This window comes from Terrapene carolina, unplaced genomic scaffold, assembly GCF_002925995.2.
Source record: "Terrapene carolina triunguis isolate 2854851 unplaced genomic scaffold, T_m_triunguis-2.0 Scaffold111, whole genome shotgun sequence".
NCBI lineage: Eukaryota > Metazoa > Chordata > Testudines > Emydidae > Terrapene > Terrapene triunguis.
In genome coordinates, this window is record NW_020664462.1 from 2,212,338 (window position 1) to 2,418,770 (window position 206,433).

Consider the following 206,433-nt stretch of genomic DNA (forward strand, 5'->3'; position numbering starts at 1 on the left):
AAAAAAAAACAGTGGGTGCTCAGCACCCATCAGCCGCAGCTGTTTGGCAGCTGGGGGAGGCGCTTGGGGGAAGGTGGAGAGCAGCGAGTGGTGGGTGGATAGGGTCTCAGGGGAGGGGTTGGAGCAGGGGCAGGAAGAGGTGGAGCGAGACTGGGGCCTCAGAGGGGAGCAGAGGGGGGGGTGGGGCCTTGGGGCAGACCGGGGCGTGGAGCCCCCCTAGGGGAAAAAAACTCAGCGCCTATGTTCTGCTCAACCCCCAACCGAGTGGTGGGAACAGTGGTTCCTCTTAGCCAGTTTCTCTCCTTCTCCACCCGTCTCTAGTTCCGCTCCTTTCTACCCTGGCGTGTCCCTCTCTCAAAGCAGAAACGCCCACACTCCAAAAGAAGAGCCTCAGAGCATCTCAGCGTCGGAGCCTGAGCTGGATCTTAATGGCAGCTCAGAACAGCGCTCCTAGTCACCGCAAAGGCCTTCCTTAAACCCGGCTCCTTAAAGCGCCACTGGCTAGAACTATTTCCTTCCCTGGGCAGGAGGAGGACATTGAAGAGGCGTGGAAAGCCGGAGACGTGGCGACCATTTTGAACTGGCTTCACAGATTGCAAACCCATCCAAAGTCTACGGGTGGGGGTTGGAGCCTTGATTTTGGTGGGACCGCTCTCTCCTGACACGGCACAAGAGCCAGTGGCTGGAAGTTGAAGTCAGACACATTCCAATTAGAAATTGGGCACCATTTTTTTTTTAAATCAGTGAATGTGATTAAACATTGGAACAAAGTCAACTGGCGGAGCTTCCACCTTGACGTCTTCAAATCTAGACTAGATTCCTTTCTGGAAGATGCTTTAGTCAACCACAAGTTATTGGGCTCAATACAGGATTATGCAGGAGGTCAGACTGCCGAGCCAATGGGCCCTTCTGGCCTTAAACTCTATACATTTATGAAAACTGACAGAACTGCTACCCTGAGTCTGCTGCCCAAATCACCACCAGTCCACGCAGCCCAAGAGACTACGGGCTTGTCTACACTTGCAATGCTACAGCGCTTCAGAGTACACACTCACTACTGGGGTTTCCTGGCCGCATAGTTAATCCGCATCCCCAACAGACAGTAGGTAGTTTGACGGAAGAATTCTCCTGTTCACGTAGTGCTGTCTACACCAGGGGTTAGGTCGACTTAACTACATGGCTCAGGGGTGTAGATTTTTCACACATCTGAGCGAGGTAGCTGGGTCGACTTAACTCTTTAGTGTAGACCTGGCCCAGGGAATATCCCCAGGCAAACACTCAATCCCCAGTGACAAAAAGAAAATGCTGTGTTTGCAGGCCAGGAAATATTTTGTACTCATGGCCCAGGTTTCTGGCCAGTACCAAAGGTTAGTTGTGCAGTCCAAGTAACTCCCCTTTGGCTACGTGCACAGAACGGTCCTGGCTGGGGGAGAGCTCACACGTGTGCCTAGGTGATTGCTTTGAATCCTCTTCCCCACGTGCCGTTCCCCGGCAACTGCGAAGGAATTTCCTCACGCTTTCCCAGGACAGCGTACTTGTGATAACGGCAGCTCTGGCGAGGAAATCCCTGGGAAGGGCCAATGAGCAGTGCTCCACAGGGCTCTGCTGAGACACATGGAGTTCAGATCCTGCCGCACGACCCAGGACTTCCCTGCCCAGGACGGTCCCTAGGCGGCACCTGAAAGGAACTGGGCTGAGCCCTACCAAGCCCCAGCCTGAGTTGAACTCCTTCAGAGGACTTCTCTTTCTAGAGATCCATGTAGGAAACAGGGCCCGCTCTGTATCCACTACCCCATCCCTGTTTGACACCCCGGGCTCTCCCTGTTATCCCAGTATAAGCTCCAAACCCCACTGCCGGCCCCGGAGCCGTCCTGTCGCCACCCATTCGGGTTAGCTGGATATAAACTGGTGGTTGCTCGGACGTGCTGTAGCTGCCTCTCAAGCCTGGTGTCTCAGCTGGGCCAGGCCCGAACAGAGCATGATGCCGTTGTCTGAACGGCGAATCCAGCCTCCCCCTGGATCAGCCGTGATAGCCCCGGAAGGAACGTGGCTGCCGGGAGGGCTCCCGGGCGGGCAGGGGGTCACATGCAGACTAGGCACCCAGGACGGGGCAGGCTAGGCTGTCGGCCCCTGGCAAGGCCCTAAACCGCAGGCCGAAGGAGGCCCAAGATACCATGGAGTGGAGCCGCCAGGGCCCTGTCCCCCCTTTGCCCCTGCTGTCTGTCTCTCTCCCCAGCAGGGGGGGGGGCGGCCGTCCGCGCCCCCTCCCCCTCCCCCAGATCTCTCTCTCTCCCATCATGAGGTTTTCATTCCTCCTCCTGGGTCTTGTGGTCTCCCTGGCGCCTCTCCAGCCCACCCTCCCTTACCCCCCAGGGCTGCGCTGCTGCCTCCTCACAGCCCACGTGTCTTTCATTAGGCCCCTGCCGTAGTGTTGTTTTGCCAGGATGGCTCCGTGCACAGCCAGCCAGACCCTGTGCATCTCCGTCCCCTGCCCCACCCTCCACAGCCCCAGGCGGGCAGTGCGGGTAACCCTAGGACCAGGAAAGGAGAGGGCCCTGCCTGGCATCAGCTCCCTTTGACACCTCCCCCCCCACACAGCCTATTCCTCCTCCTCTTGCACCCTCAGCCTCCCCATCCTCTTTCTTCTCTGCCTTCTTCCCACCTCCCGGTCCCTGTCCCCCTTCCCACAGCCGGCTCGCTGCGCCTCTCACCCCATACCCCACTGTCTCTCTCACATTCATCCCTCCCCCCACACACTAAGGCCTGGTCTACACCTAAAACTTAGGTCGACGTAGCTACATTGCTCGGGGCTGTGAAAAATTCACCCCCTGGAGAAACGTACTTAAGCTGACCCAAGCCCCGGTACCGGCACCGCTAGGCCCAGGGATGAATTCCAGGGTGGATTTATAATGGAAACCCCCCAGCTGTCGCGGTAGCAAGTGTCGGCATGACGGTGCCGCACGCAGCTGGTGGGGGTGTATGGAATTGTCCCGGCTGGCCAGCACCACCGGGCAGAACCAGCTCTGAGCGCCACCCTCGCTAATGCACCATGCTTCAGTGCCCAGGCCTTGGGGACGCTGAACACGAGGGCTTGCAGGGGACGTCAGGGCGGAGGGGACATTCATGAGGGGGCTGCACGCGCTTATCTCAGCGCTAAAGGAAAAACTCATTCCCTAATGGGGCTCGTTACGTTTGAAACCAGTCACTGACTGCTGGGCCACAAGGCACGGGGAGCACAGGTTCCTATAGGCCCCTATAGGTGGAGGGGACTCATACAGCTCCCACGGTACGATTGATAGCCTTTCCCACCCCTCGTGCTGCACGGGACATCAGGGTTTGTGCCTAGGGTCACCCATGCTCCAAGGTTCGCTGCATCTAGCAACCGGGCATCTGGAGAGCTTTGCACGGAGTCAAATCCAGCTCAGCTTGACCATGCCCAGGGGCTGTCTGAGAGCCCGTGGGAAACTGTGATGCAGGGACCAGGGCTTAGCCCAGGGGCGGGCAAACTTTTTGGCCTGAGGGCTGCATCGGGTTTCATAAATTGTATGGAGGGCCGGTTAGGGGAGGGGGTCGAGGGTCAGCCCCCACCTCCTATCTGCTCCTCCCCCAGGACTCCTGCCTCATCCAATCCCCCCTGTTCCCTGACAGCCCCTCTGGGACCCCTGCCCCATCCAACCACCCCTTCTCCCTGTCCCCTGACTGCCCCCTGGTGCCCCATCCAACCCCCCCCTTCCTGACTGCCTCCCCCCAAGACCCCTGCCCCCATTCAACCCCGTTTCCTCCCCGATCACCATCCACACCCCTGCCCCCTGACCACCACCCCGAACTCTCCTGCCCTCTATCCAACCCCCCCTGCTCCCTGCCCCCTTACTGCACTGCCTGGAGCACTGGTGGCTGGCGACGCTACAGCCGTGCCGCCTGGCTGGGCCACATTGCTGCCGCCACCGCGCAGCACAGAAACCGGGTCAGGCCGGGCTCTGCAGCTGCGCTGCCCCAGGAGCTCACAGCCCCACCGCCCAGAGCATTGCGCCTAGGGTGACCAGATGTCCCGATTTTATAGGAGCTTTGTCTTATATAGGCTCCTATTAACCCCCACACCCTGTCCCAATTTTTCATACTTGCTATCTGGTCACCCTAATTGCGCCGATGGCGGAGCGAGCGAGCTGAGGCTACGGGGGAGGAGGACAGCAGGGGAGGGGCTGGGGGCTAGCCAACCGGGCCAGGAGCTCGGGGGCCGGGCAGGACGGTCCCGCGGGCCGGATGTGGCCCGCAGGCCGTAGTTTGCCTACCCCTGGCTTAGCCCCACCAAGTCCAGGACCAAACTTGGCATGAAGTGGAGGGGCCTCAGCAGAGAAAACGGGGATCAAACAGGCCTGGGGATGACGCCGTCCTTGAACTAGCCGAGGCAAGTCCCTGCAGGTCGGGGTGGAATCCCATGTGGCAGTCTGCCCGACTGCAGTCTACCCGCTGCTTTGGGAGGACTTCAGTCCTCCTCCGCCACCACTACAGTCGGTCGGCTCCTCGGGGGGTGGAAATCCCCCAGCGGGGCCGAGCTGCGCCAGGTCACACCAGCCGAGGAGCCGGCTTATGAAACCTTTCTAGACGCTTCACAAACCGCTCCAGTGCCGGCCCAACTCTCTGACCTTGTCTTCTCGGCCACAAATGCAGAGCAACGGGTTTATTTAAAACCCCAAACCCACCACCCTAAAACCCTACCGAAACAAGACACTCCACTGCCCACCGGGGAGCGGCTGAGAGAACACACACGCCTGATGGGGAGTCCCGGTGCTAAATGCACGAGTGGAAGGCGCCCAGATACTACAGTGATGGGCGTGGGATGAGAACCTGCACAGAACAGAATCGAGCGGGCTATTTTCCGCACGGTACTGCCATCCACTAACTTCTTTTCTCGCACTCTGTAATGCTGCCACACTGCACGGACTCTCCCACGGCGGCGGTCTGCTCTGGTTCAACGCAGTTGCAAGCAAGGCCTTCTGGGAACAAACCCTGTCAGTGTTTATACTGCCCATCGCCTTCGGAATTAGTCCCAGCCAGAGCAAGGGGGCGAGGCGTGGCCCGGGGGTGTCTGGGAACCTGGAGAGTCACCCCGATCTGCCTCATCTTCGCAGTCCAGTGAGCAACATTCCAACACAATTTGCTCCTGGATGCAAAACCCACCCTTCACCCCTGGCTTTGTCCAGGGACAAAAGGGCCCGGCTGGGAGCTTTCCAAACGGCAGACGTTTCAAAGGCAGCGGTCCACCTGAAGTGCTGGTCTCTTTTCGAGGGGGGGGGGGGGGGGGGGTTATAAGCTAGCTGCTAGCCCCCCTGGGGAGCAGAGTGGGGGTGGGAGAGGCAGCTCAGGAAATGACCCCACCTCCAGGGAGTTTTATTGCCCCTGCTGCAGGAGAGTGGCATTTACAGCCTGTTAACGGTTGCACTTCAAGGGCATTTTTGGTTTTTATTGGCGTCCACAGGGTGCTGCAGAAGGGGAGGGGAGAGGGGCCGGGGCAGGCCGGGCTTCGGAGAGACACTCATACAGCTTGGGTCCAGTGGCAGGGTGACCCAGGAATGTGGCCAGTAGGAGGGAAACTTGTCCAGAATGGACAGCCCGCAGCAGAAGGCCCTTGGCTGGGGGGAATAGAGGGTGCTGAATGTGCATTAGTTGGAGGAAATAAAGCCGATACCCTGAGCAAAGTCTGGATCCCTTGCTCCGTCCTGGCCTGGGGGACAGGCCAGCAGGTAGAAGGGCAGGGTCTGCCCAGGAGACGTTACGCCTCTGGTGACAATTCCAGTGGAGATAAAGCCACCTTAGTCCTTGCCCACCTGGCTGGGGCCTTTGCCAATCACCTCAGTCTAATGGGTGAGAACAGCTGCCGAAAAACAAGCCCCCAAAGAGCGTCTGGGATTAGAATGGGCTTGACTCAAGGGTCGTCTTCCCCAGCCTTATTTCAATGCAGGGTTCACCAGCCTGGCCTGGAGGGGGTTAACGCGGCGGGGCAGGGGAAGGATGCTCACTGAAGTCAATGGTGTTCCACTAGGCTTGATGCCAGCCCGTCGTGGCTGTGAATGCCCACAGCAGAACAGGGCCTGTGTCTTTGCTAGCCTGGCAGGGCGTGCGCTCCAATTTCACAGCGGTGACTGGAGCAGTGCCGCGGGGGACGTGGTTTACCAGGGAGGGTTATGCTCTGGCAGAGCGTGGGTTTGGCCTTTGATTCAAGCTAAACCCTGCAGGGCGGAGCTGACCTAACGCAACCACCCCCGTGCCCGCTTGTGCGAGAGGAACGGGACGGGCACACACATCCTCTCTCCCGGACGAGGGAGGCTGTGGATTCCCTTGCTGACACCACCCACCGCTGCACATCAGCGGCTCTTTGGCTCTCTTTCTGTGCCCTCTCTGAGCCCGGCATCTACGTTGCCTTGCATCACAGCACTGCTGCCACGCCAAGCAGACCAGGGAAGTACTTGGATGGGAGATCTCTGGGAAGCGGAGTCCTCCTTTGGGTCAGTTCTGAACCATTGACCCTAGGGGGCGCCAGGCTGCTGTTGGCTTTCCACAAAATCAAGTTTGTTATCCCAGGCCATATTTTATAGACGACTGGGGCGTTCCCCACACCACGTCCTGTCCTGACTGCAATTTGGGCTACACCGCTCTGCCTTCCAGTTCCTACCCTCCAGCTGGATTCTTCACTTTGTCCCAAACCGCAATGTCAGCTTGCTGGGCAGTTTCATCCCAGAGGTGGCTGCAGTTCAGCGGCGGGGGACAAGATCCCTGCATCTCCAGTATAATGTCATGGGATTTGGACGCCTTCAGAAATATGGGGCTGTCTGAATTCCAGCCATCAAAACAATCCAACAGCCCGTATGCAAGAGCCCCTAATGCGCTGGTGGGCAGTGACCGTGTCACATACAGACGCACAGTTTGGAGGCTAGAAGCACCTCACCTGCAATACACCCCTGTACCTTGCCCTAGGCTCCTGCTTGTGCATCTCTCCGAAGCCCAGTCCTTATTGCGACCCAAAGGCAAGAGCTTGAAAACCTGTGCAGCACACGGACCCCCAGGGGCAATTTCCTGGTTGCTACTCCTGCCCTAACACGGTCCAGCCACGTGCACCTTGTTGCTCTCTGTATGGGGAACAGATCCAGGAAGCCACAGCAGGACCCAGGGCTGGGTTTGCCTCTGGTCCTGCCCCCTATGCGGCAAAGTGTCTATTCAGACATGGGCAGGGACTCCCTCTGCCTCTTCTGAAAGACAACGGAGACACTCACATCTCGGAGAACCAGCCACAGAGCCATGATTGTAAGGACCACTGTGGTCACCTAGTCCGATCTCGTGTCTAACACGAGCCACGGGACCACCGTGAATTAATTCCTGTTTGAACGAGAGCCGATCTTGTAGAAAAACCTCCAAGCTTGATTTTAAAAATGTCCAGCGATGGAGAATCCCCCAGGACCCTTAGAAAGTTGCCCCAATGGTTAATTCCCCTCACTGTTAAAAAAACCTGCATCTATTTCTAGTTTGAATTTGTCTAGCTTCAATTTCCAGCCACTGCCTAGATTGAAGAGCCTCTTATTACATTTCTGTTCCCCATATGGGGCCTTAGAGACGGTGATCAAGTCACCCCTTCACCTTCTCTTCGTTAAGCTCAATTGATGGAGCTCCTGGAGTCTCCCCCTATAAGGCGGGTTTTCCAGTTCTTTAATCAATCATTCGCTTGGCTCTTCCTTGAACCCCCTTCAATTTATCAACGTCCTCCTTGAACTGTGCACATCAGAGCTGGGCACGCCATTCCAGCCGCGGTCGCACCCGTGCCAAAGACGGAGTAATATAAACAGGGACCCTGCCAACTCCTCCCGCTCGCTAGGCCCCTACCGTCCTACCTCCTGCAGGATTGACCCCCTTGTGGCTGGCTTGGCACAGAGTCCGAGGCCCAAATGGCCATGGACACGGAACTCCCTTCTCACTCCCCTTCCAAGTAGGGCTCAGGCACATCAAGAGGGTGGAGGGGGCTGTTCTGTGGTGAGCAGAGTCCAGGGTCTGGGGTTGTGAGGTCAGCACCAAATTCACGTCCAAGGAACCACAATCCCAACGTGCCAGGGTCAGCGTCACAAGTGAGCGGCGCTAGCGTGCATCCTGCAGAGCGACGGATGTACCCCGGCTTCTTGGAGAGGGACATGACGCAGCCCGGCATAGGCGCCTGCTCACCCTCCTCCGCTCCCCTGAAGAGGGGTCCCACGTCACAGCAGCTGCCTTCCTGCTTCTGCACCAGGGTCCCTGGTGGAATCCCTTGTATTTACAGAAGGGCGAACTACTGTAAATAGAACTTAGTGTTAGACTAAACACAGGCGGGTCGGGGAGGCCGAGTCGTTGTCTTATTGGATGAGGAGCTTGCCAAGCCAAGATTGCAGCAGCTTCATCGGCGAAGCGCAGAGTCATCAGACCACCGGCCAGTCTGGGCAGAGGGCAGTCATCAGGGATGCGTGCTCTGACCACAGCCGCATGTGGGTTTGCCCGGATCTCCTCAAGCATTCTGGTTGTAGTTTCCTCCCGACGGATGTGCGGAGGAGTGAGGTGGCTTAACACGGGGAGCACAGTGCTGGTGTAGGTCGAACCGTCCCAGTAATGAAGTGCCTGGAGTGTAGTTGTGTGTTAACCAACTTGACATGAGACGGATGGAGCCAGACCGGAGCACAGTATTCTGCTGCAGAGTAACAGAGCGCTAGACCGGATGAACGCGGAGTTCGAGTGTTTGCTCCGCATGAAGTCCCGGCCTGTTTGCATAGGAGGTTGTTACGTGTTCTCAGTGTAGCTGCAGTTTTCCTCAGGTGGTTAAGATATGTGAGAGATCTATCCAGGGTTACTCCAGGTAGACTGGGCGCGAGTCATGGTTCAAGCGATGTCCATTGAGAAAGATATTCAGCTCTAGGGATGCTCTGGTGTTGCGAGGATGGGACACACTCAAAACTGTCTTGGTTACACATGGTTGCAAATGCCACTGACTACAGTATTCAGCCATCTTAGTCAAATCAGCATTTCGGGTGCCTTCGAGTTCTGAGAATGACCATGCTTGGACGCCTGAGCAAATGTCGTCTGCCTACGTGAACGTGCGAGCCGGAGGTCATTTGCGCACGGGTTGGAACGCGTCGGTGCCAGCAGAGAGCTTGGGGGTAGACCGTTGGTTTGTCTTCTCCACACATTGACTCCATCTCCCATGTGCACTCGGAAACCTCTGTGGTGGAGAAGGAGGCCAACGATGCTGACTACTCATTCTGGGAGTGCTCTTGACAATTTGACTAAGAGCCCCGTGTGCCAGACCCCGAGGGTCATGCCACTGTCCGGCCCAGAAATAAGGCGAGCGAAAGGGACAAATGACACGGGGTGGGGAAGAGGGGGAGAAATGCTTTCAGGCCAACAGCCTCCCATTGTGATCAGCCTCCATCCATGCCCAAGGGTGGGGAGCTGCCTGGGAGAGCGAAGCATAGAGCATGGCTAGGACGCTTGCCAGACACACACCATGCAGCCAGTTGGCCTCTCCCCGGCAGAGTCAAGCAGGCTGCCCTTCCCACGGCTTTGAGGTCCTTGTGGCCTCTAGACGCATGGGCGGCCAGGCAGCTCTGCACGGTATGTGCCACCTTTGAGCCCGCAGACGTCACCTCCCGCAGCTCCCATTGGTCGTGGTTCCCGGCCAATGGGAGCTGCGGAGCCGTCACCGGGGGCAGCATGCAGAGCCTAGGGGCTGCAGGGACATGCCGGCCGCTTCCGGGAGCCGCGTGGAGCTAGGACCGGCCAAGAGCCTACCTTAGCCCCGGGCCCCCACTGTGCTGCCAACTGGACTTTTAATGGCCTGGTTGGTGGTGTCGACCGGAGGCGCCAGGGTCCCTTTTCGACTAGGCGCTCTGGTCGAAAACCGGACACCTGGCAGCCCTCCGCTCAGCTATTCTGGTGACGGGGGGCCAGCTAAGTACCTAAGCTACATAGCTGGTCTTGGAGCATGACTAAAACCAGCGCGGTGCCATCTCCGCCCTCAGTCCCCAATGCCTGGCACGCGCACCGCAGGGCTCGCAGACCACCAGGCCTTAACGGCCCACTGGGGCCTGAAGGCAGTGGGATCGAGGCTGATTTGCACCCGCTGAGGATCGGGCCCTTCACATTTAATTGGACAAGCCAAGGGGGAGGAGATAAAGTTTAGCAGAGGCAGGGTCCTCATTCTTCCCCCCCCCCAGTTAAACAAGCCAGGCAGTCCCCCGTCCCCCTGGCTGCATGTAGATCTCTCACTACGCCGGCCGAACCCACACGTATGCACCAGAGACGCAGGCTGGAAACCACCTCCGCGGGCTCCCCAGTAGCTCACAACAGCTACGGCTACGTATGCTTTGAAGGCCCTGGGTCTGAGCCCAGGGACGGTGGAGCAGCGCTAGCAGAAGGCCCATCACCAAGCTAGGCGACCGACCAATCCCCCGTGTCCTCAGCCAAGGGCCAGCCTGGGAATTCGCACGTCAGGGCACCAGTTTGCCCAACACCGAGTGGCAGAGCAGAGAGGGGAGGAGATGGGAAAGCCCCAGCAGATCCCGGCTGGTGTATCGATCCCCCAGGTCCCAGCCACGCCAGGGAGGGCAAGAACCCCCATCAGGTGTCAAGGGCACCCGTCCATCCTGCGCCCTCGGGGTTAAATGCCTCCCGCTAGAGGGGGCACCGGACTGCCTCGCTGCAGGAGTTTTAACCCTTCTGCTGTCCCGCTCCTTCCTCCAGCCAGGCCCCCACCCGCTTGGTTTGAGCCCCTCATCCCGTGGGTGCAAAGCTGCCCTTCAGTTGCCCTGCCAATGCAGCAGAAATGCCAGCTCCTACTGGGGCATCTCCAGTGGCACCTTTTCCAAGTCGCCCCTCCTGCCTTTGTGAAGCAGCTGCCCGCCCTGCGTAGTGCCAAAACAAACCGCGGCTGTTCTGAGCAGATCCGCCCGGAGCAAACACCCGTGCGTCCACCACAAACAAACCTCGCGGCCTCTCCGGAGCCGAGTGTGGTTCCCAGGCTGGTAGGGAGAGAGCACAGGGGGAGGGGAGCCTGTGGGCAGCTCCCAGCACTGTGGCTGGATGAAGTTTGCAGCCCTGCTCCGAAAGCCACAGCCACTTCCCACCCACGTGTCAGCCTGGGGTCTGGCGGCCAAGATAAACCTGCCGGACGCCAGAACCTGGCTGGGCATCTCCCATGATCGGTCTCCCCGCGACCACATCACGGCTGCCTCCCCTCAAATGCCGGGGCTTGGCAGCTGCAAACCATGGGCGCAAAGCACTCTGGGAGTCTGGCCAAGGGGCCGTTCCCAGCTCCTGCAGCCAGGCAGGGTGAGCGCACAGGGTCACACCAGGTCAGCCCGTCCCGCGAGCCAGCGAGAGGCAGGACGGTGTTGCAGGGAAGCAACTGGCCAACGCCGTTGGCGGGGAGGGGAAGTGGGAAGCCCTAGGTGCCGCGGCAGGGCCTTGCACGGCCGGAGGCAGCGACTTGGGGCGTCGAGCTGAATCAGCGCCCTCGGCCGCCGCCTGTGAGCTCACGCAGCCCAAGTTCCTGGGACCCTGACATGAACGCGACAGGCTGGCCATGTGATCACAGCACTGGACTGGGACTCAGGAGATCTGCGTTCAAGTCATGGCTCAGATGCAGACTCCCTGTGCACCTCTGAGCAGGTCATTGAATGTGCCTGGGCCTTGGTTCTCCATCTGTACAATGGGGAGAATCAAACCGCCTTTCTTCCAGCCTTTGGCTGTTCTCGCTAGTTAGCCCGTAAGTTCTGCTAAGCAGGGGCTGCCCTTGCCATGTGTACGTGCAGCGCCTAGCACAATGGGCCCCCAATCTGCAGCTTCGAGTCTCAGAGCCCAGGTCAGCTGACTTGGGCTGGTGCTGTGGGGCTAAAAATAGCAACGCAGACATTGGGGCTCCGAGACCCTCCCTCCCACTGGGTTTCAGAGCCCAGGCTCCAGCCCTACAAAAGTGGGGTCACTGTTATCATCCCACGGGGGTGGGGGGAGGAGTAGGAGAGAAGAGGGAAACTGAGGCACAGCTGGGGTTCATTTGAGGCCAGTCAACCAGTGAATCAGTTACAGAGCTGGGACCAGTCCTCAGAGCAGCAAACACCCTCCTGGGGATTTTGGCACTGCTGAATGGGACAGGGAAAGCAAGACTCTCAAACTACACACTGCTCTGCTAGGGCACCCTAACTTGATCTGCAGCACCCTCTGGGCTCCCAATCCTGGACCATCCCCCCCAGCCCCGCAGCCCCCCACTAGTCCAGCTCCGGGACTGCCCCAGCCCTGCCACTGCACCTCGCTCCTGGCCTGCGGCCCCCCACTAGTCCAGCCCCGGGACCCCCCTGGCCCTGCCACTGCACCTGGCTCCTGGCCTGCGGCCCCCCACTAGTCCAGCCCCGGGACCCCCCCAGCCCTGCCGCTGCACCTGGCTCCTGGCCTGGAGAATGCACGCAATGGAGGGAGCTGCATCAGGATCTGAACTTCTCTCTGCAGTGCTCGCCCCTTCCCAGCACTGCTCAGGCCCCCAGCTGAGCTTCTGAGTCAGCCAGGGCTTTACACACTCAGCCAGGTATGTAAACAGGCCCCAGTTCAGAGCAGATTCCTGGCAGGAGATGAGATCATGGAGCTGCTAATCCGGGACAGATGGGCTCAGGGAGTCCTTCCAGGGCACAATCCTCTGGGGAGTCAGTGGGGGTGTGTGTGTGTGCGCGCGCGAGCAATCAGGGCATCTCCCCCAATACCCCTCCCTGGGACTACGCAACTCTCCGGTGCCCAGCAGCGGGCCAAGATCATCCCACAAAGGGCTTGTAGGGGGCGCCCCACGGCCTGGAGCAAGGAAGGGCTTGGAGGACTCATCCAGGCTTCCCACCCTCTCTGGGCACTGCCTGCAGCACCCTAGCCCTCGGGATCTTCGAGAGCCCCTGGGAAAAGGGAGAACGACCCCAGTTCAATGCCCCCTCATTCATCCTATCAGGCAGTCGGTTCCCAAGGGTCCCCACTCATCTGGCACATGAGCTTGAGTTAGGAGACCCCCCCCAACCCCTGACCTTGTATTACCCCAGTGCTGGGCTCCCCGCTTTCCCCTCCCCCTCCAGGGCTGGGCTCCCCCACCCATCCCTCGTGCCCCCCGTTGCTGCAGCGGTCGGGGCAGCTGGCCAGAGCTGGAGCTGCTGGGCGGGTAGGCAGCGCAGAGGAACAGGGAGAGAAGCGTCCGCTGCCCCGTCTGCCTGCGCGGCAGCATGCCGGGCACAAGAGCTGTGGGGGCAGCCCCCTAAAAAGCCCCGGCAGACTGGGAGGGCAGGAGAGAGAAGGGAGATCGCCCCCTGCTGGACCCAAGGCCTCTCTCTCGGCACACAGCGGGCCCAGAACAAGGGAGCAGCAATTCCTCCGGTGAGCCCCTACCTCTGCTGACGGGAAGAGGCAGGGCCGTAATTGAGGAGAGGACCATTTCTATCCTCATGCAGCCAGAGCAGGGGCCATCTACCTCCCGAGCTCGTCTAGGGCTCCCGGCAGCGCAGCATCGAAGCTCGTTAACAGCTGGATGTATTCCCTCCCCCCGTATCATCTCCGCAGTGTACAAGTTGGGAAACCGAGGCAGAGAGCAGCTAAGGGGCATGCCCAAGGTTGCCCAGGGAGAGTGTGGAACCCCAGGGCTCCCAAGGTCCGTGCCGGCGCAGGAACCACAAGGCCCTCCACCAGCCCAGCAGCCGGGGTCGTAGCACGTTACTGAAGAATTCACCTGCCTCGGAAGCAGCCCTGGGAAGCGGCTGATACCAGAGGCTGGTCACCCTGGGATTTGAGGGCCCAAAGACAACGCTGCCGCCTCCTTCCTCCCGCCGGAGCAGCCTTCCCCGCCCAGCCAAACCCTGCAACCGGCGGCTCCCACACCAGCTGTGGCTTGCAGCTATTCTTCCCCCCATTTTCTCTGCCGCCGCCTCCTCTGCTTCACATTTGGGTGATTAAAGGCTGTAAAGGCCTGGAATGTGCTGCCCCCCCCCATGCCACTTCCTGTCTGCAACTAATTTAACATCCTCAGAAACATCTGACAGAAATATTCCCGGCTGAACCGGGCAGGAGCGCTGGGGCGCTGGGCAGCGGCCACGGCGCTCCCCCACCGCCACGGCAGATTGGCTCCTGGGCGCGCCCTAAAGCCCGGAGGAGAGAGTGCGCCAGGGCAAACAGAACGGAAAAGGGACCGTAAAAAAAACCCCGTGAGCTGGTTGACGCGGATCAGCGCAGGGGGAGGGTTGGCAGCACAAGCCCCGGGCCCCCTCAGTGGTAGAGAAACAAATTTCTCCGCTATTACCAACACCTCCGAGGCTGCTGGAGCCCAAGGTCGTGAGGCCTGGGCCCCTCCACTGAGACTGCGCCAGTGCCTGACTGGGGTGCTAACGCCCCTCGAAGGAACAGCCCAGGAGGGGGCACTTGGCAGGGCTAGGGCTTCCCTGCCCCCAGACATCCCCCCCCACCGCTGAGCTGGGGTCTCCCGCACGTCCACCGTTCTCGCACTTCGGGTTCAGTTCCACCAGGTAGGGCTTGCCCCAGGCCACCCGGAAAGCCGGCAGGCGCTCGGCCAGGGCTGGGCACAGCTCCGGCTTGTCCAAGGGCAGCGGGTGATGGCGAAGAGCCGGGCCTTGGCCAGCGTGGCTACCACCATGCCCTGGCGCCTCTGCCCCTGTCATGAGGTCCCCGGCTGGCCTGCAGGGCAAGCACAGAACCAGGAGCCAGAGACCAGGCGAGGAGAGCAGGGCTGGGGGGAAGCAGAGCTGGGGGGCACCCAGAGGCAGGGGGAAGGGAGATCTGAGGGGCACCCAACACCCAGCCCACACACCATCGTGTATGTCTGTCTTCTTCACACAAGGCCTCAGGTGCACGCCCAGCGCCTGGCAGCGCTCCATCAGCTGCCTGGCGTTCCTCCTCACCCCCCTACCTCGCCCACCACCAGCACTGGGCGCGGCCGCTCCTGCAGGTGCCACCCACTCGCCCCTCCGCGACTGGCTGATGAATGCAGGCTTCCTTCAGTGCCCATTGCCCCGGATACACCCCTCTCGCACTGTCTCTAGCCCTGCTGCTGGCTTCCTTTGGGCACTTCAGTTAGGTCCCCGAGTCCCAAACGGACTCTGACCATTTCGGTGCCTCCATTTTGGCTGGCCCCGACTCGAGGCACCAGGAAGGAGCCCAGCCCGCTGAGGCGCTGGGTGCCCGCAGGTCCGATCGCCGTCAGCTGAAGCCGAGGGTGACTTACGTCCCGCAGAGTCAGGCGTCTGAAGCCGGGTACCCATCCCGTAAAGCAACCCAAAGCAGAAGCCGTCTCTGAAACTATGGGGCTTTATAGTCTGTGCCTCAGTTTCCCTATGCACGCTAGGGTAACACTTCCTGTCAAGCTTGATTCTTTGGTGTCTTGAAGTGTTAAAAGCCTTGCAGAGAGGGCATCAGGGATGGAGGAAGGTTGGAAGCTGCAGCTGTCTTTGCTGTTTAACCCTTTCAGTGCAGGCCCTTTACAGTAGCTGCTCCTCATTAAAATCCCGCTGCCAGCCAGGCAGCGGTTGGGTCTAATGGGGGGCACTGAGTGGCACAAGCTCATGGAGGGAACCTACAGCATGCCAGCCAGCAGCGGCGGGGTTAACTCAGAGAGGCACTGCCCCAGGCAAAAAAGCCTCCCGCCGCCCCCCGCCGGGGAGCCCCGCTCTCCCCGGCCGGCCGGAGCACCAGGGGAGGGCGGCCCCACTCTCCCCAGCCGGCCGGAGTGCCTGGGGGAGGGCGGCGAGCCCGGCCGCGGCCCCGCTCTCCCCGACCGGCCAGAGCGCCAGGGGGAGGGCGGCGAGCCCGGCCGCGGCCCCGCTCTCCCCGGCTTGCTAGAGCGCTGCGGGGAGGGCGGCGAGCCCAGCCGCGGCCCCGCTCTCCCCGGCTTGCTAGAGCGCTGGGGGGAGGGCGGCGAGCCCGCTGCGGCCCCGCTCTCCCCGGGTGAGCGCCGCCCCCCTCCAGGTGTCGCCCCAAGCACATGCTTGGTAGGCTGGTGCCTGGAGCCGGCCCTGCTCACAGCAACCTCAACTCGGCCCTGTGGCGCTCCTGGCATTTCTCTTGCGTAGTTCAATACATTTGTAGGGTTTCAGAAATGTTCACAAAGTGCCATCTGTCTGCACACGCAGAAGGCAGGGCCCTAAATGTGTAACACACACACAATATCCAGTGTGTCGATATGGATGAGATGACACTGCTGTGGGAAACTCAAAAAAAAATTATCCATGCAACTTAGTGATGGCCATGAGGAAGAACTGTGCTGGGAACCAGGACACCTGGGTTCGGCGCCCAGCTCCACCACAGACTTGGGGTACAACCTTGGGCAAGTCATCAAAATTCCCAAGACAGAAAGATCCCACATTGCAGATGGGTAAATCGAGTCTTCATTTACAGCTGTCAAGCATTTTGAGATCCCCTTATGAAAGATGCTAAAGAAATGCCAAGTTTTATCACACAGGAAGTGGGTGCAGTGGGGGGAGGGGGAGGGAAGGTCAAGGAATTGAGAATGTGTATTCCTTTATAAAGTTTATTAAAGATCACATCCACCGTACATTGCTAGCAAACCGGACAACCCATCCCCCTACAGAATGAGGCCATGTTCCTCTTCAAGTTTAAGGCATAAATGTTTTTTTTAATCGGATTGTGCTTTATTTTACTTTTGGAAAGAATCTGTAGACAAAGCTACAATAGAAATACATTTTTCCGAGCACCAAACACACCCTTTGTGTGGATTTGTCATTCGCCCTTCTCTTCCCTGCTGGACAGCGGGGACTGGAGTGTGTGAGTGGAAAGACTTGGCCAGTCCATTTCTCCTCACGGCTGGTTCTAAAGGAAAAGCATAGGCAATGGTCCCATAAATAATGCCTGGAGGACCACTTGGTCAGAGACGGGGAGTCTGAATTCCTGGGTTGGCTCTCAGCTATCAACCTGTGCCTGCAAATTCTTTGCCAGTCTCCCCAAGCAAACACTGCTCTACTTCATACAGGAATGAGAACTGCATCCAGGTCTGCATGGGATGCAATCTCACCCAAGGATGGTGGATTTGTTAACACCCCTCCTCCCCAAGATTCAGGATGCTTGGAGATCAGTATGTAGCACAACTGATTGGCACGAAGGCTCCAACACTACATGCGGCAGGCCGGAGAGCTGGGAGTACCAGTGGTGCTACCCTGATCAAACCACTTGCTTGAATTCACTTCCCCACCGTGAGCCATTCATTTCCCAAAAGAGGTAGAGAAGTAGGGGGGCCCCCATGTAACCACCCCACAGTCATACCACTGCACGCAGGGATTAGGCATGGGGGCCAGTTTTTTTTCCAAATTTGGGTGCTTACGTTAGCTTGCCCAAATGACAACTTAAACAACCGGGCCCTGTAACATAGACCCTCAAGATTGAAGACCAGGTTTCACATTGTTATTCCAGGGGTGAGTGGAGCTGGAAGGAATCTTGCAGGTCAGAAGGAAACCATTCCCCTTGAAGGGGAGCATCCCGAGCCTGCCAGATTCTTCCCCACACAGAAGTCTCAGAGCATGGCCCAAGCATTGCTATCTGTGAAGAAGACAGGAGCAGAAAGAGCCCTCAGCAAGTTGCATCCTGACTCCATATAACCAGAGAAGGTACAAGCAAAGTGAAAGGAGGGAAAGAAAAATCTCTTCAAGTAGAAGAACATGGCAGAGGCCAACCAGAGAGCAGGTACCCCTGAAATTCAAGCATCTTCAGAACAGGGCCAGCAACGACCCCTTGAATTTCCACTGGCCTGAGCAATTCTAAGAAGGATGACAGACAAATCCACGGTGAGGCTTGTAGGTCCCTTGGTGCTCTATAAAAGCCAGCGGGATTCTGGGAAGCTCCAAATACTTACCACCCCGTTTTTGGAAAAAAAGTAGTAGAAATCTTTAGATTTACATCATTCAAAAAAGTTACAAAAACTATATATATATATATATATATATTGTATTATATACACACAAACCTCAATACAGCACACGTGCTAAAAAAAGTCTTCTCTGCAAGTTGCAAATATTGCACTGTCGGTGGTTAAACCTTGATCTTCACCTAGGGAATGAAGTTGAGAGCATTGTTTCAGCCTCTTGCCCAGTGTTGGTTCTTCTTGCCTTTTTTTGTTTTTCTTTGTGAAGAGAATTGAGGTGCTGTTCAGCGCACGAGCGTGATCTAACCAGCCACCCATCACAAAGTCACCTCCAGACCAGCAGCAACCTCCGCACGCAATAGGGTCCGGTGGCTAACAAGCAGTGCATTTAGAGAGCCTCTCTCCCCTTCTTAATGGCATTTGCAGTTCAGCATCTGCAGATGATTGTCCCAGGCCTACAGTAGATGTTTCCTCCAGCATGAGCCACAATGGACCCACGTCCTCTCCTCTCAGCCCTGGTTGGAAAGAAGCTACCGAATGACAGTGTCCCAAGGCAGAGACTGTCCCTTTTTTGGTCAGGAGGTGTCATGGCGTGGAAGATCCAAACCATTTGTAACCATTGTCTGTTGTAGTTTGACGGAAAGGGACCCTGGAGGACCAACGGAAGACAGTTGCAAGGATGGAAGGTGCAGCGGCTTTAACGACCCATTGTTATGAACAATAAAAGCAAAGCACATCGCTCAACGGGATAGTGACTAGCAACCCAGGGCACATGGCTTTGAGCCCGTCAAGAATCGAACTCAGATCGTAACGTTCCTTGACCATCTCTTTGCATTTCATACCATCCACCCTGCCTCCCTCCCACAGATCTTCACCAGGACCTGCGACTTCTAGGAGAAATCCCTGGACACGGGGGAGCAGCCTGTCTCCATACTGTGGCGTAACATACCTAGAGTATATGGGGGCAGGGGAGAGATCCATTTCCTAGAGCCAGGGAATGGGTTGGGGAGGAGGGGAAAGGACACACTGCTCTTCAACCCACACCCCACCTCACTGCAACCCCTCCTGACTCTAGGACCGTGAAGTTTCATGGGGTTCTGCAGAGAGATGGGATTGAGCCATGAGCTTTGGATCCAGAACCGAATCTCCCCTCCCCCATCTCTGGGAGGTTTGGATCCAGCCGTTTATGAAGCTCAAGCCAAGACACCAACATCTCCCGAGTTCGAGGGGGGTTGGAGTCAGGTGTGGAATTCCCTACGGCATCAAGCTAGTCACTGCCCTTCCTCTCCAAACCAAAGCCCGGCCCAGTGATGGGCAGTCACTGGCGCCGGGGGCAGGGAGAGCTGACTGGCACCAGCGCGCTTGTTACTGCAAGCATCAACACGATGCAGAAGGGCTGTGGGTTCCACAGCTCTCCGCCCAGATGCATCCAGAGCATGGCTGGAGTAAAGCCCCACCAGTCTCTTCCACCCCTGGCTTACCTGACGGAAGGAGAGTTTTTAAATCAGGGAGAGGAAGTGTGGGGAACAACATGGCAGCTCCCTCCACCTTCCAGCTAAGTGACAGTAACCGTGTCCTGCAAGGATCGATCCATCGCCCCCTTGTTTGGGGGCCATTCGCTCCCAGACGCTCTGGTGATGGGCTCATGCCCTGCATCGTAAACATGGAATGTTCCGTTTTCACGGGGACTGCTGGGCTCCCTGCAGCTGCGAGCTAGTGAGGCACAAACATCACTAGCATCAGACGGCTGCTTCTAGCCTAACGCAACCCCCACTCCCCCGTTCCTCTCTGGATCAACAAGGCCTTGGCCATGCAGAGATCAGAACCTGGGTCCCTCAGAGAAGGTGCCAACGTGGTTTCAAATCTCACCATGACCAGGGATGGAAAGTCTGCAGGACTGGACCACCCCCCAACCCACCCAGTTGGTTAAGAGCAGCGAAGGGTTGGCCGTTGGCTGCCAAAACAAGCCTCTTTCTGGGCCAATTCCTATTTACTGTGTGCCACTTCAGTATCAGAAACAGACAGACGGACGGACGGACAGAAGAACTCTCCTTCCTGCTACAAGCAGGGGTATCCGGTGTGCAGCCAGGCAGGAGTTCTGTTACAGCCGCGGAGCTGCAGGAGGAAGGCAAAGCTAACGAACGGCCGGGTTTTATTGCTGGTGAAGTCATCCAATGAGCCCCGCCGGCTCGTGCTCCATGGAACAGACCAGTCTTGGGAGACAAGAAGATTGTGCACATTTATTTTTGTTTTTTTTAAAAAACGTATAAATCAATAGGAAAGTTAGAAGAGGCCCCACCAGCAAATGACTGGGGCCCTGGGAGGTGCTGGATTTGGGTGCCCCTGTTGGAAGAGGCAGACAAACCATATTCTGAAGAATCCCAATGAAAGCGCAACACCCTTCTTTGCCAGCAGGGGGTCTATACACATCTAGGATTTGGGGATCAGTAGGTATCTTTGTGGGCCCCTGGTATTTGTTGCCCTCCAAAATTCAACCTCTGGGAGGAAAACAGAACAGGCTCTTGCCAGTCTCATCACATTAAAGCTTTTCTGCAGCAGACCGGCCTCCTGCCGAAAGCAGTCCTTGGTTTTGGTACAAGTTCTCTACGTAGTGCAACAGGGTCTGGTTAAGGCCACCCAAGGAGGACTGAGAATGCAGCGATGGTCATCGTCTCGCATCTATTGCGACGTTTCCCTGCTGGGCGGCAGGGGGCACCGGCTGCGGGTTTCCTGGCCTCTCCATCCAGCGAGAAAGTCACAAAGAATAATACAAAAATGTTTTCCACTTCAAGCTCTGCAGGAAACAGGCTGGGCTGGGGGGGACGCCAGATCGTCCCACGTGCATCCTGGCTCGGCAAGCCAGGGTCACCGGTGCAGGCCCCTGGCTCGGAAAGGGATCCTGAGCTCTGCACACTCGGAGAGCGAGTGGTCGAGAGCCCCGGTGCGGCAAGGCTCCCACGGTTCACGGCGATCGCCATGCTCCCTGGGGAAGTGCAGATACCTCCGAGTGGCGAGGCTGGACCGGCCCCCTCCGCCACCCCTCAGAGACCTCCTCTGCCCAGTAATGCTCTGGGGACAGGTCACCTCACATCAAGCCTGTCCCTTGGACTCGGGCGGGTTGTACTCAGTCTCTCCGGAGGAGACCTGGGAGATCCGGCGCGTGGAACGCCACAGCCGTCTGTGGAACTGCCCCGTCCGCACCTGGGGAGAGAGCAGAATGAAGGGGCAGGGCTGAGGAGCGACGTGGAGGTGCTTCGCGGAGAGGGGTGGGGTCGCTCCGTAGTCCGTCTTGGCTACGATACAGACCCGGCTTCTGTAAAGGGGGCTGCCCCGCATCACAGAGCCCCGCCCTCCAGGCCAGGGTCTCATCACACAGCTGGGCTGTGCAGCAGCCTGGCCCCTGGGATGCCCAGCCCCTCGAGGGTTGGAGCCTGCCCTCCGGCACGGACGAGCCGTCTCACCAAAGAGAGTGGGGTGGAGTGGGCAGAACCTTTGGCCTAAGGGTTCGTGCCAAGGCTTGGCTGATCCCACCCATTTCACGCTCCGGAGAGGGGCCGGATTTCGAGCGTTCTGCTGTGGGAAATCCAGCCCTGCCGTCACGCCGCCCACGAGGAGTCAATCCCTCAGTCTGCAGACAGCGGCTCAGACTTCATTCATGGCTATGGGCCAACCTTGGCGCCTACCTGGGCTGGCTGGGAAGGCAGTGCCTTCCCAGTCTCACCCTCCTGCCAGCAAGGTGCACCCCCCGCCTCCGATCATGCAACTACTTCACTGGTGCTTCCAGCTCATACTGCACCCGTTCCCGCCCACCCCCACCGAACCACGGTCTCCATTTACCTCCGAGGGCTGGCCTGCTCCCACCACAATCAGCTTCCCATCCTCCAGCCCCACCAGGATGTGGCTCTTCTCCTTGGTCACGGACACGCTGTGAACCGGGACCTTCATGGGCATTGGCAACACCGCTGCTTGGAGGCTGCAACGGCAAGGAGGGGGGCATTTAAACAGTGGGGAGAGCTGCTGGGGACTCAGCACGGACTGTGGAAAGGGACAGACGGGCAGGGTGCCCTGCCAGAGACCCCCCCAAACCCACCCCCGCTCCCGGATCTTTAAATCGGGGGTCTCTCAAAGCGCCCTGCTCACGCAGCAAACCGGCTCCTGGCTGTGCTCCGAGCCAGATCTGGGGATTTTACTGCATTTCACACCTGTTCACCCAGCCAAGCTGACGCAGCTCCAGGACAGGGAGCTGGGTCCCAGTCTGGCTCCTGCATCAGTCAAATAGTTGGCTAAGTCCCAGTTGCAGGGAGAAATGCCACACCGGGACAACTGGCTTGCGCGGGCATCTGAGGGCAGAGTTTTATTCCACAGACCCTTTGGGACGAGGGCGACGCGTGAAAAGGAGAAAGCCAAGCTTGACTCTCAGATCCCAGGCTGGTGAGTAGGAAAACCAAACCATTTCACTTCGCAAACAAGAGTCAATCTGATCTGGAATTCCTGCCATGCAGAATCCCACAAGGCCAGCAGGGAGAACCACGTTTTCAGGGGTCGATAAATGCAGTTTTAAGTGCCGTTCATAGTGTCCCCAGCAGCCCGGCCCCGCGCAGACAGTTACAATGGGTGATTCTCTTTCACCCGCAAGAGCCGGCAAGACCAGATCAAACTGGACAGGGCCACAGGCAGGTTTGCCCCAACCTGCTGTGGAAGCGGGAAAAAAGCGCAGACATCTTAGTCTTTTAGGAAGAGCAAGAGTCAGGCTAACTCTGACAGCTACTAACGCGAGACTCCCAGGCAGGGCCCGGGCGAGTGGAAAAGAACTGTAAGAGAGGTTGTTTTGACCTGGTGTTAGATAAGAATGGAACGCAGACTATAGCAGAACTGCTGAGGAAAGTAAGATAGCAGGAAGGAATATGTATAAACAAAATGCAGTTGTTGATCATTACTGTATGTCACGAAAGGTATAAATGCTTGCCCTAATCGTTTATCTTTTGGGAGACCTGCCGTTGTGCACAATGCCCCTTGCAACATTGCTTGAGAATAAACTGCCTCCGACATGTTGCAACCAACACAAGCGTGAAGGACTGTGTTATTCTTCCCCACTGTAAACATCAGCTTCCTAATCCCTGTAAGGAGCCCCCAGAAACGGCCCCAACAGACTCCTCATCAGTACGGATTCTATGGGCCAGGGAAACCAGCAGAGGATTTCAATTTAATCCCAAAAGAATAATCTCCACTCCCATTCGTGGACTTTATGGCCAGAAGGGACCATTGTGATCATCTAGTCTGACCACAGGCCAGAGAACACATTCAGCTCACTCCCAGATGGGACATGAACCCACAACCCCGCTTGGGAGCCCCGTGCCTTACCCATTAGTACATTTCACCTCCCGTGCTACTGAGCATAAGGTACCAGCCACGCCCTAACCTCATCCTGAATAAAACGGGACGTTAATGGCTGCATGAGTATATCTCGTCCACGGGGGGAGCTCCTCCAGAAGATGGTAGGCTACCCTGGGGGGAAGAGAGGTGCAGATGCAAGACCCACACGCTATGCTATCGACTCACACGCTGGGTGGTTTTAGAGAGACAGCAACTGAGGAAGAGCGTTCGCCGAATGTGGAGGATCATGGCTGTGACACACTCGGGACCCTTGTCCCCTGCACGGGAGTGACACACGGCGCTGGTAGTGGGCCCAGGAAACCGACGAGGGGACATTTACCTCTGAAGATCCAAGATCTGGAGAGAACACTGCATGGTCCCCAGAACCACGAACTCCTCGGAGACACACAGGGCTGTGACCTGCTCCTCCAGCGGGACGGAGGAGAGATGCTTGCCGTTGACGGAATAAAGGTGCAGGGCAAATTTATCCTTCAACAAGAGAAACGAGAAGGGCGTTGGGGGAGCAACCGACAATGGGTTGAAAACTTTCCAAGGGCGCCTGTATTCTAGGACGCGACTGGGTGAACAGCTTTGGGCGTGGCCGCGGAACCATCTCTCCATGACTCCCCGTTCAAATGGGCCTGGTTCTTACCTTCTCGGGCATCACCAGCCATAAAGGTTCTGCAGGCCGAGCTATACCATCAGCAACGCCTCCCCACTGCCTGCAACAGGCGCGACTGGAAATTACTACCCAATTCCGCTGGTGATGCACACGAAGGAGTAAGAACCAGCTTCCTCCCTCTTAGCAGTGCTGGCTCTGCAGAGTTGGAAGAGTGAAAATCTCCCCAGAGCCTTCAGTAAAACATGCCTCTGGATCCATGCCGGGAGCAGATCCATGAGAGGTGGGGATGCCATTTTTAAGAGGAGAGCAGCACTTTACTATACCAGCCAAATACCTAGCGTGACCAGGAGGACAGAAAAGCGACAGGTCTCACTGCAATACGAGAGCTACGCAATGCATTGAGACACTACGGGAACCAGCACTTTGGATCGACAGATGGAGCCTCAGAGAGGGAGCAACTTTTGAGCTCTCTTCACTGCAATCATGTGGAACGACCTCTTTCGATGAAACCATTGAAACCGGAGCAGCGGCTGTGCTCAGCCTAACCATCGGCAAGAAACCTCCACGCTACACAAGACCCTTCACTCTCATTTTCCCTCTTGGAGATGCACATTTTCCATATCTCTAGATACATTTACACCCCCACACACGCATTGTGGGACCCTCCCGGCATAGGTGTGAAACCAGGAGAAACTCACCAGCTTGGATTAAGTTTCCCTGTGTGCTCTCAGGGTGAGTCTGCACTGCAGTTAAAAACCTGCGGCTGGCCCATGCCGGCTCGCAGGGCCTGTGCTAAGGGGCTGTTTAGTGGGAGTGTAGATGTTCGGGTTTGGGCTGGAGCCTGGGCAGGAAGGTCCCTGAACGTCTACAGCACAATTGACGGGCCGCAGCTGTCTAACTGCAGTGTAGACATACCTGGAGAGTCTCCTCGGGGCATAACAAGTAGTACACCTGGGGGAATTCTGCGCCACTGTGTGCGCACATAATTAATGTGCCGTGCATAATGTTTTTTCCTCCGCAGAAAATAACTTCTGCCAAAAAGTTGCTGCAGTTCTGCCTTTTGCTCACCCGGGGCCGCTGTGGTGCTAATACAGAACAGCCACTCCTGCGTGGGAGCAGCCCCAGCTGCCGATAGGGAAGGGAAGAGGTTGCCTGCCTGCCAGCACCCTGCCAGCGTTGCCAGGTCAGGAGACAGGGAATATGGTGGGGACACACAGCGTGGGGCTGGGGGGTGACAGACTGGGGTTCTTAAAGGCTATTAGGAGAGGATAGACTGGGGTAGTGGCTGAATGGGAATGGAGGCGCTGGGCCACATGGGGCTGGGAGGAGGGGGTGCAGGAACACATGGGGGAAAGGGGTGGCTGAGGGGGCACAGAGACACATGGGGATGGGGGGTGGTGCATGGACACATGGGGACAAGGGCAGATATGCCTGACTGAATGGGAGAGGCCAGGGGTCAGCCAGGGTCTGCATGGGGGAGGCTCCCTAATAATCTCTTGCTGCTCCCCACCCACACCCAACAACCCTCCAGGTTCACTCCCAGGTTCCTTCCCTCTCCCTCAGCTCCTCCGTTACCCCAACTCCCCCAAGCCTTTGCACTGCTTCTGGGGGGGGGGGGCAGGAAATACGGTTCTGTATTGTAATTTAAATGAATTATTACACAGAGTTCTGGATTAATATGCCTAGCAAGGAATCTTTTTTTCAAAAAACATTTCCTTAATCTTTTTCATTGTCTGTATTGTTATCGACATACTTGTTGACAGGTATTTTGAAATAAATTACCCAAATAATTGAAACTGGTGTGATTATTTTGTGTTATTTTGACAAATAAAATATGCAGAATTTTAAAATATGGTGTGCAGAATTTTTAATTTTTTGGTGCAGAATTCCCGCAGGAGTAAAGTGGAAAAGCTGTGTGTGTGTGTGTGCGGGCGGGGGGGACGGGACAGCGCCTCCTGCCGGGTGGTGGATGCGTTGTTCCTAGACAGGGATAAGTCCCCAGCTCTGTTTATTTGGGATCGGAATCTGGCTGCTGCTGATCTGCTCCGAGGCACGGTGCCATCACCACAGCAGGGTGGAGTTACCGTCCCTTCCCTGCTGGGTTTCGGAGCGTGTCCGAGGCGCCCGTCCTTGCCCCCAGCGTCCCATAGGGAAAGGCCATGCTTGCCCCTGCATTGCTACTGGGCCCGCAGGTCCCGGCCCACTCACCTTCAGGGAGGATCTCCCCGCCACGGTGGTCTGGACGATGATCTGACCCTCCAGGCCCACGGCGAGGTTCGAGACAGTGGCGGGCAGCGAGCTCTCACAGGGGGGCTTGATGGACTTCATGAACTGGCCCCGGCGGATGGTGTGGACGATGATGGTGCCGTCCTGCCACAACGAGAAGGCCTTTCGGCTGTCACCAGGGCAACTGGGTTCTTTGCTCCCACTTACCGTCAATGGGCCCTCAGTGTCTAATTCCCATAGGCCTCTGAAAACCCTAGCCTTATTCTCCACCTGCCCTGAGCCTTTCATGAGGACGCCCAAAAGCTAGGCGGGCGACACAGATGAGCCATTGCCCTTTCATCTGGCTAAAGTCTCCACCTCATCTTTGCTGGGCAGGTTTCGTGTTGGTGCATGCTCTCTCTCCGGCCCTCCCACGAAGAGGGGTCCTGAGAACGGGATAGCAAGCCAAACTCCCCCAAAGCTGGACTGCCAGGTGTGGCGAGCTCCAGGACAATGGCGGGGTGCAGCTGGCATGACAGACAGGAAACCACTTCAAGCCCAGCACCCCTAGCACCCCCAGCACCCCTAGCTCCAGCACCTATGGATCCTCTCCCCAGGAAGAGAAGTTAAAATGGCAAAGTGACCATATGCAAATGGAGAGATTTTTGCCTAGGTGCATAAAACCTTCTTCTCCCTCTTGACTTAGCTACAAGCCACTCCAAAGCCAGGATGACACCTGATTTCCTACGCAAAACGATCCACTCACTGTGCAATAGGCCACGAGGTAGGTGGGGAAGCTGGGAGTTAACTGAATGAGAAATAATTTGCTGTGTGAGACTGAAGGTCAAATGGGGTAACAGGCAGTTTGCCCTAAGAAATCAAAGCCACATTTTCACCCCAACTTACCAACTACCCATTTGTTTGCCTTGTAAATCAAATACACTGTGGCTAATCTGTTTTTGCCCCATCAATGAGTCTTTCACTCCAAATTAGAGGCTGCACATTTGCTTGTCTTGTGAGTAAGATCTACAGTGGAACCTCAGCTTTCCGAACTGACCCATCAACCACACCCCTCATTTGGAACCGGAAGTACACAATCAGGCAGCAGCAGAGACTGGGGGAAAAAAGCAATCGAGTACTGTGTTAAACATAAACTACTAAAAAAAATAAAGGGAAAGCAGCATTTTTCTTCTGCATAGTAAAGTTTCAAGGCTGTATTAAGTCAACGTTCAGCTGTAAACTTTTGAAAGAACCGTGTTTGGTTCAGAGTTCTGAACGTTTCAGAGTTACGAACAACTTCCATTCCCGAGGTGTTCGGAACTCTGACGTTCTGCTGTACATCTCTCTGTGTGTGGACAGCGGCTCTTGTTCTGTTGTGTCCCTAGCCTCTGGCTGTCAGAGGGGCGAGATGGATGGCAGGGGAGAGATCACTTGATCATTACCTGTTAGGTTCACTCCCTCTGGGGCACCTGGCATTGGCCACTGTTGGTAAACAGGATACTGGGCTGGATGGACCTTTGGTCTGACCCAGTACAGCCGTTCTTATGTTCTAAACTCTAAATAACATGAAATGCTTATGTACAATCAAAGACCCTATAAAGTACGTCCATCAAATCTGGAAGATTTTTTGGTGTTCATTGTAAATAACCGACACTAGAAAGAGAGAGACCAGGTGGGTGAGAGGATATCTTGTATTGGACCAGCTTCTATTGGTGGGAGGCACAAGGTCTGTGTAGCTCAAAAGCTTGTCCCGCTCACCAACAGAAGTTGGCTCAATAAAAGATATTCCCTCCCACACCACCTCTCTCTAAATTCCTGGGACCCAGATGGGTACCACCACACCGCAGCCTAGAAATAACAGGAATTGTCTGGCACCAAAAGAAGGAATGTTGAAAGATATAAACACAGGAATAAGTTTGAATTAGCCACAGAAATGGCTTAAAAAGGGAGAAATCCCAGTTAATAACGTGGGCTAATATTGAGATGGGATCCTGGATAAGAATCAAACATAAAAAAGCCTCAGATAGGGAAAGGACTGAAGAAATTTGTTATACGCCAGCGCCATCTAATGGATATCGATGGAAGCGTAAGAGAAACAGCTGTCTGTTAGAAATCAGAGGGTGGTCCCCACCAAGGAGCCCTGAAATCAGAGTATATAAAGCTGAGGTCACCACGTGGGACCCCCAGAATTGACTGAACCCATGAGGAAGCTTCCAAATCCCCCGTGCAACGGATGCCAGGACCAGCTGTGGGCAGTCTCCATATTCCAGGGTTAAGAGGATAAGAATTGGGGAGATTTCATTTCAGACTGGATTTCCCCTTCTGCTCTTTAATATAAGTAACTAGGTGCCCATTCTCTAGGGAGACCTCCTGTAACCATAGTTAGGCGTTGAACTCATGCTAGACGAATGCTCTCCTTCGTAATGCAGGCAAACTGGCCCAAGAGAGATCTGAACTGAAACTTAAAGCAATTTTAAACTTGTCCCTTTTGCAACCAATCCATTCAAACAGCAGGGACTCAAAACTGCCTTACAGACAAATGCACCCGACCTCCTTGGAGAAACGCTGGCAGGGTGTTAGGTACTAAGAAATGATGCTCATAAGTAAATGTAATAAATCTTGCTGGTTTAACTGCTGAGCTCAACCCTAGTCTTTGACAATTGCTTGCAAGACTGTGTTGGTGTGTGCGGCTCGTCCCACGAGCATTGGTTGCTCCTACATGTGAGTGGTGAACTGCTGGGTATGTTAATCTGGTTCTGGATCAATTAATACACTGCTGATTGGTAATGTGTCCTGACTTGAGAAATACTGTTCAAGTGAAGAGCGGATCTGAAAAGAGCCCAGCGTTAAATGAGGACGTGAACACTCGCTGGACTCCGATACTGGCTACAGCACTTAGCCAACTGGCAGATCTAGTTGGTTGGAGTTCGGCTTTAAAATCTAACGGGCACCAGCAAACTCTTAACATTGACGCCTTCCGCCCCCCCGCGCACCGTGACGCATCCTCACCTTCGACCCCGACACGGCCATGTCCAGCTCGGTGCTGATGGCGACGCACGTCACCTCGGCGTCGTGACCGTACAGGACTTGGACAGGTTTGGGAGCCAGGCCACTGGAAAACCCACCCTGGAGAGAGAAACCAGGGTCCGTGGGCCAGATCCTGAGCCAGTCTCGGCCCCGCAGTGGAGCGGTCGCCGCTTAGAGCAGCGGAGGATCTGGCCTGGAAAGGCCCAGAGGAAACGGAGCTGAGGGGACACATGCTGGGGATGGGAAGCGTTTGGAATCACCGTGCGAAGCCGCCGATGCTGCTTGCAAAGCCCCAGGGGCTGAGCGAGGCTGGAGAAGTAACCACAGCCACACTCGCCAGGACAGCTCAGGAGAAGCCCCAGCCACGTGGCAGCGAGGCCGACGCGTTAGGGGAGCAGAGCTCAGAGCCCTTCCAGCGGGGCAGGCTGAACCGGGTAAGTTCCTATCCTCGTCTCCAGAAGGCAACCGGCCCCAGCACAGAACTGCCACAGAAGCTAGTATGATGGAGCAATCGCTGCTCGGGACAGGGCTGGACCAGGAGTGCGGGGAACTGGCATTGGGTAGAGCTGGGTGTGGGGGGCCAAAGGCTGGTGCTGTGGGCCAGGAGTGAGGGGCACTGGCAGAGCTGTGTGGGGAGGCCCAGGGTTGGCATGGCAGGAGGTACTGGACCCAGGGCTGGCATGGCAGGGGCTGTAGGCCAGGAGTGAGGGGCACTGGCAGAGCTGGGTGTGGGGGGTGCAGTACCACTCCCACCAGCCAATCAGTATCAACTCAACCAAATGCACACAAAAGCATCCTGAAAACCTTTGAAGAGACATGGGGGTGCCCTGCTGCCAGCGCGTCCTCGGACCTACAGAATGGTGCCTCCTAGCCCAGGAGCGAAACACGCTGAGGATCTGCCCTCTCCCCTACCGAGCCCAAGAGTCACGCGAGTGCCTTGCCAGGAAGTTCCCAACCACCCAGAAGCCTCCTCGGACCCCAGCCCCGAGCTACTGAGTGGAGCACGTCCGGCCGGAGCCGGTCTCCCCCTCACCTGCTGCAGGACCTGCCAGACCATGCAAGTGGTATCCCGGGAGCCCGAAATGAGGTAGATTCCGCACAGATCGAGCGCCAGGCAGGTGACCACATCTGCAAGGAGGGGAAGAGGAGACGTTGCTTCCGAGACGCCGACCCCAGCGCCCCACGATGCCGATCCCCACCCTGTTTCCCTGGGGCTCTGAGTTGGGGCTGGGATCTCATGGGTCCCCTTCGCTGGAGACTCCGCACCCGAGAGAGGGGCTGTGGGGCAGAGCCCACCAGGCACTCCGGAGGGGGTGGAAGTTAGTGACCGCAGGGTGAGCAGCATGGCTCATTTCAACCCCACCTGGTCCTACGGGCAGGTAACTCCTCTCCCCAAAGCACCAGGTCACAGAGATGAGCCACAAAGAGCAAGGGGTGGCTCCGGGGCCCTGGCTGGCCCGAAGCGTCGAGAGTTTGCCAGTGTCTTCCTAGCGCCCCCGTAAGTCATGCCACGGTTGATCAGCTGGGCACGGGGTGGAACAGCTGGGGGGCTGCAGGCCAGGGTGGAGATGCATTGGGGGGATGGGACACAGGACTTTGGCAGGATGGTGCCTAGCCAGCGATGTGAGTCCCTCCGGTCCACGCGCCCCGCATCGGGTTACCTCCCCCCCCCCCCCATGCCAGCCCGTCCGGTCCCCATACCTATGTGCCTGGTGATGTGCCCGATGACCTTCCCTTTGCTCAGCGACGTGACACGCAGGCTGTTATCCCAGTGCCCCCCGCTGAAGAGGAGCTTCCCGTCGGGAGAGACTGTCAGTGTCTTTGAGGACACCTCCACCCCCGGGGCGAAGGGGCCGGAGAGGAAGCGCTGGGCTCTGGCGGAGGAGACAAGAGCATATGGCTACGGTGTGTCGCCCCCGAGAGCCGCCTGCGCTTTGGCTCCCGGGAACTCTCCGCCGCGTGGTGGGGGGTCATGGGGAGGACAGAGGGCCGGGGCCTGCGGGAGAGGGGGCGTGGGAGCCCCGGCCGGCACAGGCAGGGCGGAGGGTACAAGCAGGACCTGGAAGGGGGCAGTGGATTACCTGCAATCCTGTGTCCAAAGAAGGCATTTGGGGCTGCCCCATGTCCCAGAGCAGGGAGGTGACCCACCCAAGGCACTCCACCGGGGTGCCCTACGACCAGAAGACTGCTCCGTTCCCTCCCAATTAGCTAAGAGCAACAGAACTGGCCAAGGGGCTACGAGGACTGGCCCTTGGGAGGCGAATGCCAGGAATGGGCATGCACAGCTTGGCCGGGGGCCAGGGAGCAGGCTGCCGGTCAGGGAGGGTTTGGAGCCAGCTCCTCTAGGGGGCGGCTGGAAGAAGTGGGATAACGCTGTGCAAAGGACGCCGTAGGGTGACAACCGGAGGAGCGTGCCTACTGGCCGGGGGAGGGGTGGAGGCCACCTAAAACCGGACTGGACTCAGCGTCGGGGCCGATTCCCAGGGCACTGAATGGCAGGAGACAGGGAGGGATCCGGTAACGGGGCTCCCCGCCAAGAGGACTCACTTTGCATTGGAGACGGTGGGGTCTTTGGTGAAGCTGAAGTAGTTGGAGATGTTTTTGTCGTAGGGCAGCCAGCCGTGCGTTCCCAGCAGGCCGTTGGCGCTCACCGTGACCTAGGCAAGGAGAGGGAGGCTACCAGGAGAACGCAGAGTGCGCAGCCCCTGGGGTTACAGCCCCGCTCTTGGGGGACGGGAAGGCCGTGGCCCGTCAGGACCTCGGTTTTACGGCTTGTTCGAAAGGTGCCCCCCTCTCCCCCGCAGCATCTATGATGGCAGCGGTATGGCCACCCCTACCACACTGGGTGATTCCGGGGTGTCCGAGCCAAGTACCAACCGGGCCTGGCCCTACCTAGCTACTGCAACCCGAGGCAAATCACCGCACCCGGAGGGATGCGTGCAGGACAGATCCCTTATCTCTCCACGTAATAAGCCAGAGGTTAGCTAGGGCTCTCGGGAACAGCCGGAGCCAACACCTGCTCAGCCCTCGTGCTTCGTCGGCAGCGGCAGGAGGGAGCTTTAGTTTCCCCAGCCAAGTGCTGGAAGTTGGAAGGCCGGGCTTGTGGTGAGGTCCCCGGGCTAGGACCCAGGAAACCTGGTGGCCAGTTCTGCCACTGACCCTCCATGTGGCCTTAGGCAAGTCCCTTCAATGGCTCTGTGCCTCAGCCCTGGCCCTGTGAACTGGCAATCGGCTGCCCTGAGTGCACGGGGGCTGGGAGGATAAAATGAACGGATAGCAGAGGTGCTCCGATAGGTACCGGCGGGGGGTCTACAGACGCACCGAGCTGAGAGCCCCCCGAATTCCCAGCCAACAAGCCATGCCATGCCCCCAAGGACACTCACCAGCACGTCCGGGGAGCCCTGCGTGATGAAGGAATGGGCCTGGTTCTTGGGGACCACAGCCTGCACCAGCGGGACCCCGTCGCTGATCCCCTGCGGGAGAGAACAGAGAGCTCCGGTGCTGCTGCAAGACAGCTCGGGGGCTACGCCCTGCCACGGCCCCGCCAGCACGCGCACGTTGCGTTAGCGCTGGGCATTATCGGGTGTTTGTAGGGCCTCGGCGCCCCAGTCACGGACCGGGACAAGGTCGTGCTAGGCGCTGGACAGACACACCAGAGAGTCCCTGCCCCAAAGAGCTAGGTAACCGCATGATCTCTCTGGAACTCGTGTCCTCCCTCACCCCATACCTCCCCCTCCGGCCATTGCCACCCCATCACTCGCCCCCCTTCCCCCCCTCACGCGCCCCTCCCTCCCTCCCTCCCCAGCACGTGGGAGGATTCCCTCGTAAGCTCTCCCGGGCAGGGTCCGCAGCTCTGGCCAGCCCCGCCCTCGGAGCCCAGCGGCGAGGAGAGCTCTCACCTCGACGAAGAAGGACTTGAGCTGGTCGAGGTTCTCGAAGACGTTGGGGGAGTACGTGTCGAGCCGGGCCAGCCTCCTGGCGGCGTTTTCGGCCGAGAGGCGCACTGGGTGAGGTTCCTGCCGGGGAGGGGGGGAGACACCAGCAAGTCAGGAGGTGCCAGATCCTTGCCCCGAGCGAGATCCCAGAGCCCAGCCTCCCGGGAAGAGAGAGGAAGCAGAGGGCAAAAGGACCCAGGGGTGGGGGGTCGCCGTACATGGACCTAAGCCCTGGCCGAGGGAGTGGAGCTCTGCTCTCAGGGCCTGTTGGGGGATCCCCACCTTCCCCTCCCCGGGGGTTAGCCGGGTGCGCCCTCTCCGGCTCCCGATACCTTGAGCAGCTGGCAGGGGGTCTGCCCGAAGTTGCTGATGATGCCTTCCAAAGCCTTCCTCTGCGTCTCGTCAGCAATGGCGTCCAGGTCCACGGCCCCTGGGTGTATCATAGAATCGTAGAATATCAGGGTTGGAAGGGACCTCAGGAGGTCATCTAGTCCAACCCCCTGCTCAAAGCAGGACCAACACCAACTAAATCATCCCAGCCAGGGCTTTGTCAAGCCGGGCCTTAAAAACCTCTAAAGAAGGAGATTTCACCACCTCCCTAGGAAACCCATTCCAGTGCTGGTAACATGGATTTGGGGACAAAATTGTTTTGTCCTTTATAATAAGGTTACTTGATGAAATTGTTTTAATGTAAGTTTATACATTAATGTTTTATACTAATTTAGTAACATTTGAGATTGCTCTGCTCTGCCTTGACGGAATTGTTTTGTTCTGTGAAAAGTTGGTTTTTGAAATTATTGTCCTGTTCTGTGTGTGAATAAGTATGTGTGAAATGTAAATAAATAAATAAAAAAAACACGCCAGTAAACCACAAAAGGGGGGTGAAGAAACAAGATGCCAGCGTCGTCATCCTGAGACCCTGATGGCTGGATGAGAGTGCAGAGTGACGACCCTAAAGTGCAAGGGCATCCGCCCTAAATTAAGAACAGGATACGAAATAAGGAACTGGAAAATAGCTGTGAAAACCACATGCTAATGATGAAAGAGAAACTGCGAAAACAACTAGTTTGTGATCAATAATTCAAGCATGACACAGCAGGGTTCATAGGCGTACCTGAGGATCTGTTGCTATAAAACATAGGTGAGAGTCGAGGGGCTTTGGGTTCGTCCTGCCAAGGCTTCCCCCGGAGCATCGCGTCGCGACAGACAGAACCCGGCTCCTCCCTACCTTGATCCATCTAGCTGGTCAGTAGATTGATCCGGACCCTGGACTGGTAACTAGAACATCGCCTGGCAGGGCAGTGTGTGTGTTTCTGTGAGCATATGCCTGCTGCTTTCCTATTGTATTCTTAATAAACGCGGCGTATTGCCTTATCCCCTAAAAAAGATCCTGTGTGCCTCTTATAAGCTAACATAGGGAGCAAGAGAGGGGGGGCGCTGTGAGTGACAGGCGCTCACCAGGGAACCGCCCTGCCTGGCCGGTGCCTCTTACCCTCGTACGTGCAGTAATAGAAGACGTTGAGCGCCTCCACGGCGGCCGGGCCCCTCTGCTTGTACCCGAAGATCAGGTCGATCCACTCGTGGAGGTGGGCAGACACGTGCTCCGACTCCTGGTCCAGGGAGAGAACGGGGACGTTCGGCACCACGGGGACACACCAGGCTGGGGACGCCCCAGTCGGTCTGGGCCGCCTCTTAGGGAAACCCCAGGCCCCCGCCCTACAAGCTGGGGGAGCAGTGAGTTTGGCAGGCCAGGTGACGGCTTCGCGGGCCGGGCGGAGCCCCCTGCCCACTTACCAGCGCTTTCCGGTGCTTGTGGACGAAATCCTCCGGGGATCTGGCCCACTTCGGGAGGACGACGTCATTCACCTGGTCGTTCGACATCTGCAGGCAGCCCAGGTCGAACCCTAGGGAAGGCAACACAAGCAGAGTGGCTCACCATCCCTCGGCACGGGGTCCGATCAACGGCCCCCCAGCCCCGGGGCCAACACCGGCTCATGCTGGATGCTATAACCTCGCTGCCCCATGCTATAACCGAGCAGGGCGGGGAATCCGGAGGATCCCAGGAGATCATGCGCCAGCCGTGGCATGTCTGCCAGGCACCAGCTCCATGCAGGGCAAAATTAGCTCCCCCGGAGCTCAGCCTGCGTCCCAGCTCTGTCTAGAGCCCAGTAACCATGCGCACAGAGCCCTGGGGCACCCAACATGCTCCAGCCCCCGCTGGCTTGGGCACTCCACCCTGCATGAGCCAGTGAGCCCGGGCGCCAGCATGCCCAGTGGCTAGAGACAAGGACTGAGAGTCACTGCGACGATTGCGAGAGATCAACTAGAGTCACAGAACGCATCCTGCCCCTTAAATGGAGGCCCCAAGTAGGTACCTCCCCATGCCAACCCCAGCGCGCCTCTCTCCCCCGGCTCTAGACGCAGGGCACTCCGGCCGGCCGTGCCGCGATGCCCCAGGAGCTCCCGTTACCGTTCTGGTTCTCCAGGAAGTCTGTGAAATAGAAGAACTCCGGGATCAGCTCCTTCACGTCCACCGGGTTCTCCATGCGCGCCTGCCAGGCCGCGGGCACCGAGTGAAACTGGCGGTCCGAGCAGTCAAACCTGCCGGCAAGAGGGGTTGGCAAGAGAGTGAGGTCAGCTCCACCACTGACCCTTCGCGTGGCTGTGCCGCAGCTCCCTAGCTCGAAGACGGAAGGAGCCTGACTGTCTCTTGCTAGATACCTGTCCAGCACCAAGCACCACAGACCCCTGATCTCGGTGGGGGTTTCTAGGCTCTAGAGCAATACAATCAATAACGCGTAGATTTTCCTGTCTTCCAGCGAGCTCCCGGGTTTACCGTATGGTCTGAAGAAATCAGCCTCGTCAGTCAAATCACTGTATCCCTAGCCCTCTCGCCTTCTTTGTGCCGGATAACGCTCATGAGTCACCCAGCCACAGTGGGATACAGGGCCGGCCAAACCCTCTTTCTGCTTTATCAACTCAGAGGCCAGGCTCAGAATCGGCTCTACGACACTAATAAAGAATATCTAGCGCTTTCATCAGCAGATCTCTGAGCGCTTCACAGAGGTACCATCCCCATTGTACAGCTGGGGAAACTGAGGCACAGCACCGGGAAGTGACTTGCCCAAGGTCACCAGCAGAGCTAGGAATAAACCCCAGCTCTCCTGAGCCTGGAGATCTATTCACTAGGCCACACTTCCTTGCAGAGACACACAGAAGGTAGGGAAGAGGCTCCTCCCTCACTCGGACGCAAGGAACGTTTAAGAACGAGCCATGGGAAAGGATTCCCCCACCAGCGAGCGCTCAGGCTGCGGATCAGTCTCCCAGGGGACAGTTAGAACGAGCGCGAGGGGAGATGGCGATCCTGCGTTAGCAGGGCCTGGAGAAGCGAGCAGGACCGTCCTGCCACGCCGGTGCTAGCCCAGCCCCGGGACTCACCGGCCGCTCTGCAACTGGATGTGAAGGGTGGTGAAGGGCTCGGTCCGGATCATGTAGTGCATGACGCCCGCCGCGTTGGAGTAGTGTGTGCCGTAGTGAAACTTGTCGATCATGCCCGTGGGGTCCTCAAAACTCTCGTACCTGGGGACAGAGAGGGGAGGGGAATGAACAGAGAGCGCCACCGAGACACAGACGGTGGTGGGGGGAAGGAGGAGGAGGAGGAGGAAGGGAATCCCAGCGGTGAGGCCGGAGTGACTTGCAACGCAGCTCTTGCCTTGGCCGGGCTGGTTTGCCGGCATGTGCTGCAATAGCCGGAGCGATTGCATCAGGAAGAGAAGACTGGCACCTGAGAGGGAACAGCCTTCTTCCCAGCACGCCCCCACCCACCTTGCTGCTCGGCGGCTCAGGGCCTCTCTCCAGCCATGGAGCAGAGTGCAGGGCGAACTCCCCTGCCCACACACCTCTCAGCCTTTTCTAGGCATGAGACGATTGCTCCGCCTCCACAGAGCAAATGGGAACGGGAGGCATCAGTGATCTGCCAGCCACCCCGGACTCTAGGCCTTCGCTACCCCACGTGCTGGGGTCAGACTACTACATCCAGGGCACACCACCGGCTCTCGCCGGCCACCGTGACGCTCCGATGTCAGCCCCCCTTCCCAGCCACCAGTCCCAGAACCCGGGATGTGCACTCACTTCTCCTTCACGTCCTTGGCGTGTCTCTCGTTGGCCACCCCGATGGGTTTGGAGAGATCCCGGAACACGTCCGGGTCGCTCAGGTCCAGCGTCTCGGAGACGTAGTCCTGCAGGATCCAAGGGAACTACGGAGGAGAGAGGCCAGTCAGATGCCTGCCAACTCCTTACCCGGCCCGGCCTGTCGCGGGGCCTTCAAACCCTAGTGCCGCCCACGGCCAGACAGACAACAGGGAAGTGGCAGAATGGGCAGTTTTCCCCAGGAGCACTGGGCTCAGCCGTGCTCCTGGGGCGGGCTGGGTTGGCCCATTGGGCCTTCCAGACTCTTACAGGGGGAGACATTCTCGATCCACTGGGAGAGCTAGGAGGACACTATAAGTAGGAGCATTGCCAGCAGATCGAGGGATGTGATCATTCCCCTCTATTCGGCACTGGTGAGGCCTCATCTGGAGTATTGCGTCCAGTTTTGGGCCCCCCCACACTATAAGAAGGATGTGGAAAAATTGGAAAGAGTCCAGCGGAGGGCAACAAAAATGATTAGGGGGCTGGAGCACATGACTTATGAGGAGAGGCTGAGGGAACTGGGATTGTTTAGTCTGCAGAAGAGAAGAATGAGGGGGGATTTGATAGCTGCTTTCAACTACCTGAAAGGGGGTTCCAAAGAGGATGGATCTAGACTGTTCTCAGTGGTACCAGATGACAAAACAAGGAGTAATGGTCTCAAGTTGCAGTGGAGGAGGTTTAGGTTGGATATTAGGAAAAACTTTTTCACTAGGAGGGTGGTGAAGCACTGGAATGGGTTACCTAGGGAGGTGGTGGAATCTCCTTCCTTAGAGGTTTTTAAGGCCCGGCTTGACAAAGCCCTGGCTGGGATGATTTAGTTGGGGATTGGTCCTGCTTTGAGCAGGGGGTTGGACTAGATGACCTCCTGAGGTCCCTTCCAACCCTGATCTTCTATGATTCTATGGCTGAGCTCTGCATTACGAGGGGGTGAGGCTGGGCAGCTCTAATTTTACTCTCTCCCCCACAGCAGGTAAGGTCCTTGGAGAGGCCTGGTCATATCTATAGGTTCGTACAGCCCCTAGCGCAAAGACGCCCCCACCCGGCTGGCCTGTAGGTGCCACCCCACCGCAGCTGTGATTTAAAGGGTTCTGACAGGATCGATCAATGCAGGTGCAGTACAGGTGGTCAGCAGCATCACCGGGTGCTAGAGACGGCTGGGAGTGACCTAGCACCCGCTGGGCTCTATCGCGCTTCGTTAGCCAATCATTAACGCCTCGACCGATCCCTTCATAACCCTGTGGAAAGCACGCAGGGAGCGTCCCTGCAACGTGAAGGGTGGCTGGCGAATAACCCGTCACCAGGCTAGTGAGAGCCGGACTCGGGTCGAGGACACGCTGCCGGCCCAGGGAGGGAGCGTGGAGACCAGACGACTACCCGGGAAGGAATGTCGCGGGGGCGCTCTGAGCACCCCGTCTCTGTTCGCCCGCCGGCCCCAGGACAGATCGCTGACCGTGGCTCTGGGCGGAGGAAGGTTGAGGGGAAGGGCCCGGCGGGCATGCTCACCACGGGGTACTGCGACAGGTCGTTGTACGTGCGCCCGGCGATCGTGTTCAGCTGCATCAGGTACTCGAAGTTGGAGATCTCCCTGTAGACCCATTTCTGAAACAGACATGGCGGGGCTGAAACAGGCTCTGCGGACGGCAGGGGTAGTGGGGGCGGCCCTGGCTGCGTGAGTGGGAGGGGAGTCGCTGCATGGGGCGGTAGCATAGGGTGACCATATTTTCCAAAAGAGACAACGGGACACCCCATAGGGCCGGCCCAAGGCCCCCTCTCACCCATCCCATGGGTCAGCCCAAGCCCCCTGCCACCCACCCATACAAGGCAAGCCCGGAGCAGACTCTGCAGGGAGGGGGATGGGAGTCACCACGCTGGGGGTGGGGGAGGACCCTCTTGGGGAGCAGCACAGACACAGGTTGCTAGAAAGTCAGGCTTCACAGGGAAACTCACCCAATGGATTCTCCCCACCCCGCCGTCACACCCCAGTGGCCTGCACCTGCGGGAGGCCATGCTAGCAGCAGCCCACACCTGAGCTCCCCCTCGGGCTATTTAACCCCTCAGGTGCCCACTCTGCCCCGGAGCACGATGACCCGCACCGGGAGTGTGACCCCGCAGGGGGCGGCACTCACTTTCCCCCTGCGACACCCTGAGCGACCCAAGCCCAAGTGCTCGATCTCCCAGCGAGCCAGGGCCGGGGCCTCTCCCACTGCAGGGCTGGCCTCACGGCCCGGACCACGCCCTGAATGAAGTGCCAGCCCGGGCGGATCTCAGAACCATGACCCAGCTGGGCACAGCTGACAAGCCCTGCTCCCAGGGGCCCAGGGCTGGGACAGAAGGGTGGGCCCCGGGAGCTCTGGCAGAGCCGGGAGGCTGGGGGGAGTTTGCCCGGCACTCTGCCTGGCTACGAGGCAGCCCCGAGGGACACACTCCTCTCTCGAGGATAGAGAGATGAAGCGGGGAGGAGGTGGCTGGAAGAAGATGCTAACGGCACCTGAGTCAGTCCTGAGGCCTTCAGAAGCTCCTGGGGTGACCGGCTGCCGAAGTAGATCTGGTTGGACGGGCGCAGGCCCAGAATACAGGAATACACCTTATTTCTAACCTGCAGGGACAAAACCAGGTGCATGAAGCATTCAGGGGAGCACACGTACAGCGTCCAGCCTGCCCTTGAACAAGGCTTTGCATTGCTAGAGCACCTCTCCCCCAGGGCCTCAAAGCACTTGCCCCAGGGGGTGGGGGAATCAGGCTCCATCTCCATTTTACAGATGGGGAAACTGAGGCACAGAGGGGCGGTGACTTGCCCCGGTCAGACACTGGAAGCCGACAGAATCCAGCTCTCCCGATGCCCTGCTCTAGCAAAAAGACAACCATGCCTCTCCGTGAGATCTGGCCTGCTCTTCCAGTAGGGGGGCAGTAGGGGCTGGGAGAGCCCTACATGGACAAACCACGTGAAAGAGACAGCCGTCCAAGGGCCAGCCCCCCCCCGGTATAAATCAGCAATGAAATCAAGGGCCCCACGCTGATTTACATCAGCAAAAGGTCCGGTCTAAGGAATTCAATCCTAAATCAAACGCATGTGCAATTCCCTCCTTAACAAGGCTCCGGAACACGCTGGCCGGGCGCGGCTCCCCTGAGTTCTCCATGTGGGGATGGGGGCTGGAAAAGCTGGGGGAGCTGGGAGTGCTACGGGATCACCCCCCCCCCATCCCAGTACCATACCACCCTTCTCCTGGCTGAGCTCCGCCCACTTTAGAAGCTCTGTATGAAGGGCCACTTTGCCCATCACCCTGCGTCAGGCCTCTTGCACCAGCGACGCTCGACTTCCTGTCTTATCCCCCACTCCGATCAAAGCCCCCCCCGTTTGAATTCAGGTCACTGGAGCATGATTCCTCAGATGGCAACGTGCCCCAGGCTCTGACCACATGGGGCCAGGACCTTGCTTTGGGTCTCCAACATAGCCCCATCGGCAGCCCAGCGCCTCCCAGGGGTCTGGGCTGGGCACCAACGCTCCAGGAAGGGTGCGCCACTGGCTTCCCAAGAGAAGCGGGGGCGGCCCCCGGGGCCGGGTAGTGGCCCCTGTCTAGGAGAGCAGAGGGGATCAGGGCGAACCTTCTTCCTGAAGTTGACAAAGTAGTTGGCCTGGTCGATGAAGAAGAACTCCAGCGCCGACCGGCGGAGGTTGTAACGGCGGAGGTGCACTTCCCGGAGCTGAGACAGGGGGCGCTTGAAGTCATAACCGATCCCTGGGGAAAGGGCAGAAGGCAGGCCAGCTGTTACTCCCCATCCTATACCCAGGTACCTCCATAGCTGGACAGCTCCCAGCGCCGCGGGGGCCACCCTGATCCTAGACACTGACCCATCTCAGCCAGCAATTGTCACACCGGGGAGACCCAGCGTAGGCTTCCAGGCTCCGGGTAGTGGCCAGCCCTCACCCGCTCCCCCACGTCACATCTCGGGACTGAGCTCAGCGCTGGGCTAACCTCCAAGCCAAGCTAGCCTCGCGGTTAATGCACTGGACTGGGACTCAGGAGATCTGGGCTCAATTCCCAGCTGCACCACAGACTCCCAGCATGCCCTGGGGCAAGTCACTTAACCCCCGTGTCTCAGTTTCCCATCTTCTGCCTGAGTCCCCTTCGTCCGTGAGGTCTTCAGGGCAGGGACATCCAGCGCCTAGCAGCATGGGCCAATAGGTGCTACTCTCATGCAATGCTAGTAACGAGATTAACGAGTAATCTGACAGCAGCACGGCAGGGAGAGGATGGGGCGGGTAGCCTCCGGTATCAGAGGCTGCGACGCAGGGCAGGAGACGGGCGGGCACGGGCGAGCTCCGGTACCTTCCTCCGTCTCCTCCTTCTCGCTGCTGCAGTCGTAAAAGTAGATGTGCTGCGTGGTGACCTCCAGCCGGCCCTGGATCACAGCCACGATGGTGATGAGCTCGCAGTCCTCGGAGATCACCAGCTTCTCCCTCTGGCTCTGCTCTTTGGGTTCAGCCCTGGAAGAGATCGGGGCGGCAGAGCACTGATGAGTACGGTGTCCCGCCTGCGCGCACCCCTCTTACGGCCCACGGCCTCCATCCCAACACACAGTTGTCCAATACGGAGCGTGGGACTGGCTGGTTAGAGAACAGAGGCCGCCTTTAGCGTCCCATGGTGGCCTGGGCCGTACGCCCCACCGCGTGCTCTGCTCCCAGCAATGGTAGCGGATATCTATACTATAATTTAATTGATGGAGATATCCCACCTCCTAGAACTGGAAGGGACCTTGAAGGGTCATCGAGTCCAGCCCCCTGCCTTCACTAGCAGGACCAAGTAGTGATTTTGCCCTAGATCCCCAAGTGGCCCTCTCAAGGATTGAACTCACAACTCTGGGTTTAGCAGGCCAATGCTCAAACCACTGAGCTATCCCTCCCCCCTAGGCGCCCACTGGCCTTAGCGTGACGCTCTCTGCTGCTCAGCCAATCCTGGGCAGCGTGGCGACTCTCCCTGCACCCTCGCCAGGGAAAAACCTACCATCTTCCAGGAGTACCAGCTTGAGCGGTGTGCAGAGCGCCTCTGGCCACTGCAGTCCCAAGAAGGAACTGGGAGGGGTCTGCACTTGTTAGCTTGGAGAAGGGTGAGATGGGGCCAGGGCCCAGGCAGGCGAAGGGGGATGGATGGCTCGGGGAACATGGAAGAGGATATAGCGCCTCTCACCTCTTCCAACTATATTGTGCTAGTGGCCAGAGGTCCCAGTCAGGATCGGGGCCCTGCTCTATTAGACATGGGGGGATGTGGTCTCTGTCCCACGCTGCTCACAATGTAAAGGCTGCGGGTTCAAATCCCGCCTGTGACAGTCCCGGACCAAGAGCTGTTCCCGGGCGATGGCTGTTTGAAGGCCGTGACTGGCCCCCTGTTGATGATCTCAGCAGAAAAGCCACAGACTATTGGCCAGGAAGTCCGAACTGCCCCCTCCCCGAGAAGGGGACCACGTGGGGTGACTCCGAGACACACGGGCAGACTCAGACGCAAGCCTCCGAGGCAACGTATCCCTCCCGCTGCAGGACACGCTTCGTTCCTGAGCCCAGCAAGGGCCCGAACGGCAACCCAGGGCACGGACCCGCCCGGGAGAGACTCACTGATTGTCCAAGAACTCGAGGTCTTCCTCCGCCAGCTGATCATCCTCCAGCTCGCTCACCTTCGCCTCCTTGGCCACGGCCAGCGGCAGAGGCTCCGCAGGGGTGTGAGAATGATCCGCGCCTGAAACGGACGGAGACTAAACTGGAGACGCCAGGCTGAGCACGGCTCCTGGACAGTCGTCCCGGGGCTCTGCGGCTGAGGGGCCCTGATCTAGGTTTTATTTCCGCAGGCAGAGGTGGGGGTCAGGCCTCACTCCCTCCAAAATGTACATTAAATCCCTCTACGTGAAAATGTAACCCAGGCCTGCTCGGTGTGGCGCTCTGTCCCCCTCTAGTGGCACCTAGCCCAGCTACAGATCCAAGAGCCTGCTACAACCTTGCCAAAGAGGCAGTTGGCTTTTAGCTCATGCAGTAGAGGCTCATACACCAAGCTTCAGAGGTCCCAGGTTCGATCCCGCCCACGGGGTCTGCCGGCGTTACAGCTGTCTGCACATCAGTGAGCTGGCAGAGCCAGGCTCTGACCCACGCGCACGGGCCCCATCCCCACGCCGCGAGCCCCGCTCACCTAGGTTGTCCCGGAGGGCACTAGCCTCCACATGGCGGTCGAAGTGATAGTTGGGGACCAGCTTCAGCCTCATTCGGGAGTAGGTCTCGGCACTCGACAGCTTCCAGCGAATCTCTGGGGGGTTTCTGCGGGGGAGGGGGAGAGAAAAGTGAGCCCCGAGCACCCCAAAGCTGGGAACTGGACAGGGGGCAGCTGGAGTCAGCATGGGGCAATGCCACCTGATCCACAGAACAGCCTGGGCTCACGAGGCGTTGGCTGAGGGAGCCCCCCCTTGCTGCAGGGACTACGAGGACTGTAGACTGAGCAGAGGACCTGCCGGACCAGGGCCCATCCGCCTCAGAGTGGCCACAGGGGAGTTTCTGCCACACCCCATCAGCCTGGGAGCCACGGGGCAGAGAGGAGGAGGCAGTGTGAAACTAGCCCGGCGGAGAGGGGCACAGAAAACGTGGGAGAGCCAGGAACAGCTGTAAGCCACACTGCCTGGTTCCACCCGGGGGAGGCGTGGCTTTGCCACAGTGGGCGGGGCTAACACCTGGGCTCTTTCTTTTCTGTCTGACTTTGGTCAGTCTTCCGGCGGCCGGCCCACAAGCGGGCAGGGCACAGCGGGACATGGCCGCGGCACGCTCCGGGGCTCTGAAATCGCCCCCCGCGAGGGGCAGGAAGCCAGGCTAGGATCACAGCGCGGGATTCCTGGGGGCGGGCGGACAATGATACTCCTAACCCCGGAGGATCCAGCAGCCCCAACCGTGGGCTGCCCCATAAGCGCTGAACTGGAGGGGGCCCTGGGCAGCATCCCCTCCCCCTGCCCAAAGGGAGCGCTATCTCCTGACCGGTCGGCCCAGGCGGAGCGCTGTGAGGTCAGCAGGCGGCGCAGGGCCTTCCACTGCTTCAGGACGCCGCTGTGGTGGTTGTTGATCTGCTTCAGGACGTTCACGTGCCGGATGTGCTCGTACCTGGAGCGCTTCATCACTGGTTCCAGAATCAGGTCCTGGCGGGGGCAGAGAATGAGGCGGGACTGTGGGGCGGGCAGGAAAGGGGGCAACCACCCGGGTCTCCCCCGGGAGGAGACTCCGCAGCAGAGATTAGGGTTTTGCGGAAAGACGCGCCAGGAGGCGACACCCGGCACGGGCCATTTCAGCCCCCGGGGTTTGTGTGTGGCCGAGTGATATCGGCTGTATTTTGTGGAGCCCGAGGCATCGACTGGACAACAGGGGTGTGTGTGTGTGTGTGTGTGTGTGTGTGTGTGTGTGTGTGTGTGTGTGTGTGTGTGTGTGTGTGTGTGTGTGTGTGTGTGTGTGTGTGTGTGTGTGTGTTCGTTCAAACAGCTGAGCGCCCGTACCTGGAACTTCTTCCTGCTCTCCTCTTTCTCCCGCTCCCTGCGCAGGGAGCTGCTCATCAAGGCATCGTAGCAGGAGTTCCAGAAATTGGACATGTGGTCGTGACTCTTGGCGAACGTGTCGATTTCAAACTGCGCCATCATGGGCTGTACCTGCCAAGGGGATGCAGGGGAGAGAGCCCTTGAACGGCGGTGGCCCGGACGGGCGGGCGAGGACGTATTTTCGGGGACGCTGCCTTAGAACAGGACGAGGTCTAGCAGCGAGCGTGCAGGACTGGGAGGCCAGGAACTCCCAGCTGAGGTGTGGATTTCACTGCATGACCCTGGGTAGGTCATATGATCCTTGCCTCAGTTTCCCCATCTGTAATCTACTCTTCAGGTGAATGCATCCCCTCTCCCACTCCCCCCCAAAAAATCACTGCAGTGTCTGAGCACTTTATCCTCAACTCCCTGGCAAGCTACATAAATACTGTCCCCCCCCCGCCATTTACCATACGGGGCGAGTGAGGCAGGTGTAACGGGACTTGGCTCGGGCAGTCTCAGAGCTGGGACAGCTCCTAGCCCTGCTCAGACCCAGCTCAGCCCCGCCCATGCCCACTCTCCCGACAACCCCCTCCCCTTGGTTCAGGGCTTGGCTGTCGGCATCCGTGGCTGAGCGTGTCGACCGAAGCGGCTCCCCACGGACATGCACAGCACCACAGCCAGAGGCAGGGACAGAGCCCACGTCTGACGCAGCCACGTGGCCCAGCGTCCCGCGGGGACACATGGAGACAGGAAATGCGTCTAGGGCCCCGTCTGATGGGTGTTCCCCCCCGCTCTATCCGCTCAGTGCTCCCTCCTCCCGCAATGGTAATCAGCGCCCCCCCCCGGTCTCGGCGGCACCCACGTGCTTCTCGATGAAGGCCCTCCACTCGGGGGTGGTGCAGAAGAGCTGGAAGTCCTCGTAGAAGGTGGGGCTGCCGTTGGTGGGGGGCAGCGAGGGCAGCCAGCGCTGCAGCTGCAGCGTGTCGTAGCACTGGTCCAGCAGCGTGCGGATGATGGGCAGGAGCCAGGAGAAGGCCTCCGACTTGGGGTGCAGCGCGCGGCTCAGGGGGCTCTCCAGCTTGCCCAGCAGGTAGCAGGCCTCCTCCTCCTTGGGGGCCGAGGCCGTCTGGAGCAGGCCGTGGAGCTTGACATAGGCCAGCGAGTGCAGCTGCGGGGCACAGGGGGGGGGGGGGGCATGGGAGAGGCTGTTACACCCCAGGCTCATCCCAGCATATGGGGGCGGGAGAACTACTACGGTTTTGGGGCCCTCAGAGGCCTCTTCCCTGCCCCCCACTCGATCCCCCCACTTCCCTTCAGAGCCCAGCCCCGCCCCCCGGCCAGCTGATACAGCCCCCCTCACTTCCCTTCAGAGCCCAGCCCCTCCCCGCAGAGAGAAGGGGAGCCCTCAGGGTGACCCAAACGAGGACAGTCGGGGTCCCTAGCCTCCTGGGCCTTGGAGGGGCTGCCCCCGGGCCGGCTCACCTGCGCCTCCTCCAGCCCGCTGTACCCGACGAGGACACGCAGGCCGATCTGAGCCATCTCCTTCAGGTCCGAGGTCCCGTTGGCCAAGTGGTACCACACGCCCAGCTTGTCCAGCAGGCTGTTCACCCCCTCGTAGATCTGCAGCCACAGGAAGGGCAGAGTGACCCCTCCCGGCAAGGACAGCGACGGAGCTCCCCCTCCCAGCCCCCGCGCTTTGCTTCCCCGGCCTAAGGGAACAGGCATCGTCCAGGGGGGCTGCGCCTGAAGCCCAGGCTGGGGTATTTAACGGGGGAGCCAGCTGCAAAGCAGTGACCCCGAAAGGAGGGCAGCCAATGAACCGCGGCAGGCGGGAAAGAGAGAGACCCACGGCTCTCCTGCGGCTGTCACGGCAGCACACGCCCAGCAGCCGACGAGCCCCCTGCGCGTCAGCACTCCGCTACCCCAGGGAGCAGAGCGGCAAGACCACCTTCACCCCCCAGGCCCGCCAGGGCACCCGCGCGGACCTTCTCGCTCCACAGTGCCTGGTTGTTATGTCCCTCGGAAAACAAGAAGTCCTGGAGAAGTCTCAGCAACTTGAGCACGTTCTGGGTGAGGCTGGGCAAAGTGGCCGGGGCCGACTCCTTGATGTCCGTGAAGGCCGATTCCAACATCATCTCCAGGAGGCTGCGAGAGAGACAGGGAGTGTGTGTGTGTGTGCGCGCGGGTCAGGCATCCGATGGCACCGCCTGCTCTAGAGAATAACCCACTCATCCTCCCGCGCCGAGCGGGGGACTCCAGGCATCCCCAGACGCTGACCACGCTGCTAGCAGCTGCCGGATATCGTGTTGGTCACGCCTCTCTCTCTTCGGGATCCCCATTCATATAGTCTCTGAGCGCTTCAAAATCCTCCACCCCCTGCCTGGTGTTACAGATGGGGGGCTAAGGGACATGCCCAAGGTCCCACAGGCAGGCGGCGGCAGAGATGGGAACTCAACTCACGTCTCACAAGTCCCAGGCCAGCAAACCAGCCGCGGGAAGCAGGTGCCCAAGACCAAAGTTTCTCTGCCAAGCACCCGTCCCTCCGGGGAGCGTTTCAGGGGCACGCGCTCTGCAGCGCCCCAACCCGGGATTACCCTGGCCTCTGACACTCATGAACCGGCTGGGAAGCTCCTTATTTCAAGGAGACAGAGGGGCATCTGTACAAGGGAAAAGCCACTAACCCAAGTGTAATGCATTTGGGGGGTGGGGAGGGGCCTACTCCTGATGAGTGCGGGGACATCATGAAATGCATGAGATGCCCAAGACTGGATGAGAAAGGACAGGTCAGGAGGGAGGGGGCACTGGCAGAGCTGGAGCGGGCGAGGGCCACAGCTGGGATCGCAGGGGGCTGTGGGTCTGGAGCGAGGGGCCCAGCCCCGGCTGGGCATGGGGACGCAGGGCTGTGACGGCGTGAGCCTGCTGGCTGGGAGCAAAGGACATAGGGGCGCAGGGCTGGACAAGCAGGGGGGTTACTAGCCAGGACAGCTACCTTGGGTAATGAATGCGTCACTTTCACAAGCCCACGCCCTCCAAGGTGAAAATGGGGGAGAGAAATGGGCAGGCGTGGGGGCGGGGCAGGACTCTGGCTGTGTAGGGGTAAAATGAAGCAGCTCCATTGGCCGACATGTGGGCCCAATTCTGATCCTATTTCTCCACCTCCCAAACCCCTCCCCCAAGCTGGCCAGAACCCACCAGGCTGGCCGCTCTGCCAGCACTCACCTGCGCTTGATCTCGTCTGGCGGCCGCACCAGCTCGCAGGCTGTGCCCAGCTTGGTGAGGACGGAGAAGACCTGCCCGCGCTCCTTCCAGGCCGCGTCGTCCCAGCCCTCCACCCCGCGCCAGGTCACCGAGAAGATGATGTTGGTGAGCAGGTTGCACAGCTCCTCCTCCGGTGTTTGCTGAGATGGGGGGAGAGCCGGAAAACACATGCTGATCTGAGCAGCTGGTCCGCTTCCCATGGGCTTCTCCTAAAGGGGATGGCTGACGCAGTGCCCCCTGGTGGAGACAACTCCCCTGCTCAGACATGATGGGGGTGGGATCAGGAGTGGGGCGTCTGGGGACAGAGTGCTGGCGTTAGAGGGCCCTGACTCAAGGATCTCTTGATGCCAACTGGCAGAGGGCACCAGGGGGCACAGGGGTTACAGGGATTCCCTGGGTCCAGTGCGTTCCTATGTAGATAGCGAAGAGCGTCATGTACAGCCTCCGTCACACCGGGCAGCAGAACCTTTAGGAACCGTGGGTGCAGATAACACGCAAGGAGACGTGTGTCTAGACAGGAAAGTTTGTTCTTAAAGACTTGGCGTTAACGGACATGTCTTAAGACAGGTCCCGCTGGAGCGAAGAGACTTCGCTCCCTGCCTTACTGTTGCATCCTGTGCATCTCGGAGTGGGTGGCTGTTTGCACAGAATCAAATGCTGATGAACAGACGGTGGGGACTTGAGGGGAAAAAAATTAACAGGAAGGGGTGAACGGCGGGGAGCGGGGAGAAACTGGTTTACAGGTGAACAACAAAAGGCTGGTCTAGTGCATCTAGGGGTGCAGAGATACCCTGGCCTCCTTCATCTGGAGAGGCCAGCTGCCAACGGGCATGGTCTTGTACGGCGACCGGATGTCCCCATTTTATAGGGACAGTCCCGATATTTGGGGCTTTTTCTTATATAGGTGCCCATTACCCCCCACCCCCGTCCCGATTTTTCACACTTGCTGTCTGGTCACCCTACGGTCTTGTGAAAGGCGGGTGTCGGTAAAAGGTGCTGCAAGGAGGACTGGACGGTGAGCAGAACTTTCTTAGATGGGGGGCATCCGGTTAGTGGAACATGGGCTCCAGCAGGCATGTTTTACGTCTCACCCTGTGTTTCCGCTGTTTCTGGGGGCTACCACCTAAATCCCTGCTCTGGGGTAAATCCGCTCCCGCTTGCGATCTGTTCCTAGAGAAAGCAGCGCTGTGCACGACGCAGAGCTGCGTTCTACGGTGGGACAAATAACCGGGCTGGGCTTTGGGGACAGCAGGGCCAGTAATTCTGAGAGCGTCCAGTGGGCCAGACATCGCAGGGGGACACTCGGGGGTTGGCATGTGCCTATTGCTAGCGGCAAAGGGACGACACCAAGCCTGGGAGAGAAGCAAACCCCTTCTACTACAGACAGCGGCACCATCGCTCATCCACTGCTGCCGGCTCCCCTCTGGGGGGCAGCGGGAGAGCGGCTCCTTTGCCAGCCCTCGGGGGGCAGCACCTTACCTGGGGGTTACTGGTATTGGAGACGTCGTCGCTGGCCAGCGTCTCCTGGTAGCTGCTTTCGTCCAGGACGTTGGAGAGGCTGGAGCTTTTGCGAGCCCGCATGCCCGGGAAAGGTTTGAAGTACTCCAGAGGGGAGGGGGTCCCCGGCAAGCTCCCCGGTGTCTGGTTGCCGCTCTCCACCGTGGCGGTGGAGCAGGTGCTGGCCAGGTCGAGGCCGAGGTCGAAGGGCGACATGCAGAAGGGCGAGAACGGGTGGTAGATGCTGTCGAACTGGAGGCCGTCGGCGGAGGGGGCCTCCCCCTGGCCGGGGATGTCGATGGTGTTGGAGGAGGAGGAGTGGCTGGTGCGGTCCGAGGAGTCGAAGGATTTGAAGTTATAGGAGCGGAAGGGCTTGGAACCGCCGGTTGGGGAGACAGAGTGGTCCGAGAAGCCCTCGGAAAGCTCGTGGTCGGAGGCCTCGAACCCCATCGGCAGGAAGACGTCCAGGTCCTGAAGGTCTGCCAGGGCAGGGCTGGCGCTGTCCAGCCGCTCCTTTCCAGCCTCAGTGCCCGACTCCCTGCCCGCGTGCTCCGAGAGCTTCAGGAAGCCGAGGCAGCCCCCGTTGGCGGAGCCGCTCAGGCTGTGCTGGCGGGATTCGTAGGACTCCTTGACGTAGAGCTTGGTGAGCGTGTCCTGCCAGCCGGCCAGCTTCGCCAGCTGCCTCACCATGTCGTGCTGGGAGTAGATCAGGTGGAAGAGCTGCAGGCGGGGAGAGGACAGAACGGGGCACGTCACGGACCAGCGTGGCCGGGCAGATCTGTTCCCACTCCCTGCGCCCGCCAGAGGGGGAGGAGTTTGGCACTAGCGGCAGGGCACTCAGCTGCACAATCCACTCGCCCGCCTTTACTGCGGCAAACGAGGATTCGCCGAACGTCCACCAGCGAGTAGCCCTCAAGGATCGGGCAAGGCTGGGTTAAAGGGAGCTGGGCCTATCTACTGCTTCCCACATTCCTCAAGACGGCAGCACCGCGGGGTAGGGAAACCCTCCTTAGAGGGCCCGATGTGCGGTCGGGAGAGGGGTCATGCCTGCCTCTCCTCAGCCCAGAAATCAGGGCTCCCACATCTGCAGCCCCCACGCTCTGCACTGGCCTCGCTCCAGCAGCGAGGATGCAATGGCCCGAGCTGCGCCCGCAGTCCTCGAGCAGAGCTCCGTTCACCTCACTAGGTACTTGTACGGCCCCATCAGCGCTGCAACCAAGTACCTGCTCAGACACCCACGGGCCCGCGGGGCCAAATCCCTCCCCAACCCCAGATCTGGCGAGCAGCTGAAACCAAGAGCCACCGTCGGGATGTGTTCAGCCCTTCGGTTCCTCCACCCCTTTGCGGCCGCACGCTGGGGACGGGTCTGAGTTCCGGGACAGTGACGTCAAGGGAGGCTGAAAGCCTTTGATCACGCTGAGCCGGATCTCTGTCAGCTCGGCGGCTCCTTCCCCGGCCAGCCCTTCTCCTGACACCGGCTGGCCGGCTGCCTCGAAGGGTCTCCATGCCAGCCAGCCGCTCGGCTGGCTTCCCGCCCCATGTGGCTCCAAGCTCTTGCTAATCAGCATCTCTCCCCGCCTTCCACTCTTGGGAGAGAAGCGGAGAGATGGGGTTATGCCTGGCTCCGCTGAGCACGGTCACCCAGGACCGCAGCGTGCGAGGGATCTAGGGACACCATCAGCCCGGCTGCAACCAACGGGGGATGGAATAGGGTGTCTGCATTTAGCCCTGGAGACGGACGGCGTCGGTCTGTCTATGGAACAAGGGCAGCTCACGGCCCTGCCAATATGCCCCTGCCCAAGAGGACAAGATGGGAGGTGAGCCTGCAGGTGCGTCTGCTCGGGTCACAGGCTGCACGGCCAATCGGTGTGAGACGGAGCAGTGCCTTAGTGACAGACGCCAGCTCCTGAGGACACCCAGTCGCCTTCGGAGGGCAACAGCTTCCAGGGACATGGGGCCCGGAGGGCATGTCAAGAGACAGAACCAGCTGACTTGGGAGGCTTGGGGGCCTGATGGGTTAATGCACCAGGCCCGAGTTTGAGCCCATCTGGGGCTGTACACGCAGGGAGTGACATGGACTCGTCGCTCTGCAAGAGTGCACGATCAGGGAAACCTGCAGAACTCCCCGCCGGACAGTCCTACCTTCCGGCAGGTATCCAGCCTGACCGCCAGCTCCGCCCGGTGGGACAGGTACACCACGGCCATCAGGTCCTTGTAGCTGGGAGAGTCTGCGGGGATGAGAAGCAAGAATGGGCGTGGGATGCGGCCCTGCAGCGCGCTGACCTTAACGGACCGTTCTCCGGCCACAGCGCAGCCTGCCTTCCGTGGAGACCGGCGGCTGCTCCGAGCCAGCCCGGCCCAGACACTCCCCCACACTTTGCGGGGGGAAGGGGGTTCAGCATGGGATCCCAGGTCCGAAACAGATGGCTGACCCCCAGGTCCATAAATCCCAGGCTCTCTTTAGCAACACGCCCCCTAAGCCACGTGGCTGTAGCACGGCAGGGCCATGGCCTCGAGGCAGGCGCCGTACCTGAGCCAAGAACCTGCTCCAGGAGACACCGGAAGAGCAGCATGGACACCGGGGTGTCATTCAGATACGATATGAGCCCTTGGTAGCCGACGTCCTTCAGTTTCAGGCGGTACTTGCTGCGCTCGTGCGCCTTCTCGTATTTCAGCATCTTGTACAGGATCTGCGGGAGGGAGAGCGCCGGCTTTAGGGACAGGGCTTGGCGAGAGCCACCACGGGCTGGTGCTGGAGGCCAGGGGGATTCGGACAACGCCAGGCTCTAGGACTCGCGTCTCACCTTGAAGACTCTCTCCCGTACGTCGTCGGAGAACTTCCTCTGGACGAGCAGCGAGAACAGGACCTCCACGTTCCCTGACTCAAAGAGGAAGGCGTAGAGCTGGTCCTGGGAGGCCGAGTCTTTCAGCAAGCTTTGGATCACCTCCAGAACCCCACACACCTGAAATGGCCACGGACGCAGTTACACGCCACGGACGCCGATTGGCCATCGCCCCCAGACCACAGCAGCCCCGCCATCCTTCAGCCCGGCCTCGGGATACAGCCACGCCTCCCAGGCTCTCAGACGAGTGACTGGCAGGGATTCGGGGGAGGATATTCATGGTAACGGGGGTTGCTGAAGGTGCGGTTATGGTTGGAAAAACAGCTCCGACAACAGCCCCTGAGGGCTTGTCTACATGGACAGTTAACGCAGGGTAAGGTGGGGTGTAAATCTACATCACGCGCCTTTGCTGCGCGCTACCTGGCCATGGGGACCCTGCTGCCGTGCGCTAGAAGTGCCGTGGTGCAGATCCCAGCGCACGACAGAACCGCTAGCGCACGGCTGCTGGGTCCGCACGGACACTTGGTAGCGGGCTGTACATTCCCGCCCCAGCTGACCGGTTAAACGAGCCCTTAGCCAATCAGCTCCCTGCGTGTCCCCATCTCCTACAGATTATCGCTCGCCACACACGGTTTTACCCAGGGCCGGCCCAGCTGCAGCCGAGCGAGCTGGGTCGGGGATTTTCCTTCGGGACCTCGCTAAGGGCACAGCCCGGCTTCCAGACCCCACGGTGCAGGGCTGGATCTGGGGGCCCCCCCAAGTAAAAATACACAGCGTCCTCCCGAGCATCATGCGGTCCCTGCGCTGACTCAAGCCGCGGTTCCAGCTTGGCCCCGAGCGGTCACTTCTCAAGGCAAGGGCACGGCCGCCGTTCGTCACACCTCCGGGACAACCCAGCCGCTTCTGAGCTCTCTGTTAGGAGGCAGTATTTGTACTGCAGTAGCGCCAACGGGCTCCGGCCAAGAGCAGGGCCCCGCAGCGCTAGGTGCTGCACAAACCCACGGTAAGAGAGTCGCGGCCCAGGAGAGCTTGCAGTCTGAACAGGCAGGACGAAGGAAGGATCGCTCCCCCTTTTAAAGATGGGAAACTGAAGCCCAGACAAATGAAGGGTCACTCAGGGCGGCTGTGGCAATGAACGTAGGACCCCCGAGTTCCAATCCTGCACCTTAACCACAAGACACTGCCCCCTAGTGGTGCCTCTCCCGCCGCACCTGGTGTTCATCGTGCACCGCAGCCAGGTAGTTCAGGGCGCTTTGCATCTCGTCGGCAGAGAAACTCCTGCAGAGGAAGTCCTTCACCAGGCTGAACAGGGACATCTGCACCGTCTTCACGTCGTCCGCGGGAATCGGCTTCTCCTTATGAGCGCTGCGAGAGAGGGGGAAGGGGAGGGACTTTACATTAAGGGCATCGACGACATGGCCCGGATGCGGAAATGGGGGAGAACCGCATTCCTCAGCCTCCCCTGGCTTCGCTTTATAGTGCCACCCCCGACAGGGCTCCAGCCCCCCGCCCCCAACAGAGGCAGGCATGGTTCCCGATCACGGAGCTGCCGAGCGGGGCGTGTGGGACGGGAACTCTCAGGCTGCAGGAATCCAGAGCCATAGGGCAAACCGGGGGAGGGGATGGCGCAAGAATCTCACCGCCGCACGCAGCGCCCAGGGGGGCTCCGAAAGCAGCAGCGGAACGGGCAGGAACGGGGCAAAGCATCTTCACCGGGGAGTCAGTTCTACTCCAGCCTTGAGACGCGCCCACCGAACAGCCTGCCATGGGCAGTGGGTAGCGAAGGCCAGGGGGAGGTTAAGCATCCCCTAAACCCAGATGTGGCCCTGTCCATGCTCCGCCCCGAGGCCCCGCCCATGCTCCGCTCCGTCCTGAGGCCCCGCCCCACCCATGCTCGCTATCTCCCATGAAGCCAGCAGGGGCTGTGCTCTAGTTGGAGGTCAGGGGTGGTAGGGCGGCCGGAGCTCCTCAGGCTGCGGAAGTGGGGGGTGAGGGGGCGGCAGTGGCTCAGGGTTCTGGCGGGTGGGTGGGGGCCTCAGGCGGAAGAGGCGGGGCCACGGGCTAACCTCACCGACTGGGGTGGGGGAAGGTTACCTGCTGCCTGCGTTTCCCCCCCACCGCATGCCTCCGCTGAGGGAAAAGAAACGGATGGGTCCTGGGCAGAGCAGGCTGGAGAGAACATCTTCTCAGACTGCCTGGAGCCAAGGAGCCGGTTCAGCTTTACCCATGTGCTGCCCCAGGACATCCCCTCTTCTCCAGGCACTGAAGGGTTAAAGCGACTCTGCCAGCTCCCCAGGACAAACAAGGGCAAGGTGGAAGCCGCGAGCCAGCCTTTAACAACTCACCCGTAATACGTCCGAATGGAGTCCAGGATGTATTGGACCCCGTATTTCTTGCGGATCCTCTGCTTGTGGTCCTTGATGGTGTTCGATAAATACTGAATGTGACCTGCAGGCGTTGGGGAAGAGAGGGAGAGAGCAGACCCATCCAGAAGATTAAGTAAGTACCCGTATTTGGCAAGCAGAGACAGCCGGGACATGCCGCAAGCTCTCGGCCAAACCACCCTGGCCAGGAGGCAGCTGATCCCCTGACCCACGCAGCGGGAAGCCGTGAGCTGCCAAGGCGCACCCCACCCGGGAAGCAGGCCCCCAGCAGCGCTCGACGCCCCAGGAGGCGCTTACCTAGCCGGACGGCGAAGTCACTCTTGCTCCAGATGCGGAAGTCGAAGAGCAGGTACTGGTACAGGAGGTGCAGCAGGAAGCTGTGGCTCTCGGCAGCCACCTGCTCCATCAGGATCTGCGACGCCATCAGCACGTTCATGTCCATCATGAGGCTGGAGACCTGACGAGCGCAAAGCAACGAGAGCTGGGTGGGTGGCGCCATTTCGATCCCGCAGCCACAGGGCATTCTGGGACTTACGAGTCATGTGACCCACAGAAAATGAACCTGCCTTAGAGCTCTCACAACAAAAGGCGGGCAGATGCTTTCCTAAGCCAGAGGGGGGCTCTAAGGTAGCAGAGAACTTGCCATTTTGGGTGATGAGAGAGAAGGAGAGAATAAACTCTTAACCACGAGGGGTAAAAGGGATAGGTGTTTGGGTGTCCCCATAATATGTATAAAATACTCTATGTCTCCAACACCTCTGAGATCAAGCCATCAGTATGCTCCAGAGTCAACACCCTATTGAAACGACTGGGAGCAGAGGTCACCTATCATCGCTTGTTCCAGTGGGGCTGCAGCCAGCACTGCATGGCATTACGTGAATTCCCGGATTGGCCGTTCCCCTTGCAGGCATACGCAGCGGCCGGCTTTAATGCACCACGTGCCAGGCCCTGGGCTCAGCACCGCCTTGTTTAGCTGCCCTAGGTGACCAACGGCTTGGCCGGCTGGCCCTGGAAGTCTCTTACCTTCTGCAGCAGAGCTCCAATGATCGCCGGCCCGTGGCACTGCACGAGGCTCTCCTGGTTCACGGGGTGATGCCGGATAAAGTTCTTGACCAGCAGCAGAAACGCAGCCACGCCGTTCTTCTCCAGTCTGCCCTCTGCAGGAGGGGACGAGAAGGGTCAGCCAGGGACCAGCTCTTATTGCCAAGGGGGGGAGTGGGGCTGGCTGTCCAAGGGACAGGTAGGTACGTGGCCCAGGAGAATTTCAGGGCTCCAGCAGCACACGGAGGGGCTGGTCTCCCGCTGCCCCCCCTCCCAATAGCCACGCAGAGGCTGCGCTCACCGGAGGACTTGCCCAGGGGGATGAGCATTCCCTGGCGATTCCGCGAGGAGGTCAGTTCTGGCCCAACCAGGTCGTGGGTTTCCTGGCTGTCCTCCGATTCTTTTCTCTCGGCCGCCACTTGGTCCAGCAACGGGAGGAGCACCCCCATCCCGCCAACACAGTTCACCACGTCCTACAGGAGGAGAGAGAGAGAGAGACAGGGCCCTGGCTGATGCACGGAGCTTCCGTCTGTGACGTTATTGATATAATCTGGGACCATATAGATCATTGGTGCAACCAAGGTCCTGTAGTGGCACCCAGATCTTGTATAAAGGGGGTCAAATGGGGTGTCTAAGACAAGGTTATGGTTTATTGGTTATAATTATGCTATCTATATGTGTGTATCAATTTTGTAGTTGAAGTTATGAATATTGGCTCTATGCTGTCTGTATTTCAAACTTATGCTATGCTGCTGGGGGACATCCCAGACAAACTGGTGTTAGCTCTGCCTAGCCTGCTTGATGGCCCATTAAGGACCATCAGCTATACAATGGACCCATTGAGAGAAGGCAGATACGCCTTGTAACTCAGCAAAGTATGCAGGGACTGGCCCATGTGACTCCAGACTCCATGTTGCTGTAATTTTCCACAGTAAGAACAAAGAGGTGTTCTTACACCTGGAAAAGACTATATAAGGCTGATGCCTCATCTCCATCTTGTCTTCAATCCTGCTTCTTACCTCTGGAAGAACTTGGCTACAAGCTGAAGCTTTGAACAAAGGACTGAGGACCCATCCCAGCGGGGGATGTATTCCAGAGACTTGATTTGAACCTGCAGTTTATTCTATCGCTGCTGCAAGCCTGAACCAAGAACTTTGCCATTACTGTATGTAATTGACTCCATTTAACCAATTCTAGCTCTCATCTCTATCTTTTTCCTTTTATGAATAAACCTTTAGATTTTAGATTCTAAAGGATTGGCAACAGCGTGATTTGTGGGTAAGATCTGATTTGTATATTGACCTGGGTCTGGGGCTTGGTCCTTTGGGATCAGGAGAACCTTTTTCTTTTCCTGGGGTCTTGGTTTTCATAACCATTTGTCCCCATAACGAGTGGTACTGGTGGTGGTGCTGGGAAACTGGAGTGTCTGAGGAGATTGCTTGTGAGACTTGCGGTTAGCCAGTGGGGTGAGACCGAAGTCCTCTTAGTCTGGCTGGTTTGGTTTGCCTTAGAGGTGGAAAAGCCCCAGCCTTGGGCTGTAATTGCCCTGTTTGAGCAATTTGTCCTGAGTTGGCACTCTCAGTTGGGTTCCGCCAGAACCGCATTGTCACACCGTCTTTGCCAGCTCACGCCGCGCCCGCGCAGGGCAGTGCTCAGGTAAGTAACCGTGCATGCAAGACTCCAGCGAGGTACCAGCCCGAGAGACCCTACAGAACAAGCCTGCTCGGGCCCAGGGACTGCCCGCCCCAGGAGTCAGCAAGAGAGCCAGCCGCCGCTTCCCAGAGCCAGCCGCAGGCCGTGCAGCCCAACAGCCTGCCAGGGAACAAGGGTTTAGCAGTGCAAAAAACCCATCTGTGTGTGTCTGTCTCAGCAGCTGCGCCTGACTCCTCGTCACCCACACCAGTTTAACCATAGACCTCAGTGGGGCTACTCCTTAGCAGAAGAGAAGCAGGCCCACTGAATCTAAACCGTCTGGAGCACTGAAAGCTTAAGTTAGCACCAGGGTCATAAAAGCAAATAAACCGGGCTCTGCATCCTCTGGGCGACTGGTCTCAAAAGCTGTTGGGCCGATCGTTGCCCTAGAGTAGCGTTCGATTAGCCGCAGTGTTTGCGTCGCGTGTGCATGAGTCGCACAGCGAGACCGTGGACCACACGCCGTGTGCCGTGACGTTATCGGGGGCACTCTTGACAGCACAGGACTGCCAGTGGTTTGCAAACCTGAGCCGGGAGCCTGGGATGCAGGGTTCAAGTGTTCCTCCAGTTTGTCCATATCTTGGGAGTGGGTTTAGAGGAGAGCAAGGAAAACGATCTGGGCGCTGAAGGGGCTATGGGGTCCGAACAACTATTGCTCGGCCACGCTGAGTGTAAGGGGGTAATGGGGCAAGGGGAACCCCACGGGTGGGAGTGTCCGAGAGGAAGTATCTAAGGGGCACACAGGGAGAGAAGCTACGGGTGAATCGGATGGCATTAACAAAAGTAAGATATAGGTTAAATGTCAGGAAAATCCCCATGGCAGTGAAATATTAGACTGGAGAACAGTCTCTTAAGCCTCAGTGCAGGAGATCTTTCGTAGCAGACAGACCCCCCACTCCTACGCGTTCTGTAGCATAGGAGCTGACTTCCTCTGTTCCCGGGGGGGACGTTCGACCCCCACTCTGCCCCAAGCCCCCCCCCCTCCACCCCTTACCCCAAGCCCCCCCACCCGCTCTGCCTCTTCCCGCCCCTGCTCCGCCTCTTCCCATCTCCACTCCTTCCTCTCCTCCCCCAGTGCCTCCTGCACGCCGCCAAACAGCTGATCGCGGCAGGCGCTGAGGGTAGGAGCGGATTGGCAGTGCTGCCAGTGGGTGCTGAGCACGCTCTATTTTTCCCCCCCATGGGTGCTCTGGGGCTGGAGCACCCAGGGAGTCGGCACCTATGTCCTGTAGGGAAGGAGTTGAACTGGGTCATCTAACCCATGCGATTGTCTGACAACATGACGATGCATTGATCCCAATTTAGCGCTGTAGGAAGCACCAGGTCCTGGACTTCTCGGCTACCCGAGACCATGTTTCCCACTGAGTCCCAATCTCGTTGGCCCAGCGCCCACCAACTCCAAGAGCCGGGGGAGACCGAGAGGCAGCACCGTACCTTGATATCCCAGTTCACCACTTTGTGTCCGGTCAGCCTCCCGTCAAAAAAATGGTTTGGAGACAGGTCCAGGCAGATGTTATTTTTACAAGCCTACAACAGTGCAAGCAAACGACACGTCTTTAGCACACACTACGGCCATGCCAACAGGTTCAACACACACATGCTCCCTATCCTGGCATAAGCCATCGCCCGAGACAAGGAGAGAGGAGAAGAGGAAAGGTGGCCTTGCGGTTTGGGCTGGGACTCCAGAGATCCAGCGTTCTCAGCTCTGCCACAAACCTCCTGCGTGACCTTGGGCAAGTCACTTGATCTCTCCAAGCCTGTGTAAAACGGGGATACCGACTTAGTCTGGTCTGTTTAGATTGGAAGCTCTTCAAGGCAGCCCTTGTTACAAACAGCAACCTCAGACAGTCACCGAGTCCCTTGTGCCGAACTCGCAGCCCGGGAAGGCAGGTACTTTGGCGGCCCATGGCATGTGATTTAACCCTACCCTCCACACACACCGGGGGAGGAAGGATCTAGGCCCTGAAGGGCTGCGAGTTTACTACAGGAAACATAAGAACGGCCATACTGGGTCAGACCAAAGGTCCATCTAGCCCAGTGTCCTGTCTTCCGACAGTGGCCAATGCCAGGTGCCCCAGAGGGAATGAACAGAACAGGTAACCATCAAGTGATCCATCCCCTGTCACCCATTCCCAGCTTCTGGCAAACAGAGGCTAGGGACACCCTCCCTGCCCATCCTGGCGAATAGCCATTGATGGACCCATCCTCTAGGAACTTAGCTAGTTCCTTTTTGAACCCTGTTATAGTCTTGGCCTTCACAACATCCTCTGGCAAAGAGTTCCACAGCTTGACTGTGATGTCTCCCCACACCCAGAGGTCCCCCGCATGTGGGGCTCTTCTGAGCTACGGGCCGAGCAGGTGCGTGTGGTGAGGATCCGTTTTGGCTGCTGTGTGTCATTCCTTTTCTGCCACGACTGCAGAGCGGCACCCAGCCAGACTGAAGGATTTACCATCACCTAACGAGGAAGGTCCCAGAGCTGTTTAAAGCAATTGCCACCATGGGCCAGCCCAGCCCAGGAGACTGGTAATTCCATACAGAGCTGGTCACCCCGCTGCACCGCGCCCCTCACCTCTGGAACCCCATTACCCACGTACCTTTCCAGCTCCACCCACAAACTCCCAGTCCCTTTGCAGAGCTGGCCAGCGCTCAATGCAGTGCTCTCTCCAAGCCCAAGGCAGCTCATCCGAGCACGGCCCAGCGAACCCCCAGCAGCACCAGCCGTGCCAATCCCTCGAGATGGTGCCGGCAGGGAGAGAACCGCAGAGAGGTGCCCGGGAAGGTCCCTCTTTACCTGGGGTGTGTAGTAGAGGAGCAGCTTGCTGCTGAGCTCCAGGAAGTCGCCTTCCGGCTTGAGCGGCGACGTAACGTTTGGTCCTGCGGGCGGGAGGGAAGGGCGAGCGGGGTGAGCGAGCGACAAGCACCCTCTTGCCGGGCTGGCCCAGAGAGCCGAGCACGTGTTCCTACCTGGGGCTGACCCTACTGGCCAACGAGTGCAGAGGCCTGCACAGCTATCCCTGGTCTGATCCCCACTGGTCCCGGACCCCGTGCGAGAGCGACCTGCCCCCTTCTCCCTCCCTGCATGGGTCCCTGCCAGGGCGGCCTCCTCCCAAGCCAGGGGGAGCGATGCACTCGGCACCGTGGGGCGTCACACCCTGCTAGCGCACACTCTGGGGATAGGGAGCGTGGCTGGCATGGGGCCCCAGCCAGGCTATGGAAATCTATCCTGCAGCAGGACCCATGTGGTTAAATCCCCTGTTCGGCCCTGAGTCACAGACTGCGTTATCGGCGCTCTGGAATCACCGCGCAGCTTGGACGGTCTGTGCACCACTGGGGTGGGTGCGATCCCCAGCCATGCTGCCGGGGATGGGGCAGGGCACCTCCTACAAATTCCTCAGCACGTTCCGGACCCCGCCGGTACTCAGGGTCGCAACCCGGCCAGCAGCGACTTGTGTCAGACAGCTAGCACTGCTCTGAGCCCTGCGTGGCCGAGGCCTCCAAGAGATTCCTACTGCCCCTCATCCTCCTGCTTCCCCCCTGCACAGAAACCCCCCTGCAGCAGGAGAACAGCCTCCCGGGCCGTCCCCCGAGCTGAATGAGGGATATCACGCCTCAGGCCGGCTCACTGAGCGAGGAGAGGAACCAAAGGGGGAGATTCTCCCTTTGAGATCCAGAACCTACCTGAGGAGAAAAGTGCTTTGACCTGCGTCTGCTGGAGGGCTTCGCAGAAGATGGACACCGACCCCAGGTGTCCTTCGAGGGACGTAGGGGTCCCCCACTCTGTGTCCTGACTCCCTGCCACTGTCGTAGACACCTGGCCTTCTCTGGGGGGCTGAGCGGCCCCGGGAGTCCAGGAGTGCATGGCCAGCGAGGCAGGGAAGGATTGGGAGCGGCTGAGGGAGGGGTGGGAGGGGAAGACCGGCTCCGGCGAGTGGGAAGGCGAGGGGTAGACCGTGGAGGTGGTCGTTGTCCGGTGGCCAGCGGAGCCGATGCAACACGAGGTGAAAGACTGAAAAGACAGAGGGGGGAACAATTGCACGGAGCCCTGGAGAGGAGGGTAACGCGGCTCTTGCAGCGCGCCACCTCCCCAGACCCTTTGACTTGTATTTAGACAAAGCTCGTCAGGGCAGGGACTGTCTCCTATGTGCGTTTGTACAGCGCCTAGCGCACCGGGGCCCTGTCCTTGGTTAGGGTCTCCCGGTGCTGCCGAAACACAAGCAGGAAGCATCATGTTCCCAAAGACAGGACTGGCAGGTGGCTGCCGTCCTCTTTATCGAGCCCTCTTCTTCCACCCAAAGATGCGGGACTAGGACCTGCCCTCCACCACTGGCCCCTGGAACGACCGGATCGGGCAGCGCACGATGGGAAAGGAGACTCCTGTGTCTCCCCTCAGCAACGAGGGGCCGCTGTCGAGCCGGAGCAGCCTCCCAGCACTGAACGGGGATGGGGTCTCTGGGAGCTGGTCTAGGACCGAAAGGCGCCTCCTAACGTTATGGCTCAGATACCTGAATCCGAGGCAGCAGAGATGAACGAGACCTATTACTGTAGGACCCACCCAATCCATCTTCCTAGGGCCAAAGGAGGCGCAGCGGTTGTGTTTTTACCTCTTCTAGTTCTCAGTCACCTAGACGACGAGCCGGGGAGAACCTTGGGCCATGGCAGCATTTCTGCGTTTCACACACTTTGGCTGGGAGATGCCCCTTGTTTTAGACCCCGGCCCTGCCAGCTGCTCCCTGCAGAAGGACCCCTAGGCTCACAGGGAGCCCCACCGTCGTCCACTGACGAGCAGCTACTCATGGGGCAGAGCCTGGCTCAGTACGCTGGCTGCCCAGTGCCTCCCTCATCCTGCTCAGCAGCCTGGCAGCAGGAAGGCCTACTCCAGAACTGCACCGGTGGTTCTTGGCCCAGGAGATCCAGGGACAGTCTGGAGGCTGCTGTCGGAAGGACCCACAGAGTGTAGAGGAAATGACTCCCTGTGCCGACCGGTACGGCCAAGCCTCTCCGCCCATGCCCTGCGCTCCGGGCCCAGCACGGCTATCACGGCACCACTGCTGCATTCGGCACAAGGACGTCTGCCTGGTGAGATTCAACTACAGGCTGCTGCTCAAATCCTCCAGTGATTCACACCGAGGACGCCTGAGGCTCCCCGAAGACCATACACAGCGCTCCCCCGACCAGCCAGGCTCTGAACTGCGCTGGTTACCCAGGAAGGGGTTAAACATGAAGCAGGGAGGAGAGCAGACCAGTGGGAAAAGCCAGCTGCTAGCCGGGTTGAGCCCCTTGGGCTCTCAGGGCCGCCAAAGTGGATCCTTTTGGGCAGGCGGCTTAGGAGACAGCGCGACCGGCCGCTCAGGGCAGATGGGCACAGCTCCTCCGCTTCCCCACCTCTCCCCCAGCTGCGGGAAGAGATGTGAGGGTGCCCAGGAGGGAGCAACCTCCTGCGCAGAGTTGGGATCAGACCCTGAGGGTTTCCTTTATCACAGAGCATCAGAGGGGAGTGTTCTCTTGATGCACATCCTCCTAACACTCCCGGGCCTGGTCGCTCTCCACAGCCTGGCATCACTTCATCCAAGGTGTCCCCCACTGCCCACCTGCAGATTCTTAAGTCAGGCCCTTCAGATCTGACCTTTCTCTGACACGCCTCCCCTAACCACCCCTTGATCTTTCTCTCTCACCCTCCCCCTTCGATCCTGACGGGGATAAAACCGCTCAGCCTGGTCTCAGTACAGCCCAGCGCTTACTCCAAGTTCAGCCCAGGCTTCGGAGCACTGTCCTAAGCAAGGATGCTTTGCTGAATCGGGCTCAAGTAATCTTCCTCAGCCCGGGCACCCTCAAAAGTGTGAGAGCACCGCTCCTCTCCCTCGCGACCTGCACCTTCTTCTCACGCGTCGCTGTACGGGGGAAGGGCCAGAGAAGCAGGGAACTAAAGAAGTCAGCAGTGGAAAGCCGGGGGGCGGCAGGACAGAGCGCCATCTGTCTGGGTCACCTAGGAGGCGAGGGGCCTGGCCCAGGAGACCAGGAAAGTGGAGGGAGGGGAACAAGGCAGCAGCTCCCAGACGGTCCCCCCGCGTTACCTCATTGAGGGAAGGAAAGCGCAGGTGAGCCACCTGCTGCAGCTGCCCGTCTGTGTAGATGTTGACCAGGTTCTGGCCGAAGGGCCGGCGGCCGGTGACGTGGACGATGTCGATGCAGTGCTGGAGGAGAGAGCAGGGCGGGGGGGAGAGTCAGCGCCAGCTTCAACCCTGCCCCTTTACTGACTATACCCAGCATGAGCCCACCGCCCCGGCTACGCTCATCCCCCCTTCCGGACGCCCTCCTCCCAGACTCTCCCCCGGCCAGCTGCCCCCACTCCAAGCCATCTCCTCCTGCAATCGGGGGGCAGCTCAGGACCCCAGACGAGCCCAGCTAACAGCTCAACGGAGGTTTAGCTTCTCAAGGCTGCGGTGGACGTACAGGGGGGACGGCACCAGCTGCGTAAGACAGACAGCAGTGCTGTCCCCAGCACCGCAGGGCAGGGGGTGAACCACACACTGCACCTGCGGCGGAACGGCAGCCAGAACCCGGACCGGTGAGCGCGGTTAAGCCCCTCTGCACTCGGGAAAGTGGACCGTGATGGCTGCTGTCGGTCCAGCAGCATGGTGCCAGCTCTATGCTGGGCCACGGACTCAGTAGCGACTCACGGGGAAGAGCGCCACCTAGCGAATCCCCAACGCATTGCTCAAGCGGCTAGGGGCTCACCAAAGGTCTCCCATGCAAGCGCTGGTCCGGCTCAACCCCGAGCAGCTTGCGGGAGCCTGTCAGAGACACGCTCGCAGCCCAGGTGCACACAGCGGCAGTGGAGCTGCAGAACTGAACAGCCAGCGGCTCGTTCTCCAGGCAGACCTGACACTGCAGCAGTGTTTATTTCAGACAGACGTTTGCTAGTGTAACCCACACACCTCCTGGGTGTGATGTTCTGTCCCATCTAGTGGCACCCAGACCACAGAGAGAGAGATTAATGAGTTTGCTCTTCAGCCTTAGCTAACCGCCAGTTGGCTTTTAGCTCCCGTGGTACAGGCTCATGCACTAAGCTCCAGAGGTCCCAGGTTCGATCCCGCCCGCCGACAACCAGGGTCTGTCGGCGTTACACTAGGATGTGTCTGCAGGTCTCAGAGCTTTCAGTGAAGGCATTGGGAGTCAGATCATAAGAATGGCCATACCAGGCCCAACTAATAGCCCCTCAAGTCCAGTATCCCATCCCAGAGCGTCAGGGGGAGCGTACAGAACAGGGCAATTTTGGAGAGCTCCATCCCTGTCTTCCCCTCCCAGCTTCTGGCAGTCAGAGGTTTAGGGTCACCCCGAGCATGGTTCTGCGTCCCTGACCAGCTTGGCTAATGGTCATTGATGGACCCTCTTCTCCGTGAATTTCTCCAGTTCTTTGGTGAACCCAGTTACGAACCTTCCCCTGTGTGACCTTCAGCAAATTACTTCGCCTCCGAGCCTTATTATCTCCTTGTACAGAGGGGAAACCAAGTCTGATTTACTGCCTTGAGTGAGGCACTGAAGAGACCCTGGACTACTGCTTCATGAATTGCATGTTCCTGGGCTGCGTTCTCTCTCCACCTACAGACACCAGCCTGAGATATGGTCCGGTGGAGGGGGTACAGGCCCCAGAACACCTGGGTTCTATTCCCGGCTCTGCCAATGATCTTCTGAGTGGCCTTGGGCCAGTCACTTGCCCTCTGCTTCCCCTGCCACCCTGTGGCTGTTTGGACTGTAAGCTCTTTGTCTCTCAGTCCATGCATACGCAGAGCTTAGCACAACTGGGCCCTGATCTCCGCTGGGATTGCTAAGCGTGACCCTAGCCATTTGCATCCCGACCATCACGTTGTCTTCATATCAGGTGCCGCACCCACGTTTAAATAGGTTGGCCTCAATCTTTTGGGGGAGGGGAGCGGGATCCCCCCCATGACAAAAGGGCTCAGAGGAAATCCATTGCTGTAACTGCAGGGCAGAGGGTCATTGCGTGACATGAACAGCCTGTAGATTCGGAACGGATTCAAGAAACGCTACGGCACATGGGCAAAGGGCAGAATTCTCTGGCGCCTCTGGTCCAGCCATTGCTGGGGCTAGTTTTAAAGTAGGCCGGACAATCCCAGTCAGATAGACCCAAGTCACATTTCAGGGTGTATGCTGACCCCACCCTGCCCCATGGCCAAGTGAATTCGAGATTGCCACAAGCAGGATGAAGACTTGATGGACTAACCCATCAGGTAAGGCCAATGGAAGGGCATGGGTTGGCTGGAACAGAAGGCACTGGAATGAAAGGGGATGTCCCATCCCAGTGTTAAGGGACCCTACTCACCCATGCAGAATCGTTGAAGGTGAAGTCCGGGAGCGCCACCGTCATATACTCCTTCTTGGTGCACACCGCCACCACCAGCATCCCGTCGGCCGTGAAGAACGCCTCGAAGCCGGTGCCGCTGGCCGTGAAAAAGCTGCAGGGGGGAGTCACAAGGAGGAGGGAGAACGGTGACGGGGGGGTTAGGAGCTGGCCTGAGGCCCTGGAGGCCGGTGGAAGGGACCGGTTGCGGGAGGCGTGTGTAGTAAAAGTCTGGAGAAGGACAGTCAAACCAGCAGAGAGGATGGTTGCAGACAGCTTGGGGTGGGAGGGATGCAGGGGGAGTGACCGAGACCCGCTGGGTGCTTTGCGAAAAGCTGATGAGCACGGGCGGCCCCGCTCTGGGGAGGCTAGCCCCCGGCTCCGCCCCTTCCGCCCACGCCCTGCCTACGGCTGGAGCCCCAAGACCCCCCGCCCCCGCCCCCCCCCCCCCCCCGCGGCCAGAGCCACAAGACCCCTTACCTCCCCCCAGCTGCAGGAGACCCCCCCACACACACCTGGAGGAGCCCCAGGCTGGCTGAAGCTGTCCCATGCCTCCCCTCCCTGGACCCAACCCACCCTGGGGAAAGCGTCTGTTAGAAGATGCTTTTGATATGCCCCATGCAGGTTCCGGGGTGGCTGAGGAGGTGGTATGTGCCTCAGCCGCCCTGGAACCTGCACGGCCATAATAAAGCAAAATCTTTGCCACCAAAACCTGCAACCGGGGGTCCCGTGGCCGAGCCTCCACTGCCTATTATACCTGCCGCCCATGCTGATGAGTACTCAAGGGGAAGTTTCTACGCCCGAGTGGGGTTTTACTTCACCCTGGGCTCTGAGAGTCAAGCTGGGTTCTTCTCATCCCGTGCACCACCCCCAGTAATAAAGGATCAGCACTCCAAGTTAGAGACGCGACCCTGTGGTCTTCAGATTCTGCCCAAAGCTGCACCATGCACCTACTGTCAATGCTTGAGCTGCGTAGGTGTGACAGACCTGAGTTTAGCCTGGCTGGAGCTTAGGTATCAATTCTGCTCTAAGTATTTATCTAGCCTCCATCACACTAGTTTGTGAGCACCTCACAGAACCATATCTATCCTCACAACCACCTGAGAGGCAGGAGAGCTGGGGAACCAAGGCTCAGAGAGGCTAAGTGACATGCTCAAGGTCAGACAGGAAGTCTGTGGCAGAGCAAGGACTCGAACCCAGGTCTCTCAAGTTCCAGACTAGCACCTTAACCACTGTGCCATCCTTCCCCTCATGCAACATTCTGCTAACGTTTATGTCAGGGTAGACTCTAGCTCTTTCTCCCAGAGCTGTGTGGGCACTGCAGGTATTTAATGTCATTGCTAACGTGAGTGACGAATGCACAACAGGTAACAGGAACTCTTACTGCTGTGACAGGTAATCTCCTGAAATACCCTTGAAAAAACTCACAGTATGAAGCATATGTATTACTGTGGGCCGGCACTGGATGCAACTTCTTTATGGGGGGAGGTGGGACAAAGATTGCAACCCGATGAGGTATCTTCAGCATCCATTGTTTTAAACGAATGGTTCTGTTTGATGGTGGTGTTCTACTCTGGGGGGGAGGGCTGCCACAGCTCCTCCAGGCAATGGGCGGGGGGGTAATGAAGGCAAATCAGCCATGTTGTACCCTCCCCCCAATCCCTCCAAAGAAGTACCAACTTCTGGGGAAGCTTGCATATACTGGGTCAAACTAGATTCTCCAGAGACCAGCGGACAAAGGAAGGACTTTTGGATAAATAGCCTGGTAAAGTGACTCTGGGCCGGCTTTCTGATCCAACAAACAGGCAGGACTTTGTCCAAGAGAGGAAGGCGGGGGGGGGGGGACCTTCCTGGGAAGGGTTGGAAGGACCTGAGTGCATAAGGCCCCATGAGGCTGATGGGTGACCTCTAGTAAGCTTAGCTTGTGTGTGTGTGTGGTGGTGGTGGCGGGGGGTTTGATTGTTTTCCTTGTAATGCTTTCACCTCAGGAATACATGTGCTTGCTGGGAACGTATAGCTGCTGGCAACACACTGTTCAGGGAAATCACAGTGTAGGCAGGGAACTGTGCAGCCTGGAAAAACTCTGCTCAGGAGGGAGGAAGACATGGGTCTCTACCAACCGTGGTGATGGCGGAGGAGCCTAGAAAGGGGACTCTTGATAGACCATGAGAGGAAATACAGGTGCAGTTGTCCTGAACTGCTACAGTAGCCGCTTGTCAACACAAATTGCCGTTGCTGAGGCACGATCCTACAGTAAAGGAACCCAGCACTTCCACAAAGCGTAGCATAGTAACGACTCAGTCCCCTAAATAATCTGAGCTAGTCAAATAAAGCTGTGAGGCAACAGCCTTCAGTTCTTAAAACTGTGTTTAGTGGCTGGCTGCCTTCCAAACTCCAGGGATCTACAATGGGTTTCCTGTTCCCACGAAAGGGAAGGAAAGGAGGCAGGTGGACACACCCCACTCCCCTCCACAAGCCCTACCTGTATAGCTGTTTCCGCTTCAGCCTCGTGGGCAGATCCGGCAAGTCTTCGGGCTCCTTGTTCAGACAGACCCAGGCGTGGAAGGCAAAGCCACTCCCAGGCCATTTCTGGATGGCCGGCACCATAATTCCCGCCATACTTGGCGTCAGGTCGAAGTACTGCAGCGCCCTCTCGGACCGGTCCTTACTCGCCATGCCAGAGAGCGCCCGGATGACCAGCGTGGTGTAAGGGTGGGGCCCCTTGCCGGGCTCGGCCCAGAGCAGCCCGATGAGCTGGCGGAGCTCGCCCGGCCGGATGGAAAGGCCGCCCAGCACCTGCAGAAGGTAGATGAGGTTTTCGGAGCACTTCCGGTCCAGCTCCTGCTCAGCGCCCAGGGCGTCCAGGAGGCAGCTGACCATCCCCGCCTTGACGCAGGTCACGCGGCTCGGCAGGGAGGCGTCGCAGACCCTCTTCAGCCAGTCGGAGAGGAACACCTGCAGGTCCCGTGACTTCAGCTCGGGGAGCCACGCGATGAGCATCAGCAGCGGCTGCTCGTTGCGGATGAGTCGGACGGGGAAGGCGCTGTGGTCGCCTTCTACTGCCTGGCGAGACAGAAGCCACAGGGTCACGTCCCTCAGCCCAAGGCCCACCTCCCCGCTGCCCTCCGGCGGGGTCAGCGCTCAGCCCACGGACGGGCCACCGGGGTCAGTGGCACTTGTGCTGCCGCAATGCCTCATGGGGCATTCCAAACCATGGAGAACGCCATCCCACCACGCACGGCAGCGTCCGTAGACGACTAGCGTCTCCGTATACTGGGAGCGCACAAGCTAAAGGGGAGGACACGTGACCGCCCCCCCACGTGTCTCTCCTGCCCAGTGACCCGCCCCCCAGCCCGGGGCCGCAGCGCTCTCCCTGCCCCATGTTATCTGCGGTGGGGGGGCTCTCGGTCCTCCTCTCCCTGCGTCTCCCCCGTGAACGTTCGCGGGATGAAGCTGCTGCTGCCTCCCAGCCAGGCTCCCTCAGGCAGAAGCCGCTCCATTCCACTCCCCACCCAGCTGCCAGGGAGAGAAGGACAGAGTTCCTCTCCCTCCCTGCCCCTGGCATGCCAATCTAGGGGGGCACTTGACCCCCCCCCATACTCCCCCATGCGTCGCCTATGGCAGTGTCTATGCACGACTCCACACAGACTGGCAGGCGCATCGCACCAAGGCTCAGCTGAGAAGCAACTGGGTATGTAGGTCACGTGCAGGCGGGGGGGGGGATGACGGGGGAGGTGAGAGGGGCACCGGGCCAGCAGAGGAGGGGGTGTGAGGCTCCCACCAGCCCTAGCTCATCACGAGCTGTGGAAATGGCACCTTGCAATCCCAGACACCACCAGGGTACGTGAGCTGCTCCACCCACAGGACGCACATGACGTACAGTGAGGTTTGCCCCGTCTGGAGGCTGGGACACCGATAGAGGGTTATGAGCTAGCTACTGCTGCCCTGATCCTGGAAGGTTGGCTCAGGCATTAAAAGGCGCGTGAGTTTAGATCCAGAGGTCCTGGGTTCACCCTGCACCCGAGCCAACCAGGGGCATCACTGTAGAGGGAATTTGATTATGGATGAATTCCCCCTCCCACCCACGGTGTGGAAATATTTTATCAGCCAATTAAGACTTCTGGACAAGGCAGCACCTAGACATGCGAATGCCCCAGAACAGCACCTCTGGAGTCCTTGTGAAGACACAGAAATGGCTTTGCTGTTTGGCAGCTACGTCCATTTCTTTATTAGTCGCATGGCAATAGCACCAGGGCCCCAATCCTGGATCAGGGCCCCCACCCAAACCTCTTCACTGCTATACTCATGGTTTGCAAGTGGAACGCTCTCAACGGCTCCCTGGCTGTCCTTTCCCATCAGACCCAGATCCTTATTAACGTCCCCCTTCATGCTCTATCCCCCAGTGCCACAGGCCCCCGGCGTGCTTTAATTAGTCTGTTCCCAGCGATGTGACGAAGCAGCTGCTTTTGAGGAAGCCAAGCGCTGCGGATGATGGTATCGCTTGAATGGACGTCAGAACTGCGGCCGAGGCCTCCCATAACTTGCAAACGGAGAAATAACCTTTTGTGTTTCTAACATGAGAACTCTGCTGCCTTATCATTGTCAAGGCATCTTCCCCCAGCAAGGCTTTCTTCCTGCCCTTTGTATTGCCAACTGTCTTCAGCTGACAAGACAATTAAGGGAAGTGGCTCATTCTGCGAGCTCCCCCTCCTCTGGGACCTAGAGTAATCGGGTCTCTTCCGTGGAAAGCAGAGAAATCTTGACCCCGATCTCTAGAGGGAAAGCCAAGGGCTATGCCTGACACGCTGCACCAGAGACAAACGAACAGGTGGAACGGATGCCTCATTCGTATTCCTTTGATTGTATTGGGGCCCTTTGCTCATGTCTAGGGCCCTACCAAATTCACAGTCCATTTTTTACGGTCATAGCATTTTAAAAATCAAATTTCTTGATTTCAACTATTTAAATCTGAAATGTCACGGTGTTGTAATTGTAGGGGTCTTGACCCAAAAAGGAGTTGGGGGGGGGGGTTTGCAAGGTTATTGGTGTGTGTGTGTGCGGGAAATCGCGGTACTGCTACCCTTACTTCTGCGCTGCTGCTGGCGGTGGCGCTGCCTTCAGAGCTGGGCAGATGGAGAGCCGCGGCTGCTGGCTGAGTGCCCAGCTCTGAAGGCAGAGCCAACGCCAGCAGCAGTGCAGAAGTAAGAATGGCCTGGTATGGTATTGCCTCCCTTACTTCTGCGCTGCTGCCCGCAGAGCTGGGCCCTCAGTCAGCAGCCGCCACTCTCCAGCCGCTCAACTCTGAGGCAGCAGCGCAGAAGGGTGGCATGATATGGTATTGTCATGCTTGCTTCTGCACTGCTGCTGGCGGGGTGCTGCCTTCAGAGCTGGGTGCCCGGCCAACATCTGCCGCTCTTAGGGTGACCAGATGTCCCGATTTTATAGAGACAGTCCCGATTTTTGGATCTTTTTCTTATATAGACTCTTATTACCCGCTGTCCTGATTTTCACATTTGCTGTCTGGGCACCCTAGCCTCTCTCCAGCCACCCAGCTCTGAAGGAAGCGCAGAAGTAAGGGTGGCAATACCGCCACCCCCTTAAAATAACCTTGCGACTTGCCTGCAACTCCCTTTTCGGGTCAGGACCCCCAATTTGAGAAGCGCTGGACTCCCCCGTGAAATCTGCACAGTATAGGGTAAAAGCACACAAAAGACCGGATTTCACGGTCCGTGACGGGTTTTTCATGGCCGTGAGTTTGGTAGGGCCCGACTCATGCCGCAGGGAGCAGTACCATCTCACGGACATGGCTCGGGGCTAGGAGACAGGAGATGGGCTCTATCCCAGCTCTTACAGACGTGCTGTGCCATCTTGGGGCAGCTCCAGGTCCATTAACGGGTATAACTATTCTTAGCTGCCTTTGACCTCTACTTGTGCGACGCTGGAAGCATGACGGCTCTGCAGCTGGCCGGGTCGTTTCCAGCTCGGGTGGACACACGCACACGTGGCTTTTGTTGAGCTTGCGGGCTAATAACACAAGCGTCGAGGCGGCAGCGTGGGTGGCAGGATACGTCCCTAGAATCCCAGGCGGGAACATGCTAGGGGCAGCTAGCCCATCCCGCCAGGACTACACTTCTGTCTTTAGCGCACTAGCTTGCGGAAAGCTAGCTGGGTACGTCCATCTGAGCTGGAACTCACACCTGCAGCTCAAATGTAGCCATGCCCTCCGGAAGAGCCCATCCCAGGGCACGTAAACCCACTCGGAGAACAGCCCCCAGGCACGCGTTCTGTCCTACGCCGCCTTGGTTCCAGGGCGTGCTGGAAACGAGGGAGCTGCCTGATTCAATGGAACTGGGGGGCAGGGCTCCCTGCACTTGTGGTTTTAAAACCGGGCCCGTGGCGCTCACGGGAAAGAGCTTTTCCTCGCGGCGATGCGGACCGAGGATTCCTGACGCGCTACACAATGGTGTGTGTGTGGTGAGTGTCACTCCCGATCGTGCCCTCGATCTTCAGAGCGAGGACACAGCTGCAGTTACTCACCCGGCTGGGTTAGCGCACAAGGCAGGGACGGAGGGTGGTATTGGCACGGGTACAAAACAAACCACAGGTCAGCAAACATGGCACGGCCAAATGCCCACCTGGCTCCAAGGGGGGGGCTTGCAAAGGACAGACTATAAAAGGTCAGGCCCATGGAATCCCCACCACTGTCCTGGGAGTGAAGAGGGACCAGCAAAGGACCGTGCTCAGTAAGGAAGGAGAACAGCTGCCTTTTATTACTGCACTGGTCTGCCCGTGAGAAAGCAGATGGGCTGCAACCCATGCGTCTCCCCCCATGCCCAGCAGTCCTGCATTAGCAAAAGCCGTGGGTGAGTCACCAGCAACGGGGATTGAACTCAGGACCTCTGGCTCTAAAACAATCAGCCTCTACTGAGACAGTACCAGATTCAAGCCCCTAGCCCTGGCCTGGCCAAACAGCCGTGTTGTAGCATCCCCGGCCCCGCCAATCCCGTTTGGGGAACGGGACACTTGGGGCCGGGCATTGCAAAGCCATGAGCCGCCCCGCAGCAGAGCTCAGCCCTTACCATGTTCAGGAGCTCCTCAAGCAGGCGGGCGGTGGGTTGGCTCTGGCATCTGAGAACTTCGTACAAGTGGGAGTAGCCGATCCTTTCTTTGAACACCTCCTGGAAGCAAGACACGCAGCCACGTTCAGTGCACGCCACGGCCCCATACACCCGAGCACAGGGCAGGGCGTGGAACCGGAACCCATTCGAAACGGGCTTTTTACTTGAACTGGAACCAAACTAAAACCAGAAGTCTGTCCTATCTAGAACCTGAACTGAAGGAAGATTGGGGGGTTATCAGTTAAAATAAAGGGTCTGCATTTTTTACGATCAATATTTAAAAAAACAACAACTGATCTTATTGTCATTATTAAACAACAAAATAACCAGCAGGCCTGGGCTGCCTCCCAGAAAGGCCTTGCCCCCTATAATGAGATGAAAATGAGAGAAGTAGACGACCAGCTCACAAGAGGAGGGAAGGAGAGGAGAAGCTTGGGGAGCTGCCTGCACACGACACGTTGCTACGTAAAAGGCCGCTCTCTGGTCCCAAAAGGTAAAATAACTCCTCACGCCTCCTTCCACCAGCCCCAGCACCTGGGGCAGCTCCTCCCTCCAGTCGCCCCACTTGAGGCAGGGCCCAGGCTCCAAACTCAGATTTATTCCTTCACTGCAGAGGTCCAAGATGAAAGAGCAAATATCGGCGGATGCTGTTTGAGTTTTCCCAAAATAATCCTGTTGATTTGACAATGCAAAAAAACACACCAAGAAAACTCACATAAAGTTAAAAAAATAAATGGTCAAAAAAAAAAAATCTAAAGTTTTTCACTTTTAAGTTTCAACTCGCTTTTTTCAATGTACTTCCACTCGGACTGGAATTTGATTGGAACCCGTTCAAACTGGTCACCGTTATCGTTTTTCGGTGGCACACTGAATACAACCAAACCTGAGCCGAGCCATACCAAACCCAGGTCCAACTCCGTGGTAATGGAACTAGAACGGGAGTTAAAAAACAGCCACCTGGTACAGTTTGTTCAAAACCACTCAGGAAGGGTACGTCTACACGGCACCCTCATGGAGGCATGAAGCATACCTATAGCTGGGTTGGGGAGTGTGCAGCCTAAACAGCATGACTTAGGTGAGTAGGGTACAGACCCACCAGAACTGTAGGGTATGTACCCTACATGGCTCTCGATGCACTCAAACGGTGCCTCCTCCAGCTACACTTCTTTCTTTCTTTCTTTCTTTCTTTCTTAGAGCAATGTAGTGTCCTGCTGCCTACCTGCTGCCGGAGCCTTTTCCCATTGCCTGTCCCCACCAGGGCCTTCACTGCCCCCGTGTAGCTACACACTGCAGCATGCACGCAGCCTGCTTTTCACTGCGGTGTGTAGCTATATTGACCCTACACGCTGCCGCCAGTGTAGACAAGGCCTAGGAGACCACTGAATCGTGTGGTGATTCTTCACCAAGCTCTCAAGTCCAATCCTAGGGCCTCCTCCTACAGACGCTTCTTACCAGGTGCGTGCCGCTGAAGCACCAGTCGGCCCAAACTCCCAGAAACACGGACAGAACTGAGCTCCCAAAGAGCAGACTACAGACACAGAAGCCCGCCAGGAAAATGACTACAGAGCCGAGACAACACGGAATGCTGGAATTATCAAAGGAGGTTTTAAAAGATAACCAGAAATCTACCAACAGCTCAGTTTTATTTAACACAAAAAGCATCTAATGGAGACAACAGTCAAAACAAAAAAACCCTCTGACAAGATCCAGTCAACTGGTGACTAGACAGGACACAGGGCTGGAAGGGACCTCTTCAGGCATCAAGTCCATTCCCCTACATCACAGGCATCCAAAAATTTATCCAGCATCCTCTTCAAACTAGTTTGGTTGTTTGCCCCTACTTCTCCTATTGGGAGGCTGTTCCAGGACCTCCCTACTCTGATGGTTACAAACCATCTTCTCATTCCCAGCCTAAGTTTATTCCTGGCTAGTTTATCCCCATTTGCTCTGTCCTTTAGTTTGTACAGCTCTTCTCCATCCCAGAGTGCTGAGATCACCCACGGCAAGAACCAACGGCAAGGCCGTGAAAGTTCAAGACACCAGCAGACGTTTTCGTTCCCAGACTCAACTTTCAGGGCAGAGTGGTTTGGATGGTTTCAGTGACCCCCTGACCCTTCCACATTTGTCGTGCCAGAAGCTCCCATTTTAGAGATGCCTAGATTGCCCGGATCACCCTCACCGGGAGGAGTATCTGACTTTGCCCGGATTCCCAATAATGGCAAGGTGAATATCCACAGACTAGGACACTGCCCTTCAACCTACACGACATGGACTAGCACGGCCTATCCTACAGCACAAAATGAAACCCAGCCACACCTAGCAGTAGGAGCTCTCTTTTGGACATCATCTCCCCCAGTATACTCCACCTACACGTTTCATCCCTCTCCCCCACCTTTACAACCGAGCAGAACCACCAAGGGGGTCAGCCTCCCGGCTTCTTACCTTGGCCGACGGTGAATTGCTCATGATGGAGGTGAGCACACTGATGGCATGAACCGTGATAGCGTCGGAACTGCTGTCGAACACCTAAAGACAGGGGAGAAAGCGAGTGATGATCATGTGGTGACCCCGGCCTATTAAAATCCGCTGGGCTGGCAGGCCAATCTGCCCGTTTTCACAGCTCCACCGCAACATGAGCCAAGCCCTGAACTACAAGGTCACACTGGGGGCTTGCGAGCAGAGAAGAGCTTCAAGTCGGGTCAGGTCAAGTCGGTAGCCGCAGGGCCGACAAGCACACTCATGCACCGGTGCGAGATCCGAGCTCAGACCCGCTAAGCCGCTGACAGCCTGAGCAGCCGCAGTTCTCGCACGAGCTGTGGCTAGCCGGCCCCTCAGAGAAATCAGACCACGAACCTGTCACTGGCCAACAGGGAGCGGCCAGGATTTTTCTCTCTTTACATCGTGTCAGTGATGGGGAGAAACCACCAGTTCACTCAGGTTCATCCCTGAGCAAACCCGCCTGGCCACAGGCAGTTGGGACAATCCTCGTTCCGCAGGTGCCAAAGCTTTCATCCCTACTTACTCAGAGCCACCAAAGGAGCTAGGGGCTAACGGACGCCTAGGATTAGATAGGAGAGAGATCCATACAGTGCCACAGCTGTACCTGACCTACAGGAAGGAAGGGTCTCATGTCCCCCATCCCTCCCTGAACCCCAGGGACTAGATTCTCTTTGGCAGGCAGGATTTACGGGGAGCACGCTATTTATCTGAGATAACGCCCCCCCGCACACCCAAACTTTGGGAGAATTCAGATTCCCGTCGTCAGGCTCAGATCCACCCGTTTAATATTAAACTCTGCAGGTCACCTCTAGGGACCACACGGCAACGCTCTCACATGCAGACACATGACGGGTACAGGAGATGACCGCAGGGTAGCGGGGTCGTTCCGTGCCCCCTGCCTTCATCTGCTGCTTTACCTTGCAAAGAAATTCAGTCCAACTGGGCCTTGCCCCTCAGGGCAGATCCATTCTCCCTGGGGCTGTTCAAGGCCGATGGAAGACTGTTACCCAGTAGGGGCTGGGAGGGAAGAGGGAATGGAGTGGTTTTTAATCAGGGGGAGGGATAGCTCAGTGGTTTGAGCATTGGCCTGCTAAACCCAGGGTTGTGAGTTCAATCCTTGAGGGGGCCGTTTGGGGCAAAAAAAGAAAGTTGGGGATTGGCCCTGCTTTGAGCAGGGGGTTGGACTAGATGACCTCCTGAGGTCCCTTCCAACCCTGATATTCTATCCAGCCTCTGTTGTGATCCTGTGACCCCTTCGGGGGCTGGGGAGATTCAGGGGGCTATTCCCAGGTTGGGTCCTTTCCCCTACAGGGGCGGCTAGAGAGTGAAGTGCGGTCTGAGAAAGATGCACAGAAGCCCCAAGAGGAAACATCTGGAGGACAGAAGGAGCAGGGCCCTGCCAGACAGAGCGCAGGGCATCCCTGGAGCCAGAGGCGGGACGGCAGGAACAGGGGTAGATGGAGGTACACGCAGCTGCTACCTCCAGGAGCACAGAGGACGAGCCAGAAAGCGGAGATTTCCTGCACCCGCTGCCATTAGCAGGGGGTTGACTTCAGTAGGGGCAGGATGCCAGCTGAGGAAGGGGAGTGGTTCTTTGTGGAAAACACTGCCACCGCTCACAGGTCAGCCCCGGAAGGGAGGTTTGTGCCCCGGGATCCGAGGCCTAGGACTGCTGGAGCCTCCGGGGCGTTTGAGAAGGGAGCTGTCGGAGCAACATGGCTCCGCGAGCGAGCGAGAGGCAAAACGTGCAAGCGCCGCCTCCGCGTCCTGGGCTCGGCTTTCCCTTTTCTCCACGATCCGGGGCACGGCCGCCGTGCCCTGAGACCCCACCCCCGCCCTTCCTGTGGAAAACAGCCAGCCCCCAGTGAACGCTGAGACACGCTCCCCAGCTTTCAGCCTCCTGGCCCAATGCTCCATTGTGTCCCCAGGTTTATCTAGGCTTTAAAACCCCAGCTCAACCTGGGGAGGGGTTGGGGGAAAGGGGAGAGCCTCTATTAATTTTCTCTTCTGGCCAGAAGTGACAGGATATTTCTGGTAAGAAAGAGGGAGACTGGGCCAATTCCAGGAGTCTAATCTTTTGGACTGGCGGCTTTTTCTATCCCTGCAATAGCCAGGACCACTCAAGATGCATCGCCCAGCGACCTGTAAAATAAAGAGGTGCAGCCAAGTAGCAGAGCTTACGTGGAGCGACTACGGCCGTCTCTCATCTCAGAGCTGTAAGGGACCCCCCTCCTCTGAGATGCAATGGAAAGGGGAACCGTCATGCTTTGCATGCAAACCGAGGTTGGGTTGCCAAAGCGTCACTACCAAACAGCGCAGGAAGCGGTACGCCGCGGCCGCTGGAGGCAGCTCGGCTCAAGGGAACGCCGGGCTTGGAGGGAAGGAGCTGGCAGAGGAAAGGTGGCTGGCGATGGGAAGGGTCTGAAGCAAAGGCAAGATCCTACCCAAAACAGGAGACGCTGATCGAGGGAATCAGTGAGGGGTTCCCCCGGCCTGTTCATCCGACCTGGGTCATTCCCCCACAGGCCGCCCCCTTCAGGGTCTCAAACACTTTCACTCAGCTCGGGCCCAAGGAGGGTTCTGCAGACCTCGAGCGGCCCCGAGGACCAGTGGCATAAACAGATCAAGAGGTCACCAGGCCAGTTGGTTAGGGCTTGTTCCCATCCCCTGTCCCTGAAGCATGCGAAGGTGGAGGAGAAAGAGGGTTAGCCTCAGAGAACTCCTTTTCTGGTGAGCTGTACAAGCTCCGCAAGGGTTTCTCTACACCGCCCCCCTCCCCCAGAGCCCTCAGCCCACTCCCCAGGGAAAGCCACAAAACCCCGCTCCCAAGATGCGCATGCATGTTGCAAACCCGGGAGAAGTTTAAAACCAAACGACAAGCTTTCCCACAGCCGGAGCCCGGAGGCAGGGAAGGAGAGGGAACATTTTATGGCTCCCTTGGTTTTCTGTAATTAAATTGTATTGTGAGCCACCGGCTGTTAATACTTCTCAGCTGTTCCATCTGGCCAGGCCTGCCTTCCTCCGTTAGGAGATTATCTTTGCTCCCTTCCTCGGGAGGGACAGGCTAAGTGGCTTCTCCAGGAAGTTGCTGCTCAATGAAGAGCCTGTCTGCCCAGGCACAGCCCCCGGCTTCGGAAAACCTCTCTCGGTTCCCTAGCTACCAAGCTGATAAGGAAGGAGGAAATGGGAACGCAGGCCAGAGCCTCCCAACCAGGGGGGGGGGCTCCATCTACTGAAAAAAAAAAAAAAATCCATTTCAATTCTCGCCAGGCTGGGAATTCAGGAACAAGGTCAGGGAGCGTGTGTGAGGGGGAGACGCCGTTTATAAGCACAGGCTGCAGGAGAATTACTCCAGGCCGTTCATGCAACAGGGCCCTTAGAACTAGGAGGGGACAGAGACCCCCCCCCATCACTCAATAGCCCCACTGGGGGAGCTACCCAAGACCCCTAGGGGCAACTGGCGTTAACTGCCAGCGCGACACTGATTTCAACGGAGCGACGCCTGTTCACACCAGCTGAGGATCTGGCGCGTGCTCCGGATTGTTTCTCCTGAACAGCGGTGCCCCAAGCGTCCGGGGTTCGAGGGGAGGAAGGACGGAGCTCACTACAGGTCTGCCCGGTGTCGCCCAACAACAGGGCATTTTTCAACGCCCAATATTAATGTCGAGCCCTTTCCTCTCTAGCGCATGCCTGATCAGTTGCCCTATCATACTTAAGGGGCTTTTAGGGGGGTGGGGGGCAGCAATGGAAGGATTTTAGAAGACGTCCAGTTTGACATAAGATTTGGAAAGGGCATATTCAAGGCAAAGGTGGATTTTATGGGCCCAATCCTGGGTCCTCAGCGCCTCTCGCGGCAGCACTGCACGCCCGTCCACTCCCACGGAAATTGTTGGGATTCGAGGACGCTTGGCACCTTACAGGACTGGGCCCAGCCCTCCTGACAACACCGCTTGGAAATCTACTCCCAGGAGGGCCCCGGGGTTCCTGGCTAATGGCGTAGGATGGAACCAGCCGGCGGCTCTCTGTTTATAACAGTGCGCTGGGCTAGTCTCCCGGCCGTCAACCTGATGGGCTTGGGTTACTTCAGATATTCCCTTTCTAAGCCTGCCCTCCTGTTCCCCGGTTGCCACGCACGTGGAAGGCTGAGAAGTAAGTAACAGCGAGCCCTCGCCGGGCGGCTCTCTTGGATCCAACGGGCGACCGCGCTATCTCCCCCTCCCCCCCCCGCAGGCGAGCCAGGACGTATTCAGAGCGATGGACGTGAGACTAGCGCGACACGCGCACACACACACACACACGTGATTGGTGCAGGCTCATTCCCAAAGTGCCATCACCTTGCACAAACCAGGGATGTCAGCGCCAGGGACGTCCAAATGGAACGGTGGATTTCCCCCCCCCCATATTTTAGCCTCTGAATCCATCCTCCGTCTTAAAAAGAGACAGCGGAAGAGAGCAGGGTAGTAAGTACCTGCTCCAACACAATGCCCTTGGAAATCATCGGCTGCTCCCTTTCCCCAGGCTCTGGGGCACCCCAGCCCCTTTCCTAGGCTATTAGGAAAGCAGCCAAGAGCGGGTTCAAAGAGCCTCGCAAAGCCATCGGCGAGGTGCGATGGCTGGGTTATTTCTCACCTAGTCACGGGGTACAGGAGACCTGCCTTGGGCACAAGACTATGGCAGGGGCCAGTCGTGCTGTGCTGCCAGAGCTTAAAATCCACCCGGGCTCCCAAAGCAGGCACTGAAGGTCCGGCAGGATGGGGAGGGGGCAGGATGGGCTGGCGGGGAAGGCACTGGACTGGGACCCAGGAGATCTGGGTCCAATTCAGCTCAGCTTGGCAGTGACCTTGGGGAAGGATGGATTGCCTTCCTCTGGAGTGCAGGGCACTTGCTGGGGTTCTCTAGGTATCTCTACCTTTGCAGGGGCATCGGGCACTAGTGCACCTCGGTCCTTGATAGTCTATGCTTGGGGCCCATCATAGTCTAGTCTCCTGCGGGCTGTGATACTTCGGTCTCAGTTCAGTTTCGGTTGGGAGGGCTGATGGGAGTGGCCCAGGTCATGCGAGAGGCCAGAGCAGATGATCTTCTGGCCTTGAACTTCATGACTCTGACTCTAGGACTCCATGCAGCACTCTGCCTCAGTTTCCCCATCTGTAAAAGGGGGAGGAGAATACCGGCCTGTCTCTCGCTCCTAGGGCTGTTGGGAGGCACTATGGTACTATGAGCAGAGCGCATCCATAACGGTCGGCTCGGCTCAGAGATCCAGTCCCGGTCTGTGTGAAGGCAAAATGAATTTTAGCAGGGGCGGGCGAAGGGTAAGGTTGTGTGGTTTAGACAGGGGCCTGCCAGGCACCCACCTCGCTCCATTGCCAGCCCCTGGGGCTTTGCCTCAGTTTCCCCAATCAGGGCCAAGCCCTTGGGGACAGAAAGCACCAAGCAAGGATAAAATCTCACCCTCCATTTGGGATACGCAACCCCCCATCCAAGCCAACAGGTGCTGGGCCAGCTCAGGTCTTATTTCCTTCCCCGCTCTAGCTGGACGGTGCAGGGAGAACTTGCCTGACAGCTGGGCGCAGAACCACGGGCAAAAGCGTGGCATCCCCTCTCCCTCCATCCATCCCCCCCGGGCTTGATGGCGCTGCTGACATCACCCGGTTTGTTGCAGCGGAAAAGAAATTAACGAAAGCAGCCACAGCCTGAGCGTTGCCCTGGCCACCACCAGTGACGTGCAATACCTTCTGGACATCGCTCTCGGTCAGTAAGCGTGCGGCGAGCTCGCTCCCCGTCTCGTCCGCTTTACGCGCCCCGCTCACGTAGAGCTGTCGAAAAGGTGGGCAGAAAAGCTTACGTCAGCCACGGGGAAAGAGAGAGAGAGAGGGTTAAGCACACCACAGACGGGCACACCTAGGAGGAACCAGCCGGGTTTCCAACTGCGCTGCATCGTCGCTGGGACACCGCTCCAACCTGGACGCCCTCCCAGAGCCAGAGGGTGCAGCGATCTGGGACAGGGTCCAGGGGAGAGATACTGACCCCCATAGGCCCTGGATCAGGTTCTAAACTCTGGCCTGCAGCCTGCCTCTGACATATGGTTTATGAAGTCTCGTCTCTGCAGCCTCAGATCAGCTGGCATTTCTCCTGTGCACTGACTTTAAATGGCAGGGTAGAGCATGGCGGGGTGGGGTCGGGGGGGGGTGGGGGGGAAACAAGGCAGATCCTGAAATCTTGATGCTGGAAGTGGATTGTAAAACAGCCTGGTAGCAATTGCTCCTGGGAACCGGCAATGGGGCTTTCCCCTCCAGGTCACTGACCCGAAGGCCACCCGGGTAAGTAGCACCCAGTAACCCCCGCTGTTTAGTGGCATCTATGAAGCAAGTTTGGGGGGAATCTCACGCCAGCTGCCACGCACATCACAGAGACCGCCACCGGCACCTCTGCCGTAAGCCTCCACGGAGCAGGCCAGAGACAAGGAACGCGGATGGGGCAGCATGTGCATGGGGAAGGCTGCATTCTTCCAGTCTTGGCTGCGGGGATAATACAGGGCTCGCCAATTTAGGGCTTCAGTCTGGCCCCGTCGACCAGCCTGAGTCAATTTGCTTTCAAGAACCGGATTGTCATTGTCTTCTCCGGCTCTTCCCAGTACGGCAAGGCTGGGCAGAAACCAGCGAGGATCAGAGGAATTGGAATGCCTTGTCAAAAAAAAGAGAGTCTCAAGCGCCCTTGCTCTGTGCCAGGTTCCAGGGCTCGGTCTCTGTTCTAGCTTTTAGGGGGGCAGAGGAAGGAAAGCTGGACTCATCTGGGGAGCAAAGATCAGGACACAGGAAAAACAGGCCCTTCTCTGAACTATCAGCAGTCAGGTTCTGCTCTCCACCGTCACGCCAGCACAGCGCCGGAGCCAGGCCACTGCAATCAGCGGTGTTACTCTCGGCGTGACAGCATAACTGAGCTCCAAATCCATCCCTGGGTGCCTGGAGAGGGGGTGATCTCTGAAACCATCCCAGGGCACAGAGTCATTTAGCAGTGTTGTGAACATGTTGGGCAGCAGGCCAAGCAGCTTCCACATAGATTATTCCATGGCTAACGTGAGGCCAGACCCAAGTGACGCCGGCTACGTGAACGAAACACTGATTCTTCAGGATTGGGCCCACGTGCAACCCAAGATCGAAAAGCATCACATGGTTATGTGCACAGGTGATGTCCGGTTACCCTGCAGAGTAGACCTTAGTCCCCCCTGCTAAGTGCAGTCTCCCTCTGCTACCAGCCATTGCTCCCCTAATCTCAGAGTAGCTGTCACTCCCTCCCTGCATTGTGGGGCTTGCTGGAGGGGTATCGCTTGGAGGTTTCAGTCTTAACTCACCGCCAATGTATTAAAATACCATCAGGCATGGTGTTGAGTCACCTACGCAGCCTGTCTTTCCCACAATCCCCTGGGATCTCACTTCATGGTGACAGCGCCCTGGAAAGATGGGGAATGGCTGGCCTCGACAATCAGCTACGTCTCAACATGGGGTCTGGAGGACCAGCCTTTGCACAGACAGCATCATTTCACAAATACGAACGGCAATGGCTCACAGAGCCCTAGGCAGACACGCAGACTGCCAGGGAGAGACAAACATCCATATCTGCCTCCCACCCCCAAGGCCATGTCGTAGGACGCTGGAGAACCAAGGCGGGGTCCCTCCCCTGGGGGGACCTTCACACGGTCTAATGGATCTCCCCATTAGGAGACTTGCCCCACGATTTCATTTGAGATTTACCTTTGCTCTAGGGCTGTCAAGTGATTAAAAAAATTAATCGCGATTATTCGCGCTGTTGAACAATAGAATATCATTTATTTTAAATATTTTTGGATGTTTACTACATTTTCAAAGATATTAATTTCAATTATAACACAGAATACAAACTGTACAGTGCTCACTTTATTTTTGATTACAAATATTTGCACTATAAAAAACCAAAAAAACAGATGTATTTTTCAATTCACCTCATACAGGTACTGTAGTGCAATCTCTTTACCATGAAAGTTGAACTTACAAATGGAGAATTATGTACAAAAAAAACACATTCAAAAATAAAATAATGTAAAATTTTAGCGCCTACAAGTCCACTCAGTCCTACTTGGTCAGCCAATCACTCAGACAAACAAGGTTGGTTACAATTTGTAGGAGATAATGCTGTCTGCTTCTTGTTTACAATGTCACCTGAAAGTGAGAACAGGCGTTTGCATGGCACTGTTGTAGCCGGCATCGCAAGATATTTACGTGCCAGATGCGCTAAAGATTCATATGTCCCTTCATGCTTCAACCACCATCCCAGAGGACACGCATCCATGCTGATGACGGGTTCTGCTTGATAATGATCCAAAGCAGTGCGGACTGACGCATGCTCATTTTCACCATCTGAGTCAGATGCCACCAGCAGAAGGTTAATTTTCTTTTTTGGTGGTTCGGGTCTGTAGTTTCAGCATCAGAGTGTTGCTCTTTTAAGCCTTCTAAAAGCATGCTCCACACCTCATCCCTCTTAGATTTTGGACGGCACTTAAGATTCTTAAACCTTGGGTCGAGTGCTGTAGCTATTTTTAGAAATTTCACATCGGTACCTTCTTTGTGTTTTGTCAAATCTGCTGTGAAAATGTTCTTAAAACGAACATGTGCTGGGTCATCATCCGAGACTGCTATAACATGAAATACATGCAGAATGGGGGTAAAACAGAGCAGGAGACATACAGTTCTCCCCCCAAGGAGTTCTGTCACAAATTTAATTGATGCATTATTTTTTTAAGGAGCATTATTAGCATGGAAGCATGTCCTCTGGAATGGTGGGCGAAGCACGAAGGGGCATATGAATATTTAGCATATCTGGCATGCAAATACCTTGCAACACCGGCTACAAAAGTGCCATGTGAACATCTGTTCACATTTTCAGGTGACATTGTAAATAAGAAGCAGGCAGCATTATCTCCCGTCAATGTAAACAAACTTGTTTGTCTTAGCGATTGGCAGAATAAGAAGTAGGACTGAATGGACTCGTAGGCTCTAAAGTTTTACACAGTTTTGTTTTTAAGTGCAGTTATGTAATCAAAAAAAATCTGCATTTGTTAGTTACACTTTCACAATAAAGAGATTGCACTTCAGTACTTGTATGAGGTGAACTGAAAAATACTATTGCTTTTGTTTACCATTTTACAGTGCATATATTTGTAATAAAAAATAATATTAAGTGAGCACTGTGCACTTTGCATTCTGTGTTGTAATTGAAATCAATACTGAAAATGTAGAAAAACATCCACAAATATTTAATACATTTCAATTGGTATTCTATTGTTATAAGTGTGATTAATCGCGATTAATTTTTTAAAATCACGATTAATTTTTTTGAGTGAATCGCGTGAGTTAACTGCGATTAACAGCCCGGACTTTACTCAGTTCCATCTCATTACATCCAGTTATCCCATCCTACTGCAGAGTCGCAGAAGATCTCCTGAAAGCCTCATAACAACAGAACCCTACTAGTTCTCCAGTTGTCCATAGCGTCCTCCCGGAAAGACAGGGTGGACAAGACCTGAATTTGGAATGGAACAAAACCAAGCAGGAATAATCGTCAGGGCCTCTCTGTTCTCCACAGAGAAGTTCAAAGAGGGCAGAGACATTTCAAATGCCTTGTCCGAGGCCCCAGCTGAGCCCTTCCTACTATACTCAGGTGAGGGCTAATGCTCACTGTCAGAAAGCAGTTGTACTAGGGTTTTGTTCTGCTGCCGAGAGCAGCCCCAGCGTTTGCTTTCCAGTCAGGCTCTGAGATAACGGGCTACGTGTCCGGTTATGCTGTGTCTCTGGTCCCTTTCCGATGCACGGAGGGTGAAGCAGCAGGGGAAAGAAGATGCATCGCTGTTTGTAGCGAGGCAGCAAAGCCGCCAAAGGAAACTTCCGCCTGCAGGGCCAACAGCAGATTAATGCAGAGGCACTGGGCTCTGGGGCTGGCGTGCTGAGCGGGCAGCAGTGAGTTACTGGGAAGGGAAGATCGGGGAACCCCGGAGAGCAGGCTGGGAGGGCAAATCACTAGGGATCTGCGGAAGGAAGCTCAAAGGAGACAGTTACAGGAGGCTGCTCAGCACAAATGGGGACTTGGGTCGCCTGCGAGGGCACCCATAGAACGGTCCCGAAAGCAATCTGGAGTGCAGGTGATGCAGCCAGTCTGCGAGTTGCTGCATCGAGCTGGGGGCAGATGGGATCAGAGAGGAAGGACAAGGATTCGCGGCCCAACACCTCATATTGCCGACACTGCTTTCCTCCCTTGACCACAGGAGTCACTACTGAGCAGCACAGAGCCCTGGAGAGCAGCCTGCTCCTTGCATTTAAAAAGCCCACGATCCAAGTTGCCTGCTGTGAGTTACCCTCCTCTGCTCCCCCGTCTCCCAGCAGCAGCCTGCGTCGGACACGGATTAGCCAGCAGCTCCTCCGTCAGCGGCAGTTCTGCCAAGGACAGGACCGGAGCTGCCATTTCCCCGGCAACAGCAGCAGCTGGAGATGGCATCAGATGACGGCGAGAGGTGGAAAATCTTGTTAGCGTCCCCGATGATTGATCCCGCGGGCCTGGGGGAGCAAGGAGCAGCAGGGAGCAGAGCGCAATCTAATTGCACTTGATTCTTTGAAAGAGCCTGGGCGGGAGCTCCGAGACACAGCCAGCACGGGGCTGCTCGTCCTTCGGAGAACCCGCCTACCTGGCTGTGTTCCCCTCCACTGCACAGCACCGGCCCGCAGGCCCACAGCACCCTGCTGGGACACTCCGAGCACGCCCAAGACAAGCCGGCGGCTGCTGCAGACGCATGAGCCTGTGCCGAAGAGTTCGTGTAACATGCGCACTATTCCAGCCGTGCTGGGACAAAGGGACACCTAGAGGGCACATCTGAGAGAGGCGGGACCCGATCACGGGAGCCCTGAGTTCGCATCCTGGTTCTATTGCAGACTGCCTCCAAGGCCTCTGACAAGTCACTCCCACTCTCTGCCTCACCCCGCCCCCCACCAAGACCCCTAGAGCAGGGTGATGCCACCACCTATCCCCCTGCCAAGGGCTGATTACTGTGCATGAAGCCCATCGCAAACCGTACAGCACCAAGCACCCTCTTCAATAAGGTGAATGGCTCCAGACCTGCTAAACAATCGGTGCCACCCTGCACTAATCTGTTAGCTCTCCACCACTGGTTCTTGCGGCCGGCAAGGTGGCAAAGGTGCAGGGCTGCGGCGCTCATCGCAGCGCGCGACGTTCTGACAGATACACTCCCAGCCACGTGAACCCAAGTTCTGAAACACTCAGAACGGACGAAAGCCCTGGCAGGGCTGCGAAGGGCTAAGAGCGCTCCCACGACAGCCCGGATTTTAACAACAGAAGAAGAGCTGGTTCAGGGAATGCTGGAGCCACTCCTCAACTTAGAGCGCTGGCCTGTCTCCCCTCCCCAATTCCAAGCCACGTTCACCCGCACATCTTCGCCTGTTGCGAGGCCCCCTCGGATTCGCCACAGAAAAAGCTTCAGGTGTAGCTTCTTGTAGATCTAGGAATCTAGTTGGTAACGTGGCCAATTTCAGCCTCTCCTAGGGAAAAGACACCCTCTCTTCAGCTGCAAGTGTTTGCAACAGCACCCACTGGTGGTCACTGAGATTCAGAGCTTGCCCGAGTGGTACCTTATTGGTTGAAGCTGCTAAAATGAAGAGCCCCCCTGGATCGCCTGTTTTGAAAAGATGGGCTCTCAGTGCCAAACATGGGCAGGGGGCAGCTGGTGGGGGGGAGACACGTGTGACCAGTGCATGTTCTGAGCCACCACTCCGGTCAACGCCATAAATGGGAAAATTCCAGCCAACCCACACCTGGTTTGTTTAAACCGAAGTTAAAAATAACACACGGGAGAGAGGCGGAGCAAGATTCCAGCAGGGTCCGGCTTTCGGTTTGTTACGAATGAATGTAAATCTTCCTTTTGTGTACAAGTGAGGATTTAAGGGGTTTTCCGGGCAGAACGAACACGCACCGTGCCAAAGCCAGGCCGGACTTGGAAACTGCAGCGAGATGGATGAACAGCTGTAGATCTCCTGTGTGGAGGGAAGCACAGACTGATGGGCCACAAAGACCCACTGCAGCAGGACAGACACAAAATGAAGAGCAAAGATGTCTTTTTTTTTTTCCCCCTCCTTCCTCAAAAGAATAAAAAGCGGCCTCCAGATAAAGTCAGGTGAATGAACTGCAGACATCTGGGCTGGAACTGCGGGTTCCAGTTAGAAATGGGAGTGCGGCAGCTCCATACCCTCGCCCATTGCATTTCCAGGGCAAGCCCGCTCAGTAAGTACGTTAACAGACCTTTCCCAATTGTCAGCCCTGCAAATGCAGCCTGGGGATCAAAAACCTAGCTGGGCTCTTTCCGCCTCTTCCGTTAGCAACAAGTAAGAAAGATCCTGAAATTAACACACAAGGCCAAACAGGATCAGCTTTCACGTGCCATGATGTGCGGCCACTTCTAGGGTGTGCTGGTTAACACCACACAGGAACACTATGCAACAGCTTAGGACAGGAGCTGAAGGATGCTGAGCGCAAGTGAAAATAGACAAGGAGTTTAGGGCCCTGCTGGAATTTGGCCAGGGCAGCAGGGTTAACAGTCCTACTGCTGAGAAAAGCAGTCGGAATCTTTAATGTGCATTGGTGGTCAGGAAGTTAGTGTAAGAGGCACAACACTTGCACCACAATAATAGTGAGGACCCTTGTGTGTTGTGGGAGCCTCTCAGGACACTAAGTGCTGCACACGCCTAGGAAAACAGGCTCTGCCCCACACAGCATGTAAGCCGAATGACAAACCGCAGATCTAGGGTGAAGCTGAGGCTACAACATACATGCAGTGTGGGTCCAGGTGGATGTGTAGCACAGGAATTACAGACTCCTCTCGGAGAGGGCACACAACCCAGAACAACGGCCTCTCAGCTTCCTCGTCGTTAGCTGGGTGATCTGTTGTACTGCAGCATGACAGACCCCGATCTTTGGGGTGTGGGGGTGGGGGTGTGTGACTCAAGAGATGGTTAATGGCTTCTGAGGGACGAGAGCAACCTAAAGTCAACAGCTCAAGTTCCCGCAGAACACCTGGCTCATTCAGTTACTTCTACCTGCCCCTTTTGCGGCGCGAGGGAAACCCTGGCGCATGTTTACCTAGAGTGCGCCAGGCTGCAGCCCCTATTCCGGCTCCTCACGGATATTTTGTTAACATTTTGGTTGCACTTTTCCCCTCACCTTTTTATTTATGCACTCTCTATCCGTCGCCCCACAAAGTCACGGGATCTCCTGGTCAACTTCCTCCTGGCCCTGGCGAAAGTGGCCATCTATAAAACCAGGGTGAGGAGGTTGACCGATGGAGTCTCCTGTGACTGTGGGGCCTATTTCCGATCCTCCATCCGTTCACGTATCTGGGCAGAGTTCCTCTGGGCGGCGTCCACTGACTCCCTTGACGCCTTCGAGGAGCAGTGGGCGCTGTCCGGGGTTCTCTGCTCGGTGTCCCCGTCTGGTTCACTTCGTTTGACCCTTTGACCGCACTCCTGTCCCTGTTCTTTTATTAGTTGTCCCCCGTAATTTTTTGGTCTCCAGGTCCTGTGGACCCACCCTTAGGCTTCGCCTGCCCACTTCCTGGGATCCCTGGATCCCAGCCCTGAAGCTGAAGGACCCGATTCAGGTTTTTCCAAGCAGAAGGAAACTCGCACGCCGCCTGCGACCCCAGAGAGCCGGGGAGCGTACCTTGCTGTTCTGGATCAGCCGGATGATGTGTTCAAAGCAGTTGTTGCTGAGGAACATGGCTTGCAGGACTGGCCGGTCGTCACAATTCAGCATTTCCGGAATTGCATCTGAAGGCGAGAGGAAGAGAGTCATCCATCAACACAAGCCGAGAGGGGAACAGCGGCTGAGCGTCGCTCCATGGCAGAGTCGTGGGGAGAGGAGCAGAAATAAGGCCCGAGGGCCATGCAAGTGAACCCGGGAGGCTGGGACTGCCAATAGCTGGGTTAGCAGGCCACACGCGACCCACCCCCAGAGCTCCTGGGGGGAAAAAAAGGGAATTTGGAAAGCGGCCGGTGCCTAATTTCTAGCAGGGTACGGAGATCGTCCTCCCCTCCCAGAGAGGCGCCCGATGGAGAGAGGCAGCCACTCAAAGAGGATGCCGATGTCATGCCAGATGAACGGCCAGGCCTTGACGACGTGAGGCGGGGTTGCCTCGGTCAGCACCATGGTGCTGAGCCCAGGGTAACAGCAGGTGAAGACGAGACAACACGCGGTTGAGCCCTCCCTTAGGCAGGGCTAGCCAGGGTGGTTAAAACCGGGTGGATAACCATGCCCAGTCTTCACTAGCACGCCCAGCAGCGGCCGAGCCACACTGCCCTGGGATGCGGAGCAGCTTGCATCGCCCTGCTAGGGACTATGGGACTAACCCCAGGGACAGCCTCATCTCATTCCACTACCCCATCAGCGTTGTGCACGGTCAGGGAACCATACCTATCTTGTGCAGGAAAAGCTCACCACCCCAGAGCCCTGTCCCCCTCCCCGCACCCCGGGAACTCCAGGCCCAGCTCCTCCCAGAGCGACCTACCCAGCATGTTCACCCTCAGAGCAATCATGCCCTCCTCCCAGCGAGCGGCCTGCGGGCCTTCCAGAGAGGACATGGGTTGGTCGGAGTTGAGGACCTTGAAGTAGCTGTCCAAGATGGTCCTGATCTCCACCTTGCGCTGGCCCGGGTTGCTGGCGTGCAGGATGTGAATCATTCCCACCAGGCTCTTCAAGGTCAGCTGCAGTAGTTTGGGGTCCTTGGTGTCTCCGTTCCGGGGGGAGCACCACCGCCTGAGCACCAGCATGAGGACCTCCACGGAGGCCGGCGTGATCACCTGCAGGGCATTTTGCTGTTGAAACAAAGCAGCCCCGTTAGCTGGCGCCCCAGGATTCTCAGACCCAGGGCGGGAATCGCGCCCGCGCGCTGGGCATTGTGCAGAAACACACGTGCACCGCGCTCGGCATGCTCACGGGCGGCGCGATTTCACGCACACGGGGCTGGGAAGCTGGGCCTCAGCAGGCGTCAGAGACTCCCCTTCTGCTAGCACAATCTAGCTTCCCGCAAGAGCGTCTCATGCTCAAGGCTTGGGTCGGTCCTGCAAATGCTGTCCAGTAGAGGGCAGTAACGCAGTCAGGCTAAAGAAGCCAGGAGATCACGTCGCCCTCTACTGGCTGCAGCTTACAGGGAGGAAAGCAGAGGGAGGATGGGGAAGAAAAGGAGCGAAGAGGACGACGCTAGGAAGAAGGAAAGAAAGGACCTGCAATATCTGAAGTGCACCCACTGTGAATCTGTCTCAGACCGCCTGTGCCCCACAATCCCTACCTCCCCCGCTCCTGTCTACCTAAAGCACCAGGAGCTGCCATAGGCTCCTCCCAGGACCCAAATCCAAGCAGTGCTCTCATCTCTTCCCGCATCACCCTCCCCACCAGTAATAAAGATGTGGCGGATGGGACGAGAGATTCCACGGGGCCTCGCAGGGCGGCGCGCGGCCAGACACCGGGAACGCTTGTTTTCAGCCCTACTCTCGGCAGAGGCAGGATTCCGAATGCCTGAGAGGGGCAAGGGTGTTGACGTGACATATTGCATAGATCACCCAGGAGGATCGGTATCATTATCCCCATTTTATGGGCAGGGAAACTGAGGCACAGTGAGAACATGACGGGCCCAAGGTCACCCAGCAGGTATGGGGCAGGGCTGGGAGCACAACCCAGGTCTCCTGATTCCCAGTCTAGTGCCATTGAGCCACACTGCCTCCAGGTGGCTAAGTATCGGTGTGTCAGACTCCCAGGGCCTGAGCCCCGCTCCTGTAAAATGAGGATAACATCCTCCTTCCGCCTTGCTGGTTGACCTGTGACCTCCTCCGGGCAGGGACTCTCTAGACATGCGTGCAGCACCTAGCACAACGGGCCCCGATCTTGCTGGGGCCCGTAAGCGCTGCTGCAATACAAGTATTTTCCTCCTAAACCAACACAAGGGACACTTAAAGGCAGCGCTGGCTCCGTCGGGGTTTTCAGGCCAGCCGAACACAGCCAGCTGCACATTACGCCGCCCCTGCTCTCCAAGGACACCCCACTAGCTGCGGGGCGGCAAGTGGGAGTAAGCACACAACACGCGGCAAATGCAGAGGGGATCCAAGCAGTTTGCTTTTATGTCCTAGAAATGTGGGGCTGGAAGGGACCTCGAGAAGTCGCCTAGTCCAGCCTCCCCACCCTGAGGAAGGACCATGAAAAGCTACACCATCCCCGACAGGTGTTCGGCCCCCCCGTCCTTAAAGATCTCCGGAAAGGGTGTGGATCCTTGGTTATCAGACATGCCACGCACGCTCCCCCCCCCCCCCCCTCCCCCCCCCGGGGGGGGGTTGGGTTTCAGGAAGGAGGGGACCCCGCAGCGGCTAGGGACGAGTTACCTTGGCTCCAGAGATAATGGCTCCCAAGAGGTGGATGAGTCGCAGCTGGAGCGCCTCGGGAAGCTGCCCCTCGTCCTGGAAGCTCCCTGCAAAGGGCAAGCGGGGAGAGCGGTTTAGCCGGTCAGCCGGAGACTGAGCACCAATCTCTGGAGGGGGGTGGATTTAGCTCACCCCCAAACTCCCACTTTGGAGAACCTGGGTTACCACTGAGCAAAGGCAGGGAGAGTAGCAGGTTGGGAATCAGTGACCAAGGGCACTCTCTTTATGGGGTGCGAGCACGGGGCTCTGGGGGCACGACTGCTGGTGAGATGCCCTGGATGGGGAGAGATCTCCCAGCGTACGGTCAGCGGGGGTTGCTCTAGGACGTGCAGCAGATGATCTAATGGTATATGGCCATTACGAGCGAACACAGGGATTTTCCCCTCCACTTGTGGCACAGCCAGAGCCCTTACCCAGGCTGCCAACCACTGGGGATCGGAGGAAGAAGGGGCCTCTCTTGGTTACATTTTCTTCACCGTGAGCGAGGAAGGCTGGCCTTATGGGTACAGTGCCGGGCTGGGACTCAGACCTGCCACAGGCGCTGCGTGTGGCCTTGGGCACATCAGGCCTGACTCGATGCCTGCTGAAATCAATGGAAAGACTTCCCGGGGATCTGTATCACAATCTTTGTCACTTGGTGCCTCAGTTTCCCCACCAGTAAAGCCAGGATGACACGGCTTCCTTTCTCTGCTGGGTCTATTTAGATTGTGAGCTCGGTGGGAGAGGGACTGGCTCTCACTGGGTGTATGTACAGTGCCTAGCACACGCAGCCTTCATTTGGGTTGCCCCTCTAGGCGTTACCACACTACACATTATAAATAGTAACTTAGGGCACACTCAGATCGCCACCCTGTCTCCAGAGGTGGAGTAAGTCATGCCAGTTAGGATGGGGCGCTAGTGCCCCTTGGGAGACCAAGGATTTGAGTCCCACTTCCAGTTTTGCCACTGACTCACCATGTGGCCTTGGTTTAGAATTTTTCTGGGCCTCAGTTTCCCCATCTGTAAGAGGAGGCTGACACAGCTGCCCCTCCACCCCCAGCTCTTCACTCACTATTTGGAAAGCTCACCTCCTACTCCTTGGCTGGAAGATGCTACCGAAGGGCAAACACGCTCTTATTTAAAATGGACCCCAGCGAGCTTACGGGAGGGAGCCCGCCCCGTGCAGGGAGGGAGAGGGGCTGCATTAGCTAACGCCCTTCCCAGATCAGAGCTGTACCGCTGTAGGGTGGGAACGCTCCCTCGGTCCCGCTGTGATAGGGATGTCGGGGGATAGAGGGGTGGGGAATTCTCTCATTCTGCCCAACAGCGAAACCCTCCCCGTGTCAACCCCAGCCCAGAGCGTGCGGATCAAACAGAACGTGACGGGCGCTCGGGAAGCGCTTTGAAGATGAAAAGCGCTCCGGCTGGGTGCGGCAGCCCCACTTCCTCCGGCTGGGAGAGAGCTCACGGTGCAGCTACTCTGGGAGGCAGCATCTCACCTAGAGGAAGCATCCAGGAAGCCAAAACCCAGTTTCCTATAGGAAAGACCCCGGGAGGATATAAACAGACGAGCGAAACGCTACTGGGCCCCTCAGCGCTCACGCCAAGGGCTGCTAACGGCGGACTGGTCAGGGACTGCTCAGCCAGCGCCCTGGAACGCCTGCAAGCAGGCCGTCGTGCGAAGCCAGTGCAGGGAACCCTCGCGGCAGGGGGAGAGGGGAATATTCTCCTCCTCTAGTTTGGCTCTGCCCACACCTGGTTCCATTGCCAACCTGGGCTCCCCTTATGGGGGTCCCGCTGCCCCCAAAACAGTCACCTCTCAGGCCACGGGGTCTCCAGCACTTATGCTGCCACCTCAATCAGCTCCCCCTTGTTGGCAGACCCAGTGGAGAAGCCAGGAACTTTCTCCCCACCAACCCCCCAGGTCAGGCTGAGTCAGCGTGCGGGGAAGCCTACCCTGCATCCAGCCAGTGCTGCCAGCTCAGTGCCTTGGGCTAGCACGACATTCACGTGTCGAGCGCGGGCCGGGAGGTGAGCGCAGCATTTCCCTCCTAGCGAGGGGCACGGCGACTGCTGGGGGAGGAGGGTGACGAGACCAATGGCACGCGACCCCGGTCTCTAATCCTTGGAGCATGGCCAGCCTCCAGCCCGGCCTCTCCCAGGGACCATGAAACTGCTTCAAGTCCCAGTAGGCCCGGAGCAGGCCAAGTCGGTGCAAACTTGCTCCACAGGACTCCACGTTTCAACGCTCTCCTTGCGGGACACAAAGCTGACGAGCTGTTAGCTCACAACTCATCTCCCCTCTCCCCCACGATAGGGCCGCTGCGCAGAAAGGGAAAACCAAGAGCCAGGTACATGTACACTGCTTGCCAATAGTTCCTACTCCTTTGCCAATAGTTTCTCCCTTAGTGGTAGCATCAGAGGCCTCGTGGCTCAGGCACTGGAGGGGGACTCGAGAGGCAAATTCAATTCCCAGCTCTGCCACAGACTCCCCTATGTGCCCCTGGGCAAGTCACTTAACCGTGCTGGGGAGCTCAGGGTTATGAGGTATACCGAGCATGGTAAGCGTATGTAGTTAAGATTGGTCGCTTTATCATTCCTGTTTGAGTTACCATACTGCCCACCCAGGATCAGAGGCCCATTACGCGGAATGCTCCACACACACAAAATACAAAAGACCCAGGACACGTCACACGACCTTTGCACAGCGATGTTTGTGCAGAACATCGCACTAGGCTTTGCAGAGAGCGTGTTCCACACCTCACTGGGGAAAACCACGCCAACCCAAGGGAGAAAGGAGAAACAGCATAACAGATGGATGAAAAGCCATCCAACCCACACAGATGCAATGCACCGAGATTCAAGAGCAGGAAAGACGCCTCCTGTGAGTCACCCCTTTTGCTGGATCTGGAGCGTCTTTCTCTAAGTCACTTAATCATTCCTCACCTCTTCCCTTGACAACTTCCTGCTGGCTTGAGCTATGAGGATCAGCGTCTGGCTAGAAACACTCACTCACCTGGGTTACAAGCACCACCATCCTGGATAGGCAAGAACAGTGGCGTTACACTGTTTACTCTCTTCATTTCAGAGGCAAAGGGACTGCTCAGTTTCACTTCTGTTGCTAGTCAGTTTCACATTCCAGGTGTCCTGTGCTACCTCCAAAGCAAACTTATGTGGGCAGGAAAGACATGGATGGGGTTTAGATGGGTGTTTTCTTAAACAAAGCCCTTCTCAATGGAAGTTTTCAAAAAAACCCTCACGGAAACACCTCTTGACCTTCAGCATTAAACATCTTCTGTGGCACCAGCATCTCTGCATGCCACACGCATGGTTCAGGGAGCTGGTAACTGGGCATCCAGCTTGGATGGCTGTTTCACTTACAGGAGATTGCAGTGCTGTCCAGGCACCGTACAGCTTAGCGTAGTACTATTACAGGGTTTGGGGCCGGGGCACGGTGCAGGAATCCTTGTGGGAGAGGTTCTCTGGCCTGGGTTAGGAGTAGATCAGACTAGACTGCCTCAGTCTAAGCACATCATTTCCAAGCACATCATGCTGGGGTTTATTTAGAGGCTGGAGAGGCAGGTGTCTCGGCTGGTTTAGACACAACAAACCCTGCATCTTGGCAGGGGGTTAGACTAGATGACCCTTCCGGTCCCTGTGGGTCTACGATTAAACGCTGCTTCTACAAGACCTACGCCTGGGGCCAAGTCTGAGCTGACCATTTCCTCTTAAGGGCAGCAAGGAGCGTACCTGAGATCTCAGCGTTTTTCATTGTCGATCTCAAAGCCCTTTACAAAGGGAGGCTCACGAGCATTAGCCCGGTTTTACAACCGAGAAAGCCGAGGCACAAGGAGACTCCCGCGGCGCCACACAGCAATCGGGGACGAGAACCCAGCTCCCCAGGCAAGCAGCAGGATGGGCACTGAGAAGGGGAAGAGCGAGGATGAGAGGAGTGAGGTTGCGAGTCGGGTGTGTGGGTTGGTGGCAGAAGGGAGGGTGCTATAGAAAAGGGAAGGAAACAAGCGACAGATTGGAGAAGATACCAGCAGGCACATGGTCAGAAGCCCAGCTACCGGCATCGATACAAACACCAGCCACCGAAAACCCCACGAGGCTTCACCGCCCAGAAGCGGGTTTTCCCCAAAGGAAATTCTGCCAATTAATTCCACGAGAAGACTCATGTGGAGACGCTTGTCCCCGGGCACAGCGTGTGCCTGAGAGCTCATTATCTAGTAGGGCTGCTGGACGTGGGGCTCAGGGGAGGTTTCGCTGGTGCCCCCTGATTCTTTGTGGGACAGGGTGGGATTTTAACAGCGCCGCAAAGGGCCCCAACCTTGCAGGTGCGCCGTGCTTACGGCCGTCGCTCCCAACAGGCACCGGGACAGAACGTGCTATGTGAGAAATCAGCCCAGATGCAAAGGGCGTTTTTCCTCCTAAAAATAACGGGGCAAGGGGATTTACACCATGTGGTCAAAGAAAAACTTCCTGCGTAGTTTTAGGGGCTTTTTCTGCCCTGTCATGACTAGAAAGGGGCTATCGCTTAGCTTCCCTGCAGCAGTCAGATGCAAGTTCTCCAGCTATTAACTCCAGCCACAACCCTGCAGCCTCGTAGCTCAGCGGCACTAACTCAGGTGTGTAAAATTAAGTGTGTGTGTGTGTGTGTGTGTGTGTGTGTGTGTAGCCTTCAGAAGGGTCCATCCAGTGAGGCACCCTCCTGTCTAAGACACACACCAACCTGGCATCAGGCGCCTGGCAGAGCTCCTGGCGTGGAGAGGCCAAGATACCGGAGGAAAAAGGAAGTCTACTGTTCCCGCTCTAGACGTATCCACTACTCCGGTGCCGTGTGATCAATGGAAACTGGTAAATAAAGCATTAGGGGCACCCAGTCCTACGCTGAAACATCTGGAGTCTACGGCCTCCCTGTTGCACAGGGGAGCGCTTGCTGGTGCGCAGAGCAAACCCATTAGCATGCAAAGGAAAGCGCGCCAGTGAGGATAAATCCCCAGCTAGCAACAGAGAATATTAAAAACCCGAGTAGCCCACAAGTAACGTGCAATCAATCCACTCCACCAGGTTCCTGCCCCCATGGGAATGGCTGCCTCTTCTAAAAGCAGCGCTAACATCCTGGCTTTGATTTCTGCCCCCGCCGCTCAGTCCTCTCATACACGTGTGGTCTAATTCAGACTAAGCATCCCAGGCCAGGGACCCCATCTTTACTTGTGCCCTGGATAGATATTGCTAATCCTGAGCCAGGCCAAACTCTGAGCCCTGGGAGGTTACCCCTGCACTAGACATCCAAGTACCATTTGTTATCTAATCAGATACTCACCGTGCTCAGGCGCTCTACTGGTCACTTCCAACATGTGTGTAAGTAACCCACACGTTCATACGGTCCAAAGTGTTTAATACAAGATCCAATCTAAAGTCTCCCAATGCAAGGAGTTGCCCCTGTGTAGCTTATTCGCCATAATAAAATACAGGGCTTCAACTCAGCTCATCAATAAAGCACGGGACTTGTTCAAATCTGAGCCTGGATATAGATTTTGGATGTCACATATCCCTGCAGTTTCGGGGTGCCTGAATCCAGGGTTTTTCTGTAATCCCACCCCCGCTCTATTTCCTCCAACAGTACAGGCCTCCAGTTAGTCAGGAAGTTATTGGTGAATTCAAGTTAATCTTAGAAAATGAGGGGCTATGTTGAAATGGAGGTGGTGAGGGTGGGGGGGGAATTTCATGAAACCCAACCCTCCCACACCCTAGTTAAGAAGTAACTTGTAAATGGGGAGGGAATTGTGTTTGCAGACTTTCTTCCTTCTTTATAGTGTTGTGGAAAAGCCTGGAGGGGTATTTTCAAAAATGATGTTTTACATTAGAAATTCGGGTCTTGTTCTTGGAAGATTTCCAAGTACAGGACAATGAAAGAGGTTGTGTCATCTGGGAAGCAAAACCTACAAAGCTTTAAGTCAGATTGTCTAAAACTGTTTATTTTGTGTAATGCCTATTTAACTGCAATGCCCGAGGAACAGTTGGGAGAAAAGCTCTCAATAAAAAAACAAAACAAAAAACCCTCCTTCAATGAAAGCTCCCTGGTCCTCCAACAAGACTTCCACCAAGAATAGGGAAAATGAGATTTGCCATTTCTAAAACAAACAAGAAGAACTTTTTTTGGGGAGTGGGGGAGTGGGGAGGGGAAACCAGCACTTAACTGAAGATGCTGGAATGGTTCATAAAGGGGTCTGTTTCTCTCAGTGTTTGAGTAAAGCAAGCACAAAATAAAAGTTTAAGAGTGAACAGAAATAATCCCTTTCCCTAAATTGGGTTTCACTCCGGCCAGCCACAGAGTCCTCCAAGAACAGCAGGTTAGCCAAGACCTGAGTTTCTAATGTAAAATAATCACCAAGCTGGGGTGGGGGATGGGGCTTTCAAAAAGTAAAGAAAACGTCCAAAGCGTATTTCTACAGCACGGCAAGCAACCAGCTATTTCTCCCCCATCCAGTCAGATCGCACTGGGCTTTTCATCTCCAATACAAAGGAAGGAAAGGTTGATTTGTGAAGTGAACGGGGTCAAGTCCAGAGGTCCATAGGCTGCAGCTCCTTGCAAGAGAGCCGCACGCCCAGCTTTCTGAAACAGCTCCGCCCCATTCAATCAAGACTCTTCCTCTTTAGATGCCATCAGCACGCGGCGGGACATGGTAACGGGACGGAGCAGCAGCACGGACACCCCGCCCCCCCTCCTCAGAAGTGGTCACTTGCTCCTCGGGGACGAAGTAGCTGGGAAGGAGTGGCCGGGAGGACCGTGTCACTCTGAGAGGCAGGACAAACCCGTTTCCCTGTGAAACGGGTTATCGGGCTGCTGCTAGCGCTGGTTATTTCTGGTAGCCCTAGCTCTCGGTGGAGAGCCCAACGAGACCAGCCGGGCGCGCTCAGTCACACTTCCCGGAGTCTCCATCATCACCTGGCGCTTGGATGGCACCAAGATGAGGTTGAGCCTGGTTGGCCACAGACAGCAAACACACAACGGTGAGGAGACTGCACGGCGTGTACTGATGCTAGCTGCCGAGCCATCCCCCATGCCCAGCTCCCGGCCCATCCGATTGGTGCAGGCTCCCACCAGGAGGCTGGAAGGGAACTGGGGGGCCACCCACGCTGCTGCCCCAATTTGTAGCATTCCCCCTTCCCTCTCTCTTCGCTGCCATTGTCCTCTCCTGGAGGGAGGCTGAAATGAATGAGCTCTTAGCAGCACCAGCTGAGATCAGGGCCCCATCGTCCTGGACACAGGAAGACAGTCTCTGCCCCACAGAACCTGCAACCTACATGAACAAGAGAGACAAAGGGCAGGAGGAACAGGACGTTCCCCCGCCGCATTTTACAGATGGGGTCACATGGAAGGGCTAAGGGTGGTCGTGCAGAGCTCCAAGTCCCAGACCAGCGCTTCAGCTGCAAACCCACCCTTCCTTGTGCAAACAGCCAGGACGTTCCATCTAGTCCCCCTTACAGCGCTTCCAAAGCCTCCCCCGTTGTGGTGCGTCTCAGCACTGCCAGTGAAAGCCCCCAGACGGCTCCCAAACTCCAGGCCTTTCCCCGGCCTCTGAGCTCTTGGTTCCACACAGGAATATCCCCCGCCCCCCACCCCTTTACTGTACAACGTTCCTTAGGAAGTTCGTTACAGAAGTTAACGAATCAATGAGCCGAGAGAGGCAACGTGATCAGGCTCAGAGTCCAAGACAGCGAGCGCTCAGCTCCGGCAACGAAGGTAATTCCTTTGATAGTTGGGGGAAATTTGCCTAGAAACTGACACAAGGCTATTTACCGCCCCAGGGATGAGGGGTAAAGGTGTTCCCAGGCTCAGCCAGAGGCACACGGCACATCTGGCAAGACAATTCCAAGAGCCAGAAGAAAGCAAGCAGCAAAGGGAACTCCAACCACCGTGTGGAATTCCCCTTGCAAGCCCACAGAGAATGGGCCCGGAAGGGATGGGAGGTGGCTTCGGTAGCTAGGAAAGCCCCCAGGAAGCCTTCCTGATGTCCAAGCAAAATGAGAACAAAACCCAGCCATTCAACGGCTCGCAGGAGAGTTTTATACACCGGCACATGTGACCAGGCCAATGCTACTGGGTGGAACTCGCCCAGCGTCCCAGTGGAGGAGCGTCCACATTACGAACCCCCTGCCCATTTGCAGACAGCCTCAGCAGAGAGGGCCCAGACTGAATGGGTCTGGAGAGTCAACTCCTCTCAGAAGCCCAAGGAGCGGGTCCTTCAAATTAAGCAGTAGGCACACTGCTGCTACGTGGAGAAACAGGCAGGTCCAGTTTCCAAGGCTGGTAAACCGGTACCTTTCGCCAAAACTACATTCGCTCCCCATCCCCACTTGAAACAACGCACTCAGTCCCCACTCCTCTGGGATACAGGGACATGAGAGGCAGAATGGGGTTCTGGGTAATATGCAAATACACTTTCTCAACATGTACTGCCGGCTCACAGCTGCCGTCTGGCAGCGCTGGGGTCCCGCCTATAGGGAGGAAATCTGGGAAGCGCAAGCGTGCTTTTTGGGTGCACACACTGCTCTTTTCAACACCAGAGAGCCCCCAGTGCCAGGGAGGAGGAAATCAAGGGTCATTAAAGACGATAACAACAACTGCCTGCAAAGGCCTGGAAAGGTTAGGGTGACATTTTACTCGAGCATGGGGAAGGAAGGAGGAGGGCTCCTGAACAGAGAGATAACAGCACTGGAGACAGACGAACCTCCAACCAGAGCTGGAGGAGGGGGGAGTTGGTTGTTTGGCATTTACCTTGGAAGAAAGTGCTGAACTCTAGAGGCAAAGCAGCTGGTGCAAACTTGTATTTGCTCTTCTCTTTCATGCTGACGATTTCCCTAGAAACACAGGAAACGCAGGGGAAGTGAGACAGGATTCCAGGCGGGGAGCAGCTAACAGGGAACAAGCCGGAGACGGGGGCATTGAATTTACTCGGCCAAGGCATCCGAGTGGTGCAGCGCCGAGTCATTCCATGCCCGTGTGTCATGCTGCATGTTTGAAATGGGGAGTGACGTGTCTCCAGACCCCACTCTCCGACACCCCACGCCGACGGGTTTTATGCAATGGATTATGGCTCATCGTCGAATCCGACCCCGCAGGCCAGCCGAGCTGTGACAACCTGCCTAGACCACAGCACAGCCAGACCATCCACACAGGACGCTGCTCCACACCCACTCACCCGCTCAGCTGCCGCCTCCACGTCTGGTAGGGGTCGAAGAGGCATTCGTAGAGGTGCAATGCATAGACGGTTACGGTCTCTAGCTGAGACCTGCTGGGGGCACACTGCTCCGGGGTGTTCTTTAGCTGCAAGGACAGAAGAAACCTGGTTAATTTGCAGCATTAAAAAAAAAAAAAAACCTTCGCCCACCCCCCACTAAATAATCTTCATTAACATTCAGTCGGGCTGCTGAAAAAGTGCCTTGAAGATGTGAAGTGCTATTGAAATGCTGTATTATTATTCAGGCTAATTTCACTCATTTGATCCTAAGCTCCTTCAGAGGAAGTGGAAGAGGGTGTGTTTGAGTCTGTCGCAGCTGCTCTTGAAGGTGACCTTTATTATTACTACCTCCCTCCAGAGGACATGGGCTGGGATCGGAGGGCCTTTCTGCGCCAGGTGCTGTACACACACACACACACACACACACTAAAAAGACAGTCCCCACCCTGAAGATCTCACAATCTTAACATATTATGGGGCACAACAGGGGGAGATGAACAAAAAAGGCAGAGGGGGAAGCCAGCCAAATGACTGGGTGTGTTATACTAAGCAGCAGTTGCAATGTGGCCAATGACCACAAAGGATGTTTTTAACAACCCAACTGACCATTTTGGCTTCCTTTGATAGAAAAATGCAGCCTGAAAAAGCTTGTTTGATTTTTTTTTTTTTAAATTTTTCCTGGTTGTTATTTACCTTTGAAATCCCACCCCAATGTCAAGTCTGATCATTCCTGGTGTATCTGGATGACCTCTGGGAGGCCTTGGGGACGCTTACTGTGGATTTTAACAAGGGCTGAAGGTGTGGAGTCTTTAACAAAGGCTTCCTTTTCCAAAGTGTTGCTTAGTCATTGGCATTAAACGAATGCCACCAAAAAAGTTCTATGCAGCCTAATTAAAAACTCCCTGCCCCTCGTAATAGCTCAAACTTTCCCTCCCTACATTTAAGAGGTCACCGTTCAGCTCTCCACTTAGCCTTGCACGCTAGACAGGATCTGGGTGTCTAGCGTTAAACAGGGAGCATCATTTTCAAGCTGCCTTTGTTCATCATAAAACACAATCAATCAGGCACACGTCCAATTTGTTTCATCTTGGTGGGTCACCTGTAAGGGGTGTTGGAGAGGGGAAGTGAACCGGCCAGTCATCAGAATTTCTTTCAAGTCACGGCGGTCCCCCAGAAGTCATGAAAATGTGAGCTCCATAATTTAACAGTTCGCCCTACCATAGGGGTCCCACTCAGAGCCACACATTATGGCATTACATGGTACACGGGACCTTGTCTGGGCCTGCTGTGCTGGCATGAGACTCACTCACTGAGTGCAGAACATGTGTGCAGCATAGCAACATGTCACTTCATGGCTGTTCTTTGCGGGATTCAGTGTCCTGGCCCCTGTATGACATGTCAGTGACACACTTCATCCAGGATGAGGCCTTAGAAGAGAGCTCTACGGCCCAAGAGCCAGTGTATTCCAGGTTCATAGATTCGAAGGCAGAAGGGACCACAGATCTAGTCTGATCTCCTGTATAACACAGGCCAGGGGAAACCCTTGCGTTTTGCTGGCTTCTTAATATCAATAGCCCATATATGGATTTCGGGTTGATTTCAACAACAGGCCAAGCCCAGACATAAGCATTTCCATGCTCACAGCATGCAACTTCCACTGTTGCATGCGGGGTTATCTAGAGGCCCTGTGTAACGGGGCATGTGCCTGGCACAAACACACATGCTAGGAAGCCGGCGCTTACCTTGGCTGTACATGCAACCAGCAAGCTAAGCACCTCGTGGATAAAAACTGGCGTCCTGTCGGCCTGGACATTTTCTAAATTCCTGCAAGGAGGGGGGGGGGGAGAGAAAAAAGAGGGGGGGGATGAGAAATTCTTGCAATTGGTTTAGATAAAGAGCAGCAAAGGGGAATGCTGCAAGCTGTGTACAGTTTGGTTTGCAATAGATTGGCCGGGGGGGGGGGGGCGGGGGGGGGCGTGTGGAATCAGCTGAGCTTTGCCTGGTTTTTAAGTGAATTAGTCTATCACCACAGTAGTTAGCGATTTATCCATGGCTCCCCTTGCCTCAGGGCAACTTTTATATAGTGGTCACATCAGCTGGGTCTTAAAAAAGAGAGCCATCACCCTACCCCAAATACTGTCCCAAGGTCAATTAACTCAATCGGATGTGTCTTTCGCTGCACCCTACAGGCACTCAAGCAGTCTGACAGAGAGACCAAACACCAGCAGACAGTAACGCTGACCCTGCTGTCTGACTAGCATTTCAGAGAGTGCTTGTTGGAATAAGTGCTTGAGCACGGTAGCAAATGGGGCCGCTCATTCCCTTCATGCCCAAGAGGAGCGTTCTCCTCTAGAGCATTGGCCTGCTAAACCCAGGGCTGTGAGTTTAATCCTTGAGGGGGCCATTTAGAGAACTGGGGTAAAAATCTGTCTGGGGATTGGTCCTGCTTTGAGCAGAGGGTTGGACTAGACCTCCTGAGGTCCCTTCCCACCCTGATCTTCTATGATTCTAGATCTGCAATGGGGAGGCACTGGAGTGATGCAGAGGTAGAGCTGTGCTTGCCCCAGCCGGGAAAGTAATTGAAGGCAGAACCAGTCCCAATCCTACAGCCAAGCCCATTGCCCTCTCTCAGAGAGGCACTGGTGGAGTCCCACCCAGCTCTCCTCAGCTAAAGGGAAGTCCCTTGATAATTGCCACGGAGGGAGGTGGTAAACTGGAGGAAAGGAAAGGGCGGCCACGTCTGTCCACCAGCAACGGGGGAGTCAGACAGGGCGAGAGCCCTTCTCAGCCAGGGGAACTTTCCGATCAGGACACACAGAGGCAAACGCACAAATTCCCTTTAGGAAATTAACTCAGTCCCCAGTGAACGTTGCCTAGAGAAAAGTGAACTTCCAAGACCTGGGGCAGAAGAAGGTGCCAGGAAGAGCTCACCAGCCCCTGCCAGACAAGGCCAGCTTGGATCTGGTGTAGAGCAGGTTCCAGTTACATCAGTCTACAATGAGCCGTCACAGCCCCCAAGATTCTCCTCTCCCCTACCAACCCCTTAGTTCAACTCGAGCATCAGAAAGAACCTTGATGGGCAAAGGACATTTGAAATGCTCCCGACAGACATGGGGGAGTGGGTATCTCAAGACTGGCACTGGTCAAGAATTTTCCATTTTTTTTGCAAAAAAGCGTCCGCTTTCTGTGGAAACCTGAAGTATTTGGACATGTTGCCTCACCTCCCACCCCCATTCTTCTCTATGGGCTGAACTCTCTGGTCGGACTACAGCTCCCACGATGCATGACCTCCCCTGACCAAGAGGAGAGACCATGTTGCTTCATAGGAGAAGTAGTCCACCCAGGGAGCCCACCCCATGGATGAGAATAGGGGTGTGAGTCACCCAAACTACAACTCCCATGAGGTATTGCAGCAGCACTTCAGAATTTAAGGTCTTTTGGATTTTGGCTAAAATTTCAAATTTTTGCCAAGAAAAACTAAATTTTCTGCCAAAATTCCCCCCTCCGCCCCAACCAGGTTTAGTCAAGACCTCTCTTCTTGGCAGGACCAGTCTCTCAATTCCCTCTGTTCAGTCCAGTGTCCCCATCATGGCTGCATCTCCAGCCATAGCATTTGGGGCAACAATGACCATAGTGTGGCTAAACGCTCTGAGATTTGGGGTCCTGAGAAACCTCCTGAAAGCCCGAGTTTTGGGCCAAAAAGCCTGAAGTTCGATAGACATTGCCACCCACCTCCCCCAGCGCCGAGCTGGCCAGAACTTCCACCGGGACCCCCTCCCTTTCTGCTGCCAATTAGCCCTTCTGGCCACAGCTTAGAAGGGAGGCCGTGCTGGGGGAATGAAAGACGAAGCCCACAGCTGGCTGTGGAGAGCAAGGCAGGTGAGGGAGGTGATGGAGCCTGGTCTTGCTGAGGGGAACGGAAGGGGTAGCTCGCTGGCTGAGAACGTCCTCCCCTCCAATGGTTAAGAGAGGGGAGAAGAGCAGGTCAGCCCAGCCAGAGGGCGTGAACGTCACTGGTCTGCACAAACAAACCACAAATCCTGACACACACAAGTCCAATTGTTCAGAACTGGCCCTTCTCCAGAGCTAAATATAAAGGCAGCGCCCGTTCCGGGGGTGGGGGTGACAGAGATGAGCCTTTGCAAGACTCGGGAGGAGGCAGGTGGATGGGTTCTCAGAATCATGCTTCAAAGGGACCCTCAAGAGCTCAGTTAATGAGGACGGCGGCTGCCAAGTCTCCCAAGTCACCGGGTTGTATTTGAGGCCCTCCCCCCCCCCCCCCTCCACCGTGAACATGAGTCAATTATCAGCCCTTCCTTATCTCTGGCAGGCAGACAGCAGGCACCAGCAGGCAGGAATGCAGGAAGGGAGAGAAAACATGGGTTTCCAAAGCCCCCTTCCAGGACTAGCCGAAATTCACAGGCTGGGAGGGGAGGGGCGGAAAGGGGACAGACGGGACTCCCCGTGTCAGTGCGGAGAATGACAGAAGCATTGGGGAGGGGGGGGAGTATTGGGGAGGGTGGAGGACGGATCCACAGCCATCCAAGGAGGTGTGGTCCCCCGAGTCTTATTTCACAGACCTGGAACAAAGCAGGGGTTCCACCCAGCTGCAGCCCAACCAGAGGGAGTTCACCGGAAAGTGGTTGAGGTGATCAGGGACTGACGGAGAGGATTAAGAAGAATTGCAGGTCTCTTAACCCAGCTAAGCACTAATTAAGCAGGGGGGGGGGTGGGGGGCGGGGAAGAGGAAGAGAGAATAACTGGTTACATGCATGTACATACATTGCAAACCATCTACATCAAAGGTTGCAACTCCCACCGTCTCTTGCAGACGAAGGATGCCAGAAAAATTGCACGTGATAGGTGTAATGAAGAAGCAGGGCCGGCTCCAGGCACCAGCCCAGCAAGCAGGTGCTTGGGGCGGCCAAGGGGAAGGGGCGGCACGTCGGGCTCTTCAGCGGCAATTCGGCGGCGGGTCCCTCGGTCCCTCTCGGAGGGAAGCACCTGCTGCCGAATTGCCGCCAAAGAAGAAAGCGGCACGGTGGAGCTGCCGCCGATCGCAATCGTGGCTTCACCCCCCCACCCCCACCCCCGCCCCCGCCACTTGGGGCGGCAAAAGCCTTGGAGCCGGCCCTGGGGAAAAGGAATCCCTTGGAGGAACAATGGCCTTTGTGGTTAAGGCATACAACTGGGACTCTGCGTGAGGATCCACAGGCTAGAAGCTGGATCTGCTGCTGCCTGGGCGGCTGACACATCCACGCTCCAACCTGACCGCTCTGGCAGAGCGGCGACTGACGGGCCGTGAACCTCATGGGCCCAAGCCTCATGGGATGTGCTGCCCACAAAGGGCCTGATAGGTGCCGGTGCACTGCTTAAACCTGGAGGGGACACCCAGAGAGTGTGCACGCACCTACGCAGATCCCCAGCTGGCTGCTAACACAGATCCTGTTCTTTCACCTTGCTCCTGGTCCCTGGTTTCTAAGCCCAGCTCTGACTTTTGACTCTGGGTTCCTGGCTTCTGATTCTGGCTCCCGACTCGGGTCTCCGGCCCCAGACTCCAGCTCCACCCACTAGTCCTCACTGCACATGCCCCAGCCATGACACTTGGGACATCAGACTCACTATGAGACCTTGGGCATGCCCCTAAATCTCTGTGCCTCAGTTTCCCCATCTGTAAAATGGGGATACTACTTCTTTTCTCTCACCCCCTGTCTGGTCCATTGATGCTGTAAGCTCTTCAGGGCAGGAGCTGTCTCTTACTAGATGCATACACAGCTCCTAGCGCAATGGGCCCGTGATCTCAACTGGGACTTCGACATGCTGCCATAATATAGAACAGTAATGCTGCTATCGCTCTTCACTGAGGGCGGGCCAAGGGGTACAGGTAGGAGCAAATGGAGGAGGAAATCACTAGCAAAGAACATTTTCTAATGGAGGGTTGTACTGGGCTGTGGAAGAATGAGATTTGAAAGGATGGAAAAGCTGATTTGTTCATTTGTCGATCATTTAAATTGACCAGGGATCAGAAATATTTGCAAGTTACGATGGGTGAAAAAACAAAACAAAACGAGTGCTGTGTCTTCGGGGACGTCCGCACTACGAGCTGGACGTACTGACGCCAGCTCCCGAAGCCACACCCACGCGAGCACCGAGCGGGCTAGCGCGCTGAAAACGGACGCAGAGCAGAGGTGGCGCGAGGACGTGCCCAGCGCCTCAGACGGGAGCGTACGGGGAACGGCGAGCCCTTTGCGCCGCTGCGGCCACGCTTCCGTTTCCAGTGCGCTAGCCCGATCAGAGCTAGTGCGAGTCTGGTTCCTGTTGCTGGACCTGACAGCTCCTGCTCCAGGTGTCCACGTCCTCAGACAGCGAGCGGGTGTCATGTTTGGGGATCGGCATTCTCTTCTAAAGAGCCTCCATCCCCATCCTGAGGGTGCGCTGGGGGAAGGATGCAAAGGCTGAAAGAGACCTACTGGGCATGTTTCATCTCTGGGGATGATCAGAAGCTAAGGAGAGAGAGACAGGAAGTGACCAGGGCATTAGCTAAGAGTCCCCTCCCAAAGGCAATCTGTAATGTTCAGAGCCATTCAGCATCTCCTAAAACCAATACCCCACCGTCACCATCTCCTACAAAGCCAGTCTACCACCAGCACACGGGACAGGGAGAAGTGAGAAACTTTACCCCAGCGTCATTTTTAGCTACTGAAAGCTCATCTAGCAGCTAAGAATAGGGGAACTGGGAGCCAGGAGACCTGGGTTCTAATCTCAGTTCCACTGCCAACATGGCATGTGGCTCTGGGCAAGTCACTTGCCTGCTTGGTGCCTCAGTTTCCCGCTCTACAACAGGGACGACGCTAGGAATGCTGATGTAAAGACAGAAGCGCAAATGCTAAAGATCCTCCCGCTTAGACCTGCATCTGACGCACAAGGTTTTCACTCCTGTGACTTGTTAGCCACATGCGGCCAAGAGGGCAAACCCCAAGCAGCCTGGCAAACCCCACATTAGGCTCTTCCCTCCCCTGATGGCTGCCAGCTCCATTCATCCCCCAGCAAGAAGATCAGGGCTGTCTGATAGGAGTCCCAGGAACAAGGCCCCTTTCTGAGCGTCAGTGGGGCTGCTTCTCTGCTCATAGCCCATTCCTGGTATGACTGTAGCTCCTAGACACCCAGCCAAGAAGATTGTCCCACGGTGCTAGGTGCTGTACAAATACACAGCGAGGGCGGATGCCTACCCCGAGAACACGCCATCTAAACAAACAAGGCAGAGTGCGGGAGGAAGGAAGAGCCATTAACCCTATTGTACAGATGGGGAACTAGGGCCCAGAGCAATTAAGTGACTTCCAGGGCACACGGTGAGTCAGTGGCAGAGCCTAGTACGGTGCTGTAAACAGACCCTCCTTCCTCTCGTCATCCGCCCAAGCAGACAGCACAGACTAGCCAGGCATCTTTACACCCTGGGCTCCGGAGTGGGGACAGACGTGCCGTGCTGTAGCCCGTCTCCCGGTGCCTTGTCCGCTTTGCTCTCCTGCATGCTGGACGTGCTCCCCCGGGGCTCCCGCTGAGCGCTGCAGGCAGCCCCAGTTGGCAGGCTGGGGGACAAGCTGCGCTGCTCCACAGTCAGGAGAGAGGCACTGAAGTGGCTGCTCCACTTCCCCTTTTGATGGCAAGCAAACGGAACCCCCCCAGCACCTGCCCACCTCCCGAGCCAGCGTGCAGATCCTCCCTCGCTCTTGCTGCCGGGGGGGGGGGGGGGGAGAGGAACCGACAATACAAGCAGCTGCATCCCCCTAGCAAAGGCTCTGACAGCGAGGTGGGGGCAGACTCGGGGTTACCGTGCAGCACTGGGAGACAGGACTCCTGGGTCTACCCCCAGCTCTGCCAGGCAAGTGCTGCAGGAGCCTAACCAAGTCACTTTGTGCGCCTCAGTCGCTCCGCGGGTAAACACTGTACCTGCCTCTCAGGGGGGGCTGTGAAGCTAAATACTTCAGTGCTGCCTTATCTGCCGAGCTGGGGCAGGGACCGTACCTGCTGCAGCATGTTCTGTGCGACGGGTCGGAAGGACGGGCCAGGCACTTTGTGACCTCGTGGCTAGAACGCTAGACTGGGTTCTGTTCCTGGCGCTGCCACCGACACAGTGTGTGATTATGGCCAAATCACTCCCTCTGTGCCTCAGTTTCCCTGTGTACATAATGGGGGAATACTAGCACTGCCTATCTCCTGGGGGCACGGAGAGCACATTCACCATTGCAAGGAGCTTCGATCCTATGGCCATGAGGACCAGAGAAGGACCTGGAACCACGCAGACTGTAAGTGCTGGGGGAGGGAGGCAGGCAGCAAGGGAGGGTCAGGAATTGGAGTCGTTTCCTGGACGAAGCAGGATGTGGCAGGACATCGGGGGCACCTCGAAGGAGGGAGTCCAGTTGTGCTCTCAGGATCAACCTAGTCACCCCCAGCGCAGCAGAGATCAGACTAAGACCCAGGGTTGCTTAGCGCCCAAGTTGCTCTCTGCCAGGTGGAAGATTCGAAGGATGAACGAGTTCCAGCATCTCTCCAGCGCGAACCTACCCCGGACGCTGGATTGAAGTGGGACGGGCTGCTCTCCCGGGCGAGGCAGGGGAGAAGGGCAACGTGACAGTGCAGCACGCACGTTGCAGCTGGGCAGGAGTCGCTGAGAAATAACGTCTCAACGGAAAACAAACAAACAAACAAACCCAAGTTGGCTCCGCAGAGACTTGGGCTGGCTCAGAATCAAGGGCTCTGGCAGGGTAGATCCAGGGAAAGCCCCTCCTCTGCCCCCAGCCATGTCAAGGGTGCAACAACATTCGATGTTGTCCTGGCAGATTTCAGCATCTCAGCAAAGTGAAAGTTGGGGGTGGGGATGGCTGGTGTTGGGGGAACCATGCGGTCTGGAGGTTAAGCCCCTGGACAGCACCGTATCCTCTGCATTCTCCCTTCATTCCCTTCTAGCTACCTTCCTTCCTTCTCTCATAGGTCCCTGGCTCCCCCGCTTCTTCTGCCATCCCCCCCTTCCCAACCCTCTGGCCAATCCGAAACGTGAGCAGCGACTGAGCTCCTGAAATTCCAGGAGATAAGGCTGCTGAGAGCTAAGCTGCGCCCCCTTATCATCCAGCGCTGAGACAGACGTTCCAGCCACGAGACACTCGGGCGCAGGGACCCACCTCTTCCTGCTCACTCGCCTCAAGCAGACCTGAGACAGACCCCGGTGCTTTCCCCTCCCCCGACATGGCGTCGGACCGTCCCCCCTCCCCACTTCAAAAGGCCAGGGTGGCTAGATAACGGGAAAATAAGCTAAAGGCTTCACACATCCTGGTGTTGCCAAGGCTGGTAACGGTTGAAGGAACACGATGGTCTCACCACAAAATTAGCAACAGAATAAAAACCACCAGCTCATGCTCTGAAAGGAGAAGGGGAGGCCAGGCTGAGGGCTACCGACCACAGGCAGGAACTAGCCGGGGGCCCTGGGTTCATTTTGATCTGAAACGAGGCTTGAGGTAGATGACATAAGAACCCTCCCAACCGTACCCCAAATCCAACACGCTGAGGAAAACTCAGACCTGCGCTTTAAGGCTCTCTCGCTTCCAAGCCCTGCAAAGCCAGGGCACGTCTGCCTGAATGCATGAATCCCAAGGCTGCAGAGCAATGGAAACCCACAGACGGGCTTGTGGTGGGAGCTCTGGCTTGCGGGGAGGATGCAGAGGAGAGGAGCAGGACTCGGGAGGGTACTTTCTCACGTCTGCCTCTGGTTAAAGTCCTACTCGTCACGGGATGATCAGCGGAGGGCCGCCTCGAGTGGTGTTTTACAGCACACAGAGCCATTAGACAGGGCACTGGGTGGAACTTTACGCTCTAGGCGTGAGGGACGCCAGGCGCCCCTTAAGAAAAGGAGGAGATCCCCAAAACTTGTCTGCAGGCAGCCGCTGTGGAGATGCGGCCGCTTTGAGGGTAGGGCAGTGGAGGGCATGGCAGGGGCAGCAGGGATGGGAGAGTCTTTTTCCAAGCTTAAAATGCAGATGTTGAAAGTGATGGTGGATTGGTTTCCATGGAAACAGAACCGGGGATAGAAACTGTACAACCTGCTGTCTTGGATACAGGGCCCCCCCAGCACATCTCTGGGGGAGAGGGCTCTGCCTCATCAGGTCCCCCAAAACCCGGCCGGGGGGAGGGGGGGGGTTGGTTTGTGTGTGTGACACATGGCTAGAAAAATAAATAACCTACAGAAGACACGTGGGGAGATAAGGTTTGTGTTTTTGTGTATTTACATATGTATGAGTAGGGTCAACATTGTAATCTACAGTCCCTGTCTATGCTGTATTCTGATAATTCAGAGGTCAAAAGAAGGTCCTAGCATTTAAAAAAGGTGCTACAAGTACTCTAAGGTGCCACAAGTACTCCTGTTATTTTTGCGGATACAGACTAACACGGCTGCTACTCTGAAACCTAGCATTTAAATGAATTGTAAACACGGGATCTCTCGGTATTCATCTCTCTTTGAAATGTATAGCAAATAATCTGTGAATGGTGGAGGAACAAGCAAATCATCTTATGTTAATTCCTATAGCTAAGTACCAGTGATGGACCTCCTTCAAAGTCATCCTAATTACCTTGGAACTCCCAACTCATCAAAGAGGACATGAAATTGTATAAAAGATCCTTGGTCCTGAGTCTGTCATCTCAGATCTGCTTAAGCTTCTTCAGGGGAAGTTTGAGTCGCAAGATGAGGTCCCAGTTATGCTGGTACCGCCCTGAATGTGATATTTGGACATTGAACTATAAACTATGAACTATTTCTGAAAGAACTCTTTGCAACCACAAAGCTCACCATCTCTGCTGTGAATCTGCACCTAAAGGAATTGAACTCATGTCTGTATGTATATTGGTCTTTTAACCATACTCTCTCTTGTTTTTTAATAAATTTTAGTTTAGAATTGGCTGTAGCATGTATTTGGGTAAAATCTGAAACATTCGTTAACCTGGGAGGTAATGTGTCCTATCCTTTGGGATTGGTAGAACCTTTTCTTTTATATGATGAAATAAGATTTACAGAAATTTTCATCATATTTGGCGTGGGTACCTGGATGGAGGCCTGAGGCTGGGTCACTTTAAGGGAACTGTGTTGTTTGGACTTCTGAGTAACCAGTAAGGTAATGTTTTCTGCTGCATTGGTAAATCGAAGTATTGGAATATCCACCAGCTTTTGGGAGGTTTGGCTGCCCCATTCTTTGCAGTTCACCCTAATTGAGTGACCATAGCTGGCCCCCACTGGGACCCCGGTCACAGTGGCGTAGTCATGCTTGGATGCACATTACCACAGGTTAATTGGATTTTTGGATCAGAACCACACGCTTGTCAAAATTTAATTTTGATATTGGAGAGTTTAAGGGGTAAAAATCAGTTACAGTGAGTGACCCATGATCAAGATCCTGACAGAAAACCCTGGAAGAATTGTGCTCACAGAGACGGTTGTATTTTAAGCAAAGGGCCCCAGAGCAGGAACTGAAAAAGCTGTTAATTGCCAGGGATAAGGAAACAGAGCCAGCAAAAATGCTTGCAGTGAGAAACCAGCAGTTAGAACCCAAACAAAAGCAAAAAATAGCTGATATGGAAGGAGAAGCTGCTGAAGGAGAACACCTGTGTTTTGAACATGAACAAAGAATGGCATATATTCATTTGCAGGAACTAGAAGCTAAGGCAGAAGTGGACAGACTTAAGCTTCAACTCAAGAGAATAAAGGAACAACAGGAACTGTATCATCCAGAAAAGCCAGCTCCTCTCAACAGCAAAGATATGGATAAGTTTGTACCAATGTTGGTATGTTGTTTGACTCTCTAAGCAGTTGTCTGTGTGTAACCAAATTTACCCCAACACTGCCACCTTGTATGTAAATGCTTTTACTGGGAGCTCAGATGAAAGTAACCCCATAATTTGTGCAGAAAACATAAAAGTCAATGGTAAAAGCTGTTTAGGGCAAATTACAGCTTCTAACATCACTCTTGTTAAAGAAGATCTTGTCAAAGAGGAAGATTATTTACCAACTCAGAGTGTGAAAATTGTAATCCTCTATGAGTTTACTGTACGTGTGCCTTTAGCCAGAATCCATCTTAACACGAAGTTATAGCTGGTGTAAGAAAGTTATTGCCTAAGGATCTTTTGGTTAGGGATGATATTAAAGCTTTGTTCAGTCAGGTTGACATAAACCAGTCACAGGAAAGAAATAATCCTGAATCTGTGTCTATTAGGAGCAAGAATTGGCCCATGGAGGGTTTCTCCAAATGTTTGTCTGAGGAAGATAGCTGTTTGTCTGTGCAAAGAAGCAGTGCATATGTGGAAAAAAATTCTGAGTGTCTGTCTGGTATCTCAGAATGAATCTGGCATCAGATAAGGCTCAGGAAAATGTTTCTTTAGAGCAAACTAAAGTTGGTGATCAGGTTAAAGCCGTAACGGAGGAAGGAAGGGGGACAGTCTTGGTAAGTGATGGATTGTTGGCAAGTAAAGCTTGGGAAAGTCAGCCTGGCCCAGGTAAAAGTGATGTGCTTAAAGTAGCTCAGAGTAACAAGACACTATTTGTGGGAAACAGCAGCTTATCTGTTAATAGAGGGGACGGCAAAGAGAATTTAGATGAGCAGAGGCAGCCTTCTGAGCTGATGGCTTTGTCTAATGATCAGTTTGGGAAGGCCAGGTTAGTGGAACATGAGTATCCCTATACCTTACCTGTTACCAGTGTGGAGAATTGTCATAGTGAAGGAAATGTTCCTGTGACTGTTAGGGGTAATGGCTTGCCCATGAAGGGAGCTACCCCAATCTCCAAGCAGTTGTCTGTGAATAGCTGTGTGTGCTGGGACAAAGGAAAGGATATCCCAGGCTGTTTGTCTGTTAAAGGGGAATGTTTCTCCAGCTCTTTTCTGTCTATAAAGCAGACAGAAAAAGCCTGTCAGCCTATGAGGGCTGAAAATTTATCAGTTGACCCAGAGTTGATTCTGGATACAACTAAAGCCCAGGAAGGAAGTGGTCCTAAGTTTGTGTCTGCTAGGGATGATGACATTGTAACTAGGTTGCATCCAGTCAATGTCATAAATAGCTCCCAGAGACCAAGCGATTCTGGTGCTTCTATTTTGCCTATTGCTAGTGTGTTGCTGGGTAAAGATATGATAACCTTGTCTGATCGGGGTGAGGATATAGCCAGGGCACAAGGAAAGCATGAAGGTGATTTAACTATGTTACCCACTGACAGTGTGGAAACTTGTAACAAGGAAGAGAATGCTTCTAATCTTGTGACTGTGAAGTCTAGCAGTTTACCTGAAAGGGGGTTTTGTGAAAATCCTCCTGATGGGACAGAGGTGATTCTGGATTTAAGTGAAACCCAGGAAGCGTCTGTTGTTGCTCAGGAAAATGTTCCTTTAGAGCAAACCCTAGGTGAAAAGAGTAAGGGAAGAATTTCTGTGAAAAATGGGTTGTTGCTTAGAAAGATTCCTGAAGAGAAAAATCTTCAGGGTAGTTTTTGCAAGCAGTTTGCTGCAACGGATGGGTGTGGAAGTGATTTGATTGAGTTAACTCAGGGTGAATCACTGTATAGAGAAAGCAACAGTTTGTTTGGGAGACTTGTGAGTGAAAATGGATGGAATCTCTTTACGACAAGAGTCCAGCCTTGGAATTGGTAAAGTGTGAGGATCTGAAAACCAGTAAACAAGCTAGTGTCTGTGTTGATGCAAATTACCTGACTGGCTGCGGGGAGAAAGACTTGCCCATTGCCATTAGCAAAGAGGACGCACCCAGCCAGCCAATGGATTCTGTTACACAAGGGAGTTCAGATTTAGAGCTTGGCTACGCTTGCGAGTTACAGCACAATAAAGGAGCCCGGGCGCACTAGCTCACTCCCCGTCCACACTGGCAAGGCCCGTAGAGCGCTCTGATTCTGCGGCTACAGCGCTGCTGGTACTCCACCTCGGCGAGAGGAATAACGTTCGCTGCGCCCCCGCTGGAGCGCCCCAGCTTCAGTGTGAACGAGGTGTTGCATTACTGCGCTCTGATCAGCCTCCGGAAACGTCCCATAATCCCCTTAAGTCAAGTGGCCACTCTTGTCATTGTTTTGGATATGCCCTTTGAAAGCTCCGTTTGACAGCCGGCTGCTTATCTGCTCTGAGACAAAGCAACCATTACTGTGGAATGCTGTGTGAGAGCGAGAGAGAGGCGCGGGGGGAGGTGGGGGTCTGCTACTGTCTGAACTTACAAGACAGCATGCTGACATGCTCTCAGCCCCCCAAAAACCCACTCTCTCTCCCCCCATATACACACACAACACACTCCCTGTCACACTCCACCCCACCTCCTCCCATTTGAAAAGCACGTTGCAACTACTTGCATGCTGGGATAGCTACCACAATGCACTGCTCTCTGTGGCTGTTGCAAGAGCTGCTAATGTGGCCATGCCAGTGCGCTGTCAGCTGTCAGTGTGGACAGACTACAGCGCTTTCCCTACTGCGCTCTACGAAGGCTGGTTTAACTCAAAGCGCTCTACATCTGCAAGTGTAGCCATGCCCTTTGACCCTACTGGACAGGGAGGAAGGGAAGGATTAAACCTTGCAAATAAAAGCCACCTGTTAACCCTAAAATACCAAAACCCCAAGGAAGTGATTAAACTGAAAGCCTATGAGGTCAAGAAAAAGCTACAAAGATTCAAAAGGGATATTGAACAAGCTGACCTAAAGAATGATTTGTCTAAACCAAAGATTTGGCATGACAAAAATAATTCTAAATGTACACGTGATAAAACTGACGTTATTGCTAATGATTGTAACTAACTTGTTGCCGATACCAAGAACTGTAAAAATGTACAATGTGCAGGGTTTTTGGGAAAAACCCTTGAACATGTTGGGGGTGATATGTAAGAACTCATTATGCTGTAAAAGCCTTCATGGTTCTACTGTTTCATTACATGACAACACACACTATATTAAACGGCCTGGTGTTACTGATATTTCACAGTTAGTGCCTGTATCCAATCATGAAACTGTACATAGCAGAAAAACCACTACAAGCTTGAACTGCTGTGCACAAAGGGAAACTGAGGTACAACACCTCACAGCCTTCGTGGCTGAATGCCAGAGTAAGTGCTCTTTAAAAAACATGAATGGCTCTGTTAACACATAGACCAAACCCTGGACTCACTAAAGTGTTGCACAAAGTATGGGCTAAGTTTTTGGCTGAGGCCCAAATCAGGCATCATTAAATTTGGCCTTACAAAGAATTCAGTGTAAACACAGCTCTTATCAATGTTGGAAGGTCCTTAAGGTGTATCCAGGAGCTCTAATTTCGCCCTTCCACACAAGACTCATGTTGGGGGTGTGACGCATGGCTAGAAAGGGTTAAACATCCTAAGTATTGGAATATCCACCAGCTTTGGCTGCCCCATTCTTCGACGTTCACCTTAACTGACTGACCACAGCTGGCTCCCCATTAGGACCCCGGTCACAGTGTGGAAGACAGGGAGCGAACACGTTTATTTCATCATCAGACTATGTCTCTCTGCTTCCCCTCTGCCCCCAATGATGTAGGTATTAGTGAGAGCGCCTTCTTCCCCCCGCCACTCTGCCACCTCTGCCTCTCCAATTCCCCAGCCCCACTGAAAACCCCACACATCCTCAGGTCGGCCTAACAGCTCCCCCTCTGCCTCTCCGGCCTTGGCACCGAATGCTTGTACGCACTCGCTGTGTGACCCCGTTCCCTGATGGTTCTACCCTACGCCATGCTCTGACTCCAAGGTCCTGGGCTCAGGTTTCCTTGCTGGCTAGCTAAGATTGGGAGCCCTCCTTGGGCCCGAGGCCTGGCTAAGGCAGGGGTCAGGAGGATGGATAACTCCATTTCGTTTTCCACTACAGATAACCAAACGGGAGGGTGGTTATTGTGGCTAAAGCACAGCCCTGCATGCCAGGAGCCCTGGGTTCTGTTCCCAGCTCTACCCCTGCCTCCCAGTCTGACCCCTGGACCCGCCACTCAGCCGCTCTGTGCCTCAGAGGTCAGAAAACAAGAACCACCACTTACTACACGGGTTGCTGGGGCATGTACATACAAAATCCTGGGGCCCAGCCCTGCATTCCTGCCTCTGGAGGGCTTGGGAAGCAGGATCCGGTCCTCTGAAGCCTGCAAGCGGGAAGGTGCTACATTCTCACAGACTCCACCAGAGCAATGATTCAACTCTCCAGCCTACCTGCAGATGATGATAAAGAACTTGACGTGCAGGAGCGCCTGGCCAAGGCCCGCCTCGGCCGCCTCCTCGCGGGCAATCTGGGCCACGCAGTGCGCCAGCTGTTGGCTCAGCACGTGCAGGACGTCGCGTGGGAGCAGCGGGATCTCAGACACTGAATCTTCTGGCCTGGGGGGGGGACGGAGAAACAAAACAATTAGTCTAAGAGCTGGCATCCCCAGCCTCGGCATTCTGGGAGGGGGGAGATGCTGCCACCACGTTGTTTTTATCCCGAGTCTCACAATATTTGGTGTTTTTCTTCAAGCCCCAACTCTGGGAGTCATGGGATTCCAGGAGACTCTCAGCTTTAATTAAAAAAAAAAGTTAAGTAAAGGGTCTAGCCCTTGTTGTGGCAGAGAAGAGGCTTGAAAGCCTGACCCTTACCAGGTCTCAAGAATAAAGAGACCTGGTGGGAAAAAACTCATGAGTGCTGGATTCTAAGTCTCATGAGTTTGCGTGGCTCCAGCTCATGGTTTTTGGAATGCTCGCGGTTGGCAACAAATTCCTGGGTTCTAATCCCAGTCCTGCCCCACTATGACCCCTCTCAGAGTCACTTCTGCTCTGTCGTCTTCATTCTCCGCACACACACCCCACACACCTCCATCCACGAAGTGGGGGAGTCATCCTGACGCACCTCTGTACCAACACAAAGATCTACAGGTAAGGAGTGCTATGGGAAGACTGGACATAGTCATGAACAGTCTCCAAAATGTGTGAAAGGTGGTTATACCGAGAGGATGGTGATCAACTGTTCCCCATGTCCACTGAAGGTAGGACAAGAAGCAAATTGGCTTAATTTGCAGCAAAGAGAGATTTAGGTTAGATATTAGGAAAAGCCCCCAACTAGAAGAATAGGTAAGGACTGGAATAAGCTTCCAAGGGAGGTTGTGCAACCCCTAGCTCTTTGGAGGTTTTTAAGGAGAAGTTAGAAAAACATGGCAAGGCTGGTGTAGGTTTACTCATGCAGAGGGCTGGACTAGATGACCTCTTGAGGTCCCTTCCAGGCCTACATTTCAGTAATTACTGAACCACTGGGATCTTCCTCCAGCCCCTGCCAACATGTCCTAGTTTGAAAGGGAGGGAAACAGAAGTCACTCCTGTGGGCTAGGCACAAGCTGGGGGAGAGGGATTGGGACAAACATTTCTGTTAGGCCTCGTTTACATGTGCAAGTGAATTCGGATTAAGGCAGGGTGCACATTAAAGGGCAATAGCGATTCCTGAATAACGCCATGTGGGGTCACATTTATTCCAGAATCAGATTGCATTGGTCCAGGGTAGCTTCATCCGAAGTGCAGTCTCCAGGGTCCCACTGGGACAAAGATGGCAAGCAGGATAGAAGCAACCAATTCTTTCGAGTGACTGCTGTCCAGAAACAAGCGCGGCTTAAATGCAAAACTCGCCCTGGGCTATTATTTGCAAATGAGACACAAAGTAGGTCACTGACTTTAGGGCAGAGCAGGCAGCAGCTAAAAGAAATTTCTACTTTTGTTTGTTGTACCAGGGTAAGAGAACAGCTCTGTCATGGTCACCACCAATGCACTGACACTCCCAGCTCGCACCTAACAGGTGAGGGCTGCAGCAGCACAACCGATTGTTTCTATTTGAACATAAGAACGGCCACACTGGGTCAGACCAAAGGTCCATCTAGCCCAGTGTCCTGTCTTCCGCCAGTGGTCAATGCCAGGTGCCCCGGAGGGAGTGAACAGAACAGGTCATCATCAAGTGATCCATCCCCTGTCGCCCATTCCCAGCTTCTGGCAAACAGAGGCTAGGGACACCCTCCCTGTCCACCCTGGCTAATAGCCATTGATGGACCTATCCTCCAGGAACCCTGTTACAGTCTTGGCCTTCACACAACATCCTCTGGCAACGAGTTTCATAGGCTGCCTGCACTGTGTGAAGAAATACTTCCTTTTGTTTGTTTTAAACCTGCTGCCTATTCATTTCATTCGGTGACCCCTAGTTCGTGTGTTATGAGAAGGAGTAAATAACACTTCCTGATTCACTTTCTCCACACCAGTCATAATTTTATAGACCTCTATCATATCCCCCCTTAGTCGGCTCTTTTCCAAGTTGAAAAGTCCCAGTCTTATTAATCTCTCCTCATATGGAAGCTGTTCCATACCCCTAATCATTTTGTTGCCCTTTTCTGATCCTTTCCCAATTCCAATATTTGAAACCTATCAAGATATTTTCCTCATATATGGACCCCTGTCCCCCATGGCACAGTCTATCCCACAACTGCACCTGATCACTGACCCAGAATCGGTGGGTTCAGAGCTGTGGTAACTGGATAGTCCTATGAATGTCAGCAGTGCTCAATAACAGCCTGTCTGACTTCAGGGCCAGCAGCAGGACTGACTTCTACTGGAGCTCTTGAAAGTTGAAATCTGGTGACCGGACACTCATCACGACAACTAAACTAAATACCCTGTGTGCCAAAGCCACCACGGGCTTTGGTGGTAAAGAGGGACCCACCAGATGCACATGAAAGAAGTGGACTGGATCTGGTGAGCTCTGGGCACAGTGCTGGGGAGAGGGAGATAAAGGACAACTCCCAGGCCCCGGTTAGTGCCAGGCCATAGACCGGGGGAAGGTGTGTGTGCCACACTGTCTACGCTTACACAGGCCACTGCACTGGAGAGCAAGAGTCTCTCCAGACACTGGCAGGTGCCTTCAGCTGCCGTTTTATAGATTCATAGATTCTAGGACTGGAAGGGACCTCGAGAGGTCATCGAGTCCAGTCCCCTGCCCGCATGGCAGGACCAAATACTGTCTAGACCATCCCTGATAGACATTTATCTAACCTACTCTTAAATAACTCCAGAGATGGAGATTCCACAACCTCCCTAGGCAATTTATTCCAGTGTTTAACCACCCTGACAGTTAGGAACTTTTTCCTAATGTCCAACCTAAACCTCCCTGCAGTTTAAGCCCGTTGCTTCTTGTTCTATCCTTAGAGGCTAAGGTGAACAAGTTTTCTCCCTCCTCCTTATGACACCCTTTTAGATACCTGAAAACTGCTATCATGTCCCCTCTCAGTCTTCTCTTTTCCAAACTAAACAAACCCAATTCTTTCAGCCTTCCTTCATAGGTCATGTTCTCAAGACCTTTAATCATTCTTGTTGCTCTTCTCTGGACCCTCTCCAATTTCCCCACATCTTTCTTGAAATGCAGTGCCCAGAACTGGACACAATACTCCAGCTGAGGCCTAACCAGAGCAGAGTAGAGCAGAAGAATGACTTCTCATGTCTTGCTCACAACACACCTGTTAATACATCCCAGAATCACGTTTGCTTTTTTTGCAACAGCATCACCCTGTTGACTCATATTTAGCTTGTGGTCCACTATAACCCCTAGATCCCTTTCTGCTGTACTCCTTCCTAGATAGTCTCTTCCCATTCTGTATGTGTGAAACTGATTTTTCCTTCTTAAGTGGAGCACTTTCCCCCTCGCTGGTCAGATATCAGCTTCTCAGCCAAGTCCAGGCCAAGGGACCAGCCACCATGTGGAGCCTGGAACCACAGGGCTCGGCGCCAGGATTACTAAACGAGGAGGAGATGTCAGACTTGCTTACAAGACAAGCCTACGGGGGAAAGGAGGGCGGCCCAGCGAGACGGATGGCTCAGGACATTTGGAAGCAGGGAGGTGGTGTCGAGGGCATCAAGCAAGGCCGCCTTGTGAATGACCTATCGGTACAGGGACATGGGTGCCCTCAGGAGACTGCCCCTGGTCTGGGTGAAAGCCCCACAGTACAGGGAGCCCTAGAGCAGGGTGGGGGTGCAGGGAGTCCCTCCTCACCTCTCCCATGCAGGCACTGTGATTTGGCAGGCTACGCCCACAACCTGGGAGGCACGGGTCTGGACAGTGCGAAGGTCCTAGGGGTGGCTCAGTGGGATGTCATGGGGGGCACCAGCGGGACAGGGGCACCAAGCATGCTAGCAAGTCACTCAGCCTACAAGCAGCATGCCCAGTTCTGGCCTCCGCAGGCCTAGGCCCAAGCCACAACACGGTGAAGTCAGTGGAAGCCTTTCCATTACCTTCACTGGACTTTGCATCGCGCTCCTCATGTCTCCAGCTACCCCTCGCTGCTGTGCAGGCCCTCTGCTCCATCTCCCCCCACAGCAGCCATGGCTCAGAGCCACGCCAGAGGCCCCCATTAACATACGGCATAACCGCGGCCCGGTCCCCCTGCCCCCTCCACCTCCCCATACCCCCAGGCAGCAGAGCTCTATCCAGGGGAGTCGCAATTTAACATCCTGGCCAGGACCTAAGGGGCAGCCAGGCTCTTTGGATGCCAGCGCCGCTCCTCATTTGCTCGGCAAGGGAGGTGGGAGACACGTACACGATGCGAGCAGCAGCAGCTCTTCCTCCATGGCAACGGTTGCCAGGACCAAGACAATGGAGCAACAATCAGGTGGAGTCTCCCTCCGGCCAGCTGGCCTGTCGCTTCGTGCTGCTGCCACCGTTTGCCATCCCCACTGCCATCCATCTAGGCAGCACCGGCAGGTTATTTGTGCCTACCAGTCCGGTTCACTCTTCAGGGGCCCAGAGCTCCCTTCGTCACACAGCAGCACTGCCAGGCAGTTACAAAAGGACGGCAAAGCCTTTGATCGTAGCAACTCGGAGAGACGTTGGCTCAAGTACAGACTTTCAGCTTAACTCCAGTACAAGCGTCCAGCTCGGTGGGGTAAATCCATCAAACCGATAATACACAGCATGCGCCTTGGCTCCGGAGTTTGCCTCCTTGCTGCAGAATTTTGCTCCAGGGTCCGTTGTGTTTTAAAAGTATGCTTCTAGCCTTCATGGCTATGAGATACCCTAGCCAACATGAACCCCCTTGTGAACCGACGGGGTAATGCCTGCCTTAATCTGCAGAGAGCCTGAACCAATAGCTCGGAGAGGTGTGAACCGTCCATTCATCTTCATCACGGGCTCTATGGACACTTGCGAGTCTGTAGCCCCCGAGAGTTTGGCATTTAAGAACGGCCATACAGGGTCAGACCAAAGGTCCATCTAGCCCAGTATCCTGTCTTCTGACAGTGGCCAGTGCCAGGTGCCCCAGAGGCAATGAACAGAACAGGTAATCACCAAGTGATCCAGGCCCCCCCATTGCAGGGGGCTGGGGGGGATCTGTCTGCTGCAGGCCTGCCCGGGGGCATGGAAAGGTGGAGGGGACCGGAAGACTTGGCCGCATAGCCATGGTTACGCTACGCATTACTGTAACTCCGGACAATATTGTGGCAGAGACAGGGGAGAGTAGTGAAAAAACTCATCCTTGGACAATCAGAGTTTAGACAGATTAGTATCTGCACGTCATGAGCAGCGGGGCAGGAATGAATCATAGAATCACACAACTGGAAGGGACCTCGAGAGGTCATCTAGTCCAGTCCCCTGCACTCATGGCAGGACTAAGTATCTAGACCATCCCAGACAGGTGTTTGTCCAACCTGCTCTTAAAAATCCCCAATGATGGAGATTCCACAACCTCCCTGGGCAATTTATTCCAGTGCTTAAACCACCCTGACAGTTAGGAAGTTGTTCCTAATGAAGGATATATTAGGAAGATTAGCCATTTTTATTCAGTTAGTTGTACTGTAATGGTTGTTCTTCGAGATGCCAACGCTGGAGAACTTTGCCTAGCAGTACCCATAGCCCCTCCCTTGGCCATGGAGCACAGACTCCAATGCAGAGGGGACAGAGGGTGGGTTGGGGCATCTACGTCTGCATCACATCTTGCAGAACAGTTAAATACATGTAAAGTAACGGTTTTTTCTTCTTTTTCGAGTAGATGCAGATGGGTATTCCATGTAGGTGACTCACAAGCAGTAGTAGCAGGAGGTGGGGCTCAGAGTCCATTTAAACAAGAATTGCCTGCTCAAAGTTTGCAGCTGAGCCGGATGCAGTAGTAACGGCATAGCGGTTTGTAAACGTACATTCAGAGGACCAAGTGGCAGCCCTGCAAATGTTCAATATAGGAACGTCACTTAGAAACATCATCGACGTGGCCTGGGACTTCATGAGATGAGCATGCACCCTTTGAGGGGACCCAGTTGGAGATGCATCATATGCGGTCATGGTACAGGAAGTTATCCACTTGGAGATTGTCTGTGCAGAGACTGCTTGCTCCTTCATTCCATCCGCATAGGAAACAGACAGCATAAAGAACAGAACGGTTTAGTCCGATCCAGGTAAAAAGCCAAACCTTGCCTGACATCCAACGTATGAAGATCCTGCTCATCTGGGATTGAATGCGGCTTAGAGAAAAAACACTGGGAGATATATATCTTGGTTTAAGAGAAACTGAGAAACCACTTTAGATTTAAAAAAAAACCCCTCAGGATGCAGCTGTAGGGTTATTTTGTCTTTGGAAAATTGTGTGCAAGGACGCGCCATCCTCAAAGCCTGCAACTCACTCTCCCGCCGGCAGATGTTATGGCCACAAGAGGGGGAAAAAAAAGTTTTGTGACACAGAATGGAGAGAGAAGACGTTGCCAGAGGCTTGAACGGAGGGCCCATAAGAGCCGCTAAGACTGTACTAAGATCCTGCAAAGGAACCGGCTCTTTAACTGGCAGGTAGAGATGAGTGATTCCTTTCGAGAACCTCTCTGCCATGGAGTACGAAAACACCAACTTCCCATGGATAAGAGGATGAAATGCTGAAATCACCCGAGTGGACTCGCAATGAACTAAGTGCAAGACCAGAAGACTGAAGGTGTAATAGGTACTCCAAAATGTCCTGGCTACACGCCAACTTCCGTTTAACTCCCTAGGTTAACAACCACATGGAGAACTGCTTCCACTTGGCCAAGTAGGCCACTCTGATGGAAGGCTTAGGCAAGAACTGGGCTTGTTTAGTCTCCAGAAGAGAAGAGTGAGGGGGGATTTGATAGCTGCTTTCAACTACCTGAAGGGAGGTTCCAAAGAGGATGGAGCTAGGCTGTTCTCAGTGCTGGCAGATGACAGAACAAGGAGCAATGGTCTCAAGTTGCAGTGGGGGAGGTTTAGGTTGCATATTAGGAAACACTATTTCACTAAGAGGGTGGTGAAGCACTGGAATGGGCTACCTAGAGAGGTGGTAGAATCTCCATCAGAGGTTTTTAAGGTCAGGCTTGACAAAGCCCTGGCTGGGATGATTTATTTGGGGATTGGTCCTGCTTTGAGCAGGGGGTTGGACTAGATGACCTCCTGAGGTCCCTTCCAACCCTAATCTTCTATAATTCTAAGATTTGCCAGATTGCCTCAAACGTCATTCCTCCTCTAACCAGCCAGCATCCACACCATGAGATGCAGGGAGCTGAGTGCTGGATGCAAAACTTGACCATAATGCTGAGTCAGGAGGTTGGGGTGAAGAAGAGGTATGGGAGGCTGAACTGATAAATGTGAGGAGGTCAGAGGAACAACGTTGTTTTGGCCATGCTGGAGCAATGAATGTGAGCTTGGCAAGGTCCAATTTCAGCTTGAGAATGACCGGCAGGATGATCAGCATTGGAGGAAAAGCATACAGGAATGCCAGTTCCCAGCTCAGGTGAAAAGCATCCGTCAGGGAGCCTGGACTGAGACCCCCTCCAGAGCAGTACAGCCTACATTTCTTGTTGCGTTTCGTGGCAAACAGGTCGATCGTCAGAATGCCCCAAACTGCAAAGATGGCCCGCAGGATCCTGGGCTTCAGAGACCTCTCATGATTCAGGGAGAAATTTCTGCTGAGGTCATCTGCTAAGTGATTCTGGATCCCAGGTAAGAGGCTTAGGGACAGCTGGAGCATGGGGTTGCATCCCTGTGCATCTTGGCTAACAGCCATTGATGGACCCAGCCTCCATGAATTTATCTAGTTCTTTTTTGAATCCTGTTATAATCTTGGCCTTCACAACCGTTTACCCCTTTTTCCAGACAATTTAGGACTATGTTGAAAAGCACAGGTCCCAGTACAGATCCTTGAGGGACCCCACTAATGACCTCTCTCCACTGTCCCTGAGAGAACCCTCCCATTTTTCCCATGATGGCTCTCTTCGCTTAAGAGCCTTTGGTGAGGGACCTTGTTGAAGGCTTTCTGAAAGTCCAAGTACACTATACCCACTGGATCATCCTTGTCCATGTGTTTGTTGACTTCTTCAAAGAATTCTAATAGATTGTTGAGGCATGATTTCCCTTTACTAGCCATGTTGACTTTTCCCCAACATATTGCATTCTACTAGGTGTCTGATAATTTTGTTCTTTACTATCGTTTCAACCAGTTTGCCTGGTACTGAAGTTAGCCTTACTGGCCTGTAACTGCCAGGATGACAGAAAAAACAGCATGCGTCTGACGAAGTGGGTATTCACTCATGAAAGCTTATGCTCCAATACATCTGTTAGTCATAAAGGTGCCACAGGACACACTGTTGCAGAAAAAAACAGTGTTACATTAGCTATCCTCCAGTCATCTGGTACAGAGGCTGATTTAAATAATAGGTTACATACCAGTTAGTAGTTCTGCAATTTTATATTTGAGTTCCTTCAGAACTAGTATTTTAATTTGCTGTTTAATTTGTCAATTTGTTCCAAAACCTCCTCTACTGACACCTCAGTCTGGGACAGTTTCTCAAATCTGTCACCTGAGATGAATGGCTCAGATGTGAGATTCTCCCTCACCTCTTCTGCCGTGAAGACTGTGGGGAAGCTAAATAAATTCTTTGCATCAATGTCCTTGTCTTCCTTGAGTGCTCCCCTTTAGCACTTCGATTGCTCAGTGGCCCCACTGATTGGCAGGCTTCCTGCTTCTGAGGTACTTAAAACTAACAGCTCCTTTCTATTTTTCTCAATAGGATTTAGTCCTGCCATGAGTACCGGAGACTGGACTAGGTGACCTCTCAAGATCCCTTCCAGTCCTAGGTTTCTATTATTCCAATTTTTAGAGGAAGTCTTTTGGTCTCTAACTACCTCTTCCACTCTGTTTAGCCATGGGGGCATTAGTTTCATAATCTTACTGTTTTATTTGAGATATACATATAGCATGAGCCTCTATTATAGTGTTTTAAATTAAGTGCGTCTGCAGCTTGCAGGCATTTCACTCTTGTGACTACAAAAACATCCTGCATCCGAAGAAGTGAGGTTTTTACTCACGAAAGCTTATGCCCAAATAAATCTGTTAGTCTTTAAGGTGCCACCAGACTCCTTGTTGTTTTTGTAGATACAGACTAACACGGCTACCTCCTGATACTTGACACTCTTGTGACTGTTCCTTTTAATTTCCATTTAACTGGCCTCTCATTTTTGTATAGTTCCTTTTTGAAGTTAAATGCTACTGTGGTGGGTTTCTTGGGTATTCCCCCCCGTCCCCCAAGGAATGTTACATTTAATTACATTATGGTTGCTATTACCAAGCAGTTCAGCTATATTCACCTCTTGGACCAGATCCTGTGTACCACTTAGGAATAAATCAAGCATTGTCTCTCCCCTAGACGAGCTGCTGCAAGAAGCAGTCATTAATGGGGTCTAGAAATTCTCTCTCTGCAGCCCATCCTCAGGTGACATGATCCCAGTCAATATGGGGACAGTTGAAATCCACCATTATTGGAGTTTGTTTTGGAGTCTAATCTCCTGAGCATTTCACCATCCTCCTCAGGTGGTCAGTACGATATTCCTAGTGCTACACTCTGATTATTCAAGCTTTCCGTTGATGTTTCGGATCCTAGGATGAGACCTAAAACAGCCGAATCAGCTTAGCGTGAACTGAAGCTGGAGAGGGGACTTCTCCATGCTGATCCTGGCGGGGTACCGGGGAGCGGCTGGAACGTGTGCCGGAAAGAGTAGGGTACCAGTCACCACTCCTCTTAGAAACGGAGGAAGAGTCTCCCTGAGCCTTGGAGCAGTTCCGATTAGTCTTATGGGACCTCCTCCTCACCGCGCTAGAGGAGGGAGAACTCTGCTTCCTCTTGGGCGAAACAGCAGCGTCCGAACGTGGAGCGACATCACCTGCTGGTTCTGAAGGCGACCGCCGATCAGATGAGGGCCTTGATGCGTCAGCCATACGTCTCTGGCCATCCGAGGCCTCTTTTGGAACGACTTACAGATGGAGCACCGTTCCTTAACGTGTCCTTCACCAAGACACAAGCACCGTGGGTGGGGATCACAGGCCCCAAGACAAACAATGCTTGAACTACAGCGAGAGCCAACTACTCTAGACACACTTAACTAAACCAAACGTACTACTAACTATTAACCAGAGGGGAAAAACCCCCCTCAGAAAACAGACTGAAAACATGACGTGAACACATCACACCGAGTGGCAACTCTAGCTGTGGGCGGTGAGAAGGAACTGAGGCGGGTCGGTGTGGCAGTACCCTTACATAGTTAGGGGAGGAGCGAGGGCCACAGGGGACGAGGACCCCTCCCCTACGGGTACTGCTAGGCAAAGTTCTCCCGCTTCGGTGCACTGGGCATGCGCATACCGACACAGAATACACGGCTGCCTCTACTTGAAGAAGTCAGCACTGCTGCCAAATTTGCTGCCATCCACCGGACCAGGGCTCGCAGTGAGCAGAGCAGAGTGACTGTGCTCCAAGCCCGACGCCAAAGGCAGGGGGAGGGGAAGGTGCAAGGAACAGGAAGAGGAGTACGCCAACAAACAGCGTCCTGGGAAACTGTGGGACAGCCCGTAAGCTTCAGAAATGCCCCCTGGCTTACATTGTTGCTGGTGCATTGCAGGCTACGTGGCACTTATGCAAATAAGACTTTGCCCAGAAACCTCTTCTTTCTAGCCTAGCACAAATTTAAACACGCTGGCATGTCCCTCTCAGCGGAGAGGCACTGAAGAGAGGGCATGCCAAGTGTCATTGATAAAACCCCTGAAAACACCCTCATCAGACCGGGATAGGCAGAGGCTTAAGACAGCTTCCCTTGGCAGGGGATTACGGCTGCTTGATCTAACTGCTCAATGAGATGCCACTCACAGCTCTATCTCCCACTCCACACACAGCCACCTTCCAAAAATAGACTCGCTCAGGATCCAACAGGCTAAGTGTGGAGCCCAGCGCCAGAGAGCAAAGGGATTTCTCTGCAGCTGAGCTCAGAGGGAGATAAGAGCGAGACGCATTCTTCCCAGCCCCAGAACTCAGATTAACGCCACCAGCAGAATTTGAACGGCCCAGTGGTTAGGGAGGCAGTGTGGGACTCTGAAGAGCTGGCTTTGAGCCTGTGCTCCACCACAGTCTTCCTATAGTGAGAAGCTGATTCAAGGTGGTAAGGCAGTCGGGTACTGTGTAGTGGGGACTTTGTAAGTACATGCGTATAGACAGCCCTAAGTATGCGCAACGGCCTCGGGGCTCACTTCTGGTTTATATCTTATGTACCAAAGCTCATGCTTCAGGGCTTCAGCCAGCCACTGGCAGGGGTCAGGAAGGGATTTCCCCCAGTGTAGTCTGGGAGGTTGTTTGTTTTTTTTTTTAAATCTCCTTCCTCCGAAACACCAGAGATTGTCATGGCTGGAGAGGAGACATTGGATGGGGAGGGGCAGGGCTCTGAGGTGTTACCGAGGGGGCATGGCTGGCTGGTTTTTGCTCACGTCAGGGTCTAACTGATCACCACATATGGGGTGAGGAAGGAATTTCCCCCCCAGGTTAGATTGGCAGTGACCAGAGGGGGGAAGAAGGGGAGGGTTTGCCTTGCTCTGCAGTGTGTGGGTGAGGACCACTTGTCAGGAATAATGGGTGTATCTCAAACATTTGCCTGCCACTGCAGGGGACTCACGCATTGGTGCACCTCGATCCCCCTTATTCTCTGCCTGTGGCGCATAATAGCCTCCTCTTCTGTGGGCTGTGATACTTTGTCTAATTCAGTTGGTGGGTTTAGTGTGTGTGTGGGGGGGGTGGGGGAGGCTGGTGGCCTGTGATAGACAGGAGGTCCCTTAAGGCCTTGAACTCCATGAGTCTTTCTTCTGGTCTTCCCCCACCATAGCTAGACAGGTTGTTTGCCCTGCAGTTTGCACTAGGAAACAGAACTGACTAATACCCCAGTATAAAGGAGATGGTAATGTCATCTCCATGGAGAGCTCCTTGCTGTCACCACCTCCCCATGCACGGCGCAGGGAAATCAGCTCTCTGTCATCCTGCCCCACCCCCACAAGAGGAGGGAAGCCGCCAGGAAATTGCACTGATGGTTGGAAGACGCGAGGACAGATTGTAACGTTTCGTCCGCTCGCTGCAATAGAACAAAGGGGTGTGGAAATCAACACTGTGCCGGTGCTAACCACAGGCAGAGGGAGAGAGAGGTGCAGCCACTGCATGATCTGAAACCTGGAAGCAAAGGTTTCCACAAATGGCTGCTTGGAGTTCAACTATCCAGGGCCTAATTGTTAATCTCACCCAGGGGCCCAATTGTGGTTACCTGCATGAATTTGCACTGACACTAGCTTGGGTAAGAGAGTTATCAATCCACATGCTTCAGGTCATAAAACTGACCACCAGAATGGGTCAGGAAGGACTCAACCATATAAAAACAGCATTGCTCCAAAGGTCAGATGCATTATGGACTTCATCCTGAGTCACCTTATTGATTTCAATATGGATCGCAGGGACTCAGCACCTTTCAGGATCAGGTTCTGTACTGTGGAGTGGTGGTATAGGACTTCCCGTCAAGCATCAGTTATCGGCCAAAATTTGAGCAAGGGAGGGTGGGAGCGTGAGAAGAGTTTCATCTGAAAGACAACCCACAATGAGCACAGAGTCTGGCTTTACTGCTTCAGAGCTGGTCAAATCCTTTCCAAGGGGTGAACATAATCCTCAGTTACACAGTCAGATTGCCTAATGGGCAGAATGCCCTCTGACCTGCCAGAGGTTTATTCCAGATCTCTTCATGGGCACTTTCCTAATCTCAAAGCCTGGGGCAGTCCCAGCCCATTGTATGCCCCTTCCACACCTGGCCAGTGGAATGAAGAAGCTGGAGAGTCCAGATTTTAGCCTCCTACAGCAAGTACGTTAAAACCCACCCCGAGGTACCAAGGCAGGAGCGCGGGAGAACTTTGGAGGCTCCTCTCCGCTCGAGTGCCAGATGTACCCCCAGAGGGGTCAATGCAGGGGGCTCGGAATCCAGGAACCAGCCACGCCACAAGCCAGGCACTCAGGCAGGAGACCAAGGACTTAGGATCCGCCAGAGTATCAGAGATATGCTCCTTGATCCAACAGAGGCCGCAGGAGCTGAATCAAAGACTCTAGATCAGTTGGCGGTTGGGGAGAGAACTCAAGAAAAAGGCCAATGCAGAGCAGGGAGTGCTGGTAGCGTCAACAACGAACTCAGCTGCATAAATGAAGCAGAAGAGGACGAGCGAACCCTCCTTCCCACCATTCCTGAGCCTGGCACGCCCTAAATCCAATTCCTCCTTTTGTTATGCCGAGGTAGCCCAATGAGAGGACAGGGTTTAATGAACGCATTGTGAAATATTTCACAATGCACAACCACAGGCGTGTTCCGCTCGTGCGTCACGCCGGCCGAGGAGCCTCCGCAAATGGCGTTAAGTGTAGATTAGCGGATTGTTGACAGGGCCGAGGGCAATTACTGTACAACAATTAGGGGACTTGCTAAATATAGCCGATATTTGGAGCCTGGCTTTCCTTCTGCCTTAAGCCATCCAGATTGGGCTCCATTCTCCCAGCACTGAGCTCCTGGATCATCACATCTATAGACATGGGAACCACCATGGCCAGAGAGAGCAGGAGCCCAAGCCTGGAATAGCAGGGGGGCCTGTGGGTCAGGGCACAGAGCTCTGCCAGTGCCAGCACTGGAGCCACAGAGGCGCAGAAGGGAAAGAAAAGCTTTAATGGCTACCGCTGCCTGCATCACATCTAGCCACTAGTCCTGCCGTGGAAAGTCACCCACCCGATTGACATCCCTGCCCCTCCTGAACAACGCGAGCAACGACGCACGTGGGATTTCAGGGCACTGTTGTAAGGGCAAATCCCTCGGGCTTTCAGCCGCCTGCCCCCATTCTGTCTATTCCCCAGCACAGAAGCAGCTCAGGAATTGGCTGGAGAAATTCTGCATTAGGTGGAGTTGCATTAGGAGGAGGTTTTCAAGAGCCCCAAAGCCACGAGCGATGGGCACTAACAAGGGGCACCGTCCCCCATAGGCAGTGGGCACCACAGGACACAATGATGCACAGCCTCAGTCCTGTCCTGCAGAAAGATCTTCTCCAGAGTTAGCAGTCAAATCTCACCCTCCTGCACGTCCCATCTAGAGATGAGGCTTCTCTTGCCTGGGATGGACGGTGGAGAACAGGCCTGGAAACAAACACAACCTGGGCGGAGACCATGGGACCCTCACTTCCACTGGGCTTCCAGGGAACAGCTGCTAGCAGCGGAGTTGGGAATTGGTCCTGCTTTGAGCAGGGGGTTGGACTAGATGACCTCCTGAGGTCCCTTCCAACCCTGATATTCTATGATTCATCCCTGTGAATCCTTGTTAGAGTCACTATTATTGCACGCTCCTTGGGGCAGGGACCTCCCTTCCAGGTAATACACCGAGCACAATGATGCCTCCACATTAATATCATGAGGCAAGGTCAAGAAGCTCTTCCTCCTGGAGAAGTGATGCCTGCGCCCTCAGGCGGAGGAGGATTAGAAGCCATTCGAAGCGAGACAGGCATAGCTCTTGGGATGGATCACTGGCTACAGTGCCAGTCACCTCCAAGGCACTGGACCTGGCCCGAGCAGGTGGCTCCAGAATGTCACAGCCGCCTGGTTTCACGCTGGCAGCAATGGATATGGGGGTCTCAGTGCAGGCCCTGGAAGGAGAGGGTCCACTTCACAACAATAACCCCAAGTGGTACTAATTGGCCCCTTTCCTGGCAAGAGAGCAGCTAAAATTCGAATGGGCCATGGAAACTGGCCCCTCCTCTGCCCCTGGTGGTGGTCAGTCTAGGACAAAGCTAAGGCACATTTGAGAGGCCAGGACAGGGGACTCTCGCGCCACCGTGGCTTGTCACAGATTTTTGTTTGCTTTATTTTAAGGACCGGAAGGGACCATTAGGATCATCTCATTTGACCTCCACCGTAGCAAGCGAGAGAATTTCAGCCAGCACTTCCTGCATCAAGCCCCTAGCTTCTGGTTCAGTGAGAGACTATTTAAAAAAAAAGGTCAGGTGACAGAGAATCTTCCGTGTCCCTCAGCAATGGTCAGTTACCCTCACTGCTAAAAACGGCATGACGTGTCGCTAGGCTGAATTTGTCTAACTTCGCTTCTCAGCCACTGGCTCTCATTATCTGTGGGTGTACAAAGGGATCTCCAGAGATGCTATTGTTCTGGCACTATTCGCCCAGCACTCAATTCACACTGGTTTAAAGAATAATATTAGATAGTAATCTGTGAACCCCTTAGGCAGAGAAACAAGTGAAATCCACTGAAGGCACCGGCTTCCCAGGAGAACTTGTTCTATTCAATTCAAGTTCTTTAACTGCCCATGTGATCTTCAAGCGTTTGCACTAACTAGCGTGACCACAAGGCAGCCCCCAACCCAGAGTCCAGAGAGGGGGAAGGCAGAGACTCACCTCCTCGGGTCCAAAGACTGCACCGCGATGATCTTTTCAAAGTTCATGACAAACGCCTCCAGCCACTGTTGCAGGTAGCTCAAGTCTTTCTAAAAGACAAAGCAAGGACGTGGTGAGAAGTCAGGAGTAAATATAAACCAAACGTACACCGCCACACACAGAGCTGTTAGCTGAAGAGACGGGCCCGAATTAGAACCGTCTAGTCTGAACAGCCTCAAGCTTCGGGGGAAGTTAGAAACAGAGGCAATTCCAGATTCAAGCTTCCCCCACCTTGACCGATCGATGAGAGAGTGCAGGATACATAGCGCTGCAAAACCCATGATAATTGTACGCATTCCGTATGTACATGCAAGAGGGTCACATGGTCAGGGTCAAACGGGCGGCCAGATTTGGGGGCGTGCAGGAATTGCCTCCCCAGGTAAATTGGCAGAAACTTTGGGGGGTTTCTTTGCCCTTCTCTGAGGCATGGGGTGTAGCTCATCTGCTAGGTGCGTCTGGCCAGATCTCGCCTCATCAACTCCCTGCCACTGCCCGGGCACTGGTGGTCCCACCATCTCTCCTGTTCTCTGCCTGAGAGTTTAGTCTCCCAAGGAGTGACGTGAACTGGAGCCTTCGGGCTCAATATAGGGGTAAACTGGTGAAATTGAATGGCCTGTGATGTACAGGTGGTCAGACTAGATGATTTAAATGGCTCCACCTCAGCCCAGAGCGATGGGCACCCAAGCCTGGATAGGCTGACAAGTCACATGATCAGCAGCCCATCTCAGTCCCCTCCATTATGACACACCCCCTTATATGATACATATCCTGGAGGGGAGCTCTCCTATTACACAGCAGCCAATCACCATCAGTCTTGGATCCCCACCGTCCACTCTCAGCAAGGCTGACCAGCCCTGCATGGTTCTGAGATGTGCCCTGAGCTCCAGGACCTTCACCGGGCATCTCACTGATCTGATCTCCAGGGGCCCTGTCTGCTCGACAGAGAAGTTCTGCTCCAATATCCTGGGCTAAAATTTCCCCTCTCCTCCTCAGAGAGGCGTTACACACACACACACACGGGTCGCTGTCCTTCCCCCCAGAGAGGGCTGCATCTCAGCAGCGCTGCACGCCCATAGTTTGTAGAATGTGAGGCTAGATTTCAAAACAGATGCCAGGCAAGTTGTGCAATACGTTATTACTACACATACTTTTTGGAACAGCCTTTTGCCCTCAGCAGCCCCAAAACGAGATGGTAGCACTCTGCCTTTTGTAACCCTTGCCCTTCTAGCAGCACAGACAGCATGTAGGTGAAGCGGGCCGAGTCCTATCCCCCTTCTCCCGCATGCTGGGTTTGTCTTCTCCAGATGTCAAGCTCTGAGGGGCAAGGGGCATATCTCATCTATGCGCTATAAAAGCACCATGTACGTTTACAGCCTGGTACTGTATAAAATGATTATTAAACTCACCCCAACTCAGAACACAAGCAGTAACAGAGCAGCAAACTCAGGCTCCGCCATAAGTTGATATGATCTTAAAATCCTCATAGGATGGTCCCACTCATGCCCCCTATTCGAGGGTGAGGGGAGAGATACTGCTAGACATCCATGCAAAACTCCCAAAGGCCAGCCAGTACAGATTCCACTGCAGGGTACATCACAAACCAGGCCAGAGACCAGCCAACCATCCAAAGGGGAGAGCAGAGACCACAATCCAGGGAAGTCAGAGACCTTGGTGACCGTCTCCCAGCGAATGCCAGGAAACAAGGAGAGAGAGGGAGGGGTGGTGGGCCAGGTAGTCTCTTTTATTGGACCACCTTCTGTGGGAGAGAGAAAGAAGCATTCAAGCTACACAGAGCTCTTCTTCAAGTCCAGGAAAGAGGGTGTCACAGCTAAATACAAGACTGAATAGATAGTTCAGCATAAGTAGTGGGCACATACATTGTAAGGGACCACTCAGTGTGAATAGACCTTAGAATAGGTTCGATCTTGTATTTTGCTGTGACATTGAGTAAGCTCGAAAGTGTCACCCTCTCACCAACAGAAGTTGGTCCAACAAAAGAGATTATCTCACCCACCTGGTCTCTACTGAAGTTTTTAATACCTTTCGAGTTCTTCTGCTTTGCCTGCTAGTTCCTGAGCCTTCAGGTCACACTGCAACCACGAGGGCTGGAAACTTTTCCCAGAAGCTGAGATTGCTGCATAATCACAGGACTCCAGGAGCTGGTGCTTTACAAAAAGCCACAAGCAGAGTGCAAGCTGGCAGAGTAGCCAGTTCCAGCAACCAGAAGCCCTTCCCTCCCCACTTCAGTATCAGACAAGCTGCTGTAAGGTCACACGTCACTCTTGGGGGAGGGGAGGAAAGACCCACGCTATTCTCTGCCATGCAAACAACCCAAAAGAAAGGGACTGAACAGTCAGGATAGGACGGGGGTGCAGGAGAAGGAATCGGTCCTCTCCCAGCAATCCGGGGGCCACCTGCAGGGACTGAAGCCAGAACCACTGACTGCATGAGCGGAAGGGCCAGATGTGCTGGCTCAGAGGCAGCGGCAGATTCAAATCACTTCTGCGTGGCCCATTGACTAGAGGGACAAGGACCCAGACTGGGTTAACACCGGTTACGCTGGGAGCCTGTAAAGCCAGGGTCACAGTGCAATGCCCACGGATTGGCATACAGCCCGCGAGGCTCTGCAGTGCCGCTCGAGGCTGCTCCCCCCCGCTCAGTGCAGAGAGGCGGCCCCAGCCCAGCCAGCGGGCTGCTCCAACTCATGCCAGCTGGCTGTGGGCCCGAGGGACCATGTGCCAGCTAGAGAACGCTACAGCTCAGTGTGCACCAGCCACTCCCCCTCCCCCCCCCACACTACACAAGCCCTGGGGGAATCCCCAAGCAGGGTTCTGCTCCCTTCGTGCCATCGGAGCGGCACAGGGCAGGGCAGAGAATGGGCCCTGCAGCTTGAGTTAACCAGCTGCAATGGTACATTCAGCCCCACCACGCGCTAAGCCAGGGCCTGGACCCGCCCCCATGCCAGAATCCAGAGACAGACGTGCACATTCAGGGAAGCCAATCAACCAACAGCCAGCAGCACACACACACCAGCCCCTTTGCAGTCCAGCCTTTCTCCCAAGAGCCATTCCCGTGGGACAGACGGACAGCTGAAACCAGGGGGCCAGAGAGCCCCTCCCTCCATTTCGTCTGCACTCTCTTGCTGCTGCACCCTTCTAGCGCCCATCACCCTGGTATCTAAGCGCTTCCCAGACCTTCTGCCCTTCTCCTTTCCCTGTTAGTAGAGGTTCTGCGCCCCACCACAGGTGTGTGTGTGTGCGCGCGCGTGCTCCTCCTCTGAGTAGCAGGCTGCCTTGAAAGCCATCTGACACCGGACCAGCCCGATTTCCTCTGGACGCTCCACAGTTAAGCCTCTTCCCCTGAGAGCAATTTGCCTATCGCTCCATCGCTCTTTCTGTCTCAACTCACCATAGTTCTACAGAAGAGATAGGCCGACAAGGCAGAGTCATTGCAAGCAGAGGTAGCTGCTTCTCTGCTGACAGTGGCAGCTCTGGGGCTAGGAGACCTGCGGGGGGTTTCACGGCCAGTCTGGGAGGGTGGGGTTCGCAGCAGGCAGGCCAACGGGCTGGGCCCTCGCTCCCCATCTAAATCCTGGCGCCACGGAAGCCAGTCTTTAGTCTCTGTCTCCTGCCCATCGAGCACACCGGGAGCAAGAAGCGCTTTTGTTAAGCGTCAGTAGCACCCAAGGTTCCCAGCGCCTCCCATCGCAAGTCACCTTTGCCAGGAAAGCAAGCGGAGATTCCATGCTCCAAATTCCTTCCCACCACGGATGGTCTTAAAGGAAGGGAAGAAGCAGAGGAGAAGTCGCCCCCTTATGGAAAAGCCCTCTAAGCTTTAGAGACTCATCTCCCCTCCGTAGACTTTCTGGATCAGCCACTGGAACGTGACAGACTCTTTTCCCTCCTACATCAGTCCGCAGGTTGGTGAAAGTCCCTGGAGCAAGGATTTCACTCTGTTTCAACTGACAGCTTTTCCGAGTGCTCCTTGTGAAGGTCTACAGGGCTTTCCCAGGAAGGCGAAGAGGGGATTAGATGCACCCTTTCGATATTCCTCAAATGCCTGGCCTCTCCTTGTCCCAGAACCTCTTCCCTACACCCACCTCTCGCCAAGGAAGAGATGCCAGGAGGCCAGCCTCATGGACCTCTGCCTAGCCTAGCTCGAAGTCACATGGCTCCTCTCCCTGGGGGAGCCTAGCAGGACCTGCAGGTGTAAGAGTCGCTGCCCTCAAAAGGGCCTGAGCCTGCCAGTGGCACAGCACTCTCAAAGCGAGTGCCCGGCACCTGGCTGGATCAGGCCCAAGAGTGGACCGGTAAAAGCTCTCCTACACGTGACACATGCTAGCCTCCCTCCTGCTACGAGCGATCGATGGATTTGCCCAGCACTGCAGAGAGAGCAAGTGGAAGCTCTATTTACTAGCTTGTTTTTCACACCCCAGACAGAGCTTGTTTCCTGTAACGACTCAAACATCTGCAAGCGCAAGCTCAGAGGCAGACGCCCACCTAGCCTGCACAGACAAACCCCCCCGATGCAACGCAGCGGGTTCCCACCTGCACGCCATCCAAGCTGGTGCCGCAGCTACCTGAAAGCCAGTGTGCAGGTGTTACCTGGCAGGCAACGGCCGGAGATCCCATCTGACAGCCTGGCAGCTCCATCATCGGCCAAGGGCTAAGCCAAATCCAGAGGCAGCCCCCTGAGCTGGGAGCCCATGCAGGCGATGGGCTGAGAGCGGAGCCGCTGGCAGCGCGGGCAGCCCCAGCGAAGGTCGGCGATGCTCCGGGAAGGGGCGGGGGAGGGAGAACGTGAGCGCGGAGAGCAGCAAAACAAGAAAGTGACTTGAAAAAAAAAAAGCGTTGTGTAAAGAGAGCCAGGAAATGCCAAGTCACTAGAAACATCAGCGACACTTCCTCCCGCAGTGCCACCGCGGCCAGGGGACAGGCTGGGTCTCCAAGAGGCACTTGCTTCTAACCCTCGCTCAGCAACAAAGGGGCACCCAGCACCAGCCCAAGGCCCTGGCCGCACCGAGAAGGGGACGCTGGTGGGTCTCAGAGCAGCATCAGCTTGTTCCTTCTCAGCTACATCTCTAAGGCTACTGGGGCAGGTCCATCCCGGGGTCAGCTCCGCCAACCTTGACGGAGCGACTCCAGGGACGGGCGGCCCGTCACGTCGGGTTTATTGAGTCCTCACAAGCTCCCCCAGAGGGCATCCGGCGCATCACAACCCCACACCTCCCAAACAGCACATCAACAGCCCTGGCTTCTACCCTGCAGCGCCCCCTACTGTTCCAGTCCTGCACCCCCCGCTCCACAGCCCTGCTGTGCGAACCTCAAACCAGAGCCCCAGGAACTCTTGCTGTTCCCAGGCCTGGGCTCTCCATGCCGCCAGTTCTACCCATGAACCTCACCCCTGAGCTGCAGCCCCTTCTACTAGTCCACGGTGGAGATTCAGCCACCTCCGCTGATTAACCTCAATCCTCAGCCACCGCGCCTTCCCTTCCTATGCTCTCCTCCGGCACGGTGCTCTCCCAAACGAACCAGAAACAGGCCCCTACGGCCTCCTCGCCCAGCTCGCAGGCTGCCCAGCCATGGGAATGCCTTCTGGACAAGCCTGCGCCGGGGGAATAAGGGCAGGCTCGCCAGCGTGCGATACACGCAGGGGGCAAGACGAGAACCAGGCCCAAAACGTAGCGCCGTGTCAGAGAAGGGTTCACAGCCAGTCGACACTTGGCAAGTGCATCAAACTACTTCTTGTGCACTAAAATTCAGCAGGGAGACTGCAGGAGCGAAAGACGCCGGGTTCCCGTTGGTGAAGGGAGAGCAGAAGGCGGACCAGTTTCAGCGGGGAGTCCGAGAGGGCGTGACTTGACTTTTGGGACTGAGGTTAAAGGGGATGACGTCATTTACACTAAAAACCTACAGAACGATTGTTTTTTAAATAGGGTAGAATCATCCGATGGGCTTCTAACACACCAGGGCTAGAATTGCCTACTGAATTCTACACCAGGGTTAGAAAGGACGCCCTAGAAATGCTAACATTTTCGACTGGACTTTTCTACCTTCTTCCAGCAGGTTACACCAACCGTAGGGCTCCGATATACGGAGCCACACGTAACTCTCACACGTGCACACCGCACCACAAAGTTCGGCCTCTGAATCTCAGTGAGCACGAAGGAACTCATGCAGGTGCAACTCACACACCAGGGGAGCACGGTAAGAAAAGAGGGGTAAGTACAAACAGTTCACCATGCACCCACTTACTGCTTTGTCAAGGGCTGGAGGAGGGACCTCTGAGTTTGGCAGCGCCCAGATTAAGGTGGTCTGATTTTTCCTGTGCCTTCTGTTTCTCTTCTGCCCACCTCCGCCCTCCATTTGTATTTGATCGTCTTCTAGAGGTGCTGAATTCCACCTTTAAGGAGGAGACGATCTGGCCAGTTCTTGAGCTCAGAACTAGCGTTCTGCAGAGACATTAAGCCCGTGTCTAGTTAACTGGAACAGCTGCCTGAGGGTTGTGGTGAATCCTCCAGCTCCGGCAATTTTTACGTCAAGACTGGCTGTTTTCCTGAAAGCTCGGCTCTGGTTCAAACAGGAATTAATTCAGGGAAGTTCTACAGCCGGTGCTTCAGGTGATCACAGGCATCCTCTTTTGCCTTCATAATCTATGACTCTCTGCACTAGAGGTGAGCCCAACCCTTTTGCCAACTGTTCCCAAAGTTCAAGGGGTCTTCAGGGTTCCGATCTCAGGCCCTTCTCAATCCAGGGGAAGGTTCCCAAGTTGCCCCAACTGCTTCCCTGTTTGTGGCAGCACTGGCCCCTGCATCTCTCCACGCATGGCCAGGACACCCCTGACTAACCAGCTGGCAGGAGAAATGGAAACGAGCGAGCGACAAGCCAACAGCCCCCAAGCCAACGACGGGAGGAAGAATTTGCAGAGGGCCCTGAAAGCTTCCCGCTCTGCAGTGAGGGTTTTGCAATCCCCTCTCTGCTCAGGATATTGGGCAAGAAGAGGTGGTTAAATCAACCTGCCCTGGGAGTGCCTGCGCAGGTCACGGCTTACCAGCAGGCGGCGCACACCTTGCAGTTGGCAAAGGGGCGGGGGGGAAGTTGGAGGGCAGATTATCCTCCAGCCAGCTCCCACCTGCTCCCTGGGTAACAGCCCCAGTGCAGCCGGAAAAGCCATAATGAGAGGTGGGATGCTAGAAGGGGAAGTGGCTCCTAGGACCCTAAAAGGCCTTAGAAGGAGTGTGCTGGACCTAGTTAGAATGCACCTTGCAGTAATCGGGCAATAGGATATAGCATTCAGGTCAACTGGAAGGGGGGTGCTGAGGGCCTCCCACCACTGGCACTCAGAACAACAACTGGGGGCTTACCCGGCTCTATCTTATCACACAGGATTTGCCATACCAGATTTGGACCAATCAAGCAGCCTCCTGCAGTGACCAACACCGGATGTGAATAAACCCCACAATGCACCCGGCCAGCTGTGCAATGCTGCCCCAAGCCTGCCTGACCCCTGTGGCAATCGCTTGATGCCCTGAAGCATGACAATTGCGTATACAGATGAGCCAGTGGCTAAGCCAATTTTAAAGACATCACGCTTCACTGGAACATGCTTACAGTCAGAAGAGGGACCAAATACAAATGTCTCCTTTGGGGCCAGCGAAGGAGCGTCTGCCAACTCTAGACAGCAATACATTTTTCTGCCTGTTAGGCATAAAAGGAGAGGGAGCTGGGTTCTAATCCACCTCGCGCATGGAGTGGAGTGTTAATTAAGTTCCAATCCCAGATTCCTTCTTGCTGGGCGTTGTGCTTGCCAGACGGAGCCCAGCTTGACTTTCAGATCCCAGGCAGAGTCTGCAACCGGGAATACACCAACCTCGTTTTACTTTTAAATTGACAGTGCTTGTTACAGAGTCATAAAACGCCATGAGCCATTTGTACAACTCGAATGCCATCAAATATAAAAGCAGCTGGTTAAATTAATGTGTTGAGACCTTTGGAAAACGACGTTTCTATGATTCTATGTGACGGAGGCGGTTTCATTTAAGCACGAAGCAGGTCTTAATCACCCTCATTCTACAGATAGAGAAACTGAGACAGAGGTTAGACTTGGCCACGGTCGCATGGTGAGTAAGAGGTAGGATCAGAATGACAGCCAGTCCCACTTGCTCTATCTAGCCACTAAATCTCAATCCCCCCCTGAAGCTCAAGCAGCAAGCTCTTTGGGGCAGGGCATTTGTACAGCGCCTAGCAGAACAGGGGCCTGACCCGGGGCGACCCCGATATAAATGTTAAATAAGATCATCCATTGAAGTAGATGCAACTGGAAGGGACTCTCTCTCTCCGGGTGAGTCTTCACAGCAGAGCTAGCGCAGCTGATCGGCACCCGGGCCAGTCTAGCCTGGGCACGAACAGCCCCACCACCGAGCCCTCCATGCGTTATCGTATCCTCACTATCCTTGGGGGGAGGGATAGCTCAGTGGTTTGAGCATTGGCCTGCTAAACCCAGGGTTGTGAGTTCAATCTTCGAGGGGGCCACTTAGGGATCTGGGGCAAAATCAGTACTTGGTCCTGCTAGTGAAGGCAGGGGGCTGGACTCGATGACCTTTCAAGGTCCCTTCCAGTTCTAGGAGATGGGATATCTCCATTAATTTTTCACTGGTGCCGGGCTCGGTTTCTCTCACTAGGATTCCCAGGGGCACATCCCATGGTTCTTTATGCTGCACTAAGCCGAGCCGCTCACCCAGTGATTTGTAGGTGACCTCATCTGTCCTTCTGGGCCCACCGGGGGAACTGGGGGAAGGCTATCAGCCCTCCACCCCCAGAGATTTCGCCTGCGTCCCCACTGCAAAGCAGCACCTGGGCTCTAACCCCGCCGGGCCAGCTAGCCCAGGTTGAAAGCACCAGATTCGCAGGGGAGGTTTGTGTGCGGACAGGAGGAGGGCTAGGGGGTAACAGCCTGGCCTCACTGCAGTGAGGACAGACCCTCAAAGCGGTGCTGGGGGGCGGACGACGCAGAAGGTGGCTACGCAAGGCCTTAGCCCTGACGTGCAACTGTCTGCATGAGGACGCAGGAGGAGTCTTAAAACAGCCGCGGGATCAGAGCCGGACTTCCAAAGAGCGACTAATAGCCAGCGAGCAGCTGCCGTGACTGCCAATAAACCGCACCAGGATTCCCATGGCCGGGACGAATCAGGAGACGCCAGGTGCAGCAGCGAAGGGGTGGGTGTTTCCTGGAAAGGGAAGGAGGGTGGCAAAGAAAGCAGCGATCCACCTGTACTCCAAGCCAATCATCGTGACAAGGCAGGCTATGACAGGCTGAGTCATCCGCTTCTCAGCCGCAGCGCAGACTGTTCCCAGCTCTGACAGAACTTCGGTTCTTGGCTCCCATTCAGATGAGCCTTTTGCTTAATGCCTGGCTCAGTCGTTCGTGTTTTGGCGGAGTTGGTTTGTATTCAGGTGCTTAACCCGTCCTCCCCAACTCATTCAGCCCGCGAGGCAGCTGCGATTCCAGACACGGGTGGGGGAAGCCCATAGCAGGGGAGCGATCGACTGCCTGAGATAGTCAGCGTGGTCATGGAAGGACTTTTAACATTTCAGTCTGATTTACAGGCAAAACAGAAAAGGGAATCCATGGGATGCAGTGTGACCTAGTGGATAGAGCACGGGGGGCACAGGATACCTGAGTTTCTGGCTTGACCTCTCCCCTCTTAGGTGGCCCTGGGCAAGTCACTTCCCTGCCCCATGCCTCAGTTTCCCCATCTGTAAAATGGAGATAATGATACCGACCTTTGGAAAGCTCTTTTAGATTTCTGGGTAAAAAGTAACAGGTAAGAGCTAGGTATTAGTTATTATAGTGCTGCGGGGGGGGGGGTGGGAAATCAAACAAGGGTAGGCAGCTTGCAGCGCAATGGATCGGTCTAAAGTTAGTGGTCGTTGAGCTAACTAGCGCTCTGGACATAACACAAACATCTGTGCTTTGCCCTAATGCCATCCTTGGTACTCAGCTGAAGTGAGAACAGGACCAAATGCTCTAGTCTAGACAAACTCCAGGAGAAGGGGCAGCAGGATGTTACCTTGGGAGAACCAGGTTCAAATCTCATCATGGGTCACAAGTGAAACAACTTTGCTGTTAGCGTCACTAGCTGCAGAATGGCTCTGTACTTCTCAGAACACAGACTAGCCCACTTGACTGGCTTCAATGGTTCCAGAATTTCAATGCAGGTGTTGGCCTTGAGGGAGCTATGGGAATTGGAGCCAGATGAGGCCCTGGCCTTCCATCTTTTGACTAAGCCGCCAGGCCAGGCCGAAGATCTGGAGTACGTTCCAAGTTCGACATTGAGCCCAGGTTTCTCAGAGGTTCTTTCCTTGTGCAGCATAAATGAGGGGTGCCGCTGACCAGATGTGTGTTCATTCTGAGCATCGAAGCAGACACTGTTGCTCTCTTAGCATTAGGATCAGGGCCACGGTGTCCGACAGTATCTATATTTGGAGTGCAGCGTCTTTCAAGACGACCCCCTTTACTAAAACAAATGCCCCCTCCATGCCACAATCTTCCAAAGCACAGAAACCCTGCGTCTCCCCTTTACAGCTGGACACAGCTCAGGGCCTGATTGGCACCTTGCCTGCCCCGGGGCCAGACCTGATTTAAAAAGATCTACTCTCATTCAAAACACGAGTTACCAGCCTCCAAGCGGGAATCCCTGGGCGAGATTCTCTGGCCTGTGTCATCCAGGAGATCAAGCTCACTAGATGATCGTACGGGTCCCTTGTGTCCTTGAAATTCAAGAACATGGATCCATTACCATCCATCTCTTCGATACATTCAGATCCAGACGGAGTTTCAAACCCTAGGATCTGCATTCTCCATAACACCCCCGGCTACCCCGACCCAGTGGCTGCCTTTGGCCAACCCCAGTTTTAGTGCCTCCTCAGAGCAGGTGCACTCCCTGTATATAAATTTCAGCACAAACAGTGATCGGTCAGACTCGGGCAATGGCTGAATTAACCCTGAAATCCCCAGAGGGGTTTGTGTCTCAGTCTCCTTCTCCCTCAAGTTAGAGAGGCGGAAAGAAGACCCGCTACAAGGGAGAGGCTACAAAAACGCCTGCTCCCAGTCCGAGTGGGTTTGTTAAGGACACCTACCGCAGGGTGAGCGGCAGTCTCCAATAGACCCAAAGGACAGTAGCTAACAGCCACTGTGGACTTCTTTTTAGTTCCCTTTCTCACAACAAGGGGCCACGCAACGCAGACAGGGAAGGAAACAGGGCTGGGAGAGCCAACCCAGCTGAGCAGCTGTTGCTGGCACCGACTTCAGCAACAGGTTCGAACAGCCTAGTGGCCGCTCTAGGCTGGATGTTCTGGTGGGACCCGGAAGAGGACATTGCTGCATCCGTGTCCGGCCTTCTCCAGTGTAGACGGGACTGGGCAAGCCGTAACCTCAGCTAGCACACCCTAACCACTGCTTCTGGTAGTCGAGGGCAAGGCTGGAGTAACAGCTGCCAGCGGTGTAGCGCCGGGGAGGACAGACGGACGGACAGCAGGCAGGCCCTTCGTGCGGTTTTAAGCCACACAGGCCTGTTTTTAAAACTTTATTCCCCAGCTGGTACGGAGACAAAACCGGAGGCGCTTTTAATCCCAGCCGTGGGACGCCATTTTGTGACGCACGCTACTCCGGCGTGGCCTCGCTTGCCCAGTGCGAAGAAGGTCATGCCAGTGGGAGCGGAGTGGCACGTGCTGCATGGCATGACCTCACGGGTGAGGTCCCTCCCGGAGGTATAGAACGACCAGGACTCCAGGGAGGTGCAAGTGGCCGCCCTAAACACATTCACTTTACTCTGATTTTATCCCCTAGTGTCTTTGGGAGGGGCAGGGCCCCAGGGCCCCAAAGGTCAAGTCAGCACTACCCTGGTGCACACACACTCAGCCATCCTTCTCCCTCTAGAGTCGTAACGGAGCCACCGAGCCTCACTCTGCCCAGAACACGGGGCAGGGGAAACAAAGGGGCAGATACTGCGCAAAGTGGCGTGGACGGAACGGGTCTAGGGCTGCAGTCAGGAGGCCCCCAGTTCTAATCCTAGCTCCGCCACTGACCTAGAGCAAGTCGCACTGCCTTTCTGTGCCTCAGTTTCCCCATCCCCAAAGTGGGACCACCACTTTAAACCTTCCAGCCTCCCTGGTAGGCAAATATGAGATAGTGTCTCTATATGTTTAAAGAAAGCCACTGTAAAATGCTATAAAATGCTAAGCATGACCCTGATGTCAAGACAAAAGCGTTGTGGGTGAGAGGGAGGAAGAGTGCTGGGTGAGGACATTCCCCCCCCCCCCCTGCACAAAAGCCTCAGGGGAGGATCATCCCTGGGGAACCCTGCCTGCTGGCAAAATTTAGATTGTCTTCCACAAATAATCTTTGATGTAGTGCTCATGAGATCTCAAAGGTCAGTATCACCCCCATTTTACGGATAGGGAAACTGAGGCACAAGAGTCATGTGACTAACCCAAGGCCACCCAGCAGGTCAGTGCTCTATCCACTAGGTAACACTGCCTCAGATCCGTTTTTAAAATTTCCCTCTTTCACACACAAAATGTAGAGGTGGGGTCTGATTGGAAATAGGACCATGCCCAGGTCCCCTCGACCCTTTCATGGCAACAGTGCCCACGCCTGGCCCGGCCAGCAAGACAAGGAGAGGCAGTGCTCAAGCCAGCATCCGACATGCAGCTTCTGCAGGAACCTGAAGGAAGCTGCTCTGTGGGGGGAGGGGGGGTGAACCCTAACCCTGGGGGCTCCGTGTCTGTTGCCCAGAGGCTTTCAACCCCCCAGAGTGCTCCCAGGGCTGACGCACAGCGGGTTCGGGTCTTACCGTACGCTCCCCGCCGCGGCGCTGAGAAACCATGGTGCAGCCGGGGCCCGGCTCTGCTCTCGGCTCTGCAGCTCTCGCCTGCCGAGGCTCCTCCTCGGAGAGGTGGGGGCGTGCTCCACGGCACACAGCAAGCAACACCCAGAAAAGACATGTCCAGACACCGACACTCACATAGCTGGACCGGGCCCCGGCTCACACCCGGGCCTCCCTGGCTGGCAGAGCCTGTTCGGCAGCTCAGTCGAGTGCGTTCCTACGTTAGCAGCTTGCACGCTGAAGGAAAAGGTTGGACTCAGGAGCCCAGGAGATTCCGGAGAAGAGCGAGCCCCCGGCTGGCCAAAGGGCACCACAGAACAGCCGCCAGTGTGGACCTTTCCTTCCGTATCCAGCCGCAGTTACGGCATGGCCTGCACAGTGGGTTCTGGGCCCTCTGGAGGGGGCATCTCCCGGGTCACCCGGTGGCCATTTGTCTGCCCCTGCTCTAGCGCATGTCACAAAAACCAGCACAGGCTTATTCGACCCTTCTCTCTAGGGTTGCCACCCTCCTGCTCCGCCTTTCTGCCCGAGGCCCCCCCCCCGGCCCCCCCCCCCCCCCCCCCCCCCCCCCCGAGGTAAAAAAAACCGGACATCAGGGCTTGTCAAATGGCACCTGGACACAAGCTGAAACCTGGACTGTCCAGGTGAAAACCTGGCGGGTGGCAACCCGATCTCTAATCCCCACAACGCGTGGGGTGAATTGGGAGGGTGGAGATGCAAGGCTGTCGTACTCTTCCGCTGGACCTCTACCCCCCACGCGGCTGCGTGCCTCAGCACCCCTCAGATGCTGCGCCGGCGTGTGCTCCGTGCCCACCCTGAGCCCTGGGCAAGTTCCTGTTCCTGCAAAACCGACGACTTGGGACTGGCCAGACGCGCCGCACTGCAGTGCGTTATTTATATAGCACTAGCACCCACAGGCGCAACGGAGCCCCAGTCTCAGCCCGGGCATGTACAGCCACTGCCTTTCAGAGCAGGTCTACACTGCGCCCTGAGCCCAGGTGTGTGGGGCGCGGGGTTTCCAAGCCATGTTTGAGGGTTCACACTGCATTGTAAACCTAGGTTTACAGTGGCTGGACCCGGGTCTTGCATCCGTATGGCATTATGCAGACCTTCTGCCTTGGGTCCGCAGCTTGAGCTGCGTCCACACTGCAAAGTAACAGGGTTGGACCTGAGGGACAGTGGGACTCTGGCTCTGACCCACCCCTTTTAGCAGGGTCCTAGGACCCCATCCTGAGTCAGACTCATTTGTGTGTGTGGACAGAAGAGGGCTCGAGCTCAACCCAGAGTCAGAGCCCGGGGTAGTGCACATGTAGGACAGAGAGACAGGCACAGAGAAGGGAAGGGACTTACCCAAGATCACAAAAGCAGATTAGTAGAATAGAACCCAGGTCTCCCGATTGCCAGTCAAATTCCCTATCCACTCGGCCACCCTGCCTCAAGCTGTCCCATGCCATCTGGAACTGTACTTGAACTAGCTGGGCCATCAGAGATAAGGCCTTAGACATGGCCAAATTCTATCGGAGACAGAGACTCAGGCCCATTGCTGGATGGATTATTTCACTTCTGCCTCGTCTTTCAACAGAATCCTTACTCCTCCGACTCCGACAAAAAACCCCAGATACCGAGGCATCGGCCGCACTGAGTCACCACAGCACATTGCTCCAGCCTTACTGGAGCTCAGCTGGCGATCGGCATTAAGGTCTTGATATCGTTTTTAAAATCCGAGGTTGCACAATATGGTTCTTTGGCGTGACGGGAACTCCTGGTTGCATGGTCACCTTGGCTGATGCTGGCTTTGAGATACACTCTGGGGCCCTTCCTCAGGCACTCTGATCTGAAACACTTGCGTTACCAGACGTGGGCAAGGCCGTTTTCCGAAATGAAGCACAATCCTTCAGCACTGACATCTGGGCAGCCAGCCAGAATCCCCAGTATTGGCCCACATGGCCAAGCACACAACATGACCTTGCTTCCCCCACTCCACCCCTGCAAGAGATTCCGATATCTTTTCTATCTCAATGGAATGAAATTGTTCTCCAGGCGCCTGGGAAGCAGCAAGGATGCAAGGGCCTTTCCCAAAAAGGAAAAAAAATATATCAATTTCCTCTCCAGCCCAAAGAACCAGACGCACATGGACAATTCTAGCAGACAAGACTAACAGCAGAGCTGTGTTGGGAAGGAGCACCTGAGCTCTCAACATCTTGTCAGTGACCAACAAAGGAACCCACATTTCGAACGTCCCCTTTTCAGCGGCTCTCAAACCTCAGAGAGCTACACTGCTAATAGCTTTTCCTGGCAATCTCTCACACTGGTCATGCTGCCCTGCGAGCGGCATCTAGGCCTGAATGGCCTGCGACTAACGAGGATTTGGCCACATTTATATTAAGGTTCCAAGTAGAGTTTACAAACAGGTTAACAAACAAATTAATTGATGTCTGTAATAGGCATCTACATAAGACCAGCCACACTGGGTCAAACCAAAGGTCCATCTAGCCCAGTATCCTGTCTTCCGACAGTGGCCAATGCCAGGTGACCCAGAGGGAATGAACAGAACAGGTCATCATCAAGTGATCCATCCCCTGTAGCCCATTCCTAGCTTCTGGCAAAAAGAGGCTAGGGACACCATCCCTGCCCATCCTCGCTAATAACCATTGATGGACCTATCCTCCAGGAATTTATCTAGTTCTTCTACCATCAGTAGCATGTAGTCTAGATGATCATAAGCAGCTTAGTGACCTGTCAGACTAATCGTATATTAAACTCTCAATCAATCATTTATTAACCCTTTATAAACTTATACTGGACCCTTACAATAAAGCCCGACCAACAACTCAGCGGGTAAATCCGCCTCCTCTCCAAAGGACTTGTGTAGTTCAAATTCCAGAGCACAGAGCGCCTGGGTGCAGGCAGACCTCTCAAATAGGCCACATGTTGAGGGATTGTCACATTTCAGTCCCAAAGATCCCCGTAAGTTTGCTGAGCCGTCACTTTCAGTGTTGAAAGGGATCTACATCCAAACCAAAAACGACTCATCAAACCGAGGCTATGGGAAGTTATTTACATTAAAGCAACCAACACCGCCAGAATTTTCCGTTTCCTGCATTCATAGTTTTTGGGCCTCCTTATTTTGGGTCTTTGACACACTTTGCGTCTCAAGATTCAAGCCTCTGCCAGCTGGGAGTCTATACACCGCTGCCCTCTACTGGATGGAATTGCAACTTCTCCACTGCGTGTCATGAGCCCTATAATGGTAACAGATTCTCCTTAGCCTGTGCCTCTGGAGCAGGATTCTCAAAACTTCAAGCAGCAAGGCTGAAGTGGCCACAATTCTGTTCCAATACAATTGGAGGGTTGGTGGAGAGGGCAGAGAAAGGGGAAGGGGGTTGGGGGTTAAGGGAGAAGAAAACTATTGGACAGGTGCCAGAAGAGATACCCCAGACCTGTGATTCCTCCCTGTGCTTTAAGTGATCACTCGGGGCCCATTGTCCCTTCTCAGAGCAAACCGGTGCGGTGCAAAGGGATCTGGGCCCAAGGAGAAACTCTCCCAGGGAGAACGAAAACCTGCCGACAAGGGAAGAAAAGCCACCAAATCAATGCACGCCAGCCATCGCCGCGGTCACACGGCTTCCGCCTTCTTCGTCAATATTGACACTACGGCTTCGGTGCCTTGCATTTCCCAGCACCCGGTGGCACCAGATGGCTAGAAAGGACGAGTGTTTGTCACCCCGGGTAGCAGCTTGACAGGTTGTCAGGGTGAACAGCACGTTTACAGCCTCACCAGCGACCTGGACGCCATCCGTGCGGCCGCCTGGGAGTTGCAGGGGAGCTCCGCTTCGGAACAGCCTCGCCTGGGGCAGGCCGGCTGAGCATTCAGGCAGAGTCAGAGGCTGACTTCTGCCTCCACAGAAGGGTTACGGCAGCAGTGGCGAGCAGGACAAGGATGAGCTGCGTTGCTTGGGGAACCCTCTGCCCCCTTGCAGTCAGGGATCCCTCGGTTAGGGGGTCCCACACCAGCAGAAGAGACAGCAGCAGGGAACGGTGCACCACACAGCTTCTCCAGGGAACCTGGGGGACCCCCAGCTTTACACAGAGTGCTACTGTGCATTTCCAACACAGTACCCCCCCCCCCCGCCTTTCTAGCAACCACTGCGTAACCTGCATGCGCCTCACGCGGCTCTCTGTTCCCCTCTAGTGGCAGGACCACGCACCACAGCTTTCGGAATCTGCTACCCAACCTCAGTCACCGGACCTGGCCCTTTGGCACCAGTAGCAGCAGAGCTCCTGTTTTTAGATCCAGCATTCAGGGTTCAATCCCGGCAGATGACCTGGTACAATGGCCCAGGCCCGTATCCCCAGGAAGGATGGGTCCAGTGATTAGCGCACTAGCCAGGGAATTGGCTTCAATTCCCTGCTCTGCTACAGACTTCCCGTGTGACCTTGGGCAAGTCACCTAGTCTGTCTTAGTTCACCTCAGCTGTACAATGGGGATAACAGCACTGCCCTGGCAGGGGTAAAGCCAGTCAAGACTACGGCACTCCGATGGGATAGCTATGGGGACCAGACAGGTACTTAAGACAAATGTCCTCTGAACCTAGATCACGGAGCGCTATCCAGAATGAGGATGACAGGAGACGGATTTCAGTTCTGGAGGGCGTAAATCTCTCCCATGGGGTGTCCTGCCTCATTTCCAAGAGATACCGTGTCGCCAACTCTCACAAGTCTCACGATACTTGGTGTTTTTCTAAGAGCTCCAACCCCTGAAATCAAGTGGTGACATGAGACCTGCAGCTGTCACTAAAACTGTTGAAAAGCCCTCGCTGCTGGAGAAAACTAAAAAGCATGAACCGAGTTAAAGGCGCCGAATCCAGAAGGCAAAGAATAAAGAATCCAAAGTGTATTCAAGATACCGTGGGGGTTTTTTAACCCAGTCCCATGGTTTTGGGGGGGGAGGAGGAGGCTGACTCATGAGCTGGCGAGTTCAAGGCATTGGCAATGCTGCCAAAGGCAGAGATACTCAAAAGATATATGGAACCTTCAACCTTTTCACATCAGCTGTCAGAGGCTAAACAAGGAGAGTAAGGCCGTTAGCAGAGAAGCCATTTCTGCAACTTGCCCGATGCAGGCCTTGTATGTTTTCTTTTTTAAAGATTGGGGGCCGGGGGGGGGGGTCTTTCATTCCCCCCCTCAGAAGATCGGGCAAGTTAAAGAATCCCAGCGGCTGAGGCTAGCCCAGCCCTGAGCCAGGACGGACAGCAGAGGGGGATGCAATTACCTAGTCGGTAGAAGGCAAAAGAGCTTGCAGCTCCAGGCATGGTTACATAGGCAGCTGTAAGCGGAGTAAATGATGCCAGTTTGGCTTGCAGAGGATGGGTACATTGGAGGGAGCGTCAGCAAGGAACAAAAAGGCCTGGATTAGCCACTGATCGTGTTAGCTGCCCAACAGCGCTCTGCTGGGTGCAGTAGGGTACACCGGAGATGCAGAAGTGGACATCCAGTGACCCCCTTTGCCACCTGGTAGAGCCTTCCCTGCTTCTGAATGCCGGCCTACTCAGTCCAGCGGAGTCAGCCTGCCTTGCCGATCTAAGGCGCAGCACATTCCCAGCGGAAAGCGGGATCTCCCTGCCGAGGCTTCCAGGTTCCACGCCTTTGCAAAGCTTCTCTTGTCCTAGACTTGGCTGGGTGGGAAGCTGGGTGAACCAGAGGCCCACAGCAGCGAGGGGTTAGCAGCAGAGAGGACTGCGGATATGGGTCAGGGGCCATCAGAACTGCTTGCGTACACCTTGCGCTTCGCACGCAAAGCCCGGGTAATGTGCATGGTGTCCTACTTTAAAGTGATGACAGAGGCAAGCATCCGTCCCCAAGCTTAACCACAGAGGGCTCGGGTTTGTGCTCTGTTAATGCAAAATGAAATGGTTTAAAATTCAGAACGTGCCTCCAGGCCAGTGTTTCTCAACCTTTAGGATACCAGGGACTGGTTTGCTGCCCTCCTAAACGGTGCCAGGGAGATCTCATTGAGAAACACAGCTCTGGGCCCCGGCTCACAGGTCCCCAGGAAGTAGAGCAAGATACTTAGCCAGGGTACTGCCGGTATCAGAATTATTGGCCGCAGGGTGGAAGAGAGTCTACAGTATCTCACCTGGTGCTGACATGCTAGCGTGCTATGGGATGAGCTTGCATAATACCCAGGACTGATGGAATCGATCAGTCACATCTGTGGAGCCGTTCTCCAGTAAGCGGGGCAGGAGGGAGTCGTTCCATGCGTTCCCTTCAGGGGGTGCCTGGTATTTGTCCCGACTATTCTCCCCCACGCCCGAACACCCAGGCTCACCAACGGGACATCCGGAGGGACTCAAAGAAAACTGCAGGGTCAGAACCAGACTCGCCCAGCTGCCGTGCCCCTGCCTAACATTAAGATAAAGGTCACAGGGTCGTCAGCCGCGCATCAGCTCGGTTCATCCTCCGTATCGTGCGCGGCCCGCGGCGGAGAGAGAGATCGCGCCGGGGACCCAGTCCGAGAAGCAACCAGGCAAGAGCGACAATAGAATCTCAGCTGTGATACGAAACAAGGCAGAGAGATCAGGAAAGCCATTCTAGAGGCAGTATCAGAGGGTCAAGTCCCTGCTGCCCTCCATTTTGCTGGGTAGGGCTGCATGGATGTCATACACCCCTGTTCCGATCTACAGCCCCCTTGTGGGCTGGTGGGACCCACCCCCTGAGGCGCAGGGCAACAGATCAAGCCTAGGGCACCGGCAGAGGTAAGGTTATGGGAAGGGACAGGAGTGTTTAGTGCTGGACTAGCAGAGAGGAGGAGTGGGAGGGGCTGAAGAGGAGAGGTGTTTATCATTAAATCCTGCAACAAATAGGGAACAGCGGGGTTGGCCGTGGATGTTGGACACGTGGTTGTGCCTCTCTGTGCGGAGAAGCACACCCAGCCCAGACAGGCCGGTTCGAATGGCTCCCCACGTCCTGCAAGCCACGGTCCCTCCACGGCGCTTCCCTCTCCCAGCCAGCCGCAGAGGCTGTGCATCTGGGCGAGCAGAAAGGGGTTTGGGACACGGGATCTCAGTTATTGACTAGCTCGGGGGGGAAGCGACAGGACGTCAGAATAAGCTCAGGTTCACTCTAGACTGGAAGATTCGCGATGGCAGCACCGTAGGCCTCGCCAGCCCCCAACCTAATCTGATGAAATACCACCGCAAACAGCGTCAGGATGAGAACACCCCGCCCCGCACCCCCATCTGAACATTTCTGGTCACCCTCAGACGCAGGGGATTGGACAGGCTCCTGCTGATCAGCTCCATCTCAAACTGCACTTTACACCTTTCGGCACAGCCGTCGTTTCCTGTCAACACAGCCACAAGCAAGAGAGACACTGATCTAGCAGCCCACACCCCCTGCCATTTCATACTGAAACTGGCTTTACGGGGAGGGGGGAGAGGAACGTGAGGACATGCCAGTTTCCGTCCCAAACAGCAGCAACGTTTTGCGCCAACGCCGCGCCGCCCCCCCCCCCAGTTATCACAGCGTTTTACAGAGAACAGCGGCTGCAGGGGCTTGCAATACACCACGAGCAGGCGACTGTTTTGGTCCCCTGGCGCCAGCGAGTTTATTTGGGGTTCTCACAGCTCCACGTATTTAATTTTTTTTTGCACCAGAGCTGGAGTCGGCTCGTGCCACAGGGAGCTCGGAGTTAACTGATGTGGCGGCACCTTCAGAACGAGCGAGAAAAGGGACAGAATCCAAGAGGCTCCTTTAAGCTTCAGGAATCTGTCAAAGCTTAAGGTGAATCTCAAAATGAGCCCAACCGAGGCAAGCAGGTCAAAAAGCCACCTTTCCTCCAACACACAAGAGCATGACGCAAGTCTTAAAGCCCCTTCGCCGGGGCAATGACGTGATCCCGCCCTCCCTTCTATCTGCAAAAACCCAAAGCGCACGCAGCAACCTTATCAGTTTTACCGGCTAATTCCCCAGCACTAGATCCTCTAAACCGCAGGGCAGGCGGAGACACACAGATCGAGGGAGTCATCTCTGGCTCTCTTGTGCAATCCAGCCCCGTCCCATCGCTGCCCTGTCTCCAACCTCCCCACTGCCCGAGAGGGTCACTGAGGTAAGGTTGAAGCAGCTCCAGACCCACCTCGGTTGGACAGGAAGTTCCTAGCCCCCCCTGCACACACCTGCTTTAGCACACTCTTGGCTGAAGGATTTGGGGTGAACAGAGGGCCCTGATTCAGAACATGCAGGGCCCCCGCCCTCTGAGAACGAGGTCCCTCCAAGAATGAGCCCAGAGGCACCCACAATCATTAGTCATTTTGGTTTCCTCAGATGACATTCTTGTCGCTGGCTCACAACTTCCTCCTAGCGACGGACCAAGGTAAAGCATCCCTGCCGATAGCGTAAGATCCCTCCGCAGCCTTCGAGACATCGGCCGGCTGTGGTCCGCTCCCTGCTGTGGGATCCCGTGCAAGTGGGCTGCACCCAAAGTGGTGCAGTGGGGATGTCCTGCAGGGTTCCAACTCACCACCCCTCCTACTTCACACGCATGGAGATCCACTGGGGGTGGGGGGAAGCAGCAAGAAACAGGGTCATCCACATACAGATGACTCCGACCCTCAGCCCTCCTTCTGCTCCAATCCAGACTCAGCAATTACTGTGCATGGCCAGTGCCTGAAATAGACCAAGGCTGTGGCTTCAGCTCTAAGCAGAAGTTCTGCAGACAGGAAGGGGAAACACTTAGGGGAACGGGCCAGGTTAGAAGAGGTTTACGCCTGAGCTTTGCTGGGCTTCTCAGTCCACAGGAGATCCAGGGTTGCTCATGGATTCCTGAGTTCACCAGATCTTACTCCGGTTACTTCATAGATCAGCTGCATTTGAAGCCCCAAGCAGTCTAAAACCCCGGTGCACTGGGGGGGGGGGGGGGGAGATCACCTCTGCCCTGCCATCCTGGGGGTGGCAAGGTGCAGGGCTGCTCTGGCAGGCAGCACCTGGGACCGTGTGAAAGGCGGCTTGTTTCCAGAAAGCGGCAGGTGCTTTTAATCCAAGTGTGCAATTGCTAGATGGCCCGTTCAGATAAGAACGCTGGCTCCCTGCCTCTCTTCCCATTTCCTTAGACCAACGGGGAAACTTAGGAGGACAAAGCAAACTGCGTTGGAGGGTGGAGACCAGCGGGGGAAAAAAGGTTCAGCTAAACAAACCCAGCAGCAATGGTGCATACTGCAAGGCAGACAGACGCTGCACCCTGGAGAGCAGCTCTAGCCTGAGACGGGGCATTAGGGAAGCCCCCTACCAGAGTCCATGGCAAGGGAGACTTCATTGGGCCCTCCGTTTGTGATGAGATGGCCAGGAATAAGCTGGCACCTGGACCCTTCTGTCTTTGCACCAGATAAGCCAGCAGCGTAGCCTTATGGTGGGCCTGGGACTTTGACTGAGGAATGTCGTTTTATGATTGAGCCTTGGGGGCACTACCAGATAATCAATACATATGAATACGATGTATATATTTGTAGTGTATATGGGGCTGGAACACAGGCCCCAGGAATTGTGGGATAGCAGCGGCGGCCTGTCCGAGCACGGCCGCTTTAGCTACATCCTCACTGCAGAGCAGACAGGCTGGGACATGCTACAGCAGGACCCGGGCTTCTACCCAGACCCCGAGATAAGCCAGCACCGCCTCGTTCGGGGGTGGCACAGGCACATACCAGAGGGCTGCGTGTGTGAACAGGAGTAGGGGGATTCGGGCTTGCATATCAGAGGCCATGCACGCACTGTAGGGTAGACATAGCGTAAGAGAGGCAGGACATGCACAGCTCACTCATGGACATTCAGCCACTTATGTAGGTGACAAACTATGGGCTTTTCTCCTGCTGGCAAACCAGGGAATCGAACCCTGGTCTCCCAAGTACCAGGCGAGCCCACTCACCACTGCACCATCCTTCCTCTCCCTAGAGTTTCACTCTAGGTTCTGATTTTAAATATGCTCTGTAAGGGTCTCCACTAGCTACGCCGCGTTCGACGCGGCGGGCTCGGCCGCGCCAAGGAAATGAAAACCAAAGGGGATTTGCTACCGAATGGGAATCCCAATGAACGCTGAGCTACACCCAGGCAGCCACACCGGGTTCCTATGCAAAAACAAAAGTCGCGGCAGCGTGTCTCTGAACCCCGGTCAACTAAAAAATAGCAGCGGAGATGCTCAGGCTTGGACTCAGACCCGGGGAGGAGGGAGGGTCTCCGAGCCCAGGCTCCAGACCGAGCAGGAAAGTCTCCACTGCTATTTTCAGCCCCTGAGCCCGTTGACCTGTCCTCCGAGACTTGCTTCCTTTCGCAGGGCAGACGTACCCACCGAGTGCAGTGGGGACAGCCTGGATGGGGCTGCGCAGACGTGACCCGAGGCAGAACGCGTCTCAGGGCACCCCCTCCCCCACATTCCCAGCCTCACCCCACTCACATTTTCCTGCCTCAACTTGATTTGAGCTGAAGCAGCCTCTCCCCACCCAGCACAGGCCAGGAACACAGCCCACGTTTTCCACCTCGCAGGTTGTTTGCGAGTGGCTGGGCGGGGGAGGGCGGGGGGAGGGGTGAGGCTGACTTATCAACGCCTCTCAGCCTATCTAACCCTGAGTGGGAAAGTTGAGATTTATCAAAGTGACAGGCTCAGCAGGGCCAGGTGCTCGCTGTTTCTCTGAGTCACCAACCGCTTGCAGGGCAGTTTCCTTGTCAATTTCAAACCACGCAAACATCTCCGGCCTCCCAGCTTTCCATTCACCGGGACCCCAGCTTTGCAGATGCTTCAACGCTGAGATCTGAATGCCAGAAGGGACCATTAGATCATCTAAGCTGACCTGTTGTGGAACACAAGCCAGGGACTCTCATCCAGTGACTCCTGTAGCGAGTCCAGTGACTTGTGTCGGACTGCAGCATCTTCCAAAAACCCTCCAGTCTAGAGCTGAAGACATCGAGAGAGGGTACATCCACCTTTTCCCTTGGCAGCCTGTTCTAATGGTTAAATCAACCTCCCTTAACAGAGCTGAGCCTTATTTCCACTTTGAATTTGTAGGGCTTCAGCTTAAAATCAGAGAATCATAGAAGATCAGGGTTGGAAGGGACCTCAGGAGGTCATCTAGTCCAACCCCCTGCTCAAAGCAGGACCAATCCCCAACTAAATCATCCCAGCCAGGGCTTTGTCAAGTCGGGCCTTAAAAACCTCTAAGGAAGGAGATTCCACCACCTCCCTAGGTAACCCTAGGTAGCTTCCCTGAGTGGTTCCTGTTAGGCCCTTCACCATTAGATTAATGAGACCTGTGGTACCCAGCCGTTTCTCCCCAGAAAGGTACTTAGTGTATCAAGTAACCCTCTCAATCTTTTTGATAAGTTAAAGTCTCCCCGTGCAAGGCAATTTCGCCAACCCCGAATCATTTTTGTGGCTCGTGGGATTCGATCTTGGAAATTGGAGACTAGAAGAGACCTCAGTTTATTGGTCTTGTCTACACAAACCTGCACTGATTTGATCAAACCGGGTTCCTTAAACCTCTACAAACCCATGTGTGGGAGCGCCTGTTGGTTTGGCGTTCCTCTTGGCTCCTGTGTCCCAATCAGCTGAAGTTAAACCAAAATAAAAATCGGTTTAAGCTAAAAAAAAAAAAAAAGTACCCCAAAGCACCTTAAAGTTACACTGACTCAACTTTGCATGTCGATAAGCACAGTGGTTTTAAATCCACATACCCTAAGCCTGACCTCCTGCACGACCCAGGCAATCCAATTCCACCTCACTGGTCCCCCAGCAAACCAGCACAGGACTGTTCCCCATAGGGCATTCACCAAGTCTCATTTTAACTGATCCATTGCTTCCAGAACCTCACTGGGGAGAATATCCCACTAGATTTTGCCATCAGGACATTTTACCTGCTATGCAGACTAAATTTATCTTTCCCTGCTCATTTCTCTTTCATCCCTTAAGCCTCCTTCACTTGATCAACCCTGAACAGTCCTCCACTAAAGTCCATACATTTCTTGTCTTGGTTATTATCTAATGGCCAAGTTAGACACAGCCAACCCTCTATTTTCTCCCCAGTTTGATACTGATCAGCCCCCAGATCAATCGGTTTCTCTTCTCTTTCTGGACCCACGTCTGGAAGTGGACACTGTATTCTAGGACGCGATATTCCCAGAGAGGCAGCTTCAGAGCCATGGAAGAGAAGGATGTAAGATCACCTACCAAGCAGGCAGGAGCGGCGCCAGGGTTTTTGGCGCCCTAGGTGGGGGTCCTTCCGCGCTCCCCGTCGTCGTCGGCAATTCTGTGGCGGGGGGGTCCTTCCGCGCTCCCGGTCTTCGGGGCACCCGGAGCGAGTGAAGGACCCGCCGCAGAATTGCCGCCGAAGACCTGGAGCGCGGAAGGACCCCCCGCCGCCGAATTGCCGCCGATGGCGGCAAAATGCCACCCCCGCAAATCCTGGTGCCCTAGGCGACCGCCTAGGTCACCTAAATGGAAGCGCCGGCCCTGGGGCTAGGACAGAGCAGACAGAGCTTTACGGTCTCACTGCTGCAATGAACCTGGTGAGAGCTCAGCTCAGACCTCGGGAACTGGGCAGGCTTCCTTGTGACTAGGTTTCTGATAGCTGTTGGCCTACGTTTATTCAAGCAAAATACAGCAGATATTTGGAAGCCCCCTACGGGGTAGGCAAGTGCATGTGCGACAGACACTGATCCTCTCCCCTGCCGCGTCCAGATCGGCACCTGTCAGATCCAGAAGGGGCTGAGAGCTGCAGACGGCTTTCCACTTCAGACAGTCAGCGGCTACCCACACCTGGTGCCTTTTCAACTATAAAAAAAATAATATATGGAGATATACCTATTTCATAGAACTGGAAGGGACCCCAAAAGGTCATTGAGTCCAGCCCCCTGCCTTCACTAGCAGGACCAAGTACTGATTTTCCCCCAGACCCCTAAGTGGCCCCCTCAAGGATTGAACTCACAACCCTGGGTTCAGCAGGCCAATGCTCAAACCACTGAGCTATCTCTCCCCCTTCTGTGAAGAAAGCCTCCAGGGAAGAGGCACAGGGGGAGTCGGGGTATTGAATTCAACGGGAGTAGGACCGGGCCTCGTTTTTTGAAAGCCTGGAACTTGCCAAAAGTTGGGCGATTGCAGCAAAAATTGCAGAGCTCCTAAAAAAAAAAAAAAAAGACCCGCGGAGCAGCGCATGAAGAGTGCTAAGCCAGCACCCTGCAACGCCTCATCACCCTGGTACCTGCAGCTACATCCGCCCCTCTCTGATACCAGGGCAGTTTCTCAGGGAGAACTGTGCCAAGCCTCAGAGGTTTTACAGCGGCCCACCCAGCAAGGCTGATGTCATGGGGTTCAAAACGTCACACTGATGGAGCGAGTGACCCATGGGAGCAATGGCTAAAAATCCAGGTCTTCCCTTCAGCAGGGCTGGGACGGGCGTCAAAGTAAAATCCCTTTGGAACTTGCTTCCCCGCCCCCTCAATCCACGGAAAGCCAGATTCATTAGCCCTACGGCTGTCCTGCCAAGCCCAGGCATTAGGGGAGCAGGCGGAGGGGGTGCCGCAGGATCGGGGACTTTGGATTCTTGGTGGAGGAGGTTCACTGGTGGTACGCTGGCCGTGCTACGTGCCGATCTCCATTTCAGAAGTCGGAGGAGGGCTCGTTAGACACCGAAAAGGAGACCCCCACCAGCACATAAAGCCTGACTTCCAGGTGTGAGGTGGCAGTGAATGGTTTACTGGTGGGTTAGGGGCTCCCAGCCCAGGGGAGGTCTCCCCACCACGTCTCTGGAAGTCAGCCATTCCCGTCTTCGGGCTGGGTCATGTCGCAAGCTCCGTGTTGTCCTTGAAGCAACTAGACAGGGTTTGCCTCCTTCACTGGCTCACCTGGGTCAGGCTATAGCAGGGGGCAGCCAGCGGCATTAATCCCCCAGGCCAGGAGGGCGCTCCGCCCCACACAACTCACTCATCTGTGCAGATCAGCTTCGGGGACCGTTGCCAGGAGGCTCCCCAGCTGAAAGGCGAGCGTCACACCCACCCCGGCCCTGGGAATGGAATGCCAACCACCTCCCTCGGGCTGGGGCACCATTTCACGGGCACTGGGGCTGCTGGCTCGCCTCCCGAAATGAGGGGGACGGCTCAGTGGGCGCAGCACAGCTGTTGCTTTGCAACACATGGGGGCGCCACTCTGGATCCACTGAAGGCCCCCCTCGCCCCCCAGAAGAGCACACCCAGCCTGGGAGACAGATGGCGACTCCTATGACCCCAGGCTGAGCCTTGAGCAGACAGCAGCTATGGGGCCATGCCAGCTAACCCCTGATCTCAGCAGACACAGGCTGCACTGCCGTGGCCAGATGGGCCCCAGTAGCCAGCCCAAATGACATGTGCTCAAAGACAGTGGGGTTCCCAGGAACCGCTGGCTTCGAATCCAGCCATGCAGAAGGGAACCCAGGGCAGTTGCTCTTCCTAAGAGACATTTACGACGGTGCCACCCCATCGAGATTGTACAGCTCCTGACACGGGGGGGGGAGGGGAGAGAGTCAAACACATGAAGAGAGTCTCTGTCCCGAAGCACCTATAGTGTAATTCAGGGGTTCTCAAACTGGGGGTCAGGACCCCTCAGGGGGTCACGAGGTTATTACATGGGGGGGTCATGAGCTGTCAGCCTCAACCCCAAACCCCGCTTTGCGTCCAGCATTTATAATGGCGTTAAATATATAAAAAGGTGTTTTTAATTTATAAGGGGGGGGTCGCACTCAGACGCTTGCTATGTGAAAGGGGTCACCAGGACAAAGGTTTGAGAACCACTGGTCTAATTTAAGGCAAGACCAACAAGGGGTGTGAGAGTGGGAGAAGGAGACACAGCTCCGGGAACACAGTGATGTAGACTAGCTATGAGAGAGACAGAGACAGAGAATTCATGATCTCGGTGCCTTTAGCATGAGGGATATCGGGGGGAAGGGGAGATCGGCTGCTGAGCTACATGCTAGCAGTGATTTCCTCACCCTCTCATACCCCCATGCATGGCACTCCCGTGACCGTCGGCTATCAGCACCCACAGCGGGTCCCAGGAATGCCCGGCATGCCCCAGCTATACCTACAAGCCGGTCAGTGGTCACAGCAGGGCACCAGGAAATTCCAGGTTGCAATCCCAGCCCCCGACTCTGATCTTAGAATCATAGAATCATAGAATATCAGGGTTGGAAGGGACCTCAGGAGATCATCTAGGTCAACCTCAAAGCAGGACAAATCCCCAGACAGTTTTTTTGGCCAAGTCTTGCAGGTTGCGTGGCAGGCCCCTGCCTGTAAAGCGGAAGGACACATTTGATATTGCAGTAGCCCCGGGAAGCCTCAGCCAGGCTGGAACCCATTGCGCTAGGCGCTGCACAAACATACAGTAAGTGCCAATCTCTGCCCCAAAGAGTTTCTAACCTAAGACAAGACGTAACCAGTGGAGGAGACATGCAGGGGACGGGAAAGGGACGAGAGAGGGTAACTGTAGGATGTTTTAACACAGACTGTGTGGGCAGTTCTTAGCCAGCCAGCCAGCCAGGCAGCAGCAGAGAACACCCCCCTACACATTCACTAACAATCTGCCCCCCGTGGGCACCATTTATTCTAGACTTTCACGCCTGTCTGCTCGGGCGTGAATTTGCGTTCACTTTTCCTCTGCAATTGTAAATTCGCCAGCCAGCAGAGATCAGAGAGACTATTGGTGTGAATGCAAGCACCTAGTGAGCCTTCTGGGGTTACACCGCCGGACCCAGAGAATGGGATGAGATACCTCAGAACATCATTAACCGCTGTACCAGAAAAACCGCACAAACACGACTTGCGACCAGCGTGCCCTCTTCTACTTCTGCATGTGCAGAGAGCGAATATTCACTATTGCGCTGTGATTGCACCTAGCAGCTCCAGGTGTGGCTGCTTATCATGCTGCTAGGTACTTCCTAAAGAGAACAAAAACCCCTAAAGTTATAGTTCTGTATAACTCACTGCATGTGTTCCACTTCTCTCTTTAAAGCAAGCAGGCTAGCTGGCAGAAACTCATAAAAGCAATACACTAGGATAACCATACAAGCTGTGGTTCCTCACTATACCACCACCGCTGGCTGAGCTTTGTAAAGAGCTTTGAGAACAGCAGACCGCAGTCCATTGAGGTGAACGTGGAAGCACAGCTGTGGGCGGCCAAAGGAGTTTGCAATGCAACGGGTAGGGTGACCAGACAGCAAGTGTGAAAAGTCGGGACGGGGGGAGGGGGAGGCAATAGGAGCCTATATTAAAAAAAAGACCCAAAAATCAGGACTGTCCCTCTAAACTCAGGACATCTGGTCACCCTAGCAACGGGGTTGTGTGAACCCCACTAAAGAAGGGCACCGACGGTGGCACTACGGAGCATGACCCGCGCTGCACTGCAGCTTTGTAAGTGAACCAGACTCCCAGCCCAACCCCGGGGATTTAAGAGGCCTGGATTTCTCCAACTGAGGTGCAGTGTTCGTTTCTGCAGCTCGGTTCACGTGGGGGGGGGAGGGGCGCGGCAGCATGCCTCACTGCTCTGATTAGCAGAGAATGGGCTGAACACCGGAGCGGAGGTGTAGCCAGGTGGTGTGTACTTTTGCAATAGGCAGATGTCAAATATTTGCTCTGCATGTACACACCCATCCTGCCACCTTCCCCCGCCAGCCAGTCAGGTCCACCAACTGCGCTCACAGTGCCTTCTCTGCAAGCCAGATCCCTCAAACAGGTCACAAATGGGAGTCCTGCAGAAAATTCCCTGCAGGCAGGCAGAACTCACTGCAGATCACGGCCGTGGGGAAGTGGGGTATTAACAGACCCTACCCTAACCGGCACTGGATAATCAAGCCATGGAGGCCTTTTCTATACGGGCCTTTTTCTCCCCCCAGAAGCTGCCCCAAGTTCCTTGGCTGGGGGTAACACAGGGAGCTGCATTTGACCCTTTTGGTTTAGTAAATACTTATATGGGAAGTGCTCTAACCAAGGCATGAAACACCAAGGCCTGTATCATAGCAACCGTCAGGGCAATTTCATAATTTTATCCAAATCCATTGACGAACCCCACTCCGTCTGAGGGGCACCAGCAGGGCCTGGGACCCCGCCACCTCAAAGTTTAAGCTTCTGCACCTTGAGCTAAGTGGCTAGTTCCCCTAAGTGGCAGCCTCTCTTTGGGAGGAACACACAGGTCAAGAAACCAATCCTAATAGATCATTTTCTGGCCCCAAGCCCAGATGGTCTCTCCGCAGCTCTGTTTCCACAACTGGCACTTCCACCCGCAGCTACGGAGCTGTGACCAGAAACACACCAAAAAAAAGGAGGGGTAGCTCAGTGGTTTGAGCATTGGCCTGCTAAACCCAGGGTTGTGAGTTCAATCCTTGAGGGGGCCATTTAGGGATCTGGGCCAAAAATCTGTCTGGGGATTGGTCCTGCTTTGAGCAGGAGGTTGGACTAGATGACCTCCTGAGGTCCCTTCCAACCCTGATCTTCTATGATGACCCCAATCCTGCATGTTAGAGACCCGGCCTTCTGAAGAGGCTGTTCTGGAGACCACCCCCATTGTGGGAGGGTCGTTCAGAAGAGGGGGACAGAGACGTGAGAATCCCATTGAAGAACGCGGTGTGGGGAGCAGAGCTGGGTGCTAGCTGTCTGCAGACGGTTCTGGGGCCCAAGAGTACTGAGATTCTAATCGACACTCTGTGGCCCCGGATGAATCACTTACTCACATTTTACAAATGAGGAAACTGACTCAGAGGGTAAGAAATACGTGCATCACAAGGGTGTTGCACAGACTAGCTAAGGCTGGAGAGGAGAGCGTTACGTGCCAGGTAAAGTTATTCCGCACTCCCCAATAACCAATCCCTGCCATCTAGCAGAAGGAGGAGGAGATCAGGGAAGTTACTTTAAAGGCGGGAAAAGGGTAACGGCTGGATTCTGCAGACACTTTGCCCGGGCGCCTCTTGCCATAAGCAGTGAGCACATCACCAGGACAGCCTTTCCCTAAAGGAAGCCACACAAAAAGGGGCTCTGGCAGCGTTAACCACATGGCTGAGCTGCCAGACCAAGGAGCAACAAGAAACAGAAACAGGGATGAGGTTCCAGAGAGGGGAGCTGACTCAAACAAATTACGACAGGTCTAAGGAGCAGTCTGATTAGCGAGGTAGGGAGGGGGCAAAAAATTCTCACGGTCAGGAGTTTGACAGCCTGCTTTGACATCTCTCCGTCTCCTCGCAGCGCTGGAGTTAACCCCATCTCAGCCCTTTGCCGGGTGTACGCAGGAGAGGAAGTCCCGTGTCGTTCAGCCGAACACCAGCAACCCCATCTCCCAGTAGCTGAACCACGGCAGACCTTGGGGAGCACAGGATGTGTATCCAACAGGCAGTCGCTGTTCAAGATACAGCACTACCGGGCTTAGCACGTGCTTGGGGGACAGGGAACTGCTCCTCGGCAGGAGATCCAGTTGCCGAGGAATGGGGAAGGACAGGGTTGGACGATAGTAATTGGTAGGTGCGGGTGACAGCTGTGCACTCTGCAGTCAGAGGGCCACCCCGGGGGACCTATCCCCAAGGGAGAGAAAACACTCACAAAGGCTGCTTTGGAGGTAGTGAGCAGCAGCAGGAGGGAGGCGTTTGCCTTCACTCGCTCCTTCCTTAGTGGAGTGGTGTCCAGGGGACAGGGCATGGACTGGCAGCCAGCAGATGAGAATGCTATTCCCAGCTTGGCCACTAGTAACTTGCCCACAGTCATAACTGTGCCTCAGTTTCCTTATTTGGGGATTATTATAATCCCCTTCCTTTGCGAAGAGCTTTGAGATCCATGGGTGAAAAGCACCGTAATGTTACCAGGTAGTTAAGGGTCCAAGAAGATGTGGTCAACATCATATAGGTGACCTTAAAATTAAGAACTTGCCCTGGATGGTGGGTTGTCCTTAGACTTTTCTGCTTAGCAGATCTCCTATTTTTCGTACATTTGTTTCCAAGACAGCGTGTCGATTTCACACTTTGTGTCGATTCATGGGCCCCCCAGTGTTAATTTACTTTGGTGTATTACAAGATAGAACACTGTATTACAGTGTCATAATTCTGTCATCCAAACCGTGTCTGTATTAATGGTCTCTTTGTAACACTGGTTAGAGTCAGACAGACTCTGGGTGACAAGAGTACAGAAAAGAGTTGCTTTGGTTAAACTGAATGAAAAACACCACAAGTCACTACATTCCCCATCAGTAAAGCAACATGTTCAGTTCAGGGCACGTACGACCAACATCCCAATGAATTCTATGTGATGCCGTCAGGGCGTTTCAACCAACAACCAAAACATTGGCTGCCTTTAAAAAGTCAAAGGCGGAGCACAGTCGAGCCACAGCAGAGCTGATCCCCAAACCAAGTAACTCATTAACCCCGCCACACAGTCTCACCCCACTTACTCAGCAAAGCTTTTAGAGCAGTGGGGTGGCCTACAGGTGCGGTGCTCAGAGGCCGGGGTCCCCTGGGAGGTAGTGTCTTGTTTTAGATGGGAAGCCGCAGAAATCTGATCAGAGTCAATGCAGAGGGGCCAGGGTCCCGGGCAGCTTCTTTGAACCCTGCACTCCCAGCAGAAACTCGTCTAGCACACTCATGCCATGCACACCTATGGGGTCACTGCGCTCCTGTGGGGAAGACCCGTCCGCAGGGGGAAGGGCCAAGACCACACACAAGCGGCTCGGCCCGGAGAGGGTGAGACAGTCCAAGGAGACAGCCCTGGAGAACGTTACAGCGGGTACGGTCCAGTCCCTACGTGTGGGAATACACCCGTAGCGCAATACGCTGCAAGTCTCCTATTTGCCCCCATCTTTTCCAAAGCATCACATGAGGGTGCGTGGCACGAACACAGCAATTTCTCAGAGCTGAGTAAACGCCTGTTGGAGTCAGACAGACACACTGACAAGCAACGTGAAAGGCAGCACAGTTTCCACATCAACCTCTCAAGTCTGGGTTCACCTACTCGTTTAGAGTTCACCCAGCATTTATGCAGCACTTCCCACATTCAGAGCCTCTGTAAGATGGGGCTGATGGTACTGCCACGCCCCACAGGTGTGTCGGGAGGAGAGACACATTCGGGACTGTGAGGTGCTCAGATACTGCAGGAATGCAGGCCAGATAATAAGCTAATGAAGCCTCTCCATCCCCTCAGTATCGTCATCCCCAGGAGGCACAGAGAGGTAAAGTGACTTTCACACGGGAAGTTAGTGCCGAGCTAAGAACAGAACTGACATCCTCCTGACTCGCAGCCATTTTTCCAGGCCGCTCTGCCTTACTTTGACCGATTAAAAACACATTATGCACGGAGAAAACAGCTGTATGTCAGCGGAAATCACTCATTTCACATGCACCATGCAAACAAGCTTTATCTTAAATAGGTGACAGCGGCAGTGATAGGCAAGCAACAACAAAAAAATGCCAGTCAGAGACAGATTAAGAAGGGAGCATTGAGTGAAACTGGCTTATCTGGAGAGCCAGACCAGATCCCAGCGGACTGGGCAGAGAGTCTGTGGAGCTCCTAGAGCATCTCCTGACCTTTGAGGAGATATTAATATGGGGGAGATTTTCAAAGGCACAAAGGGTAGGCTCAGAACCCAAGCAATGCAGGGGGAGTCGGGAGTCATCTTTCGGGGGCGTGGGGGGAACAAATGAGTTCAGTTAATCTGAGTTTTTGCCCCTTAGAGGAGGCATACAAAAACCCGGATGGGGATGGGCAAACACTACACCTCGCTGTACTGAAATAGCTCGGCTTCCCAATTCCCAAAAGGTAGAATACGAATGGGATTCTTTAATATTGTACTGCGGTAATCCGGAGCCCTGGCCGAGTTGTGCTAGACGTTGTGCAGGCCTACGGGAAACAAAATCACAAGAGATTCCCCCCAACACACACACACAATTAAGTGGGAGCAGATATGGGGTAAAACTATAAAACAGCGTCCCCTGTACCGTTGCTGTTTGCAGAGCTGCTCAGGGCAGTCTAGGAGCTCAGAGCCCGGCAGGTCCTCTCACTCCTTTGCGACCCGATGTTTGAGTTAGCACCGAGCAAATCCAAGCGGGCGCTCATGTTTTTTCACTTTGCGACAGCGTGGGCTGGTAAGAGGACAGGGCTCTAGGACACATCCAGCGGGAAGCCGGGGAGAACCTCTGAATACATATTGGTTTCTCACAACGTACAGTTCTCTACTCTCACCCTCAGCTGCACAAATGCAAGTGACACTACGGAGCAAGGGCTGGAGGAGGCGGGGTGAGGTTGTATCGTGCATGGACGGTTTAAGTGGACTGTGAGCTCTCTGGGACTAGAACCGCCGTTTATGTTCTGTACAGCACTGACGGTTTTTGGGGTACCCAGGACTGTCAGTCACCTTCATACCCCACTTCCTCTAGCCAGCCTGGGCAGGGCTACCACCACCAGCCTCTTTGCCACTCAAGCCCTCTCCTCTGGGCTATGCCAGCCTGGCCTTTGCCTTGCAGGTTAACAACAGGTGCACCCCGGTCCTGAAGTCGCTTTGAATTGTTCCTCTAGGACATCCAGCCCCAGACACTGGCCACTCAAATCTTAGCTCCTCTGCCCCCAAAGGCATACCCAGCTTACTAGTTTCACCTGAAGTGACCACTCTGTAAAGGTCACACCGCACTCGTGAGCACTTCAAACAGTAAAGTTCTTAAAGAACAAACAGAGTTAAGTAGAAACAAGGGAGCGGTGGAAACAAGTGGTTACGATACCAAAACCATACCACATGAACCGGGGTCTACATTTATTAGAAGTTACCTTTCCTAGCTAAGGGAGTAGCATGCTTTCAGTAGAAATACATTACCTGTACATATCTCTCGCAATGATTTTGAATCTTGACAAGTCACAAGCCTTCTGCAGATACCTTACATGTTACTCTCTATGGAAAGATACCCTGCAAGCAGTGTTTGGTGTGGCGAGTTTGTCAGGTCTGAAGCAAGTTGTTTGCAAAGAACAGGGGACCCTTTGCCAAAAAGCCTGTGTTACCAAGCATATTGATGGAATTCAATAAATATCAGTATGCATACATCCCTGTAACCTTAGAACCGGAGAAGCCTATTGCACCTACAACATTAAAGCATCGTTTTAATGGCTTATTCATAAGCTATAGGAAAAAAAGCAAAAGCCGTTGAGTGCCAAAGTATCCGTTGGCTGGGTTCTTCTCAAGAACAAAGAGCATTGCTTTGGCAACAGGTGCTGTATTCTAGGACAATCAAAACCGGACAGCCAACACAAAGCCAACAAACAATTGTCAAAGACGGGCCTCTGGAAACCCGGCCCTCACAGGCAAGAGAGATGCTTTGGTTGTGTGCATACAAGAAAAAAAAATATACAGAGAAGTCAATTTCAGAATGGGGGGTGCCCTGTTTAAATAGCCCTCTCTTTATTATTAATGGACTCAAAAAAAGGAATTAGACAAGTTCATGGAGGACAGGTCCATCAATGGCTATTAGCCAGAAGGGTGAGGGATGCAACCTCATGCTCCGTGTATCCCTAAACCTCCAACTGGCACTGCCTGGTGTCGGAGACAGGATCCTATGCTCAATGGACCATTGGTCTGACCCAGTATGGCCATTCTTATGTTCTGCATCCAGTGACTCTGCCGCCTCTACCTCCATTGAGTAGTACCATAAGCCCTCGATTTCCCTCCCCCATTGACTACTCCAGCCGTAAAGTTCTACTCATTGCATCATCTTACTCACCATCTGGCTGTATATTTCATAGCTGGAGGGGTGGCGGGAGATAGGGGAATCAGTCTCTAAATACAATACCCCGTAAGCGTGGAAGAAGAAATCCTGAGTAATTTCGAAGATTTTAGTCAAAAGAACAGTAGCACAAACCGAAATCCATTTACGCTGAGGAGTGGCATCACCTTAAAAGTCACTCCCCGCACCTCACCCGGTGGGGGTGGAGCGCAGAGGGGGGTTATTTTTACTACTGTGAAAAGTGGCAAGAAACATAAGAACGGCCGTACTGGGTCAGACCAAAGATCCATCTAGCTCAGTATCCTGTCTACCGACAGTGGCCAATGCCAGGTGCCCCAGAGGGAGTGAACCTAACAGGTAATGATCAAGTGATCTCTCTCCTGACATCCATCTCCACCCTCTGACAAACAGAGGCTAGGGACACCATTCCTTATCCATCCTGGCTAATAGCCATTAATGGACTTAACCGCCATGAATTTATCTAGTTCTCTTTTAAACCTTGTTATAGTCCTAGCCTTCACAACTGCCTCAGGCAAGGAGTTCCACAAGTTGACTGTGCGCTATGTGAAGAAAAACTTCCTTTTAGTTGTTTTAAACCTGCTGCCCATTAATTTCATTTGGTGGCCCCTAGTTCTTGTATTATGGGAATAAGTAAATAACTTTTCCTTATCCACTTTCTCCACATCACTCATGATTTTATATACCTCTATCATATCCCCCCTTAGGGATATGAAAGTTACAAAAGAATCATCTAATCCCACAAACAGCCCATCGCTACCGAAACGGGACGGTTCGACATCGCCAGAAATCCGCCCTCCAGGCACATTAACCCAAAACTCGCAGTCAGAGAAGCCAAAGGGCTTTTCCAGGAGGATCCGAGTGCCGCTCCATCCACAAACACTGCATGATTCTCACAGTCCGCTCCAGCTTTGCTAGCTGCTACCGCAGGCTCAGCATGAACAGGGCACGCACTGGCCGGGACTCCAGAAGCGTGTGTTTATTCAGTTGAGAGACACAACGAAGTGCAACAGCTTTCATACCATCCTCATTAACAGCGCTGACGGGACAAAAAAAAGAGGGAAGCCTCTGTTTCACGAGAAGTTTCAAATGAATCAACTTTTTTGTTTGGTTAGAAATTCTGTAACTGATTAAAAATGTTCTAGTTAGTGGGGGGGAGGGGGGCTCACGTTTTTACTCCCCACTTGCGAAGTGGGGGAGGGGAAATGTACGAAAACGAAAGTGGCTCTCTCCCACACACTTTTTTTGTAATTAATATTTTGCACTAAAAAAAAAATTTTTGATCCAAAATTTGGTTGAAAAAAAACAGTATTTTCCATCCCCTGAAAAGTCAAGGGAAAGTTTTTGGTCAACTCAAGTACTTAACGTGAGCGTCAGCACTGTTCTGCCATGATCAACCTCACTGATAAGTGTTGACTGTACGTCCTTCGGTTTCCTAGGTCCTCCAATTTCCCTGTTTGGTCCCTGCAGGCTGCCGGCCTGTCTCCCCCTGCCCAGGAAGGACCAATGCCTGCTCTGGTTTGGATCTTCACACAGAGTCACAGCAACACACAAGCCAGGTCCCTAACCAAAGGAGGCTGCCGGAACCTAGAGAGGCCCCTGCCCCTTGCATCTCTCCCCCCCCGCTCCAATGCCAAACACAGGACGAGCCATCCTGCAACTCTTCCCTTCAACTAAGCCCTTTTAGCCCTTTATAGGAATCCCCTGACCCAGCTGGGTCTGATCATCCCAGGCCCAAACACCTGTTCTGAAAAAAGGCATCATTTCCCAACAGGGCCGGCTGCTCCCAGGCCTTAGCGTGCAGGGCAGACATACCCTCTAAGCCAGAGGTGGGCAAACTACGGCCCGGGGGTCATATCCAGCCCTCCAGATGTTTTAATCCAGCCTTTGAGTTCCAGCTGGGAAGTGGGGTCTGGGTCTTGCCCCACTCCGCATGGCTCCCAGAAGCAGCAGCACATCCCCACTCCGGCTCCTACACGTAGGGGCAGCCAGGGGGCTCCACACGCTGCCCCCACCCCAAGCGCAGCCCCCATTGGCCAGGATCCGCAGCCAATGGGAGCTGTAGGGGTGGCGCCTGTGCACAGGGCAGCGCACAGAACCGCCTGGCTGTGCCTCCGCATAGAAGCTGAAGTGGGAACATGCCGCTGCTTCTGGGAGCTGCTTGAGGTAAGCGCTGCCCAAAGCCTGCCCCCCTGCCTCCCTCCCATGCCCCAAACCCCTGCCCCAGCCCTGATCCCCCTCCCCGCCCTCTGAACCCCTCGGGTCCCAGCCCAGAGTACCCTCCTGCACCCCCAACCCCTCATCCCCAGCCCGACCCCAGAGCCCGCACCCCCAGCCGGAGCCCTCACGCCCTCCTGCACCCCAACCCCCCAATTTCATTAGCATTCATGGCCTGCCACACAATTTCCCTACCCAGATGTGGCCCTCAGGGCAAAAAGTTTGCCCACCCCCGCTCTAAGCCTAGGTTCTGACTCCAGTTTGAGCCCAAGCCCCCTCTCCGTGTAACACAACGCTGTGACTTGGGTCAGCAAGCAATCAGCACCCCAGTTTTAGAGCCCGAGTCCCGCTGCAACTCATGTCCAAGGCCTGGCATTTTGCAGAGTGGAGGCAGTTCAAGCCGCCGACGTGAGTCAGAAGGACTGCGTAGCACAGTAGGGATGTCTTAGCATGGCTGGGAGACCTGGGTCCAGGAACCATAAACCCAGGTTTATGATGCAGTGTGCTTGGACATAGGCTTGGACACACCAGGTCCATAAGCTCAGACTTAGTATGGAGTGTAGACATGCCCTAAAAGGACACAGCACCCTGTTACAGTCCCCACATACCTGCTCTGGATTAACTGGCCACTTCCCCTCGAGTGGTCTCTTACAATGGGTGAGAGCTACCGATGCTAAACAATCTGTTCCGCCTTGCGTTTAGCTGTGACACTGACCCATATTTCCCAGCCCTGAAGAAAAGCTCCATGCAGCTCGAAAGCTTGTCTCTCTCACCAGCAGAAGTTGGTCCATCCACCTTCATAATGCTGGTTTGCTGGACCCCTGATCGCTCCTGCCACGTACATGCCAGTGCCAATCTAACTACCCATCAGCACACTTCGGGATACTATGGAACGTCAAATGCCATCATATTTTCACCATCTCTCCCCACAGCAAGCTTGTTTTTGCCACATTGGCTAAATCAATAATCTGCCAGAGACTCAAAGGCAGATGTACATGAAGGGCTAGATGGGACCGCAGCAACTGGTACATGAGCAACATTGAATCTCTGTTGACGAATCTTGATCTGAAGTTCTGAGTTTCATTTCCCCTCCTCCTCCTTTTTTTTTTGTAATATTGTCTCTCCATCACATGCATTCGGCCTACTCCCTACTACAAGCCTTACAAGAAACCACCACCTACACACTCCACTCAAGCAGCAAGGCAAATATTTAAGTAGGCCTGCCAAGCTAAGAAAAAGGAGGGGCCAGGGAATCTCATAGAATCATAGAAGATCAGGGTTGGAAGGGACCTCAGGAGGTCACCTAGTCCAAGCCCCTGCTCAAAGCAGGACCAATTCCCAACTAAATCATACCAGCCAGGGCTTTGTCAAGCTGGGCCTTAAAAACCTCTAAGGATGGAGATTCCACCACCTCCCTAGGTAACCCATTCCACCCTTTACCACCCTACTAGTGAAATAGTGTTTCCTAATGTCCAACCTAGACCTCCCCCACTGCAACTTGAGACCATTGCTCCTTGTTCTGTCATCTGCCACCACTGAGAACAGCCTAGCGCCATCCTCTTTGAAACCCCCCTTCAGGTAGTTGAAGGCTGCTATCAAATCCCCCCTCATTTGTTTCCCGGAAGTGGGGAAAGCACCCTAACATCAAGAGCAAATTCGAGCAGGTTCAGAGAAGAGACAAGAATGATTTAAGGCATATTTTCCAATCTTTTAAAGGGAGAGATTGAGCTCCGTGAATCTATTTCGTTGAACAAAAAAAAGTTAAGGGGTGACTTGATCCCAGGTAAGGGGGGAGGGATAGCTCAGTGGTTTGAGCATTAGCCTGCTAAACCCAGGGTTGTGAGTTCAATCCTTGAGGGAGCCACTTAGGCATCTGGGGCAAAAATCAGTACTTGGTCCTGCTAGTGAAGGCAGGGGGCTGGACTCGATGACCTTTCAGGGTCCCTTCCAGTTCTAGGAGATAGGTAATGGGCTCTTCAGGCTACCAGACAAAAAAGTCTAGCAAGAGCCAATGGCTGGAAGTTGAAGCTAAACAAATTCAAAGAAGAAATAAGGCGTACTTTTAAAAACAAAGAATGAGGGTGATTAACCACTGAAACACTTTACCGAGGGTCGTGGCAGATTCTCCATCACTGGCCATTTGTAAATCAAGAGTGGAGGTTTTCCTAAAATACATGCTCTGGTTCAAACAGGAATTCATTCAGGGATGTTCTACAGCCTATATTATACAGGAGCTCAGAGGTCACTTCTGCCTTTATAATCTAGAATGAAAAAAAGACACTAGATGCTGAGGTCTCCTTAATCTAGAGGACCAAGGTGTAACAAGATCCAATGGCTGGATGCAGAAGCCAGCAGAGATCAAACTGGAAGCAAGATGCTTTTTTCCTCCCCTAAAGACTGAGAGGGTAATTAACCAGTAGAACAGCTGACCAAGGGACATGTGCTGGAAGTCCAGTCACAGTAGTTCCTTTGCCAAGACTGCGTTCCTGCTTTCCTGCCACGTTGTCCCCACAAAGGGATTGAACCAGAAGCCCAGAGAGCCCACAACTTTGGTGAAGCATGTAAGCAACTTGGGAGGTCTCCGTTTTTGGGGTCCAAGGTGGCAGCACCCCATGTCCAAAGAAAGAGCATCAGAGAAGAGGTCGGAGTCCAGGCGTGTGCCCTGGACCCCGGAGCTAGAACCAGTGAGTAGACCGCTTGGCTTGGCTTGGCAGCATGTGGAACCCAGAGACTGGGTCCACCGCAGCCAACTAGGAACTGTGGGTTACTGGGCTGCAATCATAACGGTCCCTCCTGCTTTAGAATCTGCCGCTCTCTGAAAACAGCTCGCTCGCCCTCACTCACACAATTAGAACTACACCTTAAAGCCCAGACGTGTATTCCCTCACGCGAGATCCCTGCATTTCATGACGCTGCGCTAAGACCAGGGAGGGGAGAGCCACAGCTGTGGGAACGTGATGCAACACAACGTCTGAAGATCGGTGCTTGGTATCCTGATTTACTCCTTCCTTCCCTAAGGGAAGCAGTTCTCTCTGAAGTCACAAGGGAAAGTCCGCTGTGCCTGGTTTTGGTTCACCCCACGCAGGCTGGGGTCCTGGTCTCCACAGTTGGCACGTTGGCTTCTGTGGAAGGCATATGGACACGCACAGAGACCAGCGTGTCTGGCTTAAAGAGGAGCATTCACCAGACCGGCATCTCAAGACCCCGAGCCGTATCCCCAACTCTACCTTAGCCAAAGCTTGTAAAAATGACAAGAGTGGTGCTTCGAGCCCTCGGGCATCACCAATCTAGAGCTAGAACACGAAGCCAATAAATAAAGACAGCTAAATACTTCAGACTCTCTCACACCCCTCTGGTGAGGGGGCGGGGCAGGCTGGAAGGAACAAGGGATCAGCTGGAGTTAGAGGAACCACCCTCCCGCCCCGTACATTTAAACAAGAAAGCACATTTCTCTCTGAGACTTTTGCACCGTAACTTGTGTTATGCTATGCCTCTATGAAAGAGATTAGATCAGTCTGTTTGCTTTGCGCATTTGACAGTTTTACAGGTTTTCTGGGTCTTAAATATAGTAGCAATACGACTAGGCTACATTTTGAGATAATTAGGCTTGGTGGAATTAGAATGTTTTTATATAATTGAGGGATAATATCAATGTTTAAGCATTTTTGTAAGTTTTGTCTATTTACGTTTCCACAGTTGTAGGAAATTAGAGGGGGCCAGACAATGACAGATGTTGATTCACAAAGTTAAAGCTCCATAAGCCATTAACATCACACGTCAAAATATACAAAGTCGATATCCTTAAAACAACTCATCTGTTTTTACTATTCATTCGCTGGTCCATTTGTAACCAGCCTAATTCAAAAGTCTAAGTCACTAAGCTTTCGCCCACAAAGTCTTCCTTTGCTTATCTGTATATTTTGATCATCAATGGAAATATTTTTCAGTTTGTGTAGGGTGAAATCTAGGTTTACCGACATTGATAAAAATTGAATCCTTCCCAGCCTAGAGATAATCTTGAGCGCTCTTACATGCAGCACGCACATCTTGTACAAGTCACTCTTGGTTTAGTCACCAACGTTAGTCACTCTCGGGCCAATAAACCATTAAAGAATGAAGTCACATTTAGATACAGGCTACTTGATAGCATGATGTAAATATGCATTTATCATCTCTCTCAATCATTCCATTGCTAATGAACAAAGAGTGAGACAGCACATTAAAGTCCCCTCACTCTGTCAGGAACTGGAGAGCTAAGGAAGTTGATAAGTTATCTTTTTTATAGGCTTGGGTTGTCACTATAACTCTGTCACCAGTGCACTGTAGGAGACTGACGTGCAGCAGTGAGACATGAACTAAGACAACACAGCACCATGGATGGCTCCCACTGGAAGTCCATCCAAGGGCACCCACCACAGTTTGAAGGCACTTTGCTGGAGGAGCAGAGCTGTGCTAAGAGGACAATGCACGAGTTGACCAGCAAGGAGGACAGAGTTAGCCTCGGTCAAGGCTACGTTCATTAAAAGCGACTAACTGCACTGAAGGGCTGGGGAAGATAGAGGAACGGGAGGCTGAGCCACCTTCTCCACTGCGCCATGGCCCATCAGTGGGGCAGCCTGGCACTGCCTGAACAGAGAGCGCCAAAAAACTTCCTCCCCAGCCAGTGGGGGCTCGAAAATTGTTCGCCCTCTATAACACTGATAGAGAGAGATGCACAGTTGTTTGCTCCCTCAGGTATTAACACATACTCTGAGTTAATTAATAAGTCAAAAGTGATTTTATTAAATACAGAAAATAGGATTTAAGTGGTCCCAAGTAGTAACAGACAGAACAAAGTCAGTCACCAAGCAAAATAAAATAAAATGCGCAAATCTCTGTCTAATCAAACTGAATACAGATAATCTCACCCTCAGAGATGCTTTAGTAAGTTTTTTCCTCAGACCGGACCCCTTCCAGGCCTGGGCACAATTCTTTCCCCTGGTACAGCTCTTGTTGCAGCTCAGGTGGTAGCTAGGGGATTCTTCATGATGGCTCCTCTCTCATTGTTCTTTTCCACCCCTTTATATATCTTTTGCATAAGGCGGGAACCCTTTGTCCCTCTGGGTTTCCACCCCCCTCACTGGAAAAGCACCAGGTTAAAGATGGATTCCAGTTCATGTGACATGATCACGTCACTGTAAGACCCCAAGCCTTCATTCCTCCCAGCCTGACTCACAGGAAGGCCTGCCTGCAAACAGAGCCCCAGTCCATTGTCCTGTTGATGGGAGCCATTAAGATTCCAGGTTTCAGAGTAGCAGACATGTTAGTCTGTATCCGCAAAAAGAACAGGAGTACTTGTGGCACCTTAGAGACTAACAAATTTATTTGAGCATAAGCTTTCGTGGGCTACAACCCACTTCTTCGGATGCATAGAAGATTAAGATTCCAAACCACCATTAATGGCCCACACTTTGCATAATTACAATAGGCCCTCAGAGTTATATTTCATATTTCTAGTTCCAGATACAAGAGTGATACCTTTATACAAATAGGATGATCACACTCAGTAGATTATAAGCTTTGTAATGACACCCTACAAGAGACCTTTTGCATGAAGCACATTCCAGTTACATTATATTCACTCATTAGCATATTTTTATAAAATCATAAACGTGTGTAACGTCACAGCAGGGACTCCCTTACAGCACCAGCAGCGAGAGGCAGGGGGAGATCCCAAAGGCTCCAGGAACAAGAAGTGGGCGCAGCCTGGTTAGGCGGAGCGGTGAGCAGAAGGCACAAGAACAGAATCTCACCCCAAGGTGGGGGGAAAGGCACGAGGACAGAATCTCACACGGGGCAGGGGGACGGAGCTTGAGCTCTCCCTCCTAAGCAGCTTGGAGGCACCATAAAGGTCTCCACATCCCCCTGCGCTCATCTGAGCCTCGTGATGTTGACCAGGACTATAGGCTCAGGAGAACACCTGAAGTGCCCCAGGTGACCAGGGAAGGCCTGGGAAGTTTGGAGAAGGACACTTGGCCATCACCAAAGGGCCCTTTTGCCCCAGCATCTCTGCTGTGCTCCTCACCCCCATGCCAGGCCTCTGTCAGTTTGATGCTGCTGGCTGGCGAGAGTCGACCACCTATGGGAACAGACGACTCCTACCACCCCAGGGCAGGAGAGCAGCTGCCACGGAGCCAGCAGCCTGTCTGCTCCCTGGAAGTCACAATACCTTCCTGGAGCAAGGTTGAGATTTGGGCAGCTCCCCCCCATGCCTGCTGGTTCTTGACTCTCTCCTCCCTCGGCCCAACTCAAGACCAGCTCGGGACAGGAGATGGGAAGAGCCAGCCCTAGGAACTGGAAGTTCTCCTCCATGCAACAGCAGAGGCTCCTTCAGATCTCGCAAGCGGCTTGCCCCACAGCCCAGCCCCATACACCCATGCCCAACACTCCCACCAGAGCCTCCCGTTAACTGGGTCTCTCCTCACACCTCCACTGTCGGCCAGTAGGGTCACACACAGACCTGGCAGGTGGGGAGGCATCACCTTGGCCACTCTGGCCAATACACAGACAAGAGCTCCCTCCCGAACCACCGGCCACACGACGGGCCCGGCCCTGAGGCCTCTTTGCCACCGTCAGCCACCTTCCTAGCGGGGGCAGCGAGGCTGAGTCTGCAGCCATGGGCGCTGTTTGGGTCTGTCCGTACGTTCGATCCTGGGGGCAGCCAGAGAGGGGGCAGCTTCCCTCCTGTCCAGGCTTGCTGCAGGCCCCGTGGGTTCAGCCGAACCCCAGCCAGGTTTAATTAGGGAGAATCATTGGCTGGGCTCTGCAGGGAGACACCAGGGGCCCCGAACCGTCAACCCCTCACTCAGGATCGCTTTGAAAGCAGCAAGGACCTCGATCAGCTTCTGCAGCCCAACGTGCTCCTGTTAGATCAAAGGCCTCCGGCAGCTTGAATGGGGTTTAACTTCCCCGGGAGGTGGACCAGGGGGAGGAAGGGAGAGTTGCTTCTTACCAGGCCAACGAGCAGAGAAACACCCCCCATGCCCTCCTCATTTCTGGAGGGGCTCTGGGCCGGGTGCTTTCACAGCAAAGCTGGGGAAAGCCTTGCACAGCACATCACCTACTTGGGGGGCTGCATCCCCGGGTGCCACCGGGCAGGGACGTAAAAGGAGAAGGGGTGAGGAGACATGACATTTAATGGTGTACACAAGCACCTGCAGGGCGTGACCCTCGCGCAGAGGGAGGGGCTATTGAGGGCAGTACAAGGGGAGAGGACTAGGAAGAATACCGTTTTGAAGAGGGGAAGTTTAGGGCGAGGGTCAGGAAGGAACATAAGAACGGCCGTACCGGGTCAGACCAAAGGTCCATCTAGCCCAGTATCCTGTCTACCGACAGTGGCCAATGCCAGGTGCCCCAGAGGGAGTGAACCTAACAGGCAATGATCAAGTGATCTCTCTCCTGCCATCCATCTCCATCCTCTGACAAACAGAGGCTAGGGACACCATTCCTTACCCATCCTGGCTAATAGCCATTAATGGACTTAACCACCATGAATTTATCCAGTTCTCTTTTAAATGCTGTTATAGTCCTAGCCTTCACAACCTCCTCAGGCAAGGAGTTCCACAAGTTGACTGTGCGCTGCGTGAAGAAGAACTTCCTTGTATTTGTTTTAAACCTGCTGCCTATTAAAATAATATATGGAGATATCCTATCTCCTAGAACTGGAAGGGACCCTGAAAGGTCATCGAGTCCAGCCCCCTGCCTTCACTAGCAGGACCAAGTACTGATTTTGCCCCAATCCCTAAGTGGCCCCCTCAAGGATTGAACTCACAACCCAGGGTTTAGACGACGGTTTGGTTCCCCAAGGGAAAGCATCAGATGGACCGGCGGGGCTTTGCGCATTGTCAGGATCTACACTTCAAGCTCGCTGTTGATTTCGGTGCTGGAACGACTCAATGTTTAATTCGCTGCTCCCTGTTAACTGTATTACAGCAGCCCCGGGGTGCCCGCTGCGTGAGGCGCTGTACGAACACAACCGCCCTTGCCCCGAAGGGACTACAGTCTAAGAGGCAAGACAGGGTGGGAGGGGAAACTGAGTCACAGAGGAACGCGACTTGCTCAATGTCATAGCCAGGAACAGAAGCCAAGTCTTTGAACACCTAGCCCAGCATCCTATCCACTAGCCCACGCGGCTCTTGGCATGGATCATCGTATTCCCTCCCCCGCGGCGTTTCTCCAAGGGCAGCCCTCTCCCCCCGCAAGGCGGAGCTGGGGAGAACTGCGTCACCGCTGTGCGTGAAGTCAGTCGCTCCCCACGCCGGCTCATCCCCAGGGCGCACAGCGGCTTCAGCCTACCAGAGACCAGGCAGAGCTGTGGAAACATTGCAGCACCAGCGGCTGGAAAAAAACACGCCCTCCCCCTGGCTGCCGATCCGTCGGGGAGATGCCAGCTACAGTGACATCTGGCCAGAAATAACCGTCTCACATGGTGGCTGCTCCCCAGGAACCAGGGGAGAGGAGAGATACAAGAGCCTTGGCAGAGAGAGGAAGGAAGGGACGAGGGAGGCCGGTGGAGAGGGGCTGCATTTGAGCAATGACTCCGGCTCTATGGGGTGGGGACGGGAGATAGAGGGTGGAACAAAGGGGTGGAGCGGCTGAACGTATTCCACATTCAAAGGCACCAGCCACAGCTGACCACCACGCTGCTTTCTAGGATCCATGCCGACCCGGGCTATACAATCTGCAGAACGTACAAAGCCAGCCAATAACCTTGAGCTCCCAGGGCGGAGAGGAGCAGGGGCTGATAACACAATAGGGGAAGGAGAACAGGTTTGCAAGGCGGCTAACTCCTCGGCACCTGGCGCCAGACAGCTGACAAGGCAGGCTGCGGGGAAGGGCTAGTCAATGCACTGGTACTATTTATGCTTAAGAGAAGTAGCAGCGGAGGTCAGAGCAAGGTGGGAAGAGGCGAGCGGCTCCGAAAGGACAGAGGCTGTATCCTTCCAGACCACGGCCTATGGGTGCAGCGGAAACCCTTTAATGGGCTTCGCTTCCCTAGGGTTACCATATTTCAGCAAGCAAAAAAGAGGACGGGAGGAGCCCCGCCCTAGCCCCGCCCCCCTCAGAACCCCCAACCCTCCCCCCGCTCCTTGTCCCCTGACTGCCCCCTCCTGAGACCCTCCCCCCATCCTAACTGGCCCCCTAGGACCCTACCCCCTACCTGTCCCTTGACTGCCCCAACCCTTATCCACACCCCCACCCCCAGACAGCCCGACCTCCCGCCCACCCCCCCCCCTGTCTCTTGGCTGCCCCCTCCAGAACCTCCCTGCCCCTTCTCCGACCCCCTGGCCCCCTTACCCTGCCGCTCAGACCAGCGTGCCGGGGAGGAGGAGCAGGGGGAGGAGCTCCAGACTGCCGGTGCGAACGGCCGGCTGGTGATCTGCGAATGCAGGGAGGGAGGGAGTGCTCTCAGCTGCAGGGGAGAGGAGGGGGAAGCGGAGGAGGGGCTCTCTCTGGCTGTCGGAGCCCCATGTAAGTGGCACCATCCGGCCGACTGCCCTGTCAGCCGCGCGCTCTGCGTGGGGGGGGGAGGGAAGTCCGGACATTTACAAATTCCCCCCGGACGCTATTTTTAACTCTAAAAGCCGGACATGTCCGGGGGAATCCGGACGAATGGTAACCCTAGCTTCCCCCCCACTCCAGCAAGGGGGATTCGCTCCACTTTACACAGGGGGTTCCTGGGACATGGAGAGGGGACTGGACGTGCCAGGTCACCCGAGTGGCAATGCCAGGAACGGACCCCCGGCCTCCCGGTCCTTAAAACATACCAATGGATTTGTCCTCTCCCTGTATAGCAGTGTTATTTCTGTTCCGAGGTCCCAGCCTGGGCCCCACTACGCTAGGCGCTGCACATACCTAATAGACACACTCGGCCCCAAAGAGCTCACAGGCTAGATATATGATGAGACAGAGATAACAAACGGGGGGAGATCAACAGAATCCCAGGGTTGGAAGGACCTGGAGAGGTCACCTGGCCCATTTAGCTGAATAAGGAGACGTTGTCCCAGCACTCCCACTGCCCAGCAAACGGTGGCTGAAAGGGGACCATGTGGCAGCCCGGTGGATCATTACGGGGAGCTCTGCCCATGCATAGGGGGCCACATGGGCAGACGTGCCAAGGTTCTCGAGGGAGAACAGGACAGCGTCTGACAGCTTAGCTCCCCACGTGGACAGACGCCGCCACCACAGAGTTTCGAGTCACCCAAGAACAGCCCAGCTCAGAACAGCGAAAGGAAACGCCTCCAAGGATGTGTCCAGACAGCCGTTTGTGGGGCTGGGCGGCAGGAAGGATCTGATGGAACATACAGCACCGGACACCAAGATAGCGAACAAATAGTAACTTGCATTTATACAGCACCTCTATCCCAAGGGATCGCAAAGCGCTTTACGTGAACCACACACAAACCGGGTTCACCGACAAACTGCAGCCACCTCTGGGGTGGGCCGTGGCAGCTGTATGACAGCATACAGCAACGCTACCCAACAGCTTGGGATTGGAAGTGAAGGGTGCCCCTTCTCACCGCTATTTCTTTTGATACTTTTTAAATAAAGGCAAAGTGACAACACAATGTTAACACACTACGTTGTACAATGCTCCTTACGTATTCAGGGGCTAGTTAATAGCCAGAATCGTTAGCCAGGTTCTTTATCTCACTGGCTGGGGAGAGCGGAGTACACTTAAAAGATGACCAAGTTTGTAAATACCCATCCTCTTTTTAGCCCTTTTATCGAGATCTAAGGACCATTGAAATTGCAGGGGATCATCACTGGCTTGGGGTTAGGACAGCAGGCTGTTAGCCGCCCCATTCACAGGAAGGGCCAGAGAATCTTTAGAGACAAGAAAGCAGGGACCTTGGTTTTGCCTCATCTCATCTGAATGATGGCCCCCCTCCAGTATCGGAGCGCCCCCTTGCACCACGCTGCGGTATTGAGTCAGTGCTACCTTCCGGAGCAGAGCGCTGCCTATCACACCCCCATTAGCTCCTCAGTGACCCTTACCGGTCTCCCACACAACTGCCGTCCAACCCAAGTCCATCCGGCAGGGAGCTGAGCTGAACTCAGTTCTCAGCCTTCTCGTTACCAGAGTGGACCAGGACACATTGCAGTAGGTGGCATTTAACGTGAGGGACCTTCCCGGTAGCTCCCACACGTCAGCAGAGAAGAGAGACTGGAGTCCAGTGTCTCCGTTCACACCATGCTGGGTTTCCACACCTGCCAGGCAGAGCGGGTCCCCTTGCAGCAGTGCATGAATGAGTCTGAACACCGCTTTCCAGGCTAGACGCCTTCCAGACACCAAGGCCTGGAGCTCAGTTGCAGACCAATGGCTCAGGGAGCCCATCTCCTGATGAGAGCCGGGAGAGAAGCGGGGGCTTGTTCCAGAGACAAGTTGGGGTGGAAAATGAGGGGGCTGATTGCAATCCTTAACCAGTTTGTTTTCCTGCTGAGGAGTTTGCATTTTCAACAAAAACCCAAATTCTGCTGAACACCGACACTTCCTGCAGAAGGTACCGTTCTCCTGATGGAAAAGCCATTTCAAGCCCAACGCCACGGCCAGCTCCAGCCAGACGCAGCTCAGCGCAGGCATCCCTTCCTCGGCACCCGCTCTCATCAAAACCAATTCTCCTTCCCCTGCAGTGTGGCCCTGAGGTGCAAGCGGGGACTGTCTCCATCCCGCCCACGTCAGTAAGGGGAGCCCGGGCTGGGGACACCCGGGAGAGCAGAAGGAGAATGGTCAGGAGGTCCAGGCAATGGATCACGACTTGGAAGATCTGGGTTCAGCTGCCAGTAGCTGGTGTCTCACTTCCTCTCTCCAGGATTCAGTTCCTCCACTATAAAAATCTTCCATCCGTCTTGTCTATGTAGCAGACGGTAAACAGTGAAGTAGGCTCAGTGTCTTACGAGGCGTACGTGCAGTGCCTTGCACACTGGGGCCCTGAGCATGGCAGAGGCCTCCAGTGCTACCAGAATACAAACCGTATTCAGAGAGGACACCTGTGAGAGGAAAGTGGGGGGCTCAGGTTTTCAGCCCATCTTAAAAGCAGGTGTACATCTGTGCACACCCACTCACGCTTCACCTGTATGGAATGTCCTTGTCTAGGGGGCAGGGCCCTCTTCTCCCCAGGTTACTAATCCAACAGCTGCATTTTGGACGGTGCCTTTCCATGTGTTGCAGCAGCACCGTGGGCTGCTGGACGGAGTTAGGAAGTTTGCGTCTAAGCGGATGAAGTTTTGAGGGCTAGTGTCACTTCACGGATAAAGTTACGCCCACGGCGTCCTTCATCCCTTTAGGAGTTCTAGGTACAGCCACCCTGTGGCAGACACCCCGGGGCAGCCAACCCATGCACCGCCCCCCCCCCCCCCAAAAGGGAGCCCCACGCGAAGGAATTCTGGCTTCCGACCACTGGTGGTCCCCACTCATCAGCCAGTGGGTCAGTAACCACCCTGGGGCACTGCTCCCAGCCCCCTGCTTTATCGTCCCCCAGAGCGGAACAGTTTCACTTACGCCTGGCAGGTAAGCCGGCTCCTTTCCCATCACCCCGGGGCCCTGGCAGGCCACCCTGCTCTCCAGGTCTACCAGACCACCACTCGGGCTGAATCACCAGAACTACCTCCTGTTTCCAGGCCTGCCCTTCCCTGAGCTGGGAGCACTCCTTCCCCATGCCCAGCAGGCAGCCATGGGACTCAGTCACTTGTCCTCCCCCCCACAATACTTCCAGCTGGGTCGGATCCTCTCCCCAATCTACCAGCTCCAAACACTGGTTCTTAAAGGGGCCACACCCCAAGCACCCACAGCCCTTAAAGGGGCAGACTGCCCTATTCCAGTCTTGAGATACTGTTCCCCAAAGGAAGGGTCAAACACTACAGACAAGCATGCCCCCTGCTCGCCCATCCACGGCGCTCTGATGAGCGGAACGAAGGGGCAGGGGTTACTTCATTTTAATTAACATACCGGGGGTGCCTCTGCTCTGCTGTCACGGCCACACCTGGATCCTCATTTAGGGAGTCAAGGCAGGGCTGCAGCCCCCTGGGTGCGCAGCGGGGATTCTCGCTGGCGCTCCAGGAAGTCTGCCCATCGCACAAAGCTGGCTGGAGGGCACTCCGAGGGGGAGAGCCAGGCAGGCACTCGGGAGGGTGTGTAGCACGTTTCTCGGTACGTCTGGGCGGGCAGGGGAGAGGCAACGCCATGCCAACTTGCAGATACGAGTGTCCAAAGCAGTCACCCTTAGCGCTTACGGCGAGGATAGCAAAGACCGCGATCCATCACCCATGTGTTTAGTTAACGGCGGCCGTGTTTATAGAGGAATGACATGGTCCATGGGTCTTTCCTGGGGACATTAGAATCTTTCCACTAATATTTGTGCTGCAGACTCAGAGAGCTAGTCCCAGGCAAACACTAGCACCCCAGGATGGTTACCCCCCGTCCTTCAGCTGGCTGTAGAGTGGGACCACTGCTATCTCCATGCAAGCAGCTGCCCTGGTACAGCTTAGCAAGCCAAAGGGATCCACCCACGGCTCACTGTAATGGGGACAGTTACCAGGAGCGGGATAAAGGGTGACCACAGTTTAGGTTGATGGTTTCCTGGATGGATGAAGATTGATGATTTATCAAGACAGGTGGATTTTATTTCAGTTTAAACCCCTATTTTTCTTTTTAAAAGAAAGGTGTTTTACCAGCAGGCATATTCCACAGTCACCCCTTGGGGGAGAGGGGCTAAAACAGGTTGGGGGAGAATTAATGGACTGGCGTGCTTATGGGAACTTGGCTTTTAGTCTCATCCACCAGAACCGCCAGGCACCAGGAAACACGCTCCCTTAGCATTCTTCTAATTAAGTGTACTCTCCTGGCTGTTTCCCTAGTGTTCTGTCACAAGGCCCGTTCCTAGAAAGCTACTGAGGACAGACAGGAACTTCTGGAGGAGGAGACCAATTCCCCAGTATCGTTATCAGAGCGGTGGCAGGAAAGACCGAGGGACAGGAAGCAGAGACTACTTGAGCATCATCAAAAACCCGAAGGGCAAGAGAGTCAGCAGCAGACAACTCAGGGATTCAGTCTTGCCCCTAAAACTAGCTTCCTGGTTTTCAGCATGAGTGACCTTCCTGGAGAAGCAGAACTTCAGAGAGCCCATGTCTACATAAACTCTAGGTAGCATGGACTTGAGGGGAAAGGCCACCGTGGAGTTTGGGCACTGGACTGGGACTCAGGAGATCTGGGTTCAAGTCCCAGCTCTGCTACAAACTTCCTGGGTGGCCTTGAGCCAGGTCACTTAGGGCTCGATGCTGCAACATGCTCTGGCTCTGACCCCACAAAGCACGTGTGCACTCCCATTGACTAGTTGAACGCTCGAGTGACATGCATGGGCTGAAGTCCAATGCTGGATCAGGCTCAGCGTGCTCAGCCCTCTGCAGGATTAAATCCTTGACCTCTGGGTCTCAGTCTCCCCATCTATAAAATGGGGATTACAATCCTCCCTTTGCCTGCCTTGTCTAGCCAGAGTAAGTTCCTTTGGGGCAGGGATTGTCTCAACGTGTTTGTACAGCGGCCGGAACAAGGGGGAACCCAATCTCAGCTAAACCATTAGGTGGAAGTACTGTAATACAAATGTGTGGCTAGATAACCCTGCATTTCAACGTTCATAGCCGTTAAGACCAGCAGGGACCATTACGATCATCTAGTCTGACCTGCTGTCTAACCCAGGCCAGAGGATTTCACCCAGCCTTTCCGGCAGCAGGCCCATCTCTTGAGGTCGAGCTAGAGCAGGTTTTTAAGAAAGGAAGCCAGCCTGGACTGAAAGGCTTAAGTGACAGGGAATCCACCACAGCACTCAGCAAGTTGCTCCAGTGGTTAATTACCCTCACTCTGACTGGAGCAAGGCGGACGTTAGAGAGCTGGAGAAGCGCTCGCTCAATGGACTGATAATGCTCTGCCCTCAGAGAAGCAGCACCAAGGACAGTCAGCATCCACGGGGCTCTCATCTAAAGAAGCAGGCAGAGTGCGTCTCTGAAGCAGGAAGCTAGAGAGAGCTGCCACCCCGTAGCTCAGGAGAAGGGGACAACCCTAGCGTTTACAGCACAGACAGCTTCGCGCGCGCACACACAGGTTACACCTCTGTATGTGCACCTCCATGGGCAGATGGGCGACACGGCAGCCAGGCAGAAAAGTCACGGTGGTTTCCGCATACCAAAAAACTCAACAAGCCACGAAGGGTCCCCAGCGAGCGCACGTCATTTCACGGTAGGGGTCACCAGGCTCCCAGGCACTACCAACTGTCCTCTCTTCCCTGAAATACAAATGGGCTGCGAGTGTGAACGGTGGAAGGAGTTTATTGCTAAGGCGCTGAGTTCGGGTTCTATTCCAAGCTTTGCCCGGCTCACCTACCCGGACACAGGCCAAGTCGTTTCGTTTCTGTGCCTCATTTCCCAGTCTCGGGCTGGTATGGCAGGCTCCCCTTCTTTTGTCCACAGCTGTGTTATTCCTATCGTAGAGCTCCCGGCAGCCCTTGTCATGGACCAGAACCCCATTGCGCTAGGTGCTGTCCAGACACTAGCCAGACCTTCCTACACACTGTTTGGTGGCATTGTTAGAGCAGTGACTTGCGTGGTCAGACAAGGTCTAAGGAACAGACCTGAAGAGTGTACAACGTGTAAATACTGCACCTAACAGGAGGCCCCAGTTCGGTTTGGATCTCTACTGCAATAAAACTAAAAATAACCAGGTAAGAGAAACAAAAGTCCATAAAGTCAACTATGGGCTTCATTACACGATGATGCCATTTACGTGCGCAGCACGTCCTCACCAGTAGTAAAGAAAACCCTTAGGTAGAGAAAAGGCACAAAACATTGTTCCGTTTCCTGATTAAGGGTCACCTTTAACTCTTGAGATGTGGCTACACACTGCAGCCACTTGCTTGGCAACAGCCAGCCCCGTTCCACTCCCCGGCCATACACACGCCCAAAATCTCTGCTAATTCCCACAATTCTCTCCTAGTCAAATCTTTGTTTTCATACACCACTTGCTTTGCCAATGACATAGTAACCTGCACAGCAGAACCTCAATTTTATGAACAGCAATCTAATGAATGACCTATCATATGAACCATTTTTCTGCCACTCAATGGGACTTCAATCCTTCAGCCAACTTTCAAACAGCTGTACTGGTTTGAACAGATTGAGCAGTTTGGCAGCAAAGGCTAACCAGACACTATACATGTGTAACTATTTGCTATGTACTCGGTCACTGAGCAATAAATTAACTTGTGCACTGTACCCACTGCAATTTTGAGATGTTCAATTTCATGTTGTTAGCACCTCAATCTCCAATTAGTTCCTAAAATAGGGATCCTGCTGTATTCCTAGTGCACAAAAAAATGGGGAAGCAGTTCTGTTATTGATCCAAATATCAAGTAGTAGCTGTCACTATTCAGAGGGAGCATAATGGAGACAAGCAAAGTGTGCAAAATCCCCATTGGATTTTTATGCTACATTTTCGTGCTAAATCTGTTCATTCAAAGCCTGCTTGTAGCCATTATGGTACAATTCCCTTACATTGTAAAGCTTTTTTAAGAACTACATCTGAGAAAGAAGTTTTAAATTCTTTGGTTCGGTACTTGACAAGTCTTTCTTGGAAGGATCTGAGACATGCGCATCCAGTGCTGATGAAGACCACCACATGAGGAGGAGTTAGATATATGCCTAGACAGATCTGCAGCCTAAGTTCATCATAGGCTGCTCATCTGCAAGCTTCAGAACCACTGCACATTGGGACCCCAAATATCAGACCTAATTGGGACTGCAGTCAGATCAGATAACCGAAAATCTGGAGCCCCCAACCGCCTGGGGGCTGACAGCCGGAGCCCCCAACCGCCTGGGGGCTGACAGCCGGAGCCCCCAACCGCTGCCAGCCCCAGGCAGCTGGTGATTCGGTAAATACGGAGAGCCAGATAATGGAGGCTCGTTAAACGGGGTTCTACTGTACTTCCATCCTGACCTAGGGGGCAACTTGAGGGCTAAATGGGCCTAGAGAATGTTCTCTGTTAAGCTTGACAAGGGGCCAATTAATGCCAGTTGTGAGACTTTTTTCCTGGTCTGTGGACAATTGTCCACTGGGGAGTAACCCAAGACTAAATGAACTTTGATTAGTTCATTATTCAAATGAGGTATACATCACTGACTTAAAATACACAGCATTTGGGGCAAGATTCTAGCTGATGGAGCTGCAATTCTCAGACATTAAATAAGTCTGGAAAATAACGCAAGCGGTACCAAAGTCAAGGAATCTGTTTAAATAGACTTACAGAGCGATCAAAACAAAGCAAGTCAGGCAACACTAAATGGCATTTCATCAACAGATGAGAGACAGTGGTGATGGCTTACAAAAGCCGATGTCGTTTGCGGCGTTACAGAGCAGCTGCACATAGAAACCAGTTACAAGAAGGGCACTTACTAAAACACACCCACCTTGCTGGACATGTACAGTATTTGTCTAACCACGCTTACAGCACAAGCCGTAAGTTTAGACCAGGACTTACAGCAAGACCCCTTTACACTAGTTTGACGGCATGAGGGGACCTGTAAATGGGACGAAATGTAATTCACATGTGCTAAGTCCTCTGTACACTGCTTGCTTTAGTTACTACCATCATCTCTGGTAGCCTTGCAGAGACCCCACGGCACTAGCAGAGCACGTTCAGTGCCAGGCACGGCGCATTCGGCACTGTCCGTACAAACCGGAGCCTCTGGAGTGCTTCCTGTTCCAGCACCAGCCACGGCAGCAAACCAGTCCTTCGCTGCTCCGTCGCGACACGGGACACGAGATCCAGTGTTGTTTGAAGGAGCCTTGGCATATCTGTATGACGCACGCACTTCGTCCCTGGTGCTTGCGTCCCTCTTCACCTGGAGGGACATGGGGCGGCCTCAGGTAACAGAAACCTGAGCTCCAGCCCTGGGGGCGGTGAGGAGATCCCAGGAGATGGCACAAGAATCTGCATCTCCTCTCCACTCCCCCAGAGCAAGAAGAGCTGTAGCTCAACTCCCACCTGTTGACATCACTAGACAGGTCCTCCAGAGACCCGGACCTAAAGCCTGCAACCAAGAGAGGAAAGCCAGGCTCGGGGGCTATTTTGCGTACATGAAGGGGGATTGCTGACGGTGGGAGAAAGGCCTAAGGAAGCACTGACGTATACACACTGTGGTTTTGAGCTGCAATTCATCTTGACGGTTTGCCGACGGGGCTGCTGCTGCTACAGCTCCAGCCGTACGTTTCTGTACCCTCCGGGCAAGGGAAAGGTTACCAAGTAAGGGTTCTTTGAAGCAAGGATCCCTTCCGAAGAGCAAGCACAAGACACCTGCACCCAACCCAGGAAGCTCTCCAGTTTACTTCGCCCAGCAAAGACAGCAATGCTGGGAACACCTGCAGCAAGCTGGCCAGAGCTTACAGGGATGTTTATGCACAACACGCTACAGTTGTGCCGCTGCAGCACATCCATGTAGACACGCTACACGGGCTACATGGGCTTCTCCCATCACTGCAGTTAATCCACCGCCCCGAGAGGGGGTAGCTTGGAAGAATTCTTCCATTGGTCAGTACAGCTATGTCACGGGGGGAGGGGTGTGAGTATATTTTTCACCCCCCCGAGAGATGTCGCTATGCCCATGTCCATTCCCAGGATGGACCAGCCCTAAGTCCTGAGGCCACCGAGGCTGGTCTCCGCTGGCTTCGAACTGACATCACACAGCTGCACCTCCACTAACAGAAGAGGAAGAAGCCAGCAACTCCAGCTAGTAGGAGCAGCGACACGAGCTGCGGATGCAGGCACTGCTGCACTAGGAGAAGGGGCCTAGCCAGGGTCACGCCTCTCAGACCCAGGACTGTGTTGGGCAGACCAACCCCCCCCGGTCCCCCCTCCCCCCCAAACCATGCAGACTTAAGGAAAAAACGGCAGGAAGGCCCAGCCGGAAGGAACAGCTGCAGAAGCAGCCGGAGAAGGGACCTTCAGAGAACTTTCTACAGCTTTGACTGGACTGACTTTGCCTTGTGCCGATTACCTGTTTGTACCACCTCAGCTTCAATCCAGGCCTTGCCTCTTAGCCCCTTCTCCTCTGCCCTGTCATCCTCACCCCCTTCCCATTTAGCTGATTTCTCCCTCTTTCCCCGAACTAAACCCACCCAAAGAAATCTCAGAACTAGCATGCCATTTGTCACAGGTGTGTTCTACCCCTTCCCCCACCCTGTGTCTGGAGCCCCGATCTGGGTTGGTTCTTCAGCACCGCTGTGATAAACATGATTATTACCACTACTAAGAGACAAGCCACTTGAACTTTAAGCAGTGCCACACTCAGGCCATGTCTATGCTGCGCAATGACGTCGACCTAACGTACATCGGCACACAGCCACCGCGGTTATTAAATCGCTTGTGCGCGTGCACGCTCGGCTCCTTGTGCCGGCGGTGTGCATCTCCTCGCCAGGAGTGCTTGTTCTGTCAGCGGGGGGCATTGCGGGACAGCTCCTGAAAGCCGGGAGCCGTCGACGCAAGCAATGCGGTGTCTACACGGACACTGCGCCGACCCGACTACATCGAGCGGGACTCTCTGCCACTCAGGGAGGCGGTGTTGCTAAATCGGTGCAGAGAGGCACTTATGCCGGTGGGAGCCAAAGTTAACGAAGACACTTCCACAGCTAAGTTGACGCAGGGCAGCTTATGTCAACCTAACCATGTAATATAGGCCTAAGACTTCTCAGAGCTGGCCGAGGCGACACGGTTAGACTGCCAGACACCACTAGCACCTTGTTCATGTTCGCCTTTACACATGCTACCGCCGGGGAGCTGCACTAGTGCACAGATGGGAAACCAGAAGGAAAATGCTTGTGCAAACGAGGCCTAGATGAAGGGGAGGGTGTCTGGGAAATGGGAGCCGTGATAAAATAGAAACACGCTCTGAAGATATTCAGAGGAGAGGGCTCGGCTGAGGATGCGGTCACCCCCTGAGCCCGCTTCAGCTGCCAGACGTCCCCAGACACTGTGCACGCCGAGGCTTGTCTGTGCCTGCCTGTCCACTGTATTATTGTCAAAGCCGCATAGTTCCCTTGGTGGGTGGGGAAAACGAACAAAGCCAGCCCCGCCTTGCAGTGTCAACAGCAGCAAGAAAACTCCTTTAAAGAAGCAAGATCTGGTTACCAAGTTCTAAACAAAGCCGGAGCAGACAGACCTGGCTGATCGGACACTTGATTGGCCCACGTTAACAGAAGGTACACGCATGCAGTCATTTAATAAGAGCTGCCAGTGGCTGCAACAGGCTGTGAAAAGGAAGAGTGGAGTTCTGCCATGAGCCACGGAGAGACCTGCAGCTCCAGAAAGGTTTCCTCTTTCAAAAGGAGACTGCATAGCCCCGCGCACCTCAAGGCTTTCAGCAGCTCCCGACGCTCAGACTAGCTGGGAGCCAGAGGGGCATTCTAGGGTCCTAGTCAACGCCTTCTAGTCCATCACCAGAGTCTAGCAGCCCCACAAAGAGACACTTTGGATGTCCTCTTCTCACCACAAGCCTCCAGGCCAGCTGGTGCATGGAGATGGCCACACACCTAGTTCTAAATGGAAAAGGAAACTTAGCTCAAGTTCTCCACGGTTCTTCAAAACGGGCAGGCCTTAGCCCAGTTCCAAGGTGCTCATAGGGCAAGCTGTTATATGAAGCCAGAGCCCTCTCCTCACCTAGAGTAAAAGCAGACCTGTGGTTCAGACACTGGACTGGGGCTGAAAATCTGGATTCTATTCCTGGCTGTACCGCGGACTCTGTGACCCCCGCCCCGTGCCTCAGTTTCTCATCCGAAAGATGAGGCTAATACTTCCTTTCTGCTGGGAATGGGCGACAGGGGGTGGATCACTTGGTGATTGCCTGTTCTGTTCATTCCCTCTGGGGCACCTGGCATTGGCTGCTGTCGGAAGACAGGATACTGGGCGAGATGGACCTTTGGGCTGACCCAATATGGCTGTTCTTATGTTCTCTGTTTAGATGGAGATGCACTGTCTTTCTGTGCAGCGCCTCGCACCATGGAGACTCTGATCTCAATGCCTCTAGGCACTACTGTAATATCAGTCATGTCACTACAGAACATCAGAAGTTGGGGTTTTGTCAGGTGGTCAGCGGGCTGGAAGAAGCTCACATCCTCCCCAAAGGCCACTTACTTCTAGTCCCATTTCACTACGCTGCAGTGATGTGTTTAATTAATGGCAGGATACAACATAAGTGATCATTTTTCGCTCCCCAGTACTTAACGTACTTAACAGAGAAAGCTCAGAGTGAGGATGATTAATAAGAATACTGAAGATCCATCATCTGCTCAATAAGGCTTTAGTATGATCTGTTAAAGAACTCACACAGCTCATGAACAAAGGCATTTTTACAAGCTGAGAAGCCATCAGCAACGTTAATTATTCTTTAACAGGAAAGAGTCAATTTACTGGTGGGTTAGTAGACACACATGGCATCTTCGCTGATCTCCATCATCATGCTGATTTTGTCTCCCTAGCCTCCTAACCAGCCCCCTGGATTTTATTTTAAATTTTTCTGACACAATGAAGGACAATGCAAGAGAAACGGACTTCTGTGCAGCATTTGACATTCAGCCCAAATCGGATGATCAAAGCAAGCAAGCCATGCATTCCATTAGGATGTTAAAAGAGAGATAACGATATCTCTGCATGATTCTTGCCTTTGCCTTTCAAACGCAGTTGCCAGAAGACAGGGCCTGCTGTTGCACTGACTGGCCTACATTCCCAGCATTAGGTTCAGACCAGAGTCCTAGCCAAAAATAGCAGCCCCCAGAGATTTAGTAGGGGGATTTTTCACAGGGCACCGTGGCTGGAGTAAATCTTCACGATCAGAGGACTCCTGGTGGGGAAAGCAATGCTCCCAAGAAGAGCAGTTGGTGTTTTCATGTAGCAAACATCGTAGGAACAGGCAAAGGGGTCAGACACAGGTGTACAGACATTCTTAGAGACTTCAGTTGCAGGTATTCGTATACATAAATAGCAGGTCATGCCGTAAAGTATGAAGGCTGTGTGTAGAGAAATCCAGTATTAACATAACGAATGGCATAGCCTCCTGCAGGCCCTTGAAGAGTTGTATCTGCACATTAGTGACACCTCCACTGCAAACAGAAATAGCATTTTAAATTCAGTTTCCAGCTCTCCTTGTTATTCAGCATGAGGTCTCAGATGCCCGCAGGAAGAGCTGTTAATGCCTATTAACACAGTGCAGGGTAATGGTGACATATCCCGGTTAAGCAGAGATCCTACCCCCACGGGATATTGGTGCTTATCACGGAGAAGATGCCATTGCAACAATCTAGATTGATACTCCTCAACAAGATCCAACATAATCAATACATCTCCCCCAGTAAGGCACAGGTACCATACATCCCTCTGTCCCCAGACATCCAGGCCTTTACTTATTCACTTCTCTCTCTGTCCATCTCCCTCCTCTCTTCCTCCATCAGGTACCCAGTCAGATAACTCTGAATAGTGCGCGCACACACACACACCACACACACTTCTGTGATTCATAACTACCTGGTCTCTTGAGATAGCATCCACTCCCCTTTGCTTACAAAGGACATTGTGTGCATCCTTCCAGAATGTTAAGTGTGATTTTTTGCTTGGAAGCAACTCTTATCACAGGGAATCTCTACTCATTTCTTAAAGGTTGTTGGTTGGGGGGGGGGGGGGGGGAGGAAGTGTTTGTTTTTTTAAGAAAAATTGAAGTCAACTGTAATATCCCTCCCTCTGACATTCTGCGGCATACACACATCACCCTCTTTTGGTTCTCGGGGACGAGCCTAAGCCCGCACACTTACCAGCGGTCAATTTACCTTCTCACTCCAGTTCAAGTGCAAGATTCAACACAGCAGGAAGAGACAGAACAATCCTCACAACGGGAAAGGCAGATACAGAATGAAGGCTTCAATCCTGCTGTTATACCGTAACTGTTCAGATGGGTGCAAGTGAACCACCAATCTTAGCTCTGGTTCATTAAGTTCTCAGGTTTAGAGGGTGGTAACTTTCCCCAAAGAATCAAGCTAGTGCACTACAATTACCTCTTTACAGTCAATGGACTCAGGATTAAATTCTACCTTTGGAAAAAATCGATTTCACAACTGGGAATGTTTTGTTGTTGCTGCTCTCATCTCCCCAACTGGCTCAATCTTTTTATTCCATACAAGCCTGCGCCTTTAGAAAAGCAAGAGGCGGCAGAGGAAGGCAAAGGCCATATGATTTTGCATTACAAATTATTTCTTTGGATGACGAAGTGACAGTTTGTTATCCCGTGTTCCCCCATGACATTGAACTGACTTTATCAGTATGCTCAAAGCTGAGAAAACTTCCTTTTCAGAACAAAAGAGGAATTCCCCCAGCTGATGCCATATTTACGGCACTAAAACAAATCTCTGCTGTAAGGGGCCGGGTGTGCTTGTTGGAGCTGCACTAGCAGAATAAAATAAGCCACACATCAGACGTAATCATCAGTGCCAGCTAGTACCAAAACAAGAGAGTTCTGGGAAGACTCAGACATTAAACATTAGACATTAAAGAATATAACCCACATGCCTCTTGTTGACATGAACATACAATGCCTGTCTCCTCTTTACAAAACCGTGTTCTACAGGCAGAGATCAAAATTAATTTTAAAGAGACAGTTTAAGGCCTGGTCTACACTACGACTTTAATTCGGATTTAGCTGCGTTAATCCGAATTAATCCTTAACCCGTCCACACAACGGAGCCAGTTACTTCGAATTAAAGGGCGCTTAAAATCGATTTCTGTACTCCACCCCGACGAGCGGAGTAGCACCAAAATCGATTTTGTAAATTCGAATTAGGGGTAGTGTGGCCGCACACCACCGAATTAATGTGGTTAAAATTAATGGGGTAGTGTGGCCGCACACCACCGAATTAATGTGGTTAAAAACCGAATTAATGTGCTTAGTGTGGCCGCGCACAATCGAATTTATACAATCTGTTTCCCAAATTCGAATTATCTAAATTCGAATTAATCTCGTAGTGTAGACGTACCCTAAGTGTCTCCTACTCCAAATGTCATTTAAAAGGACATCAGCCGCTCAAATCTGGACAGCACTGTGAAAAAGAATGTTTACAAAACAAGAGACCAACAAAAACATTTCATCTTTTAAAAAAAAAAACTCTAAAAAGGAACCAGCTTAGCAAATAAGTATTCCTGCAGAGCACTTGCAACTCAAACATTATCAAAGCACAACCAGGATGCATGGTGCCTGGCAGACAAAAAGTCAAAGGGAAGTGCTAGCAAAAAGCAGTGAAACTGGCTAGCCAGGTTTCATTGTCTAGCCTGGGTGAAGTGCAAAAAGCAAACAAATGTAAATAGCGAATTTAAGATCTTTTTAAGAAATTGCCCTTTTAATTTAGCAGGTTACTTGCAACCTACCCGCTCAAACTTTGCAGTTAACTCCCCCCAAGAAGCAAGCCTCCTGCTTTGAAAAAGTTTTACTCTGGTCAAGAGCACCATGACTGTAACTGGAGAGAGATTAGGACATTTCCCTCCCCCGTTTTCCTGTGCATCCGGCTGCACTGTGTGTCCACCCAGTTTCCCTTGTGTTTGCTTAGCGTCTTTCACACACAGCAACAGCAACGCGTGCTGGTAAAACCACACCAATTGGCAAGGCGAGTCAGAGGCAGGTGTAGCATCAAACAGCGTTCACCATGATAGTTTATCACTGAGGCACAAAAACAACAAGGAGTCCGGTGGCACTGAAGAAGTGGGGTTTTTTTTTACCCACGAAAGCTTATGCCCAAATAAATCTGTTCGTCTTTAAGGTGCCACCAGATTCCCGGTTGTTTTGGTGGATACAGACTAACACGGCTACCCCCTGATATTTAACTGAGGCACATTACCCCCCGGATTCCTTTTAAACCGATATGATTTTACCCCCCTTCCTGCTCCACCTGCAAAGGACCTCACACGTGCAAGGCTTTGCCAAGGCCTGAGTTCCCAGGCCCTTGACCTGACCCTGCCTAAACTTCCCCGCGCTATTGTGTTACCAGGAGCTCGTCTCTCCTGCACACACACACACAAGGTAACAGTTGCTAGGGCCTGCGGCACAGGGGCCAGGAGTCCAGCAGCAGCCGAGGCAAAATAATCATGCCAAACAAACAAGCGCCCAGGAAGTGAGCGAACGGCTCCCACGCCCCCCCCCCCCCCCCGGCCCCCCCCCCCCGCGGGGGGGGGGGGCGGGGGGGCCGGCCCCGCGGGTAGAAAAGCACCCACACCAAACTATTGCCAAGCGGGGGGGGGGGGGGGGCTGCTTCCTCCTCCAGGGCAGGGGGGCGGATTCTCCCCGCGGCCGGGGAGGCGAGCTCAGGGCAGGGGGATGCGCACCCAGGCAGCGAGGGAGCCGGCACCTGCTGCTGCTCCGAGCCCAGCCCGGGCGAGCTTGGGGAGGGGGAGACAAGGGGTGCGGCCGCGCCCCGGAGAGGAGGGCAGTTAACAGGTGCGCCCTGGGCAGGTGTGACAGGTGCCCCCCCCCCCCGGGACAAACGGGCGGGGAGGGGGTGTTTGCAGGCGCCCCTCCCCAGGCAGCGGGAGCGGGTGGCAGGCGCCCCCCGACCCACACCCACCTTGGCGAAGTAGAGCATCCACAGCTCGTAGAGCCGCTCCTTGGAAGCCATGCTGCCGCCGCCGCCCCCGCCGGCTCCCTCCTTATCTCCACCGGCCGCTGCCGCTGGCTGTGCCCGGCGCCCAGCCCGTGCGCCCGGCGGGCATGGCCCCGGGCAGCGCAACTTTCCGCGCCCCGCTCCTCCGCCGGCTGGCTCGCTACGCCTCCGCCATGGCTGCTGGGGGGCAGCGCGGCGCGGCTCGCCTGGCGGCCGGGCTCGGCCCCTCCTCCGCTGGAGCCTGATTAGCGAACAGCCCCGGGCCGGAGCACGGGAAGCCGCCCCCAGGTGCGCCCTGGCCCCGCACCCAGCCTGCGCGCTGCGCTGCGCTGCGCTGCGCTCCCCCGGCCTGGGGAAGCGGAGCGGGACACGCCCCGCCCGGCCTCTCCTCCCCTCCCCTCCCCGCCTGGGTGTTTGCTCAGCCCATCGGGATGGGTTAGCACAGGCGGGGGGCGCAATTCATCCCCGCGGATTGAGCGGGCAAAGACACGTGCGTGACTTTAGGCGGGCAGGGGCCTCGCTGGAGTCAGTGGCTTGACTTCCAACAGGGGCAGCCGGGGTCCTGGGCCCCACGAACAGCCCCCAAAACCGGGCTGAGAACGGCAGCGGCCGGGGGAATCCAAAGGGTTACGGGCCTTTGGGCCAAGGGTTTCAAAAGTGGCCCCTGATATTCCGTGCCTTGATTTTTGGAGGGACCCGGGGCCTCATTCGCAGAGGCACCGAGCTCCCACGTGGCTCCCATTCAGCTAGGGTGACCAGACAGCAAGTGTGAAAAATCAGGACAGGGGGTGGGGGGTAATAGGAGTCTATATAAGAAAAAGACCCCAAAATCGGGACTGTCCCTATAAAATCGGGACATCTGGTCACCCTACATTCAGCTGGGTTCCTGGCTGCTCAACGCCTTCTGATCATCAGGCCCGGCCTGTTTCAATGGGACACCCCCCCCAAAGAAGCTAAAAAACATTTGCAGATGGCGGCCTTAGTGTGTAAAGCCTCAAGGGGCTGGATTTCTGAAAGAATGTTAGAAGGCACCTCGTGGGATTTTCAAAAGCATCTAGGCCCGCTTGCAAATCCCACTACGAGCCTAAATACCTTTTAAAAATCTGGCTAGAAGTACCTAGGCTACCACAGGATGGGCCTTTTATAAATATCTCTAGCAGGGCACAAACATGTGGGTGCTTAGCTATAAGCATGGGGGTGGTCCCAGTTATGTGTGCCAAGTTAAGGTCATGCTTAAGCGATGGCAGATAGATGAGATTTGTAATTGACAGATAAATTGTCATGACAATCTTTAGGTATCTTTTATACAGCACTTTACAAGTCATGGCTCTGGTCCTGCATTAGGATCTGCTCCCTCCAACACCTGTGCCTCTGTGGTATTCCCATGGGTGAGGTCTAGGGCATGGGGAAATAGCAAATGCAATCAGGTTGGTCATTTTCGCTTTTGTTTACAATCCGTTTTCCTTTCTGGTTCACATACTGCGGTAGATGCTTCCAATGCCCATCCCCACCCTTAAAAAGAAATTAACAGCACAATCCACAAGAACACAAAAAAAGGAGTAAATAAGAACTAGCACCATGAGGCCGTATGACAAATAATTTCGTGACCTTCTGTAAACCTTGTCCTTTCCTTACCAACCCTCTCCCCCAATCTGATGTTACTCTCCTCACTTTACCATGTCGAATGTATAGATCCCCATTCCACAGCTCCTTGCACGCAGCCGCAAAGTGTAGGGAAGGGGCAGTTACAGGTGTAAAATGCCGTAATTCCCATCTGGTAGCATCTAAGGGCTTGTGTACAGGGGGGATTATTACTAGTTAAATCAGTACAATGATACTGGTATATTAAACCGCTATAGTTATACCGTTATAACTACCCATGTAGACACTCCTGCAATAAGAAGGCTGTTTTCCAGTGTAGCTTAACCATCTGGAAGCATAATGTAATAAAATCTCATTCTGTGGGCAGGGTAGTGATAGAAATGTAAAGGAAGTGTCATTTTATTTGTAAAAATCTACAGAATCATAATTACAATGGTGTCACCCTCTGCAGTGTGGTGGGGGGATTCACTGACCTCCTCCCCCACCCCGCATGGTCCCAGCTCCAGGTCATCCTGTTGGTGAAAATATTGATAACCCACTGTCATTGGAAATGGATTGAGTTGGGTGTCATTAGAAAGCCTTTTCAGAAAGTGTTCAGCCAAATCGCGGCAGGTGTTCACAGTTTCTGGTTTGTCGAGAGCTTGTACATCAGCCATACCACCTATGATTGCTATGCTGAAAGGCGTCTGCTGGTGTAAGGTACCAGTCACATTGTCAGTAGGTGCTGGTTTAGGAAGAGCATGCAAGATGTGCGTTAGTTTACTTTTCGCCTGCACGTATACCTTGTTCTGTCGCATTCAAACGTCCATCATGGTACCATGGAGAACCTGCACTTTCCCAAAGTCTCACATAAATCAACACTAAGCTGAGATCTGGACACTACCAGGAGATAAGCATCAGCTATGAAACTCCCACATCCTGCAGGACAATACGCTTTTACATAAAAATGTAGCAGCTGCAGACTGAGTCTCCATGTTACTGTTGACATCAGCGCTTTCTTCCTCTTTTGATAGTGCCACGTCTTTTGCAGCTTTTAAAGATATGGGCTGTGATTCATTTCTGCGGATAGCATTGCTAAAAACTATACCCATATCCAGCAGTACATCTTCAACACACGCTTTAAGAGCCTTTGTTCCTCTTTAATCCCATTCAATGCACATATTTCTCTGCTCTTTGCCTCTTCATCAGTCTTCACCACCACTTCCCATCCATTAGCGCCTCTGCAGGCAACTCACGAACTCCGGCTGAGTTCCCTTCACTCCCTTCACCCACCTACGGAATTACATCTGCTCCAGAACCAAAATCCCTTCCAAGGTGACGTCAGCAAAACTGAAAAAAAGGCACTCTTTGACTGGAATAAGAGTGTCCACATGACAGGTTGTAGTGGTATAAATTCACACCTTAGCTTGCACTGGTATCACCTTCCCATGTAGACAAGGTACATGGCAACAAGAGTCTCCCATCTGTATCTTGTAACCAGGGCCGGTGCAAGGAAGTTTCGCGCCCTAGGCGAAACTTCCACCTTGCGCCCCCCCCACCCCCCCACCCCCCGCCGCACCCCCCCCCCCCCCCCCCTCACCACCCCCCCCGTGGCAGCTCCCCCCCCCCCGTCTGCCCTGAGGCACCCCCCGCGGCAGCTCTCCCCCCTCCGGGGAGCCGTGCGGCAGCTCCCCACCCCAGCTCACCTCTGCTCCGCCTCCTCCCCGAGCACGCCACCCCCGCTCTAATTCTCCTCCCCTCCCAGACTTGCGGTGCCAAACAGCTGATTGGCGCTGCAAGCCTGGGAGGTGGGAGAAGTGGAGCGGCGACCGCGTGCTTGGGGAGGAGGCGGCGTAGGAACGCTGTAAAAAAAAAATTGGGGGCACCACTTTTTGGCGCCCCCAAATCTTGGCGCCCTAGGTAACCGCCTAGTTTGCCTAAATGGTAGCACCAGCCCTGCTTGTAACCACTGGAAGCTCTCCCAGATCAGAAGGGCAGTGTTTCACACACCCCCTCTCACTCACTTCTCACAGCTGTATATGACAACACACAGTGGGGGCTGGGGAGGTCAGGCGCATCATTCATAGCCAGGCAGCACCCCTGGAAATCCAAACGAAAGGCCATCTTTATTATCATATTAAAAATCAGTTTAAAGCCCATGATGTGGTTTTTCGCTTTATTTAAACTCCCTGACAGCCCCCATTTAATTAAATATGAGACACTTCCCCAGTGAGTTGCTAAATATATTGGGCCAGATTCTCCGCTGCAGCACCATGGGTTTAATTTTCACTCATTAAGGTACACCGGCTGTCTCCTCCGCAGCTCGGAGTGCGTTTCCCCCCTCCCCTGGGAATTTAACCCTGGTCCTGCAAACACTTACACACGTGGGTAAATTTACACCCATGGATCATCTCAGGCTGTGTCTATGCTACAGACTTCTGCGCCTGTTGGTCGGGGGTGTGAAGGGGGGTGCCAAAGGCTAAATGACTCGGCCAAGGTCGCCTGTGGCTGAACCAAGAATCAAAGGCAGCTTTCCTGAAACCCAGCCCACTGGCTTAGCTGGGGGACAATACTTCTGCCAGTGCCTCACACCCTCTGCACCATTAGGTCACATCAGTGCACACCCCACTGCCAGAGGCTACCCCCATTGACTAAGCTGAGTCAGGTGACTTGAAGCAGATTGCTGATTGGACACCACTGAGCATAAAGCTTCCTGCTGCATGCTGTCCCACCCTCTTTTCTGAGCAGCCAGTTGCTAGGCTTGCTGCGGTTGAGACCCCTGTTCCTGCCTCCCCTTTTGCCGGGCTCTTGCTCCTCTTACTGCCCCTTGTTCCTAGCTCCGGCCACCATGCCTGGTTTCCACGAGTCGATCCTGCTACCGCTTCTGCTTCCTCACCCTAACCCCAGTGGCTGACTCCAGCTTGTCCCTTGGTTTGACTTCTGACTCCAATGCTGACTTAATCCTTGGTGTGGCTTCCAACTCTGGCACTGACCCTTGGCGTGACTTCCAGCTGTGACCCCGATGCCATCCCTGGCTCTAACTGCTAGGTCAGACTGCCTGTTATGGGCCCTGACAGCGACCCATAGGTCACTCAGTGTTCTAGCCCCACAATTGCCTACTGCTCTTTCAGCAGCCTGCAGGGCTCCAGGAAACCTCGTGGCTACCCAAAGTAATTGCAGATTCGTTGGCCTGCCCCCCACTCCACAAATCCTCTGCATCCTGCCCAGAGAGCCTCTGGAAAGCACTGTTCCGTGGCACGCAGGGGGGAGTGTAGTGTACTGAAATCTGTATTAAAATTGTAAGCTACCACTTTAAATGCTCAGGAGTTTTTCCTGCTTGCAGGCTAGGGGGCTCTGTAGGGAAGCATGCAATCGGGCTAGCAGAGTCAGTTCTGCAGATAGGCAGCCTACAGTAAGGTGGGGTGAGTTGTGCCTTGCTGTTTTAAGGAGCAGGCTGTTTTGTCTCTTTCTGGTTTGGTTCTTGTGTGTTATTGGTCTGGATTCTAAGAAATAAAGTCATGCTACATTGCAACCTTCTGGCAAGAGTATTTATGGGGGTTTTTAAATCTGGTGTCTGTGTGTGTGTGAGTTTGTGCTGTGAACATAAGAGGGAGGAGATCCCAGGATCCTGCCACCTGCCCATTGAGCTGTGGAGCTGCTCTAACCCCGTTTCCATCAGGGATCTCCCAGGATACAGAAGGGGAGGGCAAGCCTTGACTTAAATATTGGCTTTCCTGGCCCCTGCTAGACTCATTCCCAAACTGTGCTTTATGCTGCGTTTGTAGAGCGCCTCTCCAGCCGTCTGCTTCTCTGGGGCCAAAGCCTCCACTGGCGTAAATTGGCACATCCCCACTAAAGTCACCAGCTGAGCCTTGTTCTGCATGAGCAGGCCTGCACCTTGGCTGATGTATTATGAGTACTCCTTGTCATGCGTGCCCCTCCCTTCCTGTGACATCAGCCTGCCACACTCCCCTCTCTGGGAACGTGTTGCTTGGCACAGTGCGGTAAGACGCCTGCTCAGGAAGCATCTAGTCCTGGAGGTCAGGCCATCCAGATCCTTGCCAGGCAGAGAACCAAAGTTCATCTAAATGGGTTACATAAATACTCCAGTGCCTGGCAGGGGCCCTAGGGTGGACTAGGAGTTCTTTGGCTCTCCCAGACAAAGGGAAGTATGTTTTATTTTGAGGTCACTCATCCTGTGCGGAGCTTGTAACTGTGTCTCTGGGCTGCCGCCTCCCTGTCCCAGGTAGCGCTTGGATTGGGGGGGGCGGCCAGAATTTTCCGGGGGGGGGGGGGGGGGGGGGGGCAGGTTACCTGCCAAGTAGTGCCGGCCCAGAAATGGAAGAGGTGGAGGAGGCAGCACGAGGAGAAGGCAGCCTGGAGTTCTGGGAAGCTGGGGGGAGAGAGACCGGCTGAAACCTCTCCCCCATATCCTACTGGGTAGTGTCTATGGGGGTGGGGGAGGCCTAGACCTCTTGAACCCCCCCACTGCACTGCTGGCTTGGACAGCAGCTAATTCAGGGTGGGTTTTGTACTGCTGACCACTGACAGCGCTGGAGAGTGACCTCTGCTCCCAGCCTGCCTGGAACTCAAGTGATGGGGGCTCTCTCTGTGTCTCTGCTCGGGCCGGTCCCTTCCCTTCTCTGAGCCTCAGTTCTGTACCTGTAAAATGGGGATGGTAATTCTGCCTTTGTCTCAGCTGTGTCTAATGGGCCGCTCTTTGAGGCAGGGACTGTCTCTTCCTCTTATAGCCCAGTGGGGCTCCAATAGGGTGACCCGATGTCCCGATTTTATAGGGACAGTCCTGATATTCAGGGCTTTTTCTTATATAGGCGCCTATTACCCCCCACCTCCTGTCCCGATTTTTCACACTTTCTATCTGGTTACCCTAGGCTCCAGTCCCAGGTGCTACTGTCATCCAAACAGGGACCCCAACTGCAGCAGCGCACGTGGGAATATCCCCTCCAATTCCTCCCTAGGCTTTTGGACCATCCAAAGAAGAGTCTGTTCTCCAAGAGGCGCATCCCTGGGTTTTCAGCAGAACCCTCTCCGTGGCCCCACTCACACCCCTCCTCTTCCCCCCGAGGCCCTGCCCCCGGCCAAGCCAGAAGCTGGAGTGGGGCCGGTGAGCCCGGGCCCCTCCACCTGCCCGGGGTGGGGAGGCCCGAGAGCAGTCCCCAGCCTGTGGCCCCGCTCCCCAGGCAGGTGGAGGGTCTGCGGCTCCCTGACCGGGCTCCAGTTGCCGGACTGGCCAGGGGAAGGGGGGAGAGGGTAAGAGCGGGGCCAGGGCTGGGCCTGTGGTGAAAAGTGAACGGGCCAGGCCCGTCCACTATCAAAAAGTGGGAGGGCCATGGCCCCCTGGCTCACCCCGGTTCCGGCGCCCCTGCCTTAGGGGCTTGGGAAACGTTACCCAAAAAATCAGGGGGAAGGACAGTCTCCTGCCTGGGCACTAGACTATGTGTCAGTCACCTGTACTCCATGGAGGTATCTTCCATACAGCTGTCATTGTGGTATCTGAGCCCAGCTAGGCGGTGGCATGGGGTAGCTGTGGCTGGTAGGTCTCAGGAAACAAAGGGAAGAGGGTAGGGGGGTAGATTATCCCACTTCTGCTGCTGCAGGGTTCTTACGCCTTCCTCTGGTGCCATCTGCTGGCAGAGACAGACTACGGGGCTAGATGGATCTCAGGTCTGATCCCATCTGGCAATTGCTGTGTTCCTCGCTGGGAGCGGGATTGTAGACAGCGAATACTGAAATACATAAAACAGAGCATGGTCTGGTATCCCCCACTCCCTGCATGAGAAATAAACAAGCCATAAAATGTGGTGTGATTGGTCCTCTTTTACCTGCCTCCGCATTGACACTTGCTGACCACTAGTGGAATAACTGCACTATCTCATGGTTAGTGCAGGGGAACTAGCCGCAGGACTCCCGTTATTATCTATATTACCAAAGTGCCTAGCACTCCTAGCTGAGATCGGGGACCCATTGTGCCAGGGGCTGTATTGCCACCCAGAGAGAGACAGGCTCGGCCTCTAGGTGCAGACAAGGCAGACCCAGGGCGGGAGGGGAAAAGGGATTTGCTCGAGGCCTCACCGCAAAGGACACAACACCTGGCTCCAGACTCCCAGCGTGGTACCCTAGCCACTAGACCTTACTGCCTTCTACACTGGCCTCGAGGACTAATTCTGTGTTCCTCTGTGCAATCCATACAGCTGCTCCGAGGCGACTCCTCCTCTCGTGGTTACCCTGAAATCGGCGGGGCTCACCCAGGGTGAGAGAGAGGAGAGTCCAGCCCATCGTGATGACAAACCAAAGGCAAGTGCTGATCACACCGAATAAAATCAACACTTGCCAGGAGCACGAGAGCATTGTCAATAGCACGAGTGGGAACGGCACAGCACTCGAAACCCAGGTGGGTGCCACATATCCCGCCCCACCTCCTCTTCTGCGATCGCGCCCACACACATCATGTTGTTATCCTTGTTTATTATTTCTATTATTCTTCTAGGAGCCGGTCGAGGGCAGGCCCCTATTGTGCTAGGCGCTGTACGAACATAGAATAAGAGCCAGTCCCTGCCCCAAATTGTGTACGACCCTAAGGACAGGACAGGGGAAAGGAAAGGGACAGAACACACAAGCAGCGTGGCGAGGGGGGAGGTTGAACCCACCTAGGGGAATCATCATGCCAGGTTGCAGCTGTTCCCAGCAGATCTCAGTTTCCATCATGTAATGTGACTTCATAGATTCATAGTGACCATTTGCTCATCTAGTCTGCTGGAGGACAAAGACCTGGTCCCGAGCCCAGCTGCAGATCCTCAAAGGTAATTAGGTGAAATCAATGGGAATTAGGTGTCTATCTTTGAGGATCTGGGCCCTCGCTCTCCTTGCTTGTTTCCCATGCTCCTTGTGTAACCCACGCTACACCACGAGTCTTTGTCCCCATCTTCTGGCTGGTCCCCATCAGAAGCTATGAGTTTGCTACAGGTCAGAGTTATTTCTGTAGCTCGGACTTATGCTTTTATGGCTGAGGGACCGAGGTTCTAACCCTGCCTTCGATCCAAGCAGGGCTGGGTATGAGCACCCGTGCTAGATGTTTTAGCTTGTTTCCATTCTTCTAAGGGATCGTGTGTCACCCAGCCTCCTCGGGATGTGACCTCACAAGCTGAGCTGGGCCAGTACTTGCATTCCTCCCAGGGAAACCCAACCCACGGAGGAGTTGCTATTGAGGATTCAGAAGGTGGAGCTCTTCCCTCTGGGGCAGTGCTGAACGCAAGCCCTAGGGAAAGACATGCTGCTGGACGTGGTGTCTTTTGGAAAGGGTGGGAAGCCCAGGTCCTGAACGCTTCTACTCAAGATCCCCGGGCGCTATCTGGCCTTGTTTATATCTGCCTCGTCGGGAAGCTTTTTCTAAGCGTGGAGCCTGGTTCTCAGTCATTCCTTTCCTGCGCCTGGGGCAGGGACGGAGGGGGAGGTTAGGGTGGCTTTAATCACCTTTGTGCTCCCTGTACTTTGAATCCACGCAGCCGGTGGTGTAAGTTAGAGCAGCTTCAAGGCTGCTGTGGCTTAAACTCTCCCCTGTGGGCCGTGGGAAGCAAATAGCCCAGCCACATTCCTGTCGTCGCTCTGATCCATCCCCTACACCGGGCACTGGGAGAAGGCACGTGTCCCCGCCGCACAAGTTGGCGAGCTCTCTGCGCAGGGGGTATTCTCGTGGGGACATTCCCGCTCACTTGGAGGTCCCTATACACTGCCAGATCAGCCTACAGGTAACATAGCCTCAGGGACTGCAAGACCAGATGTGGTTTGTGTACCCCTTGTCTGTTAACACTTTGGTGCTGGCCAGGGTGGCTAGGGCAGAAGTTTGTTAAAGCCAGTCTGGAGACAAGGTAGCTATATTGTGCAGCTGCTGCATTCCACCCCAGAGCTGGCTGCATGTCAGTGGCGTGTGAAGTCCTTTCCTATTATTTTTGCTGACATAATACTAAGGTCTTATCATAGCCTGACTCCTGACATCTGGTCATTACTATGTATTCTCTGTATTAGAGTAATGCCCAGAGATCCGAAGCAAGAGAACGACCTAGGGTGACCGGATGTCCCGATTTTATAGGGACAGTCTCGATATTTGGGGCTTTTTTTATATGGGCTCCTATTACCCCCCCACCCCCGTCCCGATTTTTCACACTTGCTATCTAGCCACCCTATAAGGTCCCATTGTGCTAGGCGCTGTACATATACGCATGGAACAGGGGAGCT

The 206,433-nt window shown here is 54.9% G+C and overlaps 1 protein-coding gene across 1 annotated transcript; it reads right to left on the bottom strand.

The window, feature by feature from the left end:
• Nucleotides 1-20,956: 20,956 nt before the first annotated feature.
• On the bottom strand, nucleotides 20,957-196,599 carry NBEAL2 (neurobeachin like 2). The gene is made up of 55 exons (XM_029911640.1): nucleotides 196,564-196,599; nucleotides 132,987-133,075; nucleotides 117,432-117,596; nucleotides 102,955-103,036; nucleotides 101,174-101,298; nucleotides 100,750-100,832; nucleotides 91,944-92,029; nucleotides 90,080-90,386; nucleotides 89,236-89,342; nucleotides 81,216-81,299; nucleotides 75,430-75,513; nucleotides 72,949-73,047; nucleotides 68,352-68,932; nucleotides 65,852-65,984; nucleotides 63,582-63,701; nucleotides 61,189-61,516; nucleotides 60,302-60,384; nucleotides 58,944-59,036; nucleotides 56,119-56,290; nucleotides 55,800-55,933; nucleotides 55,074-55,233; nucleotides 54,738-54,840; nucleotides 53,604-53,757; nucleotides 52,354-52,512; nucleotides 52,080-52,239; nucleotides 51,692-51,777; nucleotides 49,532-50,269; nucleotides 48,014-48,192; nucleotides 46,780-46,939; nucleotides 46,277-46,414; nucleotides 45,657-45,962; nucleotides 44,774-44,923; nucleotides 44,265-44,422; nucleotides 43,435-43,559; nucleotides 42,870-42,990; nucleotides 41,590-41,747; nucleotides 40,865-40,998; nucleotides 39,750-39,857; nucleotides 38,765-38,860; nucleotides 37,202-37,326; nucleotides 36,509-36,649; nucleotides 35,541-35,671; nucleotides 34,865-34,974; nucleotides 34,563-34,680; nucleotides 33,403-33,500; nucleotides 33,035-33,151; nucleotides 32,519-32,608; nucleotides 31,683-31,792; nucleotides 30,837-31,009; nucleotides 30,169-30,263; nucleotides 29,118-29,234; nucleotides 26,112-26,273; nucleotides 23,622-23,770; nucleotides 21,746-21,881; nucleotides 20,957-21,109 (listed from the first exon to the last, which is right to left on the bottom strand). The coding sequence occupies exons 1-55, from the start codon at nucleotides 196,579-196,581 to the stop codon at nucleotides 20,999-21,001; spliced, it is 8,349 nt and encodes a 2,782-aa protein (XP_029767500.1). The 5' UTR covers nucleotides 196,582-196,599; the 3' UTR covers nucleotides 20,957-20,998.
• Nucleotides 196,600-206,433: the final 9,834 nt, after the last annotated feature.

Coding starts and splice junctions, on each gene's coding strand:
- NBEAL2 (XM_029911640.1), bottom strand. Junction 100,833..101,173: donor TGGAGGCGGCAGCTGAGCGG/GTGAGTGGGTGT, acceptor CTGTGTTTCTAG/GGAAATCGTCAGCATGAAAG. Junction 60,385..61,188: donor CAAAGCACTTTTCTCCTCAG/GTAGGTTCTGGA, acceptor TCCCGCCCGCAG/GACCAAACGTTACGTCGCCG.